Raw genomic sequence first — 284,482 nt, forward strand, 5'->3', positions numbered from 1 at the left:
AAAGAAATATTTCTAAAAATTTGGTCCATTAACGGGAAACTTGGCACAATGATAGACTATGTTCAATAAAGTAGAGACGACAGAAACCCTATGGGTCAATATATGGGAAGAATTGAAAGCGTCTGTGGATATCCGAATATCAGGGTGTGAGAAGTGTGACCTGGACACATCCTCAGGGTCTGGGGTACGCCCTTCACAGAGGCCTCGTGAGACCCACAGGTGAGGGTACGTTGCACCTTCCTGCCCTCGACAATGCGTGTCCTCAGTAGGGAGGACAGCACCATCCGCCTCTCGTAGCTCCTGTACTGGGATGCCTTGACCCTGAGGCCCAGCCGACCTTGGAGGAACCGCCCTCCAGAGGTGGGTTCACCCAGAGGTGGACACTCCCGGCCATGACACGCTCTCAACCCAGAGTCAGGTGCCGGACAACCACAGACAGCCCCATGCCCCAGAGCTCACTGCATTTACTTGAACCAGCCAGTGTTCAGCCTGCGTACCCGCCTCCTCTGTTCCTCCTGTGAAAACCACAGCAAAGGGCCTTGTGCACAGCTCACTCTGCTCCTGACGGGCCCCGGTGTTTCCCTGCGCCCCCCGCCTTGGCATGTCACGCCCCCTCCTCTTGGGAACCATGAATAGCAACCCTGTTTGCCGGAGGGATTGGCCTCTGACCCGCTGGCCTCACTCAGACACTGGCTTCATGCACTACGTGCACAGGCTGTCGCGATGCCAAGGCTTTGACTTAAAGGCAAGCTATCGGCACGACGGGGCCAGGTGGCAGTATTTGGCCACTAGACGAGGTGCACACGCTCTCCGGAATAAGCCGCAGGGAGGAGGAAGCAGTGAAGGTGGCTCGAATCTGCCACGTTCACTGCCCACGGGGCTCCCGATAATGACGTGTGTGGGCACCCGGCAGTTCCGCTGAGCAAACACAACTGAGAAAACAAGACAAAACTCCGACATCTGATGAGCAATGCGCATCCTAAGGGCGCATACGTCACCGCAATGGGCACTGAACTCGGGTCTTTCCCAACTCACAGACCTGAATTCAGTTTACAAACCCAGAGTCCTTGATTCAAGTGGAGACCCGCTGCCCCGAGGAATGTCCCCGCAGCGCTGTCATAAATACGACATGTGAGTATCCCCCTGCGCTTTCCTCAAGGGGACACGCAACCACAGACCAGGGTGACCGCGCTCTAGAGGGAAACAGCCATATCAGGACTTTGGGAGGGTTTTGAGACAGTGGCTTTGGCTCATGCTTGTATCTGGGGCCCAAAAACATCCCCTCCATCCTTGGTGTGATGAGGGCACAGGAGGGGAGGGTCAGAAGATGAATGGATTTCGGACCCAAGACTCTCCTGCCTTAAAGGCCCAAAGCCGATGAACGTGCTCGCACACATGCGTCTACACACATACAAACACGCACATGCACGTCCATACACACCTACACACGCATGCGCACAGATGCACACGCACATGCGTACAGACACACGCATGCTCACAGGCTTGTTACAAGGAACTGACTTTTGCAATTGAGAAATTATGAGACTGGCCAAGAGTGCAAAGTCCGTCAGCTGAGCAATCAGAAAGGGAAGGTGACAAGCAGACAGCATTCCAAGGCCATAGGCCAAACTTGTCCACAGGCAGGAGTCCTCCTTTCTCCCCAGAAAGGTCTAACCCCATTTTTAAGGCCTTCTGTGTAGTTTATCCAAGTCCAACCAGTAGAGCCTCCTTCATTGAAAATAAGTGGATGGGGGGGGGGGCGGGGCTGGGGGGCTCAGCCGGTGAAGCGTCTGCCTTCAGCTCAGGTCATGATCCCGGGGTCCTGGGATCAAGTCCCACATGAGGTTCTCTGCTCAGTGGGGAGTCTGCTCTCCCTCTCTCCCTGCCTGCCACTCCCTCTGCTCGTTCTTTCTCTCTCTCTCTCTTTCATGCATTCTCTCTCTCTCTCTCTCTAATAAATAAATAAGATCATTTTTAAAAATAAATAAATAAATCATCACCTGCTTAGGGACTTCCATCACATCTGCCTTCCCGCCAGCACTTGGTGACGGCGGGTTTGTACCTCAAGAGTGTTGCTGCCTCTCTCCATCCTCCAGCTCTGACAGGAGCACGTCTCCTGTCCCCTCGGTGAGACACTCCAGAAAGGTCGTTCTAGGGGATGTGGCTGAGCCTGGAGAGCTGACCCACCCCACCGCCATCACCGTCCAGCCCTTGTGAACACAACCCTACATACAGGTCCTGAAACCACATGTCCTCTGAACAGTGATTGACACCATTGGCTCTCCTGTGCACGACTGTGTGCCAGCTCCTCCCTGGAAAGAAAGCAGAGTCGTCAGGTGATGTTCACACTTCTCCTGGGATGGCCTGTGGCTCATACCCAGGTGTACGTCGACTATGAGTACTACCTTGTGTTGGATGACAGCGGGTGGGAGAAGGGGGGAGACACAAACACCAGGTACAGAAGACAGAACGTCTGCATCTTCCCCAAATCCGCCCATTAAGATCCTGACCCTCAAGGTAACGGTATGGGGAGCTGGGGCCTTTGGGCAGTAGTTAGGCCACAATGGTGGGGCCCACGCCCCAGGGTTAGCGCCTTTGGAAGGAGAGAGGAGAGAGCTTGCCCCCCCCCCAGGTGGGCTCTCCACCTGTGAGGACGTGGTGCAGGACGGCTGTCTGCGAGCTTTGAAGCGGGTCTCAGCAGACACCAGGTCTGCGGGAGCTCGGATCCGGGACTTCCCAGGGTCTACAACCATGAGAAACAAATTCATCATACAGTCGACGATATTCTGTTCCAGTGATCCAAACTAAGACAGTAGAAAGGCACACCACATGAATGCACATGATAATATTCATAATGTGGTAAATGGAATATAAATATCATATATAAAATTGAACACCAATAAAAAATAAATTTATTATTAAAAATATATTTATCGTATATAAACCAATGTGTTCACACTGAGATGAGGAAGAAACACTGGAGGTCTCTTCTGGCAGGGGTAGAGGAGAACGTTCTCCAGATCGGCCACAAGGCCAGGTACCTGAGGCCGGCCAGCGTGCTGGGCACAGCCTAACCCCACCTGGACCAGCAGCTGCTGTTGGCGCGACCCCCTGACCCCGTCAGTCCCTGAGACCCGTCCGTCCATCTTCCCCACGTGCAAAGTCAGTTGAATGTGGTTGGGGCAGGAATCCCCACCCCTGGGTTCTTTCAAACTTTGTTGTTGGCACTAATGTTGCATCCTTCTAGGAACGTGTCGTTGGGGACGGTCTACTGCTTCTGTAGGTAGAAGCAGGTGGATACCACCAGACGTACGAACATAAAACCAAGGAAATCGATGACACCATGGCAGACGGCGATAGGCGGAAACTCTGGCACTTCAGCAGAAATGAGGACTCTTAGGGGGTGAGGAAGGCCCTAATTATTTCTTAATTAAGTTTAATGTTTTAAGATACTGTTTCCAGGGGTGCCCAGGTGGTTCAGCATCTGACTTTTGACTCCGGCTCATAACATAATCCCAAGGTCCTGGGACTGAGCCCTGTGTCAGGTTCCGCAGTCAACGCAGAGTCTGCTTGAGATTCTTTCCCCCTCCCCCTACCCCCTTTTCTGCTCCTCCACCCACCACTCACGCTCTCTCTAAGAAATAAATTTAAAAATAAATTAAAAATTTATTAAATTTATTAATTTAGGGAGATCCCTGGGTGGCGCAGCGGTTTGGCGCCTGCCTTTGGCCCAGGGCGCGATCCTGGAGACCCAGGATCGAATCCCACATCGGGCTCCCAGCGCATGGAGCCTGCTTCTCCCTCTGCCTGTGTCTCTGCCTCTCTCTCTCTCTCTGTGACTATCATAAATAAATAAAAATTAAAAAAAAAAAAGAACACTTGAAAAAAAAAATTTATTAATTTATCATAAAAAATAAATAAAAATAAATAAATAGATTTATAAATTTATTTATAAAATAAATAAAAATAAATAAATAAAAGTAAATAGATTTATAAATTTATTTATAAAATAAATTTAAATAAATAAATAAATAGATTTATAAATTTATTTATAAAATAAATTTAAATAAATAGATTTATAAATTTATTTATAAAATAAATATAAATAAATAAATAAAAATAAATAAACTTATAAATTTATTTATAAAAGAAATAAAAGAAATAAATAAAAATAAATAAATTTATAAATTTATTTATAAAAGAATAAAAGAAATAAATAAAAATAAATAAATTTTTATAAAATAAATAAATAAATAAATATTTATAAAATAAATATAAGTAAATAAATAAAAATAAATTTATAAAATTTATTAATTTATTAAAAAATAAAAAAATCTTTTTTAAAAATAAAGTGCTGTTTTCAATGATTATTTCAAATTGACATCACTGATAGATTTAAAAGCCACTATTAATCTCAATGTCTTTGGCCTCTGAGGCAGATTGACTCCTTGTGTAGAATCATAATATTATCAGAGCTAATTAGAGAATAATCCTCTAAAATTCAGGCCATATTCAAATTTCTCCAGGGCTGCGCAGCCTTAGAGGTAGAATCAAGACACCAGCATTTCCAGCAGGTGTAAGGTGATCTCTGAGCCTGGCCAGGATCGAGGAATATTGCTCCAGCCTCCAGCCCCACCTTTCCTGAATAGAGTTGGGGTCTAAAGACTCATTCATTTGGGGGATATAAATAATAGTGAAAGGGAATAGAAGGGAAAGGAGAAAAAATGGGTAGGAAATATCAGAAAGGGAGACAGAACATGAAGACTCCTAACTCTGGGAAACGAACTAGGGGAGGTGGAAGGGGAGGAGGGCGGGGGGTGGGGGTGACTGGGTGACGGGCACTGAGGGGGGCACTTGACAGGATGAGCACTGGGTGTTGTTCTGTATGTTGGCAAATTGAACACCAATAAAAAATAAACTTATTATTACAAAAAAAATAAAATAAAGATTCGATTTGATTAGACTAAATGTTGGTGGCAAGAGTGACTTTTCGGTGCTGTTTCAGGCCTTTCCCGCCGCGCCACCAGTGGGCGGGCTCTTCGGGCTGCCTCGCTGCCGGGGACATCCATGTCCTCGGGGAAAGGTCCGTTAGCTCCTGCTGAGTGAGTTACTTGGGCCGATGGTTTGGTTTTCACACTATAAGGATTCTAGTCACCAGGAACCTCCATGATTTAGCCACCCCTAAAAATCTCTGACTTCACTGAATACTTCAGGAGTGTTCAGAAACAGCATTTTTTTTTCTTCATTCTATCATTCTTTCTACATTGCTGGGTTAGAATTATTTTTTGAAGCAAAACGTGAGCTCACCTCCATCAAAAGAGTTTTTAAATTATCACTGTTACTACTTACAATAACATCATTAACAAAATTGTAAAATTCTTTGCAGTTTTTTTTTAAATAGAATACAGTCAAGTAAGGGATGCGTCGTCAGATTACCGTATTTGAAATGATTACTTATAATAATTTCATCTTTTCTGGTTATATTAATATATGGGCTCATTTGTTCCACACCCTGGGACTGAAAATCAGTCCCTTTTCCATTAAAATTTATTTTTTGAACATGTAACTTTACTTTACAGGTAAAGTACCTGTAAATTCCAAAAGTCCAATTTATATTAGAAAATATACTCCGTAAATCTTGCTTTCATGCCTATACCCTCCATCTAAATTCGCTCTGCCTACACAGTAAATTTCTGTATCCTTTTTAAATTTACCTTTGCGTGTCTCTCTCTTTTCTGCAGTTGTAAGCAAGTAGTTGATCCTAGTGATCACCCCTTAATATAGAGATTTCCACATTCTTTTCCTTTACAGCTTGCTGAAATCCAATCAATTGGCAATTGTTATCTGGAAGACGTGTGCAAAGTAAACATTTTTTTTTCTCCCGCAGAACATGAGCTGGCGGCTATCGACCAGCCAAGGCTGGCAGAGGGGAAGCAGGATGGATCCTGTCTAAGATACTTGCATCTGGCCTGGCTGCGTGCTGGTGTCTCGGGAACTCTTGGAACAGTGCTGGCCAAAGTTGCTCCCAGAAAAAATGTGTGGGAAATATCAGAAAGGGAGACAGCACATGAGAGACTCCTGACTCTGGGAAACGAACTAGGGGTGGTGGAATGGGAGGGGGGCGGAGGGTGGGGGTGACTGGGTGACGGGCACTGAGGGGGGCACCTGACGGGATGAGCACTGGGTGTTATTCTGTATGTTGGCAAATTGAGCACCAATAAAAAGTAAATTTATAATCTCTGTCTTAAAAAAAAAAAAAAGTTGCTCCTAGTTTCACTGATCAAAACCCAAGGAGAAATAGTAGCGGTAGCTAGTGTGCATGCAACACCCTGGAGCCAGGCTGCAGAGTGCTCCCCGGTGCCCACGGATGAAAGATCCTTGTGAGCTGATCTCCAGGAAGAGCATGTTCAGGACAGTGGTCCAAGCGGGTGACGAGGGGCCACCGTCTATCATGTTGTCAGCCACTCCGTGCCTGGGACGCCGGGAGTGCCGGCCGCGGGACAGGCAGCAGCTGGCACAGGGAGCACACGGCGTCCTCCTTGGCGCATGCTCCGGGGAAAGGAGAAAGCTATGGAAAGGAGGAGTCGTGGCCGACAAAGGGAGAACATCGCGGCAGAGGAGGCCTGGGTGAAAGAGGGACATTTCGCCCAATTAGGGACTCGACACGAGGCGCTTCACGGAGACGTGCTGGACGAGCAGGTGCTCCCGGGAGACTCGGTCAGCCGGGCGCATGGATGGCTCGTGCAAGGGGCTTGGTCGCACGTGGGAACGTACGGAAATCCGGTTGTGTGAGAGCCCCTGGCCGAGCTCATCCTTCTCTCCAAAACTGTTCTTTCTTCTCCTGCTTTTGGTTTTTTTGATGTCGCTCCTAGGATCCCCGTCCCCACCCGGAAAGCAGCACCGTCTTCAACTCTTCCTTGGTCCGACCCCCACCCACCACTTCGACTGTCTTTTCGGGGCTCCCTCCTCCCCTCCACCCCGACGCTACATAATTCAGAGGTCGGGAGCCCCTCGTCAAAATGCCAATTTCTGCATCTTCAGATACACGCCGCGTACTTCTGTGCGCTCAGCTCGATTCGTTGGAGCATGCACTGAGCTCCAACAAGAAGATCCCAGTCACGCTCCTACAACGTGGTCCCTTCGGCTCAGCTAGATAGCCCTTCGCTACGTTTTCTCCCCTTAGGATTTTTCCTGGTCTCTAAACGCAGGCCCCAGGGCACCTCCCGTGGTGGATTGTGTTGTTCTCTCCGTGCCGTCTCCGCTGGGCGTTGACCCTCGTGTCGTGGAACTTGGCGGTTTCTCCCACCGAAGGATGGGAGATGTCCCACCGCGGGCACATTGTCCCAGGGCAGGCAAGGTCCGGCCCTTGCTCGGCTCCCGGAGGGGACCTCTGAGCCCTCGGCCTCCTGCCGGGGATGCTCAGCATCTTGCTGTGATCTACAGTGAAGCAGATGTGGCCTCCACACCTTCATCCGGCTGACCTGGCGGCGAGACCACCCTCTCGATGGAAAGTGCGGTCCTCGGAGGAGTGGGATTGCCCAAGCTGGTGGCATCGCCAGGCTCTGCTCCGGGGGCGAGCCAGGAGCCCTTGTAGCGGGTACCCCCCTCGCTGGGAAGCAACGATGTCCTGACTTCGGCGGACGCAGATCAGCAGAGGCAACCGGAAGCACTAAAATCAAATGCTGGTAATAAAAAAATGATTGTCTTTCCGCTTTAATAACAACCCCTGCTCTGATCATTGCCCCCGGCTCTGCTGCTCACCCACCGTGTGACCTTGAACAGCCCCCGACACCCCTCTGGTCGTGAGCACCTCATTTATAAGATGTGAAAAGTAACGACGCGTCACTTAAACCGTTGTTGTAAGTTCTAGAAGTGGACGTGTGGCATGCGCTGGGAAGAACGCTTGGAACATTTTTGCAAGTATCCGGTAAAACTAATCGTAATGATAATTATTGTGCCCCTATAACTACCCTAGACTTTCTAGGAGGAGAGCCAAGTTCCTCAGGCCTCCGTATATGACATGTCTCATTTCCACAGTGCCCCGGTGCTCCAATCCCAGGGCTTGGAAGATTTTTAAGAGCATATTTCCTGGTGTTAAAGCTTCATCTGAGGCCCTGAGAATAAACTCTTGTTTTGTTTTGTTTTTTGAGAATAAAGTTTTGTAGAACAGACTGGATGGTTGCAACAAAAATCACAAGATGAGCTGACACTCCAGATGACGGTATTTCCAGGGGAAGAAGGTAAATTAAGGGACCCGCCTAGAAGCCGGCTCCCGCCCATTCCTAGTGGTACAGTATTGATGCCCACAGGCTCTGGAGAGTCCCACGTGGAACACGGACTACGTAGAGCCGCTGTAAGGAGGCTGTGAAGCAGATACACGCCAGAGCACCAGGAATAAGTCAGGATGGAATAAAAAAAATAATATTCAAGGAAATGCACAGGAAGGCGGCAAAAGGGAAACAAAGAACTCAGAAACAGAGACACCAACAAAAATCAAGTAATAAAATGGCAGATTTAGGCTTCACTGTAGCAATCGTTACCTTAGAGGTAAATGATCGGGACGCACTGGTTAAGACAGAGCTTTTCAGGGAGCGAACACAAACGGATTTTCACTACTGGCTGTTTATAAGAGATTTGCTTCCGATTCAAGACGTCGGTAGATAGAAAGTGCAAGAATAGGAAAAGACACACCATCCCAACATAATCCAAAAAAATACCAGTTGCCTCAATTGTATTTGAACTTTTTAACATTGACATCCCTCCGTGCTACGTCTACTTTATTTTTATTTTATTTTATTTTTCTATGTCTGCTTTAAATGTGTGCTAAGAGGTCGTGCAACACAGACCCGTACCTGAAATCACGGGCTTAAAAATGCCGCACGTCTGCCGCGTAGAGGCGGAGAAAACCGTCCGCCTGTAACTCAGGCAGCTTTGTTGAGGTATCAGGTGTCAAAAGTACGTGGAGGGCAGGCCCAGGCGACACCGAGCTGGGCTCCGGGTGCTAGTCTGCAATTTCCAGGGCTGTGGGCTCCGGGAAGACCCGGACGGAGGTGATGAGACTCCAAAGAGGAATATTGAAGCTTGATGGCCTGAGACAGGAAAATGGGCAATCTGGAGTGGACCTACCCGCCTCACTACTGGCATCACTTTCGAGCTGCTAGAGCTTCCACTCGGCTCGTGAAATGACTGCAAGGCCGGGGAAAACGCCCACAGAAACCAAGGAGAGTAGAGGTCTCTGACCATAACCGCAGATGGGGAAAGCGTCCTCGGGGCGCCCGGGGGGCCGTGGGGCGGCCAAGGTCGTGATCTCAGCGCGTGAGACTGAGCCCCACGTCGGGCTCTGCGCTGGGCCTGGGATGCTCTCTCCCTCTGTCCCTCCTCCCTCTATAAATAAGTGAATGAATGAATGAATGAATGAATGAATGAATGGCATTCTTAGTAAGTGAAAGGACAAGCAAATAATATCAGAAATAATATAAAAGTCTGGAACGAGATTAATAAGTCGATGCAATTAAAACACTTGACGCTTGTACACAAACCAAAGAGCACAGGCTCCCCACGTGCACACCTACCAAAACGGACCGAACGCTGAGCCGCAGAGAAAGTCTCAGAAAATTCAGAGGTTTCAGTCTGAGCACAGCGAAACTAAAATACGGTCTAAACCAATTAACATTTTAAAGATATTAATGATAATCGAGGTAAATATGATTAATAAACTATCTAGGGAGAGCCCAGATGCTTGGATCTTAAGCAACAGGCCTCTAGATAATCCAAGGGTCAAAGAAGACAGTGTAGTAAGAGAGTTTGTCTTAAACTTAATGAAAATTGAGAGGACGGCAAAAAAAAAAAAAAAAAAAAATGTGGAATGGATCTAGATGCCAGTGGATGTGTTTTTTTAAAAAAAAGGAAAATGGTTGGGATCCCCGGGTGGCTCAGCGGTTTAGCGCCACCTTCAGCCCGAAGTGTGATCCTGGAGACCCGGGATCGAGTCCCAAGTCGGGCTCCCTGCAGGGAGCCTGCTTCTCCCTCTGCCTGTGTCTCTGCCTCTGTGTGTGTCTCTCATGAATAAATAAATACAATCTTTCAAAAAATTTATTATTTATTTTAGAGACAGAGAGAGAACAAGCAGGGGCAGGAGCAGAGGGAAGGGGAGAAGCCAACTGCCCCCTGAGCAGGGAGCCCGACATAGGCCTCGATCCCAGGACCCTGAGACCATGACCAGAGCTGAAGGCAGATGCTTAACCCGCTGAGCCACCCAGGTGCCCCCATTTGATGTATATTTTTTAAAGATTGTATTTATTTATTCACGAGAGATGTAGAGACCCAGGCAGAGGGAGAAGCAGGCTCCCTGTGGGGATCCCCATGCAGGACTTGATCCCAGGACCCCGGGGTCACTCCCTGAGCCAAAGGCCGATGCTCAACCACGGAGCCCCCCAAGAGCCCCCCATTAGATGTTTTTAAGGTTTCATTTATTTATTGGGGGGGTGCAGAGAGAGAATCTGCACGGACTCCCCGCTGGGTGTGGAGCCTGCTGGGGCCTCGAGCTCGCAGCCCCGAGATCATGAGCACAGAGAATATCTGACTTTAAAAGTCTAGGATCAGTGGAGGGACAGAGGGGGGCAGGAGCCATCCAAGAGGGTCTACAGTGAGGGACGTCGCTGGGTGTGGGGGGCGGGCAAAGAAACCCAGGATAAATGCAGCAGCAGAGGCAGCAGACACGGTGCCCGAGCCCCGGCCTCAGTGGGCTTTGCCCGCTGGGCCTTCAGCAGCCCGGCCCTACTGGGTTCGCTGGCAGCGGCGACGCCCGCGAGGTGGCCGGGGACCTGCTTGCGCTGCTCAGCAAGCTCCTCCCAGGACCAGCTCCCTCGTCCCCGCTTTTTTTTTTTTTTTAAAAAAAAAAGGTCATTAGGGGATCCCTGGGTGGCTCAGTGGTTTAGCGCCTGCCTTCGGCCCAGGGCATGATCCTGGAGGCCCGGGATCGAGTCCCGCGTCGGGCTCCCTGCATGGAGCCTGCTTCTCCCTCTGCCTGTGTCTCTGCTCTTGCTCTCTCTGTGTCTTTCATGAATAAATAAATAAAATTTTAAAAAATTTTTTTAAATGGTCATTAGGAATGTTTGCGCCACAGCTGTGTGTCTCCACCCCGATGACACCTGCTATCGCCCGTTCACAGTACATAGTTTATGGCCCATGGCCCATCCCTAGAGAACATGTGGGTTCATTTTACTCTTTAGGAGCCTCGCAGGGGTCACCGCGTTCTGCGGCACGGCACGGCGCACACGCGCGTGCACACGGGGTAACGGCGGGCGAGTCTGCGACCCTCTGGTGGCACCGCAGTCCGTGTCCCCGCGTGGCGCTTACTGGACTCCGGCGAGACACCACGAGTGACTCCAGAGCGACATTTACTCTCAACGGCTGCATTTTCAGTTAATGGTGTAGACAAAACTGGGGCCCGGAACCGGTTTATGAATTGAAGGAAACTTCCATTATTCCATGGAAAGAAGCTCCGTAGCTTAAACTAAGTCTTAAAATGTATTTAATAACTTCTCTCTGCAGAGCTCGTGCCTTTATGCTCCCAATACTGTATATTTGTGATATATTTTCTTGTGCTTTATGAATCCTCCCAGATATTTATGTATTCCATTAGTTTTACTTTTCCTGACAATAAACATTTAGCATTATTGGCCTTTCTAGAATGTTTTCTATTTCATTACTTTCTGCTATCGTCTTGATTATTACTCCCTCCCCCTTTATTTCCTTTGAGGTTATTTTGCTGCACCTTTACTACCGTGTAACACAGCTGCTTAGCTGCTTGGTTTTCAGCCTTTTTTTTTTTTTTTTTTTTGGTGAATGTTCCTCTACATCTTTCTTTAGATCTTTCATCTGCATCTCCTAAATTTCTATACATAATATTTCCATTATCTCTTAGCTCTATTTCTCTAAATCTTTTTTTTAGTTTTTTTTATTTCTCTAAATCTTTATGTGACTTCATTGGATGCAATTGTTTAGAACTATATATGTATTTTTAAATTTTTCTTTATTTTTTCTTTATTTTTTAAAAGTTCTAATGGATGATGATTTTTTTTAAAAAAATATCTCTGTTGTTACAATATAATTGCATTGCCTCGGACACTGTGAATACCACGGCATAAATGCCTTAAATGTGCTGAGGTTTGCTTTATTGGTTAGCATGTGGTTGGGGCCCACGCTGCTGCTCGCCCAGCCTTACCCCCTCCCCCTGACCACTGCAGGGACAGTGCCCTCTTCCCAACCGTTAGCACGTTGCCCATAGACTTCCTTCTACGGTCACAGCCTGTGCTATCAGCCACCTGAGCTGAGACCCTCTAGTGCAATACGTGTGCTGGAACGAAAGCCTCTCGGGGAGCACCAATCCACCAGCGTCCGTGGTCTAAGGCACCCGGGCTGTCCACAGCCTGCTGTGCATTTTCCTACTGGCTCCCCCAGTTCCTCAGCAGCAATAAGCTCCATTTGCCCACAAACCCCAAACCATGCCCTTTGCCTTTTCCCTTCCTCACTCCCCATTTCTCTAACGTGGTTTCCTCCTGTACACATAGGCCACCCTCATGCAAACATCTGTCTCAAGTTCTGTTTCTGAAGAATTGCAAGGTAAAGGCGGTGATGAACTGGAAGCTACATTTATCCTTGAGAAGAACCTGAGTCCTCTATTTTTTTAAGGATTGTATTTATTTATTCATTCATTCATTCATTCATTATTTATTTCTCTTTATTCATTTATTATTTATTTATTTGTTTGTTTATTTATTTAGTGAACAAACAGGAGGAGAGGCAGAGGGAGAGAGAATCTCGAGCTGACTCCCCTCTGAGTGCAGAGCCCACTGTGGGGCTCAATCTTGGGACCCTGAGATCACAACCTGAGCCAAGATCAAGAGTCAAAGGCCTGGGCCGCCTGGTTCGTTCAGTCAGTTGAGTGTCTGACTTTTGGGTTTGGTTCAGGTCATGATCTCACAGTTGTGGGATTGAGCCCCATGTTGGGCTCTGTGCTCAGTGGGGAGCCTGCTTGGGATTTTCTCTCTCCCTCTGCCCCTCCCCCTGCTTGTTCTCTCTCTCTCTCTCTCTCTCTCTCTCTCTCTCTCTCTCAAAAACAAATAAAAGGAAGTTTTGGAAGTGAACCCAATCTGGCCTAAACTTTAATGATTTTGAGCTTTCTGAGTTTGTCTGGGGGCATCTGGGTAGAGCAAGGACAAGATGCCAGCCAGGAGATTGAAGCAAGAGGAGCAGCTCTCAGCAGCATGGACACATCGGTGGCATCTGAAGCCAAGAAGGAGTAGTGCGGTCCAGGGAGGGAAGGAAAGCGACATGAAGGCAGAGCCTGGAAAGCTCTAAGCTTCATGTGAGTCGTGCACGCCATACGGTGGGGAGGAACGATCCAGATTTCGAGCTTGATGCTCCCATCCCAGTTCTTAGGTTTTCAATCCACCCTCATCCATCTCTTATTTCATGAGTAACGTAAAATGTCCTGCCAGAAACCATCCATCCATCCCTCCCTGTTTGTTTTAGAGTTGGCTGCAGAGCTGAAAAACCACCTGACCAGCACAGAGCCACTTGACGTGAAAGGTGGTGAATACGTTGAGGTGGAAGATGAATCCCATACACATCTGAGAAGGGTAGACCAGAACCGTGTGCACAGGGGTATAAAGGACCAGCAGGCAAACCTTCCAGAAGCAACAACAGACGGGGAATCTGAGGCAAATAAAGGTGATGGAACATGGACCCAAGGTGGAGGATGCAGGTGCAGCACAGGACATGCCGAACGGTAAGTGGCGGAAACAGTTCAGCAGGGAAGCAGCTGGACTCAGAAATAGTTTAGGGAGAGACCAAGGACTCTCTCTTCAATAAATGGTGCTGGGGAAATTGGACATCCACATGCAGAAGAAGGAAACTGGACCCTTCTCTTGCACCAGACACAAAGATAAACTCAAAATGGATGAAAGATCTAAATGTGAGTCAAGATTCCATCAAAATCCTAGAGGAGAACACAGGCAACACCCTTTTTGAACTCGGCCACAGCAACGTCTTGCAAGATACATCCACGAAGGCAAAAGAAACAAAAGCAAAAATGAACTATTGGGACTTCATCAAGATGAGAAGATTTTGCACAGCAAAGGATACAGTCAACAAAACTAAAAGACAACCTACAGATGGGAGAAGATATTTGCAAATGACGTATCAGATAAAGGGCTAGTTTCCAAGATCTATAAAGAACTTAGTAAACTCAACAGCAAAGAAACAGACAATCCAATCATGAAATGGGCAAAAGACATGAAGAGAAATCTCACAGAGGAAGACATGGACATGGCCAACATGCACATGAGAAAATGCTCCGCATCACTTGCCATCAGGGAAATACAAGTCAAAACCACAATGAGATACCACCTCACACCAGGGAGAATGGGGAAAATTAACAAGGCAGGAAACCACAAATGTTGGAGAGGATGTGGGGAAAGGGGAACCCTCCTGCACTGTTGGTGGGAATGTGAACTGGTGCAGCCACTCTGGAAAACTGTGTGGAGGTTCCTCAAAGAGTTAAAAATAGACCTGCCCTACGACCCAGCAATTGCACTGTTGGGGATTTACCCCAAAGATACAGATGCAGTGAAACGTCGGGACACCTGCACCCCGATGTTTCTAGCAGCAATGTCCACAATAGCCAGACTGTGGAAGGAGCCTCGGTGTCCATCGGAAGATGATGGATAAAGAAGATGTGGTCTATGTATACAATGGGATATTCCTCAGCCATTAGAGACGACAAATACCCACCATTTGCTTCAATGTGGATGGACCTGGAGGGTATTATGCTGAGTGAAGTAAGTCAGTCGGAGAAGGACAAACATTATATGGTCTCATTCATTCAGGGAATATAAAAAATAGTGAAAGGGAATAAAGGGGCAAGGAGAAAAATGAGTGGGAAATATCAGAAAGGGAGACAGAACATAAAGACTCCTAACTCTGGGAAACGAACTAGGGGTGGTGGAAGGGGAGGAGGGCGGGGGGTGGGGGTGAGTGGGTGATGGGCACTGAGGGGGGCACTTGACGGGATGAGCACTGGGTGTTATTCTGTATGTTGGTAAATTGAGCACCAATAAAAAATAAATTAAAAAAAAAAAAGAAGAAAAGAAATAGTTTAGGGAGAGCCCAAGGACAGATGAAAAGGACGGTGGGAGACTGGCTCCATATGAAGATTACATGACATGGAATAGAGTCTGGAGAGATTTGCTGCAAAATATGTTTCTTGAGAAGAATCCAGGGATTTTCAAGGCTTTTCTTTTCCCAAGTGAAATGAGGAGTCAATGAAACAGAGATAAAAGATATCTGGCCTGAGAAAGTGCACGAATGTCGGAATGGGAGAGGAGAGCTGGCTCTGGGTGGGGGGTGGACGGTGCACCCCCCCACCCCCCGTTCTCGAGATTTCTGTGAGGCCTGGGGACGTACAGACGCTTAGAGCGACTCCCGCCCTCAGAGGCAGGGGCTCCGGCTGCCGGGACGAGGCCACCAGCCGCGGCCCAGCTCGGAGGAGCAGCAGCCCTGGCTGCACCCGGCCTCCCCCACGTCTGCAGGGCCACCGCCTGGCACGTTCTCAGCCTCGTTTGAAATGGGCCTCAGCATCCCAGAGCTTCACTGGTGACACAACCCAAGTTCAAGTCGATGACTCTAAGGTAAATATTCACAGAAGCCCTCTCTGGCTGTCCATAGGAGAAAAGGAATCGTTGTTTGCCCGAAACCAAATATTTTCCGAACTGGATGTGACCTCTTATTTATGCAGAAACACAACAAAGGGATAATTAAAGAATAAATATTCGAAGGAAGAAAAGCCCTTGTTCCCGGTACCCTACCCTGATAAATAAACAGGGTCGAAGGCAACACTGAGTTGATGATGTGGTTCACAGTCTCGTTTCCTTCGTCAGCCTGCGAGTTCCACTAAAATATAATCAATGGATCTATTTACACCCTGCACAAATCTATGGCGAATTTTAGACAAGTACACACACCACTAATTAATTATTAATAATAAATAAGTTAATCTTGAAAAGATGAAGGAACAAAGGTAAGAAATGAAGCCTCATTCCGGAGAAAGGTTAGTCCTAAGAAGTGTCCCATGGGATCTTCTAAACTGGAGCGTGGACGCAGGCCGGGGCCTCGTGGGAGCCAGAGAGAGGACAGGGGTCGCCTCAAGTAAAACCCCTAGTCTCACCGCCAAGGTAAAGCAGGTGCGAAGGTCCTGTGGTTACCAAAGGCCGTTCCACCTCGCTCGACAAGCACGGCCCCAGCCCTCATTGTGGTGTCTCCAGGCCTCCCCTGCAGCCTCTGGGGCTGCCGCTCTGGTCCCCAAGACGGACCAGCTGCTTCCCCCGCAGACAGCAGGATCCCTCAGCTTCCAGGGCCGCCGTCAGGTGCCATTGGCTTCTGGGCTCAGCACTTCCTTCCTCTCGCCCCCACTCTCTGCCTCTAGCACCCTGCTTAGCATCTCCGTTTCCAGGGGTTTCAAGGACAAGCAATAGGGAGCCCGGGCCGGGGGAGGTCGGGCCCTAAGGTGTATTTTTATGCCACGTGCCGGGAAGGTGAACTGGCCGTTGAGGCAGGGCCTTGCCCTCCTCGGGGCCTCAGGAAGGCTCAGCAGCCACGCGGGCCCCCTGCAAACACCTCCCGTGGGCCCTACAGGCCGCGCAACCCGTGAGGAGGGTGAAACATCACGGGAGGAGGGGGCCGCGCGGGTGGGTCACCGCGTCACCGCGAGGCATGAGGGACGCGAGGAAAGCAACGCTCCTTCTCCCTCTTCCGTCGCCTCTCAGAGAACCACACGGGAAGGTCGCGCGGCTCGCCTGGTCAAAGAGCCCAGAATTTCTTCCAAAAATCATCAAAGAAACGAGCGCCTGGGTGGCTCAGTCCACAGAGCATTCGGCCCCTGGTCTCAGGTTTTGAGCTCAGGATTGTGAGTTCAAGCCCCATGTCGGGCACAGAGGGTAATTAAAAAAAAAAAAAATAGCAAAGAAAAATGATGAAGATACTTTCGAGCCATATGATGAATCGACACATTCTCTTTAAAAAAATTCCTTTTTGTATAAACTCCCAATTCTTCTAATTAATGGGCCCTCATTTGTTTTCTTTGCAAGAGGTTTCAGGAACGCGACTATTAGTAGCTGACGAGGAAGACAGCGTCGCTGGATGGGACAATGGAGCACCTCACCCCTTCTGCTCCAGGCTCCGGGTGAAGCATTTTTTGTGCGGTTGGACTTTGGGGAAGGGCTCCAGGGTCCCCTATTTCATCCCCGCGCAGTAGACCCGGCGCGGCGCGGAGACGGAGCGGCGGTGCCTGCACAGCTGACTTGGAAGCTCTGCTCTCGGGTCGCGGTACCCACGGCCCCGCACGACTCAGGGAGCCTCTCCAGCCGCTTCTCAGTTACGGTAGCGGAGCAGGGAGGCCGCCCCCGCCAGGTGATCGCAGGATTGACCCAGACGAGGCAGAGGCGGCTCATGCTTGGTCCAGGCGGCTTCCTCGAAGCCCAGAGCCACGCAAGGTGCTCCCGTCCTGCTGGCTTTCTCCCCTCCTGGCCTCCCTCCTCCTCTGCCTCAAGCAGCCTCCCAGGATCTCCGGCCAGAGAGGCTATTTTCACCCAAATACTTGTCAGAAGGTTGCTCATCTCGCTTCTTTTGGGGGAGAGCCCAAATCAAGACGACCCGAGAGCACCCTGGCCCGGCCAATGTGCTCCCAAGAGCACCTCCCTCTCCTGCATGGCCCGGCTCCAAGCAGCCTTTCCCAGGGGCCCGCGGTTGACAGGATTCCCACATTTCCGTAAGTAGCTTATGGACCGAGCTATGCGAATGTTAATGACTTTTGTCCTTAGGATTTGCTGAAAACTAAGCAATGGTACAGGAATTCTATAAGCAGTGTCTCCGTCGCTACGTGCCCACCGATGACAAGGTTCCGGTCACCCAGCACCCCCACAACCAATTTCTTTCTTTTTTTTTTTCTTTTCTTTTTTTTTCTTTTTTTTTTTTAAGATTTTATTTATTCATCTGACGTAAACAGAGAGAGAGAACAAGCAGGGAGAGGGGCAGAGGGAGAAGCAGACTCCCCACCAAGGAGAGAGCCTGATGTGGGGCTCGATCCCAGGACCCCGGGATTGTGACCCAAACCAAAGGCTGACGCTTAACCGACTGAGCCACCCATGTGACCCTTTTTTTTCTTTTTTTTTTTTCTTTTTTCTTTTTTTTCCACAACCGATTTCGTAAGTGTCGTCTCTCTGGGGCAGGGATTTCTAACCCGTGGCCCTGACGCCCTGCATCAAGCCATCGCTTCCTCCCCGTAACTGAAGAAAAGGCTGCTCTTGGGATTAAAGACCAGTGTAGGGAGAAGGCAAGACTGCTTCGGTCCCGTGTCCCACTAGCTCGCGGGCGCTGGCCGCACAACCTGCAGTGTCTTCCGTTCAGGAAATTATGGGGACTGCGCACTGCAGGTCGGAGGCTCCGCGGGAAACCAGAGGAAGGAAGCTCTACGTTTCTGGTCCCTCACAACAAAGGTATAAACAGACCATTAAAATGCAAGGTTGGGCAGGGGGTGGGGGTGACTGGGTGACGGGCATTGAGGGGGCACTTGACGGGATGAGCACTGGGTGTTATTCTATATGTTGGCAAATTGAACACCAATAAAAAATAAATTCAATAAATAAATAAATAAATAAATAAATAAATAAATAAATAAAATGCAAGGTTGGGGGATCCCCAGGTGGCTCAGCCCAGGGCGTGATCCTGGAGTCCCCGGATCAAGTCCCGCATCAGGCTCCATGCATCGAGCCTGCTTCTCTGCCTCTCTCTCTGTCTCTTGTGGATAAATAAATAAAATAGATTAAAAAATAAAATAAAAAAATAAAATGCAAGTGGGTGCAGAGCTGTGACCCTGAGTCATGCCTTCCTGCCGTCCGGACGCAGGCCTCCACCTGCCTGGACCTCGGCAGCGGCCGGGACCAGGGAGGGACCCAGTGGCGCAGGAGGAAGGGCCGCCGTCCCTGCACCGCACTGTAAACCCAGGAAACACTTGGAGTCTGACTACAGATCGCAATCGATCCAGACTGGTTAAAAACCGCCCAGAAGAATGTCAAACGCAACCATTTTTTTACTGCACTGTCATCCCGGAGTATAAATTTTCTTTCAAAAGCTCAAAAGTTCATGCTTTGGAGAGCTTTTTGGTCCTGTGCAATCTATAGAGGCGTTGCACAGATCCACATTCTTTTTTTTATGAGCTGAGGATGTTGGGTGGCATCTGGGCGAGTGCGGAGGGATGTTTCGTGCCCCAAAGCACAGTGCGCTCGCTCCCAGCACAGCACCTTCCCCACGGGGCGTGACTGGGGACCTTTTGAAACTGGAAATCAGGCGAGTGTCTTTGCGGGGCTGAGACGCCTGGGATGCGTGAGGACACCGAGGGGGAACCGACGGCCACGTTCGCTTCTCCACGTGCACCAGGACGGCACGGACAGCAAAGGAGTCATTCGGTGCCAGGGTCACTGCTCCTGGTGGCAAATGTTGACGTTCCTCAAATAGAACTCTATTTCCAGAATACGAAGTAATGCATGATGCTTTTTTTTTTTTCAATAAAATGTTGTGATCTGTTCTTTTTACATGTTTTCAGGGTTGTCTTGGGCTTTTCCCCTTGATCTACAAGCATATGAATATGTGACGCTTGAAGTTCTTCTTTTAAATCAGTAAAAAAGGGCAGGCCAGGGGGCTCAGCGGTTAGCGCCGCCTTCAGCCCAGGGCGTGATCCTGGAGACGGGGGATCGAGTCCCACATCGGGCTCCCTGCATGGGGCCTGCTTCTCCCTCTGCCTGTGTCTCTGCCTCTCTCTCTCTCTCTCTGTTTCTCTCATGAATAAATAAATAAAATCCTTAAAAAATTTTTTAAAATAAAATAAAATAATAAAATAAATCAGTAGAAAAAGAAATACAAGCCAGCAACCAGCAAAACCACCAAACAGGCTGGCAACTCTGCGTTACACAGGAACATCCTGGATTCCCTTAATCATAAAAAAGTCTTTTCATCTAAGATTTTTTTTGTTTTGTTTTGCCATTTTATTTTATTTTATTATTTTATTTTTTGGATTTCCGAATGATCAACAATAATCATTTCATTTGGTTTTTGTCATCTGTCATTTGAGCTTCCCCAAGCAAAACATATCATCAGGGGACATGAGGCCTTCGAAGTCCGCCAGCGTCGGGCAGCTCAAGTGTTGCTCTTGTTCTAAATGCAGTTGGGACCGGAGACCTTGGGATCAGAGAGCTGCGCTAATCTGCTGGAGATCCCGAGTGAGGGAATTCACCGTCCCAAGTGTCCACACCTCACCGAGTCTGACTCCTTCTGTCCTCCCCACCTGAAATATGCCACCAAATGTTCCTCTTGCTGAAGGATCTTTATTTTTTAAAAAAAGATTTTTATTTATTTATTCGTGAGAGGCAGAGACACGGGCAGAGGGAAAAGCAGGCTCCATGCAGGGAGCTGGACGCAGGACTCGATCCCAGGACCCTGGGGTCGCGCCCTGGGCCGAAGGCGGCGCTAACCGCTGAACCCCCAGGCTGCCCTTATTGAAGGATCTTAAGGAAAAACACAAAACACAACCAGGCGCTGCTATTCATCATCTTCACATAAGGCCCCGTGAACCGTGAACAGCGTGATTCCGTCCTGTCCGGCTGCTGGGACGCCAGGACATGTGGGACAAGGCTTGTGGTCCGAGAGGACTGAAGCCCAGTCCCCCTCCAGTGACCGGCGGGAGCCCCGGGAACTCACTCGCTGCCCTGAAGTTCCGTGTTGCGGTCGTGATGCACAGCCTCTGCCTATTTTTACATCGGGTCATTAAAGGGGGGAAAAAATAAACCCTAAAATTTAAAAATAAATATTAAACATAAAATGGATGCCAAAATGTTTGCCTAAAAGTCAAGTAAAATAGCATGGAAGTCAAGGGGATAAAAGTCAAGGGCTGTCGAGACGCCCCTTCCGGCGTTCTAGCGACTTGGATTTTTTTTTTTTTTTTTCCTCTGACCAGATTTATTGAACATAAGAAAACTCTACGTACAAAGTGACCTGGACATGCTGCTTCAAAACATGATCCTTTCTTACTAATGTTAAGTCAGTCCATTGGGTGTCCAAAAGCAGTTTACTCTAAAATTACTCTAAAATGGCCAATGGATTTTGTCTTGATACTAATGCACACTAAATAAATGGCCTAACTATTGGAACTTTAGTCGTTCTACAAGATAATCAACATAGGTAGGATGGAGCCTCTACGACAGGCTGCTGGAGAACTGATGAGACGTCAAGAGGCCATTTTGTGCACTGCCACCGTGATGCCGTCATGTTTCTGGATCATAATATTCCCATTATCTGACTCTAGACCCGCTGCCACGCTGGCATTTGTGCTGCAAGCTCCCAGCCGCGTGACCCTTGAAACGCTTCCTTCTGATCCTTGGTTTTCCCATCAGTACAACGGGCGCGTTCCTCCCTGTCCAGCAGGCGTGTCATAACCTGGAAAGAAATAACATATGAACACACCCGGCGCATAGAGGTGCTCGCAAAATGCTTGTGATTATGATAAAACATTGGTTTGCAATGTCCTGCCATCATTCTTGCTCCCACAGAAAGGCATCTCTTTCTTTTTTTTTTTTTTTAAGATTTTATTTATTTATTCATGAGAGACACAAAGAGAGAGGCAGAGACACAGGCAGAGGGAGAAGCAGGCTCCATGCAGGGAGCCCGACGTGGGACTCGATTCCAGGACCCCGGGGTCACGACCTGGACTAAACCGCTGAGCCACCCAGGGATCCCCAAGGCATCTCTGTCTAATGCAAACATCTCAAGGTCTGCACCAGGTTTCATAGATGTATCTAGGCCTTATTTTTGTCCTGCGCTAGAGGAAGGAGCTGCACGTCCCGAGGCTTGGGGCGCTCCCGCCTGCCTGCAGCTCTCACCGCTGGGGAGCCCCCTGTGCACCTGTTACCGACTGTATCTACCAGACCCGGCCACAGCCTACTCGCAGGGCCTCCCTCCTCATCGCATAAGCCCGGCCTCCGTCCAGACCGCTCAGGCCCAGGAACAGCAAGACGGTGTGCAGAGGCCCCCACGCCAGTGAGCGTCAGTTTAGAACTCAGGAAGTGGGTCCGCTGCCGGCGTCTTCTGAGGTTTGGCCCCCAACCCCGTCCCCAGCCAAACGCCAAGAAAAAAAAAAAAAAAAAGAAAACATTTTGTCTTTAGGATTCTCTAGTTGGGGAAGAACAACATCGCAGCCTGACAACGGCCCCGGTGAGGCCACACTCAGAACTTCGCACGTCCCGTCGGACCCACGCGGATCAAAGCGCGGCGCAGCCACGCAGCCCCACCGCGTTCTTTCCTGCCGCCTTCACACACGAGGGTGGCAAGACCCACAGGAACAGTAACTCCCGGTGATCTTATTATACAGGAATCACCAGTTTTCTGACGAACCTATGCAAAACGGCAACCAAAACCCCCAAAGCCTTCCTAAAACAAACGTCTACGTACACGCACCTTGACAACCTGCTACTCACGATCCAGGTGATTGTATTAAATATTTGCTCCAAATATTTCCTATTCGTTAAGCGCTGATGGTCAAGGCCCCGTATTTATTCCAAAGCAGCCTGAGCGGGAGGGCTGCAGGGAAGCTGAGCCGGGCTGAGACCCGTCCAGGAGCAAGGAGCATCCTCCCAGGACGATGGCTCAGGCCCCTCCAGGAAGCCTCCCCCACTGCATGAGGCAACGTTCCTCCCCGGGAAAGACTTCATGGGAACGAATGTGCGTCTTCTTGGACACGTTTTTGTATCCCAGCAAGTGGGGGAGCCGACTTGTGGTTACGGATCAAGGATTAAGCAGTATTCAGGTGTCTCTGAGGCCTTTTGGCGTCTCTAAAAGGAAACCCCAGGAGAAGGACTAAGCCTCTGGAATGCTTTTCACCAAGAACGGCAGCCCCTTGTCGACTTTGTGCGTTTTTCCGACACTGTGGATCAGGTTAGACTTCTTGCAAGCGTGGTTTTTGATCTTTTGGGAAAATCTCCCTCCCCGAGAGCAACACTGGAAGTTCTACATGGTGAAGCTTTAATCCCCTCCTGCATTCCTACGCGATGCCATTTTATAGAAAGGAATTATCCCTGAGGTTATTAGAAGAGCCATGGCAGGGCCGTGCCCCGGAGCCGAGGGGATGTGCACATACGCAGAATTCCCGGCTATCTGACAGCAGCGACGTGAATTCCCTTTGGCAAGGAAGTGAATAAATCTCAAAATCATTCAAAGCAAAGGAATCGCTAATGGTAACTCTATTAAAGTCTTCCACCTTAGAAATTGGCTGCAGTGCATTTGAGCCCCAGGATAATTCAAGCTTAGGTGGGTCGTACACCTTAAATGGGATGTCTCCGCCTGGGGCTTCAGCAAAATTAAGAGGAGGCTAATTACCGAGTCAGTGGGATGTAGATACAGACGTAGCTGTGCCTGGAGACGTGGGCATGTTTCTAAAAAATGTAGGATGACCCTCCAGGGCACCTGGGGGCTCCGCAGGCTGAGCGTCTGCTTCAGCTCAGGGCATGATCCCGGGGTCCTGGGACCCAGCCCCACATCAGCTCCCTGCTCAGCGGGGCGTCTGCTCCTCCCTCTCTCTCTGCTGCTCCCCCTGCTTGTGCTCACTCTCCCTCTGGCTCAAGTAAGTAAAGTCTTTTTTTTAAAAAAGAAAATTGTGATGACCCTTCAGGTGACACTCGGATGCTCCTCTTCCAGAAGACTTCCAAAGGGGGGCTCACGTGAAGACAAACAAGCCTTGAAGCACAAGCGCTTCCAAGTCTGTGCGCCCCGTTTGCAAGTGTGTCATGGGCTAGACCACCCTCATGGCGAAGCCCAGACTGACTCTGAAGTGGGGTCGTGTTTAAATTGTTTAGATTGTGACTTGAGGCAGGTAAGAGTGGTTCCATGCAGATGTCTGAGAACGGAACTTCCAGGCAGAGAAGGCAAATGAAGTAGAGTCTAAGGTAAGACTGTGCCTGAAGTAGGGAAGGAAGCTTATGTGACCAGGTGAGCAGGTGAGCAGAGAGCAGGCGAGCAGAGAGCAGGCGAGCAGAGAGCAGGTGGGCAGAGAGCAGGTGGGCAGCGAGCAGGTGAGCAGGTGGGCAGAGAGAGGTGAGCAGGTGAGCAGGTGGGCAGTGAGCAGGTGGGCAGAGAGAGGTGAGCAGGTGGGCAGAGAGAGGTGAGCAGGTGAGCAGGTGGGCAGTGAGCAGGTGGGCAGAGAGAGGTGAGCAGGTGGGCAGAGAGAGGTGAGCAGTGAGCAGGTGGGCAGAGAGCAGTTGAGCAGAGAGAGGTGAGCAGGTGGGCAGCGAGCAGGTGGGCCTGGGACGCCCTATGCAAGGGACACCAAGGACAGCAGATGTGGCCGACCTTACCCTTCTCATCTGTGCACCTTGCTTTCCTCCTCGTGCAGGTGAAGGCACTGATTTAGGGGAGGGGCCGGCCGCCTGGCTCCGGGCCGCAGCTCCGGGGACCGATTTCCTCTCCACCACGCCCTGGGTGTAAGGGCCGCGGCGGCCCCTCCCGGCCAGTGTTGTGGGGAACACCAGGCCGGAGCACGCGTGTGGCCAAGCCCACGCCCCCGTGACGGTGCGTCCTGATCAGCGGTGGCTCCCCAGGTAACCTCCCGCCGGTGACATTCGTGCTTCCCTCCCTTCTGTCCCCAGCTCTTCGGCACAGGTCATCGAAGGAAGGAGCGAGCGAGCCGGCGAGTGAGTGAAGGAGGGAGCAAACCTGGGCTGTGCCTCGGGTCCCCGGTGTGCCCAGGTCGCCGTCTCCGAGCTCCCAGGAACCTCTACCGCCGCCTCCGACCGGTCCGTCCCTCTCACCAGACCCCGCACCTCAACGTCTCCTCCCCACGCGGCTGTTCCCAGGGCCACGCGGCAGCGGGCAAGCGCCCTGGAGCGCTGCTGCTCTTGGCCCGACGCCCTTCCTCCGTCCGTGGGAGGCGGGGACATCGCCCGCCCATTCAAAATCATCTGAAAATCGGTTAAGGTTTATTTATTTTATTATTATCATTATTATTATTTGGTTAAGGTTTGAAAAGAAGAGGAAGGGGTTGGTGTTGGCGCGACAAACCGACTTGCTGGAAGCGCTCGGGGACACAATCGAAAGCTAATCGAGTGTTCTCATCCGTACGCATGAAATGCGATCGGCATCGCTTGTTGGTTAGAAGCGACGCGGAGACGCGGCGGTGGTGGCGGCACCACGCGAGGAAAGTTCTTCCTGCAGAAGGAAGCTGGACCCTTCGGATCTGGGGGTGTCTTTCGGGACCCGCACGCTGCAGGGAACCTGCGCTTTGGTACCGGGGCCAGACCCGGGACACTGGGCCGAGCTGGTTCTAACCACCCTGCACTCCCCAGCGAGTCCGCTCGTCACAGGCTCTTCTAGACAAAGGAAGAGACAACTGGGGCAGAAACTCCGTCGCCCTGGGGCCTCTGTGGCTACGGGATTCGCGACCCCATGGAGCGCTGGAAGGTGGGCAGAGCCGTCCAGCCCCGCCGCGCCCTCCCCGGCTCCGGGCCCTCGTCCTCGTCGGGGCAGCCCCCGCCCGACGCCGCGCCCCAAGTGAGGCTGCCCAGCCTAGACGCGATTCCAATCCGTTACTGTCTTCCGCTCGTCGTGTTTACCGCGACGCATCCCGCTGGAACCACAGAGTGGGATTCCGGCACCTCTTTGTCGGGGCGGCCCCGGCGCCCTTACTCTCTGGTTTTCCTTGTCCTCAACCAGCAGGATATCAGCAGAAGGACTTTTGTTTCTGGGGAGACGGAGTAACAAACACAGGGGCCGCCCTGCAGCCCGCAGCCGTCGAGCTCCCGTCCTGGCCGTCCGGACCCTGCAGAGATCACCGAGGTCGAGGTCGAGGTCACGTGCAGCCCGGGGTCCACCCACCGCGCAGCCCCCCTCCCCAGCTCAGGTTCACAGCACTCACCTTCCCTCCGAGCTTCCGGAAGCCAAAAATCATCACAGTTGTCCTTGCGTGGCCGGTGCCGCGATCGTACTGGCTTTATTCCACAACACGACCACTGCATTTCCGACCCGCTGCCTCGTAGACAGGTCAGCGACGGGCATGTCTTTCTCTTTGAACCTATGAAAATTTGAGAATCTTCAGGGAACTTAGAGGCCTACACTGTTTAATTTTTAAAATGCTTTATATTTAAAACGCCAAGAACTGGTTACATAATAGTTTCTTGAGCCACTTCAGACTATCCCTAAAACATGTTCTTTTTTTAAAAAAAATTTTAAATAAATTTATTTTTTATTGGTGTTCAATTTGCCAACATATAGCATAACACCCAGCGCTCATCCCGTCAAGTGCCCCCCTCAGTGCCTGCCACCCAGTCACCCCCTGCCCACCTCCCCTTCCACCACCCCTAGTTCGTTAATATCAGAATAATTTCTACTGGTTTCATATAGTAAAACTATAAAAAAAAAGTCCTGTGCTCATAATTACTTTGAAAATTATCACTGGTCTTTTTTTTTTCTGGATGTTAGACCCCCGAGGATAGGGGCTTTCTCTGGGCTTCTCCCTATTCTGTTTCAAGTCTCTCGCCCGTGTATCTATCTCACGCCAGCTGTCGCGGGTGAAACCAGAGTTTACATCAGATATCACATTGCCTGGCGTCAGTGGGGTTCAAGGAATACTGAATTCCCCCAAATGATCCTCAAAGCAAACCATGGAGAAGGTGATACAAAAGTCACCCCCAAAGTTGTAGATTTAATTTCCTTTTTTTTTTTTGAAAAGAAAACCAGAGGCTCCATTACCTTGGCTTCGATGGAGTCTTGCGGCCAATCGGGAGGCCCCCCCAGAGGTGGACGTGGGTGAAGGCCGGTGCTCCCTGCGGGTCCCGGGCACACGGCTGCAGGAGGGGCCTGCCCAGGACGTGCAGAGGAAGGCCCCGTACAGTCGCAGGTATGCGACGATAAGCTCGTGGCTGTAGGGTCAGCATCCACTGGGATGCTGGGATTAGCACCAAGGGGTCACTTTTTATAACCTGGGCGCGGCCTCGAAGGACATTATGAAATCTAGTTGCCTTGCAGAGGCTCCCGGGGCCCGGACTGAGCCAAATACCTCCCCTGAGGAGGCTCACAACTGAGTTAATACCTGACAAATGGTCGAAGCCAAGACCTGGCTGACGCCAAAGCCCCTGTTATTAACCTCAGCGCTTTGTGGCTTCCCCTGCTTTGAGGAAATCCAGAGCGTTGCCAGAGGAGCTCTTCCTGGGTAATTGTAAGGACCTCCTGGCTCTTCTGGTTCTTACACATTTTTGCTTTTGACACAGAATCTTGAAAAGAAACAGAGCAGCCATCAAGATGCGAATTATAGTTGGCAAGTGCCATGGCCCCATAAAGCCCATAAACCTCCAGCACGGGCGGAAGGCAAACGGATCACCCAGGCCTGGGCCTACGGTCCAAGGTCCCCCCACTCCTCCCCGCGGACCGGCTGCCACGCTCCGCACATCACCCCGCGCTCTGCCGGCCCCGACTCTCCTCGCCTTCCGACCCGCCTCACCCCGAAGGGAAGGCCTTCCTCTACTGTCGCGGATCTACGTAGCTAACAACCGGGGATCCTCTTTTGCAAACATCCGTTGACAGGATGCGTGTTCGAATATTCCCTCGAAATTTCTGCAAAATGAGCCCCTCTCTAAACTCAGGCACTGCTAACGGGCCGTGGGCAGAGGGAGTGCAGCCGACGGAGCGGTAGGCATGTTCCAGTTGCGCTTCTGCCTGGAGGTAGGAAGGTCTCCTGATCAGCTCTTCTCCCGCAGCCGGGAGGTAGTTGGCAGGAGAAATTACGTGGGTGAGGGGCGCCTGGGTGGGTCCGTAGGTTAAACGTGTGACTCTTGGTTTCACCTCACGTCATGATCTCAGGGTTGTGAGATGGAGCCCGTGTCGGACTCTGCGCGGGGCGTGGGGGCTGCCTGAGACTCTCTCTCTCTCCTTTTCCCTCTGCCCCTTGCCTGCAAGCTCTCTCTCCCGCTCTCTCTCTGTCCCTCAAATAAATAAGTAAATCTTTTTTTTTTTTAAGAAATTATACGGGTGACCACCACCCCCTACCATTGTGCATGCACCTAGTCACTACTGGTTCAACCACTTTCTCCTACTGATCCAGGCTGTTAGTATCTGGTAAACCAGGGTCCATATGCACTGCCCCCCCATCCACTCTGTGGTCCCCACTCTGCACCCTGTCTTGGTCTTTGCCCAAGAGGCTCATCCTTGCAAATTGCATCATCCAAATGCACCTGCCAGCCGGCTTCTGGGTGGGTCCAGCTAATGGGACACCCCGACAGAAAGCAGACGATGGAATGAGAGAGGTCAGGGCACTTCTTCGTGCTTGTCTGCTGTGGCACCACACCTCTGTAAGTGTCTGCGCCCCCACTCCCTCCCTGATCACCGCTGCCCCCCTACACACACACACACACACACACACACACACACACACACACCCCTACACCTGAATTAGAAGACCAGGAGCCCACCTGGCTCCATGGATCCTGACTCACCACAGCCTCACCTCTAACCACAGCCTCACCTCTATTAAGTGTTCTTGTTGAAATCATTCTACTTGAGCTGAGCATGGAGCCAGATACAGGGCTCAAATCTCACAACCCTGAGATCATGACCAAAAAACTGAAATCAAGAGTCAGACATTCAACCAGCTGAGCCACCCAGGCGCCCCATGGGATGAGTTCTCTTTTCTATAGGGAACCAAATGATACATCTAGAAACAGAACATAATTCTCCTCTGATTGGACAAATCAGAACAAAATTTTCTCCAATCCATTGTATGCTTCATGGCAAATAGCCTCACCATCCAAACCAGAATCATGTCAATGTAACCGTGCATTCTGTATTTTTCCAGAAAAAAAAGAGAAGAAGAGAAATCTCTAGTACATCGTTTGGTGACAGTCTCATCTCAACCAACACAGCATTGATCGACGACTCATCTTTCAGGATTCAACTTCTCCTCTGGTGCCTTCACCGCTTCCAGACAGAGGTAGACCAACCCTTCATTCTCCCCTCGGGATTCCTCACATAGTAACCACCTCCGTCTGTGATTGCTCTTCTAACTGCTCCCAGCGCATGTAAATGGAAGCAGCAGAGAAGATGCCGTGAGCACCTGAATCTCCCCCCTTGCATAGTCACCTCGTTTGGCACAACTTTGATATCAGCTCAAACTCTTCCCAATTTGCTTGGCCACAAACCTCACACCCCCTTCCACTGGCCTTGACCGCCTCCGGCTGCCTACCTGGGTGCTGCTTCAGTAATTGACCCTTCTGCAGTACACGCACCAATCCTGGGCGAGATACGCGCACGCATCTTGATTTGGCCCATTTTCGAGATCACTTGCCTAAATCCTGCTCTTCCACAATCATCTGCAAACCCTCAAAGCCAGGGATTTTTGTTTTACTTGTGTTTGTGTCTGGAGTATTCAGCACTGTAGACACTCAGTTAACATGGTTAAACATTCATCAAAAAATCATGCAACGAAAAAATTAGTTGCAGGACCAAATGATTCAACAAAAAAGCTCTTCCAAACAGCATAAAAGCTGTCAACTTTTTGGCACAATCCCTTTAAATCCCATCCATTATAATGTTCAAATACATATATCGAATTCTGCAGTCCCGTGTTCTCTGATCGATCTCTTCCACTCTCCTTTTTAAGACACAGACAATCCTTTCAGAAACCATTGAGAATTTCTTGACAAAATGGAATAACTGCTATATACTTATGGTTTAAATAAAGATCACCTAAAGCGTTCTCTGGGGCTGCTTCTGGAAAGTTCAAGACTAATGAGGAAAGCGGACAAAAAAAAAACTCTCCCAGACGAGTGCATGTACTGAAGCGGTGGATTTTGAATGGTACAGGTGTTCTGACATGATGATGAACGGGGAACTCTCTGAGACTCATCGAGGACACTTGGACAAATAAACAGCAGGACATACTCCTTGAGGAGTGACTCCAGAGAATGCTCTGATTTCTTTGATTTATTTACTGGCGTTCTTCCTACAAAACAAGGTATAATGAAGACAAATATGGAAGGAACGAGTTTCTAGGCCCAGAGATCACAAGATCATTACTTGTCCTCTGCTTCCAAATAACCGGGGGAAAGGACTCCTAAATTTTGAAGAAGTCGCAGGGCAAATATTTCGAAGTGATCCAGGAGAAACAGAATACAATGGCTGCTGTCCAGACCAATCAACTGGAGAAACTACAAGATGGGTCTGTTAGGGGAGAATCAAGGGGTGGAATGGTGACAGGCACGTGTTTCTGTGCACAGCACTGAGCTTTGAGGGCACTAACTTGCAGTGCAGTATAAGGAATAGAGAAGCAGGGACGCTGGGTGGCTCGGCGGCTGAGCACTGGCCTTCGGCTCACAAAAAAAGGAACGGAGAAGCAGTTCCAAAGAGAAAAGGGCAGCGCAGGAATCTGAGAAACACTTTTTAGAAAAGTACAATTTGCTAATCCAGACCTCAGCAGCCCATATGTGTGTTTTGTTCCTAGACTGAACATCGCGCCCTTTCTCACGATGCCCTTGAGTGAACTACTCCTGGTCTCCTGCAAATACGTAGCCACGGCCCGTTCCAAATTCAAGCCATTGCCAAGGGCCCGGGCAGGAATCAATGCATCCTACTTCCTGGCTCTCAGAAGATACCAATTCTATTTCCCTGGTTTAAAAAAACCCTACACACACACACACACACACCCCTGAATTAGAAGACCAGGTAGCCCACCAGGCACAAGAGCAAAGATGACAGTCCTGCGCCAACAATCACAAGAGGGGCCCAGAGGGTGGCGAATCCTAAAGGCATAATGACAGAAACACTGAAGCCTGGGAAGGGACTGCAGAGCCTGGGGCGAGCCAGTGAACAGCACTGGGAATGGGAGAGGCAGAGCTGTCACCTTGACATTGGCTTTGGTCCCGTTGTGGTTTGCTTCACAACACTCTAGGCCAAGTGCTGCATGACCTGCCAGATGGAAGAGCTGCAATACGAAAAGATGCCAGAACCCAAAAGAGTCCCTCATGGGGACTCCCTAGGTTCACCCGCTAGAAGGCCTGCAGGCATGGTGGGTGGGCACAGATTCCCATGATTCTGTTTTCATCAGTCCAGGTTGTCATGTGAATGTTTGTGCTCCCTCACAAGTTCATATGTTGAATCCTAGTGCCCAATGTGGCGGTAGGAAGATGTGGGATCTTTGGGAGAATCCTCATGAATGAGGTGAATGACCTTATAAAAGACCCCTGGAGCCCCTTTTCCTCTTCCACCATGAGGAGATGCAATGAGAGGAAGGCCCTCCCCAACCATGCTGGTACTTGGTCTCAGACTTCCAGCCTCCAGAACTGTGAGAAATAAATGTTTGTTGTTTATAAGTCACCGAGACTGGGGTATTTTGTTAAAACAGCCCAACGAGACTGAGACAGCCCATCGTTACTATGAAAGCATCAACTACTGGAGCTGTTCTGGCCTGTACTGGTGCCAAGCACTACTCATCAGAAGCTTGATCAGTGGGGAGGCCTGGGGGGCTCAGAGGTTTAGTGCCACCTTCGGCCCAGGCATGATCCTGGAGTCCTGGGATCGAGTCCCACATCGGGCTCCCTGCACAGAGCCTGCTTCTCCCTCTGCCTCTGTCTCTGTCTCTCTCTCTCTCTCTCTGTGTGTCTCTCGTAAATAAATAAATAAAATCTTAAAAAAAAAAAAAGCTTGTTCAGTATATTCATGTGGCCAAAAATATATTACAGAGCCTCTTGGGAAACCCACTCCCCTCAAAGTACATCTAGTTATGATCACTTTTGTACATCTGCACACCTAGAAGGGATCTATACTACTGATTATGGTTGAGAGCCAGGGAAGACGTGTACCGTCTTTGTGAACATATATTCATCATCCAGGTGATGCTGCGTCCAAGGAAAAACAGCGGCCCAGTGACGAGGGTGTCCATGGCCAGATTCCAAGGGCACCTGAAGGGTGAAAGCAGGGCACTAGTCTACCCGTGGACTAAGGACAGAAGTCACAAATATGGTGCATCAGAGAATGACTTGCTGGATCTGGAAACCTCCCAGATGCCACACTGGAGACTCGGCCTAAGCGCTAGAACTCTTGGAAAGAAAATAGTTCCTATAGAATCAACAGAAGTTCGAGTCACAAACACAAATATGTTATAAATCTAAAGTAGGAAATAGATATTTCACGATTTAGTCCCTTAATCAAAGCCTGTGATAACCTTACAGTCTCCATTTATTATTTATTTTTAAACTTAATTTAATTTAATTATTTTATTTTATTTTATTTTATTTTAATTTATTTTATTTTATTTTATTTTTTCAGACTCCATTTAAGTGAGCAAAGAGCATGGCCTCTTCCAAAATCGTTCTGCCATTATCCTTTCCTTAGAGCCATTTCAGGGGAGGCAGTCCCCCGTGGGCCCCGAGGACCCGTCTGTCCCTGCTGGATGCTCCAAGAATCTGGGCCCCTTCCTGGGGCTTGTGTTTGTAGTGAGTAGCAACCAGGAATGAAGCCACAGCTGCCCCCTACCTCCCAGAAAAGGGAAGATCTCCTATAAAGGAAACACACCGCATATATCCTATAAAAGCCATTTGTTCCCCGGGCTCAGCGTCTCACCCTGGCAGGCGACCCACTTCGTGGACAGACGTCATGTGGTCCTGCCCATGTCGGGCCTGTGGATTGTAACAAGGATGAGAAACTGTAGCAAACCAGCATGAAGCTCTTGCTTCAGTTCATCCTTGAAAATAAAGTCCCAATGTCTGACCCCGAGCCTCACGTCTCCTAGCAACACCCACAAAGCAGCGGAGGGCTACCCAGCGGGGCCGTCACTATGATGAAATCTCACCGCCCTTCCCAGATCCTGCCAGCCACCAAGTTTGCAAACCTAAGACCCCAAATTCTACCTTCCTCTTCCCACGAATGGTTGTGAGATCTTATTAACCACAAACCCTTATGTCTAAGACGTTTGGGGCTAGCGGGGAAGACGCTCACCCTGTCTCACCACACTACAGAACTAGGGCTGCCACCTGCATGAGACCCGCTCCGTGGGCAGCAAGGAGCACTGGCTCCCTGCTCCATCCGGCCTTCCAAGAGAGCACTGCTGGATCAGGCAACGCAGGACAGACCTACGGGACAGGTGTCCCAGGAGGGTGAGCGGTTGGACCCACAGGCTCCTGACTGTCCTCTGAGCCAGGCTTGCAAACCTAGTTCGTTCCTTTCCAGCAGCGGGATGGTCCCGATGGACCCTGCTCCCTCGAAAGGTGCGGAAACCATTACCATGTGCCATACCTGGCAGGGAGGGACCCACTGAAAGCCCTGGAAGCCTCTTGCAGTAAGGACGTGCGTGCCGAAACCTGCTTGGGACACCAGGTAGGTTAACCTCATGTTTACGTAGAAAATACACTATTTTACTTTATTTATTTTATTTTTTTTAAATACCCTATTTTAAATCATGTTCATGAGTTCATTATTCCTTAATAATGTGTACGTTGAAGTCCAAACTGCTAAGTACCCTAGAATGTGACCTTATTTGAATGTGTAAACGAGTGAAGAAGACTTCATCAGGGTGGAGTCTCATCTATGACGACTGGTGGCCTTGCAGAAAAGGGGACTTCGGGACCTAGACACACGCACGTGCAGAGCACCGTGTGCAGATGGAGGCCAAGACCGGGTGCTGAGGAGCACCGCGGATTTCCGGGAAACCTCCGGAAGCCAGGAAAGAGGCAGAGACCCGATCCTCCATGGGTAATCTCGGTCTTGAACTTTGCGCCCCCTGATCCCTGAGACAATACATTTCTATTATTGAAGCCACAGTCTCCGTGGTCGCAGGGAACCAGGACAGGCTCACAGGGCGTGTGTCGTGTGGCCCTGGCCTTTGCTGGAACTCACGGAGGATGTGAGTCCGAGCCGTTCGCTGGGCTGCCGGGCAGGACCAACCAGGCAGGATTTATTCCCTGAGGCCTCTCACGTCACGCGCACGAGAGGGCAGGCCAGACGCGCGGGCCGGGCCACCGTCCCCGTTGCTAGTAGATGAACACGGAAGGCCGCCGTCTGACTCTCCTGACTGCCTTTGCCGGGACTGGGCCCTGGGCCCCCGGCCCGGGGGTCCGCTGAGCAGTTAGCACTGTCGCCCCCTCGCCGGAAAGTGGCCGCATTTCCTTCTCGGCGATGCTTGTTTCAGACACAGACAGTAGGTGGCTGAGGCCAGACCCACTGAGCGAATAGCAAGTGCTCTGGAAACCCGGGTTTTCATATACCCAAGCGATCGGCCACAGGGTGGGGGTGGGAGCCGGTCCCGGCTACCCCCAGCGGCCAAAATCAAGGTGCTCACCCAACGCGAGAGCATGGCCAGGCCCCTTGGGGACGACTGAGGTGACAACGGCCAACGCAGACGGTCCAGCGGAGGAAATCCACGGCAGGAACCAAGACCCCCGCCAGGGACTTGGAGAGGTGGGGGGACCCTGGGGGGCTTGGTCACCCCCTCCGGCCGCTAGCAGAGCACCTGCACCAACACATTCCGTCTGTCCTTTCAGATCCTTACTGTTGTGTGGGGTCCCCTTGGCCCTCACTTGTGACAGGGGCTCCTTCTCCTTTGTTCTCTTTGTAAACGTGGCTCCTCTGGGTTTGCACCAGTCCTCGTCCCAGTTGCTCATCTTCACTGTCAAGCGCTCAGCGGCACCGGCCACCCTCTCCTGGGGACCCTCGGGCAGACGCCGCTCAAGCCATCCACCGCGGGAGCCCAGGTCAGACTCTGGAGTCCGGTCCCGCGTGACCCTGCCCACCAGCCCGCCAGCCCCAAACGTCCCCGCGCCCTGACCCCACCTGAGCTCCCGCAACACCCGCACCACATTTCGACCATTCTCAGAATTTCCCTGGCAGGTGCACGTCCTCACCTGTCCACACTCTTCCTGCGCCCTGGGTCACCACCCAGGCCTCCCCGGCAAGCGCCGACCTCCCCAACAGTAGGAAAAGGATTCTCTTCCGTGATGTGCCCCTGACTTCCTGCGCAAGAGCCACGTGCTCCTCCTCGAGGGGCCTCCACCTGCCACAGCCGTGGCCACCGTGGCCATGCAGCCCTTAGTGGCCTGCCCACTGCATGGCGAGCTCTTGGGGCGTGTTTGGATTTATAAATACCAGTACCTAGCACATTATTATTTTATTTATTTTATTTTATTTTATTTTATTTTATTATTTTTATTTTATATTTTATTTCACTTCATTATTTCATTTCATTTCATTTTTTAAATTTTTATTTTATTTTATATTTTATTTCATTTCATTTCATTTTTTAAATTTTTATTTTATTTTATTTTATATTTTATTTTATTTCATTTCATTTATTTTATTGTATTTCATTTCATTATTTTATTTCATTTCATTTCATTTATTTCATTTCATTTTTTAAATTTAATTTAATTTAATTTAATTTAATATTTCGTTTCATTTCATTTCATTTTTTAAAATTTTTATTTTATTTTATTTTTTATTTTATTTCATTTAATTAATTTATTTATTTATTTTTAATAATAAATTTATTTTTTATTGGTGTTCAATTTGCCAATATACAGAATAACACCCAGCACTCATCCCATCAAGTGCCCCCCTCAGTGCCCGTCACCCAGTCACCCCCACCCCCCGCCCTCCTCTCCTTCCACCACCCCTAGTTCGTTTCCCAGAGTTAGGAGTATTTCATTTATTTTATTGCATTTCATTTCATTTCTTTTATTTTTTTCATTTCATTTCTTTTATTTCATTTCATTTCATTTCATTTTTTAATTTAATTTAATTTTATTTTATTTTATTTTATTTTATTTTATTTTATTTTATTTTATTTTATTATTTTCTTACTGCAGGCATGCATGAGCACAGGTGTGAAGGAGAGGAGAGGGAATCCTAAGCAGGCTCCACCCTCAGCTCAGCAGGGAGCCTGACACGGGGCTGGATCTCATAACCCTGAGATCATGACCTCAGCCAAATTCAAGAGTCAGCACCTGAGTGGCCGAGGCACCCCGGGCCCCCCACCCCCCCAGCACAGGATTGATAGCAAATTTGCAGATGAGTGAGCAGCAGATACAAGTTTCTCCTAAATGATATGGAACCTAAGATAGAAACAATGAGGTGATGGCTCACATTTCGGTGACAGCTTGTGGCTCACACTCCACTAAACGTGTGACTCGGTATCCCCCCGCGTCACGTCTAGAGCCAAGTCAACAGCACTTTTCTTCACCGTTTGTAATCGCCTGGGGAGTTGCAGCCCCCCGTGCCCGGGCCGAAGCTCAAGCGCCCCGAGACTCTCAGCCTCGCCTCCTCCCCCTTTCCAGCCCCCGTCCCGGCCCCGCGGCCCCAGACTGGGGGGACTGGGGAGGAGCCGCCCAGCCCCCCCCCACCTGGCGAGGCCCCCAGGGCTCGGAGCCACTGTCCCTGCCTCAGAGCTGAGGAGCCTGGGGGCCGTGCCTGTGCGCTGCGGGGCCGGGAACCCTCACTGGGCAGTGGGCAGCGCGACCCTGCGGCCTCCCTGCCCGGGGAGGGGCCTGCGAGGTCACCAGCAGGCCTCGGCCTCGGCCACAGGTGCACTGAGGCCCCTCCGGCCCGCGGGGTGCAGTGCGCAGGGAAGCACAGACCTTCCTGACAGGCGTGCGGGAGGCAGGAAGGCACGAGAATACTCGCGCTTCTCCCTCAAGTCCACACAGAACTTGGTCAGGGGCACCTGGGGCTCAGCCGGTGAAGCACCTGCCTTGGGCTCAGGTCATGACCCCGGGACCTTGGGATCGGGCCCGCGTCGGGCTCCCTGCTCAGCGTCTCCCTCTGCCTCTGCCCCTCCCTGTACTCATGCTCGCTCTCACTCTCAAATAAAAAAATAAAATATTTTTCTAAAAACAGATCTTAAAGAAAATACCTTGACACACACAAACACACAAAGATGTAAACCTAAGGACATTAGTCACAGCCACACTTTTAGTGATAGGGACACAGCATATGTGTGTGGGCACCAGCAGGTGCACACGTTTGGGTTGAAAGTCTGGTATTGCGTGTGTTTACCTAAGTGGCCGTGATCATAGCCCCCCCTCCACAGGGCGGCCGCGAGGACCATCTACGACGTGTAAGTGTGCACACGCACACACGCACACACGCACGCGCACACACGCACACACACACGCGCACACACACGCACACACACACGCACGCACACGCACACACGCGCACACACGCACGCACACGCACACACACGCACACACATGCACACGCGCACACACACACGCATGCACACGCACGCACACGCGCACCCCAAGCCTTTGGAACCCTGCCCGAGACAGCTACTCAGCAGGTGCCAAGCAATGTTTGTTATCCTTATTATCACCTTATTTCCTACTTTTACCAAAATAAGATTGTGTGGAGAATGTCAGTAACTTATTTTATCCAATTTCTGGACATGACCTCACGTCATCGGCGTTTAGCTTCTGTGCCATACCTCATGCCCTGTTGTCTGGATACGCCTCCCCCCCCACCCCAGGCCGCTGGGAGATTCAGCAACCAACCCCCTATCGTCGGATCCCGAGGCCGTTTTGAGCTTTCCGCTGCACAAATACTGAGCGGGTGATACAGGCCCCTGCAAGTAAATTTTACCACGTGTTATTAATTTTTGATTAATTAATTTAATTTACTCGTTGACATAAATTGGACGCACTAAAGAATAAGTGATGTTTTCCACTTTTTAGGCCAACCTCTTGGGACAGCCTTGACAGTTCGTGATTTCTCAACCAGAAACCGGAGGGTGCAGCCTCCCGCGTTCCCCGCAGAGAGGCAGGCCCTCGAGCGTGGCCTCTGCCAGCGTGATGTGAGGCTCAGTGACCACGGGCTGTCACCCGTTTACCCAGGACACTTCGCATCTTAGTAATGAACCCCGAGCCCCGGACCTGCTCGTCACACAGACCCAGGGCCGAAGGGGCCGAGGGACCGCACGGGGCCGTGCACATGGGCCCAGGCTGCTGGGGGCTGCCCCCGCCAGGCCCTCTCTGCTGGCCCCCAGGGACCCCCCTCTGCTGGCCTCCGAGGACCCCCCTCTGCTAGCTCCCAAGGACCCCCCTCCCCCAGCCTCCGGGGACCCACCATCCCATCCTGGGGGGAGCCAAGGCCATGCTGGTGCCACGGAGCTGCTTCACCCGGGTCACCCCAGGTGTCACGGGGCCAAAGCGCAAGCTCCTCTGCCGCCGGTGCCACATCCACACAGGCGCAGGCGACTAAGATCCTAGGAAGTTTGCAGGGAGCTCACCGGTGGCTGCTGCCCCTGCCCGGCCCGCTCCACCCTCTGCTCGATGGCCCAGTGCGTCCCACTAACCGTTTTCCGCTGCTCTCTCGGGCTTCTGGGGCGGGGAGGCCCCAGGGGGGCCCTCAGGCTGCTTGTCCTCTGCATAAAGTGCAGGACGGGACGGAGCCAAGCGTCCTGTGCCGCGCACCTCCTCCCTCACCCCTCACGGGCTGCGGCCCTTTCCTCCTCGGCCGCCCAGACGGCCCTGCCTCCAGGAAGCCCTCCATCTGCCTCGCGGTGACCGCTCCTGGCGCCCCTCAGCTGCAGGCTTGGCTCCAGCCACACGGGTGCCCTCCCCGCCAGCACCCCCGGCACAGCTGGGGGCCAGGGGACTCTCCTCCGCTGGAGCGGAGCCTCGGCCTGCCGGCTGCCCGCCTTCCCAGGTCAGGGGTGGGGGGGGCTGCAGCCAGTGCAGAGCCTCACCAGGCTCAGTCTCAGGTGGGAGAGCCCGGCCCACACAGCCCCGTCCCACTTGCCTGCGAGGCTTGCAGAGGTGGAGACCCCCACGGCATCACCGGCCTCAGGCACCGCCAGCAGGCTCCCACCACGAGGAGAAAACCCACCATAAACCTTCTCCTTAATCCGCCGGGGTTGTGGGTATTCCCCTGGTGCCCTAACTCGGCAGGTGGGGAGCATTAGAGGCTCCTGTGCTGTTACTCCCGCCTGGTTAGCAGCCCACCCTCCTCTCTCCGATGCTTCCCGCCTCCTGTGCCAGAGCCTGTCTGCCTGTCCCGGGGCTGGGGGCGGGGGGGGCACCAGCGGGGAACCGTGGGGGGCAGGGCCTCAGACCCCGGGGGGTAGGGCACCGGGGAGCATGGGAGCAGCAGCTCGGGAACCAGGGAAGGACAGGCGGCTTCTATCCCGCCCGTGGCCGGGGCCCCGGCTCTGCCGACACCTGGACGGTGGTCCCTGGTTTGAGGACGGTGGGGGTGAGCCCCTGGTGGCCCTGCTCCCACTGGCTCGCGCGCTGCACCCCGGAAGCACCCCCCCCCCAGCTCCGGGCCGTCCGGGCAGCCGCCCACCCGAACACTTGCCGCCCATGGTCTCCTTCCCAAGGCCGCGTCTTCCATCCCTGGGACTCCGGGAGCCCGTGCCCCCCACACCCCGTCACCCGCTTTGTTTTAAGGATGCAGTGCGTGATTTTGCAAGGGAGACAGAGGTGAGGGTGCAGACAGGGAAGAGGAGAGAACGTCTCACGCAGGCTCCACGCTGAGCACGAAGCCCACGCGGGCCTGGATCCCCGACCCGAGGTCACCACCAAGCAGAGGCCAAGCCGGAGCCACCCGGGGGCCCGCCCTCGCACCCCGTCCGTGCACCCCACCCACCCGGGGCCCACCACTGTGTTCTCCGTGTTCACAGGTCTGTTTCTGCTCTTGGTCTCTTAGACCGCACACGACCGAGCCCCACGGTGCTTGTCCTTGTCTGACCCCATGTAGCATAAGGCCCTCCTGGTCCACAGGAAACTTTTTCTCTTAAATCATTCAATTTGTGGTGCTTTTGTTACAGAAGCCCTAAGACTGACATGCATGGCCCCGACCAACTCTAAAAATCCTATTTTTCCTCCCTCCCCCCCTCCCCCCCTGCTTCAGGGCAAGGCTTACATGTCAGTCCTTGGGGAAGCTTTCACGGACCACGATTAATTTTTAAAATTATGTCATTTATTTTATTTCGGCGTCATAAACACACTCAATTAATTAATCCTCATCATGGATTTCCCCGTCCCCTCTAGTGACCATCCGTGCTCTCTGTGCTGAGGCAGTTTCTTGGTTTGTCTCTCTCTCTCCCTCTTCTCATTCCCCTTTATTCATTTGCTTTTTCTCTTAAATTCCATATATGAGTGAAATCGTAAGGTGCTCGGCCTTATCTCTCTGACCTCTTACTCAGCCTACCACACTCTAGATCCATCCGCGTGAAATCAAGTGGCGAGGTGGCGAGGTCTCATTCGTGATGGCTGAGTAAAGCTCCGTGCACACAGGCCGCATTTCCATCCCTCCGTCAGTCAGTGGCCACTTGGGCTCCTCCATAATTTGGTGGCCGTTCACTGCCCCTGTGATCCTGGGGTGCACGTATGCCTCTGAATTCGTATTTCTGTATCTCTGGGTAAAGCCCCGGTAGTGGGATTACGGGGCCGTTAGGGTAACACCATTTCTAACTTCTTGAGGACCCTCCACGCTGTTTCTGCAGTGGCTGCACCTGTTTGCCCCGCCCCCCACCTGCACCTGTGCCTTCCCGTCTTACTAATCCAAGCCGACCTGACAGGTGCGAGGTGGCCTCTCATCACGGTTTTGATCCGTATTTCCCTGCCAATGAGTGATGATGAGCATCCTTTCATGCGTCTGGTGGCCATCGGGACCCCTGAGCCCCCCAGGTGCCCCCCACCTTTTTTTAAGAGAGAGCAAGCAAGCAGGAGAGCCAGAGGGCGAGGGAGGGAGACTTTAAGGGGGCTCATGACATCACGACCTGAGCCCAAACCAAGAGTCGGACGGTTCTTCTTTGCAGAAATGTCTGTTCGTTTTTTTAAACTGGATTATTTGGTTTTGGGGTGTTGGCCTGTATAATTCTTTGTAGATTTGGGGTACTAACCTTTTATCAGATGTGTCACTTGCCTGCCCCCATTCCATAGGCTGCCTATTAGTTCTGTTGTTGCCTTTGCTGTGCAGAAACCTTTTTTTTTTTTTAATATTTTATTTATTCCTTCATGAGAGACAGAGAGAGAGAAAGAGAGAGAGAGAGAGGCAGAGGCACAGGCAGAGGGAGAAGCAGGCTCCATGCAGGGAGCCCAATTCAGGACTCGATCCCAGGACTCCAGGATCACACCTTGGGCTGCAGACGGTGCCAAACCGCTGTGCCACCAGGGCTGCCCTGCAGAAACCTTTTTTTAAGATTTATTTATTTGAAAGAGAGAGTGAGCGGGGGAGAGGCGGAGGGACAAAGAATCCCGAGCAGACTCTGCAGCGAGTGCAGCGCCCGACATGGGGCTCGACCTCACAACCCCGAGATCAGGACCTGAGCTGAAACCAAGAATCAGCATGTAACCTACTGAGCCCCCCAGGTGCCCTGTACAGAAGCCTTTTTTTTTTTTTTTAAGATTTACTTATTTAGTTAGTTATGATAGACGTAGAGAGTGAGAGAGGCAGAGACACAGGCAGAGGGAGAAGCAGGCTCCATGAAGGGAGCCTGATCCCAGGACCCCGGGGTCACACCCTGGGCCAAAGGCAGACGCTCAACCACTGAGCCACCCGGGGATCCCCAGAAGCCTTTTTTTTTTTTTTCCAGAAGCCTTTTGTTTAATCAAGTCCCCATAGTTTATTTTGCTGCTCAGGAGACACAGCTAGGGGCTGCTGGAGCCGAGGCAGAGAAATCACTGCTCTGGTCTCTTCTGGGGCTTTTGCAGTTTCGGGTCTCATATTTAGGTCCTTTATCCATTTTGAGTTTACTTTTGTGTACGGTGAAAGGAAGGGCCCCGGCTTCATTCCCTTGCGTGTCTGTCCACAGCTCCCACGTCCCTACCGTGCGTTTCACTCCTGGGCAATTCCGAGTGCTCTTTTTTTTTTTTTTTTATGAGAGAAAGAGATTTAATTTTGTTTTGTAATTGAATGGCAACTGAGGAATGGCAGGCAGGCTTGGGCCAGGGCGGGCGGGGGGGGGGGGGGGGGACAGGGGACACAGAGCTGTCTCGGTTTCTCCTCCACCTTTCCTTGTTTTGATCACCCGAGGTCTGCTCCTGATCCCTCTGCATTCCCGTTCAGACCATTCTGATCGCTCAAATCCGTGCCAAATTGGGATGAACGTCTTTCAGTCGTCTTGTAGGTGGAGTTCTGCAAACCTGAGTCTGGTGGGGAACACCAATGTGCCACCTGGAACTTATTTCAATACTTGCACAGCTCACATATGTAAAATCCCACCTGTCTGAAGGGCACACCACAGCAGAATGGCAGAGGTAACGCAATCCCACCCGTACGTAACGTCTCCTGCACAATAACCATGGGAGCTACTACTTAACAAGCTGGCCTCTCTCCGGAGGCACTTTTCGGCACACTGGTTTGGACCCCCCCACCCCCAGGTCCCGGGACAACCGCGAGCCACCCGCACACCCCCAGGGACAGTCCCTCGTGGGTCTGGGTCACGTGCCTCTACGGTCGCCCGTGGCATCTGCTAAGAACCGGACCGGGACTCGTGGGCTCAGTAGCGGAGAGAAGAGAAAGGCCGAGCCGGAGACCGACCGGTAGGAATCGGAGGGGCCATCACAGCTGGAGAAAAAATACAAGTTGAGACGTAGGAAGAAAGATCCAGAACTAAAACTCGTCTTAACGGGCCGCCAGGTGCTGCACCCGTGCGCCCGTCCTCCCACCGTCGGAAACCCGTGGACCCTCCTGACCCCCAGGCCCTCGGTCCCTCGCCCCGGCCCCACCGCGATTCCAGGAGGGAGGGGTCCCAGGGCCCCGCGCCCGCGCTCTCCGGCCCCTGTGCGCTGCCGGCCGTGAGGACGGGGACTCCTGCCCCGGGAGCCACACTCAGCCTAGACGACCCCTGTCGCGGGAGGCGCTGAGCCCGCTCGCAGGTCCGTCCTCACCTTGGACGCCTGCGTGATGCGCATCCTTAGGACGCCGGCGCTGAGCGTCTGTTCTCCACGAACACGGGACATGGTGTTGTCGCCGGTAAATAACAGCATTTTCCCTGCTTATATCTGGTGGGCGACACGCTCCCTCCCCCCAAGATGCCAGATTTCTATTCAGGTCTTTGTTACCAGGCGCCTGAGCGGGTCAGTTAAGTGTCCGACTCTTGGTTTGGGCTCAGGTCATGATGTCGGGGCCTGGGCGTGGAGCCCCCTTAAAGCCTCCCTCCCTCGCCCTCTGGCTCTCCTGCTTGCTCGCTCTCTCTTTAAAAAGAGGGGGCACCTGGGTGGCTCAGCGTTTGAGCATCTGCCTTGGGCCCAGGGCGTGACCCCGGGATCCCAGGATCAAGTCCCCCATCGGGCTCCCTGCATGGAGCCTGCTTCTCCCTCTGCCTGTGTCTCTGCTCCTCTCTGTGTCTCTCGTGAATAAATAAATACAATTTTTTTTTTAACAAAGAGTGGCATCTGAGGCTTTACCTGTGCAATCCCAGCCGCCATCAAAGTAGAAAGCAGGTGGTTGCAGGCAAAACTCGACGGGGCCGAGGTTCGGCAGAGACGCCGCAGCAGGGCTGTGGCCCCGTGGGAGGTGAGCGAGCAACGGAGGAAACCAGCCACAGCCGTCACGTCACGTCACGTCACGGGGCTACGCCGGCAGAGGGGGGAGCCTGGAGCCTGAAAATGAACTGGGGAAGCACTGAATCATGGAATCCACGGAATAAAAGCCACCGTCAGAGAGCTCAGTCTGCTGGGCTGTTGCCAACGGAGTGCAGCCCCTTCCTTGCTGGGCCCGGCCAGGGCTTTCTGGCATGAGGAGGGGGGTCCTGAAGTCAGGGGGTAGGGTGGGGGGGGCAGTCCAGGCTGCAGAGACTCGTCCGTGGGTTGGGAGGCAGGAGCTGGTGCCTGGTCAGCACGGACAGGCTGCTCCTGCGAGGACACAGGAGAGGACCCGGTGCCAAGAGAGACAACAGGGGAAGGACCCGAAGGGCACGGTCCCCGGGGGAGGGTCGAGTCTTTCCGCAGAGCCACACAAGTGGCCGTCAGCCCTGCATACGTAGGTGAGGATAGGTCTTGGCAGATCTTGGAGAGTCACTGGCAATGTCAATCTGAACCTCTACGGGTTTTCTAATATATTTTATCATAGATTTCATGAGACATCTTGTCTGCACTTCGGACAATTCACATTCTTACCTTTTTTTTTTAAGTTTTTTAAAATTTTATTTATTCATGAGAGAGAGAGAGAGAGAGAGGCAGAGACACAGGCAGAGGGAGAAGCAGGCTCCGTGCCGGGAGCCGGATGAGGGACTCGATCCCGGGTCTCCAGGATCACGCCCTGGGCTGAAGGCGGCGCTAACCGCTGAGCCACCTGGGCTGCCCACGTTCCTACCTTTGAATGCAGTGGGTTGAGTTAAGTTTTCGCGTGGAACCACCATTGCCATCCCGATAAATCGTACCGATTATGAGCCATGTTACTTACTATGAGCGCACAGCGGGGTCCATTGACCGATATTCCTGTATCTGTGCTGGGACCTGAAGTTGTTCCCAACCTGCTTGACCTCTGCTCGTGGACAACGTCTTGTGCCAAGGCCAAGCTGGCATCAACCAAGGTGGATGGTGTTGAACCCCCGTGGCATGAGCCTGAAGCCCCTGGGCCCCCTGCCTCCCCGTGAGCTAAAGGCGGGGGACGACCCGTGGGACCCATTCGTTTTCCAGTGTGGCTGCTGCTTCCTTAACACAACCTTGGTGGCTAATGGTCTCCGAAAAACATTGTCCACTTCATCGATCTTGAAATAATCGGCAGAAAGCGTTTCGTGTTACCGTCTCACGTCACATTTCTATGGAAAGATCTGCTCCACCTTCTTGGCTAATATCGTAGATTCAGGCACAACAAGGTTTGCTGATCTCACTAGGCTGCTTGGAGATCTCACCCTGATCGCAAAAGTGAAGAAAAGGAAAGCTGGAGAGACAGGAGGCAAGATCCCGGTGGAGCTGAGGTCAAGCCGGGTCTCCTGACCTCCGCCTGCCCTGCTGTCTTGCCCTCATCTGTAACCCTGACTCGGAGAAATTCATGTCGGGGCAAAAGAAGTTTTCCCGTGACTACACGGGGGCAGGGTAGGGACGAGTACGGTCACCGAGGACTCGTCACCACCATGACACCCCGCGAGGGTTGAGCGGAAGCTGCTTCCCAGTTTCTCAGGGACAAAAGCAAGAACCAGATAAAAGACCACCTCAGCTTGGTAACAGGTGAGATTCAGCACCGCAAAGCCGCGTGCACCAGAAGTAAGTGCTGCGGCAAATGCTGCGTTCACGCCCTCCCTTCCATTTCTGTATTTTTGTGTGTGTGTGTGTGTGAAGATTTTATTTATTTATTTGACAGAGAGCGAGCAAGAGCAGGGGCACAGGGAGCGAGAAGCAGATGCCCCACCGAGCAGGGAGCCCGATGTGGGACTCGATTCCAGGACCCTGAGATCATGACCTGAGCCGAAGGCAGGCACATCACCGATGGGGCCCCCCAGGCACCCCATCCCCTTCTGTTTAAAAGAAAGATACGCTCCTGATATTTCCAGATGCGTCTTTTAAGCGAGGACACCTGCCAGGTTTGAGATGTACGTGTCCCTCCGTGGGCCCCATTTTTCCACAAAACGCTCACATGTAAAGAAAAATGTGATGGATTCGCTGATAAGGGAGCAAAGTGCTTCTTTTCCGATGACAAGCAAAAGCAAGTAAGTAAGAAGAAACGGGTCTGACTTCTTTCAGCAAATTGAAGCCCTTTCCGGCAAGGGAAAAAAAAAAAAGATCTATTAAGACTCTGAAAGGAATCCCCCCTTACGAGTAAGTGACAGGGCTATTTACTGACTCCAAACAGAAAATATCCATGAACCTCTCCCTCCCCCTCGGCTACTGCATTCCGCGTGACGTCTCGAGACACACGGATGGCACCGGGCCTGTGGGTCCACACGTCGCTTCAACTCTGGGAGTAGAAACGATCTTCAGAGCTCAGACTTCCCAAAGACAGTCCCATTGTTTGCCTCGACGTGCCCCAAACTGATTTTACTCTATCCTCATGCAAATGGCACACAACCTGTTCTGTGACCCTGGAGCAGAGGCCGCTGGCCACCCGGCCAGTATCCATTTCGTTCTTGCATAGAATCAGAACTCTCGTGTCACTTCAGGGACTCCGTTAAAACTGCACGGTGACGTCCTCGAAGCCTGACCATGTGGGTCAGGCATCTTTACATGGCGTCCCCCCGCCCCGCCCCCGCCCCCGCCCCCGGCTTAATCCAGTTGTGGAGGCCGAGAAAAATCAAGGCCATCCCACCTCAAGTTTAGCGTTAGCACAAGTCCAGCCATCTTAGGCCCCTGGGAATGAGCTGAGCTTTACAGGAAAGAGTGCAGAGTGTCCTAGGCCAGGGAATCCCATGTCGGAAAGACAATAAAGCTCAGAATTGCCCTCGGCAGAGAATCCCATATCAGATCTTAAGAAAGTCCCCACCCTTTCCGCCATACAGGAATGGAAAAAATTCCTCCAGCCCTTCTGAAGATCCCCTAGACCAGCCCATAAAACACCCAGCTGTAACCCACTCCGGGGTCCAAGTCCCGGCTCCGCTCTATCGGGTTCACTTGGACCCAAGCTCAAGCTTGTAAATAAACCCTCGTGTACTTGCATCGGTGCTGGCTCCTTGGTGGTTTCTTGGATTCGCAACCTTGGGCACGACACAGTCATGTTTTTGTTTTGTTTTGTTGTGTTGTGTTTTTCTGCTTTGAAAATATTGTGATAGCTGGCGCTCGAGCAGCCCCTTGGAACATAAGGGAGACTGTAAGGATGGTTGACTGGGGTTTTGGGGTCTATGGAACTGCTGTATCAGCCTCCACCAGACGAACAGGCAAATGTCCACTGTGTCTTGAATATTGTGGATTCCCTCCGACATTCCCTCCCCTCCAAGGGCTTCCTCACGCCCCAGGGGGTAACCCTTTCACGAGGCTGGATCCTGCACCCTTGCTTAGAAGGAACCCCGCCGAGGCCCCACAGCAAGCGGTGCCTGTTACCTGAAGGTCTCGTCCCGTCCTCCCCACGTAACCCCCTGCTTCCCAAGGACACACAGACTCTGGGTCCTTTACCTGCCAGGTACCACCCTCATGTTTGCCATAACCACCATCTATTTATGCACATACGATGGGCTCAATAGTATGAATTGAAAGAATGCGTGTGCGCGCGTGTGCGTGTGCGTGTGCATGTGTGTGTGTGTGTGGCTTTGAATCACTGGAGTATGAGAAACTGGGTTGTCAGGCACCACCAGCCTACATCATCGAGCTGAAACACCCCAACGTCCCACAGCAAAGCCGGAGGAAAACATGCCCAAACCAGTCTGAACAGGTTAAATGTCTGCATCCCGGATTCGGTGGGGGAGGAGGGGGCGTGGAACTCTGTGATGCAGCTAAAGTAGTCCCGTCACTGTCGTCGCTGTCGTATGAACACCAAGTAGCAGGGGAGGGAGGGGGACCGAGTCCACTTCCCGAAGGGTTTGAGAGCCATCGTGTTTCGTGTTTCCCCGTTCAACATCCGCTGAGCCGAGCCCCCTGTAACCTTAGGCCCCCCAGTGTTTACTCTTCTAAAAATACGCTTCTTGTTTGCTTTTTCCAATCCTGATTGTGCACGAGGCTTTAATGCACCCTCTGTTTAAATATCCGGGTAAAGATAAGCCGGGTGATGAAGGCTGAGCTGCTGGAACCGGGATAATCACGCGGTCTCCGCCTTAGGCAGGACTCTCCTCCGAAGGCTCTCAAAAGAAGGCAGTTTGTTTAACCGTCTCAGTTGTGTGACCATAAGCCCAAAGGTCTTAAGGCAAATGTTTAACTCCAAAGGCGTAAAACATCTGCATGACTTGCGAATGCAATGACATTTTCAGCACCAACATAAGATTTGACCTTTCCTGTCCAGTCGTCTGGGGCGTTTTCACACAGTGAGTTTCTTTTTTCTTCCTGTTTATTGTTCAAAGGTCTACCTGGAAGCAGAACCTTCAAGAATAAAGCGGCTCCAAGAGTAGAAAAGAATCCCTAAGAGCAGAACATCGCGGCCTGAAGCTCAATCAAACGGTGACCTTTTCAAGCTTTAAAAGCTCTTGAGTAGGTACATTTCCTCCCCGATCGTTAACGGGGACCCCTGACAATGCAAGGAAATACGCAAGTTCGCTCCAAAAATCAGGTTCAATCAAAGCGCGTCTCGTTTATTTATGCTCTTATTTATAAAGCGGCATAAACACACGCCTGCGTCGCAGGGGTTTTATGGATGGATTCAGCAACAATCATAACAAAGGATTACATCTTCCATTTGACAGTGAGACCATGTCAGAATCAAGGGGGGAATCCTAAACCCTCAGCTGTAAGAGATCCTAAACCCTAAACTTTAAGAAAGCATAATTCATGGGATTCCTGTGATTCGAAATCATTCAGCAATACTCCCCGTGACCGGCTGAAGCCTGACAAGTTAAAAATATGTTTAGTCTTGGATGGTATCAGAAAAGAGAGATTTCAGTGAAATCTCGTGGCTGGAAACTTTTTGGCCATGAGCTACTAGGACTCAAAAATTTAACTGGATAAGATCAAATTTTATTATTATTTTTTTTAAGATCAAATTTTAAAATTGACGCACCCCTCCGCTGAAATTTGAGGAAAATGATATTCAAAGGAGGTTGAGGAATATCTCAAAGCTCAGGAACGCCTGGCTAGAAACGATTTTCAGTGGTGGACAAAAGGACTTTTTATCATTTAAAATGATTTTATCATTTATCGTATCGCATTTTGCCGTCAGGTGCAGAATGTCAAGGGCCCACGGCCCTTTGCAGCCACATCACAGCGCTTTATATCTGAAAATACTGGCACAATAATTCTAAGGCTGGAGTCATGGTCAGAAAATTTTTAAGTGTTTGAAGATTTATGTTTACTTACTACACACTGTACTGATTTTGCTGGTAAAATTAGAGGTAACTAGTTTACGTCATTGGTCTTGAAACTAGAATGTGCCTCAGAATGCCAGGAGGCAGTAAGAACACTGAGAAACCCAGAAAAAAGTAAAACACATCCATGTTATATTTCTTTCCATAACCCCCGTATTTAAAAATCTGTGAATTTTGGGTAAAACTTGTATAAGTGACATAGGGTACCTGGTTCAATTTACTTAATTTTGCTACAGCAGTCATTAAAATCTCCATAATTCTGATTTTTTTAAAAATCTTTTGTATGAAAAAAATGGCTATTTTTACATGTCATGCCATATAATACCCAATATTACAAAGAATGTGTGTTTGAATCCTTGACCTTTTATTTGAACACACGTAAGCATATCTAGTGAAAGGGGACAGAAACAGAAGGCAGTCGGAGGTAGTATCCCCTAAACAGATCGGTTAGGAAAGTTACCAGCCTTGGCTGCCTCAGTTTCCTTAAAAGCACAGTGAAATGTGTCTGACAGCTCCAACATGTCTCGGTTTGGACTCTGGGGTGACTCACGCCCCCCGTCACAAAGAAGCCGGCTCCTCCCTGGCTTGACAAAGGGATTAGCCATGTGGGAGGAACACCCCAAAAATCTACAGAAAACCATCTTCCAGCTTGCGGGTTACTCGTTAACCGAGAGTTTCAAGAGGAAAGGAAGGAGAGGGTGGATTCGACTGCCTGGAGCGGACTCCCAGCATCTCCGCGGTGCCCAGGCTCTTCTGATCTTTGAGGATGAATTGTAACCAAAGAGGGTATCTCTCCTCTCAGACACGTGCCCTCGGAGCTTAGACAGGCAGGCGATGTGGCTGGTAGGAGTCAGGGGGTGCAGCCGGAGTAGACTGCGAAGGTTCCCGTTGCTCAGCAGCAAACTTAATAAATACCTGAATGAAATGACGGAAATCACTGTGAACCTCGGCAGACACCAGACCTTCTCTTCTCCACGATGGTAAGAAGAGTCATCTCAAAGCACCACCCAACTTTTCCCGAAAACCATAAAGCTGTCGCTCATACCACCGCCTCAGGAGCCACCATAAGCAGGTGGATCCTTTGAGGACACGATCCATTTGAGGACAGTCATGAAAGCACCTGGAAATTCTGGGGCTTTAGGACGCAGGTGGGATTTCATTCTCCCTTCTGGAACTCGGTAAACCAAGCACTTTGCTTCCCAAGGTCAGCGATGGCTCAGCCAAGGGGCAGAGTCCCCTTAGACATTTAGGGCGGGGGGAGCAAACAGATAGGGGCAGGTTGGTGGGGCATGAATGCCCAGCGTAACCGTGGACAGACGGGAGCCCTCCTGAATATGCACCTTGAACAGAGAGCTGACCACAGACACACCTGCTAACTCCCACCACCCTGTTTTGTAAAATGAGCATTTAATTTAAAGAACAAAAGGCCTCACGAAGCAATCTGGCTAGTTTTGAGATCAGCTGGGGGAGGCCTCGAGAACATGCCAAAATGCAACCTGCCGAAGTTTTCGGGGGGGACCATACCTGTTCCAAAGTGGTCTGGCTAATGGAGTAATGTTTGATATTCAGGAAGGTCTTGTGGTTCTCTAGGACTCGGAACAGATCCGCTAAGCACTCCCATTGTTTTGGCAAATGATATTCCAGTAAGTTAAGGTGCTGCCCCTGAAAGCCAAAAACAACTTGTAAATCGTCTCACTTGATTAGCGACTGTTGAGCAGAACGGATCCTGTGGCTTTCAGGTGATAAATGCATTGTCATCCTTTTCAAACCACACACCTAAAAGGCAGCAGGTGGCAGGACGGCTCTGAGAGTCTCCAGGCCGTGCGTACGGGCGACGGCACAGTTGGCAAGGGGCCCTCCTCAAGGCTGGGCCACCGCTTTGCCCCCTCGCATGCCCCCCACCCCTGCCCTGCCCCAGGTGTGGGGAAGCCGTCCGGGGGTAGGAAGGTGCCTCGCCTACTGAGAAGGAGGAAGTTGTCGTGGAGCAAGGGGATGCAGGGGCACCGGAACGCCCTGGGTCTGGAGCAGACCTCCCGCTGTCCTCACCCCGGGAAGAGAAGAAACGTTCCAACCCTCGTTTTCATATGTGCAAAGGGGGAGAACAGCAAGTCCGCTACCGGACCGTTCAGAGGAGAGCCTGAGCACGCACGCCTGGCCTCGTACAGCTGCTGCTCATCTCTTGCGGGAATGGACAGGTGAGAGCTGCTTCATAGGTGAGCAGCTATTTATGGAAAACCGCAATCACGTAGTTATCCAGGGTGCCGTAGCTGGTGCTTCTAAAATGTTGGCACCCTGGGAATCACCGGCCACCTCCTTAAACGCAGAGCTGAGTTCAGTAGGTTGGGGCTCGGGGTCCCGTAGGTGTAACCAGCTCCCCGCCGATGGAGATGCTGCCACGTCAGGGATCGCGCTCTGCCTCGGGTCAGCAGAGGACTACGATGCCGAGCGCAGCGCCTCCCTGTGAGATAACGCGGGAGCCTCCGGGTCTGGGAGCCCTACGGCGAATGCCTGGAAGACACTGCCTTTTGCGATCTTCTTTCCTGAACAGAACAGGCCGTGCAATGGGGCTGTGCCCCCGGAGAGCGGGGGGCCTGTACCCACGGTCCACTCTGGGGCACCCAGAGCGCTCAGACAGGCGGCGTCCGCCGAGTGGCCAAGCGTATCTGCTGTCCGCGCTCTTCCGGGGCGACGGGGACGTGCGGCCTGTGCTTCGCGGGCAGGCCCAGGGCAGGCAGCACCTCGCAACAGCCCGGGGCAGAACACAGGAAAGGACGAAGGCGCTCACCCAGTTTCCCCATAAGGAAGTGAACACGGGACGCCGGGCTACCTTAAACTGGATGCCAGGGAAGTGCAGCTTCAGGCAGTCGGAAATCGCGCTGTGTGCGTGTGTTTCCTGACACAGCCAGATCCTGACCGTATAACCGTCACCGAACCTGGAAGTTAAATGAAACCAAAACACGGTTAGGACTATTCGGACCCAAGAGGGGTAAATTCTAAGTCCGTTTTCACGGATACAGCAAAAGAAAATAACGATCCCAAATCGACGGGAGAGTCTGGATTTTCAAAAATCTAAGACTCAGAAGAGGATCCTAACTCGGTGAGGGGGTTTCCGTCATCCGCGGACACAGGCGCCGATGGACCTACGTGGTCAGCAAATCCTGGAATCGCTCTCCATCCGGTACAAGGGAGAAGCTGAAAGCAAAGCAGGTGCTGAGTTCGAGAGAAGTCCGAGTCGGAGCCGGGCCGGAGCCCCCGCCCCGCCCAAGCCTGCTGCTCCCCTGTCCGTGATGACCCGGTGGGGCAGGGTCGGGTGGCGGGTCTGGACCGGGCGCTCACTGCTTCTCCACGTAAGGCAACTCTGCCAACGGCACCCTGACCCAGGCTTGGCCTGCGACACGCGGAGCCGTGCACGGTAGCTCCCGGGACCCGGCGGCCATGCGGGGTCGGACCCACACCGCACAGCGACCTCATAGAGTCACCGCGAGGAGGGATGGGGCTTCCAGAAGCGGTGGCACGGTATCGCCGCCCATCCTGGGTGCCTGCGCACCTAACAGCATCTCTGTGAAGACCCATGAGAATAGAAACAGGAATCCGGGGCCTGGTGGCTCAGTGGTGAAGCGTCTGTGCACCTCGAAGCTCAGGTCACGACCCCGGAGTCCTGGGGTCGAGCCCCACGTGGGCTCCCGGCTCAGTGGGGCGTCTGCTTCTCCCTCTGCCCCTCCCCCACTTAAAATAAATAAATGAAATCTTTAAAAAAAAAACCATGAACACATGAGGACAGTTTCTGTGGATCTGTTCGCCCACCTGTCGGCTCCAAGTAGCTGACCTGGGGACTACGAGCTGGACGACCGGGGGGCCAGGCCTCGCCAAGCAGCTGCGTTACTTGAGCGTCTCACACGCTTACGGTCAAATCACTGTTCTGGTGCATTTGACGTGGCTGCGTGACAAGTGCCCCAGGTCGTCATCCTGCTGTTGCCTGACTCCAGGCACCCGACACGGAGCGGGGCCCCAACCCTCCCGTCCCGCCGACTGAGGGGCCCGCGGGCACTCAAGCTGAGAGGTGAGCCACGTGAGAAGGCGGCGGAGACGGCCCGTGGTGCGTCCCCCGAGCTGCGGATTAGAGTCCCGGAGGGCCGCCCAGCGACACGCCGCAGACAGACGGTGGTCAGCGCACCACGTGTCCACGCTCTCGAAAAAATACGTAAAAACCTTTAAAAAAGTCAAAAACCCCATAAAGTGGTACATTTTCCTAAAGGAAGAGATCCGACGCCTGATTATGGAAGAGGGCGGCACGGGGGGGGGCGGTGGGCGTGCGGCCACCCGGGCGATAGTACCAGGAGGGGCCGAGGCTTCCAGCCACCGGTGGCTCCTGCCGCACATCCCGGGGGCTTCGGGCACAGCTGAGCAGCCCTCCCCGCGAGGACCGGGTGGCTGAAGGGGTCACCACCCCAGCAACGCGGTGGCCTCAGAGCTGGACCCCACCCAGCCACCCGCAGAGCACGGCCAGGAGCCCCACGGGGCCCGGGGAGCAGGACTCGAGCTGCCCCGCACGGAGCCCCTGGAGCCCCGTCCGCCAGGCGGACCCACAGCTCAGCCTTTTTTCTTTTTTTTTTTTTTAATTCACAGCTCAGCCTTCAACCGACAGTGCGGAGACCAGGAACACGGCTCGGAGGGCGCTGCCGGGAAGACTTCCGGGGAAGGCAACTCCCGGGCAAGGTGTCTGCCCAGGTGCGGCCGGGACTCGCCCCTGGACAGCAGGTGGTGGCAGGCGCCGGGGTCGCCTCCCCATAGCTCCACGGTCAGCGGCCACCAGGCAAGTGAATTCCTGAGAAAGCTACTCAGAGGCGCTGTGGGTAACCCGGGGGGCAGCACCGGACTGACCCGGTGCCCAAGCCGGGCAGCGGGCACTCAGGTGGGGTATTCCTGAGGCTCCCACGGCTCAAGCATCGGGCGATGACTATGTCCTAGTATCACCCTGGGTCCCTCCGACCACAGATCAAAGCCCAGATGATCCGTCAAAGAGCTCACACCAACGGGGCTGGCCAGCGCCACGGGTTGTGTGCACCTGTACTTAGGTACACAGGTGCACAGGTACACAGGTACATAGGTACACAGATGCACAGGTGCACAGGTACACAGCTGCACAGGTGCACAGGTACACAAGTGCACAGATGCACAGGTACCCGGGTGCACAGGTACACAGGTGCACAGATGCACAGATGCACAGGTACACAGGTGCACAGGTACACAGGTGCACAGGTACACAGATGCACAGGTACACAGGTACCCAGGTGCACAGGTACACAGGTGCACAGATGCACAGGTACACAGGTGCACAGGTACACAGGCACACAGGTGCACAGATGCATAGGTACACGGGTGCACAGATGCACAGGTACACAGGTACCCAGGTGCACAGGCACACAGGTGCACAGATGCACAGGTACACAGGTACATAGATGCACAGGTGCACAGGTACACAGGTACCCAAGAGCACAGGTACACAGATGCACAGATGCACAGGTACCCAGGTGCACAGGTACACAGATGCACAGATGCACAGGTGCACAGATGCACAGGTACACGGGTGCACAGGTGCACAGGTACATAGATGCACAGGTACACAGGTACCCAGGTGCACAGGTACACAGATGCACAGATGCACAGGTACACAGGTGCACAGGTACGCAGGCACAGAGATGCACAGGTGCACAGATGCACAGATGCACAGGTACACAGATGCACAGGTGCACAGGTACACAGGTACCCAGGTGCACAGGTACACAGATGCACAGGTGCACAGGTACACAGATGCACAGTTACACAGGTACCCAGGTGCACAGGTACACAGATGCACAGATGCACAGGTACACAGGCGCACAGGTACACAGGCACACAGATGCACAGGTGCACAGATGCACAGATGCACAGGTACACAGGTGCACAGGTACCCAGGTGCACAGGTACACAGATGCACAGATGCACAGGTACACAGGTGCACAGGTACACAGGCACACAGATGCACAGGTGCACAGATGCACAGATGCACAGGTACACAGGTGCACAGGTACCCAGGTGCACAGGTACACAGATGCACAGATGCACAGGTACACAGGTGCACAGGTACACAGGCACACAGATGCACAGGTGCACAGATGCACAGATGCACAGGTACACGGGTGCACAGGTACCCAGGTGCACAGGTACACAGGTGCACAGGTACACAGATGCACAGGTACCCAGGTGCACAGGTGCACAGGTGCACAGGTACACAGGTGCACAGGTACACAGATGCACAGGTACCCAGGTGCACAGGTGCACAGGTACACGGGTGCACAGGTACCCAGGTGCACAGGTACACAGGTGCACAGGTACACAGATGCACAGGTACCCAGGTGCACAGGTGCACAGGTGCACAGGTACACAGATGCACAGGTACACAGGCACACAGATGCACAGATGACCCGGTGCCCAAGCCGAGCAGCGGGCACTCAGGCGGGGTCTTCCTGAGGCTCCCACGGCTCAAGCATCGGGCGGTGACTATGTCCTAGTATCACCCTGGGTCCCTCCGACCACAGATCAAAGCCCAGATGATCCGTCAAAGAGCTCACACCAACGGGGCTGGCCAGCGCCACGGGTTGTGTGCACCTGTACTTAGGTACAGATGCACAGATGCACAGGTGCACAGGTACACAGGTACACAGATGCACAGGTGCACAGGTACACAGGTACCCAGGTGCACAGGTACACAGATGCACAGGTACACAGATGCACAGATGCACAGGCACACAGATGCACAGATGCACAGATGCACAGGTACACAGGTGCACAGGTACCCAGGTGCACAGGTGCACAGGTGCGCAGGCACCTATGGCGCCTCCCTGGTTTCTCTGCGAATGATGGACAGGAGTGACTTCCTACTTGGAGTCTCATCAAAGGACGGCACTTGCGCCCATGTAACGCCTCCGAATCACCCAAACTTGCTTTTACGGGAGATCACCTGAATCCATAAACGTGCGCGGCGGTGGCAGGGGCGGGGCCGCAAAGCCTCAGGAGCAGGGAGCGTGAACACCCGCCCTGGGCTCACGGTCCTGCCGGAGTGGCCACTGGCCAGCACGGAGGGGACGTGAATCGACTTGGGGGGAAGCAGGCCGGGCTCCGGCGTGACAGCCTGGGGGGCCTCGCACATCTGCTTCCGCGCAGAGCGGGCACCGGTCACGGAGGGCTCGGCTCAGAGCCTCGGAAGTGGCCTTCAGGGCACGCAGCCGGGAGAGCAGATCCTCAGGAGGCCTCGTGGGGTCGACCGAGCGGAGAGGCCCTGCGGGGTCTGGGCCGGGACCGCTCCCCGCCTGCCGGGCCGCCCGGCGAGAGGGGAACCCCACTCCAGAGCACGGGGACCCCCAGCTCCGGGCCGAGGCGGTCTTCCTGGCAGGTGTGCAGCGTCACCGCTCCCCGCCTGCCCCCTCCGCCAGCTCCCGATGGCCCAGCTGAGTTCCAGAAAGCTCGAGGCTCGCGTCCTCTGGGGCTGCCCCTCTGCAGAGCGGCGGCTCGGAGACCGGCGTGGAGGGGAAGCGGGCCGCTGGGGGGGCGACCTCCAGAGTCCTCCCCGAGGCCCCCTGACGTGAGCCAGGGCAGGGGACGCTGAGGCCCTCGGGCATGGCTGTCTGGAGCGAGAGATTGGGGACACGCGCAGACGCCGGTGAACCGCCGGGCGGGCGAGCCCCGGGACGAGCCCTCCTGGGGGCACAGCAATGTCCGACGCGGGCCGGGGAGCATCGGTGCGAAGCAGCCCAAGTCGGGGGGGCCCCTGACTTTTGGTTTCGACTCAGGTCGCGAGATCCAGCCCCAGGTCGCGCTCCGCGCTCTGGCCAAGGTCTGTTTGAGTCTCTCCCGCTCCACCTCTGCGCCTCCCCTCCCTCCCTCTCCCGAGGGTAAACAAACAAAATTCTAAAAAAACCAAGAAGCCCAAATTTGATTGGATCAGGCTGTGGAACAGTTCATGTCCCAGGCCATTGGTGACAGCGGCAGAGCAGTCAGTCAGCGATCGGTGGCAGCAGCTGGCTGTGCCCAGACGGGAGGCGGGAAGCCGCGCCCGAGCTGCATCACCCCGACGACACGGGGCGCACGCGGGCTGCCCATCCCCCGCGGGGGCAGCAACAGGCCTCGCTGAAACTCCGCCAACAAGCAGAGCCACAAGCCCCAGCGGTGCCCCGAATGGCTGCGTGCATCATCAGATGCTCAGTTTCCAATAAAAAAAGAAAATTGTGAGACATATATGGAAACAGGAAAGAGCGACAGACACCAGAACAAACTGTAAGCCAGAGAGCCGCCAGATGTCGGGTTAACAAGGGCACCAAAGCAGTGATCGTAAATATGGCCCAAGAACTAGGCGAAATCATGATGGAAGAACCAGAAGGTCGGAGGATCGTGCGCCATCAAGAGACAGAAATTACGAAAAGACCCACATGGAGGGACACCTGGTGGCTCAGCGGCGGAGCACCTGCCTCCGGCCCAGGGCGTGACCCCAGGGTCCCGGGATCGAGTCCCGCATCCGGCTCCTGCATGGAGCCTGCTTCCCCCTCTGCCTGCGTCTCTGTGTCTCATGAATTAAAATAAAAATCTTCAAAAGCATCTGCAGAGCTTGGCCGGGCAGCCGAAGAGAGTCCCTTATCGCCAGCGCATGGACGCTCCCCGGGACAGAGCACGGGAGGCCCCGCGTGTGAGCGCACAGGGGTCGGGATGCGGGCCCCAACCGGGACACGAGGTCTCCCGCGCTGGCGTCTCCCACCGTCCCGCGTGTGTCCTTGGGAGGACCTGCCAGGGCGCGGCCGCCCTCTGGGCCCGTGACCAGACTCCCACCTGGAATGTCCAGCGTGAGGACGGGCGCTCAGCATCAACACCCCTTCCGCCCTCCCCGCCGAGACACGCGCCACGTGCACTTCACACTCTTGGCTGCGGAAGCGACATGTATCCCCCCAACAGGACGACCCTTACACTGAGACCCGGGCTTTCTGGGCCAGAGGGTGCAGGGCAGGGGAGCTAACAGGTGCCCCACGCAGGTGCGGCCGCTTCCCTCCAGGTGGCTCGTGGACGCGCCCCAGCCGCACCAGGGACGGAATGCGGGAAAGCCTCCCCCGTTCCCTGGGACGGAGGGTCCGTGCCCCCGGAGACGGACCAGGCGGTCCTAGCCGCCCGGCGGCCTCCCCTGTGCACACGCACACGCATCCGTCCGTGTGCACACATCCATCCACGTGCGCACACGCATCCTTCCATACACACACACACACATCTGTCCATGCACACACACACGCATCCTTCCATGCACGCAGACACACATCTGTCCTTGTGCACATACATCCGTCCATGCACACTCTCATCCGTCCACGCACACACATGCATCCTTCCACGCATGCATCTGAACTCGCACACACATATCCAACCATGCACGTGCACCTGCATCCTTCCATGCACGCACACATGCATTCGTCCTCGCACACACACACATCCAACCCTGCACATGCACATGCATCTGAACTTGCACACACACACGCATCCATCCACGCACACGCATCCATCCGTGCGCATGCACAGTGATGGCTCACACAGAAGCTGTATCTTCTACCCCGTATCATAGGACAGTCACACAACAGGGTCCAACCGACCCTCCCCTGAGCACAGGACTCAGGAGAACGAGAGACCGGAGACACCCACCCAACATCCACTGCCTTGTCTTGCTCATCCACAGAGACCTGACTTGACTTACGTGGCAAAATGCCCAGATGAATCCTACGTTTCTCGGGCTTCCAGCAGCCAGGGTGTCTAACAGGGCACAGGGCACGTGTCTGGGTGGGACTTACAGACGGCTACTGGGCCCAGGGGCAGGGCAGGTGGTCCTCCCTCTCCCTGCTCCCTCTCGCTTGTTGCCTGGAACAGGATGTGATGGGCGGAGCTACAGCCGCCACTCCGGGACCAAGAAGACTAAAGCCTTGAGCCACAGACCAGTGCCAACCACCGGTACTTCGGACGTTTATTACACAAAGCGAACACGCTTCAGTCAACGGACACGCTAACGTGTGGGTGTTCGACATTCTGTGACTAAGATGGATGAGCTTGTAACGGGCGCAGAAGATCAAAGGTAGGACGAAAAAATCCCCGGGACGAGGGTCTCGGAGGGACTGGGATTGTCAAATGGGAAGAAGACAGACGTCGGCAAAGAGGCAAAGTCCCTTCTCAGAAAGAGAGACAAAGGCAGAGGAGGAGGAGTGGCAGGTGTGAGCCCCCCAAGAGCAGATACAATGTTGGTGGAGTTTAAATTTTTAAAATGATACATAATTAATTAATTAATTAATTAAAAATAATAAAAATAAAATAAATATAAAAAATTAAAATAATCTAAAAAATGAAAAAAGAAAAATAAATTTTCTTAAAAAATTAAAAAATGAAAAATAAAATAAAAAATAAATAAAATAAAATATGAAAAATAAAAAATAAAAAATGATACGATTGTACAGTCGGGCACAGGGCGCACTCAGGTGCAGCTATGGCATCGGACGCCCCGGGAACTTCTAACAGGGTCTGGAGCTGGAGAAGGAAGCAGGAGCCACGTTAACAACGGAGTGAATTTAGGATCTGGGGGTCAGTCCTCCCGGGGGCCCCTGGGTCTCCGGGCGGCAGGACAGGCGGCAAGGCCCTCGGACAGTGCCTCAGGAGCAGCGTGGCCCCGGCGGACGGACACACAGGGCCCAAGGGGGCCGCGGGGTCCAGGTGGGTTTGGGAAACTGAGGCACGCATGCGCAGATCCCCCTGCAGGCACAGCCCAGACCTGCAGGGTCACCTCTCCGGGTCCCAGCAGGTAGAGATGCCACCAGACACTGGGACAAACCCACGGCCTGCACTGGGGACAACAGGGCTGGAAGCGGGGCCATGCATGTCACATCTGCTTAAAGCCCCAGGACGAGCATGCCCAGGGCCATGCACACTCAGGGGCCGTCCTGTCCATGCAGCCCCTCAGCCCCAGGGGCCTGCAGCGGGCACAGAGGCCAGGGACTCCTGGGGACTCCTGGGTCCCCGTCACAAGGAGCCCCTCACCGTTCATCCCATGTCACCGAAACCATCATCAGCTGAGCTGTTGCAGGAAAACACCAAGTTCACAAAGGACGCTCTGCAACGCGTTGGGTTCCGTGTCTCGGCGAATCGCCCACCAGCCACTTCTCACTTCGTGTCATCCCACAGTCCCTGCGTCCCTAACAAGCCGCCCTGCGCCGCGTCCCGGGAACGGAGGCCAGAAGCGGGTGAGACCAGGGGCCCACAGCCCGCACCCTGGCGGACGGCTGCCTCGGCGCCCCCGCGGCTCCCCAGCGGCTCGCCAAGCCCTGGGGCAGGCAGCGAGGCGCACACATAAATCACCGAGCAATCAGGCACGGGCTATAAACCTTTATGTGGGCGTCCATAAAGGTTAGGGAGTGTGAAGTATTATTTTTCTTTTGATGATACTTATCAAAGATGAGCGGAGTACAAACTGAGAAGTTTCCAGCAGGTTGACCTGACAAGTGGCCGACCCTGCGCGGCAAGCGGCCACGGCCTTGGCTGTCCCGGCAGCCCCGACTCCGCGCCACTGCACGACGGACGTTCACCGCCCCGTGCAGCCAGGCAAGCACCCGATAACATTTCTCCCGTGAAATAAACACCTTTCAACCCAACATATAGGTCTGTTAAAGCTCTGCCTGCAGATTCCAATTTCAAAAACACTAAATAAATGAAATAAAACAATTTATCAAACGTGTTAATGAATTATTCTGTATCCGAAGCAACAGATTAACCAACAAGTTAAAAGGAAATCAGAATGTGTGAAAATGGTTTAGATGACACCGAATTTTACAAAAAAACGCAATACTGGGACACAAACATGCTTGTAGAAATTGACAGAAAAATCATGAATATCCCAAAAACTCGAAAAAGACATAAAAAGACAATTAACAGGGAAGAAATGTAAAGGATGAGGACACACAGGGGAAATCTTTAGTCCTTATTAGTCCAAATAAAACCGACGACCACAGCACCTGTGTGACCCCACGCCAGTCGCCGGTGCCAGGGCCCCATCCACCCCGGACGAGGGGTACAGGGTTGACAAGCGCTGGGGAGGGCATCCTGGATCAGCGGGGACATTTCTTGTCCTCTCTCCCTCTGGACTGTCACAAGGAGAGCGCATGTCCTACTGGAAGAAGCATGACTGTGGTGGGGACTGGGGGGCTCCACGTGCGTCCCCAACACACTCACCTTCTCAGCCCCCTTCTCCCTTCCTCTGCAGTGAGGGGACCGGGCCACGCTGGCTCTAGAGCACCAGCAGGTAGAGCTACGGCACGCACGGACGCACAGTTCGACAGAAAGAAACAGACACACAACATATATGTACACGTAAAACACACGCAACATACACATACACACGGCATATGTACACATGGAGCACGATACATCCGTACGACACACACGCACAACACAGGGGCACATGCAGTCTATACACAACATGCATGTACACACACAACACGCGTGTATGCACAGTATGCATCTACCAGTGCAACATGCACACAACACGTATATACACACAGCATATGCGCGCTGCATACACGTACGACATACATGTGGCATGCATATGCCCACGGGCACCATGCATGGGACATACATATGCACACACCACATACATGCAACACACATGCGACATACCTGTTTTTCAGGTGCTGGGGAGAGCCAAGGCACCGGAAGCTGCCGTTGACCATGATGGCAAGTCTCGTGCAAAGAGCCTCGCACTCCTCCATGCTGCAGGAGGACGAGAGGCGTGTGAGTGAGCTGTGCCCTGCGGACATCAGGCTTGGACCACACAGGTCAACAAAAACACCGTGGCAAATTCGTGAATTTTCTATATTCTTGAATAGCTGCTATACAAACCTCAAGAAACCCTCCAAAAAGCATTTTTTACACGGATGTTTTATTTAGATAGCCCCTGACACAATGAACTGAAAACTGAGCAGCCTTTCAGTATCTGAGGAGCAGTTATGAGGACAGAACCTTCCAGCGACAGTACAAAAATATAAACTAGATACGAGTGACCTTCATAGGAAATGTGGAAGTTTTATGAAAAAATAAAAGCAATAAGATCTACTAATGAACCTAAATGAAATCTTGAATCAATAAAAAGATCTGCCAAGAAAAAAGTGAATATATTTTAGAAAAAGAAAATTGTTATAATATTTTATAATTATTATAAAATTATAATGATTATAAGATATCTTATAATTATATAAAATCATATAATAATTATAAAATTATATATATTATAATCATAAAATTATAAAATTATATAAAATTGTTATATTTTATAATTATTATAAAATTATATAAAATAATTATTATAAAATTATATAATTATTTTAAAATTATATAAAATTATATAATTATTATAAAACTATATTATGAAATTATTATAAACATATTATGAAATTATAATGATTATAAAAATATAATTTTTATGAAATTATAACATTATAACTGTTATAATATGAAAATGAAATGTTATAATGTGAAAATATGTTATGACATTGTTATATTTATTATAATATGAAAATTACTGTAATATGAAAATTATTGCAATATAAAATTAGTGTTAGTATAAATGTACATGTAAAATAGGATATATAAATACAAAATGTAATCAGTGAATTTCATATAAAATATAGATATGAATTTGATTGTACTATGATATATAAAATAAAATATAAAAACGACATTATAATTTGCAACTGTGATTTAGAGTTGGCCATAATATGCAATATTATTTTGATATAAAATATGTAATAAAGAGTCCTAGCTTAGAATAGTATTATTATAATTATATGGAAAATAACATGAATTATAATAAGGATATAGTCTGATGCCAATCAAAATTATGAAGCATATCTTCAAAGTTATTTAGTTAAGAGGGTGAAAACACTGTAAACAAGAAAAGTAATAGAATTTGCCCCAGAAACTATTAGCATTTGTTTAAGGCTAAAATAATTTGAAGAAGGCTACCCGCTAAGGAATTCGAGGGCAGATCGCTGGAACCAGACAAGACCGCATGGAAGGGGACAGTCACGCTTCCAACAGGTAAGCGCTGGGAGGAGGCGAACGTCCCGCCCAGTAGGACAGCAACAGACAAACTACGACAATGTCTGGCAGCTGACAAGGCAAAACTACAAACTTCTAATAAACGTGTCAACACACAGCAAATAAACCTTAAAAAAAAAAAAAAAAAACTACAACAAACGCAACCCGAGAGTGTTAATACGTTCAGTATAAAGAGCAGATACATGTTAGTGTAAAACCAGAACGATGCAGACGCGATCCAGGAAAAAGGGCAAACACAGAGACTCCAAAGACCGGCTCCCGGGTAATCCGCATACCAACAGCTCAGAAGCTCAGAAAACTATTTTCCAGCCAGAGAGGCATTTGTCATGTGTACTTTTGTACATTGTACAGGAAAGCACTTTCCCCCCTCATCTGCAGGGCAGATTAAAACAACGAATTCTCAGATCATAAAAATCACCCCAAAAGTTAAAGCATCTTCTCCATGATCCTCGGAGGGGCCCCTCATATACTGCTGGTAGGAGTGAAAAATCGGCATGACTTTCTGAAAACCCAATTTGACGATTCCCTCTTTTCTAGGAACTTACCTTAGGAAATTCAGAACTTATGAATGCATGTGACAAGTTACTTATAACGGTAAAAATCCAGAAATCGGTCCCGCAATAGGATAATACAAAACTCCTATAAACAGGAGTGGATCCATGTGTTCGCCATGAAAAGGAGGTTTTTGTAAACTCAATGTAAAAAGTAGTGATACAGCAATGATAAAGTGACAGTCACGTTAGAAAAAATGTACACGTACGTGGAAAAAACTAGGAAAGAAAAACACACAAAAAGGTATGATTTTCATGATACTTGAAAAAGTGAGGTGAAGGGTGGGAAGTGTTTCCTTCTTCGACCTCGTTATACTATCATCTGTGGGAACATGCGGGGTCTGTACACCAGGGAACGGACGTAAAGCAGCCGCATGCTCGGTCGCGGCCTGTCCAGATCGAGGGTACCCTGCTCGCCGCCCGCACAGCTCCCGCAGACGCCCGTGTAGGGCGTAGGTTCCTTCCACCGTCCATGAGCTGGACCAGAAAGTGAATTTCAACCATGAAGATGGGGCCAAACCCACAGGTAAGTAAGAGGCATGGAGAGAAGACCCCGAGGCCTTGGATGACCTGGGCTCCGGCACAGCCCGCCAGCGGGAAGAGTCCGTGTGGAAGAGGAAGCTTGTCTGGTCTGAGTCACTGTAGTCGGGGATCTTTGTTACAGCAGCTTAACGCGGACTGAGGAATACACGCTATCCACGGCCCAAACATGCCTTAAGGATCTTCCCGTGCAAACACGTCTTCCTCTGTTTCTTTAATCGATTTCAGTTTAAAACAATCTTATTCCATTTTTACGAGCGTGATTAAAGTGGGGGACGCCGAAGCCATCTCTGGGTCACATCCTTAAACAGCTGAGGTGAGTGCGGATCCGTAGAAGCACCGACCTCCATAATGACTCCGTAGTTTCCACTGATTTCTTATTAGCCGTCAAACGAACAAGATCCAAACAACAGGTGGGATACCAGAGCCGCTCAGCACAGGGGGCCGGAATGTGAGATCCCGACCAAATGCCAGGGGTTCGATTATCAGCGAAAGTAGCCTCTGCCCGTGTCCGCGGAAAACGGACGCCACACGTCCTCGGGGCGCTGATCACGCTGGCTGGAACAGCACTCTGGCTGAACGGCGGGACGGCTTCGGGGCTTATAATGGGACGTACAGGTCAGGGCTCGGCGGGCGGGCGAGCAAAAAAACTCCCCATCATTCTTGGATGGACTCACTTTTTTGTTTGTTTTTTTTAAGATTTTACGTCTTTTGGATGGGGATGGACTCGCTTCTGTTTTTTTTTTTTTAAGATTTTATTTACTTATTTATTTGAGACAGAGAGAGAGAGAACGAGCAGGGGGAGAGGCAGACGAGAGACACAAGCAGATTCCACACTGAGTGCAGAGCCTGACACGGGGCTCGATCTCACGACCCTGAGATCATGACCTGAGCTGGAATCAGGAGTCAGACCCCCAGGTGCCCCGGATGGACTCATTTTATTTCAATTCCTCTTGGAGGGCACAGTGGGAAACAGGTGGGAACCTCACGCTTCTACGTGGTCCTCCAGGAAAGGAACAGTAAGAGGAACAGAGACGGAAACTCAAAACTAAGAGGAAACTGTGCCACCTGGATAGTGTTCAGGTGAAGGCAGCTGTCTCAGACTCACAGACTCAATCCCCGGCTGCCCTGCTCTTCATTAATCGTGAGTCATTTACACCTTTGCATTGCATGAATATGGACAGATTTATAGAAATGAAGGCACAAAAAAAAAAAAAAAAGAAATGAAGACACCTCATCAACGTGCGGCCGAATGAATAAGAGGACATAAAACAGAAATTACGGTGACATGTGGTCTTTCTGAGAACTGTCTGCAATAATTACGTGCTCGGTGGAATTTAAAAGGCATTTTTAATGTGACACCAGTTGATCCGATCGTAGAACCGACCTACGAACATGAGACCCTAACAAAGGCCAGCATAATGAACACAGGAACGCAGGGCGTTTCTGCAATCAGCTCGGCCAAGAGATCATTTTAAGCCAAAAAAAAAAAAAAAAAGTATATATATTATAAGGCAGAGGATTTGCCAAATATATTTCATGTCAATGTAAAATTCAATTTTCTGAAGAGAAATGGAACAAAGACAAAAAGACAAGGGCAGGACTTCTGGCTGTGGCTGAATGAAAAAAAAAATTGGCAAATCTTTTCCCCAAAAAAAGACACGTATAAAACTGAGCAAAATGAATAAAAGCAACCGTTTCAGAATTCTGGAAACTGGCCAACGGCATGCGACGCCCTGAGAAGCACAGCGGGTGAGGAGACCGGTGATCCACGACTGGCCTCACAACACACAGCCTCAGCGGGTGGGCCTGACCCGGGGGGCTCTGTGCTCTGCGTCGCGTCTGGACCTCTCGTCAGGCCCCGACGGCGACAGCGTCAGCAGCAGGAGCGTGGTGGAGCCTGGCGGCCAGGAGGGGCCAGAGCGCCAGCGTCCGGCCCGAGGTGGGCTCCGGGGCCCGGGCGCCGGCTGGCTGGGGCACGCACGGCACTCCCTGGGGCTGCAGGTACGCGCAGCAGAGTCGGGGGGCCACGCCAGCCACACGCGCCACGTGCACGTGCCAGCGGCCAGCAGAACCAGGACAACACAAAACCGGGCCGCCTGGAGGAGGCCTGGGCGTGACTCTCCTCCCCGGCGCACACACAGCCCCACGGCCCTGAGGTCGCTGAGGGCAGCCTCTGCCCGTGTAAAACCCGGGGCGGGGGGGCTCCAGGGAATCCGGGCTTTAGAAAATGAGCACAGAACTTAATCCACAAACTGAACGGAGGGATCAGGAGCCACTCGCTGCAGGGGAAAGAGATTTCAGATTCATGGAGACAAAGAAACCCTGACACACGGACACACAGAGGAACAGACAAATCAAAAACACCAAAACAAACAGCCATAACGGCAACTTTGAGGGAAGGGGAGGAATCAAAAGCCAGAGATGCTACAATTCATTAAATATCGCGAAATAAGGCAGCCCGGGTGGCCCAGCGGTTTAGTGCCGCCTTCGGCCCAGGGCGAGATCCTGGAGATCCGGGTTTGAGTCCTGCATCGGGCTCCCTGCAGGGAGCCTGCTTCTCCCTCTGCCTGTGTCTCTGCCTCTCTCTCTGTGTCTCTCATGAATAAATAAAAATTTTAAATATAAATATTGTTAAATATCCAGTTTTAACCAGAAATTATAACCTACATAATAAACTAGAAATTATTACCAACACGCAGGGGGAAAACCAGCCAGCAGAACCTGTTCCTAAGTGTCCCTAAATGCTACCTTTAGCAGAAAAGAACCTTCAAGTGAAGCCACTCTACGTGTACAAGGCACTAAAGGGAATGATGTTCAAAGAATTTTTAGAAAAATGACAATGATCAACAAATAGAGATCCTAAAGTAGACTGAGACTATTTCTTTTTTAAAAAGGAACAAACGGGGCACCTTTGGGGGCTCAGCCAGTTGAGCGTCTGAGTCTTGATTTCAGCTCAGGTCATGATCTCAGGGTCGTGGGTTCGAGCCCTGCATCAGGTTCTGTGCTCAGCAGGGAGTCTGATTAAGATTGTCTCTCTCTCTCTCTGTCCCTCTACCTCCCACTAAAAATAAATAATTAAACTTATTTTTTAAGATTTTTATTTATCTATTCCCCAGAGACACAGAGAGAGGCAAAGACACAGGCAGAGGGAGAAGCAGGCTCCATGCAGGGAGCCCAGCGTGGGACTCGATCCTGGGACCCTGGAATCTCTCCCTCAGCCAAAGGCAGATGCTCAATTGCTGAGCCACCCAGCTGTTTTAATAAATAAGCTTAAAAAAAAAAAAAGGACCAAATGGAATGTTTTTAGTAGAAGCGAATGATAAATGGAATGAAAATTTCACTACAGCGCCAACAGCAAAATCTGAGCAGCAGAAGAAAGCATAAGTGAACGTGAAGATCGATCAATCAAGATTATGCAATCTGAAAACAGAAAAGTATTTAAAAGAAATGGACGGGGGATCCCTGGGTGGCTCAGCGGTTGAGCACCTGCCTGTGGCCCAGGGCATGACCCGGGATCGAGTTCCATGTCAGGCTCCCTGCATGGAGCCTGTTTCTCCCTCTGCCTGTGTCTCTCCCTCTCTCTCTCTCTGTGTCTCTCGTGAATAAATAAATATTTTTTAAAATAAATAAAAACATAAATGGACAGACACCCATAGAGCTGTGGGACACCGTCATACTTACAGAAAGTACCAGCGATAGGAAAGGAAAGATAGAAAGATCCAGAAAAGATACTGGAATGACCACCTGCCAAAACATCCCTGCGTCTATCGAAAAACATTAACCTACGTATTCAAGAAGCACAATGGATGCGAGCAGGGGTGGGGGGATGAACAACGAGATCCACGCGTGGACACGGCAACGTTCAACCGTGAAAGCCAAAGGGGAATCCTGCGAGCCACGGGCAGGAGCGACATCAGGATTGCCTCCGGCCGCCCTCTAACGGGAAACAGCGCAGCTGTCGAGTTCCCCATCGGGCTCCCCGTTCAGCACAGTCCGCTTCTCCCCCTGCCCCTCCCCACCCATGTGATCGTGCTCCTTTTCCAAGATAAAAATAGGTGAATCTTAAAAATAAAAAGATGATGTTGGGCAGAGAGGCACAGACGTGTGGGGCGCTGGGCAGCTCGCGGCCACCTCCCTCGGCCGCAGCGGTGTCCCGACGACGACGGATGGCGCGGGCCGTGGGCTCTGGCCCGGCTGCCCTGCAGCCCTCGCCGCCCCCCCAGCCGTGCCCGCGGCTCAGCGCCAGCCTGCGGCTCACCTGTGGGAGGTCAGCACCACCGCACAGCCTCTCCGAGCCTCCTGCGTGATCGTACGCCACAGGTGCCGCTTGGAGCAGGGGTCCATCCCGGAGCTGGGCTCGTCCTGCGGGAGAGGGCACAGGTGAGGTGGGCTCCGGGGCCCGGGCGCCGGCTGGCTGGGGCACGCACGGCACTCCCTGGGGCTGCAGGTACGCGCAGCAGAGTCGGGGGGCCACGCCAGCCACACGCGCCACGTGCACGTGCCAGCGGCCAGCAACCTGGGGCTCTCTCCTCCAGTAAACACCCGACCCCTGCACTTGCTGAACCACCTTTGAGAGAAACGGGTTCTGGGCGGCGAGATGCACGTCTGTGCTTTTTGCCGTCCCCAGAACTCACCAGGAGGAGCAGGTCAGGTGCGCCCAGCAGGGCCAAGGCCGTCGACAGCTTCCGCCTGGTGCCCCCACTGTACGTGGCCACCAGCTGGTGCACGTGGGCTTCCAGGCCTAGACGCTCCACGAGGTCCCCGGCCACCTGCAAGACAGGTGCCGCCCGTGAAGGCAGCCCTCACTGGGCCCGGGCCGGCTCTCGGCCCTGCAGCCCCCTTCACCCCTGCCCGCCCCTTCACCCCTGCCCGGCACAGGATGGCACCTGTGGGCATCTCCGCATGGGCCGAGCACACCGCCCGGGGCACAGGGGGGCACAGGGGGTGCAGGGGTGGAGACCCGGCCAGCCAGGGTCTGGATGCACAGCCACACGGGCAGGCCCCCTGGGACTTCGGGGCGCAGAGACTTGGGACGAGGGTCCTCGACAGTCACACAGGCAGGAAATGCCCCGTTTCCAGGAAGGAGCCGCTGGGCTCGGGAAGGGGGCGACTGAGACGGAGCTTCCCTTGGGCAGCGGCTGGGAAGCGGCTCACGCAGCCTTGAGGATGGGGGGGGCCCGCAGGCTGGGGTCCTGGCCCCGCACCTGCACGCTCTCGCGCCTCCTCTCCCCTCCCCGGGTCCCCCTTCGCCTGCCCTGTGCCAAGTGCCCGGGGCCCAGCCGGTGGGCATCTGCCCGCGTCCCCTCCTCTCAGTGGCCGTCCGGGGTCCACGCAGCCCCTCTGCTCCACACCCGGCACGACTCCTGCCCCTCGTGCCCCGTACGTTTGGCTCGTTCCCGGCCCGTCCCCCAGACCCCATGCAGACCTCGGGGGCTGACGCCGAGCACCAGTGGGTTTCCCGCTCCCTCCCCGCAGTATAACCTCTGACTAAAGGGTCAAACTGGACCCTCACGACCGCAGAGACACGGACCCGGCTCTGTCTTGTCCCTGTGGATCTCATCATACAATCAAACTGGCCAAGATCGTGTCTTAACTCAAATTTAGGAGAAGCAGGGAAAAGTCAGTGCCCTGAGTAACTAACAAAATGTAAGACAAAGGGAAAAACATCAAAAAAATAAGATAACAAAATATAAATATATTTACACTGTATGAACTAATATTCATACTTGATTGAATAAACCCGTACAAGTCGGGATAATCCTAATAAGGACAACGACGATGAAACGTCCACAACGCCTGGGAGTACCGGCGTGACGTTTCCGCCCCAACAGGAACCGCTCTGCAGCTTTACCGCGCGGCCTCGAGGTGACACCAAGGGCCCGAGGACCCACTTCATGCGCAGAGAGCGCAAGGCCCCGACCCAGCCGACTTCAGGGTTGCTTGTGTTCCCGGAGCCCGGAAACCAGCCACGTTGCCCCAATTCCACAAAAGGTCACCGCCGGGCACCTGGGGGCTCGGCTGGTGACGCGTCTGCCCTTGGCTCAGGTCGTGACCTCAGGGTCCTGGGATCGAGTCCTGCACTGGGGCCCTGCTCGTGGGGAGCCTGCTTCTCCCTCTGCCTGGGTCTCTGCCTCACTCTGTGTCTCGTGAGTAAATACATAATTTTTTTTAAAAAGATCAAAATGACAAGGAAAAAGGAAGCTCAGGATTGCAGACACGAGCCCGCCCCCAGCTTCCAACCCGTTCCCCATTCCTCCAGCCGTCACTTCTGGCTCCTTCCACCAAAACCTCAGGGCAGAAGAAACCTTGAAGACGAAGGCAAGTGGGAGGAGGAAGCAGCAGGTGGGAGGCGCTGGGGTCACCACCGGGCAAGGCCCTGCGTCCCCTCTCCCCGGGCACCACACCCCAGACACCCCCACTGGCACCGCGCCCGTGGTTCTGGGGCCCGAGCCCCGACGCTGTCGCACTGTGACCCCGGCCACAGGCCACGCCTCCGCCTGAATTGTTTTCTTATAACTTGATGCAAGATTTATTTTTAGATCAGATTCACTGAATTCAGGCTAAAATGGGGAACTACCACACTACGCAGTGTGGACAGCGGGGGAAAAACGGAAAATCATCACATCGACGGACTAAGCCTAATTCAGGCCAAATGAATACAGCGTGTCTTCAGCACTAAGTGAAGTTCTGGGGGTTCCGGGGAGGGGAAGAGGAGGAGGAGGACACACAGACAACCCCAGGGGCTGGGCCACCGTGAGCTGGGACCCCCAGGGGCTGACGGGCCTGGGCGCAGGGGGGGCGGGAGGGTGCAAGGGGCGGTCAGGAGGGGCAGGTGGGGGGACGGGGCTTTGCGAGGGGCGGTCAGGAGGGGCAGGTGGGGGGACGCAGGAGGGGTGCGAGGGGCGGTCAGGAGGGGCAGGTGCAGGGAGCGGGAGGGGTGCGAGGGGCAGTCAGGTGGGACAGGTGCAGGGGGGCGGGAGGGCTGTGAGGGGCGGTCAGGAGGGGCAGGTGCAGGGGGTGCCGGAGGGGTGCGAGGGGCGGTCAGGATGGCAGGTGCAGGGGGTGCGGGAGGGGTGCGAGGGGCGGTCAGGATGGCAGGTGCAGGGGGTGCGGGGGGGGTGCCGGTGCGGTCAGGAGGGGCAGGTGCAGGGGGCGGGAGGGGTGCGAGGGGCGGTCAGGAGGGGCCTCCCGCAGGTGCAGGTGCAGGTGCATCCTCCTCTAGAACCACAGTGGACACCCCCGCGGCTGCCCAGGCCGCTGAAGGCAGGTGCCAGCCCGCAGGAGGGAACCCAGGTGGGGGCAGCTATGCCAGGAAGGCATCCCGGGGCGAGGAGGAACCCCAGTTCCCTGTGATCAGAGGGGCCGCGGTTCAGGTTCAGCCCTGAGGGGCTCCTGGTCCCGGGACGGGCTTGGGGACCCCGGGCGGAGGGGCCACAAGGTGACTGCACGTCGTCTCCACTCTCTAGGCCACCGAAGGGCCGTAGAAACAAGGCCGGGCCACCCGGGGCACCAGAAGCCCCGCGGAACCCAGCGAGCAGCCTGCACGTGCTCGGCACCTGGGTGCCATCTTCCCCCGGACGTGCGTGGGCACCGGTTTATAGGATTGGAAGGGAAACCCGGCCGCTACCTGCAGCTCAGCTCCCCGTGTGCAAGCCAGGGAACAAGCGTGGCCCGTGGGTCATGGGACGGCCGCTCAGAACAGCCGCTGTGCCCCGAGACCCGGGCGGCCTGTGTTGGTCATTTTCTAAGAGCCCCTCCTGGTCACCGAGCCGAGAAGCCGTGGGACCCACGTGGCCACTCTGGTTCCCAGATTTCTGAGGCTGAGGACGGGGCGGGACCCGGTCAGGGGAGCTAACTCGCCCGGGGTGGGGGGGGTGCCCCGACGGCTCAGGAGGCCAGGCCCCCGTCCGGCAGCGTTACCACAACCTCCGGGAGGGTTCCCCGACCCAGCCTGCGCCCAGAGGCCGGGGGGTGCCGGGCTGGCCCTGCAGCGGGACTCTGCGGGGCGCGGGGCACGGGGCGCTGAGGCCCTGCCGACCTCAAGCCTCCTTCATCCGGACGAGGCAGGGCTGATGGGGACAGACGGCCCTCGAACGCGGGCTCCGATCGGCGTCGGGCTCCCACAGCCGCCCGGCCGGGATGAGCGGACCCAGGGTAGTGGGGTGACGGCCGGCCCCGCAGCCCGAGGGCCCGACTTACAGAGGGAGCACCGGGAGGGAGCACCAGGACGCGCGGAGGCCGAGCGCGTCTGCATCCTCTGGGGCTCGGGCCGGGCGGCAGGGCAGGGACCACCCAGTCCCCGGGAGGGCCTCCTTCCAGCCCCCCACCCCGCGCCTCGGCCGCGGCCCTTACGGAGGGGGGGCATGATGTTTGCTCCCGAATAGAAGGGCCCTGAGGGGGGGAGGCGCACAGAGACCAGACGAGCCCGCGAACGTCAGCCTCCCCCAAGAGGCCGAGGCGCTCGGCTCGTGACCGAACCCAAGACACCCCAGTTCCCTGTGATCAGAGGGGCCGGGGTTCAGGTTCAGCCACGAGGGGCTCCTGGTCCGGGGGCCGCAAAGCGCGCTGCACCTGCAGGGGCCCAGGGCGCCTTACCTGGGGGATGCTCGGGCTGGGAACCCCGCGGAGGCGGCAGTAGTAGTCCAGGTGCTCCCAGCCGGTCAGCAGCTCGTCCAGGGCGTCCTGCTGCGGGCAGTAGCCGATGCGGAGCCCCGCCGCGCCCGCCGCGCCCAGGTCCAGCAGCTCTCTGCCAACACACACGACCGCGCCATCCAAACCCGGCTCCGCGGGCCCGGCCCCTCCCGCACCCGGCCCGGCCCGGCCCGGCCCGGCAGGAGCTCCGTGGCCCTGCGGGGAGCCGCTACCCGGCGTCTGGGCCGGCCGGACACCCACATGGGGCGCCTGGGTGGCGGCCCAGGCTCGGCCTCCAGTGGCACTCGGGGTCGCGGACACGGGCCCGAGCGCCCCCCCGGTCAGGCCTTTAAGAAGCCCACGCTCCTGGCGCCGTACGTAGCTCCCGCTGAGCATCCGAAAACGTCTCCTGAAACGAAGACTCACGGTCACAGCTCAGTGACCTCCACCCCTGAACCTGGGGCCGAGCCCATGTTGGCCCTGCTCCGCGGGGAACTGCCCTCCCCCCGTCCGCCCTGTGCACACACACGCTCACTCTCTTGCTCTCTGAGTAAATAAAATCTTAAAAAAAAAAAAAAAAAAAAAAAAAAAAAAAAAAAAAAAAACTCATGACTGTAAAGCCTGAAAGCATTCCACACAGGAAAAGGTCTATTTCCTAAATGAAAAAAAAAAGTCATTTTTGAGAAATCATTATTGCTACAGGTGCTACGATTGGGATCTCCCAAAAAGTGAAGCCGTTCCCTTCATTCAATGACTATTAATATTTTTAATTAAAGTGGCATAAGCGCTTGGGAACAAGGAAATGACACAAGAAAACCCGGCTTTGGGTAATTTTTCGTTGCAAACCTTGATTCGTTTTCTCTGCTTCTTGCGAACCTCACGCCCTCCAACTCCTTCCTCTCTATTTCCTGTAGCAAACAGCTGCTTCCAGCCTGACTTTTGCTGATCTGTGGAATTTTTTTTTCGTTCTGCTTTTTTTTTGCTTTTTTTTTTCTTTTTCTTTTCTTTTTTTTTTTTTAGTTCGGCCACATTCCGGAATTTTCTCCATTGGTGGATTTTAAGAGACTTTAAAAGACACGTATCAGTGGGAGGCTTTCTCGGCAACTTTACCCTGAATATCAGAATTTTGTGAATTAATAACATACAGTTGACGCTGGGCAACACGGGGTGTTAGGGACGCTGACCCCGAGCCGCAGAAACTCCACGTGTCATCGTGGGGCCCCAAAGCTGAAGCGCCGACGGCCGCGTATCGACAGGAAGCCTCGGATCCACGCGTGCTCTGCGTGCTGCGCGGAGTTTATCCCGCGTCCTTAAACTAGAGAAAATAAGAGGCTCCGAAGAAAATCCTAAGGAAGACAAGACACCCGCAGTCCTGGAAACTGAGGAGCAAGAATCCGTGTGCGCGGCCGCGGCAGGCCTGGAGCGTCGGGCTCCGTTTTGAACCTCGGCCTCTGGAGCAACGTCACTCGGCGAGTTTTGCTTTCTCTCGTTTTTCCTACTCTGCTATTTTCCACAGCGGTAAAATGCACACGACACAGAAGGAATCGTTTGGGTGAGACCCGGCGGCTCTGAGGACACGCCGGGCGCTGCGCCGTCACTGCCACCCAAGCCGCCCCAAGGCCCCGCACCCAGAAACCGGTCACGGGCCCAGGCCCGCCCCCGTGGACTTGCCCTCCCCGGGCGCCCGCAGATCCAGGGGACGACGGCAGCGGCTCGGTGTCTGGGCTCGCCGTCGAGGTCCACGCCCGTTTCCACTTCCGTCCCCCGCCGGCCATGTGCACAGTCACGTTTGGGGACCCCCACTGGCGTTTCGGAGCCGGCAAAACAAGGCCGCGTGTCCCCACGGCCCCCGAGAGAGCGGAACGGCCGGTGCCGACCACTGTGCCGCGCGCTCGGCGTCTCCCGCGGTTTCCTCTTTTTTGCATTCTGCGGCCTGAGGCAGAGAGAGGGAGCCGCGGAGGAGAGGCAGAGGGGCGGTGGGCTCGCGTTAATAGGGACCCAGCTGCAGCGCAGCGCCCGGATTGCAGGAACCCCAGCTGGGCTCCCCTGCAGCGGCTCCCCGGGACCATCCGGCTCGGCCGAGCATCCGCGTGGGGACCGTCACTCAAGCCCTCACCGCCCATCAGGGCTCACCGGTGACACGTACGTCAAGGTCTTCGCATCGCGTGTCAACAGCATCAGGGAGAACCTGGCCTCGCCCCGGGACCCTTCTATCCCCGTCTGGGGGCACCTGGGTTGAGCGTTGCCTTCAGCTCAGGTCATGATCCTGGGGTCGTGGGATCGAGGCCCACGTCAGGCTCCCTGCTCCGCGGGCCTCTGCTTCTCCCTCTGCTCCCCCCACCCCGTGTGGGGTCTGTCCGTCTCTCTCTCTCAAATAATACATAAAATCTCTTAAAAAATCCTATAAATGTCCATCCGATCCAGTTGGCCAATGGCTGCTTGGTTCAGTGACACCTGCCCGCCCGCCCCCCGGGGGATGTGTCCGCTCCTGGAAGGGGAGCGCCGGCGTCTCCCACTGCAGCCCTGGAGGCGCCTTCTCCCCTTCGGCTCCACCGGCTCTCCCCAGGGATCCCGCACCCCGCGCTGGGCTTCACACTTTAGGGGCTGCTACATCCTTGGGCAGAACTGGCTCCTCTCTCCCTATGCAATGTCCCACTTCATTCCTAACGATTTTATTCTTTTTGCCCCAAAGTCTGCTCTGTCTCAATTATCGTGGCTACTCGAGCTTTCTTTTGATGAATGTCAGCACCATGTATCTTTCTTTTCGCCGTTACACTTGATCTATCCGGGTCTTTACATTTAAAGTGGGATCTGGGGCACCTGGTGGCGAAGCGCGCTGGGCATCCACCTCGTGCTCTCAGCTGCAGGCTTGATCTCAGGGTGCTGGGTTCAAACCCCACATTGGGCTCCAAGCTGGGTGTGGAGCCTACTTAAAAATAAATAAATAAAATTTATTTTTAATAAGTGGGATTCTTTCAAAAAACACAGAGCTGGGGCAGCTCTGGTGGCTCAGCCGTTTAGTGCCACCTTCGGCCCAGGGCGTGACCCCAGGTCCCGGGATTGAGTCCCGCGTTGGTCTCCGTGCATGGAGCCTGCTTCTCCCTCTGCCTGTGTCTCTGCCTCTCTCTCTCTCTCTCTCTCTCTCTCTCTCTCTTTCTGTCTCTGTCTCTCATGAATAAATACATACATAAAATCTTAAAAACACACACACACACACACAGAGCTGGATCCTGTTTCTTTATCCACTCTGGGAGTTTCTGCCTTTCAATTGGTGATGTTTCACCAGTTATATTTACACCATTTCATTTAAACTGATTCTTGATACACCTGGATTATATCTGCTGTATTTGTAATGATTTTCTATTTGTTGCCCTTGTTTCTCTCTCTTTTTCTGCCTTGTCTGGTTTTAGTTGAGCATTTTATACGATTTCATTTTCCCTCCATTCTTAGAATATCTTTGTACTTCTTTTTAAATTTTTTTGTTGTTAGGGTGCCTGGGTGGCTCAGTCGGTTGAACTTCCGACTCTTGATTCTGGCTCAGGTCGTGATGTCAGGGTCATGGGATCGAGCTTCCTGTCAGGCTCTACACGCAGCAGGGTCTTCCTGAGCTTCTCTCTCCCTCTCCCACTGCTCCTCCCCCCGATCCCCGTCTTTCACTCAAATAAATAAAATCTTTACATTTCTTTGTTTGTTGTTCTAGAGGTCACAACATACATTTACGACTGTTCCAAGTCCACTTTTGAATAACAATAAACTGGAAGTATCTTAATAACAGAATATTCTCAATTTCTCCACCACCATTTATGTCCCTTAGCCATCAGTCACAGCAGCTGGATACGGTGCTGCCATTATCATTGAGCACTGGGTGTTATATGTTGGCAAATCGAGCTCCAATAAAAAAAATTTTTAAAAAAACTCTTATAAGATTGATGAAAAATAATAAGTAAAAATTAAAAATATAATAATGTTTTATCTTCAATGATTCCTTCTCTAACGTATTGGTTGGATGCAGAAAAATTGAAACTGTCACACACTTATGTTCAAGGTATCAAATAGTATAGATACCATGAAACACGGTATGGCATTTATATAAGAAAAGTAAATAAAAATAGAGCTGCCATAGGATTCGGTGATTCTACTTCTGGGTATACACTCAAAAGAACGGGAAGTAATAATGCAAACACACTCATACAGCAAATCACAGCAGCATTGTTCACAGGAGCTGAAAGGTGAATAGCCCAAGTGTCCACTGATGGATTGATAAACAAAACATGGCACACACGTATATACACACAGAATAGTATTCATCCTTAGGAAAAAAAAACTCTCATACAGATGGCAAGGGAAACGAAGGCAAAACCATACTATTGAGACTACACTAAAATAAAAAGGTTTTGCACAGCAAAGGAAATGATAAAGCAAAAAGCAGCCTAGTGAATAGAAGAAGGTACTTGCAAATAACATAACTGATAGAGGATTAGTATTCAAATACATAAAGAATTTCTATAACTCAATACCAAAAAAACCCCAAATAATCTAATTAAAAATTGGCAGAGGATGTGAATAGACATTTTTTCAAATGAGACATACAGATGGCAACAGACACATGAATAGACGCTCAATGTCACTCATCATCAGGGAAATGCAAAAGAAGCCACCAGGTGGTATCACCCCACACCTGTCAGACGGCTAAAATCAACCACAGGTGTTGGCAGGGAGGTGGAGGAAAGGGAACCCTCATCCACTAGTGGTTAATGGGAGTGCAAACTGGTACAGCCGCTGTGGGGAACAGGATGGAGGGTCCTCAAAAGGTTCAAAATAGGGCTACCCTACAACCCAGCAGCTGGACTACCAGGTATTTATCCAAAAGACACAAAGATACTGACCTGAAGAGGCACCTGCACCCCAGGGTTTATAGCAACACTATCAACAACAGCCAAACTATGGAGAGAGCCCAAGTGTCCCCCGAGAGATGAACGGACAAAGAGAAGGTAGTAGAAGCATATGCAGTGGACTGTTACTCGGGCTTCAAAAAAGAATGAGATCTTGACATTTGCAAGGATGTGGATGGAGCTAGAGGGTGTTATGCTGAGTGAAATGAGTCAGAGAAGGACAAATACCAGAGGGTTTCACTCAGATGTGGAATTTAAGACACAAAACAGGTGAGCAGAGGGAGAAAAAAGAGAGAGAAAAACCAGAAAACAGACTCTTAATGACAGATAACACACAGAGGGGTGAAGGAGGGAGGTGGGTGGGGGCCGGGCTAGATGGGTGGTGGGTAACAAGGAGGGCACTTGTGAGGAGCGCTGGGTGTTGTCTGTAAGTGATGAATCACTAAATTCTACTCCTGAAACTAATATCACACTGTATGTTAAAAAACTAGAATTTATTTATTTTTTAATTTATTTTTATTCTTTTAGTAACTAGAATTTAAATACAAACTTGAAACTACAAAAAATAATAAATTTTTAAAAATTTAAAAAAAAATTTAAAAACCACCAAAAGTACTAAAAGGCATCCTATGCAAAATGGTGAAAATTTTTGTAAATCATGTATCTAATAATATGCTTGTTCTGGAATCTAATAAATAATGCTTACGACTCAGTAATAAAGATGCACGTAACCCAACTTTTTTTAAATGGACAAAATATGTGAATATACATTTCTCCGAAGATGCACAAACAGCCAAAAGGCATAGAAAAAATATGGTTAGTACCGTTAAGTCATTAGAGAAATTCAGGGAAGCACCACCCCCTACCCTCTAGGACGGCTGCGATCCAACAGGGACGCGACACATATTTGTGAGGATGTGGAAATATGGTGACCTTACTGGCCTCCTGTTGGCGACATAAAATAGGGCGCGGTTTTAGCAAAACAGCTTGCAGGAGCGCCTGGGGGGCTCATCAGGGCTTCACCGACTCCGTCACTCTGGTGCCCACATATGATCCCATTGAAGGAAAGTTTACAAACGAGGCTAATCCATGATGACAAGTCACCACAGTCTCCTCTCGACGGGGAGAGATCACGAGGGGGGCTTCTGGGTCCCGGCAACGGTCTGCCTTAGGGATGCTAACGGGGATGGATGAGCAGAAGAAAAATATTCATCAAGCCTTATAGTCACGATTTTAGCTGTTCTACATCCCAATTTAAAGTTCACATTTTAAAAAGGGTTTATCCACACTTGCTGATTTATAAAACTCCCTGCGCCAGTTTTAGCATTTCAGAATGTTTATCTGGGTTCTGCTGAGACGAGCTTTCCTGGTCTCCTAGCAGCTCTGCCCAAGTCGACTAGCTCTGTGGCAATTTAAATGTACAAAACTTATATTTATTCATTTTTAAAGATTTGAGAGAGAGAGAATATGAGTGGGGAGGGGGCAGAGGCAGAGGGAGGAGCAGACTCCTCACTGCGGAGGGAACCCGGCGATGTAGGGCTGGATCCCAGGACCCCGGGATCACGACCTGAGCCACAGGCAGGTGCTTAACCCACGGAGCCCCCCAGGTGCCCCAAACTTATATTTAAACAGCACAAGCCATTTAAAGACATGGGGGATCTATTTAAATGATCGTTCTCATGGCTCAGTGGCCCAGGCCCCTCCTGCCTCTGCAATGCTTGCACCATGCGTGTCCCCTCCCAGGTGGGATCCCTGGGCTTCAGAGGAGGTCACTAACGGCAGCCGGGGAGGGCTCTAGCCACGGAAAGAGGATGCTTGTCCATCTGTCTTCGGGACTACTCACCACCCAGGTTACGAATGGCCTCCTCCTTCTAGCGACGCGGGAGCCACATTTTTAAATCACGGACAAGATTTCACACTGGAGTGGGACGAAGAGCCTCTTCTGCGGGTCGTGCACGTAAAACGCTTGCACGCGCTCGGAGTTAGACGGAAACCACCTCGCCTGATCCTGCACGTCAGGGATCCCTCGGTTCTGCGCCGTTGACCACGCACGGACGTCCGGCGCGGCGGGTGGCGGGGTCCACGGTCTGCGGAAAGGAGCCGGGGCCGCCGAGCCGGAGTGGGGCCAGGCCTTCAAAGAGCTTTAAGGACCTGTTGAGTCGAAGCATCCCGTGGCCTCTGTAGCTCCGCTTTGTTAGCTCAAAGACCTGCTGCTCTGGGAGTAGCTAAATGCTTATCGAAACGTAGGAGAAGAGAATTCTCTGGAGAGATCAACGGATACCTCGGAGTTGAGGTCACAGGACCCATTTCAATGGCGCTGTCACGAGGGAGCCGGAGACTGGACGTAGGCTGAGCCCCGGAGGTCAGCCTGGCAAAGGTCATGTGATAATGAGGCTCTGGGGTGAGGTGAGTTCGCCCTCCCCGACCTGGTGGGAGGCCAGCCCGGGACGATGGATCTCAAGCAGGGGTGATGCCAACGGGGCGCCGCCTGCCCCAGGCCCCAGGCCCCGGGCCCCGGGCCGCCCACCTCCCAGTCCACACACGGCTGCACCGCCCGCACGCTGATGCCTCGGCGCCTCTTGCAAAGGCAAGACGTTTTCCCGCTGAGGATTTGACACAAAAACAAACTTCGAATGGCTTTTATGGTGACGCGTGCTGACCAGCTTTCCCCCCCATCTCTTCGTTTGATGATGCAACACAGCAAGGAATTCTGAAGACTAAACAAAACGCGTGGCGCCTTCTGAGAGGCCGCGGCCAAGCCAACGCTTCAATACTGAGAGTTGGCCTGGTTCCGCTGCTCGCCCACCCTGACTCCCCTCCTGCCACCAGCAGGCCGCAAGCGGCCGAGGCAGAAGGAGCCAACGCAGACCCCTTCCGTGGCCCTGGCGGATTCGCTTCCAAGGCAGGTTTTTAAACCCGTTTGCCTTCAAACTGCTCCATGTTTTCCTGCCACCGTCCACACGTCACCGCAGGGTTGACCTGCTAACGCACCCCACGGCCTCTGCCCAGGTCACAACGGGTCAGTCCCTGAGTAACTGGATGTCCGTGAACTGCTCCCATCGGGTCAGGAGGGCCCCCGCGCCCGAGAGCAAAGCCAGAACTGGATGTGCACCCTCCACAGTGGCCGCACGTGGGTGTGGAAACGACGTCGTGCCGCCACGTTGCGTGTTTCTTAAACGTGGGTCAATAGGCTCTTTCCTCCTCTTCTGAGGGCTAGACTGAGTTCATTCTCCGGGTTTAACCCTATGCACACTGAATTTTACCATCTACGCTCTTATAAATGACACGTGAAATACAAGTGCAGGTATCAGCATGTTTAGAAACATTCTTGGGAGAAACCAAGTCTTCAAATCAACGTAAGAGGTCAATACTGACCGGTACATGGGTTAGGGTGGTCATCCACGTACGTGACCACCTCTCAGCAGTCCTTACATCCGCCCGTCACAGCCGTAACTGAGCGAGGCTGGTCATCAGCCCCACCGAATCCGGCCTTTTCCTTTTCTTTCCATCCCCAAATGTTAAAGAGAAGGTGGAAGGGAACACATGCTGGGAATCTGGGGACTCGGTCACCGCTAACTTCACACTATGTGACTCAGGCGAGTCCTTCGCCTGCCCGGCCTCGGGCTCTTCACCCGTGAGAGGAAGAGGGTGAGTCACTCATTGAGGAGCTACTGTGTACGTCTTCACAGAGCTCGTGATCCAACAGACCTACCGATGGGAAGTGAAACACAATGTGACAGGATATTTTAACGGCGATGTGGTCAAGCGTCACGTGGGATGGAGTGAGAATAACTCTATCTTCCCAATGGGTGGCCGTAGACCTGTCCGCACTGGACACGGCTGGACAGCTGGAGCTCCCCAGGTGAAAGGAGCACACGGGAGCATAGAAATGGGGCCGGAGGAGGAAGAAAGAGTATCACGGGCATCGGAGGTCCTACGCGATGCTGGGGAGGGCTTGGGTGCCGTGCAGGGAAGGCACCTGCAGTCAACGGGTGCCCAAGGGGGCCTCGTACGGAGAGCTGAGCAGCTTAGACAACATAGGAACCCTGATGTTCACCAGAAGCTCCTGAACCTTCACACAGCTCAACAGATAACCTCTATGTTTGAGGTTGCTTCTGACAACCTTTGGACAAAGGAAATCGCGTGCGTCAAGCTGGTGTTCCTATCACCCCGGCCCCCAGCGGCCCATTTTATTAATTAAAGAAAATAGGGCTCCGTGTTGGAACAACCTCCGGAGAAAAGGATTCTAAATTTACGAAGACCTCGACCTAGCTTTTGTGTTTAAATGTCCAGGAAAGGAGAGCAATTGCCTCCAATATTCGTCTTCAGCAAACATTATCCTTTAATTAACAAAACGCTTAGGGACGTACATCTGCCGGGGGATTTTCAGTTTTTCTAATATCACTTTGTAATGAAACAAATGGATAATGCAGGATGGCTTAATCCCCCTGGTCCGTCAGTACAGGAGCCGATGTGTACTGGTGGGGGATAAAGCCCCAGAAGAAATGATGAATTAAGCGCCACACACTGTGGGAGAGGTCAGCAGTTCTTGACATAATGAGTGAATTTTCCATTAAAAAAGGAAATGACAGGGGCAGCTGGGCTCAGTTGGTTACGCATCCCACTCCAGATTTCAACTCGGGTCATGATCTCAGGGTCGTAAGACCAAGCCCTGCGTGGGGCTCTCTGCTGAGCTGAGCATGGAGCCTGCTTGGGCTTCTCTCTCCCCTCTCCCTCTGCCCCTGACCCTGCTCATGGTCTCTCTCTCAAAAATGAATGAATGAATGAATGAATGAATGAGATTCTCAGCCCTAACGGCGACCTGCAGAGGCCTTCCACGGGCCCTGCTCTCTGCCACGGCTGAGCCCGGCCACGCGGCCCACACCAGTCTGTTCTACAGGACAAGACTGTTGGATCCAGGAGACACTGAGCTCCAAGAAAAGACAGCTCAAGTAAGAACATAATTGGGGGGCTCAATCGGTATCGGGTAAGCATCTGACTGTCTGTCAGCTCAGGTCATGATCTCAAGGTCCTGATCTCATGATCAAGTCCTAGGTCTGGCTCCATGCTCAGCACCGAGTCTGCTTGCAATTCTCTCTCCCTCTGCCCCTCCTCCCCCATGCTCGCATGCTCTCTCTCTCAAATTAATTTTTTTTTAAAGAGGTAAGTTTTTTTTTTTGTTTTTTATTTTTTTGGTTTTTTTTTTGTTTTTTTAGGAAGCAATATGATTGCATGAGAGAAAAATGGCTCAGTAGTTGTGGACTTAGAAATCCAGTGGAATACAGGTGGGCATGAGCATGGGATCTGTGCAGCAGGCCTGGAAAACACTCCTGCTGTGATGTAAAAATTGGAGACTAATAGGATGGCAATGATGTGTGTGGGGTGTGTGTGCACCTACAGGACGGACAGGTAAGTCTTGGATGATGGGGACGTGATAAGCACACACATGCAGGATAAACGGGCAGATATAGACTATTTATAGATGACAAAAACATAACACACACACAATAGACACATACGTACATACAACAGAATTTTTTTTCAAAGCTGGGACAAGAATAAAAACCACTTTCATGCAAGACTGTAGAGGATTTCCCTTCACTGTTTTCCTAATCGGTATTAGTATTTTACATCGCCGTTTAATTTAAAATGGGAGAGAAACAAATTTCCAAGTGATTCCTAGTTGGTGAGGTTATGACTTAATCTGTGATCCACGTTAGTGTAAAGGATTTATAAGCAATAAATTAGCCTCGGTCTTCTTCGTAATATTGGTATCACGGTGCTTAAACGAAGCCGGGTGATCTGTATGTAGGTTCCTACGTGTAATACTCAGAATCTCAGCAACGTGGGGATATTAGAGGGTCTAAGAGTTACTGTTCACCCGCATCTCTGATGTGTGATCGCTTAAGACGGGAGGAAGCTGGGGGACCGGGAGGCAGAAGAAAGATCTGTCCTACCATCATGCATTGACGTGGAACAGACTCCAAAAATACTGGTCTAACATGTGAAAAGAAAGCCTGCGTCTTTTTTTTTAAGATTTTATTTACTTGAGAGAGAGTGAGAGAGAGAGAGAGAGAAGAGAGAGAAGAGGGAGCGTGTGCACACACGCACAGGCAGAGGGAGGAGGAAAGTCAGAAGCTCTTGACGTCTAGCTCCTCAGTCCACCTGTCAACACCTTCCTGGCCCCAATAGGCAGCTTTTAACTTCCTGTTCAGAAACTTCACAACTTCACGTTTTTCTAACTGGGTGATAACGTCACCAAATTTCCCCCAGGCCATGACTTACTATTTCTCCTAGAAAACCACGATGCTTCTCGAGCATCACAGTTGAGAAGATACTCGTACCTGGACGTCTTGTAGTGAGACTGTGGAGTTAAATCTCAGACAAGCTCTTAAGGAAAGATGAGAGAAAAAGACCATAAAGGAGCAAAATTAGGTTTGTGTCTGTTCAAATTAGTAGCTACTAACCACTTGTGGTTTTTAAGCTTCATAAAGTATTTTTTTTTATTGATCTGAGAGAGAGAGAGAGAGAGAGGGTGGGGAGGGGCAGAGGGATCTCCAGCACATTCCCCGCTGAGCCTGGGAGTTGGGGCCCCACCTCACTACCCCGAGATCACGACCTGAGCATGACCTGAGCTGAAATCAAGAGGCAGACACTCAACCGACTGTGACCCCCAGGTGCCCCTAAGCTTCAGTTTCAATGTATTCAGTTACGGGGGTGCCTGGGCGGCTCATCCAGTTGAGTGAGTGCCTTGGGCTCAAGTCATGACCCTTGCGCCCTGTCGGTCTCGGTTGGGGCTCCCTGCTCATCGGGGAGCCTGCTTCTCCCTCTCTCGGCCCCTCCTCTCTGCTTGTGATCTTTCTCTAAGATAAATAAAACCTTTAAAAAAAAATAAAAAACCCTCCACAGGTCAAGAACTGGCAAGAGAGGTGAACTGAGAGGATGCACACAGATAGGGCCTGAGGCCTTGCGGTCTCCTGACCAGGTGAACCCTCCTCTGTGGATGATCACCGCTCGACAGGACCAGCACACAGCGGACACGGCCCTTACAAGGCTGCTGGCCACACACTGAGTGCAAAAGGCTCACAGGCCCAGGCTAATGCACACACACTGGAGCCCTACAGGGACCGTCTCTCCCTCGCACCCAGGACCCAGGAGGGGTGATGGGCCTTGTAGGTGGCGTAACATCCCTCCAGACACTTCCAAAGTCTACTCTGCTTCCAGGCAGACCCAGGCCGGCCCCGCTTGGCTCCGAGGCAGCTCCTTAGCCCTCCTACTCCTCCAGTGAGTCACTGGCCTGAATTCCAACACTACGTGATCTGGTAACTCAGATTCAAATCCTCTGCTACTTTCCAGAAGCCTGACTCCCAGCACACCACAGAATGCCCTGCACCCCAAATTCCTGATCGGTGCAATCAGGATGAGGTCCTCTTCCCCAGGTGGTTCCAACCCCCGGATGAGACCAGAAACGCCAAGCCCCTAACATGGCCTGATGCTTGGTAAATACCAGAGTCACAACAGTGTAACTATTGGGATTACAACTTATTCTAATTCTAACTGCAGGAGTTTGCAACCTCTAGCGTCTAAAAGCTGCAGAGGGTCAACCTACACATCTGCTGGTGCCGGTAGTGAGGCCATAGGGACGGGTGGGGACTGTGACGAACTAGGAAGTCTGCGTTCTGACCAACGGAGGTCCAATTCCAAAATGCACGCGCTGTACCGGCCAAATAAAAACGAAGTGACTGTTGGCCTGCGGTCTTCCAGTCAGTGACCACTGCCATTGTGCCAGGAGCTCAAGATAATTTAAATCTAATTACAAAGCTCCGTTACGAAGTATTTTCTGTACTTACGGACACACCTTCATAGACATTAATAAACAAAAGAAAAGAGCCCTGTTCCTGATCATAAAACCTCAAAAAAAGAGACAAAGGGGACCTGAAAATAATGAATGACTATCAACGTACCCTAACTGGGTAGCAGTAGGTTATGAGCTTCATGGGCAGGAAGATGTACACCAGCTAAATAGTTAAAATTCCATTGTGTTCTAATTACCCATTTAATTCCTTGACTAGCAATGTGCAATTAACATTACAAATAATCAAGGTTAAAAATATAATTAATGCAAGTGCGATTTAGTCATAATTAAACTAATTACACAGATACGTAGCATAATAAGGGATTGCAGGCCATTAAGGAGATGTAAATGTATTCTTTCCTTCAAGAACAGCTTTGAATTTCATTTTCCAATTAGTTTACGAATGATGGGACGGGATCATGGACAAGAGAGTCAGGCTTCCAGGGATGAGAAAAATAGACCATATATTTTTTGCTTTTGACATTCTGATCCTTCTATCCACAGGTACCGGTAAATAGGGAGGTTAGGGATGCGCACGCACGCACACGCCACCCAAGCAACAGACACGCACCTTCTTCCTTCCACAACTGCAGGGAAAAACCAGCAGCGTGAGCTCTCGAGGGCGCTTCGACCCCATACACGCGACCCCCTCTCAGAGTCTGCACCAGGACGCACGCGTACCTCACACTCTCCCTACTGGTCGGATCTCCTTCCTCCTATTTCCCGCTCACCTGGGTCGGCAGCCAGACACACCGGGCCCGCTGGGCGCCCGGAGAGAGCTCAGGCCTGGCCGCTGTCTGCCCACACGCCCTCCACCCGTTGCGGATGAGATAAGGGAGCTTATCCCATTGGCACCAGAGACCCCTCCCCGTCTGGCACCTGGCAGCTAACGGGAAGGTAAACGTGGAAGGAGGATGCAGCTCAGACTCCAGGCCACAGAGCTGAGGGGATGCGGGCGGCTCTAGGGCTCGCTCGGGATGCCCTGGCAGGCTCTGGATTTACCCTGCGGGGGTCCTGATGACGGCGTGTCCTGAGGTCGGAGGGCAGTCCCCGTTGAGCACCTTGAATGTGCTGCTCTTCCCGGCCCCATTGGGCCCCAGGAGCCCAAAGCACTGACAGGAGAGAAGAAGCGGGGGAAGGACATGTCAATCCCAGCAGACAGCACTGACTCTCCGAGCCGCCGGTTTCTGACACTCGCAGACTTTTAAAGTCACACGACAGTGCAAAGTGCTCTGGAAGCGATCGTGGTGCCTGCGCGGTGTGACCGTAGGGACACTCACCTCTGAGGGGTGAATCCGAGGAAGGAACCCTCCAGAGGGTGAGCAGGCAATGCCAACTACGGGGGATCCTGTGAGATCCCCCATCACATGGCGGGCGGTCCCCACAAGGCCCTAACTGTGTCCCTTTGTGGGAGATGACAGTCTTTGGAACTCACTCGTTGTTACCGTTATCTGCTTGACACCACTGCACAGTCTACAGTATGGTCTGGGGTGCCTGGAAGGCTCAGTTGGTGAAGCTTCCGAGTCTTGGTTTTGGCTCAGGACATGACCTCGGGGTGGTGGGATGGAGCCTTGTGCCAGGCCCCACGCCCAGCGAGGAGTCTGCTTGAGATTCTCTCTCTCCCTCCCCCTCTGCCCCTCCTGCGCGGAGCTCTCTGTCGCTCTCTCTCACAAATAACTAAATAAATACTTTATTTTTTTAATATCTATTTATTTATTTATGATAGACAGAGAGAGAGGCAGAGACACAGGCAGATGGAGAAGCAGGCTCCATGCCGGGAGCCCGACGTGGGATTCAATCCCAGGACTCCAGGATCACGCCCTGGGCCAAAGGCAGGCGCTAAACTGCTGCGCCACCCAGGGATCCCCCAAAACCAATACTTTAAAAAATGAACACATTAAGTAGACTCTAAAAATATTCTCTCCGCCCCCAACTTGGACTCTAGGCTGCTCCAGACAGCAGTTAAGACGACAACCGTTAGTTCTAAACACGGACACTCGGCATCAAGCCAACATTTGGAGTCTTTTGGCTCAACGTCGTCTTATGTTCCATGTGAAAAATGCCTTCTTGCTGTCTTTTCTAGATCTAGTCCTTATCTGTCAGTATGTCCTTAGCTCGAGATTCCACGGTAGAGATAGAACCACCGTGTGGTTCTGAAAATCTCCTTCCAAGACCTCTGTGTTCTGGTGGCGGAGCCTGGCTTCCTGTCCACTGACCTAAGCTGACCTCCTGGCTCCTCGAACCTTAGAAAAGTGCCTGTTCTGGCTTTCCTGGGGCTGGAAACTTACTCGGGACCTCTGCAGGACAGGTGCTCCCTGAACTGCCACCTGTTTAAAGGTAGTCATCTTCAGAACTGATTTCTTTTTATGCAATTAAGCACAAATCAGGAACAACTTGCATGGCTTCTATCAGTTCGATTAAACATTTCTACTAGAATTAATACCATATCCATGAAAAAAACTCTGAGCTATTGCTCTGGTGTGAGCGTTCTTTTCCCTTTCCCAAGGAGCATTTTACTAGATGGGCTTAACTGGCCATTTAAAGAGCACGGGAAGTCCAAGCAAGAGCTAGAAGAGGTTCCCTTAATTAACTGGATTGATAAAATATTTGCATTCAGTAAGATGCCATCCTGTAGCCCAAATGACGATTAAAATTCTTCAATGACATGAATTTTTTTTTTTTTAATTACGGAAGAGAAGAAATTCCATCAATCAATTAGCAAAGTTTTCCCTGGGGAAAGAGCCGATAGATGCTCTCTACTCAGATTCCGTGTCTAGGGATTTTTGCAGAAATTCCAGAAATTTGAAGGAGATCTCAGATACTTTGAGCATAAGATACCAAAATAGGTCAGATATTTTGAGCATGACACAAGCAGATGTGCAGCGAGAGATGCACGGGCTTGTAACAGGAAGGGTCCTTGGAACAGAGGGTCCTTACCTCTCCTCTTTGTACACCCAAACTAATATCGCGCACAGCGGTGGTTCTCCTGAAGAAGCTCCCATAGCTTTTGCTGAGGTTGCATAACACAAGGAGGTCTTCGCTGGTTTTTCCTTTCAACACTCTTATTTGCTCTTTTTCCACATCTATGTCCTTGGAAGGTGTGACTGTGCCCTCGATGGCAGAGCGACCCCTGGGGAGACGAGGTCAGAGTTACTTCACGTGGAAATGGAAGAGTCAAGAGGAAGGTCAGAAACCTGTGGAAACGGGAGATGTGGTCCTGCGCGTGGACTCTCAGCTCTGGTCCAGGCACCCCACTTCTGCATCGCGATTGAGAATCAACAGGGATCTGGGGCCCCTGGGTGGCTCAGGGGATGAAGTAGCCGACTCTTGGCCTCAGCTTAGGTCGTGATCTCAAGGTCGTGAGATCGAGCCCCACGTTGGGCTCAGCATAGAGCCTCCTTCAGATTCTCTCTTTCTCCCTCTCCCTCCAGCTCAGGTGCTCTCTCTCTCTCAAGGAAGTAAATAGAATCTTAAAAATAAATAAATAATGAGTAAGAGTCCGTAACGTGAAGGAAATGTCCATGTTCCTAAAAGGCAGTGAGGTGGGTAGATGTCCCACTAGGGCTACTCCCTTATTTTTTATTATTTTTTTTGGATTTTATTTATTTATTCATGAGAGACATGAGAGAGGCAGAGACACAGGCAGAGGGAGAAGCAGGCTCCATGCAGGGAGCCCGATGCAGGACTCGATCCCGGGACCCTGGGGTCATGCCCTGGGCTGAAGGCAGGCTCTCAACCGCTGAGCTCCCGGGTGTCACAAGCTACTCCTTTATTTTACGGACAATAAAGCCATGCCAGACTTTTGCACAAGGTGGGAAAAGGATGCATCACAAACATCTGCAAGGAGTCGTTCTGTTTAAGCACTTTTAGCAAACAGGCCACTTGAACAAAGTAGACTGCACATAAAAGAGCCTAAGCATCATAGTTGCATGGTACACACTGGATTGTGTAGGAGGATCGGACAGTAAGTACGCGCACAACACCGTGCAGGATGGATTTAGTGAGTTTTTGTCAGGTGGATACAAATTTAACCTTCAATTCAAATTAATCTGTTCTAAATCTGAGCTGCTCCCTTCTCGATCTTCCGTATGAAATTCAACCTGGCGCACTTTAAGTTCAAATTTCAATTTCCCCTGTAAACTGCGACACGCCAATATTTTAATCATTAAATGGGCACAGACACCCAGTTAAGGTTGTGCCGAAATCAATTTCCTGGTTTTCGCCAATGTGATGCTGTCATGTGACATCAACCAAACTGCCATGGGACCAGTGGGAGGAGCGGAGTCAAGGGCGCACAGGGACCCTAAGGATTCTGCAACGTCTCGCGAGCCTTGAACTATTGTAAAATAAAAAACATTTAAAATAAAATACCCGCGGCCAGCTCCCAGGGCCCTAGGTCCTTTCTCTGTATTATTTTTTTCTGCACCTGAAAATTACCATCGAACGAATGTAAAATCTACTCAACACACAACCTACAAGATGAGGGAATATGTGACACCAGTCACATAATGCTCAAAAGCATGAGACACAAATCACCAGAGACAATGAGATCAGTGGAGAATCACGGCATCGGGGCCGCGCGACCATCCCATCAGCTCGGGGTGCCCTGGAGAACCTGGATTCTGTGCTGGGAGGGAGGACCCCACAGCAGATTTGAAGCGTAGAACTCAGGCTGTGTGTGAGCTTGATGCGTTCCTTTAAGATTTACTTCTTTATTTTTAGACGGGGGAAGGGGCAGAGAGAGACTCTCAAGCCGACTCCGTGCCGAGCGCAGAGCCCACCGTGGGGCTCGATCCCAGGGCCCTGAGATCACGACCTGAGCTGAAACCAAGAGCCAGATGCTCAAACAACTGTGCCCTCCAGGCGCCCTTGACCTTAATGTATTTTAATTAATAAAACATAATGGTTGTTAATGTGCTAAGCCACCCAAGGAGGGGTCATGCGGAGTGGCTAATGGAACAGGGCCGAGGAGACGCGGACGGTGCTCCGTGCAGGAGAAGGGGATGCAGGTGTGTTCACGTTGTGAAGACGCATCCGATTCCACGCTCCTGTGTTTGCTGGTTTGCTGGTTCCTTCCCCCTTTGCCGGCTGCAGCGTGTCTCCGGACCCTCAGCTGGCCTGGCCTTTGTCGTCCTTTTCTGAGTGCAGGAGGAGAGAACAGGCCCTTCCCCAGGAGCCCCCAGCAGCGGCTCTGACCTCCTCCCCATGGGAAGCACCTGGGAGCCCCTCAGGCTCATCCCCAGAGCTTCTGGTCGCAGGGTTCTGAGGGGGCAGGGGCAGGAAAGTGCAGCTGTTCACACCTCCCGTCATTGCAGCGGTCACTTCGCGGGCACTCCCGACAACACAGTCCACCCAGCCACGCTCAGGAACGCGCCTCTGCTTCCACGTCCCGGAGGAAGGACGCGCGCGGGCACAGAGTCGGCACGGCCAGCAGGAGCAGAGAAAAGCCGTCCTGGGCCACCGGCCTGCGTGCAGCCCCCCACCAAGCCAGACCCAGGTCCAGCTCCAGACTGAGAGGGGACAAGGACGCCCCCAGCCCTCCTGCCGCTCGGCCAGGGCTCAGCTTCTCGTGGAGACTTGGATTCTGAGCAGAGCCCCACAGAGAGCAGCAGGGCTCAGCTCAGGGCCGGGGCTGGCTGGGGCGACAGCAAGGAGGGGCCCCTCACCCAGCACCCAGGCCCAGCGGCGGGGGCCAGTCACCAAAGCCTGTGGGGCGCGGGGGAGATGGGCACGTCCCTCCCGGGCACGAGGGGCAGGTCTCCTATTCACTCCGAGGATTCAGCTCCACCAGCCCATGAAGGACCGATGGTCGCGGGGAGTGCGGCACAGGTACACAGCACAGGACGACGCTGGGGCCCGCCTGGGGCATGGGTGACGCCAGCCTGCCAGAGACCCCGACTGAGCAGGTGACCAGAGGCAAATGCCCCCCAAGGGGGGAGGGGACGGTCTTGGAAGGCTTCATGGGCGTGACATGCCCACCTGAGGGCACCGGGCTAAGAACCCGGGACTTCCCCGTTTGGGCAGTGATTAGCGGGCCCGGGCGGATGTGGAGCTGAAAAACACTGCAGTGCAGTGAGACGCCCACCGCAGAAGCCCTCCGTGCGGCGGTGCCCGGGAATAGCATCTCGGTGGGAGCGTCGCCGCGCTGCCGCCTCCACGTGACGATTCAGCCCGGAGGGCAGCGGCCGTATTCCAAAATACGGTTTATCCTACGCTGTGCAAAGGAATCCAGGACGGGTTCCCTGTGGAAAACAAGTCTGATGCTCCCGGAGGAGGGGCCTCCTGGAATCCACCCGACGGGACGCTGCGGTCTAGGTTTTAAAACAGATTAGCCGCGTGAGGGCCAATCACGGAACGACGCTGGGTATCCGCAGCCGCCGGCTGATTGTGGCCGATCCAGGAGAGCTTTGGGATTCCGAGTCTTCAGCAGATTGGAAGGATTGACAAAGGAAGCATGTCAGGAAGCAACTGGCGGCAACAATTCCACAAAGGCATCACCACAAATGCTCATAGCGCGGCCCCCGTCCTCAACAGGCTCTCCAGGGACGCGGCCCTGGTTAGTCACTTCTCCACGAAGGATCCTCTTGTAGTTGAAGTTAGAGAGAAGCGTGCAGCGCTCGGGAAGAGGGTGCACGGACGCAGGCCACGCGGGCCACGGAGGGGCACGCACAGCTCTGAGGCCTACGTGCAAACGCACATTTCTTCCCCATGCGTCCACGGCGTGTTAGCCCACAATACCGTAGACGCTCCTGCAAGGCCGCCTGAAGTCCCGCTCAGAGTAGCAGGGACGTGTGTGTGCAGACGGGCCACAAACACAGGAACGGACACTCGAAGGAAATATAAACATATCATATACTACGCCCGGGTACGTCGTTAAACACGAGACGCACGTGTAAGTGTCATAGTATTAACACACAACACGTATTCCTCGTGCTCCTCGACGATCGTCACCTAACAGAGAAGATCACAGCATCCACAGCAAAGGGATTTGGCAAAGGGCAGGCGGTTGTCAGAGCTGACCTTCCATTCATCCCTGATTTTTAGGAGTTAATGCCATTGAGCCGTAAAAATAAAATATGTTAGGGGCGCCTGGGGAGCTCAGTCGGTTAAGGATTGGCCTTCGGGTCAGGGCACGATCCTGGGGGCCTGGGACTGAGCCCCCCATCAGGGCCCCCGGCTCGGCGGGGAGTCTGCGTCTCCCTCTCCCTCTGTGTGGGAGCGCGCTCTCTGTCTCAAACAAATAAATAGAATCTTTTTTAAGTAAGTAAATAAATAAATAGAAAGAAAGAAAGAGAAAAAAAGGAAAGAAAGGAAGAAAGGGAAGGGAAGGGAAGGGAGGGAGGGAGGGAGGGAGGAAGGAAGGAAGGAAGGAAGGAAGGAATGAAGGAGAAAGAAAGAAAGAAAGAAAGAAAGACAAAGAAAGGAAGAAAAAATAAAATAAAAAAGAAAGAAAGAGAAAAGAAGAAAGAAAAAGAAAGGAAGAGAAAGAGAGGAAGGAAGGAAGAAAGAAAAAGAAAGAAAGAAAAAGGAAGAAAAAATAAAATAGAAAGAAAGGAAGAAAGGAAAGGGAAGGTAAGGGAAAGGAAGGGAAGGAAGGAAGGAAGGAAGGAAGGCAAAGAAAGGAAGAAAAAATAAAATAAAAAAGAAAGAGGAAGAAAGGAAGAAAGAAAGAAAAAGGAAGAAAAAATAAAAAAAGAAAGAAAGAAGAAAGAAAGAAAAAGAGAAAGGAAGGAAGAAAGAAAAAGAAAGAAAGAAAAAGGAAGAAAAATAAAATGAAAGAAAGAAAGAAAGAAAAAAAGAAAGATAAAAAGAAGGAAAGAAAAAGGAAGGAAGAAAGGAAGAAAGAATAATAATTCATGGTCTCAACTGAAGTCACCAAGATGCTACAATCAAAGTAAGAGGGAAAGTCCCCAATTTCAAAGGGGAAAATTAAATAATTAGAACGATCCTGTCGCCGCTTGGCACTGCCACATCCGCCTTCCTAGCAGTGGTGACTCACATCGGTCCAAAAAGCAAAAAGGAAGGAAAGAAAGACGGAAAGAAAGAGCAGCATCAACCCGAAGCCTCCCCGGTCGGCAGCGCGGCCCAGCTGGGTGGACGCACTGGGCGTCGGGCGACCTGAGGATGGAGCCCCCCACCCCCACCCCCACCCCCAGGAGCCCACGCGCACCGTGGCCGCGGCAGCCGGCCCCACTGCAGCGAAGCCCTGAGCAGGAGCAGCGCGGTGCCTTGCGCCGCCAGCTGCACGAAGATCCAGCCCAGGAAGTCCATCCGGAAGGGGCTCACGTAGGCATCGACGCCGAAGCCGCGGGTCAGGTCGTGCCGGATCTGGTTGTAACACAGCTCGATCAGGCCCTGCCCCAGGCAGAACTGCGGCAGCACAGTGAACGCCCACTTGAGCACGTCGTAGATCTTCTGTAAATTCTGTGCAGGGACACGAACGGGGAAGAGGTCGAGCTCTCCGCGCCCCCCGCGCCCCCCGCGCCCCCCGCGTCCCTGCGGGGCCCGTGTCCCAGGCTCCCTGCCGGCGCCTTGGAGGGCGCACACGGCCACCGACCCAGACGGCGTTGCTCCGGGGCCTCAGGTCTGCCGGGTCCACCTGGCTGGGCCGGCGGACGTGCCCCGGGAGCCCTCACCCGCTCCCCCCTTCCGTGTCCCACTTTGGGAACGTGCAAGTCCACCCTGAGCCCGTCCACGGTCGTGCTGCGGAAGGAAGCACGGGACCTGCGGTTCGCGGGCTCCCGGACGGAGCGCGCTTCCCTCTCACGATGCTTCACGCCTAAAGCCTCGTCCACACCTGAGCAGGTGAGACGTCGGGGAAGACTTGCAAGTGATGCTGGAGTAAGTCAGGGCTTTGGGGGGCTCGTGGGATACATGGACGTATTTTTCCTGTGAGCAGAACGTGATCTGGGGGGGATTGACGGAGGGGACGTGCCCTGCAAATTCACAGGTGCCCCCTAAGCACCACGCCCTCGACCCCTCAGGGTGATGGTACTAGGAGGTGGGGCCTGAGGGAGAGGACCGGGTTGGCTCGGGTCAGTTTTCTTATTTTTTTTATTTTCGATGCCACTTTTAAATTAAATGTCTACTGAGCTTCAACATCTCCCCTAAAATTCACTCTTTTTTTTTTCCACCATCCCGTGTGCCGTGGGTGTCGGCTTCATCTCACCATGAGATTAGACCTGGGGCCGTGTCAGCCGTCGCCCGCTAGGCCCTTCTGTACAGGACCCTGTGCTCCCACCTCCAGGGACGTCACTGCACTTCACCCTCAATAAATGCACAGAGCAGCGCAGGTGCGCCCAGCAGGTGTGGTCCGAGGGGCACACGGGGGCTCAGACCTCACACCCCTGCCTGCAGCTCAGGTCACGGTCTCGGGGGCCTGGGATCGAGTCCTGCATCGGCCCCTCGCTCGGCGGGAGTCTGCTCCTCCCTCTGCCTCTGCTCCTCTCACCCTCCTTCTCTCTCTCTCGCGTGCGCACGTGCTCTCAAATAAACGTTTAAATAATTAAATAACAGAAAATCAAATAAACGCAGTCGTGAATAAGGTGACTTGGGAGCAGCAGAGCGCGCGATCGCGGGTGTGAAGTCTTACGCGAGGCCTCGTCTCCGCACGCACAGGGAAGCAGCACGGGGGCCTCATCGGACTCTTCCCTTAGCTCTTGTCCTATCTGCCGCTCGTCGGGGACGCCAGCCCATCCTAAACGGGCTTATAACGGCGGCTTTTGGGAAACGGTGTCCCCGAATCAAATAACGGACCACACCTCCCCGGTTAGGACGTAGGAGCGGCGCGTCCCTGGACGCTGACCGCGGCTGCAAGAGCGCGACGCCGAGGCCCCCGCGCCTCCTCCTGGGATCCCGTCCCCAGGGCTTCGCCTGTCCCCCCTGGGGCAGTGTCCGCCCCGAGCCTGCTCCCCGTCCCTCCTTGGGCCACGGGGCCCCGGCGAGGCAGGGACGTGCCAACCCCAGGTCGGCTGACGTCAGCCGAATAGATTGTTCCCTTCGCCGAGTGCCCGTGGCTTCGGCAGCAGCCTGGCAGTGACCCCAAGCCACCGGTCCCCGCGCCCAGGCCGGAGCAAGCGAGCCTGCCCAGGGACACAGGCGCCGTCCCCAAGCACCCGACACGGCCCCGCCGCACGGCCTGCACCGGGAGGGCTGGGCGGTCGCCAGGCCGAGCTCGCAGCCCCTGGCCCGTCCCACGCCCCGGACAGAGGAATCGGGGGCAGGCCGGCAACACAGAGGGGCAGCGGGCGGAGCCAGGGGTGCAAACTTTCTGGGGCTTAAAGACCGCGGCTGGCGGCCCGTTCTCCCGTAGCTCCAGCTGGAAAAGCCCCCCGAGGGGCCGGGGCCGGCGCCCCCCACCCCCCACCACCCCGCGAGGCGCGGCTGGAGCCCACCAACCTGCGCTCTGGAGACCATGGCCAGCAGCCGGGGCATGATGGTCATGAGCATGGTGCACAGCCCGAAGATGAAGTTCAGGGACACGAAGGAGATGAAGGCCACGTCCGAGCTGGAGAAGATCCTGGACATCAGATACATCCACGGGAGGGTCGCGTACCTGCAGGGCAGGGGGCAGGTCAGGCTGTCCTCAGGTGCAGGTGCAGGTGCAGGTGCGGGCCCGGTCGCCGCTCCCTGGGGTCCCTGAACCGAGCCCACGCGGGGCCCTGGCCTGACAGCAGCAGCAGGGGACGGCCACCAGAGGGGCAGCCCCACGACCTGGGGGTCACCCGGGGCGTCCCCACCTCCCCGGGGGCCAGCCCGGCTCCTGCTTCTCACCCCGGTTCCCGTCAGGGAAGTGAGAACCTACGGCGGCTGCCAACGGGAGCAGCAGAGCCAAGAGGGCCCTGAGGGGGCTCGGTCGTGGTCGTGACCTCGGGGTCGTGGGCCCGCCCGCCCCAGGCTGCGCTCACAGGCTCCCCTGCTCTCCCCACCCCCCCCAGCACGTGGCTCTGATAAATCAGCCTAAAGGCATGAAGGTAAAACCAGGAAGCTCCTTCTCGGCTCCTCCCCGTGTCCAACAGCCTGGGCGGAGGGGGCCGTGGTCCCCCTGCAGACGGGAAGGCGTTCACGGGGCCTGACCTGTGCCGAGGTGACCACGGCGGCCCCGAGGCTGCATCTTCACCCACGGCCACGCGGCCCAGCGCCCCGCTCAAGGACACGGCGCCAGCCTCACCCGCCACCCGCCCTGTGCACGAAGCGGCAGGATGACGGCCTCCGTGGTCCCCCGGGAGCCCGATGCGAATCCGCACCCCGCAGCCCCGGCCCCTGTGACTCTTCCAGACTCCGGGGGTCAAGTGTCCACACGGCTCAGGTCACGGCGTCACTTATTTAGGCCCAGTCGCACCTGGGAACAGGCCTCGGGTCGGGCTTCTGGCCGCTGCGCATCCTTTTTCCTACGTGTTCATTAGTCACCTCGAATACTTGATTCAAATCCCCATTGTGGCAGCTCCAGGATGCTTCTTTTTTTTTAAAGAAAAAAGTTAAAAACGGGGGCGCCTGGGGGCTCCGTCGAGGAAGCGTCTGCCTTCAGCTCAGGTCATGATCTCGGGTCCTGGGTTCGAGCCCCGTGGCGGCTGCTTCTTCTGCTCCTCCTCCTATTCCTGCGCTCACCCTCCCCCTCTCTCTTCCTCAAATAAATAAATAGAATCTTCAAAGGAAAAAAGTTAACGGGCTCCTAGAGCATGACCTATTTCAGAGCAACCCGGGGGGCCTGCAACAGCTTCTACCTTTGCTCAAAGGTTTACAGGAGCTGATGCTCTTTTGTTTCCAACATTCCTTTCCTCTTTTTGATGCTAATTCTCCCCACTTTCCAGCTAAAATATCAAGTTTTTCAGGGCCAAGACAATAGGAATATTAAAAAAAAAAAATTTGTCACTGGGCATTTTTCCGTGTGTCTTGGAGACTCTCCAGGCTTGTCCGACCCCGGGTTTCCTCGGATCCCAAGCCCAGTCCCACGGCAAGGCCCCGGAGAGGCCTGTAACGTCCTCAGGTTGGGGGTCACTCTGGGGCCAGCCTTCCCGGCACTGTCCTCGCTGTCCTCGGGGTCCCCATCCCGCCCTTGGGGATGGCACTGAGCCGACTCCGACCCCTCTGCCTCCCCGGGGTGGGGGGTGGGGACACAGCGCTGCCCAGGGGCATCGCGGGCGAGGCGGGGACCCAGCGAGGAACAAAGCCTCAGCCATGGGGACGTGGCCCTGGATTCCCGCCGGCCGCCCGGGGTGACCAGGGCCACCTGTCCTCAGGGTTCCTCCCTGGAGCCCCGCGCCCTGGGCCAGGCCGAACATCAAGGGATCTCGGAGTCTCCCCGAATCCCCCAGAAAATGCTTCCGCTGCAAACGCGGCTGGAGGTCGGGGCTTCGCCGTCTGTCCCGGGCTCGGGCCGCACCGTAGGGCTCTGTAAGCTGTCGCCTCTGTCCAGGCACCGCCTCGCTCCAAGCCCAGCGACCTCCGCGTTCCCGAAGCTCAAAATCAAGGCAGGACGCAGCGTGTCTCCTCCGTCCGTGGGGAGCTTGACGGCACCGTCCGCGCCCCCGGATCCTCACCTGAGCCGCCGAGTCCCCAGACGTGGGAACCCACGCGGGCGGCCGTGTCCGGGCCCCAGTGTGCACGACTCCCGGAAGGAGCCGTCCGCCCGTCTGTCTCCCACGCCGTCTGTCCAGCCACGGGAACAGTCGTTTACGTTGGACCCTGTCCCCTAACCAAGTGTTTTGGGTCCCCAGCGTCGCCGTGAGCTGCATACAGTCATCTCACTCGTGTTTGGCTTTACGGGGTTTTAAATAACGACTCGTGTCGCGTTATAATAAACGAGCACGTTAGAGACACTCCGTCCCCCTGACGAGTGTCTCTCGCGGCTCGGCCTGGAGCGGACGCACAGCCGCCGCGGGGACGTGTAACGGGGACGTGTAACAGGGACGGCGAGCGACGACCCTGGCCGCTGGGGCCACGGAAGCGAGCAGTGCAGACGGCGCCTTTGGTGCCCCCCGAGGAGACCCGGGAAGCCGGGCGGCCCGTTCCCAGGCCCCACGTGCGCCCGCGGCCTCTGCGACACTCTCCCTCGGAGGCAGTTTGCAGCCACCACCTCCGCCGTGGGGCACCGTCAACCCGCCCCGGCCGTCTATGCGGCCCTCCGAGAAGCCACAGAATTGCTCGAAAAGAGAAATCATGCAGCCGGCAGCAGGTCCAAAGCCACCCAGGAGGTTCTCCGGCGGAAAACAAACCGTAACCCTGCGGCCACGGCCCCCGCACGTACCCGAAGAGCGCCAGCAGGAGGGCGGTGGCTGCCAAGTTCTGGCGGAACGTAAACGCCGGGAGCTGGAAGGCGACGATGACGGCCACACACAGGCTCACGGAGACCAAGTAAAAGACCTGGGGAAACAAGGAGGGGGGTCACGTCCCACCCGGGTTGGGCGGTGACAGGCGGGCAGCCGGGGAGAGTCCAGCGCTGGGCCGGGCTGCAACCCCCCCGGCCCCCACGGACGCCCTGGGACCTCAGCCCGTCACTGGGTGTGAAGCTGCAGCCCTGAACGGGTCCCCAGAGCGGCCTCGACAGAGGAGGACATCGGGACGCGGACACAGCCAAGGACACAGGACGAACAAAGGCGCCACCACGTGCCCGGGACAGAGGCCGGGGTCTGGGGCATCCCGCCTCCCGCACTGGGGGTACAGGTGCACCGTCAGGGGACGGCCCTGGGAAACCACAGCAGTGCCCCGGCCACTCTGGGGCCTCCTGGGACCTCCCGGGACCTCCCAGGACCTTCCGGGACCTACTGAGACCTCCTAGGACCTTCTGGGACCTCCTGGGACCTCCTAGGACCTTCTGGGACCTTCTGGGACCTCCTAGGACCTTCTGGGACCTCCTGGGACCTACCAGGACCTTCCAAGATCTACTGGGACCTCCTGGACCTTCCAAGACCTTTGGGGACCTCCCAGGACCTTCTGGGACCTCCTGGGACTTCCCAGACCTTCCAGGACCTCCTGGGACCCACCGGGACCTTCCGGGGCCTCCTGGGACCTCCTGGGACCTCCCAGACCTTCCAGGACCTCCCGGGACCCTGGCCTCCGCCCCACGTGCACTCAGGGATGTGCCCCTGCCCCCCTCCCCCCGGGTCCCATGGCCCTGCCGCTGTCCTCCTGTGGCCTCTTGTGGTCATGCAGGCCCTGGGGGCTGCGAATGTGTCCCTGCACCGTGGATGCACCTCGCCCACACGGAGCCACAAAACTGCTAAATGAGTGGTTTGATCTGCTACATAGACGGGAACCGATGGGACGGAGATGGAAACAGGGTCACCGGGGAAGACAAGCACCCTCCCTGCCCTTCAGCCCCAGGGCGGGCGTTGTAGGATAAAGAGGAGCCTCCTCACGGGCAGGGCTGGGTGTCAAGGGCGTGGGCAGGGGTCAAGGGTGCAGGCTGGGGTCAAGGGCATGGGCCGGGTGTAGGGCGTGGGCAGGGGGTCAAGGGTGTAGGCCAGGGTCAAGGGCACAGGCCGGAGTCAAGGGCGTGGGCCGGGGTCAAGGGCGCGAGCTGTGTTCAAGGGCACAGGCAAGGGGCCAAGGGCGCAGGCCGGCTCCGTACTCTGAGAACCCCCCCGCCTAGCACCCTCCCCTGTCAGTCGGTGACCCGCTCGCCCTGGAGGGTGGGTCCCTACACACGTGACCGAGATGGGGGGGCGCGGGGCGGGTGGATGGGGAGGACACAGTCCTGCGGCCGGGGAGCAGATGGTGAGTCCCGGCAACGCCTGCACTGGGCAGGGGGATGGGAGGGGAGGGAAGGGGGGAGGACGGGGAAGGTGGAGGACGGGAGCAGGACCTGCCCCTGCAGCACCGCAGCCAGGCTGTGTGTGGGGGGAGAGGAGTGCGGGGGGGGGGGGGCAGAGTGGGGGGTCCGTGTCCCAGGGTGGGGGTGGGGCGGGCCCAGGTCGGGGCGGGGGTGGGGGCCGAAGCCTGTGGCCCGCGGCAGCCCCAGGGCCTCCCCACCTCCCCTCCCGTCCCCTCCCCCTCCCCTCCCCTCCGTCTCCCCTCCCCCTCCCCCCTGCCCCCGCCCCTGCAGCCTACCCCATCGAAGAGGAAGTTGGTGAGCCAGTAGGTGGCGTGTCCCAGGCCGCTGATGCGCTGCAGCCTGAGGGCACCGGTGGCCCGGTCGCGCACCACGGAGCTGCCCAGGGCGGCGGTGAGGACGGCGCAGCCCAGCACGATGCACAGCGCCACGCCGCACTGCCGGATGCTCTCCAGGCTGCGGGGAAGGCGGGCGTCAGGGCCGGGGGGGTGGGGGGGGCAGCACCCGCAGCGACCTCCCACGACCCCCCCGGGGCAGGATGGCGCCCCCTGCCCCGGCCCCAGCCCCCAGCCCCAGCCCCAGCCCAGCGAGGCACCTGCGCCAGGAGGGCGCCTTCCCGGGGCCTCCCGAGGGCCTGCGGAGGCCGAGGGGCGCTCCGGGGGCTTCCACCTTTAAGGACTTTATTATCCACGAGAGACGCAGAGAGAGGTGGGCTCCCTGCGGGGACCCCGACGCGGGACTCGATCCCAGGACCCTGGGGTCACGGCCTGAGCCCCCAGGGCGCCCCAGCAACTCCGTGGGGCTGCGTAGACACGGCTGCCCCCCCCCGCCCCCCGCGCTGCACCTTCCTCCCCGGGAGCCCACAGGGCCCGCGAGCATCCCCGTGGGGCGGGAGGTCGACCTGCCGGCGCTGCTGCTGCTCCAACACCGGGACGCGGGGCCCCACCAGCCCGCGGCTCCAGCGCAGGTCGGCAGGTCCTGGGAGGACGCGACCGACGCCGCCGCTAAGTTTCCGGGGAGCCGAGTTACACACAGATTTCCAGGCGCGTGGAAAAGCGGGGGACGGGCAGGCGCCCCCTCCCTCCCCCAAGGCACACCCACACCGTGGCCGACCCTACGCCCCAGGCGCCCGCCGCTCAGACGGTGGCACGTGCAACCCCCGACCTCAGGGTGTGAATTCGAATCCCACGTGAAGTGAAGACAGGGCTTAAATCTCTAGGGCCCCGGGGGCTGGGGGGGAGCACCCGCCTCCAGCCCAGGTCAGGGTCTCGGGTCCCGGGATCGAGCCCGCGTCAGGCTCGGAGCTCCGAGAAGGGTCTGCTCGAGGTTCTCTCTCCCCTCCCCTGCCCTGCCCCTGCTCTCTCTGTCTCTAATAAATAAAATAAAGTCCTTAGAATAAGACGGCGCCGCAGGAGCATCGGGGGACGGGGCCGAGCTTCCTGGAGCTCACGCCCTTGGGACACGGATCACACGGGGAGTCCGTCTGCTCCTCCGTTTCCAGCTCGGGCCAACACCCGTCCCCCAGTGGCCGCTGTCGTCACCCTCGGCAAAGAAACGGCAAAGAAACGCCCAAGCCGGTATCGTGGGGCGGCGCAGCGGGCCACCGAGTCACCCCTAGAACCCAAGCTCCGCCCCCACCAGGCCGCCTCGCCCCGCGGTCCCCCAACTCACATCTTGTCCTCGTTCAGCAAGGCGCCTCCGTACGGGTGGCTGAACAGCGTTATTCCTGCGGAAGACACGTCACAGGGTGAGCCTGCGAGCCCCGGACCCCACGGTGGCCAGACCCCTGGGCCCCCACGGCTCCCCCCTCCCCTCCGCCCAGGCCCCCCAGCACGCTTCAGGGCCCTCCCCTCCATCCAGGCCCCCCCAGCACCCACCAGGGCTCCTCCCCCTCACCCAGGTCCCCCAGCACCCATCAGGGCCCCTCCCCTCCATCCAGACCCCAGCACCCACCCGGGCCCCTCCCCTCCACCCAGGTCCCCAGCACCCGTCAGGGCCCTCCCCTCCACCCAGGTCCCTCAGCACTCACCAGGGCCCCTCCCTTCTGCCCAGGCCCCCCAGCACCCACCTGGGCTCCTCCCCTCCACCCAGGTCCCCCAGCACCCACCCAGGGCCCCGCCCCTCCATCCAGACCCCAGCACCCACCAGGGCTCCTCCCCCTCACCTAGGCCCCCCAGCACCCACCAGGGCTCCTCCCCTCCACCCAGGTCCCCCAGCACCCACCAGGGCCCCTCCCCTCCATCCAGGCCCCCAGCACCCACCTGGGCCCCTCCCCTCCATCCAGGCCCCCCCAGCACCCACCAGGGCCCCTCCCCTCCATCCAGACCCCAGCACCCACCTGGGCCCCTCCCCTCCACCCAGGTCCCCAGCACCCTCCAGGGCCCCTCCCCTCCATCCAGGCCCCCAGCACCCACCCGGGCCCCTCCCCTCCGCCCAGGTCCCAAGCACCCACCCAGGCCCCTCCCCTCCGCCCAGGCTCCCCAGCACCCACCTGGGCCCCTCCCCTCCGCCCAGGCCCCCCAGCACCCACCCGGGCCCCTCCCCTCCATCCAGGTCCCAAGCACCCACCCGGGCCCCTCCCCTCCCCCCAGGGGCTCCGTGCGTTAAGTGCATCTTTGAGGATATTTTCAATGTAAGACGGGTTTAGGGGAACAAACCCCGCTGGTAAGTGCGGGAGCTCCGTGCCCCTCACGGCTGCTCAGAGACGGTGCCGACTCCCCAACCCCCGCGGGCCCGCAGGAGGGGGGACTTCTGAGGATCCGCATCCTCCCCACAAGCCTCGACCTGGACCTGGGGCGGCTGCGCCCGTGCAGGGGAGGGGCGCACAAGGGGGGAAACTGAGGCAGCAGGAGATGGTAGGGACCCCCCGAGGCCACACGCAGACGACTGAGAGCCACAAGCCTGATTCTCTGGATCCCAGCGGCCCCCGTTTGCGGGAAACCAGTGCGGTCCGCGTAGCCTCGGGTGGCTGCTCTGAGGAGCCCCCGCGTCAGCCACGGGGATGGCAAGGGGCTGGCAAGGGGCTCTCGTCGCCTCGGCGGTTTGCAGAGAAGACGTCTGCCCGCGTAGCTCCGAGGGCACTTGGTCGTCTGATTGCTGTCGGCACACGCGGCCAGGAACGGGCCCACGCGACGCGCGACCCTGAGGCACGGGCTCCCTCTGCAGACCCACACCCTGGCTGCCCCTGCCTGGCTCCTCCCCTGCAGCTCCGTCTACGCAGCACACCCAGTCCTGCCGGGGGCGGGTCAAGCCCAGGGCCCCACTGCGCATCCTGTGTGCTCCGCTGCCTCCCATCCCAGGAGGGGACCGGGGACCGGGGACGGCCGGGCAGGGGAGGGACGAGCGTGTGAACCCCGGGCCGTCTCCGATCATTCCAGCGTGGCTCTTCCGTGGCACATCCACGCGGTGCCGTCGGTCCTTGGGTGGCCGCAGAGCCCGTCGGAAGTCACCTAACCAGGTGCTCACGACCGAGGTGATGCGTCCATGACGGCCACCTCGTCTACTCAGCCTCCCCGCTGATGTCCGGGCCCTGCTCTCCCCACCGGTAAACCGGTACGCGTCGCCGTGGACGGCCGGGTCCCTTTCCATGGACTACTGGGGTTGCTCTCCGTGGATAGACGGGGTCATTCTCCGTGGATACCCAGGGTCCCCCTCCATGGAAGCTCTCCGTTGACACCCGAGGTCACTCTCCGTGGACAACCGGGTCCCTCTCTATGGACGGATGGGGTCCCTCTCCGTGGACACCCAGGGCTGCTCTATGTGGACACCTGGGGTCGCTCTCCGTGAATGGCTGGGGTCCCTCTCCGTGGACGCCTGAGGTCCCTCTCCATGGACACCTGGGAGTTGCTTTCCATGGACGGCTGGGATCCTTCTCCATGGACACCTGGGGCCACTCTCCATGGATGGGCAGAGTCGCTCTCCATGGACGGCTGGGGCTGGGGTCCCTCCCCCGGACGCCCGGGGTCCACTCTCTAACGAGAGGAAAGCTCTGACCCTCTGAACCATTCGCACCGACCGACCTTGAATGACCCTGGCCTCTGCAGCTGCCCCACACTCCCGCGGTGCTTTGCGACAGGACGGGACACGCAGGCCCCGAGGACACCGCCCACTGCCCCCTGCAGCCGCGGCTCTTTAAATTCTCTCCTTTCCCCAAAACTAGCACTGACCTTGGCTCCCATCCGTCTGAACTTATGATTTCATGTATTTTCCCTCCCGCGTCGTGCCAGAGGCCCGTGGAACGCCCGACTCAGGGAGCGCTCGGCCGACAGGTGCTGGCCGCTACCGCCCTCCGCCCTCCAGCCGGCCCCGGTCCTGGTCCTCGCGCTCATCCTCGGACACAGGGGAAGGCCGCCGGGGAGGCGCAGTCCTCCCTCTGTCGGACGAGGCCAGGCGGGCGACCAGGCCGAGCCGGACCCCAGCCCTGAGCCGAGAGGACAGCACGACTCCCGCCGGCTACGACCTGCTCTCACTCGACCTCGGCCCCGGGTCCAGCCCCAGGTCCCGGCCCCAGGGCGCAGCTCTGGACTTGCGGGAGTCCTGGGGTCAGGGCTCTGACGTCAGCCTGACCTCGAGCCCAGGGCCCCAGAGCCCGCCGGTGGTCGGTCCCACTGGGCCTCGTCCTCTGAGCAGCGCAGGGGGCTGACGCGGCCGCCCCACAAGGCCCTCGTCCGCGCGGGCACCGTGTCTCCCAGGGACCCCGCGCTCGAGGCCGGGATGCGCCGCCTGCTGCCCTCCCCCGAGACCCACTGCCCTTGGGCACCAGCGTGTTTCCTCCTGCGTCTTCCCCACCAGCTTCCCACGCGATGACGGTGCCGCCGAAGATCCAGCCTCGCTTCCTTACACACTTGGCGGGAAACAAACCGGGAGGAAAAAGATAAAGTGGAGTAAAGTGAGGACACCCGGGAAATCGCTTCAGATTTGCTCCCCTGGAATTGATGCGGAAATGGGAAACGCTGTAGGGAAGCCGGCGGCTGCGGCCCGTGCATGCCCCTCCACTGGCTACTTTGATTTTTGTTTTTTTTTTGAGAAGATGAAAGAATTTGATGAATTGCAGCCTGCCCCCCCCTTAAGTCAATCAAGTCACTCTGGATTCCGAACATGACCTTGGGTCAATTTTTCCAAATAAGCTTCTTTTTCCTTTCTTTCTCTTTCTTTCCTTCCTTCCTTTCCTTTCTTTTCTCTCCTTTCCCTCCTTTCCTTTCTTTCCTTTTCTTCCTTTTTCTTTCCTTCCTTTCTCTTTTCCTTCCTTTCTTCCTTTCTTTTGCTTTCTTTCCTTTTTCTTCATTTTTCTTTCCTTTCTTTCCTCTCATTTCTTTTCCTTCATTTCTTTCCTTCCTTCCTTCCTTCCCTTCCTTTCTTCTTTTCTTTCCTTCCTTTTTCTTCCCTTTTCTTTCCTTTCCTTTCTTTCCTTTTGTTTCTTTCTCTTTCTTTTCTTTCCTCCCTTTCTTTCCTTCCTTTCTCTTTTCTTTCCTCCCTTTCCTTCCTTTCCTTCCTTTCTTTTCCTTCATTTCTATCATGAATAAATAAAAAATAAAAAATAAAATCTTTATAAAAAAAAAAAAAGAGGAACAATTCCCGCTCCCGAGAGACGGCGAGGCCCTCAAGAGGGAACCCTGTCACCGTCCCTCCGCCCCACTGCGCAGACGGGGTCCGAACGGCAAGAGCGTGGGGACAATGTGTGACCCCAGAGGCCGACCCCCGGTATCGTGTGACTCGTGCGTTCGCGCACAAAGAGGCTGCCGCCGTCTTCGCACTTTCCCCTTCAGAAACGTTGGCTTTTGAGCAGCGGACGCGCCTGCACGGGACGGGCCATTACCGTATCGTCTCCAGTCCTCGGCAGCGGGCACGTGTCTCCACAGAATGAGATTGTTGAGGTGATTCAAGTAGGAAGGCAGGGAGTGAAAGCCCTTCTGGTTGTACCACACCTAAAACACACAAGAAAACCCGAAACGGTCTCGTGAGGTCAGTCCCACGCCGTCAGCTACCCCGAGACGCAAAGGACGCGAGTCCACGGGCTTCAGCGCCCGAACGTCGGGCCCGGGTGCGACCCCACAGGCTGGCAGCGGGCAGGCCCCTCTCTCTGCTAATTTCACATTTATCTTGAGCATATAATTTGCAGCTAAAAATAGATTAATTTTCCCCAGAACAAATGTGAATGCTGCTCTATAATTATATTTTCACAGCGAAAAAGGAACCTAAACCCATCATTTTTTTTCTTTCTTTCTTTCTTTCTCGGTCGGTAAGCTAATAAAATTTGACCTGCAAATTAAAAGCAAAGAAAATGATCAGAAAAAAAAAAAAGATTACTTTCAAATTAATGACTGGATGCGGAACATTATTTCTCCAAATGGATTGACCTGAACGTTCGCCGAGCGCGGAGAATAGAGCAGCGCGGCCGCCCGTCGGGAGGAGGAGGACGGAGGAAGAACAGGAGACGAGGCCGGGAAAGCCGAGATAACGAAGAGCAGAGAAAACACACTGATGGGACCTGTACTGCAGGATATCGCTATTCTAATGGACTCTTTTCTATTTTTTTATTTATTTTTTTAAGATTTTATTTATTTATTCACACAGGGAGAGGCAGAGACCGAGGCAGAGGGAGAAGCAGGCTCTATGCAGGGAGCCGACGCAGGACTCGATCCCAGGACCCAGGGTCACACCCGGGCTGAAGGTGGTGCTACCTGCTGGGCCCCCCGGGCTGTACACTCCGTTGGGGGAGCTGCCACGCTGCGAGGACCCCACGACCCCGCTGGCGGCCCCGGTCATCATCCCGCCGGCTGGACGGCTCGTTTCTCTGGATGGGGCCGTGTTTGGCAACGGGATCAGGGCTGCCGCCCGGCAGGTCCCACCAGAGGAGCGTCCAGGTCTCTCAGTGGCAAAGCCACCAGGCCTCATGCCCCTTGCGGGCAACCGCCCCCGCCACGTCCTCCCAGCACGACCCAGTTCCCGCCAGCGCCCCAGTGGCCGCGGCCAAGCGGCTGAGAGCCACAAGGTCAGGAACCACCACTCGCGTCACATAGAGAAGGCAGGACGAGCACGAGACGGGTCGCGGGGCGCCCGGCGCCCACCCCAGTGAGCCGCCCACAAAGGAGACCCCCGACGGCCCTCGCCAGCCTGCCACTGGCCTCCGCCTCAAGTCGTTCCTAAGGTCACAGAGGATCGGTCGCTAATTCTGGGGTTTTTTTTTTTTGTTTTTTGTTTTTGTTTTTGTTTTTGTTTTTGGTGTTTTAACTGCAAAAAAAGAAGAAATCGCTCCTGGCACTAAGCACAGACCGCAGGACAGTCTAGGCTCTTCTGGGGGAGCGTGGGCAGACCCAAGGTCCTGTGACTCCGGGGTTCCCTGAGCAGCGTCACTGGGGGCAAGGAGGACAGACTACGGGGTCTCTTCCCTTGGTCGGGGGCTTTCTATCCCATTTTGTTCCAGTTGTTTAATTTTTATCTTCAAAGCAGGGTGAGAGGGTCCCTGGGGGGCTCAGCAGGGAGCGTCTGCCCTTGGCCCAGGTCGTGACCCCCAGGTCCCGGGATCGAGTCCCACGTTGGGCTCCCCGCAGGGAGCCTGCCTCTCCCTCTGCCTCGGTCTCTGCCTCTCTCTGTCTTTCATGAATAAATACATACAAATGAAATATTCTATTTATTTTAAATTTTATTTATTTATTCATGAGAATACACAGAGAGGAGAGAGAAGCAGAGACACAGGCAGAGGGAGAAGCAGGCTCCATGCACCGGGAGCCCGACGTGGGATTCGATCCCGGGTCTCCAGGATCGCGCCCTGGGCCAAAGGCAGGCGCCAAACCGCTGCGCCACCCGGGGATCCCTAAATGAAATATTCTAAAGAAAAAGAAAGAAAAGGAGGAAAGAGCGCAGCGTGCAGGAAGCCTGATGCAGGAGGAGATAGAGGAAGACCTTTACCTTCGCCACAGCGTCGGGCTGGGATGCGTCTTGGGCAGGGATCCGCGCTCCGAACGTCCAGCCTCCAAGCCTGGTAACAGGGGCGGCTGTTAGTACTTTATCTATTTTATTTTTTTAAAAAAAAAGATTTCATTTATTTATTTGAGAGGGAGAGAGAGGGAGAGGGAGAAGTGGGCTCCTCGGTGAGCAGGGAGCTGCCACGGGGCTCGACCCCAGGGCCCTGGGACCACCCCTGAGCCGACGGCGGACGCCCACCCTGGGATCCGTGCTTTGATCACTGAGCCAGCACGTGCGGCCGGGGGCATTTCGTCGTCACCCTGACGGCCCAAGAGCGGCTCCGGGGTCAGTGTGACCTGGGTCCCAACCACACAGGTGCTGGGGACACAGGGGGCACGGCGGGCGCGGGAGCCGGGCGTCCACCGAGGACCCCGAGTATTCAGCAGGGAGGGCCAAGGCTTCCACACGGGGACACGCCGTCCGGGGCCCGCACGGTGAGGAGACGCGGCCGACCAGGCCCCGACCAGGCCCCGACCAGGCCCCGAGCAGGGTGAGGGTGCACAACCCCCGGGCACGGCGCACTCATGCGTTCACTCGTTCATTCACTCCGGGGAGAAGTCGTCGGAGACGGCGACCGGGGGCCTTTTATGGGCCACGGATCACTGAGCCCCGGCAAGCAAGCCCTCGAGCCCTCGCCTTGGAAAACAGATTCCGGGACGTGTTTGGGGATACAAGGGGAGCTGGGGACCTGCGGTCTCGGTCACCCGAGCGTCTGAGCTTGGTCTTTGGCTCAGGTTGTGATCTGGGGGTCGTGGGATCGAGCGCCCGGTCGGGCTCTGCGCCCAGCCCCCAGCACGGTCAGCTTGGGATCCCCGCCCCCCGCCCCTCCCACCGTGCACACTCGCTCTAATGAATCAATCTCAAAAATCAAAAACAAACCGAAGGAAGAGGTGGGCAGCAGGAGGGGGAGCGTCCAGGAGGGGACTCCTCCTAGGCCGTCCCCGCTAAGGGGGAGACGGGTCGAGACGCTCCCGACGCGGCCTTGGTCTCCGAGCAGGAAACCCGCCTCTGGCGCCCGGAGCGAACCTCTGTGGGCGGCATTTGCGCCCGGAAGGAGCCTCACCACGGCCCGCAGCTTCCCTTGGCGTCTTCAGGAGCGTCAGGGCCCAGCCGGTGACTGGAGGGGAGACGCGGGGACCCCGGACCCACCTGGGCTTGGCGGCCGGCAGCAGCAGGTACTCCTCCAGCGGGAAGGCGGACAGGTTCAGCAGCGTGTGGCCCCGGCGGTCGGCCAGGTAGGGGGCCCCGGCGCTCGCGTTCGCGCACTGCGGCGTCGAGGAGGCAAGGCAGACGGGTGGTTAGAGCCGGCGCGGGCTTCCCGGCCTCACGGCGCGTCACCGCCCACGTCCCCCTCCCCGCCACTACCTGGGCCTGTGACACGGTCTGGTCTGTCGGCCCCGTACGCGGCGCCCACCACCCCGACCTTCGCCCTCCCTTCGCTCGGGAGCTCACGGCCTTTCCCGGGCGTGCGAGGGCGAGACGCCCACGGGGGATGGGGCTTCCTGGTGACTCGGGGAGCCCCGGGCCCCGCGGGGAGGGATGCGAAGCACAGATGCAAACGCCCGTGTCTCTCGCAGAAGCGCCGGGCGTGGAGGCCGAACCGGTTCTCGTCCAGCCCCGCGTGGAAGGCCGGTGGCCGCGCCGAGTCACAGGATGGCGGCTGCGGAGGGGCCCTGCCCGGCCGCCATGGGGACCCAGACCCCGTGCCCGGGACGGTCAGGAAAGAGAATCCACGGCGGCAGCGACGGCCGCAACTGGCTTCAGCTGCGCAGGAAGGTCCCAGTGGCGAAGCTCCGTGCGCCCGGACGCGTCCTCGGGTTCTCTTTCCAGCCTCGCCCGTGTGGCTCCGTCGGGACGCGCCGTCTGGCCCGTGAAGGCGAGAGGCCCGAGGCCTGAGGCCCGGAACCTGCCTGTCGGCTCCGTCCTGGGGCACAGGCTGCAGACGTCATTGGAATCAGCACCTCGACGGGGGGTCTCCAGGGTTGACGGGCACGTGTGCCCCCAGAAGAGGGGGCGGACAGAAGCGGGGAAGCCCGCAGGATGGCTCCGACGGCCGCCGCCTCCAGGCAGGCCGCCCTGACTGCGTGCCCGTGAGCGGATGCCAGACTTCTGACCCCAGACGGTGACAGCACGGACTTGCCGCCTTCATGCACCGTTGTGACGAGTCCCCGCGCAGCCACAGGAAGCGAGTGCGCCCTCCCCCGTGTGTGGGAAGCCACCTGCTTGCCGACGGCCGCCCCTGGGTCCTCCCAGGCTGCCCTCCAGGCAGTTAGGCCCCGGAGCACCTCCTCGTCCTCGGGACCCAGCCTGATCCCCGGCCCCCTCACGGCATGTCTGCGAGGTCACGCGTCCCGTCCAGCAGAGCTGACCCTGCAACATTGTCGTGGGGTCACAGGGACTCTCGGGTTTGCCTGGAGCCCAAGGGGCTGGACACGGGGCTCCGGAGGGACATAAGCAGAAAGAGACGGTCTGTGTCCTGAGGACACTTGGGTTCCCGGGCCGGCTCGACCCCGGGGGGGCAGGGTCTGAGGTCCACCCCGGCATGACCCAAGGGACGCAGGTGCCACAGGCAAGGACTCAGCCGTCACATAAGGCACAAAACATGCTGGGTGTGTGCTGGCCCAGGCCTGTGGACGGAGGGCGGCGTCACCCCGGCACCGCGGGCAGGAGGGCAGCTTCACCAGGAAGGTCACAGTGCATGGAGGGCAGGGGTCACCGGGAAGGTCACCGCGGGCAGGAGGGCAGGGGTCACCGGGAGGGGCGTCGCGGGTGGGCTGCAGGGGGAGCCCAGTCAGAGGCAGCTCGTCCGCAGGGCCAGGCTCGCGCGTCCAGGGAGCCGTTGCGCCCGCACCCGTTTCCCTACGTGCGTGTCCCCAGAATCTTGCCGCTCACACAAGGTGGCGTGACTCTGGGGACAGCTGCATCCTTTGCCGCTGCCCCCCAGCCTGGTGACGCCAGATCCGAGGTAGCTCGTAAGGGAAGGCGCGGATTTAACAGAAAGGGAACCGGGGTCACGGTCGCAGAGCAGGGGATGGAGATGGACGGCGGCGGCTTCACAACTGGAGCGCGGGGGAAGGGCCGCCGTCGTGCCTGCGGGCCTGGAGCCGAGGCCGCGGGCTGTGCCCCGGGGGAGCTCCCTGCAGGCTGACCTGGCCGCAGGATCCCAGGGGCTCGGGGCGCAGGCTGGCGTCGGGCACCGCATGCGCCTCCCCCAAGGGGCTGCCACTCGCCGCCCGCCTGCGTCGGGGGGAAAGCGGGTCCGTCCAGGGCACGACCCCCGGGGTCGCTCCTCGGCTGGGAGGGCCGTGTCCCGGCCCGTGTCCCGTGGGCTGTGCTTTCCTGATGGCGGCCGCCGCGCACTCGTGCCCGCTCTCCCTTCCCTCTGGGCACCAGGGCTGCACGCGAGCCCCGCGCCGGTGCCCGACAGGCCAACGCTCGTGACTCGTCCGTCAGGGATGCCGCTGAGGGGAGTCCCCGCAGTCTCCGGGGGAGCTTCAGCTCATTCACCTGCGCGGACGGGCAGCGGGCCCCCCCCTCGTCTCTGTGAGCGACCCTGATCCCAAGAGCCAGGCGGTGTCTCAGCTTCTAAGGGGTCGCTCTCCCTGCTCACGTAGGCGCGGGACGAGCCTTGAGGTCATCCTCCTTAAAATTTCTCGCCAAAAGGCAATTCTAGCTTCTTCATCACGAATTGAGGAAGATTAATTTGCTTGAAAAAAGCCATCGGGGATGTTATGCCGGTGGACAGCAGGGCCACATCCATGTCGCATACACGTCCACTCCGGGCCCAGTCGGCGAAGCATCCGCCCTCGGCGCACGTCGTGATCTCGGGTCCTGGGATCGAGTCCTGCGTCGGGCTCCCTGCTCAGGGGAGTCTGCTCCTCCCTCTCCTCCCACCCACTCCCACCCTCCGCTCTGCTGTCTCTCAAATAAATAATACCTTGAAAATAATGATGAATAATAAAAAGTAAACGTCCTCCCGCCGTAACGAGACAAAAGCCAGCTGGAGCCGTCAACCGGGAGGCCGTGGAGACGCTCCGAGCCACGTTACAGACGGAGGGAGCCAGACTCACCAAAGATGCCACACGCCATAGAGACCTACCGGGCAGCCGCAGGAGTCCCGGGCTCGCGGGGCAGACGGGGGGTCCACGCGCCAGCATGAAGTGTTCGTCCTACAGACAAAGGAGAGGCCCGGGGTGACCTCTCAGACCACAGAGCGGTTTCATTCCCACAGAAGAGGGCTGCGTCTGCCTCGAGCCGTCCGCACGACAGGCACCTCCCGCTGCACAAGGCACGGCTCGTACATTGGTTTTCACAGCTGGAGCTGCGGATCTGATGACGATGTTTTATCACAATGACAGTATTTCCAGTCTATTAAATGACGCTCACTTGGTTGGCTGTGCGGGATGTGCGACCAAGGCTCCCGGGGACGTGCTCCGGGGTGGGGGGCCAGGGGACAAGGGGCTGGGGGGCCGGGGGGCCAGGGATGCTCTCCAGGGCGGGAAGGCTAGGGGGTTGGGGGGTCGGGGGGCTGGGGATGTGCTCTGGGGCTGGGGGGCTTGGGGGCCGGGGGGCCGGGGGGCCAGGGATGTGCTCCGGGGCCGGGGGGCTGAGGGGCCAGGGATGTGCTCCAGGGCCAGGGGTCTGGGGACACACTCCGGGACTGGGGACTGAGGGGCCGGGTGGCTGGGGACGCGCTCCAGGGCTAGGGTCCGGGGACATGCTCTGGGCCGGGGGCTGGGGGGCCGGGGACGCACTCTGGAGCTGGGGATCCGGGGACATGCTCCAGGGCTGGGGGCTGGGGGACTGGAGGGTTGGGGACTCGCTCCAGGGCCAGGGGGCAAGAGGGCTGGGGACACACTCCGGGGTCGGGGGCTGGGGGCCCGGGGTCCAGGGATGCGCTCCAGGGCCAGGGGGCTGCGGACATGCTCTGGGGCAGGGGGACTGGGGAGCCAGTGGTCCAGGGACGCGCTCCAGGGCTGGGGGTCCGGGAGTCCGGGGACATGCTCCAGGGTGGGGGGACTGGGGGTCCGGGGCCACGCTCCGGGGCCGGGGCCACTCTGACGCCTCAGGCCCTGCTCTCGAACCAGCTGCTCCGGGCAGCACTGCAGCAATTAATGAGCACGAGGAGCTGCCGATTCCGCTTCGAGGCAGGACGCAGCAATTTAACGGGCACTTAAAGAGCAACAGCGCAGACCGGCTGCCCGCCCGGTGCTCCTGGGACCTGGCGGCGCTCCCGGCAGCTCCGGGCAGCTCTCAGCCGTGGCACGCCCGTTCTCGTGTTGCCGCCACCCGTGAATCCGAGGTCGCTCGGGAACGTTACCGAAGCACACTCGCCACCGCGGGCTCCACTACCGAGCTACACTGTCCCCTCGGAACTCGGTTCAGAAGGGGGGACGCACATCTCCCGAGCAACGGCCACCCCGCCGGGGGTTTTGCCGACACCTCCCCGTGGGCCCCACTTCTCGGAAGAGAAAGGGGAGGCCCTGCGAGGCCTGAGGTCACCGGAGTGGGGTGGGTCCCCGGCTCCCTGGGCCTGCGCTCGAGGCTCTGGGCCGGGCGGGACCTGCCCCGGACCCGCCGCATCCCCGGAGCCGGGCCCCTGCGCGTCCACGGAGCCTGACCTGCACACTCCCCGGGCTCGGCCCCAGCACCCGCCTTGCGGGGCCCCGGAGACACGGGTCGCCAGCCGCTGCAGCCTAGGGGACCGAACCTGGGGAGCGCGGGTGCTGAGGCCGCCGGTGACGCCGCACGGGCTGCAGTCTAACCTGGGGAACCACCGTGCCCCTCGCCCCACTGGGCCCAAGTTCCGGGGACGGAAGGCCCATCTCCCACGAGGAGGGGAGGCGGCTCCAGACCAGCGACCCCGCAGGACGCGACTAAGCATCCAAATCCACCAGGCTGCTTCGGAAAAGGGGCAGCGTCGAGCTCGTCCTGAAGATCTAATCACAAAGGCAGGTCAAGAACCATCACCGCATCCTCCAGGTGACGCTCAGAGGGCTCACGGGGAAGTGGCCGGTTCCGGGAGAGGCCGCAGGGCGGGGAGATGGAGCCAACCCCGAATCCAAGACCGGCTCTCACTTAGGGAAGGGAACCTCCGGGTTTCACGGAGAACCTTTGGCCTCCACCTGGGACCTTAGCAGATCAGACCTGGTTTTTGTCACCTGGGCAGACGCTGACACAAGCGTTGAGCGGGATGGGGTCAGGGCAGGCTGAGCGGTCATCGCGCACCGATGACTAAGTGCTGGTGGGCAGCAGGCCCGGCCCTCTGCCCCCGCGGCAGGTGCGCTCCCTTCTCACCGGGGAAGCTGCCCTGGGAAGCCAACCCTGTCACTTCCTTCCTCCCGACCCCTCCCAAGCCCACACCCCTGGGTCCTCTCAATTCTCGGACGTACAGCTTCTTCGTCTAAATGTGTCGAGCGGCTGCGGCTGCGTCTCTGCCGTGAGCCCCCTCCCGTACTAACCACCCTTGCTCTCCTCCTGTTAATCTGCCGCAGCTCGATTTAATTATGAGACCAGGCAGAGAACCTAGAAAAGAAGCAGGGACCAGCCTCCAGCCCCTCCATCAGCAGCCTTGTGGGAGGCAGCTCCCCGCCAGCCCCGCCTTTTGTCCTGGTGACCAAGGCACAGGGCAGGACAGGTCACTGAATAGGACCGCTCGAGAGGGGGCCCCGTGGATTTCACCGAGAGAAAGGAGAAAACCAAACCACAGATCCGGAAAGAAAAGAAGGGCTGAGCAGAAAACCAAGGAGGGCCGGGCTGAGTCCGCGGGGCCTTGGGGAGGGGCCTGCGGGGGGATCCCTGCTGTCCTTAGGGCTGAACCTACTTTTTTTCCCCCTCTTGAGAGATGTGATAAGGAAATCTCCTCCTGGGCCGCCTGGGGGCTCCGTCCATGCAGCATCTACCTCTGGCTCAGGTCATGATCCTGGGTCCTGGGATCGAGTCCCACCTCGGGGTCCCTGCTCAGAGGGGCCCCCTCTGCCCCCACCCTCGCTTGTGCTCCCTCTGTCTCTCTCAAATGAATAAATAAAATCTTAAAAAAAAAAAAAAGTCCTTTTATCTGCCAGCCAGCCGAGGACAGGAGGTCCCCGAGCTCCCGTCAGTTTCTGCCACCGCACGACACGTCCCGTGAGGCTCAGGGCGCGGGAAACCAAGGCATCGCCATCGATGCGCCCTCTGTAAGCGGGATGGCTTTGGTTTCCAACCAGACTAGAGTGGGGCAGCATAATGAATTTTCTATTAATTCTTCCTTACTGAGCCCACTAATAGTTATTTGCTCCCGAGCTAATTGCCCACATGACTAATGTGAAAGATGTGTCATCACTAATTAGGAAAACCTACTGCCAATATCGCATTATTGTCTGGATTGTTCTATTTATTACCCCAAAACGTACACTCTGGTACTTAATCCATCATTGGGGTTTTATCACTTTCCCCACGTGCTCTTCCCAGAACTGTAAATTCCTGAGGCAGGGCCAGATCCAGCATCAATCCTGGCTCCGACGGCAGCCCTGTATTTACAGCAGATCCTCGATAAGTAACAGCCAAGCAAACGTAGTGAAAATTGTTTATGAAGAAAGGCAGACTCCACAAGTTTCATCAAAGAGTCCTCTCAATGCAATCATTTTCAAATCTTAGAAGAAAAATTCGCCAGAGAAATTCACCCCCAAATGGACTAAACGTTTTCTTGTAAAAAAAACAAAAAGCAAAAAAAGCCATCTTTTTATACGTGCAAGTTTTCCCAAAAAGTGAATAAGTTAATGCATATCTCATATTTACTTGCTACTTTATACTTTTTACTTTGGGGTTTTATGAAACAAATTGAATGCTATTAATTATTGATTATTGATTATTTTTCTAATATATAATATAAAGCCTGTGTTTGCCAAGGAAGGAAAGGGGCAAGTATGCAGCCTAACCTACTCCTTAGGCTAATGTTTATTTCCAGTTATTTCGAGTCATTTAAATTTGTAAGTGGGGGCGGCACCTGGGTGGCTTAGCAGGTTGATCGGTGGGACTTGATTTCAGCCCCTGGTATGATCTGGGGGTCCTGGGATCACGCCGCCCCATCCCGACACACTCTGTGCTCACCCTCTGTTCCTCCCCACTTCCTTTATCTCTAAAATAAATGAACAAAATCTTTCAAAAATAAAATTAATGAAGTAATAAAATAAAATATAAAATATAAAATAATGTAATATAAATAAAAATAAAATAAATAAAATAAAATAAATAAAATAAAATAAAATAAAATAAAATAAAATAAAATAAAATAAAATAAACTTGCAACAGGCAAGACCAGTCAGGCAGGGAGATGGCGCTCTGGGTCTGCAGGGTTGGGGCTGCAGCGTGCACTCTGGTAAAGGCGTCTGATACTTACGGGTCTGGGTTTAAGCCATCACAGAGCAGATCCTGATCTTGAAACTTCCGCAAAAGCACCTGAGCGAGCTCCTGGCCGTCGCTTCCGCTGCTGTTCATCCAAAGACAAAAAGAAAGAAGGCAGTAAGGCGCCGTGTGCTAGTGTTCATCGGGAGGTCACAGGGCAGCATGCCCTGGCTGAGCTGACGCAGGCGAGCGATTGCTCCGTCCGTGATGGCAGATAAAGCTAATTGTGGAGTCTGTGTAGTAAAGCCAAACCAGCAATAACATTAAGGACTTGCATTTTTATATACTGATGTTCACAGTGCATTACTGCTCTCGTTTTTTCATTTATTACTATAATCCTGCCATCTTTGGCACTTTTGCATGGTTTTTAAAAGTAAATTTTAAAGGCCGCACAATGTTTCATCACATTAATATATTAAAATCTATTTAAAATTCCTCTTACTGTGGGAACTCTGGTTTGGTTTGAAAATTTGTTCAATCACCTAGCTCTGCAATGGAGCTTTGAATTTTTATGTTTTCTTATTTCTATATGTGAGCTATATGGAACGACATTTTCTTGGTAACAAGTTCTGTGTGTGCTTTACGTACACATCCAATTATCATATTTATTTTATTGGAACAAGTGTCAGAAATCAGGTGATAGTTCAAGCAGCGTTGCTGAAAAAGAACCAAGCCCACCAGTACTGAATTTCCTCACTGAAGACATCGTCAGCGGTAAGACGTTCTATTCCTCTACCTTGGGGGAGGTGTGGAAACAAACTATATTACATTTTGTACATGGACCGTAAGAGTCACCGTGACTTGAGAAAATGGAGAGGAAAAGACCACTTAAACCTGTCTAAAATGGGGCACCGGGGTGGCTCAGTGGCTGAGCGCCTGCCTTCGGCCCAGGCCATGACCCTGGGTCCTGGGATCAAGTCCCACGTCGGGCTTCCTGCATGGAGCCTGCTTCTCCCTCTGCCTGTGTCTCTGCCTCTCTCTCTGTGTCTCTCATGAATAAATAAGTAAAATCTTTAAAAGTAAATAAATAAACCTGTCAAAGTTGGACTGATTGGGAATGACTTCATTTAAAGCAATTAAAACTCTGAATGACTATTTCCGAAAGAGAGTTGGTTTATTGTTTCTGGAACTTACGCCGTGTCATTCACACAATGCCTCTGAGTAGACACGGTCAGGAACACGTATCCCCAAGATAAGGAAAGACGATGTCTTCCTGGCATGATAGAGGACTCAGGTGTAAGGGCGCCCTCAGATCTCTTTCTTGGGAAAGAAGCAGCGCATCAATCAACAAATGCACCAAAGGTTTGTTTTGAAGAACTTGGAACAGTAGCTCCGCTTAAGCAATGGAAGACCCTCAACTAAGGTTCAACCACGGATTCTTCTGATTGTCCACGGACTGGGAGATGCCAATTCCCAAATACGGTTGGGCTGCTACCAGCATCAAAGGTGGGGGGCGAGGGGTCAGGCCTACTGCACCCCACGTCCCTTAGGCGCCAATAAAAGCCCAAAACGAGAACCAATTTCAGGATTTCCGCGTGTAGCCCTCTCCCCAGACAGGATCTCCAAAGTTCCTAACCCCTAGCGGGCCTCTAACAGCGATCTGCGGGTCCTCTGTTCCTCATTTGTCAGCGGCGCCTCATTATCTATGTGCTTTGAAACCCCCACACTCCTCGGGGCGGCCTTGGGACAGATGCGGCCCAACGGGGCTCCCAGAAGGCCCCACCCCCACCCGAGCCTAGCGGGCCCCGCCCGGCCCCCCACCTCCTGGCCCCTCCCATGCCCGCCCTCCCAGACCCGCCTGGCCCCTCCCGGCCCCGCCCACGCCAGGCTCCAGCTGCAGGAAATACAGTGGAGCTTGAGGGGTGGGGCTGACCCCGCCCACAGGACTCCCCACAGCTGCCCCTGGAAGGCAACGAGAGGCGAGAGGCGAGTGGAGAGTCCCGACGGCGATGTTCCTCGGAGCAAACAGCCTCCCCCATGCTGACAAATGAGAAGATCCTGTCACAAGCAAAGGGACATATTTCCCACTGAAATGTTGCCCATAAAAAGAAAACATTATTTGTGGCATCTTCGGAAAATACTCTGGATTGCTCTCTTTTGACCCATTAATCCAAGAACAAATATGAAAGTCCACAACATTTTTTTTTCTTTCCAAGAAACACATATTGATCGATAAAGTGGCTTACCTGGAATAATTACCAAGTGCAAGTTTAAAAGTCATAGTTTAGTTTCTACTAGATTTTTGCTCAGGGCTAGAGGTCGCTGTTGAAAAAAATAAAATAAAATAAAACCACCGTGGTTTTCAATTGTCGCTGTTGTCTGAAAATTCAAATGCTTGTTCCTAAAACAATTGCTTTTTGCTTGTCTTCAAATTCTCGCCTATATTTCAATATGTTGTTAGAACCACGTGAAATCTATCATTCCCAGACTAGGAAGTTTAGAATCTGAGGTGATTCTTAAACGGGATACTGTTCCTCTCCCCAGGTTACTCAACAAAATGTACTGTGCTTCAGAGTGACCCCGGGGACCTGCTGGAACAGATGCATGTTTCCAAACATGACCCCTTCCTGCACCAAAATCTGAAGGTCTGATGAGAAGATGGAGAATAAAGATCCGACACTCTACAATGAAGAAATCCTATAAGATCAAGATCACCTATTACATTATCTACAAAGGAAAGGGAACTGCGAGCCAGACGCCCTGCCTGGAAGCTTCTGGGGTGCGGGGCACCTGCCGTCTGCTGACCACACTGAAAAAGCAGCATCCAGAGATGACATGCAAACCAAGGCACCATCCACAGAGCAGGGCAGAAAGAACGGGAACTGCAGATGCATGACTTGCAAGTGGACCAGAGTGGACAAGGTGAGGTGGTTTGAAGTCACTTAAGAGGGGGAACGTGTGTCAAGAGTTGGGACACGCTGGCACAACTAGGAAGCATGCATTATGCACCCCCGGCTGAGCTGCCGTGCATAGATGTGCTCAGATGCAACATAAGGATCCAAAGACTAGACGGGAATACGCACGTGAGGGGGAGCAGGGTACGCCACCCCAAAATATGCCTCTTTGGCATAAACATTTTCTTAAGCTGGCTATTTTTAAGAAATACACATAAAAGCAGTGAAGGGGACGTGTACGTGCAGGATGGTAACCACTTTGGAAAACTTTGGCATTATCTCCTAAAGCAAAAGATTCACATACTCTGGGCCACTGATTAGCAATTACATTTCTGGGACTCCATGCACGAGAAGCTCTTATATACACGTAAATGAAGACCTTCACTAGAATATTCTAGAATATTCACGCAGCACTGTTCACGATCATAAGAAAAAAAAAAACTGGAAGGAGCTCCCAAAGGCCACCATTAAGAGAAAAGACCAATAAGCTGCTGTGTTCACACAGTGGTACGGCGTCCAACGCTCAACACCGACAACATGCGGAGACAGGCAAAGGTGCAGAGTCTCCGTGACGTTCTCGGCAGTGCAGAAGGCCCCCCTCAGATGCGTGGGACCCTGCTGAGCACTGAACAACACACAGACCCCGAACGTGTCTCAGCCAGAGGCAGAGGTGTGGGGTGCCGGGGTATGGATTCCATGGTGGTCCTCACGGGGATGCTCATGACGTCCCCGACTCCAGAGGAAGCTGGCGGAGGGACGCAGGCCCTCAGGTACAAGCTCTGAGACGCTTACAGAAAAGGAACCCGTTTAACTTTGTTTTGCAACTTAATCAATCCCAACAGGAAGATGTGACCTCTTTAGCGGCCCTCGGAACGGACCCCCAAGGGAACGGCGCCCCGTGGAACAACCGTCTGGGGAATGCGCCGGACACAGCCCGTTACATCGCACCATGGGGTGTAGCCTCGTGCTTCTGCCCTTCGCTCTGCCTGCGGGCTAAGGTAGTCTCTCCTTGGAAGGCCTCCCGCACCTGCGGGAACACGTAGGCGTTGCGGGATTGTCCCGTTCCTCTTCACACTGACCTGCACCTCTTCCTCTGTCTGGGGAAACGCTGCCTCCTACCTGCCCGGGGAGCACCCGGTTGTCACTGAGGACACTCGACTCAGGTGCGTAGGCTTCCGAAGGCCTTCCTGGAGCCCCAGGTGGGGCCCCGCCCCGTCCCCGCCAGCACAACCTGCACTGTACGTGGCTGCCTGGTGTGGCATTTCCGAGACTTCCTTGTCCAGCTGTTTGTGGGGTGATCTCTCAGCTCGGCCGGGAGCTTCCTGCAGGTAGGACTTGTGTCTGTGTCTGTTTGTGGGATGAGAAGTAGAGACAGGGCACCCGGCTGGCTCGGGGTGGAGCATCTGCCAACGGCTCAGGGCATGACCTGGGTCCTGGGATCGAGTCCCGTGTCAGTCTCCCTGCATGGAGCCTGCTTCTCCCTCTGCCTGTATCTCTGCCTCTCTCTGTGTCTCATGAATAAATAACTAAAATCTTTTAAAAGAGAGAATTAGATCCAGAAAGCTTGAGCATCCTTTCTGTCTTGCCCCCACGAGGTGGTGTCACCCGAGGAAGTCCCCTACATGTGTGAGCGCAGCGTCTTCAGGATGAGGACCCGGTCAGCACTGCTGCTTCGTTGTCCTATTTCAACGTCACCGCACCAAGCGCCAGGACAGAGTCCTCTAACCGTTGCTGATTCACGATGCCTGAAGGCAACTGGATGGGGCTGACGGACGGTCCCCTGCGGGCTGTGGGAGGAGGTAAAATGCCTCCTAAGTTCAAGATCAGGGAGAGAGGAAAGGACTGGAAATCGTGTGTGTGCAAGTACTCCAGGGGCAGCTGCCCGGTGCTGGGCACCATCCAGGGGCGGCGTGTGGCGTCCGTCAGCGTGAGCTCCACCGCTTGCCCTCCACGGTCTCCCACTGGAGTGCGCGCTCCACGGGCACCGAAGCGCGGCATGGAACAGCTGCACTGAAGCACCTGGGGGGACGCTGGGTAAGGACGCTGAGGGGCCACTTGGACAGGACTTCAAAAGAGGCCACACGTGTGTAAGTTGAGCCGGGAAGAAAGAGCCAGACCGCGGCCTGGGGCAGAGACCGCTCCTGCGGTCAAGGTTGGTCAAGGTTGGATACGCAAGGTCAGGGCAGAGTTCGGAGGCCCCAGGCGGCACAGGGCGGAGGGGCGCCCGGGGGGACTGGACAGGACACAGGCAGCCGGCACCCTGGTGGGCGGCGCAGGGAGCACCTGGTTCGTTCTGCTGGGGGCATGTTTCCGAGCCCACCGGGGAGCACCACGTGCCTTCCGCTCAGCACCCAGAAGCACAGGTGATGCACCGGGGCCGCCCAGGGTATACCAGCAGCCCGCGCGGAGAACGTCATTTCTGCCGGGAAATAGGCTAATTGCTTGGCATTCACCATCCCTCCGAATCGTCCGAACAGAGTAAGGTGCTCTGTGCTCTCACAGGATAAAGATACAGGGTCCGTAGGAGGAGTTACGCCTCCGTACGGACAAGAACGTGACCCGTGAAATGTGACGTCGGGAGGTCACCAGGTGTCACTGCTCAGACGTGAACGTAGGTCCACCTACACCGCATCCCAGGTCCCGTCCTGCCAACCACGGTGCTGACGGATACACACCAACCATCACGCTCGTCGTCAACCAGTTTTTATTTCTGATTTTCCTTCCGCATGCGGGGTCTGGTTTTTGTAGAAAGCCAAGTCACTCTTTTTTTTTTTTTTTTTTCAAAAGGTGACTAAAACGTTGGTTCAGCTGAATGGCACTGGCTAAGGCAGGCGCTATGAAAACGGGGACTGCGATGAACAGTGGCCGCCCACAATTCCGTGCCCATCCAGAAGGTCATGATGGGACCTTGCTTGGAAACGGGGTCTTTGGAGACGTAGTTAAGGTGAGATCATAGGGGACCAGGGCGGGCTCACTCCAATACGGCGGAGGCCCTATGGGATGGGGATATTTGGCCACAGGGACACGCAGGCAGAAGGCCGTGTGTAGGGCTTCCTCTGGCTGGGACTAGGTGGAGAAAGCAGAGACAGTTGGATGGCGGGAACACAGCCAACCACGGACCAGGGTGACGTCCACGTTCAGGGGGGACCCCGTGGGTTTTCCCAAGGTGCCTCAGGAGCACCCCTTCCCGTGAGGATCAAGCACCCAGCCCAGAAGAGGGAGCCCTGGGGTCTCCCCAGATGCGCTCAACCACACATCCGCAGCACCTTTCCACGGTCCGCGCTTTGTTTGCACCTCAAAGTAGAGACCTGGGCTCATTTCTGGAAGACTTTTTCCTGCTACATTTTATCTTGATCGTTGAGTTCAACTTCACAAATACTTAATGAAAGGAACCTTTTCTAGACGCTGCGGCAAGAGCTACCCTTAGAGGGATGAGTAAGCCTCGATCCTGACCCTCCAGGGAGCCATCCTGCGGGAAGGAAGACAGGGATGTGCAGCCACGGGTCAAACCACCGTGGGATCCACGTGGCGTGGTGGCCACGCAGAGAGGGCGGAGGCTGAGGATCCCTGCAGGAGGGACTTCTGAGCCAGATTTTGCAAGTGGTCTTATCCCGAGGGCACCTGGAGGGCTCCATTGGTGAAGCCTCTGCCTTCAGCTCAGGTCACGATCTCAGGTCCCAGGGTCGAGCCCCACGTCGTGCTCCCTGCTCAGCATGGAGTCTGCTTCTCCCCTGCTTGTGCTTTCTCTCTCTCAAGTGAATAAATAAAATCTTAAAAAATAAAAAAGTGCAGAGCGCCAGGTACCTGGAGCAGCAGCCACCGCACAGAAGCCTGAAGGACGAGGAGGCCGGGCTCGGACGTACCGTCGTCATCCCAGGACAGTGGGGACGGACTCCGGGACCTCTCGCAGGGTCTCCGGGTTTTACCCCCGAGGTGTGCAGAGCAAACAAGGTGCACACAGCTGTGCCCAGGCTGCCCTGCTCAGAGCTGGACTGCCGCCTTCCTGCTTCCCTGGCCTGCCTGCCCGGCCTCAGGCCTGAACAAGCCGAGTCCCTGCCTCCTCTCTCTTTGCAGCTCCCAGTGGGAACGGGGAGTCCCGGAAGCCCCCCCTGAAACTAGCAGTTATCTAGCAGCTGATTCAGGAGCAGGGGCCGTGGACTGGCTGCTTAGGCCCACAGCAGCCAAGACGCGCTCCCTCCACTCCGCTTTCCGGTCGCAAGCCCATAAGACGCGGCGCTCAGAATGGTTCTTCCTCGGCTTCCCAGCCTTGTAGGAGCAGACTCAGCTCCCCCTGCCTGGCCCCCCACTGGTCCCCCCATTGGACAACCCTCCCAGCACCCCCCTGCCCAGCCCCCCCGCTGGCCCCTCCTCCTAGCCCTGACCCGGCCTCCCTGCCTGGACCCCCCACTGCCCCCCCTTGGGCACCCCTCCCAGGCCTCCCCCCGCTGGCCCCTCCTCTCTGCTCCCCCACTGGTTCCCCCCATTGGACACCCCTCCTGGTGCCCCCCCTCCCGGCCTCCCCTCGGCCCCCACCTGAGCCTCCCCTGACCCCCCGACTGCCTCCCCCCGCCCCCCGCCCCCAGGACGTGGAGTTAGAGGCGTCCGGGCTACACACGGAGCCACGAAGGCCCGGGCTTTCTGGGCGCCGAGCACCAAGTCCCCTGTGAGGGGCCCGCCGGCCTGCGCACGGGCTCCTGGTGCGTGTCCTCCAGGGCGTGCCTTCCTGAGTGGCCGACCTCAGAACTCTTCAGGGAATTCAAGGGAGGCACATCGCTGCCCCTTCCCGAGCCGGAAGGCCTTAGGGCCGGGAGGCCGCGCTGAGGTCGGCCAGTGCACCAGGGACCGAGACTCCCGTGCACCCTCGGGCCGGCCGGGCAAGGCAGTGGCTGCTGACGCCACACGCAGGCCTGGATTCCTCGCCCGGCGGCCAGGAGTTCCGCTGCAGAGCACGGGAGGATCGCGATGCAAGTACCGCGTGTCGCCCCTGCAGACTGCTCACAAGTGTCACGAAATGGGGCTGCGCCCACCTGCAGAGCAAGAAGGCTGAGAGCCGCTGACCCTGGGCCGTGCGCACACGTGCGTGTGTGTGTGCAGGAAACCGAGGGGAATCACGAGCGGCGTGAAGCCGCTTGACGGAGAATCATTCTGGGGCTAAGATGCAGACCCCGATGATCAGGCCAGCACGGCCTGGGCGGTCAGGAGATTCCCCGCCGCCGCCGCCGGAGGGAGAGGAGCCGGGAGCGTGGGTCCCGGGACGTGGGACGGCTCAACCCGGCAACTCAGGGACCCGGCACCCAGGACAAGGGCAGCGATTTCGGGGGCGCGCTCCTGCCGAAAGCAGCGGGACGCGCGTCAGATAAATAAATCAGACAAATAAAATCTTAAAAAAAAAAAAAAGATTCTGGCTTTCCCTCTCCCCCTCTCCTTGCACATGCACTCTGTCTCTCAAAAAAAAAAAAAGGAAGAAAATATTGAAATATTCACCACATAAACTTAATTACTGCCGTAGAGGCCCCGTGTCCCACCACAGCCACATGGGTTAAAGCTTCAACGCTGCCTGCAGGGGGACACCCAGGCCCCCGGGGGCTGGCAGTGGCCCTGATGCGTGGCCTCCCTGGCTTGCCAGCCCCGTGGCGGCCTGACCGTGTCCCCGTGTGTCTCTGTGCGCGTGGTGTGGGGGGAGGCACAATATGATCACCGTGAGCCGAAGGCACCTGCCAAGCAGGTGTCGGAGACGCTCTCTGGCTGCACCGGGGGCCCCGAGGGTGAAGCACCTGCCTTCGGCTCAGGTCGTGACCTGAGCTCAGGCCCTGGGTGGAGCCCCGAGGGGAACTCCGGGCTCAGCGGGGACCCTGCGTCTCCCTCGGCCTCGGCCCCACCCCCTGCTCATGCTCGCTCTCTCACGCTCTCTCTCACTGATAAATAAATAAAAAATAATAAATAAATAAATAAACAAATAAATAAATAAATAAATAAATAAATAAATAAATAAAATCCTGAAAAGAAGAAAAACAGAACAGAAAAGCTCTGGCCTCGCCCCTATTTGCCGAGACGCAGCCACTAACTCCCAGGGCCTAATACGTCGGGACCGCATGACTTCTGTGCAAAAATGAACGCTGGGAGAGCAAGGAAAATGCTTTCAGACGGACAAAAAAAAAAAGAGAGAGAGAGGGAACAGGCGTGGCATACAGTAGGTGCATAATAAACAGCAGCGAGTAAGCGAACCAAGGACTTTCCGGGGCTGCACACGGATAGGAATGGTTGGGCCGTATCTACCTTGAAGACCCTAATGCCCGTGGCCCCACAGCTTGCGAAGGAAGCGTGTGATGCGGGAAACGGACGGGGACGGGGACGTGAGCCCGAGGGGACGTGATTCCCACAGAGTCGCCTGCAATAGGAGAATTGCTTAAACTGATGAAAATCCCCAAAAGAGAGCGTTTGACTGAATCACGGGGTCTCCCTGCCACGCGCTGTCGCACAGCCTGAGGGTGGGTGATGCTGGGGCGCCTGGGGCTCCGGTTTCCGCCCAGGGTGTGATCTCGGGTGGAGCGATCGAGCCCCTGGCGGGCTCCGGGCTCGACCACTTTCTCCGTCTCTGCCTCTGCCTCTCCCCCCAGCCCACGTGCTCCTTCCCTCTCTGCTTTGCCCCAAAGGATGGAACAAATCTCAAAAATGAGAAAATTGAAAATGAGCGGCGTGGGCGTGCTCGACTTACAGGAACAGACGGATAGTCATCGAGTAAAACAGCAAAAAAAAAAAAAAAGAAGAGTCTCAAAGTGCGATACCGCTGCCCTAAAGAAGTAAAAGTGCCCGTGCTTAGGAGCTTTACGTGCCCGGGGCCCCGGGGGGGCCCAGACAGTGGAGGGTCGGACTCGGGGCTCCCGCGCGGTCCCAATCGCGGTCGTGGGAAGGGTCCCCGGCCCGTCCCCGGGGGGCTCGGTGCGGAGTCCGCTGCGCGTGTGCTTCCTCCCTCCTGCGTCGCGTCCCGACACAGGGCACAGGGCGCAGCTCCCAGTCTCAGGGTCGGCAGCACCCGGGGGGACCGCCTGGGACCGTCCTTACACTGTTCTGGCCGGCCTGCATTTTCTATTATTTTTTTTCCCAAGAAACACATTTAATCATTAAAAAACTCGCGATAGTGACGACTCCTTCCCATTCAAGGCCTGAGTCAGGGCTGTGAGCATTCGGCCAGAACACGCTACGGGACGTTCTGTCCTTTCAGTTCATTCCTTTAGAAGATTCAGGGGGAAAAAATAAAAAAATAAAATAAAAGATTCGGGGGGAAGACGGGCGCCTGGGGCTCGGCGGTGGAGCGTCTGCTTCGGCTCCGGGTCGCGGCCTCAGGTCCCGGGATCGAGTCCCGCCTCGGGCTCCCTGCTGCTCCCCTTCCCCTTCACTCTCGCTATCTCTGTCTCTGTCTCTCGGTCTCAAATAAATAAATAAAATCTCAAAAAAATAAAAAGAAAAAAAACAAGAGCATCAAAGCCACTGCTGTCCGTTACCTGTCCTGCCATAACTCAGACGTAAAGGAGGAGAAATAGGTTCTCACCTGAAAAAGTAGGCTTCGGCCCCGTCGGAACGGCCGGGCGCGAGCTCGAGGGGCGGGTAGTCCGTGGCCAGCGGCCGCACCATGAACAAGCCCATGGCCAAGGCCACGAAGAGGACGGGCAGCAGCAGGTCGGAGACGGCGCCCTTCCAGGCCCGGCGCGTGTGCCGGAGCCGCTTCACCAGGAGGGCCGCAGCCTGGGCCACGGGGGTCCCTGCGGGGGCGCCACCTGCGGAGACAGGGACGGATGGGCAGCCGGCTGAGGCCAGGGGACCGCCCGGGGCCTGCCGACACCCACGGCCCCCCCTCGGCCTCCCTCGGCCCAGCAGCCGGCGGCACGGGAGCCCCAGGGGGGACGCAGCTCGCTGTCCCCACAGCCGTCCTCCTGAGGATGCTCCAGGGCATGCCCAGGTGCCCCCCCTGCCCTGGGGGTGTCCCTGTGCAGGGGAGCCAGCGAGGCCTCAGGGCCGCATCTGCAGCTCCAGGGGAGGCCCCTCGGCCGCAGGCTCAGCCTCCCGGCCTCCCCTCCGAGGGAGCGATGCACAGCATGAGTCTGGGACGTCCTGCTCCCCCTGCCAGGCCCCTCGGGGAGGGGGGGTCCCCTCTGCCCCAGGGCCACCCGGCCGGTGCCCGCAGCTCTCGGTCCAGGGCGCGGACGGCCCAGCAGGAGGGAAACGGGAGGCGGACCCAAGGCCACAACCCCAACCCCTGTCCACGGAGGGACGTGGCCGCGCCTCGCGTCCCAGCGCCTTCCGGGTCGGTCTCCCCGAGGCCGCGGGCGACGCCAGGTACGTGCTTGCCAATACGAAACCGAAATGCAGGTGATAACAGCGCAGCGAATCCACTTAAAGTCCCCCAAAGAAATCATGTTGAGATCATGTTTTGAATCATGTTTTGAAAGATCGATCATTTATCAGGGCAGCGAGCACAGGGCTGGCGAGAGCAGCTGGGACGCAACTCCCCGGGCACGCGGTAGGGAGCCCACGGGCACGAGCAGGTACAGGGACGGGCAGTGCCCACGGGAAGGACATGGGGGGGGGGCGCCAGGGGGCTCAGGGGTTGAACATCTGCTGTTGGCCCAGGGCGTGATCCCCGGTCCCGGAGCCTGATTCTCCCTCTGCCTGTGTCTCTGCCTCTCTCTGTGTCTCTCATGAATAAATAAATAAAATCTTCAAAAAAACAAAAAGGGGGCTGAGAGGAAATGTGTGAAGAAACGAGGGAACACGAAGCGAGTGTCAGGATCAGCAGGGGCCATGCGGAGGGCGGGAGACGGGAGACGTTCAGGGCCACGGGGTCAGCCGGGGCCACGGGGCCTCGAAGGCACAGTGGGGGGGGGGGGGGGGTTCTGAGCACAGACTCACCCCCTTGGCTCCCCTTTAGCTTCGCCGAGAAGCCGTCGCCATCGCCGTCGCCGTCACCTGCGAGGCCCCGGGTCACCAGGGGCAGGCTTTGCCCCCAGCCGGGCGTCCTCCGGGCAGCCGCTCCTGAGACCCCCACCCTGGATGGAGTCGGCCCGCAGGCCACGGCTGGGTCCCTCAGGGCTGTCCCTCCCCAGCCCAGACGCCAACCTCGAGTGCAGGGCTGTCACCTTGCCTCCGAGCAGCTCCCGTGGGCCCTGCCTGGGGTGGAGCTAAAGGGCCAGAGTGGCTCGGAAGTGGGGACTCGGGTCGGCCACACCTGACCAAGGGCCCAGGGCCAGGACAGGAGGCACGGACAGGAGCAAGGCCGCGGAAGGGCACCGGCTGCCGTGCACTCCCCAGCACCTTCCGAGCACCCCTGGAAGGAAGCTCCCCGCACTCCCCAGTACTGGGACCTAACGGAGCTTCATCAGGCACCCACGACCCACCCCAATGTCCGGGTCCGGCCCGTCTCCCCTCCCTGGGGCTTGGGGCTGGGGCTCCGTACACCCACCTCTAATGGAGAAGCCCCATCCAGCGACCCCCGGAGCCCACCCAGCATGGCCCCCCTGGAATGCACGATGCTCCTGGCACTCTCCCTTCTCTGGCGGAAGCAAACCTCACCCCGTTTGCGGTCAAGAGGCATTGAAAGGTCACCAGCAGGTGAGACGGGTTATGACCCACCCCAGCCACTGGCCATCGTCTTCCAAGAGCCACCCCCCTCAAAGCAGCCTCTAAGAAGCGCCTTCCGACACCCCATCCAGGGCCCCCCCCGGCTGCCTGCCAAACGACGCACCTGCTCAAACATGTCTGCACCAGGCGGTGCCCACAACACCTGTTTACAGGAAGCTTTCGTCTATGCAGCCAATGCAGCCAGGTGCACAGAAAACGGAAGCGGAGCGAGGCCTTGTAGGCGTCAGAAATGCACCTGCCGGGTCGGGGGGACACCAGCAGGGAACGGCCATGTATTTGCCCACCGGCTCTGCTCAGGGACGGCGGGTCGTGGCATCACGGGGGGGACGGTGAGCGTTCGGTCCCTTAGTCTACGCAGACCTGGCCTGGAATCCAGACTGGCACCAACAAGCTGTGTGACTGGTGTAGAGCTGCCTGCGTCTCCGGACACCGGCCCCGCTCTGACACAGACACTCCCACTTTCCCCTTTTTTTTTCCCCATTTTTTTTTCTTTTATTAAGTAATGAGAATTCCTATTACCACGCTTAGGGCACCGCCAGGACAGGTACTGCTGACCTCCAGACATCGTGAAAGCTCACCAGACAGGCTCAGTAAGTCTGTGGGGACAGACGTTTCTCATTATTAAGAAAAGTAAATTCTCCCGCCTTCCCATATGTTAACCGAACATAAATGAGAGAAATAAAGGGCTGAGATGGTTTATGGTCACGGAGGAACCGCCGATCAAATATTTATGGCGAAACTCATAAAAGTACTCACATGAATAATTTAACAGACGGAATTAAAATGCCGGACCAAATTGTCATGAATTGTCTTCTTTGACTTACGACTAATTCTATTCGAAGCATCTAGTGACATCCAGGATTAGGCATTCCCGGTGACCCTGACCATCAAATTATTTGGGAAAAATGTTGGAAGATTTCTTTTTTTTCTTCTCCTCCTTCTCTTTTTGGGCTGATGGCTTCAATCGCTCGCACATTAGCACCTGGTGGGGAGCACCTTAACCTACCGGGGACTCAGCACGGGCCCCAGACGATGATCTCCACGGCACTGAATTCACCCAAAGGTTCTCAAAGCCTTTAAACCAAAGTATCGCAAATGCGGTGCGTTCAGGTCCTTTTTTAAAAAATGAACACCCAGAACAAAAAATTGGGCAGAGATTGTGCATAAATATGTAGTTCGTTAAAGAATTTACAAAAGAAGGGCGTCTGGGTGGCTCAGTCGGGTCCCGACCCCGGGGTCCTGGGATGGAGCCCATGGCGGGCCCCTCGCTCAGCGGGGACTCGGCTTCTCCCTCTCCCTCTCCCCCCTGCTCATGCTCACTTTTTCCCTCTTTCACTGTCTCTCAAACAAATAAAACCTTTTTTTAGAAATCTACACGAGAGCCGATATATATCACAAAATACGGCGACAATGAAATTTTCAGATTACCGATATGGTTAAGATGAAAAATAACATAAACACCTAACGTTGCTGCATGTTTAAAGACACAGGCATAAGGATTCAGGGCTCGCAGGACAGCAGACGAGTATGGTCTTCCCGTGGGGAACAAATATGAACCGTCTTTGACCAGTGACTCCCAATCCGACAGTTGTATTATTAAAAAAAAAAAAAAAAGGGGGACGTCTGGGTGGCTCACTCGTTAAGCATCTGCATCTTGGGTTCGGCTCAGGTCGTGACCTCGGGGACCTGGGATCGAGCCCCACGTGGTTGGGCTCCACACTAAGCATAGGTTCTCCGTCTCTGGCTTTCTCTCTGCCTCCCCTGCCCCTCACACTTGTGTGCACACATGCACAGTCTCTCAAATAATTTAAAAAAAAAATCTTAAAAAAAAGTAAAAAATATATAAACAAGGGAAATTCGTCACACATATCAAATAAGGTGGTTTATTACACTTCGCAGAATATAGTATCAGGACGTTAGAAACAGGTGTCTGGGGGACCCTGGGGGGCTCAGCGGTTTGGCGCCTGCCTTTGGCCCAGGGCATGATCCTGGGGTCCCAGGATCGAGTCCTGCATCGGGCTCCCTACATGGAGCCTGCGTCTCCCTCCGCCTGTGTCTCTGCCTCTCTCTCTGTGTCTATCGTGAGTAAATAAATAAATCTTTAAAAAAAAAAAAAAAAAGAAAGAAAGAAACAAGTGTCTGGGACTGATGGAGCAGTTCAGTGTACGGCGGACGTGCAGGGTCTTAACCTGCTGCCGGGAAGGGTACGGACGGCGGCTCAGTGATGGGCACCCCTGGTCGGTGAATAAAGCAGTTTACGAGGGGCTGCTACCATCTTTTGAAAATAATGTCTATACAGAAACATGGCCCCGAAGACAGGGGAGGAGGGAGGTCGGAGGAGTAGGGCCCGAAATAGTAAGAGCGTGTGTTCGTCCGAAGGAGAGGCAGGATGAAAGCCTCAAATACGTAATTATGGGAAAACAGTGACGCCAAATGAAAAAGTGTCACGAAGCAACACATGGAATTACTACGATTTACTAAATATACTGATAGTGAGCTGTAAAAGTCGGTATTTCGTTGTATGTACTTTCAGTGAAAAGCTCTTTTTTTCCGTTTAAAGACCTATTTATTTGAGAGAGTGTGCGAGCGACAAAGTGTGGGGTCCTTGGATTCAAAAGGCTCACGTCACAAACGCATTTCGACCTGCGTAAAAATGCATGTTCCTCTGTGTGCTGAGAACACGGCACCTTTCACGTTCTTCCCCGTTTTCTGGGTTTTCTCGACAGTAGGTGTTCCCACGTGCCGTAGTCCATGATTATTTGGCGACGACGGTACATGTATTGGGGAAAGGAAGCGCAGCGTCACGCAACAGGCACCGTCGTCTGTTTACTGAGTCCCTGAATCTCAGCGCTGAGACGGCTCCTAAAGATCGTGTAATTGGAAAAAGTAATAAGGGCAGGCCGGGTGGCTCAGGGGTTAGCGCTGCCTTGAACCCAGGACCTGATCCTGGAGACCCGGGATCGAGTCCCGCGTCGGGCTCCCTGCATGGAGCCTGCTTCTCCCTCTGCCTGTGTCTCTGCCTCTCTCTGTGTCTCATGAATAAATAAAATCTTTAAAAAAAAAAAAAAGGGAAAAAAAAGAAAACCAGAAAGAAACATAAAAGGAGAGGAAAACGTTTTCTGACACCGGTATGCTTGTTAACATGACACGAAACCCAAAACACAATTACGTCTTAAATATTAAACACGGTGACACAGAAAATGTACACATTTTAAAACCAAGCTGGGTTACTGAGATCCTGGTTAATTTAAGTAAGCTCCGCGCCCAGCAGGGAGCCCCACGCGGGGCTCGAACTCCCAGCCCCGAGGGCAGCCCTGAGCTGGAGAGGATGCCCCCCCCCAACTCCCGGCCAGGGACCCCCCTGGCCACAGATTCCTGGGAGCGAGTTAAAGGCCGCGGGAACTCCCGGATGGGCCGGCAGAGAGACCAGGTGCAGCCCCGCTCCGCCAGCTGCTTCCTCGGGGGCAGGTCCCGGAAACACGGAGTTTGGGGATTTTGTTCTCAGTGCACCCGAGCAGGTCCCGGCCCCACAGCCGGACCCTCCGGAGCTCCACAGTCGGACGGAGGTGGAGCGCAGGCGCGGCTGCCTAGGCCGCTCTGTTGGACGGGCCCAGCCTTCGTCTCCGCACGGCCCCGGGGCCACACGGCTGGCACCAGCCGGCCTCCAGCTGGAGGGGGCACGGGGCGCAGGGACGTGGGGGCGGCAGGTGTAGCCACACAGAAGAGGAGTCCTCGCGCCCGAATCTTCTCTAGGCCCCTGGCCCCGCGTTCACCACGCTCCCTGCTCTGTCTTCGTGTGCAGCCACAAGGCGCCCACCCGAGTTCATCCTGCCGAGCTCAGATGGAGCACACTGTCCAGGCCTCAGGGGTGCTCGGAGCACGTGGGGGATCCCCAGGCCTGAGGATGCTCAGAGCCACGTGGGGGATCCCAAGCCCTGGAGATGCTCAGAGCCACGTGGGGGATCTCCAGCCCTGGGGATGCTCGGAGCCACGTGGGGGATCCCCAGCCCTGGGGATGCTCGGAGCCACGTGGGGGATCCCCAGGCCTGAGGATGCTCAGAGCCACATGGGGGATCTCCAGCCCTGGGGATGCTCGGAGCCACGTGGGGGATCCCCAGGCCTGAGGATGCTCAGAGCCACATGGGGGATCTCCAGCCCTGGGGATGCTCGGAGCCACGTGGGGGATCCCCAGGCCTGAGGATGCTCAGAGCCACATGGGGGATCTCCAGCCCTGGGGATGCTCGGAGCCACATGGGGGATCCCCAGGCCTAAGGATGCTCAGAGCCACGTGGGGGATCCCCAGCCCTGGGGATGCTCAGAGCCACGTGGGGGATCTCCAGCCCTGGGGATGCTCGGAGCCCTGTGGGGGACGAGTCTGCAGGTGGATGTGACCCAACACCCCGTCAGCATCCCTGCGTACCTCTCACCTCCCTCCCCATCCAAGCTTCCCTACTCAGAAGCGACAGCTCGTACCCCCCAGGAGACACCTTGGGGAAGAGGAGATTCGCCCCAGGGTTCAGGGTCCTCCAGCTGGGTCAGTACCTAAATTTACACAAGGTGAACAAAAGAAAAAATAAGGAGCTTCTAGTACGTGCGCATGGAGGCCCAATAACCAACCTGAAGCCTGAAGCGGGAGCAGGGCCAGGAGACCGTCTGGGGCGAGGCCAGGGCAGGGGGGGCAGCCCCGCAGCTTCAGGGGCTCCGAGCGGCACCTGCAGGTCTGCGGTCCCTGTCGGTGGGATGCGGGTGCGGAGGGACCCCCTCTCAGGGCGCAGCGCCCCCAGGCCACTGGCATGTAAGGTGGGGACGCTCCTGCTCCGTGGCCCAGGCTCCCCCCGCCACACGCTGGAAGCGAGGCCTGAGAGGAGGGAAGACCCTCCTCTGTCCAAGGTTCCACGAGAAACCGCGATTTCAAGGCCCAAAGTGGTCCTGGCCTGGCCCTGGCCCGGCCCGCAGCCCCGAGGCTCCCGCGTCCTCCTGACCCCTCTCAGCCCCAAGGGAGCGGCCACTCGGGCACCTGCCCCGTGTGCACTCGTAGCCCGCCTGTGGGGGGGCTGCACCTGCCGCGAGCTCCACGGTGGGTGACCTGGCCCCACGCGGCCTCCCACGCTGCTTGCAGGGGCCGCGGCTCCTGAGCTGTGAGGAAAGGCGGACGGAGCAGAGACGGCACTGGGGGCGGAAGCCCGGCCCAGCCTCGGGGCAGCAGGGCCTGGAGCGGCTCCGAAGGCTGCAGGTGCTCAGATCACCCGCCGCCCGGCCTCCATCCACACTGGGGTAGCAAGCAGGGGCGAAAGGTGAGGATCCAGGTGAGGATCCGAGGGCGGGAGGCAGAGCGGAGTGCAGGTAACCTGGTTCTGGCAAACCAGAGCGGAGACATTTCCCTCACTTGGGGGGTGAGGCTTCAGGAGGAGGGGGGAGGGGATGGAGGGAGAGAGGGAGGTAGAGGAGGGAGAAGAGGGAGGAGGGAGGGAGGAGGGAGGGAGAGGAGGGAGAAGAGGGAGGAGGGAGGGAGGAGGGAGGGAGAGGAGGGAGGAGGGAGGAGGGGAAGGAATGGAGGGAGGGAGAGGAAGGAGGAGCGAGGAGGGGGAGGGGAGGCAGGGAGGAGGGAGGGAGAGAGGAGGGAGGAGGGAGGAGGGAGAGGAGAGAGGAAGGAGAAGGGAGGAGGGAGAAGGGAGGAGGGAGAGGAAGGAGGAGGGAGAGAAGGAGAGAGGAGGGAAAGAAGGAGAGAGGAGGGAGGAGCGAGGAGGGAGGGGGAGGCAGGGAGGAGGGAGGGAGAGAGGAGGGAGGGGAGGGAAGAGCCGAGCAAGCCAGGGCAAAGCCCCACACAGGCCAACAGCGGCGCCCAGACCCTCCACCCAGACCCTCCGAGAAGCAGGCAGATCTGCGAGCGTCGCCCGCCCTGAGCTCGACCCGCTGCCGGGCTTGTCCCCGGGGCTGTCGCAGCGGTGGCCACGGCCCACCCGCTCCAGGGAGGCCACGGTGCTTGTTCCAACCCGCAGATGTGTAGGCCTCAGAACCAAAGGTCACGAAGTTGGACCTAACACTCTGCGCTTTTAATGAGCGTCCAAGTTTTCTTTTTCTTTTTTCTCCCTCTGATGACGGCCACCCTGGCAGGGGCGAGGTGAGGCCCCGCTGTGGCTGGGATCTGAGGACCTGATGTTGAGCATCTTGCCCGCACCTGTTGTCCATCTGGGTGTTTCTTCTGGAAATGTCTGTTCACGCACTTTGCCCGTTTTTTATTTGGGTTGTTTATCTTTCTGCTATTGAGTTCGAGGAGTTCCTCAGATTTTTTCGGATATGAACCCCTTATTGGATATATGGTTTGCAAATACTTTTTCCCCAATCCGTGGGTTTCCTTTTCATCCTACGAAATCCTTTGCTGTGCAGAAGCTTTCGTTGGGAATGAGGAGAAGCCCGATGCCTCCTGCACTACTGGCGGGAACGCAAACGGGGCGGCCGCCGCGCGGTGGCTGGGGAGGGCCTTCCACGAGAACCACCAGGGGCTCCGTCGGCGGAGCGTCAGCTCTTGGTTTTGGCTCAGGCCACGATCTCAGGGTCATGGGATCGAGCCCCACATGGGGCTCCACCCTCATCAGGGAATCTGCCTGAGATTCTCTCTCTCCCTCACCCCCTCTCCCTGCTTGTGAACTCACTCTCTTTCTCCACAATAAATTTTAAAAATCATTAAAAAAAAAAATAACAACTACCGCATGATCCATAAATCCTTCTTCCAGGTATATATCAAAAAAAAAACAAAAACAAAAAAAACGAAATCAGGACCTCGAGGAGATGCCATCCAGGGCCGTCATTCCACGGGGCCGCGTACCACACACAAGGGCCCCGACTCCAGCAGCAGGTGGATGGATGAAGAGAACATGCACGTGCGCACGTCTATAGACCAGAACGTTGTTCAGCCTTAAATAGGATGGAAAGTGACACCTGCTGCCACTAGGACGACACGATGGCTCATGCGAGATGCTCCTTGATCCCACCCGTCTGAGGAATCTGAGACGGTGCAGCTCCTGCACGCAGAGGAGCGTGGTGGTGGCCGGGCACTGGGTGCGGGGACTCGGGGACGCGTGCAGCAGGTGCAGTTCCAGCTCCAGCGACCCGCTCCCTGCGCCTCGGGTTCTCTTAGGCTGTTTGTTTTCCTGGAGGACGAGCTGTGAGCACGACTCCCGGGAGCCGCAGCCCTCCCACGACACCTCAGCCTGGCTCCCCGGATCCTCTACGGGGCCAGGGCCGCTGGGAGGGCGCAGGAGGCCCCCCGAGAGCAGGGAGCAGCACACCAGGCTGGCGCAGGCGGTGCTGCCAACGGTCACCGAGGACCTGCTACGCAGCCTGCACCCGTGGGTCGCTGAAGCACAGGATTCCCGGCAGAAAGCAGACAGCATCGTGTGGGTGACAGGAAACCAGCCCCAGGAATAGGGACGAAGGGTCACTAACCGCTCGGGGCAGCTGAGACCGGGGCCTCGTGACCCAAGCCCACGTGGGGCCGGCGTAGGCGCGGAGGGTCTAGTAACCGGGCCCTTGGGTGCGCGTGGTCCCACGCGGACTGTCCTGCCCGTCGAGCCTGGCCGCTTGCACGCAGACGTCGACATCTCGCTCGGGGGGCTGGGAGTCCAATCGGGCTCACCGCCCCACTGCCCACGCTCCCCTTCTTATGGGGACGCCAGGCAGACGGGGTTAGGACCCACTCGTATCACCTCATTTTTACCCTAATTACCTTTTCAAAGATCCTGTATCTCCACATGCTGAGGCACCAGGGGCTCAACATGCAAATCTGGGGGGCAGAGCTCAGCGCACAACACACCTGCGCTGCTGAGAATCGGGAGAAAGACCCAGAATTCGTGAATCTAAATAGAATTCTCCTTCGGCTATCCCACCACAGCGGAGGGTGTCAACGGGTGCTGCCTGGACCCACAGTGTGGCCCGGGAGCCTAGGAGAAATGCAGGTTCTTGGGCCCCCCCCAGGAACCACCAAATCAGAAAGTCGGGGGCCGAGGCTCCGTCATCTGTGCTCTAACAAATTCTGCAGGTCGTCGTGGTGACGTGAGATCATGCAAGGAGCTGGCCCAGTTACTCATGCCTCTTCCAGACGCCGTGAGAAGCACGCGTTGGGCTTTGCAGAAAAGGGAGAGACTCAGGGAGAGGGCAGGAGCAGGGGCTGTGCCTGCGGGGGGGCGGGGGGGGGGTTCCTGTTGGAGCCGCCAGGGTTTGGGCAAATCAGCCAAGTTCCTACAGCTCAGTGTCCACAAAGGAATCCTAACAAAAAAGCAATATCTGAGGGCACCAAGGGGAGAGGAAAGATCTTCGTAAGTGATTCTAGAAACTTCCTCTCTCTAGTGTGGATCACGCCGCCGTCGCCAAAAAGCCAGGAAAGCACTTTACCCAGAAGACATTGGCACTCGCTGTCTCCCAAATCCTGATTGAGCATTTTGATAAAGTTCTAGCTGCTATTTTATATAAATTTCACTTAGGTGGATGCCTCCTGTGGAGCTTCATGGGAGGATTTCAGAATACAATAAAATTGACAAATGCAAGGAAATCTCATACCAAATTTGTCTTAATGCCTCCTAGTCTCACATCTTTTTTTAGTAATGAAACACTTAAATAGATTTTTTAATGATGTATTTTCCAGTTCCATAATTTGTAATTTGAATGATAAATAAAATTGCATTTTTTATATCATATTTTACAACGGTAATAGAAGACACTATAATGTTCCTTCCCTTGGGGTTCTTTTTTAGATTTAAAGTACCTTTTTTTTTTCACATAACATTAGCTTCTTTGGCACATGTTTTATTTCTAACATATTTGCATGGATTTTCATAATGTTCCCCAAACTCAGAACATGAAATTATCATTTTTTGGGGAAACAGGTGCATAACCATAATGAAGAGGATGTATGTAGGCATTGCACTTCCCGTGTAAATCACCCTGAGTTCTCAATGATGACAAAATGTTTATGAGAACATAATCATATTTTCTTTAAATTCGCTCTTACATGAGAAAGTCATTAACTAATGTGCCTTAAAAATAAATGAATGCTCAGAGGCAAAACCAAACCCTTTAGGTAAAATGCTAATAATAAAAAGAGAAAGTAACGTGTATGCACAGTCGAAGTACAGTCTATACACACTCGGTGCAAGAGGGAGCAAGTGTATGTTCAGCAGAACATGACTAAGGAGAAATGACACAGCAATAACATAGATGGATCTGAGGGACAGGATATAAGAAAAAAACACAGACTCCTGCGCAAACACGATGACGCCGTTTATACGACATTCAATAAAACGCACGATCACTGGAAGGTGAGAGCATCACCACGGGGCCGGGGTCTGACTTGGAGAGGGCAGCGGGGCTGGGCCAGGCGCTGGGACGTCCTACCTTGACCCAGGAGGTGGTGACACAGGTGTGTGCCATGGAAGAAGGCGTCTGATTGTGCGACCAAGAAATACGCCATTTGGGATCCGATGGAAGTCAGCGAAACAAATGTAAAGCACCGTTCTTCAAAAATAGAACATTCGTGAGCACAGGTAAGCGACAACCGTGTCGTAAAACAAGAAACTCACCTGGCTGATAAGCATGAAGGGGAACTGAACGTATTGTAGTAATTTTTGGTAGGGAGAAGTCTAAACCAGCCCCAGTCACTCCTACTTCGTGGAAGGTCCCAATCCCCTCCCCTCAAGCGTGGGTAAGTCCTCGAACACCCGACTGTCACTCTTACGACTGGATCACAGCGTTCAGAAGGAAAGGTGAAGAGCTTTGGTGGATCTAGTCTCTAATTTGTTAAGTTGATCAAAATGGGGATTTTTCCACGGGACATTGTAGAAGAAACACGTCCTGTTGTGAGGGGACCACGTGGCTAAGATTCCAGGATGCCCCGTAGGACCTTGAGAGCAAACCCAACAGCCCACCAGCCGGCCCGTGTGGACCTCAGTCCTGAAACCACAAGGAACTGAGTTCTGCCAACAAGCTGGATGACAGCACGGGTTGGTGGTGCCTCGCGGCGATTCATCACAAGGAATGTTCATCTGCTCTTTGCTTCTTGCAAAGCTCCTAGGACCTGTGGGTTTTCCGAGATGATTAGAGCAAGGGCGTGTCGTCGTGTTAATGAGCTTACAGAGGTGACTGAGAAGCCAGCTAAGGGCCAGGGGAACCACCACCTACATGCAGGGCTGGAACGTTCATTCTCTTCCCCTCGACTGCCAGGGACCAGAGGGGGGCTGGGGGTCGAATCAATCACCAATAGGCAATGATTTAATCGTGCCCGCGTCATAAAGGCCCCATGAAAACCCGGAAGGATGGGGTTCAGAGAGCTTCCAGGCTGGTGACCACTTGGAAATTCAGGGACGGCGGCTCCAGGAGAGGCTGCAAACTCTGGGACCCTTCCCACATTCTCTGCCTCATGCATCTGAGGAATTCTGACACCGGCCACACGGAGGATGAATCTTGAAGTCATTAAGCTGGTTGAACTAAGCCAACCACAAGAGGACGGATACCGTCCGAGGGGTCCGGAAGAGTGGAGTTCATACAGACCGGAAGGAGGATGGGGCCCCAGGGGCTGGGCGGGGGAAGGGGAGCTGGTGACCACTGTGCAGTCTTGGTTGGAGAAGGCAAAGGAGCCCTGGAGACGGATGGCGGTCATGGCCGCGAAATAACGTGAATGTACTTGACGCCGCAACTGTGCACCTCAAGACAGTGAAATTCCCATCATGCATGTTGTATCCCGGTAAATAGGTGAATGGGTAAATAAATATTAACAATTCACTCATTTATTTATCAACCATTTGGCATTCTCTTGCACTAATAAACCTTCTACATAAAAAAAAAAAAAAAAAAAAAACTAGAATGAAAATTGTGAACGTATCTCACAGAGCTATTCGACCAAACCAGAGGGCTTCTAGGAAGCGTCGTGGGGTGGTCTCCTCTGCCCCCCACCCTCTCTGCAGAACCACAAACAGAAGCAATTATCTCAAAAGGACCTGGATTTGAGCTAATGGAGGAGCACTACCAGCGTCCGAGGAAGTTCCCTGAAGTTCCCAGGAAGCGGTTCCTCAGATGCAGCCTGAGCACAGACTAAAGGGTCAGGGAGACACAGCAGGGAGCCAGACCACGGAGCTTCTTGGCCACAGGCCTCCCGCCAGGGAGAGACCAGACCGAGGGTGATTCAGGCAACTGAAGGGCCCTGGGACATCTAGATGGGCCATATGCTGGCCTGCAAAACTAGCCTCAATAAATAAAAAAAGGCTTAAAAGCATACAGCATTTCCCCCTCTGGTCCCCGTAGAACGATATTGGACTTTACTGAAAAAAGAAATCTGGGAAACCCGTAAACACGTGGAGATTGAAAAACATAAACTCAGAGGCACCAGGCTGGCTCAGCTGGAAAAGCAGGCAACTCTGGATCTCGTGGGGGGTAAGAGGTTCGAGGCCCACCATGGGTGTGGAGGGGAGTTAAACAACACACACTTTTTAAATTAAAAAAATAGATAAAAAAATAAAATAAAAAAATAAATTAAACAAACACAGTTTTTAAATTAAAAAAATAAATAAAAAATAAATTAAAGAAACACTTTTAAAAAAACACAGTTTTTAAATTAAAAACATAAATTAAATAAATAAATAATAAATAAATAAATAATAAAAAAATAAAACATAATCTTAAATAAACAATCAAACAAGAAACCAAAGGGGAAGTTAGTAAATATCCATAAATTAATAAAACTGAAGATAACAAGATCCCAAAACTAAGGGACCCGTGGAAGGGGTGTGTAGAGGGGAATCTACAGCTGTAAACACTGGTATAAAAGAAAGATCTTGGGGCACCTGCGTGGCTCAGCTGGTTAAACATCTGCCTTCAAGTCAGGTCATGCTTCCGGGTCCTGAGGTCAAGCCCTGAGTGGGGGTCTCTGCTGCTCCCTTTGCTCATCCCCACCCCACCTCACCCCCATGCTCGCTCGCTTGCTCACAAATAAATGCATAAAATTATTGATGAGCACTGGGTGTTATTCTATATGTTGGCAAACTGAACACCAATAAAAGATAAATAAATAAATAAGTAAATAAATAAATAAATAAATAAATAAATAAATTATAAATAAATAAATATAAATATAAAATAAAGTAAAATAATAAAATAAATAAAATAAAATAATAAAAGAAAAGAAAAGAAAAAAAAAGAAAGAAACACCCACAAACAAAATTCAGACTCAGATGGCTTCACTGGTGAATTCCACCAAACATTTGAAGAATGAATTCTTCACAAACACTTGCAAAAACTAGGAGGAGGAGGAGGAAACACTTTCCAACTCATCCTATGGGGCAACACCGGGATAGGAATCCCAGGCAAAGACATCAACATGTAAAACACGACAGGCCACAGGCCAATGCTTGTTACAAATACAGACTCAACCTCCCCCAAAAAATACCCCCCACTCCTATCTATCAGTCTATTAAAAGAATCGTATAGGGACGCCCGGGTGGCTCAGCGGTTGGGCATCTGCCTTGGGCCCAAGGCGTGACCCTGGGGTCCTGGGATCGAGTCCCACGTCGGGCTCCCTGCATGGAGCCTGCTTCTCCCTCTGCCTGTGTCTCTGCCTCTCTCTCTGGGTCTCTCATGAATAAATAAATTGAATATTTAAAAAAAAAAGAATCATATACCATGAAACCAAGTGGGATTTGCCTGAGTTGCCAGTGAAATGCTGCTTTAGCAACTAAAAATCAATTCCTACATCACATCAATAAATAAGGCCAAGAAAACCACACGACCGTCTCAACAGGTGCAGGAAAGCATCCGGCTACTGCTCTCCGCGTGTCACAATAAACCCTCCCATCAACCAGAAACAGAAACTTCCACAACGTCACAGAAGGCATCTCTGAAAGGCCCACGGGTAGGACCACAGTTCTCACGTAAGAGAAGACTCTGGCAACCTCAGAGGCCAAGTCAGCCGAGTCCTAGAACCGGGTAAGGGAGCGGAAGAGACGTTTCTCCCAAGAGGATGCGGACGCCGGTGAGCTCAGGAAAAGGTGCTCGGCGGCCTGGGCCACTGGGGGCCGCAAGTCCAACGGCAGGAGCTGGCGCCCGCACCCCGACACGCCTCGGCCCCCGCTAGCGACCTCAGGCGCTGGTGCCAGCACAGAACAGGAGCCCACATCCCACCCGCAGGTGCAGAGCGCAGGTCCGTCACGCGGGGTAAACGCACGAGCCAGCCGTTCCCCTCCTTGGCACCTACCCCAGGAGACACGCGCCTGCAAAAGCCTGCACACAGGGGCGCCGGGGTCCGTCGGTTAAGCCTCCGACTCTTGATTTCAGCTCAGGTCATGACCTCACGGTCGTGGGATCGAGCCCTGCGCCGGCCGCCGTGCTGGGCCTGGAGCCTGCTTGTCCCTCTCCCTCTGCTCCTCCCTCAACTCCCTCTCTCCTTCTCTGTCAAATCAATAAAACCCTTAAAAAAAAAAAAAAAAAAAAAAAAGCAAGCTTGCATGCAAACGTTCACAGCGGCGCCTTCGTAACCGGAAACCGGCCAAATGAACCGATAAGCAAATCGTGATCTATCCATACAGACGAAGACCGTTTGCAAATCCAAAGAACGAACACACGCTACATGCGTGACCCTTGAAAACACGATGCTACGTGGAAAAAAAAAAAAACAGTCAAAAAGGCCCACGTGTTACATGATCCCGTTTACGTGTGGTGCCCGGAAGAGGCAAATCTGTGGAGACGGGCGGCAGGTCACAGTCACCCGGGAGGATGGGAGCGGATGGCTAAGCTGATGCCCTGTTTTTTTTTTGGGACCACAAAGATTGTCCTAAAATCAACGGGGGGGGGGGGACGGCCGCACAACTCCGAACAAGCCACAAGCCGCCACGCTGGACGCTTTAAATGGGCGAGCTGTGAGGTGGATGGATCCTATCTCAATAAAACTGCTCAAACGAGAGAGAAGCCCGACGCCGCGGGTCATCGGGGAACAGCGATTAAAACCGCAGCGAGGGGGGCACCGGGGGCTCAGAGGGCCTTTGGCTCAGGCCGTGGTCTCGGGGTCCTGGTTCGAGTCCCGCCCGGCTCCCGCTCACTGCCTCCCCTGTCCTGCCCACTCTCTGGCTAGCTCTGCGCTCTCTCCGACAAATACATAAATAAATCTTTAAAAAAAAAAAAAGATTGATTGATGATTGATTGATTTATGATAGACGCAGAGAGAGAGAGGCAGAGACACAGGAGGAGGGAGAAGCAGGCTCCATGCAGGGAGCCCGACGTGGGACTCGATCCCGGGTGTCCAGGATCGTGGGGCAAAGGCAGGCGCTAAACCGCTGAGCCACCCGGGGATCCCCTATATAAATAATCTTAAAAAGGATTTTAAGCCACGATGAGAAACCCCCACATAGCAGGTGCAATGCCTCAGGTTTGCTGGGGTTTGGGGTTTCTTTGGCCCTGGGACGTGGGCAAACAACTGTCACGTGCTGCTGGTGAGCGTGGGGCACCGAGAACCCCCGATATGGGCTCTGACGCATTCAGCTGCCGCTACTTATCCCTGCCTCCGTGCTGCTGGCGGACTGGGGTCTCCAGGGGGGAGGCGGGTCCCCTGGCCCACCCGGGGCGCGCCACTGCCCATTACCAACACCCGATCCGCTGGCGCTGCGGCCACTCAGCCAGAGGCCGAGCCTGGGGTTGGCCCGACGTCGGTGTCTATGCAACGCAGGTGCCTCAGGTCCACACTGAGCTCCGGGGGGGGGATGGAAGCTCCAAGAAGGCGAAGCTCCTGCCTGGGCTTCTCTCCACGGGAACCCACTCCCCCTCGGCACCCCGAGAATGAGGCTGGATCAACCGTTGGGAGCGAGCGGGGACAAGAGGAGCGGCTGTCATGACTCCGATTTTACGTGCGGACAAACCGCTACTACAGTGAACTCGGTTCTGAGGCTGAGAGTGAGCTGCCCCTCGACACAGCCACGTCTTGTATGAGGCTGGACGAGAGCTGCGGGCTTCTGCGTCTGCACGGGCCCTGCCTCCCGGTCGCGCCGTCCGGGCCCCTTCCACCGAGGGGTTCCGGGGAAGGATGCGGGCGCGTGTGCCCCGTGCTTACAGCGCAAGCAACGCCGCGTACTTACAGGAGCCCCGGGCCCGCTCTGGGGGCCTCTGGTCCCGCCGCGCCCGCTCGGCCGCCGACGGCTTCTTGGGACCTTGCAGCAGCGTCAGGAACACCTTTTGGAAAATGAAAAAGGAGGTTTCCTGTTATCCAGACTCGTGTGCACAATGTGCTGGTGCTCCTGGCGTCAGCTACGCGGAGAGGCCCCCAGGACAGCCTACAGCACACGCACACCCGGGCCTCAGTGGCTTTCCCGGCACCGGCCTGGCCCTCGGCTGCGGGTCGTAGGCCGCCCCCGGCTCCACAGACGGGGGAGCACTGACACGGGCCCGCGGGCACTGAGGCCGGACGCTGGGCCAACCGAGGGCAGGAGCGGGCAGGCGGACAGAGGTGCCGCGAGCAGCGTGCGTCCAGCGCAACCCGCGTCTGTGGCCTCCGCAGCCTCTCGGGAAGTCGGACCTGAGCCCAGAAACTGGTCTCAGCTGGTCCAGCACGGGTGGGAAGCCTCGCGTAAGGATCTCCCCGACACGGCTCCCACGGGCAGCCCAGGCGCCCGCAGCGGTTGGTTCCAGCCACGGCTTGAGGTCCCCCTTAGTTGGTGCTGGAAGCAGGAGTGCAGCTTTCGTGTGTTCACATCCCAGGACAGCGAGAGGTGAGAAGCCACCTGAGCCAGGGCGGCGATCCAAGCCGAGAGCCACACCTGAGGTCTCCCGGGCCCAGGGGACCTGAGGGCGTGTGCACGGGGCTGTGCTTGGTGTGCTTGAGCCTGCAGCAGCCTCCGCCGTGGGAAAGGCCGGGCACCGGGCACAAGGGCGGGCTCCCTGCCCAGACCCGGCCAGCTCTGCACCTGCAGGCTCGGGACCCAGCGCCCAGAGCACCGGCTGCAGTCTCGGGAGCAGGCGAGCCACGATGAGCCGCGCAAGTTCAGCGGGAGAGGCTTGCACACAGTAAAACCTCCCCCTTGGTTGTGCAGACCGCACCCTCCGACTCTGCCAACCTAAGAAGATAAATGCACAAGTACAGACTGTCTGCGGGTGCCTTGAGGAGCCTCCAGCCTGCAGGGAGCTGGCAAGCAAGCCTGTGGGGCAAGGGGCGCACGATCTCATCCCACATGACGAGCGTGGGACGGAGTCCGGAGAGAAACCCCACGTCCTACGGAGTAAAGGGCCTCGAGGTCTCATCAGCTCTGGTCAGGCTACTTGTACTCGAAGGTAGCCCCTGGCTGACTCCCAGCAACCCCGGGAAGAGATGCAAACCTCAAGACCACCAGCACCAGCCATGATGGCAACTGAGGACTGTTGCCCCGGGGCGCCAGCGCACCACCTGGGGAAAAGGATTCTGCTTCCGACTTAGCTTCCTCTATGATAAATGTAAGAGTAAGACACGGAACGGAGCTGCCGCGAGCGGTGGGCGTGTTTGTACACAGGGGAAGGTCGGCACTTGCCCAGGGGAAGCTTCCATGGCCGGTCCTGAGAGAAGCCGGGCCAGCGGAGGAGGAGGAGGGGGATGTATGGAGTGGAGGAGGAGGAGGAGGACAAGGGGGAGGACGAGGAGGGGGAGGAGGGGGAGGAGGGGGAGGGGGAGGAGGGGGAGGGGGAGGAGGAGGAGGGGGAGGACGAGGAGGGGGAGGAGGGGGAGGAGGAGGAGGAGGGGGAGGACAAGGGGGAGGACGAGGAGGGGGAGGGGGAGGAGGGGGAGGAGGGGGAGGAGGAGGAGGAGGACAAGGGGGAGGACGAGGAGGGGGAGGAGGGGGAGGAGGGGGAGGGGGAGGAGGGGGAGGGGGGAGGAGGAGGAGGGTGAGGACGAGGAGGGGGAGGAGGGGGAGGAGGAGGAGGAGGGGGAGGACAAGGGGGAGGACGAGGAGGGGGAGGAGGGGGAGGAGGGGGAGGAGGAGGAGGAAGAGGAGTGGGATGAGGAGGAGGAGGGCAATGAGGAGGAGGGGGTGATATACAGAGTGGAGAAGGAAGAGGGGGAGGAAGGGGATGAGGAGGAGGAGAGGGGAAGAGGAGCGGGAGGGAGAGGAGGGGGGAGGAGGGGGATAAGGAGGAGGAGGACCCACGAGTGGAGGAGGGGGGGAGGAGGAGGGAGAGGAGGGGGAAGAAGGGGAGGAGGAGGGGGAGGAGGAGGACTCCGGAGCACCACGTCCCGATGGTCACTTGAGTCTGCTGTCAGCCCGGCCCAGCGACAGCAGCCAGCTCCTGGCCCAGGAGGAGGCACCGCAGCCCAGGCACAGCGTTCACCAAGCGCAGTGATGAAGACTTATTTGGGGGCCCCCGGGGGGGCTCAGTCGGTTGAGCGCCTGCCTCTTGATTTCGGCTCAGGTGGTGAGCTCGGGGCCCCAGGATCGAGACCCCCGGAGCGTGGAGCCCGCCTGAGTCTCTCCTTCTCCCTCTACCGCTCCCCTGCTCGCTGCCACTGGCTCCCGTAAATCAACAGGTAAACCCCGGGAAGAGGAGCACGGCCCGCGGGGACCCCAGGAAGGCGTCGGAGCACGGACCACGCCCCTCAGACCCGGCTGCCCGCCTGCGGTTCGGGGGAAGTGGGGAGGCCGGAGTGGGTGGCGGCGAAGGGCCCCAGGCCACGCACAGGACCCCACGCACCCACCCGGCCTCCTGCAGGACCCTCATCTCAGCTCATCTTCTGGATTCCCTGCAATCAGCTCCGGTTTCCAAAGTCAAAGGAAAACCACATGAGGGCAGGTCACGTCGCTTTTCCTGACGTTTAAGTGAATCCATCACACAAATCGAGTAAGAGGGAGACAGATGATGACATTGCGCCCGACGGTAACAGTATGAACGATCCAAGTCAAGAAGGGGCAGGGGCGGCCAGTGGCTCAGTCAGGTAAGCATCTGGATGTTGGCTCAGGTGTGATCTCAGGGTCGCGGCATCGCCCTCGTCAGCAGCGGGTCTGCTGGAGACTCTCTTCCCCCCCCCCCCCCACTCTCTCTCTCTCCCAAACAGATAAATAAATCGTCTTTAAAAAAGTGGTTAGAGGACCTGAATGGACATTTCTCAGGGGAAGACACGCAGGCGGCCAACAGACCCCTGGAGAGACGCGCCGTCCCCCGTCAGCAGGGGGATACGAGTCCAACCCACAGGAGACGCCCTCACCCCCGTCCGAACGCCTGTCGCCCAAATGACAAGAAATCACAGGCGTCGGCAAGGACGTGGGCAGGAAGGCCCCCTCGTGCGCTGCGGGTGGTGACGGGAACCCGGGCAGGCACGCCGGAACACGCGTGGACGTCCTCGAAAAATTAAAAATAGAATTACCGCGTGACCCAGCGATCCCACCTCTGGGTGGAAATGAAAGGAAATGAAAAGTCTCTACTGAAGAGGCATCTGCTCCCTGTGCTCCCTGTGCTCCCTGCAGCACTCGGTGCAGCAGCCCAAGGGCCAGGGTCCACGGGGGATGAACGGATAAGGAGGGGCTAGTAGACAGACAGGTGGGCAGGTAGATAGACAGACAGACAGGTAGGTAGGTAGGTAGACAGACACACAGAAGGGCACGTAGGCAGGTAGACAGATAGACAAGTAGATAAAAAACAGACAGACAGACAGGTAGACAAATAGATACAGACAGGCAGGCACGTAGGTAGATATAGAAACAGAGCAGGGGCCCCCGGGGCCGGGTGTCTCCCCAGGGCAGGGGGGTCCCAGGGCAGGGGTCCAGCACAGGCTGTCACTGAGTCGGGGTGTGGGAAGGAGGGACCCCAGAGCTGTCGGGGGCGTGGAGGCCCCAGGGGAGTCCCCCATCCCCCCATCCGGGAGGCTGGCAGGAGCCCGGGACCCCTCCAGGGGCAGCTCCGCGGGCATTTCCTGGGCGACCCTGTCCAGCTGGAGCTCCCCAGGCTGCGCGGAGCCCCTGCCGTCAGCCCCACCGGGCGCAGCCTCGTGGGTCCCGGGGCCTGGAGTCAGATTCCCACCCCGGGGCCCTGTGTCCGGCGCCGGGACCCCGGGATGCAGGCGGGGCTCTGAGGGCCGCCCCACAGGGGAGTCATCGCCACCCGGGCGTAGCAGCTACAAAGACCTCAGCTTCTACCTCCATGAAAAACCCCGTCAGAAGCGAAGGCCCCTGCTGCCCGAGGCCTGGGTGGCCCCTGCGTCCTGCGGCAGCCGTGGGGGCCCCGGCGGACGGTGACAGAGCAGCTGCAGGCGGGCTCAGCGCTCGAAGCCTGCTGTGGCCCAGCTGAGGCCCTTGATCTGTCGGGCTTCTACTCAGTAAGGCCTACGACGGAGACGGAGACGGAGACGGAGACGGAGACGGAGACGAGTGGCTTAAGGGTTCTGACGGAGAGAAGGAGCGAGAGGAGTAGGAGGCAGAGCTGACACCTTTCCTGTTCCAGAGTCCCCCTGACGTAGTCCAAGGCTGTGGCTGAAATGCAGCCAGGCCTGATGGTTTGACAGAAGGGACGCAGGGGGCGGGGGGGAGGGGTAAGGGAGAGGGGAGGGGAGGGAGGGAGGGAAGGACGGACGGAAGAAGGGCTTAGGGGAGGAGGGAGGAAGGGGTGAGGGTAAGAGGGAGGAGGAGGGGGGAGGAGTAATGGGGGGACGGAGGGAGGGAGGCAGGGTGAGGGGAGGAGGGCGGAGCGAGGGAGGGGTGAAGGGAAGGAGAGAGTTTCCGGTCAGTTCCTGGGGGAACCGGGCAAACCTCACTAATGAGGCCATTTGCTCACCCGAGTTGGGGGCACGACCTGGGGGCACGAGTTGGGGGCACGACCTGGGGGCACGACCAGCAGGACCCGGGGAGCAGGGAGGCGGGGCCTTTGCACCGGGGCTGAGTCCGGGGCCCTGCTCACGCCCGTCCAGCGTATCCACAAGCCCCGCGGGTGTGGCCGGGCTCGGGCCGTCGTGCAAGGGCGCCAAGCCCACACGCTCACCCACTCGCTCGCGGATGGCCCAGGCGGGTGGGCCTCGAGGTGGGAGGGGGGCTGAGGCCCGGGCACGCGGCCGAGGTTAGGGACCCGCTGACAGGGGTGGGACGGGCCTCTCTGAGCCCCGAGACTCGGCGCAGTCATGGGGGACACGGTCTGGGGCGTCGAACGCCGTCCACACGCACGGGCTGAGTCCCCCTACGTTCACGACCTCTCACGACCAAAGGCCGCCCCGGCCGCGGTGTCCCCGAGGATGTGGCGCCTCCTGGCCCACACCCGCCCCGGCGACGCGCCGTCAGCCCCGTCCCTCCCTACACAGGCCCAGGGTACAGGCCCGGGGTTCAGGCCCTGACGGCCTCTCGGCCCCGTCGCCTCCCCGACCCGTAAAGGAACAGGGGCCCAGATCCTCCCCAGATTTCTACATCTTAACTTGCGCCGTTGGATTCTTATGTTTTGCTTTGAGAGCAGGTGCGGGGGGGGGGGGGGGGCGGTACAGAGGCGGAGGGAGGCAGGGCCCACGCCCAGCACGGAGCCGCCGCGGGGCTGGGTCCCCCCCCCACCCCGAGACTGTGACTTGAGCCACAGTCGGGAGTCGGACGCCTAAATGCCGGCGCCCCCGATGCCCCAGCGCCCCCGGATCTTCGCCCAAAATCTGCAAACCTGTAGTGATGACCAGGTAAGCTCACAGGTGGGGGGGCCTGGCTGACCTCACGGCCCCCCAGCGGAGCTTGCCCTTGGTTTGGGGCCACCTCCTCCGGCAGGACGTGCCTGGCTCTGCGCAGAGACCACCCCCAGGGTGCCGCCACCCGCCCAGCGCCCCGGGGCCGTGTGGGGCCCCCCGAGAGCCAGCAGAGCTCATGAGCTTGACCTTCTGTGCCCTGAGCGTGTCCCTCCAGGCGAGGGGACGGGGCCCCCCAGCTACCGACGGTGTCTGCACCCCTAGCAGCTCCTGACGGCACCCAAGGCCTCGAGCCCCAAAACGCATCCTTCCCTTAAAGAGCGGCCCCGCCTCACGGGGCGTCCACACTCCACACGGGCTCGCACGCGGTGCACGGCCTCCCTCCCCCCCAGCCAGGGCGCCCGGCCATCCGTCCGTCCGTCCGTCCGTACCTCCTCCAGCGTGGTGTCTGAGATCCCGAAGCCCGTGAGCCGCAGGCGGGGCAGGTTGTGCTCCAGGGCCCGGAAGAGCGCCCCGAAGCGGGCCCGGTCCGCGTCCCGGGGAAGCCCGTAGACCAGCTCGCCCCGGCGGCTGTCGCGGAGGAAGGCGTGCGGGACGTGGCTCTGTATCAGGGCCGTGGCCCGGGCGAGGTCCTGCGGGTCGTCGGCCCCCAGCACGGAAGGCTACACCGAGAAGGAAGGAAGGGGGCTTAGTCCCGGAGCGCCCAGTCTCCACCGCCCGCGTCACGCTTGAAATGACAGGCGCCAACAGGCCCCAGGCGTTCGGGGATACATCTTAGGTTTTCCCTTAAAATATGCGGAGGGGCGAGGCTGCTGGTCCCCGGGGACACGGGATCCCCCAGCAAGGCAGCGAGACACCTCGGGACAGCGGGATGCTCAGCCCAGGCCAGAGGAAGCCCGACGCAGGGCCACACCCCGGCACCCCGACCCGCACGACCTCTCAGGGGCCCTGCGGCATCCGCCTGCGCGATGGGCCCTCCCCGGCCCTCCCCGTCGGAAAATGCTCCCGAGCACCTGGGCCAGGACCCCGCGCTCTCTCGGGTGGGGGCTTCTGACCCCACCTGCACCCCCGGTGCTCAGGATGCACTGAGGCCCCAGAGGGTAACCGCCCGGCTCACCCCAGATCTGGGCCGCTGGGCACCTGGGACTCTGCAAGCCCCTTGGTCCGGGGCCACCAGGGAGCTGCTGTAGCCGAGCCCCTTCCCCGGACCACCAGGAGCCCCCCACAGGGACGCTGTGGTCCCCGTATCCTGCTTCTCTCTGGCCCCGGGGCAGCCTTTCCTGCACCTGCCCTGGGGCCCGGGCCCGGTGCTGCCCTGCGCCCCGACCATCCCCGCGCCCCCTACCTGCTTGGTGAGCGTCAGGAGGAGCCCCTGGCCGTAGGCTTCGGTCAGGCAGGAGGGGGGTCCGCAGAAGCGCAGCCGGCCCTGCTGCAGGACAGCCACGCGGTCGCTGAGCGCCTCCGCCTCGTCCAGGTGGTGGGTCGTGAAGATGACCGTGCGACCTGCGGCCCAACACAGCGGCGTCAGGACCCGCAGCTCAGCGGCCCCAGCGGGTGAGGGGGGCCCCGGAGACGATCCAAGGACCCTCCCTGACTCCGAACCAGAAAACACTGAGCCCGACGGTCGGGAGGGCCCGAGCCGCAGCCTGGAGGCCGTGCTTGGGGGCAGGCGCCCCGAGGACCTGATGCTGTTCCCCCACGTCTGCCCCCCCTGGCAACCCCGAGGGGCCAATGATGCACACGGGGTGATGCAGAGGGACAGGAACACGTGCCCAAAAATGGGGGGACGCCTGGTGGCTCCGCGGTGGAGCGTCTGCCCTCGGCTCAGGGCAGGACGCCAGGTCCTGGGATCCAGGGGTCCCTGCTCCGCGGGGAGGCTGCTCCTCCCTCTGCTCCCCCTCCTGCTCTCTCTCTCTCTCTCTCTCTCTAATAGATAAAGTCTTAAAAAAAAAAAAACACTTAGGAATAGTCTAACGAAGACAGTGAAAGGGGCTGTGGCCCCCCACACAGGTGTATTCGGTCCAGAGCTGACCCGGGATGGCCTCTGGGGGATGCTGGGATGCCTCAAGACGCGCCCTAACCTCAAGGACAAGGATCACCTTCCGAGACGCCCCCTCCCCGCTCCTCCCTCCCAAGGTGTGCGCCCCCCACCTCCCCCCCACACCTGCACCTGCTCGTTTCAGCCTCAGTAAGGAACCACCGCGGTCGACCGAGCGCCCGCCCACCACCTGCGGGGCCCTACACCTCTGCGCACAGGTCACCTGCGTGTCCTGAGGCCCTAAGGGCAGGACCGCAGATGCCCCGGGGACGCTCATCCCTCCCAGGTCTGCAGCCACGGACGCCAGGGGCGCGCGCACCTTGGGGCTTCCCCACGCGCTCCCTCGGGGGTCTGTCCCTCCCTCACATCCAACAGGTGCGCCCCAAGGAGCAGCGCAGGTGCAGCCAGGTGCTCGGCTTTCCCAGCAGGAGGTGGGACACAGGTGGATGCATCCCGGGAGGCAGGGTGCAGGCGGATGCATCCCGGGAGGCTGCGCAGGTGGGTGCATCCCAGGAGGCAGGGCGCAGGCGGATGCATCCCGGGAGGCAGGACGCCCATGGGGACCGGCGGTGGGGGAGGGGTAGGAGGGGACCAGGGACAGGGCGGGGGGACCAGGGGTACCTGCGGCCGGGAGGCCGGGGGACGGGTCCGGGGCTCTTCCCGGGGACCCCACTGCGCTGATGTGACTCCACACCCCCAGGCCCTGCCGGCCTCGTCTGCCCTCGGGCCGACCAGTCAGCGCAGCGCCTGCTCCCCGGGGCCCTCCTTGAGCCTCCCTCGAACCCCAGAGTCCCCGCTCACCCTCCAAGGGCCCCGGGAAACGAGGGGTAACCACGGAGGTCGCGCTCCTGAGATTTCCACCGACAGCACGTGCCGCGACCCCGGCTGGAGACCCTGGAGCAACCCCATCACCCTCCCCATCCATCGCCGCCACCTGTTTCCTCCACCCCAGGGGCTCAGGGGCTCCCCCTCTGCTCCCACGTGACTCCCCAGGGCGCACGAGCAGGTGCAGGACGGAGGGGGCTGCGGCCTCAGGACCCCGTGACCTGGGGCGACGCGTTCACAGCTCAGGTGGGGCCCAGGGTCCGGTCCGAGCGGGGAGCCTCGACCCCAGGACCTGGGATCACGACCTGAGCCATGGAGCCCCCCAGGCGGCCCCTCTCTGTGTCTTAAGCAGCAGGTCTCCATGTCCTGCAGGAGATGGAGGCATCAGAAGGCATCTCCCTACACAGGTCGGAGAGAGCAGCGGGGCAGGAACCCCGCCAGCCATCCTGCACCCGACAGCACCCAGCTAGCTCTCCCGGTCCTCGCCATGGGTTTCCAAATTAGGGTGTCTCTGCGTGAAAGGCCACGTCCACGCAGCTTAGGTGTCAGGGTCACAGACAGAGGCAGACGGCAGAGCCCGTCCCTGCCGTCACCTGGACACACAGGACAGAGCAGCGGAGACGCGCGGGGCCCGGGGTCAGCACCCAGCAGGTGCCGGGGAGCACCCAGGCTCCCTCAGCCAGCGCAGGACGCGGGTTCCCGGCCACAGCCGCATGCCCGCCCCGCAGCCTGAGATTCCAGGAGGAGTCGCAGCCCGGACGGGGACAGTGCAGTGGAGATCACGTGGGCCAGGCGGTCACAGAGGGACAGCGGCCCCGGGGGGCGAGCCCAGCACGGCGGACACGCTGCAGGACGCTGCCTCTGGGGTGCTCCATCCCACGAGCACCCCACTCTTGGTTTCGGCTCAGGCTGTGACCTCAGGGTCATGGGGTGCCCCGGACTCCTGCTCGGCGCGGGGCCTACCTCAGGTCGCCTCCCCCCACAAGAGCCCCGCTCGCTCTGCAGTAAAGATCTTGAAAAAACTTCACGACACACCAGCTCCGCCTGCACCCTTGTGACTGTTCCTTCCGAAAGCAGTGACGCGTCCTCGCGGGGCTGGCACCCGGCCCCACGCGGCTCTGCCGCCTCCGGGGACGCTCCGGAGGGGCCCTGTCCTACCTCTGCGGTGCTTGAGGAGGATGTCCCAGATGCCGCGGCGCGAGCAGGGGTCCACCCCGCTGGTGGGCTCGTCCAGAACCACGGTCCGCGACGCGCCGAGGAAGGCGAGGCCGATGGACAGCTTCCTCTTCATGCCCCCCGACAGGACGCGGGTCTGTGTGTGCTGATGCCGCGTCAGCTCCACATCCTCCAGGGTCCTGCAAGGAGAGCTCCTCGCTCTTGTCCCCGAACGCCTAAAGCCTTCCTTGGCTCCGTCCACCCGCCGGGACCGCCAGTGACTGGGGACTCGGCAAACCGGAGGCGCCGACGAGGCCCAGAAGCCACGGGCACTCGGGGGCCCTGCCCCGGCCACCCTCGCCTTCGGAGGGATCACGCCAACGGCCGCAATGCAGGGGCCACGGGACCCACCCAGGGCTGTTTGGGGAGAACAGTCGTCCCCCTCCCAGGAGTATTTTCTCAAGGGACCTAGATTTCCACGGGGTCCTGCGGGGGCATGTGGGATGGGGCGGCCGTGGGGAGGGCCTGTGGGATGCTTGGGGGGGCCGTGGGACGGTGGGGGCCCATAGGATGCTGCAAGAGGCCTGTAGGACGGAGGGGGGCCCATGGGACGGCGCGGTGGGATGCTGCAGGGGGGCAAGCGGAGGCCCACCCACCGCACTCCACGGGGCCACCTGCACAAACCCTGTGGCCCGGCCCACACGCAGCCACCTGCCGTCCCAGAGGAGCTGCTCCCGCAAATGCCACCAACAAGGGACAAATAAGAGCGGCCCTTCTGTGCACGCAGGTCCCCTGCTCCTTCCCAGGGGCGCGCCATGTGGGCGTCCAGGTCTCAGACACAGGAGAGTTTTGGAAGGGGGGCAGGGGGACCCAGAGGCCCTGCACAGGGCGGGGGCGGGGGACCCAGAGGTTGTGCACAGGGCGGGGTCGGGGGACCCAGAGGTCGTGCACAGGGTGGGGTCGGGGGACCCAGAGGCCCTGCACAGGGTGGGGGCGGGGGACCCAGAGGTCATGCACTGCACGGGGGTGGAGGACCCAGAGGTTGTGCACTGGGTGGGGTCGGGGGACCCAGAGGTCGTGCACAGGGTGGGGTCGGGGGACCCAGAGGTTGTGCACTGGGTGGGGTCGGGGAACTCAGAGGTTGTGCACTGGGTGGGGTCGGGGAACTCAGAGGTCGTGCACGGGGTGAGGGCGGGGGACCCAGAAGCCCTGCATGGGGCAGGGGCAGGGGACCCAGAGGCTGTGCACAGGGTGTGGTCGGGAGACCCAGAGGTTGTGCACAGGGCGGGGTCGGGGGACCCAGAGGTCATGCACGGGGCAGGGTCAGGGGACCCAGAGGTCGTGCACAGGGCGGGGGCGGGGGACCCAGAGGTCGTGCACGGGGCAGGGTCGGGGGACCCAGAGGTTGTGCACAGGGCGGGGGCGGGGGACCCAGAGGTCGTGCACGGGGCAGGGTCAGGGGACCCAGAGGTCGTGCACAGGGCGGGGGCGGGGGACCCAGAGGTCGTGCACGGGGCAGGGTCGGGGGACCCAGAGGTTGTGCACAGGGCGGGGGCGGGGGACCCAGAGGTCATGCACAGGCCGGGGGCGGGGGACCCAGAGGTCGTGCACAGGGCAGGGTCAGGGGACCCAGAGGTCGTGCACAGGGCGGGGGCGGGGGACCCAGAGGTCGTGCACGGGGCAGGGGCAGGGGACCCAGAGGTCGTGCACAGGGCAGGGGTGGGGGACCCAGAGGTCGTGCACTGGGTGGGGTCGGGGGACCCAGAGGCCGTGCACGGGGCTATAGGGCTGGACAAAACCCCCAAGGCCGCCCGACTCCACCTTCGCCGCGTGCAGACCACGAGTCCGTATTTTAAGGCGTGAAGCCTGCAGCCATCCTGCACGTTGGCCCCTGCAGCGACCTGGAGCCCCCGGGAGGGTCAGCCTGGGACACGGGTGTCGTCAGGCTGCCGCAGGCCCGGCTCCGCCTCTGGATGGTCACGGGCAGGAGGGCGAAGGCAGGGCTGGCGCTGACCTGTTCACCTCCCGGTGCAGCGTCCGCCGGGTCCAGTGCGGAGCCTTGATGGCGGCAAAGAGCCGCAGGTGCTCGAGGACGGTGAGGTTGTCCAACAGGACGTCCCGCTGCGGACACACGCCCAGCTCCCTCCTGATGGCGGCCAAGTCCGTGTGCAGGCTCCTGCCGTGGACGAGGACGGCCCCAGACGTGGGCGGGTGGAGGCCGGTCAGCACGGATCTGCCGGAGAAGCGCGTGAGCTCGGGGCCCGGAGGCGGCCGCTCCGGATGCCAGACCCGGGGCCGACGGCTGCACCCCACGGCGCTTGCGGGGTGTCGCTGGCTTCCCCCGGGAAGTGGGGGCCCGTGACGATGCTTACGGCCCCAAACCTGAGCCCCTAGAACATGCCGGTGCGCGGGCGTTCAGGGTCATGAACCCAGCTCCCGTTACAGGAAGGAAACCGGCGCCTGGGGCTGAGTCAGCGAGGCACCCGCCTCGGGCTCCCCTACGACCCGGGTCCTGGGGTCCAGCCCCGGTGGGGCTCCCCGCTCAGGGGGGCGTCTGCGTCTCCCTCTGCTGCGCCCCGTTTGTGCTCCTTCTCTCTCCAATAAGTAAATCTTTAAAACCTGGGGAGACCTGAGGCAAGCCCCGCCCGCCCGCCACCCCGCGGCCTGCATGCACGCGGAACGTGTGACCTCCAGCGACCCCGCGGAAGCTCGTCGCCCCGGCCCGGTCAGAGGGAGCCGGGGGACGGCCTGGCTCTGCTGCCCGCTCAGAACCTTCGCTACTCAGGTTTGGGGCCGTCCTCTCGGTTCCGAGACTTTATAGGCACGCCCGCGCCCCTGGCTCGGAGCAAATCCCAAATCCGCCCCTGGCTGCTTATGCACAAGACTAACGGGTGCGTCCACGCAGGAGTATCCACGGGGAGGACCACAGCGGCCCCGTCGACAACCCCGCAAACCTGGACGTAAGCTCGGCCACCACCCACGGCAGGTGTAAGGATGAGCACACGGCCCCAGAGCCCCGCGCCAGGCGCCCGGGGCGATGCGTCACGGCCACCATGAGCCCCAGCGTCAGCGCCCCGAGGGCCCCAGGGAGGCCACGGCTCCCGAAAGTGCTCTGCGCCGGCCCAGCTCGCGGCCCGCACAGCTGCAGCTCCGCCAACCTCCCCGGGACCGAGCCGTGCGGGGTCTCCCCTGCAGAAAGATGACGCACTCGCAGGCCCCAGGCGCCCGCGCTCCGCTGTCGGCGGGATGCAGGGCGCTGGTTCGAGGCTCCGGGCGCCCAAGGGCTCACCGTCCTGAGCTGAGACACTGCGAACGCCCGGCGGGACGGGCAGCTGGACTTCAGCTCCGAGCACAGAGCAAAACTTCCCTTTCTCTGACTTCTGTTGGAGATTTCTGTGTGTTATTTTGCTACTTTGCTTTAGAAGCTCAAAGCGGGGGCCTCCGGGCGGCTCAGCGGGTGGAGCGCCCGACTCCTGCTTTTGGCTCAGGTCCTGGTCTCACGGATTTGGGATCGAGCCCCACGGTCTGGTTCTTTAATCAAACCTGGAGCCGCTGGGCCCCAAAGCAGAAGTCAAGCAGGGACCCAGGCGGTGGAGAACCTTGCAGACATCCCTCCCGACTCAAGTTCCCAGAGACAGGAGGGCGAAAGGACGCGTGGCGGGGGGACGGTGCAGCACCCAGGGCCCACGTGAAGACACGGCGCATCCTCCGCGGGGAGCGAGGGGTCGAGGGACCCCACCTGCCCGCTGTCCCGGGGCCCCGAGGGCCACCACCGCCAGCGCCGAGCGGCTCGGGCCACGGGGCCGTCCGTCTGTCCCGTGTGTCGACGAGCGTGGGGCGGGACTCACATGACAGTGGTCTTCCCCGCGCCGTTGGTCCCCAGCAGGGCGGTGATCTGGTCGCTGTGGAACGTGACGCTCAGGTCTCGGACGGCCGCCTTGTGGGGCTCGTACTCCTTGGTCACGGACACCAGGGCGACGCCCGGGGGGCCTCCTCCAGCCGCCCCCGCCCCGTCGTGTCGCGGGGACCCTGCGGACAAGATGCCGACTCACCCCGACGGGCCCCAGGGCCCCCGGAACGTGGCTCGGCCCTGGCAGCGCAGCCTTGGATGCGGATCGCAGCTCCCAGAAATGCACCCAGCGGCGTGAGTCCCTTCCCCACGGAAACCAAGAGGCCAATTACATCACGGCAGAAATGAAACGGGGTGGCGGGTTACAGGGCGGCCGGGCGGCTCGGGGTCCCGGGATCGAGTCCCGCATCAGGGTCCCTGCAGGGAGCCTGCTTCTCCCTCTGCCTGGGTCTCTGCCTCTCTCTCTGCATCTTTCATAAATAAATAAAATCTTAAAAAATATAAATGGAAGCACCGTGATGGGAGCCTGTGCGTCCAGGGGCTGCCTCTGAAGTCCTGCCTCCACGGGACGGCCTAGGCGAGGCCTGGGGGAACCCTCGTGGCCTCTCCGGCGAGCACACGGGGCAGCTGCCCCCTTCGCCTTAGTTTCTCACGCAAACTCATGCTAGCACCCAAGCTTCGTTTTGCGGCCGTGGAGCAGGTGCACGCGTGCACAGAGGCTCTGCAAACAGCAGGTGACGGAAGCACCCCAGCACCCCGGCCCCGGCCCAACGCCACCACCGGGGGATCGTTCCTCGGGACGTGGCCCCGAGCTGCGCTTCTGAGCCCAGCACGGACCCCGGGGCAGCCGGCAGCCGAGGCAGGTGCACAGCTGGAGACTCCGGCCCCGCGAGAAAGAAGTGAAGCCACCGGAAGGGAAGACGGACGTGACTCCGACGCGGCTGCTTTACAGACCTTCCCTGTCGGAGTCCTCGTGGGGGAAGGACAGGTCAGGGCCAGGCGCGCGGCGTCCTCCTGCCGCTAAGCCACACAGACTCTTCCAATATGATGCGGTAAAGGGGAAATACCACGGTTTCCTTAAACCGAAAGCTCCTGAAAAAAAAAAAATAATAAAACACGATGGAAATCAGTTTATTTTGGGGCAGCCCGGGTGGCTCAGCGGTTTAGCTCCGCCTTCAGCCCAGGGCACCTCGAGTCCCGGGATCAAAACCCACGTCGGTCTCCCCGCATGGAGCCTGCTTCTCCCCCTGCCTGTGTCTCTGCCTCTCTCTGGGTCTCTCATGAATAAATCAATAAAAAAATAATAAAATAAAATGTTAAAAAATAAATAAATAAAATAAAAACAGCGCTGAACAATCGCCGCACGTCCCCCGAGTAGAGCTCGGCCCTCCCCGCTGCCCGGTGACGTGGTCAGTTCCACGCGTGCACGGAATCCTCCAAGTGACTGGGATCTGAGGCCCGAGTGGCCCTGCAGCCACGGAGACGTGGGCGACGCTCACCCAGTGTAACCGGAGGCTCAAGGACACGACCACACGCAGACGGGGCGAGTGAAGGAGGGTGCGGGGCTGGGATCCTATGGGCTGAGCCGTGTCCCCCAAGGTTCCCGCGGACGCCCGAGGCCCCAGCTGCCCAGAATGGGGCGGCTTTGGAGGAAGGTCTTCAAGAGGTGCCTAAGGCCAGGCGAGGCCCCGGGTCAGCCCTCATCCCACCCGACGGACGTCCTCACGGGGAGACTAGGGCAGACGGATGGGACGGGGCCATCAACCAGCCTCCTGCGGCCTCTCCCGTGCCAGCCACGCGGCCGGTGTCGCCGCGCCCGCCCCGAAAACACGCACCCGCAGGCAGGATGTTCTCCAAGGCCTGAGCCAGCGACCAAGCACCCCGGGCGGGGAGGGATGAGCAGCCTTGGATAACCACGGCCTACGCCACACGCCCTGCTCCTGCACCTGCTGGAGGCGACCACGCGAGTCGGGGTGTTGTCAGGACCCCTTCCTCTGGGGGCAGGGGCCCAGCCTGCGGCAGGACATCGCGGAGCTGCTCCGCCGGGCACAGGCCTGCAGCAGCTAACGCACTGTCGCCCGAGTCGAGCGGGGAGGCCCGGCACCTCCGTGCTCCACCGAGGGACCTGCTCGGTGACCAGCATCAGCGCCGTCAACAGCACGAGGGCGTAGGGCGGGCGGGCGACGGACCCAAACGCCTTGGGCGATGAGCGTCTGGATGAGCAGAGGCGAAGGGGCACTGCCCTGCACTTGGCTTTCCCTTCAAAGTGCGAAGGCGCCTCCGAGCATCTACCAGCCCCACCCCCGGGGGTAACCGGGCACGTTATATGTGCAAAGGCCCTGTGCTCCGAGGGCCTGTCCTCCAGGGGAGCCGCCTGCTGGCGCACAGGCCCGGGGGCTCCTCAGCACTGGCCCCCAAGGCCCCGCAGGGGTCAACGCAGAAGCTGGTGAAACCAGGCAGATGGCGCGAAACCAACTTTAACTGGAAGCGCGTGGAGAAGAGTCGATGAAACAAGAAGGCTCAGGGCAGGCGAGGTGTGTGCGGGGAGCTCCACACAGTGCGGCTTGTGGCCCCGAACCCCGCGGGCCTGACCCGGCCTCCCCGCTAAGGCTGCAGGGCGAGAAATGTGGGCGGCTGCACCCACCCGGCACTGCAGGGACAAGACAGACAGGGGACGGGGAGGGGACGCCACCCACCTGGCTCTGCATGGACGGGACAGACGGGGGACGGGGAAGCAGGGGACGCTGCCCACCCCGGCCCGGCCGTGAGGCCTTCCCACCCACCCAGACCCGCCCACGGCAACGCTTCCCGGGCTGAGCCCCCCGCAGGGGTGCCCATGGCTGTGCAAGCGGACGTCGGGGTGGCTCCGCCAACAGGCCCTTTAAGTTGCAGGTGTTACTATCACTGGGGCCTGGGGAGGCCGGGAGATGGGAACCCGCCTGGAGCAGGTGGTTGGCTGCTCAGGCCCCGGGGCAGGCGCACAGGGCAGGGGCAGGACGGGAGCAGTCGGGAGGCACAGGGAGGGGACTTGTGGTTGTGGCCTCTGCTGTGCCTGCTGTGCAGGAGCAGGTGAGGCAGGTGAGGCAGGTGAGGCAGGTGAGCAGGCTCCGGGGCACAGGGGCCCCTCCTGGCTGCGCGTCCCAGCCCTGGGCCATGAGGGCAGCAGCCGGAGAGCCCACGGGGTGGCGGTGGGGCATAGCTGGGTTGCCGGGTGTGCACAGAACAGGTCTAGGACGTAGGGGCCAGCCCTGGGGACAGTCCCTCCGGGGGAGGGAGGGACACTGAGGCCCAAGACACAAGGGTATCAGGAGCACCGGCGATAAGAAGGCAGGTGCTTAATGATGGGAGCACGACCGGCCATTCCTGGGAGGGGTCCACGGGGCTGGGTGTGCTGCGGGCGCCCGACAGCCCAGCCAAGAGAGCTGCCTCTGACCTGCCCCCTGGGAGGCCCGTCCCGCACAGCCAGGCGGCGAGGAGCTCAGGGTCCTGGGTTCGGGTCCCGCATCGGGCTCCCTGCTCCGCGGGGAGTCTCCATCTCCCCCTGCCTCTGCCCCCTCTGCTGTTCGGTGTGTGTGTGTCTCTCTCTGTCAAATAAATAAATAAAATCTTAAAAAAAAAAAGAGAGAGAGAAAAGAAAAGAAAGAAAGAAAAGAAAAGAAAAGAAAAGAAAAGAAAAGAAAAGAAAAGAAAAGAAAAGAAAAGAAAAGAAAAGAAAAAAGAAAAGAAAAGCCGCCCCCAGCAGGCGGGGCCTAGGACCTGTGAACCCGGCGCTCCGGGGCAGCTGTAACACGCACCGAACCTCCCAGGAATGCACGGAAAATGCATTTCATTTTCTGGTGCAGAAACGCCCAACGTTTCAGGAAACCAGGTCATCGGTGCGATGCCAACGGGACGTCCTTGGAGACCCCAGGCAGCTCCCCAGTAGCCGCTCACGTGGCTCACGGTGCACAGATTCAGGACAAAGGATTTGCGATTGCTTCGAACCAACTCAGAACCAAGTATTCTCAGAAATAGCGGTTTTAGGAAACGGGCTACGCTCTGTTAATAAAGGTGTTTGGGAAGCTACGTCCGGTTATCATCATTCTGCGTATTTTTTAAGTCACTCAGCAAAATAATGTCGCAGAGATTCTGCGTTGAGGTGAGGGGCAGGGAGGCCCCGGTTACGTCTGACGCCGCCTGCAGGTTCCTGTGCCTCGGCTCTCAGGGACGTCACCCGGGACCCCATCCCGGACCCTGAGGTCATGACCAGGGCCTCGCACTGAGCGGGCTGAGCCACGCAGGTGCCCCCACCCCATGTTGGAGCCTGAGAAGTTATCTGACCCCACACTTTCGAGTGAGACCCAGATCATTTACAAAAATGTCACTTTTACGAGCACCTGGGGGGCTCAGAGTTTTGGCGCCTGCCTTCGGCCCAGGGCGTGACCCCGGGGTCCTGAGATCGAGTCCCGCGTTGGGCTCCCTGCATGGAGCCTGCTTCTCCCTCTATCTGCGTCTCTCGTGAATAAATAAATAAAATCTTAAAAAAAAAAAAAAGTCACATTTATCCACTTCCCTTGGCTGTAATGTTTCCTCCCACATTATTCCTAGTTTAATTAAATTATCCCCACATTTCTCATCACATACAAATAACTCTGATTGCTATTAAAGACCTTAACGAAAGAAAAAAAAAAAAAGACCTTAACGTTAGTTTTCATGACAGTTTTCATTCCGTTTATCTCTGCCATGTGTATTCCTTGCTTCTAGTACCAAACGGCGTTGGGTCCTTTTCCTTCCCTTAGATCCGAACCGTGTCCGCGGAAGTAAGGAGAGCGTCCGAGTACCTACCTCCCTCCTTGTCCTAACAAAGTCGTGCCCCGGCGCTGAGAGTTTATATGTTATTTTGTTATTTTGTTACAGATCACTTTCTTCTGCTTTCTTTCATGTTACACTTAATGTACATTAAACTTTCAAATCAGGTTGGAAGGCGGCCGCCCCAGCTGCGGATCCCATTCCAGGACAGTAAAGGAGCGATGGAAATCATCTGTCCTGAAAGGAACGCGTCGGGCCAGAGAGCTCCTCAAAATCACAATCCCACTTAGGAATCGGAAAGCCCATCAGTGCTTTCTGGCAGTTTCCTTTTTTTTTTAATTAATTAATGAATTAATTATGACAGTCACACAGAGAGAGAGAGAAGGGGCAGAGACACAGGCAGAGGGAGAAGCAGGCTCCATGCAGGGAGCCCGATGCGGGACTCGATCCCAGGACCCCGGGGTCACGCCCTGGGCCAAAGGCAGATGCTAAACCGCTGTGCCCCCCAGAGATTCCCCTCCTTCACTATTTTCAACAATTTTTGACCATTGTCATCAATTTACATTTCTCACTGCCCTTGAGAAGCATTTCACTGGTTGAAACCAAATTCCCTTTTTAGCATTTTTTTTAATGATTTATGTGGGTTCCACTCGACTTTACCAATAGAACGCTTCAGCTGAAGCGGTATGAGGCTTATGAACTTATACACTGATTTGGAGACAATCGACACTTAAAATGGTAAACGCCCACGTTGGGGAACGTGGCACCCTGTCCGCTTACTCAGCTCTACTTCACGTTCCCCGATCTTTAAAGAGGGAACGTATGGAGATGGGGGGTGGAGAGCATCCCAAGCCGATGCCGCGCTCAGCGAGGAGCCTGACGCAGGACTCGATCCCGTGACCCCGAGGCCACAACCTGAGCCACCCGGGCGTCCCTCGCCAGATGTGTAGTTTCGTCCTTGGTGCATACCGTCCTCTACGCTAGACTCGCACGGACACATCCTACTGCTCTTGGCACGGTTGCTGCCAACACGCAGCGGCACCACCGGGCAGCAGGTCCGCGTGCCTGAGACGGACCATCGGACGCCCCCCCCAGCTCAGCAGTCTCACGCAGGACCTGCCCGCGGCGGTGGCCCGTCTCCGTCTCCGGGTTTGGACACGGCTGCCTGCTGCGTGTGCTTCCTTCCCCCGGGGCAGAGCCTCGGCCCCGACGTCTATGCCCACCCAGGCAGCCCAGCCGACCCCGGCTCCCGTCCTCCCTCCTGGGCCCGGTCTCCCCACTCACCTTCCGCAGGACCCCAGGGAGGGGCCACAGCCCGAGGGCCTCCCCGGATCCCTCACCAGGGCCCCGCGTGGGCGCCCGTTACAGACCATGTCCCTGTCCGCGTGGCCCGGCCCCTTTCCTCACCCACAGCCGGCCCCCCCAGCCGCCCGCCCTGGGCCCCCGCGGTGTCGCTGCCTCCTCGTGGCCACAGCGTCCTCGACGGCACAGAGCCCCGCAGCCCCGCACCCCTCTGTCTCCCGCCCTGGGGCTCCGGGAGCGGCCGCCGCTGCAGGAGGGGGTGCAACTGGCCCATCATGGGATACAGGACAGCATCCCGCCAGGAGCCCCGGACTCAGGTCCCTGGATTCCCGCCCACACCCCTGGCGATCGCCCTGTGGACCCTGAGCCGCCAGCGACGTATAGGGACACGGACACCCCTCGCCACTTGCTTTGTCCCGGGCGAGCCCTCACTCCCCGAAGCTCGGCTTCTCTCCTCCGGGGCCATGACCCTTCCACTTCCACTGTGCTTCGGTCTGCGAGGCCCGTCTGTCCGCCTACTTCCGGCCGCCTGTCCCTGGGCAGCGACTCCCCACCACCCTCCAGTCCCGTGTCCCCCCCGCACCCCGACCCTCTGCTCCTGACGCCTCCCACCCGCCGACCAACCGCTACCATCGACATCACACGCCCCAAACGCCGTCCCAGCCCCCGAGCGGGCGAGCCGCCTCGTCACACCCCGCGCTTCTCGCTCTGTTTCACCTTTACCTTGCAGTTCCTCGGCTCATTTTTTTAAAAACTTATTTTCCAGAACCCACCCTTTCATTCGTGCAACTTAATATTCCAAACTCAGACACGTTTCAGGTGTGCGCTCCCTCTCTCACCCTTGGAGGACACGTTCCCCTGCTTTTTCTGCAAAATAACCTTGTCGGCGGCACATTCCACCTGGGTTCCCGTCATCCTTCAATTAACACATGAGCTCTCCGCGTCTGAAATACATTTTTGTAAATAGAACGGACGGGATTTTTTTCTGTCCCTTCATATTGATTCTATAGGATCGGAGTCAGTCTCTTTCTCTTTCTTTCCCTCGGTTTTAGTTCTTGACTTTATTTATTTATTTATTTATTTATTTATCTATTTATTTATTTGTTTGTTTGTTTATATATTTATTTTAATTTATTTTATTTTATTTTATTTTTATTTTTTTTTTAGTTCTTGACTCTAAAGGCGAGATGCCATTTGAAAGATTCAGGTGCTTTGGAAAACAGAGACAGAATCACAAGTAATTTCAGCAAGGGCATCGCATGTCGTCAAAGCATTTCTGCTAAAAATATAAAATAGAGACCTTGCAAAAGCTGTGTCTGTCTGTCCGGCTGGCACGTGGCACACCCACCCCTCCCCACTAGCCCAGCGGGGGAACCGTGACCGTCGGTGGGTGACCCCGGGCTCCCCCGTCCCGACCTCAGGTGGCTTCACCCGCCACTCAGGACTCGAACTTTCACCGTCCCCTTGACGATACACCGTACGGGGCCCCTTTCTGAGCCTGAGGTCAAGAATAAGCAATCATTCTGATATTCACACATATTGATTGAAACTGGGTTTAGGGCTTTTTTTTTTTTTTTTAAGCTTACTTTAGCTTTTTTTTTTTCACTTGCAGAATTCTTACCAGGAACCAAGTTGTTCAGGTACCATCCACATACGAAATAGAGGCCTGAATCGAAGAGGATCATCCAGCAAACCCAGCTGAAGGTCATGCCCGTTTGCTCCGGGGGCTGGGACAGGTTATCCCACTGGACCCCTAGAAGGAAGGACAAGGTCAGGGTCGGGATCGCACACGCCGTCATGGGGCTGACTGCGGCAGGCGCGTTCCCGCGTCCTGGAGGCTCAGAGCAAAGCTGAGCACAGCCAAGAGCTGCAGGTCACCCCGGGGACCGCGGGTCTTCCAGCAAATCATGAGGCTGCTGAGCTGCACGGCGATTTCTGGGCTCCCGGGGGGCCTGGCGTTAGCCACGGGCCAGTCTCGGACATGTGTGACCGTGTGCAGCGCCGCGTCCCTTCTGCCCCCACTGCTGCCTCCCCCCAACCCGGCCTCCGCCCTGCACGCCGCCCGCCCGCCCGCAGGCGCCCGACCCCACCAGTCCGACTCACTGATCTCTGTGCCGCGGAGCATCCCTTACCTGCCTCTTGCCCTTCGAGGAAGGTGACGAAGAACACTCCTTGTCCAAAGGCGGTGGTGGAGAGCAGACACTGCCCGCGGCACGGGGAGGGGGAAACAGCGTGTTAGCGCGTGTGCGGACCCCAGCAAGCACGGCGCTCGTCCCCACCGAGGCGGGCGGGCTGCGGCTCTGGGCGCCCACGGGCATGCGGGCCCTGGGCGGCCGGGCCCAAGGCCAGCCCGTTCTGGAAGCAGCAGAGCAAGCTAGTTGTGAACGCGAAAGGGGCTTGTGTCTCTGCTGCGATGCTCCGAGCGCCGCAAGCCCGAGACGCTGCACACAGGAAGGCGTGCGAAACAGCAGCAGACGGAGCGCGGCGACTGCCCCTTTCTTAGGTTAAGGGGACGCACCGGAGCAGGGGCAGCACCCGATGGAGCACGTGCACCATTCGGCGCTGGAAAGGCCTTATTTCCATTGCAAGGTCCTTTGTCCACAGAAAAGCGCCCTGGGAAAGCGTTTTACGCTTAAGAGGGTCACCGTGCACCAGAGTTTGATTATTTCCAGGGCAGGGATGGGGGGTGGGGAGGCTAGGAGACATCTGAGCGTGTAACAGGGGCACCAGACGCTGCACGCTGCAGCACGGAAACACGCACAACCGTACTTGGAACTCACACAGGTGATCCACGGCTTCTCCTACATGTAAGGAGGTGGGGCTGGGGGTGAATGGTCCCCGCGCCACCTTAATGGTCCTGCAAACAGCTCGTTAACACTCAGCCGAAATTATTGGTTACCAATCACGGCAGGTGTGACATAAGCTAATTGGAACTGTGAGCACCGATTGATGGAAAAAATGCTGATTAGAGGCAGCATTTCGGGGCGCCCAGGGGGCTCAGTCGGTGAGACGTCTGCCTTCAGCTCAGGCCATGATCTGGGGGTCCTGGGGTCGAGCCCCACATCGGGCTCCCGGCTCCGCGGGGACCCTGCTTCTCCCTCTGCCTCTGCCCTCCCCCTGCCTGTGCACACGTGCGTCCTCAAATAAATAAAATCTTAAATAATAATGATAACAAAGGCGGCGATTGCTTGTCAGGCACACACATCGGTGCTGCGGGGAAACGGCCAGCAGGAGCCCTGGAGGTGTACGATGCTCGAGAAGATTAACGAGGCCTCCACAGAGGTATTTCACGCGGAGACTCTGGACAAGCAGACAAGGGACCCCAACCCCACGGGAGAGGGTACATCAGCCGCCACCTCGACCTCTGCCAGCCTTCAGGGGACCCCACAGGAGCCCCGAGGGTCCACACTCCTGGGCACCTCCCAAATGCTCCCTCAGGACTCTGCTCACACCTCCCAGCAGGCTGCAGTTTGGGGACCTGGCCTGACCTGAGGAGGGAATTGAAATACGGGGCTGGCGCCCTGCAGCTGAGCGTCCTCAGAGCCACGCGTGGCCCTGTCCATGAGGACACAGTTCCCAGCTCCCTCCCGGCTCCGCGCTCCCCAGGCAGCTCTCATCAAACAGGGAACGGGCACCTCTCTGGGCACCTCTCTGGTCCGTAGGTCACATCGAGCACCGAAAAGAATTCTCGTACTTTTTCAGGAGGTGCCTTAAACGGGGGAACGATTGTGACGTTGCTAGTGGAGGGATCCTTCCACCGGACGTGACGTCATCCCTGATGCTCCGGGAGAAATGTTTATCTTTTGCTTCTAAAACAGCTCCGGGATCCCGGGGGGGCTTAGTGGTTTGGCGCCTGCTTTCGGCCCAGGGCGTGACCCCGGGGTCCTGGGATCGAGTCCCGCATCGGGCTCCCTGAATGGAGCCTGCTTCTCCCTCCTCCTGTGTCTCTGCCTCTCTCTCTCTCTCTCTCTCTCTCTCTCTGTCTATCATGAATAAATAAGTCTTTTTTAAAAATAAATAAATAATAAATAAAACAGCTCTGGAAATCTACTGCTTTCCATCCGGCAAATGAGAAACGGAGGTCCTGTGCTGCCTCTGAGGTGCTACCAATTTCCAAAAAGTGCTGCGGGGACCGACTGCTGGGCGGGTGCAGGGGTTGTGTTGTGCGTTTCTAAAAACAGCAACAGAACGAAACGAAAAACCCCACTTACCAGAAACATCTGAATGATGACACTCAATTGGTTACGGAGAACCAGCAGCACGATGTAGGGCAGGAAGCTGATCATGTACACCAGGCTGGCCCACAGGGCCGCTGTGTTCGCTCGGCTGAAGAACGCACCCAGGAGGTAACTCAGCATGACGACCGACACCCCGAAATCCAGGAGAAAGAGGAAAACGATGCAGGCGTTGCTGTGGGCGAAGATGCCGCTCACCTTCAGGATGACGGCCAGCGCGGCACTGCTCAGGGCCAACGTGGCCACGTTCTCCAGGAACCAGGCCAGGAAGAGGACCGTGGGGTGCACCCCCATCATCCTCATGTACTGACGAGGAGGAAGGGAGAGCACGGTGATCACCCCGAGGCCGAGAAGGAGATGAGACCCAGGCGAGGCCGTACGCGACGCTTCCCCGGAGCCCCCCACGGGGACGTCAGGGCTGGGAGCCCGCCCCGTGCTGCCTCGTCCATTTGGTCGCCGCTGGTTTTCTTTCTTCCACACCCCCCCCCTTTTATTGATTTATTTTTTTGGTTGTTTTCCTTCGTTTTTATTTTTCATCATTTTGGCTCTATTGGTTTGGTTTAATGAGGACAAAGAGCACAAAGCAGGGAGGGGGGACCGGGCTGGAAGACGTTCCGCACAACGACGCGGCCTGAAGTGATGGCGACGGGATCACATGGGTAAACCCACGGGTTTTCAGCCCAGAACTCCCTGGGGGGCCACGGGTGTGGGGCTGGCCACTGGCTAAGGAGACCGGGTGGGTGGGCCGGGCCTCGACCCCAGCCCCCACCCGGGGGCCCTGCTGGAGGGGGAAACACAGAAATGCAGGGGTAAGTCGGTTCTAAGTGAGCGAAGGACGCGGGAAGCAGCTGCACCGAAGGACGGGAGGCCAGCGGGCAACGTGCACACCGTCCTCCCCGGACGCCGCCTCCACCCGGGACGGTCATCCTTAAAAGCAGTTGCGACTGTTCCAAGTTTTAATGATGTTAAAGCCAAAACGGCGAGGCTGCCGCGAAGGAAGGAATCGCCCCGCAAGTCAAGGTGGGAAGTGCGCCCTTGGGCCTTTCCGGGTGGCGTAAAAATTGCCAAGTGAGGAACCCGGCCGCCCGCCCTGGGCTCCCTCGCAGCCCCACAGGAAACACCCGCTAACCCTGGCGGGCGGGAAACGCTTTCCCCAGACCCCCCGCCCCGCCCCGGGCACGGGGACCCCGGCTGAGGGGGCGGCTACGGGCCAGGACGCCCGCCCCCCCCGCCGATTACCTCCTCTATCTGGATCTGTCGCTCGTAAACCAGCCTTCGGACCATGCTGGCCACAGACACCATCCACGTCAGCATCATTATCAGAGGGAAGAAGAAACCGACGTTGTTCAAGAATCTGCAAGGGAAGGATCCCGTGAGCGTCCGAGGGCAAGGGGCGCGTTCCGCTCGGCTCGGTCCCACGTGCGTGGTTCCCCGTCGTCCTTACAAGCCGCAAACCCTTCTACGGAGCAATAGCTCGTGCGGCCACTTCCACGGGCCTGTGACTTAGGTCGGCTGGTGGTGTCCCGGGAGGTGTGCAAAGTCACGAAGGACACTCGCCGGCTGGAGGTCCCTCGAGCGGCCACTGCTCTCTGACACGCTCCTCGGCAGAGCAGGTGGGAAGAAGGAAATCGGCCGTTACCCCACGATCACAACTTCCCCGTCAGCAGAGACCGGTCTATCTCCCATCGACCGTCTCGGGTGACTGTGGATGATCGCCTACAAGACACCTGACAAGTGGCCGCTCGAAGTCTCCCCACCATGGGGCGCCCAGGGGCCCGGTCGGTTACGTGTCAGACTCGGCTTCAGCTCAGGTCACAAGACAAGACCCTCACGGGGCTCCACAGTGAGTACGGAGCCTGCTTGTCCCTCCCCACTGCCTGCCCTCCCGCGCTCATGCTCGCTCGCTCATAAATAAATCTTTAAAAGAAAGAAAGTCTCCCTGGCTCCTCCTCCCCACTCACTCCCCGACCTCAGACCTCACCCACGGGCTTCCCTGTCCAACACAACTTGACACGGCCGACGAGACGACCACGCCTCACACCCAAGGAGCATTTCTCCATCATTTTCCTTCTTGACTTCTTGGGGGTTTGGTTCCAGTGACTGGTCCCTCCTTCCCTCCTTCCTTTTGCTTCTAGAAACTGACTTTCCTTCTGTCTCTGTCCCTTCCCTGTGACTTCTGCTGTAAATACGGGATTCCCACCCCAACCAGGCTCTGAGCTCTGGGCCACACACTCATGATTTGATCCATCATGGGGGCCGCCGAGAGGGGCAAGCCATTTGATGGGCCATGTGGTCCGTGAGCAAACCAGAGAAAGGTCCTGTCATGGAGGAGCCTGTGTTCCGGTGGGGCTGGGGCACACCTGACGTAAGCCAGGATGAGGAGACACACGTGGTCGAGCATGTGGAAGACCAGCTCCGGCCCTAGTGGGGAGGGATGTTATCTGCAACAGGGTAGTTAGCCAAGGTGTCCGTGGAAGAGACATCAGGGGGCAGAACAGGTGGAAATGAATCCTGCAGAAATCGCAGGAATCTGAAGCCGGGTTAGGAGGTGGAGGTGGCACATGAGCGGGGCCAGAACCCTATGAGGACTTTGTGGGTCTAGGTGACAGCAGGTTTACTCAAAAAACAAGGGAATTCCACGAAAGAGTTTTGGAAGGAGGGGAGGGAACCTATCAGGTGTGTGGTTTTTAAGCAGAGCACTGAATGCCGTGACGACAGAGAAGTGGAGGTGGCAAAGCCTAGGAGGAGAATGTGGGAAGGCCACAGCGGACATGCAGCAGTGTAGACGGACTAGGGTGCAGGCAAAGACGCTGACCTGGGGATGGGACCGTCTAGCGGGGTCCCTGCTGCAACAGCCTTGAAGGGACCCCCCCCCCTCCAGACCTCCCTGCGGAGTGTTAACCATCTGCCCTTCACACTGGGTGGTTGGGCCTGTTGGGGAAGGCCTCCCGCTCCTCGGCTTGGCAAAGACAGGCCACGCAGCAGGAGCCAAGTATTTGTCAATGAAACCATGAGTGCGTGAAAAAAAAAGGAAGGGGGATTAACTTATTTTTATTCGTTTTTCTGCCTAAGATGACTATGCTGAGCCATCAACTTTGTGCATCACATTTTAAAGCTAAATATCAGTTAACTTGTGTGTTATACGGTGAAGCTAAATAGGTAACTCACACTCTACTCAGTTTCATGAATTTTCTGGGACTTTTTAGTCCTTGTTTTTCATAGTGTCCAGTGCAAGTAAAAGTCTGAACGGGAACACCATATACTATATACCCCTGAATACCCCACAGGTGACGTCACTTCTCCTGGGCTAGCCCAATTTACCACAAAAATGAAGCTTGGATCACTCGTAAAGTTAGAAACAACTAATACAGAGTTTGGGGTCGGGGGGTTGAAAACTGTCTATGTGTTCGTCAACTTTATCTTTTTTACTTAAAAACACTGGAATTGATGGCTATTGGATTCTGTACTTCCAGCAACGTCTTACAAACAGCCAATTAGTATCACACACAAATATTAAGGTTCCACCCGAGTTACTGCCCAGAAGTCACACTGGGTGGGGACTCTCTGTGGGTCTGGGGCTGTGATGTGCGTGTCCTATGGACCCCCCACCTTTGTAAAGGAGAAAGTCATGACAGGTCTGCAGTGGAATAAACCCAGTTCTGGAGTTCTTACAGCCACTACCCCGGAGCCAGAGAACGTCCAGACACTCTGCACGTACAGCCTGAATGAGGCCACTTGGGAGAAAGTGTGTGGAGTGAGAAACTGTAGTAGGTGGCTGTGTGCCTCTCCCTTGCCTAATCCGCTGCTGAGAACCAGCCCCTAGTCAACGAGAAGGGAAAAATGTTTGTTCTGATTTGAACAGCTGCTAAAATAATCAAGGTCAAGAAGGAGTCACACAAAGAAGTAGGTAAGGGAGATACCAGTAGCAAAGCCCACACTCTGAAGATCTAGAAGGTGTCGTCAAACTGCTCTTCTTAAAGTCCTGGGCACGATCCAGGTACAGCATATGGAACAGGATGCGTTAAGTGGATGCCAAGCTGCATGTTAAGGGGAGGGTGGTACTAGAAGCCACTCCTGCACCCGGACCTGACTGTTATGCGAAGAACACATGTATCTGCAGGAAGCTCTCAGCCCTTGTGGCCACGGGAATGTCACCTGGTCCTCACCACTAATGGGACCCCTTGCAAATGACTGGCCAGGAATACCCAATTCATTTAGAACGAGTAACAACAATAAGAACACAAATCCAGCACATTTATGTAAGGGATAAAGGTGGTTGAGACCCACAGTTAGTAACAAATGAAAAAAATAAGCCCAAGAGATGGTACCGTGAAGCAGATGAAAACAGTGAACATATTTTTTGCTATAAATGTAAAAGTATTTAAAAAGGGAATTCCATGCATTAAAAAAAAAAAAAAACACTCTGTAGCAGAATTGCTACAATTCAGTGATGAGGTGGCAAGACAGCAAGACGAAATGAAGTGTGAACTGGAAAAACCTAGAAAGAAATAGAAGGAAAACAGTACCCATCAGACAAACAAAGATATAATTGGAAGAAGCACATGTCGATACTGCATAAAACGTGGTATGGGACCGTGAAAAATTGACATAAGAAACACAACGAAGAAAATCAGAAATGATACAAGGCATTTTTTTTTTGTAAAGTAGGAAAATTTTATGGATAAGAAATGCAGGGAAAAGAAATCCATGCAATTGGAGACCCTGAAGGTCTGACAAAATTTCCATACAAGGAAACTTAAACCTGAATCTACACATTGAAAGGTCTTATCCTGCGCCATGCAAAATTATCCTAGAATGGTCAACAGTGAAATGTATCCCACTAAAAAAAAAAGAAAAGAAAAGAAATGTATCCCACTGATTTCACTGAATTTTGAAGAAGTCACCAGCAACTCCCCCAAATTAACAGGTCAAATAAAAGCAGGAAAACATCAAAGCGGCCTCAGATTGCTCCATAATCACATTCAAGGCCACAGATAATGGAGTTATTTCTACAAGATACTTGAGGAAATACTGAGTCAAGGATTTCATATCCAGCCAAGCTGCCTTTCAGATATAAATGCTGCAAAGAGTTTTACGGATGTAAGAACTCAGGTTATATGACCTCATATGATCATCTTAAAGAAATTACTAGAAGACAAATTTTGGCCCACCCAAGGATGACCGGTAAATTACAGTATTAGGATAATGCTCAGCAATGAACATGTGGTTCCAGTAAAAGAAAGACTAAAACAAAAATGGAAATTCATATGACAAGACAGACAGGAAATGTTATGTTCCCTGAAATGTAGAAATGATAAAACAAACAATAATTAGAAGGTTAAGAGAAATGAATCAGAGAGAATAAGTTGACAAGTGTGAAAATTAGAGGCTATTTGTTCAAAGTTCACAAACACAGATTATAAGCGTAGGTGTCTTTCATGGTATAATCTAAGACATTGGATAATATCAACCAAAATTGCATGATGGAGAGGAAAATTTACTGGTGGAGAAAGAGAAATTACTTTGCTTTTATTTCACATCATAAAAAAATAAAGGGTTGATATTACTCATAGGATGTTGCAACTATAAGATATCCACTAGAACTACAATAAAGCATCACTAAATATGAGGTTTCTTTTTTTTAAAAGATTTTATTTATTTATTCATGAGAGACACAGAAAGAGAGAGAGAGGCAGAGACACAGGCAGAGGGAGAAGCAGGCTCCCTGCAGGGACCCCAATGAGGGACTCGGTCCCAGGACCCCGGGATCACACCCTGAGCCCAAGGCAGATGCTCAACCCCTGAGCCACCCAGGTGCCCCTAAATATGAGTTTAAAAGCAAAATTACAAGTATAGAAAAATACCTAAGAATATCTATACAAGGAAGTTCACTTCATCCTATTACACACCTACCGTCACCTAAATAAGAAGGTATATGAAACATACAAGAGACTCACCCAAAACAAAACATTTCAGAAAAGTCTAAGGGCAGAGGCACATGGCACATCAAGCAAATGGGAACACAGAGATGTAGGGAAGAGAGCGAGAGGGGGAGGGAGAAAGGAGGGAAGGGAAGCAAGCAGGGATCATCACGTTAACTTATGTGCACGAAGCATTAACTAGGACTCTGAAGACAGGAGCTCACATCTGTGCTCAGCACGGGAAAAGAGAGAGGGACAACCAAGTAGGAGGGGGACCATGACCTATGTGCCTTAGTCCAGGACACATGAAAGGATGCACATCAAGGAAAGAGAATCCCTAAATAACAAAGTGAGTATGGATCGATTCTGTACTCCCAAAAGAGGAAATTAGAAATTCTTCCCAAGTGCCCAAGAATCATTCACAAGAGGAGATTATCTATTAGCTGACAGGGAGAAATGCTGTTAATTCAAAATGTGGACGTGATAAAGATGCTTTCTGAAGTCAATGCAAAAATTAGGGTACACCCGCAGGAGGTGGCAGTTAGCATAGGGTGCCTTTTTGAGTGTTTGTCAATCTGATTGGAAAAAAAATGCTATCAGAGTAGTTTCTATTTATTTTTTTAATATTTTATTTGAGAGAGAGAGAGAGAGAGAGCACAAGCAGGGGGAGTGGCAGAGGGAGAGGAGCAGGGAGCCCGATGATGTTCAGTGCTTGACCTGATGCTAGGATCATGACCTGTGCCAGAGGCAGCTACTTCACCAACGGAGCCACCCAGGTGCCCCTTATTTTTTTCTTATTATAAGTACACTTAGTAACTTTGGAAATTCCTGAGGACTTCCACTTGGAAATTAATAGAAACTTTACTCAAACAGCTCTTGGGAGACAAAGACCATCGGCACCCATATTCCAAGTATTCAGAGAGAATCGATAAATAAAGTCCAAATATAGTTCCATGAAAATGGAAAAAGAGAAGCAGAACATACCGAAGGCCCTTGTACACGTAAGGTATTTTAAAATTGCAAAAATAAATAAATAAATAAAATAAAATAAAATAAAATAAAGCAAAATAAAATTGCAGCGCCGGCCTGACTCAGGTGGTGGAGCACGTGACCCTTGCTCCTGAGGATGTGAGTTCGAGCCTCACGTTGAGTGAACACCTTTTCTTCCTGCCAGGAACCCAGGAGCCCACGGAACCTGACACCTGGCAAGTGCCGGACACACTGTTTTCCAAAGAACCAGCGCAGGCACCTGTGTCTTAGCAAGATTCATGACGTCCTGTATGTGACATGCGCATCACCACGACAACGCGCGGAGGAGCAGTCCGAAAACAAAACAAAATGGAACCGACGTGTAAGAAGAGGGTATGAAGTAGGATTTTTTTCCCTCTGTTGTCTCAACCCTTGATATTCATTTTTTTATAAAACTCACAATAAAAAAAGAAACATATCAAAGTCAGGGAGGTCAGAATAGGATTCCATCCGCCCCCTACTGTCCACACCACATAAATCAACCAGGTGTGTTCCAGATGCTTCCGACTATTCATTCCTAGTCTGGAACTCAGACAAAAGTACCTTCAGCCAAAGTCTGCAAACAGGAAATCAAGCCGCTGATTTACTAAGCATCTAGGAAGGGACGCTCTGATCTTCAGAAACATTCATTGGCACCAGCTCTTTTCCTGAAGGTGGCGAATGCTGGATTTACATTCTAATGACCCCTTGCCTAGCGTCTCCTCTGCCTGCTGCCGGCCTCTACTAGCCGCAGCTGCAGCCACCGAGTTCAAAGAGGACAGGAGAGGGAAAGAACCAGAGGGACTGGCTTTTGTTTTTCTCACTCAAGATGCAGGGCTTGTGTCCAAAGTGCAGAGCGGCCTCCACATCCCCAGCAGCCCGGCCTCTGCCCGCTGCTCCCCTGCCTCCCCCGACGGCCCCCAGATCGCCCTAGGCGCTCACAGGCAGGTCTCATCCCCTCCAGGTCTGGTTTTCAGCAACACGCGACCGCTGTGCCCTGCAAGCCAGTGAGGTGGGCCGGCGGGCGACAAGCATCCCGATCCCGGCAGGGATCCCCACCAGCAAGCGTCACATCACTGGCCCGAGGTCTGTGACCAGCAAGAGGAGGACCTGGCTCCAAAGGCAAGTTTTCTTTCTTTTTTTAAAATATTTTATTTACTCATTTGAGAAAGAGACTGAGTGACGGAGAGAATATGAGTAGGAAGGGCAGAGGGAGAAGCAGGCTCCTGCCCAGCCAGATCAGGATCTCAAAGTTGTAAGACTGGGCTCCAGGCTCAGCAGGGACCCTGCTTAGGATTTTCTCTCTCCTCCCTTGCCCCCCCCCCACTCCCTCACTCTCTCTTTTTCTCCTTTTCTCTCTCAAATAAATAAATAAATCTTTGAGAAAGAGAGAGAGAGAGAGAGAGAGAACAGGCCCGAAACATGGGTCACTTGTGCTGAGCCACATCAGCGAGCGAAGCCTAAGTGCAGCTCCAGCCACCAGGAGCGCGCATCTTCCACCAGTCGACCTGGAATCACCTGGTCAGCGCTGCAGAGACGCCCCCTGTGTTCCCCTGTGCCCCCTCGGAGGGCAGCCTGGCCTGAAACAATGTGCTCTTTGCTAGTAATGTCCTCTGTCTCCTTTTGCCCTGACAAGCCTTTCCCTTTCTCCTGCTCTGGGCGCTTCTTTGTATTTGCCACATGAGATGATGCCTGATGCCTGATTCGGGAGCCCCGAATAAAGCCCATTTGATCTTTAAATTTACTCAGTTGAATTTTTCTTAATAGACTGAATATCTCCTCCCTGGCAAGGCTGCCCTTGGCCACATTAATAATTCCTCTGGATGAGGCCGTGCAGTCCTCATCCCACAGCAGCAGGGCTCAATTCAAGTGTTTGCTTTATTGTATGTGTAGACCCTGCTTCCCTCAACTCAGGCACGGGAGCGGGTGATTTCACCTGTCCCTTCACTGACCCACCCATGTATGGAGACGGACACATAGTACATAGTAAATAGTCAAACAAATGAGTCCATTAACGACTGTATGACTCGTTCCGCAAGTAGCAGGAGCTACTAAAAACCTCCCACAAGCGTGCTTGGGGGTCGGCACCATGCTTCAGAGCCATCACCCCGGTGGCCGAGGACCAGGGCCTTATAGGATCTCTCCACTGGGCCTCCACCTCCCACAGGCCCACCGAGCCTTCAGGTAAGGACATCGGTGGAAACCAGACAGAACAGAAGGATATATGGCGATGAGGGCCTCCAAGGCTTGACTCTCAGAAAATGAGGCTACTGCTTCTCGTGCTTCAAAGGAGTAAAACAGAGACTTCTGAGAAATCATGAAATCCTATCGTATCCAAGGAGGGAATGAGTAAAAGTGACCCCACAACCCCATGGCCCAGGGCCGTAGCTAGACACGTGGCTCAGGCAGCACAGGGCAGGAATGTGCCGACACGGGGCTGCAGGTCCTGCGATGACCCTGGGTCTATAGGCCATATATTCCAAATATATACCAATATATACCATATATTCCAAAGTATACAAAAGAATATTACCCAGCTGTAAAAAGAATGAGATCTTGCCGTTTCCAACGACATGGATGGACCTAGAGGGTCTTATGATGAGTGAGACAAGTCAGAGAACAACAAACACCACGTGATTCTCCTTCTATGTGGAAAGTAAAAAAGACCAAAATAAACAAACAGCACTAATAACAAGGGGGAAAAAAAAAACAGAAACAGATTCATAACTACGGAGAACAAAGTGGCGGTTTCCAGAAGGGAGAAGGGACAGGATGGGTGGCATCGGTGACAGGGATGAAAACAGACAAGCTTCTCATTATAAACCAAGTAGGTCAGGGAGACAGAAAGTACAGCATGGTCCATACTGTGTGACCATATATGATGACGGCGGGGACATATGGCAGCTACTCTCAACATGAGTAATGACTGACGGACAGAGTCGCTGAGTCACCGTGTCTCCCTCCAGCCTGAGGCCTGAATGGGTCCCATTCACAAGGGGTGAGAAAGCACATGGGGCCCTTCTCCCTCACAAAGCCCATTAGCCGAGCACCACGGTCAGCTCGGAGGGAAAGCTGGCCACCACGCAGGCCACCTCTGACTTGCCATGAGGATGTTTGCAGGGATGGGGGCCGTTCTGCGCAGTGCACCCTCCTGGGGGCAAACCCCAGGCTCCCCTGCACCGGAGAGAGGAACCCGCCCCTCCTACTCGCCCCAGCCCCTCTTCCAGGGGGAACATCAACAGCATGCTTTGGAGCTAGAGAGAGGCTTTCGGAATCCCATCTTCCCGAGATTCGGCTAAGGGACAACATCATAAAAAGTCCATTTCTCCCAGTATCTGGAAACGGGCCATTCATCCCCACAACGCCCTGGCACTGGGGCTGTTGTGAGGTTTTGTGCACGACACTTGGCCAGAAAAAAGCCATTTTTTCAAATTTTGCTCTAGGGGATATGGTCTCCAAGAAAAAATAGTTCAGGAGCAGAGAAGGAACAGCTGAAAACATCCAAAGCCAAAACGATCATTACTTTGAAAGTAAAGTCTTCACTTTACAAAGACGGAGGGTAAGGGGCTTTCAGATGATCCGCATAGTGAGGCAGTCCTGGTTCCAATGGCACCCTGGTCATCTGATGACCTCTGTCGCCAAATGCTGTCTTGCTCCTGACCCTCTGCCTGGGCACTGCGCTCTGACACCCCTGGAGAAGCAACCACGTGGGTGCAGCCTGTGCTCAGGCTGCCCTGGGAAGGTACCGCCTGAGCAACCAGGTTTTGCTTCCTAAAAAGGCCCCGGGGAGCCGTGGTGCAGAAAGCGTGCAGCCAGGCGAGAAGGAGGGGGCGAGGCAGGCGTCAGGTCAGGGGGCATGGCCCCGGTCAGGTGGCTGCTGTGCGGCAGCCCCTGCTCTGTGGCACCCCTGGAGGGTGAGCGTCTGCCGCCTGCCCCATCACCGACAGGTTCCAGGTGGCCCCTCTGCCGGCCTCCTTTCACCCCCTTCTTCTGTGCTCCCCACACCTGCCTCCCGGGGCATCTCGTTGGGACACGGGACGAGACGCTCCAGGAAGAGCATCCCTCAGGGCTGAGCCCACCCGTGCAGCACTGTGGCTGTTGGGCTCCTGACCACCTGACCACACCTGGGGGTCCGCGTCCAGTGGGGCACCCCCTCCGCTACACTCTGCAAGCCCCATCTGGCCCAGGCGCCACTGTCCTTCCAGTGATGTGGTCCAGCTGCTCCAGCCCATAACCGACCATCCCTTCTCTCCCACAAGGACATCACCAGCCAGGTCAGGAGCTAACCCCAGGTGTCCTCAGATGGCCTCACGAGCCCCTAAGCCACCCCCACGGCCTCTGAACCACCCCCCCGCCCTGCAAGCAGGCTGACTGTTCAGGGTCTGCACGTGAAACCTGTGAATTCTGTTCAGATTCCTCCTGAAGGGTCTTTAAAGCTACGGACGCCTGGTGTCAAATGTGACGTTCCGCACTATCCCATAATCCCCGCAGTTCCCCCTGTGAATGGGTCGCCCGGGTGCAGGAAGGCAATCATAAGCAATTAAACCAGGGTGTGGACTTCCCTTAAATGCCCTTCAGAACACCTACAGGGGAGCTCCGAGACGTCCTCTGCTCAGAGATCCAAACACAAAGCACATCCACTGTAAAGCAGGCGCCCGCGGGCGGGGTGGCTGTGTGGGGCCTACTCACAGGTCCCTGGTGTGGCACGGGTACGGGATGGCCTGCGTCTGCACGGCCGGCTCCACGGCCTCCCGCCCCGTCTGCACCAGGATGATGGCTCTCTCGATCATGTCTTGCAAGGGGACAAAGATGTAGTTGTACTTGAACCCATCGGCCGGTAGGTTCTGAGGATGAAACTTCCAGAGAGGATTTTTCACCAGATCTGTCCTCATGCTGTACAAGACGCTGGTTCGGATGGTGTAGGTGATGTGGGGGGGCAGCCGCACAGGCCGCGTCCCCCGGTCACGGTCGGCCAGCGAACTGTTGAATATGATACCTGCCGGCAGAAAAGGGAACGGGGTCACCACGCGCTCAGGGCGCCTCCCCCATGGCCCGAGCAGGTGGAGGGAGGCCAAGCCCCACGGGCCCCAGACTCAGCCCCACGCCCTCCGGGGAAGGATCCGCGCCCTGGGGGGGCAGTGCAGGCAGGCACCCGTCCACAAATCCATACTGTGTGTCATCGATTATTTGCAACAAGATAATCTGTACCCAGAAAAATTTGTACCAAAATGATTTCTTTCGCATTTTTATAGAACTTGGAAAATGGCACCAGGCTGTTCAGATAATCAGGCTTCCGTTTTCTGAGAATGAGGCAGGGGAGGAACAGGTTTGCAGGGTTAGGAGGAGGATGTCGGGGGATGGAAGGGAATGGGGTCAACGGTGTGGTGACAGCGGCGAGCGACGCCGGACACAGAGAGCTGTCGCATCGCATGATGTAACGAGGCCCAGCTGGGCTCCAATTTCAACCAAGGAACTGGTGCCTTCGGGTTATTGATCGATCACTTGAATGCAAACATGGGGACCGTGTCGGGCACATGAATCCTCTGAGGGTCGCACACCACGCCTGCTGGGGGTGGAACAGGACGCTCCAGGGTTCACGCGTGCAAGTCCTGGCGCCCCGCAGAGCAGAATGCGAGCGCAGGAGGAGACCGTGTCCTCAGCGAGGCCGAGGGAGGAGGAGCTCCTCAGGGTGGGCTGTCATCCAGGAGGACCGGTGTCCTCGGAGGGGAACGTGGTCCCACACGGAGAGACCCCGGCATGAGGCCCAGACGGTGGCAGTGGACATGCCGAGGGGAGGCTGGAGCATGGTCCCCTCGACCTGAGAAGGAGCCGGCCCCGTCGACGCCTCGACCACGGACTTCTGGCCCGAACCATGAGAGAACAGATTTCTGCTGCTGAGGCCACAGCCTGGATCCCGTGTCACGGCAGCCCTCAGCAAGCGCACGCAAACCCAAATGAAAGAATAAGTCCGTGTTCATTCAAGACCGGAGCACGCCTGGTGTGTATCCTGGACACGGGCACACGAGTGACAGCGGGGGAACGGCCGTGGCCTGCCGCCACGCGCCCCCGGGGAGTCAAGCTGCTGCGATCAAAGTAAAAGTGAGGAGGCACCAGAGCATGACTCACTCGGGAGACGCAGTTTATCAAGTGAGATTTTACCTAAAACGACACCATGAACTAGTAAAACAGGTGCCGCGAATGGTGCACGGCCCGGGATGGGAGCCGCCAAGAGCCCAGCTCACCACTCAAAGGGAGTCTTTCTGCTTGGTTTTGTTTTAACCGGAAAGGACAAGGACATCTTTTCTTTTCAAGCCCCGTCACACGCGGCGGGGGAGACCGACGCAGAGCGGCAAGCGCCCTGGAGCCCGTGCCTGCCCCAGTGTGTTTCTCGCTGGATACTTACTGGCCAAGAAGTTGTTGTGTCGCATGAGTTCCTGGGCTTTTGCCTCCAGGCTGGCGACGGACTCCAGGGCCTGGAAGCGGTTCAGCGCCACACAGGAGGAGAGGTTGACCAAGACCCGGCCCAGGAAGCGGATGCGTCCGGCACCCCCATGGGCAAACACCTTGTCCAGCTCGCCTCCTGGGGACAGAGCACAACAGGACATGACCTTCTCTCAGCCCAGCGAGGAGATAAATCCCTTCAATGGAGCACGTGACTGGAGAGTCACACTTCGTTCCTACAGAAGATGTGCTACCTATTTGCTGAGTGTCAACTCTGCCTTTTGGGTTTTGGTTTTGGGTTTGGGTTTGGTTTGCTTTTGTTTTTTTGTTTTTGTTTTTGTTTTTTTTTTTAAGTAGGCTCCAAACCCAACGTGGGGCTTGAATTCATGACCCTGAGATCAAGAGCCTCAGGCGTCACCGACTAAGCCAGCCAGGCGCCCGGTTCTGCAGTCCTGTGATGCTGATCCGTCCATGGGTATGAAAAGAAGCCATAGAGAGGCAGAGGGCGGGACCCGGGGACACCAGGCGGCCAGCAACATGCAGAAGAAACCGGGGAAAGCCCGTGAGCAGCACAGAAGGCCTTGTACACAGAGAACCCGGCCAAACAATGCTACTGTCCCAACCCGGTGCCAAGGAATTCCAGAAAACATGCCCTGGGCAACACAGCAGGCGTTCTGTGAACACCGCCCACCCTGTCACGTTAACTCTGCAGGAACAGCCATCTGGGATCAAGGAGCGCTGACGCCGAGGAAAGCCAAACCTGGTCCAGCCTGCCCAGGTGTGCGCGTTTGAAATGGACACGGAGCCGGGATTGAAGCTGGCAAGGTCTGGGCCTCTGACGCCGGACGTGGACCATTCACCTGGACTGGAGACTGAGGGGGACTCGGTACGTGACGTCGGGCTCCAAGGAGGAGCTGGAGCACCGGACGGAGAGACGTGGAAAACCCAAATGACGCAGCGTGGGGCAGTGTGGGTGGCACACCCAGGACCCAGCCATGGAGGGGGTGGGTTACAGACGTGCTCAGCATGCTGGGGGGGGACAGGAAGATGCCATCAGGCCCGCCAGGGACACCGAGGTCATGGCGTCACCATGGGCTGCGACAACGTGCTTGAAGCCTGCTGGGGTGGACCACGCCCTCCTCTCCGGCCTCGCCCCTTAGGGGACCCCCAGGAAGCAGACTGCTGGGGACGTCATAAGGGACAGGAAAGGCCCAGCCAAGGGGGGTGACCGCACACGGAATCACACCCACCACACACACACAGCAAATCATAGAGCCGCATAGACACAGGGCAGTATAGAGGCCAGGCCCGTCCCTCAGCCGCGGGACCCACTTCCGCAGGACCATCCCTGAGCCGTGGACACCGGCAACTGGAACCAGAGCCAGCAACAGGGATACATCAAGAAACGGAAGCATGACAAGAACCTTCTAGAAAGGACCCCAGGTGGAGATGATTTCTAGTCCTCACAGTGGAAGTATAGACTATGCTTTACAGCACGCGTTGGTCGACATTCTAGCTATGTCTTACTTTACTCTTTTTTAAAGATTTTATTTATCCGTGAGAGACACAGAGAGAGGCAGAGACGCAGGCAGAGGGAGAAGCAGGCTCCATGCAGAGCCCGATGTGGGACTCGATCCCGAGACCCCGGGGTCACGCCCTGGGCCCCCAGGTGTCCTTGCTCCTAAAGGAGTGAAGTGGATTCGCTGTGAGCAAACCCTACTGGTCACTGCGAGGAACCGGGCAATGCCTCGGTGGGCGCGGCCATGGCCACATCGAAGGAAGGAGCGAGCACACACCAGGCAGGACCAGGGCGATCCTGAGCCCACCCTGCAGCTCAGCATGAGCCTGGGGCGGCCCATTCACAAGTGCCCTGTGCGTGAGCCCCCGGGGGTCCTCGTGCTCCCCCCACGGTCCGGGTCGGCCCCTTGCTGCAGGCCCTGTCACCTGTCCACCGTGTGGTGGCAGGTAGTCGCCCCCCCCGCAGGCCCTGCCGCACCTCCCGATGCCCCAGGCTCCCACTGATGACCCCCCCCCCCCCGCCGTGCCCACTCCCCGGGCGCCCCTGGAGCGGCCTCAGCATCGTCACGTCCCTCCGTGCCGGTCCACCTGCCCGTCTCTCCTCCCGGCTTCCGGGCTTCACCCACTCAGCGTGGACCCGCTCTGACGGGCAGCGTGAGCCCCAAAGGCCAGAGATGAATGAACAATTCCTTCAAGGTCTATCCCTGTCACCTCGACGCGGGTGGAAAAGAGCCGTTAACGCGTCCAGGCTTCGGCTCTGTCCGTGGCCAGGGAACACGGTTAAGGCGGTTTCATGCACCCCGTCCCGGCGGCTGAAACGGGACGGTCCCAAGGAACTTAGAGAAGCGGCCTGAGCCCCGGCCACTCGCTGCTGCTCTCACTCTGCCCCTTCCGGGTCCTAGGCCGAGACACCGCGCAAGGACCCGCCTCCACGGGCCTCTCCGCACAACGAGAGGCCACAGGGGTTCGGTTTAAGGAAAGTCCCTCGGTTTGGACCACATCTGCTGTGGGGGTGCAGCATACGGGGTCAAGGTCAGGGTCAGCCCGGGGTGCCCACCCCACTCCCTGGGGCAGCTGTGTCTGCTTGGCCCTGAGACCCTACGTTTCATCCTCATGGAACGCGGGCGATCATAATCTGCTCTGTGGTGTTTTTCTAAAGATCCCCTGAAATAAGGCCCGTCAGCCGTCTGGCGCTCACTGTGCCTGGAGCACGCTGAGCGCCCGCCGGGGGGTCCGCTACCGCGGTCACTGATAGACTAGAGAAAACCCGCCTGCAGCAGAGGCACAGACGGACGGTGCTGCCTTGATCCCAGCAGATAGCGGCTCCTCGGATGCGGCTCCAACGCAGCCGCGATCAGAGCTCTGCTCCGCATCCACATGGTGGGCAGACTTCCAGATCGCCAGCCGCCACCTCCACCCCAACCGAGACAGAGAGCTGGGCACCCGGGTTACGTGCTGTGGAGACACGGATGGCAGGGTCTGCACGGCTGGCTCGGCTGGCGCAGGGGCGGAGCTGACGCCAGCACCCCCCATCCCGTGGCCCTGGGGACTCCAGCGGGCACGGCTCCGTGCAGCAAAGCCATGCGGTGCTTCTCGGGTGCTCCCCACTGTGGGCCCTGAGCGCAGGAGAGTGGGGGGTGGCCGAGGGGTGTCCGCAAGGAAGAGACAGGATCCCCAAGAGAGCCCTTCCGGGAAGAGAACTTTGTGAAATGAGTGATTTTCTTCCCCAGGAAAATGTTACCATCTTCTAGCCTCTTTTGTTTTTATATAAAATTATGTCTCTTTTTCCCCCAGATTCTGAAGCAAAAGTGATTCATGCTTTTGGGGGTTGCACCGAGTTTGCTCTGTGCCTCCGTGGGCCCCGGCACACTGCCAGGAGGCATCCACACCCCGGGGTCTGCAGACACGGTTCACACACGCCCGAAGGCTGGATGCCTGTGGGCGGCAGCAGCCACGGCGGATGCCCCGTGGGCGTTCGCTCCCCTGTTTCCCAAGCACAGTGGGTAGAGCCTGAGCGCAGAGGTTCCCGTGCTCAGTGACAGGCCCCGGGAGCCGTCAAGAGCCAGACGCATGAGACACGCGGGAGGTGGTAGCCAGCTGGGGGCACGGCGACGAGTGACATCACCCCCGCACGGTAGCTGCCGCAGGAGAGCTCGGGAGCAGTGGCAGAGAAGTCAGCAGGGCACGGCTTGGCCGTGGGAGCAGCTCCCCGTGATTCTGTGCTTTACACTGGAAAGTGGGGTTTTTTAAAGATTTTATTTACCTGAGAGTGTGAGAGCCCACGTGGGCAGTGGGCGGGTGAGCGCGGAGCAGAGGGACAAGGACATGCCAACCCGGGAGCCCGACGCAAGGCTGGACCCCAGGATCCTGGACCGTGACCCGAGCCAAAACCAGGAGCCAGACCCGCCTAAGCCGCTGGGCCGCCCCGGCACCCCTTGCAGTGGAAAGTGGCTTTGATTGGCGAAGTTTCTCTGTCGTCCCCCGCCGTGGGAGGGAGGCCGCCTCGCCTATGGAGCTGTTCGGGAGACGGGGAGCAGCCCGGAGCAGAGACCTGGCCTCGTGGGACCACAGGGCAGGGGACATGTCCTGGGTGCCAGGTGGCCCGGCGGCACTCAAGCTGCCAAGCAGACACAGCCGGCGGCTTGCAGGTGAACCCCGTGGCCTCGTAGAGTCAGGGAACTCGGGGTGCCAGTGGGTTGCCTCGGGTTTAGACAGACAAGGGGCCCCGGGGGGCTCAGGTGGTGACACGTCTGCCTGCGGCTCAGGTCATGGTCTCAGGGTCCTGGGATCGAGTCCTGCATCGGGCTCCCTGCTCCGCGGGGCGTCTGCTTCTCCCTCTGCCTCTAACCACCCTCCCCCTCCACCCCCGTGTGCTCTCTCTTTCCCAAATAAGTAAATACATCAAATCTTTAGAAAGCAAATCAGGAGACACAGGATGGTGCCCCAGCCATGGGGGGGGGGGGGGGGGGAGGGGGGGTGTCAGGTGTCGACAAGTCCAGCCAACTGCAGTCGCACTGACAGCGGGTGCTCTGACCACCTTGGCAGCTGGAAACCGGCAACACGGAGATAAATGGAAAATAATGGAAAATAACAGGTATTTAGAAAGTGAGCTAATCAACCTCCAAACGGCCCAAGGATCAGAAACAGCAACACGGCACTGAAGCTAAGAAAATGGAACGTAGCAAAACGCGCGAGGGGCCACGAGGCCGTGTCCGGGGGCGGAGGGGGGAGCGTGTGGTCATGAGCATGTGTGTGTCCAGGGGGAAAGGTGCAAATCATAGATCTAAGCATCTCACTCAAGAAGCTATCAAAAAAAAAAAAAAGACAAATCAGTCAAAGGACAGAACCAAAAACAGAAAAGCGAGCAAAACATCAGAAGTCAATGAAATAGAAAACAGAATTTTAAAAAAAAATTAAAAAAAAAAAAACACAGAATTATCACTAAAGCCAAACATTCGTCTAAAAAAAAAAGAAAACACTAAGAAAACCGATGACCCTCCGACAAGAGCAATCAAAAAATGAAAATTAGAAGAGGGAGAGAGAGGGGAGGGCACGTCGAAATCTGTCGCTGAAGCGGAACATCCCACACGTCGCTCGGCTCTGACAGCGACTCTACTGAGCCACGGGGGCTCCCGTGAGCCGCTGGGCCCCCCTCGTAGAAGCTCCCGGGAAGGCCGCGTGTTCACAGCAGCGGGGCCGCGTGCGCCTCTGCCTCGGGCGGGACACCCGGACCCACTGCAGGGACCGCGGCTCCAGGAAGTCCAGAAACGGCACCAGCTCTTTAAGGGTACGTTTTCATTACTTGAAAAATGACTCGAGGCGGTGACATTTATCTTTAAATGTCGTTAACTTGGGGCGCCTGGTGGCTCGGTCCACTAAGTGACCTGCTCAGGTCGCATCTCAGGGTCCTGAGTTCAAGCACCATGTTGGGCTCCACACTGGGCCTGGAACCCACTTAAGAAATAAAATGAAAAAAAAAAATGAAAAAAAAATAAAAATAAAAAAAAGAAATAAAATGAAAGGGAAATCATTTAAATACCAGTAATTTTTCTAAAGGAGTGAATTTAGCACATTTGGTTCTCTCCTAACAGGAAGTATGGTGCCTCCTGCCACCCCCAAGTCCCCGCGAGCTCCCCACAAGCCCCTCCAAGTGCCCCACAAGCCCCCCAGGCTCCATGAGACCCCCGAGCTCCCCACGAGCCCCCGCAAGCCCCGAGCCCTCCACAAGCCCCTCCAAGCCCCCCACAAGCCCCCACAAGCCTCCACGAGCCCCCCTGAGCCCCCATGAGCACTCCTGAGCTCCCCACGAACCCCTGCGAGCCCTCCACAAGCCCCTCTGAGCCCCCCACAAGCCCCCCCAAGCCTCCCCGAGCCCCCACAAGCCCCCCACAAGCTCCCCCAAGCCCCCCAGCCCCTGCAAGGCCCCCGCGAGCCCCCATGAGACCCTGCAAGCCCCCGTGAGCCCCCCACAAGCCTCCCCCGAGCCCCTGCAAGCCTCCTGCTGGGGGGAGGGGGGTTGGTGGAGCCACGGGCACCACCAGCCCCTCCGCTGCTCAGCCACAGAGCTGTAGAGACGCCCTCCCATGCTTCCCCCGCCCCCCGGGGACCCTCCTGACTCCCATTTAGCCCCCAACTGGGCCGGGCCCCTGAGCATAAGCCCAGGGGGCACCTCACAAGCCTGGATCCTGCCAGGGCACCTTCGCACCCACACAGCCCCCACACGGCCCCACGCGGCCCCCATGCGGCCATGTGCACCCTGCTGGACGGCCGGTGGGTCTCCAGGTCCCGGCCCAGACCCCGACTGTCCTGCGGGCTCAGTACGCGGTCGCCCGACGTCTAGATGAGTCCGTGCCCTCACTACGGACGCGCGGCGTGAGCGTGGTGGGCTCCCAGAGCTTTCTAACCCGAGCTACGACTCTGCAAGCCGACGCAGCAGCTTTCAATCGACTGTAAACTCAGGCCGCTCACTTGCCCCGGAGCTTCCGTGCAGGCTCCGTGACCCCTGCCCTCACGTCAGAAGCTGCCGTTTTGGCCAGTCCCTTGCTGCGCAAGCCCTGACTCGATGATAAATCAGAAAACCCCGGGTACGAGCCGCCTCGGGGCGTACCCAGCCTTGCGGACGAGCCTCCAGAAGGCCGAGAGGAGGAGCGCAGCCAACATCACCCGGAAACGGGGAGGCAGGACGAGGGCTGCCCGGGGGCGGGCGCCGGCCCCCACCCACCTGCACCCGCACCGCAAACTCACCGTACGTCTGCAGCTTCCCGCGCAGCGCGTCTAGGTCGACGTGCAGCTGGCTCTCCACAAAGCTGCGGACGAACTTGTTCCTCAGGGCTTCCTAAGAGAGAAGCCCGGGTAGGGACCGCCGCCTTTCCTCGAACGGGAAACACCTGCTCTCCCCAAGGTCTCGCTCGCACCGTGGGGGCCGCTCCGAGAACCAGCAACGCCGGGCCTCCATCCCGGCCGGGCCTGGGGCCCTCGAACGCCCTGGGTCGGCCTGGGTGCCGGCAGCCCCGGCCGTGCCAGGGGGCGAAGGGACAGCGCGTCACCCACGGCCCTGCTCCCCCGCCCGGCCTCCCCGCTGCACCCAGGGCTCGCTGGCCCGCATAGCCCTGCTCCCTCGCCCACTGCCCGCACGGCGCGGCACGTCACCGAGCCCGGTCGCAGCATCCACCCGCGGGAGGACCCGGACACCGCAGCCTCCCCCGCGAGCCCAGCAGCGTCTCCGGGGCCCAGCCCGACTGCTTTACAGCTCGCAACTGGCTGTTGGCTCGTGGCGCGGCCAGAGTCTCGACCTGAGGGGGGTGGGGGAGGACCAGTCCCAGATCATACAGCGCTGCACGGCCAGACCGGGAATGAGAGCCCGTCGGGCCGGCCTTCACCTGCCTGTCGGGAGCACGTCGGGAGCACAGGAATCAGGCCAGACGAGTGCGCACGGGCATGGTGCCCACTGGCAGGCCCCAGGGGGCAGACGGGCACACGCTCGGCCCGGCTATTCCGTGGCCTGCTTGCATGAGTCCTGAGTCCACAGCCGTCGGGCGCCGGGGAGGCCAGCGTAGGCCCCGCACCCCAAGTCAGGGGCACATTAGGGTGTTGGCCCACGAGGTCAGGGAGCCAAAGCCCAGCCCTTAACAGACCCCGGGGGTCAAGCCCACGCACCCCTCAGAAGACACGAGGACACAATTGTGCCCCCGCTTATGCCACTTGAAGAACGAGCAGCCACTGGTAGACCATCCGTCGTGCTCGCGACAGCAGCCTGTGGCACGGAGCAAGCCCTGGCTCCCCTCACAGGCCCCACGCGCTCCATGCCGAGCCGCTGCCCCTGTCCACCGACAGCCGAGGGGCCCCCGGCGGGCAGCGCTTGCTTCCCAGCTCGTCCTCTCCCGCAGGTGCCCCCCCACCCCCGCTCACCTGCAGCTGGCTGAGCATCTGGCCGCTTCCGCCGCTCTGAAAGATGCTGGAAATCTTCAACAGTGTTTCTGCCAAGGTCGTGAGCTTGTCCACGAAGTGGAAGGTGTGATTTGCCTGCAAAACCAAGCGTTGGCGGGTGTGACTCCAGGCCTGCGGCCCCGGGGGGCGGGGGGGGGGCTTGGGGGCTGTACGGGGACATGGGGAGACAGCTGCGGCTGCACCAGCCAGTGGGGCCACGATCCGCCACTGCCGCCCGCAGCCATGAACCTCCCCAGGGCCAGGCGACCCGCCCGTGTCCCGGCCTCGGAGGCGAGTCCCCAGACCATCGGCTGCCTCCCACCGTCCCCTAGGGCTGAGCTCCTGGGAGCAGCAAGGTCCCCAGCACACGGCAGCTACGAGCAGTGCTGCGCGCCCACACGTCCTCCTAAAAATACGCGCTCGGCTAACATCCACGCCTGGGCTCCGTGAAACCCAACGGCAGCATCCCTACGGCACGCACGTCTGCGGGGGCTAGGAGCTGGGACTGAGGCAACCAAAGGGGAACCGTTAAAGGATCTTAAATCCACAAACAGAGGGGCGCCCGGGGGGCTCAGGGGAGGCTCAGGGGTGGAGCACCTGCCTTTGCCCAGGGCGTGACCCTGGGTCTCGGGATCAAGTCCCGCATTGGGCTCCCCACGTGGAGTCTGCTCTGCCTGTGTCTCTCATGAATAAATAACATTTTATTTATTTTTTTTAAATTTTTTTTACTTTTTTTTAAATGACTTCAAAGACATCTGGGTGGCTCAGGCCCGCGGTTGTGAGTTTGAGCCCAACATTGGGTGTAGACATTACTGAAATAGATTTTTTTTTTAAGACTTAAAATAACAACAACAAAAAAACAACTGACTTGGATAAAAAGAAAACCGATAAGTACATGGGCTGCTTTCCTAAATACACAGCAAGATCTACAAATCTCCACTCATTCCAATTTTAAATGATCTAATACAAACTAAAATAGCAGGGGGCATTGAAATATTAATATTGTATGAATTCAGATACTCAGAATAATCAGAGATGACTCTTTTAAAATAATAATCATCAATACTTGATAGAAAAAAATGGTCTAAAAATTAAAACTAACAGTTGAATTTAATAGTATTAGGAAACAAAGCTACCAAATATGGAAAATACCTAGGACATGCCCAGCGGACCGTGTTTAAGCCGCAGAATGCCATCCGGGCGACCCCAGCCCCAGACCCCAGGGAGGAGGGCTGTGTCCCCGAGCCAGGGCGCCCAGGGTGCACCTCGCACCACCCTCCCCACAAAGAGCCAGGAAATCACAAGCTGAAAACGAGGGAAGCAAGGACCTGATGCCGTATTGAGATCCTTTGGACGTCGAATGACTGGCAAGTGTTTTAAAGCAGCCGCCAAACACGACACGAGGGTTAGCACATAGCAAAACAAGAAACCCGGGGCTTAATATTTCCCCCTTTTTTTTTTAAGATTTTATGTATTTATTGGCAGAGAGAGAGCGTACAAGTCGGGGGGCAGCAGATAGAGAGGGAGACGCAGAAGCCCCACTGAGCAGGGAGCCCGACGTGGGACTCGATCCCAGGACCCCGGGATCATGACCTGAGCCAAAGACAGATGCTCACCCACTGAGCCACCCGGCGCCCCATCATTTAATTCACTCTTATTTGCAAGACAGTGGCTTCTTTGAACCACAGAACACTGAAAACATTTCCCCTTCGATTTAAGAAATCTCGACGCCAGACGTGGGGCTCGAACTCAGGACCCCGAGATCAAGGGTCGGATGCCCTTTTCAACCAAGCCAGCCGGGCACCCCCTTAGTTTTAAAAGTTGGAATTTACAAGGGAGCTGCGATACGGTCACGTTCTATGAAATCCCCGGAACACCCAGAACCCCTGAAAGCTCAACGAGGAAGGGCGTCCGGGGGCTCCGGTGTGTGCCCAGGCCCGTTACGAGCATAGCTCTGGGAGGACGAGCTCCCGGTGGCTCTCTAGACCCAGATTCAGTAACTATCCCTCCAAAGTAACATTTTCAAGACAAAGACCGAAGTCACTGACGACATGCAGGAGGCAGGGAGCTGCGCCGAGTCACAACCTGGGGTCATGCGAGAGCCGCTTGGAGCAAAACAAACTAACGCAACGGCTCACGCGACCACACGCCAGCGCTACCTTTTTCCTTTTCCAGTCAGGACCACTTGAAGCTTACACGCGTGCCCTCAGGAGAACCCGGGGTCCCCCCGACTGCATGTCCATCCCCCCTGACGGCCTTGAAAGGTGCCTGCGAGCTTCCTTACAAGCCGCCGCCCGACTCGGAAACAAAACACAGATGATAGCACAATCTGCTCAAAAGGACAAGGACACGCAAGTATGAATAATCACCAGTGCTGCAGTGCCTGGCTGTGGGCGCCACGTAAGGCCCGGAAGGAAGGACCAGCAGAACCGTGTGACCCCAGGGCCATTCCCGGGAAGCTGATCTCGCCTCCTCCCCGGAGTGAAGCTGGCAAAGCCTCACTACCAACCTGGAAACGTCAACTATAAACACGTCGGCTCTGACGCATCCTTAACCTCCAGATGCGTCAAGTCAGAGACCAGCCCTCATCCTCCACGTTCTCCTGGACCCACGGGGACCGGGCTTCTGTGTAATCGTCCTCACGGCAGAGGCTGCTCCACACAACACCCCCTGCCACCAAGTGTCCTATAGGACCGGGACCCACCCCACGGAACAGCAGGAGCAGGCAAAGGCCACCAAGAGCCGCGATCTGCACACAAACACACGTGCATCGTTACGAGCCTTTGAAGACCGCTTCCCGGCATTGTGGGTACGGTCAGTAAGATCCTTGGTCATTCGGACTTACCTTTTTTTTTTTCTTTTTAAGACTTATTTATTTACTAAAAGAGAGAGAGAGAGAGAATCCTTCAGCAGACTCCCGGCTGAGCGCAGAGCCCGACGCAGGGCTCCATCCCATGACCCTGAGACCGCGACCTGAGCCAAAATCAAGAGTCGTGCGCTTAACTGCCTGAGCCACCCCAGAACCCCCAGACTTACCTTCTGGATGACCTTGTTAATCTCTGGAATATTTGGTGTGTACAGTATTTTCCCGTGTAATATAGGCTTGAGGAAGGACCACACCAAAGCACCATTTGGAGACTGTAGAATTTCCTGATAGAGGTTCAAGCAAAACGGTGCTGTGGTAATTAGAAAAAAAAATAAAAATAAGAAAGAGTCAGGATACGGGATGCCCAGACTAAGAGCGATGCTCCCTTGCATATCCATACGGCGTCGCACTTTACAACGGGTGAAACACACTGAGATATATTTTTCATGCCACGATTCTGAATTTGGGCAGTAAATATGAGAATAATCTTTCCTGTTGCTGGCTTTAGTGGCTCCCATCTCATAAGAAATTTCAAGATACCGTGGTCACTTCGGTCATTGGAAAGAGAGGAGAGCGTGACCTTCACACACTCAGCAATATGAGCACTAATGACAAAGACACCTGCAAATAGTAGCAGAAATGTACCTGAACTTTAATCTAGAAAACTGTCAACACTTACAGCATTGAGAACAGAATCGGGTTTTTCCTATGAAATTAGCTTTATACATCGCTCCTGAATTTTCTTCCCTGCACCTATGAAGCACTGTTGACCTTACTGCTTGTGATATAAATTGCCTTATTTCCACTCTGACACTTTCTCCCTCAGGATGGCTTCCACGTTGCTGTGTGCTGATTGGTTTTAACTGAAGGTTTACTCGACTGACCTGTCTAACCCAATAGGTACCTGGTGGAGGTAGATCCTCCACCAGCATAAGGGTTGGTAACCAAATATTATGAGGTTTGTGTGTGTTTTGATTTTTACGTAGCCTCCATGCTCAGTGTGGAGCCCAACGCGGGCCTCGAACTCACGACCCTGAGATCAGGACCTGAGCTGAGATGAAAAGTTGGACACTCAACTGACTGAGCCTCCCAGATACCCCGAAATATTATAAGGTGTTAAGCTAGTGGTGAATAATACTTCAGCAGAACTGGGGCTTTTACCCCTGAAGCGGAGTATTTATATTTACGATGAATATATCTTAGCTTTGATACCAGGATTCCTGACGTCCAAGATATGAATAGTGCCTTCGTGATTATTCCCACTGTTAATTTCATCTTCCCAAATTCTCCATTTGAAAAGGAAAAAGACCAGCTCTTTTTATTCAACAATTGTTGAATTTTTAATCAACTGCAATAAAATTGATAGAATCTCCTGAGATATAAATTAAGAGCATAACTACACAATGAATTTTAAACCATCATGTCCAAAAGCTGATCTTACTAATATTTTTTTAAAAGTCACAGTTTAAATTATCAGCATAATTGAAACAGTAATGATTTCCATTTCAGAAAAGACATAAACATATAGATGTACAGAACAAGAAATCTGAAACCAAGACTCCTGACATCGGTCACTTGAGAGCTGAGTGACCTTAGGTAAGTCACTTAGCCTTCTCTGAGCTTCTAGTATGTCATGTAGAAAAGGAGGGTACTAATATTGTCCATGGTTAATGTGACAGTCATTTGAATTACAATGTATGAAAAAAACAAGAAAGACTGGTCCTCCATGGTAGCTGAATGACTGAATGGATGAATGGTTGAGTGGATGGATAAATGGATGGATGGGTAGATGGGTGGGTGGATGGATGGATGGTGAATGGAGGGATGGATGGATGGGTAGGGAGGTGGATGGATGGATGGATGGATGGGAAGGTGAATGGATGGAGGGATGGAGGGATGGGTGGATGATGGATGGGTTGATGGATTAGTGGATGGATGGATGGATGGATGGATGGATGGATGGACAGATAGGAAGATGGATGGGGAGGTGGGTGGATGGATGGATGGATGGATGGATGGGGAGGTGGATGGTTGGATGGATGGATGGATCAGTGGATGGATAGATAGATGGATGGATTGAGAGGTGGGGGATGGATGGATCAGTGGATGGATGGATGGATGGTGGTGGATGGATGGGGAGGTAGATGGATGGATAGAAGAATAGATGGACGATGGGTAAATGAACAGAAGAATGGATGGATGGTAGGGTGGGTGGACAGATGGATGGATACATAGTGGATGGATGGATGATGGAAGGGTAGATGGATGGATCAATGGATGGGTAGAGGAATGGCTGGATGATTAGATTTGATAAGCAAGTAAAAATCCTCAGGAAACCCAAATGCAAGAAAAAAAAAAGAAGAAATGAGAATTGAGAGGTAGACAACAAATTATCAAATATTAATAACATTAACGTGTCTCTGCTGCCAAATCATGTTATATTTGGCAGGTGTCCCAATGGTCCATTAGCTGGTGAGCGCACTGGTGCACACGGTCTGTGAAGTAGCTGTGAGGGCGCTGCCATGGGGCTCCCCACCCTACACCTCCAGCTCCACAAACCACCACTCTCCTCCTCTTCCCAGTCCCACCGACACTCTCTCCATCCCAGGCTCGCTGTATGTGAGCATCAATTCAAACATCTATTTCGTACGTTAAGTAAAGCGATATAAACCTATAATGCATAATTGCTAGCTGATGGGGATCATCTCATATACGGGGGCAGTGGTGGCCAGAATGCTAACACGGCCCCCGCTGGACGGCGCAGCTTGACCTGCGGACAGAGCTCACAGGTATATGGCGGACGCCGGGCCCGGGCGGGCTCCACAGGTGACGTAAAGGAATCCTGGAGGTATAAGGAAGGTCCTAACCAGCTGACTTGGAGTTTATCGAAAAGAAGATTTCCTTGGCTGAGCAATGCAATAAAAAGCACTATTAAAAAGACCGGAAGCCGGGATCCCTGGGTGGCGCAGCGGTTTGGCGCCTGCCTTTGGCCCAGGGCGTGATCCTGGAGACCCGGGATCGAATCCCACATCGGGCTCCCGGTGCATGGAGCCTGCTTCTCCCTCTGCCTGTGGCTCTGCCTCTCTCCCTCTCTCTGTGTGACTATCATAAATAAATAAAAATTTAAAAAAATTAAAAAATAAAAATAAAAAAATAAAAAGACCGAAAGCCCTGGAGTTAGACACTCCTAAGGCCCCAGTGCATCTGGGACCCCGGCTCCCCTGCACCGGGGAGGGGCCTGGGCTCCCCTGCAAACCCGCTATGTCCTGCAACCGGGGAAATGCATGTGGCTTCCCCCAAATCTGTGGAGCTCAGGGGCAAGGGCGGTGGATGGGTAGGTGGCCTCCTGCCCCACGTCGGGGGAACACGTTCTAGGTAGGAAGGCCTGGAACGTGCTGGGGGGCCTGGGTGTGGACGGCTCAGCGTCCCCCACCCCCGCACACACACGCGATCTCGTCTGCGAGGCCACTCTTGGCCGGTGAGCCCCCCCTTCCCCCAGAACGTTCAGCACAGAGCAGCGCTGAGGGCCGAGACCCTAAGTAACCGGATGGGACGCAAACGGCCGCCGTCTTACTTGCGTCTTCGGGAATGTTGAACTTCTCCTTGTCCCCGCCCAGGAGCTCGGTAACTCGAGGCAGGTTCATGAAGGAGTTGGAGCCGCTGAAGAGCGACGCTGGCTCCCGGCAAACCTGCTTCACCACGAACTGGAAAGAACCGAAGGCTGCGCTCCCGCCCCGACCCTGCTGCGGAGCCTGAGAGCGGGAGGGAGACAGAGGGCGTGTGAACAGGGGCTCCGACCTCCGAGGGAAGCAGGTGCAACCTCTGCTGCGGGCTCCTCCGACCTCGGCACCCGCGGCCTGTCACGCGGTGGGGCCTCTGCCCTGTGAACCGCTGCGAGGTCACGGCTGCTCGCACGCGGGCGCCCAGCGCATCCCCGAGCGTCCCGCGAGGGGTGAGCTCTCCCCCCGACTACCCAGCGGTCTCCAGGGCTGTCTCCTGCCCCGTCACCGCCAGACGTGACGGCGGTGAGCACAGGCCTGTCCCACCCGGCCCGGCACCGTCCTGCGCATCCGCTCCCCGCACGCACCCGCCCCGGCGGACGGCGGCCAGCACGGGCTCGTCACGCCACTGACCGCGTTCAAGTCTCTGTTTGCATTGGCCGCAAACGACCAGCAGTTTGTGAGCCAATTATTTAGATGTAAATACACGCCCGATCCCGGAATTGGGATAAACGGGCCCTCGGACTCTTGTTCGTGCGGAGTCGGTGCGGTGACTCCCGACTTCACGGATGAGGCGTGAGCACCCGTGGGTGGACGCGGCTCAGCGAAGCCTCCGGGGGACGCCCGGCCCCACAGGGCCACAGAAGGGACTCCCGCCCCTGTACGTGGCCGCGCGCGGACTTTAGATGTCGGATGAAAGAGATAAACAAATGCAAAGACGCAGCAAATCGGAGTAATGCCCCGGGCACCCCGCACACACACCCACCTGGTCAAAGTCGGGCACGTCGGGCACGTCCAGCAAGGTGGTGACTTTATAGGTGCGGAGGAACTTGGGGAGCTGCTCCAGGACGTGGCCTGCTTTGGGGAGCAGCTGGCTGAGCCTGGAGACCACGTCCAACAGAGCGCCGAGCGCGCGGCGGACTTCCAACGGCATCAGAACCTCAAGGCAGAAAACACGACGCCAGGTAACCGACGTGGCACTTTGGAGGGTCCGGAGCTTGGAGCACGGGCGGCCCGGCTACGTGACCTCATTCTCTCCGAACGAGGGAGAGGACTTCGCTTTGCCATAGAAAGGTCCTCCTCATGCCACAGCTGGCTCGGCTCCCTGCGCGTGCTCGGCTGCACCCGCACACCCCAGCGCTCGCCGGGCCTGGATGCGGTCCCTCGTGAGAAATTCAAACCGTTTTCAACATATTTCTCTTGACCTTGGAGGCGCCTAAACCGCGGACATTTAGGAGGGTGCAGAGGTGACCGTCCTTACGGGGGAACCGCCTCCACGTACCGCTGGAACCGTGCGGTTCGGTCCTCATCTGGCCACGTGGCCACCCGCTTCGTGGACGAGGAGACGCGAGCACGCCCAGGAGCCTCATGTCGGGGTCCCCGGGCCCTAGGGACAGCAGCGCCCCTGGAAGCCTCCGCGCCACCACCGACCCGGCCCTCTGCGCTGTCCAGGTCCCGGGGGGCGGGGACACGTGCCCTAGGAGCTGCCGGCCTCGGGGAGCAGCCCACGGCGTGGGGTTTGTTTGGTAAATGGATGAATGAGGAGCCGCGGCCTCTTTCCACGGGAAGGAGGGAACCGCGGGGGCCTCCTCCGCCCACGTTCATTTGCACACTGAATTTTTCGGGCTTTGGGACCCAGGCCGAGGCCCTGTCACTGCCGCCCGCTCCTGCTCATCAGCGTCTGCGCCTGCGACTCTGCGCGCTGACCTGTGGGCCGGAGGCCACTGCTCCTCCACCCCCCAACCCCCCGGCCGGGCTCAGCCCAGGCTCGCCGGCAGGCGGGTGCCCGTGTCTTCCGGCCGTCGTCACCGCGGCTTGCAGGGGAGGCGTCCGGGCGCCCGTGTGCCGGAGACGACAGATGGGGCCACAGCACTGAGGGCCTCACGGGTCCTGCCCCGGCGTCGGGGAGTGGGGGGTTCGGGCGGGCGAGCGGGTGTGCGGGGCCCCGCGTTCCACGGGTTCTCCCCACCTCCCCTCCCGCAGAACCGGGTCCCCTCGGCTTCCGACAGCCAGGCACCCGATGCTCCGGCCCAGGACACCCGGTCAGCGGCACCCTCCTCCTTCTGCCTGGGAGCCTGGCCCCAACCCACACCTCGTCTCGGCCGCTCGCTCCTCAGGGTTCCCGTCTGGAAGCACCGATCTCAAGTCGGGGGCCCCTGCGAGCACCTGCGCACCCCGAGACACTGGCGCCGGGGCCGCGGCAGACTTGGGGCACCACGAACGTGGGAGCAAACCACCCATCCAGCCTCCTGGGCAGGGCGGCCTTGCACAGGGGGACGCTCAGGGGAGCTTCCCTCCTGCTTACGGACTTCTACGTGCCTGCGACCTGACATTAATTAGCATTCGATCTCAGAACGTGTGCGTGTGTGACCCTCACGGACCCACGGGAGGGAGACCACAGAGGAGATGGGGTTGGGATCGAAGCCCCCAGCTTCGACTCCACAGCTGTCCTCCGGGCCGGGCGCCCAGAGCCCCCTCGCCGCCCTGACACACCTGCGGCATCTCTGAGCAGCCCAGGCGTCAGCAAACCACCCCTGGGGGACTCGAGGACCCAGGCCCGTCCCTGAGGGTGGGGGCGACTCCCGGACTCCGTGGGGACAGAGGACAAGAAGAGGTAGAGCCCAGAGAGCGGTCGGTGGGGGTGAGGGCGCCCCGGGTCAGCCGTGCTCCCTGCCCACGGGGGTGGGGGGCTCAGTGCAGGGTGAGGGCGCCCCGGGTCGGCCGTGCTCCCCACCCAGTCATCCCCGTCCCACACACTGTCCTGGGATGTCTCAGAGCCCCCTCCCCTCGCCCCACTGTGAGCAGGAGTGTGGGGGCAGGTGTGAGCTGGTTCCTGGGCACCAGGGCCACGGACGGTGGGAGCGGCTCCCTCCTCGGCTGGGGGCTGGCCCGGCCACAGGAATCCGCTGCCCCAGTGGTGCCCTCGGAAGGGCCCTGAAAGGGGCGGGAACCCGGCCCCGGGGTTTAGGTGGGGCTGTTCCTCGCACTGACCACACCGACTGTCACCGTGTGGTGCCAAGTGTCCCAAGGGGCCCGACTCCAGGGCCGGGGGTTGAGGGGGCCCGGACGGCGACCTGAGCGCCCTGCATCCCGGGCCCCACCCCAGAGCCAGCAAGCACGAGACCCAGAGGTCAGCTGGGGACCCGCACCTGCCGCCCCCACCGGGGACAGGCCAGCGCCGAGGGGCGCCGCGCGCCAAGCCAGGCCCCCCCAGCAGTCACCCCCTTACTTTGTAAATGAGCCTCCGCAGGTCCAGGTTCTGAGTCAGGGACACGACCAGCGCGTAGGCCCGGGGCCCGGGCAGGCCACACAGCTCCCTGGCCGCCCGCGCGGACGTCGGGTCCTCGGGAAACGCCAGCAGCGGGCGCAGGACGTCGGCGTCGCACCTCCCGGACAGAACCAGCGCCAGGGCACCGGGGAGCACCTGTCGGAGAGGAGGTCAGGGGGCGCGGCCGGCCCGGAGCCCCCAGCGAGGAGCCCCGACCCCTCCCCGGCACACAACCCCCCCAGGAGGACCCCCACCCCCACCCCCCAGCACCTGGCCGCCCCGGCACGGAGCCTCTGTGCTCGCCCCCTCCCCCAAGGCCTGAGGATTTACCCACAGATACATGGAGCCCCAACCTCTGTTGGGTCCTCACGGCTTGAGTGGGGACGTTCCCGCCACGTGCACAGACGCCCCGTGTGACCCTCCGGCCTCCCCCCTGCACCGCGGCCCCGCCCAGCCGCTGACCCTGCCCCACGAGGCCTCCGCCTCCGACCTCCGCCTCCCTTCCTCCCCCATCTTTCAGGGGAGACCAGCTCACAGGCGGTCATGGTTTTCGCTTCTTTTTTTTTTTTAATTTTCTTAGATTTTACTTATTTATTCATAGAGACACAGACAGAGAGAGAGAGGCAGAGACACAGGCAGAGGGAGACGCAGGCTCCATGCAGGGAGCCCGACGCGGGACTCGATCCCGGGACCCCGAGGTCACGCCCTGGGCTGAAGGCAGATGCTCAACCGCTGAGCCCCCGGGGCTGCCTGGTAACGGTTTTTAAAACAAACGGCCCACCGCTCAGGAGGGACCCGGGCTGCCCAGCACCGCTGCTGGCCCACCCTGGACCCCGTGGGCCCCTGGACCCCCGGACCCCCCGACCCCATGCACCCCTGGACCCCATGGACCCTTGGACCTGCAGACCCATGGACCCTTTGACCCCCCCAGACCCCTGGACCTGCAGACCCATGAACCCCTGGAACACCCAGATCCCATGGACCTGTGGATCCCCAGACCCATGAACCTCTGAACCTGTGGACCCTGTGGACCCGCAGACCCCTGGACCCACCACAGGGAGCACATCTGCCGTGTCCCTGCGCGGGGGCGGCCGTCCACTAGTGGCCTGCGCAGCGGGACAGGCACGGGGCAGAGTCTCACGGACGGACTTCCCGGTGGTGTGGACGCCGGGACACGCAGGATCGGGCGACCTGCTGGGGCCAAGAAGACCCCTGGGAAGAGACGCCGCCATTGACTTATCAGGGCCTTCCCGTGACACCTAAGGAGCCCAGGGAAGTCAGGAAGGAACGGGAGACCCTGGGTGTCTGTGCATGTGGGTGTTTTAAGGACTCGGCCCAGGTGCCCAGCGGTGCGAGCCCCAGACCCGTGGGGCGGGCGGGGTGGGGGCTGCAGACGGAAGAACTGCCGGGAGCCGGGGGCAGACTCCTCTCCTCCTGGGGTCAAAGGCTTTCCCCTTACAGCCGTCAACTGATTGGACGAGGCCCACCCGCATGGTGGTCTTGGTGCGCCGACCTCGGACGTAGACGTTCATCTGCCCTCGGGAACACGTTCGCGACAGCAGTGACGCTGGTGTTTGACTGAACACGTGGTGCCAGTCGGCGGCCTCCCACCCGGACGCAGACGGCCAGCTCGGCCTCACTGCGCTGGTGACGACGCGCCACCGGCACGAGGACCCACAGGAGGGACCGAGGCTCCAGGGGAGGCCGAGGGCGCTGGGCCCGCACCCGCTCTCCCTGCTGAGCCGCCCCCGCCTGCCCTCTGCCCCCCACCCCAATCCCTTAGCGCTTCAGGAAGGGCACCTGGCGGAAAGGGAGGTTTCCAGTGAATGAATGAATGAATGAATGAATGAGGGCTGCTGCCGTCTGTCCAGGTCTGTCCAGGGCCCTCGTGCCCCTGACACATTCCCTGCGGCCACCTATGAACCTGATGTGACAAATCCACACCCTGGCTCGGGGCAGGACCGACGAGCCCAGGGCAGAGGACGTGGAGGTCGCGGCCACGGCGCTGCCGGGAGCCGGGCGGCCCAGAAAGTACCAGGCCCCCCAGCGCCACCCGGTCCCCGACGCAGAGCCATCCCGAGGACCTGGGGACACCGGCGGGTCCGGGGATTCACGTAGCGAGCGAAGCCTAGTGAAGTCCAGGAAGGCTCCCCCTTACCCCCCCGACCACCCCGCCCTGGGGTCTGGACACGGGGGTCTGGCAGCAAGGGGGCCAGGTGGGACGGGCGGGACGGCCGCGGCGTGGAGCGCCGGTGACACCTGCTGGCTGCCGGGCGCCGCCGGCCTCGGCTCCCATGCGGGAGCCACAGGGACCCTCCTGCTTCCCCACCAGGCGCCCGGCTGCTCCTCGGGTCCGACCCCACGCGGACCAGGTGTTCGGGAACCGCCTCCGGCAGCTTCCCAGGGGGAACGACGGCGCGACTCGCCACAGACGACTGAGGCCATCGCTTGGGTTCCGGTTTCCTGGCTCTGCCCGCTCTGCCCTAACGCAGGTTATTCTGAAGGACGCGGCGTCGGGGGGCAGCAGGCTCCATCCCAGGGCGTTGCGCCAAAGCCAGCGTCGCGGTAACACCAGTCAGCTGAAGCTTCTGCTTTCCCGGGGACGGAAGGCTCATGTCCGTGCTGCGGCCTACTAAGTGTGCGACAGCAGGACGTCGCTTAAGATATATTTCTGGATTAAAAACTACTTTATTGGGACTCCCAGGCGGCTCAGCGGTTGAGCATCTGCCTTCGGCCCAGGGCGTGACCCCGGGATCCCAGGATCGAGTCCTGCGTCGGGCTCCCCGCATGGAACCTGCTTCTCCCTCTGCCTGGGTCTCTGCCTCTCTCTCTGAGTCTCTCATGAATAAATAATCTTTTTTAAAAAATTAAAATAAAAAATTAAAACTACTTTATCGCTCCGAACCTCTAACCACCACCTGCGCTCACAGCGAACCATAACCACGGCTCACAGGTGTGCGTAACAATCGTGAAAGAGTCAGAGACGCTGCAAACACTACGGAAACACGACAGACGGGGCGCGGGGGCTCCGCCAACCCTCAACCGCGCGCCTGTAGCCGATGCACAATAAATAATAAATAAATAATTTTAAATAAATAAATAAATAAAACCAATGCACCCGGAGGGCTTGCCCGGGACCCCACTTAACCAAAATCGACAAGAGATTAAATGTCACCGGGGCCCCGCTGGCTGCCAATAAACACCTTCACTTGAGAGCCGTCGTCACGGCTTCTGGAAGGTTCTCAGAGCAGAAAGTCAAATGCCAACCGCAAGACTTGAGAGGCCCCTCGGAAAAGCTTGAGCCTGAGCTCGGGCGACTGCAGCCCGGAGGCGTTGGCTCGCTCTTCCAGCCTCTGCACACAAACGACGGGCGGCATCGGGCGGCTCGTGCTCCCCCCGCCCGGGTGCACTGGCCTCGTCGCCGCTGCGGGGACGGGACGCTGCTCACCGCCCGACCGCTGGCACGATGAGCCTCCCTCCGCACGCCCCCGGATGGCACACGGGTTTGTGTGTTGTTGAGAATTCTGCAAACCCCACGTAAGCCGGCAGGCCCCCGGGGTGCCGTGCATGCAGCTGGGACCGGCGGGAGTAAACATCATCGCCGAGTTACCCTTTCCAGCCCCAAAAAGACGATGCTGTGAAATAGAGACGCCAAGGTCCTGGCGTGACAGGGACGCCCTCCCCTTCCTTCCCGCCCGCAGCCACCGACCACCCTGCAGACGAGGACAGGGGCCGGGGACGCAGCCCACAGCACCAGGCTGGCCGGGAGGGGGCAGAGGCACGGCGGCCCACACCTGCGGACCCGAGACGCCGGCTTCTAGGATTCTGTGGATAGTGTCGTCGGAGACGTGGACGGAGGAGCGGAGCTCGCCGGTCAGCCTGGAGGTGTCCTGCATCAGATCTTTGACTTTTACGTCTGAAAAAGCATCAAAGGGAGGAGATCCTGTCACAATTAACGTCCGGGCCGCTGTGACTACAAGGGTCCCCGGCGCAGCCTGGCTAGGATCGCCAGCCCGGGGTGACCGGGACGGAGCCGTGCCCTCCCTCCAAGGAGCGAGGCCGTTCACCCCAAAACACACGCCCGGGCCGTGCGGCTCCCCGACCGCCGACCACTCTCCCGGAGCCCCGCGCCCCGCGGGGTCTGCCCCGGAGAGGCCTGCTTCCCGGGCGCGGAGGCCGGCGCCTGCGGGAATCCATCCTCTCCTCTCCACACGTTTCCTTGTCCTGCTCTTCCTACCACGCGGAGGATCAGGGAGGGAGTTTCCCGAACGCCCCGCACAAGCGTGTGGGTGCATCACGGGCGCTGAGAACCGTCGGCTCGGCGGACGGGAAGCTCCCTCCCACTCGGGGGTGCCAGGACGTCCCGGGCTCCCCTGAGCCCGAACACGCCGTCCCGTAGCGCAACTTCCCCTCCACATGGTCTCTGCCGATGGCCCATGTCCTGGGGGGGGGGGGGCCACCCTCGGTGACGACGCGGACCCGGAGGAGCCTCCTTACCCTCGGCTGCCGTGACGTTGCTCAGGAAGGTCAGCCCGGGGTGCCGAGCCCGCCAGGCCCTCTGGAAGCCGTGGGCCAACCTACAACGGCAGGAAGCCAGAGCTGACGCGAGCGACACGGAGCAGCAGAAGCGGGTCTGAGCGGGAGCCCCCGGGAATCACCCGGCCCGCGTCTCCCAGTGCCCTCCGGTGCCGGCGCCCGCGGCCACCCCGACTCCAGCAGGGTCCCCGGAGCCCCGGCGGCGACGATGCCTCATAAGCGTCTTCCCACGAATGTGGAAAGGTCACCGGCCCGTGAACAGACGGCCCCGGCCCGTACGTACGTGGGCACGAGCCGCTGGGCCGCGAGCAGCGGCGACGGGCACTCGCAGCCCCGGCTGGCCGCGGGCTCCAGGCCACCCCTGAGACGCCGCAGGGAGGCGGACAGGTTCCGGCCCAGGCTCTCACAGCTCAGCCGAAGGGGCGAGGACCACACGGTCCGTATTTCCTAGAGAAACAGAAGGTCCAGTCAGAGCGCGCGCTCGTGGGGCTCCCGTCCGTCTCCTCGCGCTCGGCCGGCGCTCAGCACACCCGGGGCGGCCGGTGGGGAGGAAGGCGTCCGAGGTACGTCGACCCGCAACAGAGTATTCCTGCCAAACGCGGCTTCCGACGCCTTCCCTCGAGACCACCAGGAGCTTCCCTCGCAAAGGAGGCCGTGGCTCGCGGGGCCACGCGGAGACACACACCCCGCGAGGGGACTCCGCTCCCCGGAGGTCGTCCTCGCAGCCATGGGCGCGGCCGCAGGCGGGTCGGGCTGGGGCTGCAGGTCTGAGCCCGCGGGAGCCGCACAGGGACGCGCACCCCGTGCTCCGCAGGGACACTGCAGCCCTCGGGGGTCAACGCGGCTGGGACCCGGGGACGCGGTCAGAGGCCCCGGCCGACCAAGTCCACGAGCTCCGCATCTGGACTCCCTGCTTCACAGTCCAGCGCACTTTGTGTCCCGTCTCCGCTGAGCTCCGTGCTGAGGGCGGCAGGGAGCCGGCGAGAGCTGGTCCCCGTCCCGACCACCGGCTCCGCGGGGCGCTCCCTCCCGGGGACCCCCACGCCGGCGCCGACAGCGCCCCCCGGGCTGTTGGCCAGACGCCGTCTGCCGGCCGCGGGCCCGGGGCACCTTCCAGCGAGCCGGACGGTATTTCGGTTCCTAAGAGCCTCGCTCCTGCAGGCCTGGCCCCGCCCTCGAGGCCCCGCGTCCCAGAGGCAGGGCCTCGAGCTTCCCCTCGGACGGCTCGGTCGCTGCCAGCCAGGGACGAGCCGGGGCTTCGGGGCGGCGGAGAGCGAGGACCCTGCTCCGTGGCCGCGAGCCCCACGCGGTACTCCCGAAGCATCTCTCAGGGCTTCTTCGTGTGGATCCACGTTATTACGGGACGGAGGTCCCCTCGGCCCGGGAGGGAGGGAGAGTCGGACGGTCCCAATGCGTCGGCCGCCTGGCGGCCCGGGCGCGTCACCTGCTGCTCCCTGGGCCCCACCCGGGTCACCAAGACGAGGCTGCGGCCGTCCCTCCTGGCAGCCGGCTCCCCGCGCTCCCCGCCGCCCTCGCTCGGAGCCCACGACGGGCTGGGGAACGTTCAAGAAGTGGCTCTCTGGGGAAAAAGCTCTTATCGGTAGAATTTCTCCACCTCCGTGGTATACACGGCGTCAGCACGGCCGCGTTCGGGCCCCACAGCGCTGGTGACGGCTGCGTACGGGGGCAGGACAGCGACCAGGTCAGGAGCCCACACGGCCACGCTGGTCGGCGGAGAGTCTGCCTCCGGCTCGGGCACAACCTCAGGCCCTGGGATCGAATCCCGCTTCTAGGCCCTGCTCAGCAGGGAGCCTGCCTCTCCCTCTGCCCCTGCTCTTGCTCGTCCCCTCTCTCACTCTGATAAGTAAGTAAAATTCAAAAAAAACACTACAGCAATTAGGAATTGTGCTGTTGAGGCTCAGGGGCCAGCGTGTGGGGTTCCGGAGACCCGACACCCCGCGCAGGAGCGCCTGGGCCCGCCCCCGGGGACCCTGGCCGACGCCTCGGGGACGAGGGCCGCGGGCTAACAGTTCAGCTCAGACCCACCGGGCGGCTCCGCGCAGCTCCAGGGACCCGCGGGGACGACAAACCTCGTAGTGGTCCAGCCCCCAGGCGGCCGCCCGGAGAACAGGGACAAGGAGACGCCGCGTCCCGTCTTGCTTGCAGCTCAGAGCAGCGCACAGAACGTCCCTGGTCAGGGAAGGGTTATCTGCAGGGGAAACACAGGGACAGACAGGTCAGCCGGGAACATTCGGAAACCCCTGGAAACGCCTGCAAACAATCCAGTCCCCGGGGTTACAGACTCATCGACATCCTGGGATCATCAAAACGCACATTCAGGGCAGGAAAGGGGAAGCCGTGGCTTCGGAGTCGCAGACGTCTGGGTATTTTTAGGGGGTAAATGTTCAGAAACGGTGCACCTGCTCCCCCCACGGCCGGGCCCCCTTCCGCAGCCCTTTGGGCAGGTCCCGATGCAGCAGATGTGCCCGGGGCCGTCTCGGTGCCCCGACCGCCCTGGAGGGGCCGTGGGCAGCACCTCTGCGACTATCAAGGTGCCCCGGCTTGAGGGCGCTTTATCCCCACGGTCGGTCGGTGCAAGGCCCCCGGGACCCCCCAACCTCGCGGCCCAGCCCCAGGTCATGGGGCCCCTGCTCAGGGGACACGGCAGGTGATGGCGGCGACGTCTCACGGTGCGGAGCCCTGCCCCTGGGAAGCCGCCCTTGGCCGTTACCGAGGTCAGAACTGCTTCACCGAACTTCACGGCCAGGGCTCCGTTCGCCCGGCACACACCGCACACCCGCTTCCTCCCAAATAGCCTAGAAGAGACATTTGAATGGGGACGCCCGGGGTTGAGCGTCTGCCTTCGGCCCAGGGCGTGACCCCGGGGTCCTGGGATCAAGTCCCACGTCGGGCTCCCTGCATGGAGCCTGCTTCTCCCTCTGCCTGTGCCTCTGCCTCTCTCTCTCTCTCTCTCTCTCTCTCTCTCCTTGTCTCATGAATAAATAAATAAAATCTTTAAAAAAAAAAAAAAAGAAACATTGCAAACTAAAGGTAAGAGTAAAAGCTCCCCCCGGGCACCCATGCCGCCCAGCCCCACAGCCTTGCACATACTACGGGCTTAAGATAGTTTGTGACTTTCTGGCATGTTCTTCCTCCCGATGCTTTTTAACCGCTGATGTGACCAAAACCCTCCAAGCCTGTCTAGGAGTTAGTGGGATGGTTCGGAGCTCAGGGCCGGGCCCCGACAAGCAGGTGCAGAGGCAGCGCGGCCGAGCTGGAGCCCCACTGCCCCCCGGCGCCGCAGCCCGCACAGGCCTGCGCTCACCTGAGATGACCCGAAAGGACCTCTGCTCGACGTCCCAGGAGAGGACGCTGACCCCCGCGCATTTACCGGCGCCGAGGGCCCAGGGGTGAGCACACCGGCCCGGCGGCACCAGGGCCTCAACCCAGCAGTGGCCCCAGGTCGGCTCGGCCCCGTGCCCAGACTGCGCACGACGGTTCCACGGAGCAGCTCGCGAAGCCCCTCGACTCGGAGACTCTGGCACTGCCCCCGGGCCCGTCCCCAGGGCCCGAGGCTCCTGCTCAGCAAAGGCCGCCCTGCTGCCCCCCACCCGGGGCTGCTGTCCCCCTGGGTCCCCGAAGCGGCCAGCCCGGGAGCCACCACCCGAGGGGACGCTCCTCGGGAGCCCGTGTTCCGTCCCAGGAGACTCTCTGCTCCGTGAAGACGGCGGAGCCCGGGCCTTGGACACCACCTCTGCCCTCCCGTACGGTGTCCACGGGACTCGCCCATCTCGTGTGCACCGCAGGGAGCGGCCCAAGGACCCTGCTGGCTCCCTGTGCTCCCCCTGCAGCCCCTGCACAACCCACAGCCTCCCCCAGCACCGAGCCCGCCCCTCGGCGCCCCTAGCGGGCAACTGCACGCCCTGGGCAAGCGCGCAGGCCCTTTGCTCGGGGCTCGTACCCCGTCGCTGCTCGCCCCGGCCGCACCTTCGCACCCAACAGGCGCCTGCTCAACGGTGGCGCCTTGCTCATCACCCAAAGTGAGAGGTGTTGTCAGGAGCAGCGAAAACTTTAAAATACCTTTTTTCTGGTTTTGCAGAAAGTCCAGTTGTGCTTCTCACATGATCACATTGTTTCTCCAAAATAATTTTAAAAAAAAAGTTTTAAACTCCCAGTGACCCTCGAGCAACACGGACTTGAGCTGCGTGGGTCAGAGTTACACGTGGGTCTTGGCTGCACGAGGGGCCCGTACCCCGCTCTGTTCAAGGGCCCACAGGACACGCAGCGCAGGATGGACCCAAAGTCGTGCTGTGCGGAAGCGACCACCCGAGAGCCGCGTTTGCTTAGTTTCTCATTAATGTCGCTATTTCCCGGATTTTGAGCACAGATATCCTGACCCTAAAACCTGCAAAATGTGTCTCCTGAGTAATGTCCCCCGGAACACGGCAGCGTCTCCCTTTGGGATGAACGAATCCCCGGCTTTGAATGAGACGCGACGGCGTGTTCAGGAGTCGCGTTACCCGGACCTGCAAGGGCGTCAGGCGCTCCGGTGAAGCACCACTGGCCGCGGCTCTAGGCCGGGTCCAGGTCCACCCGCGTTTTCCTGCTCTGAACTGACCAGCGGGACGGGTGGGCGCGGGGCCCGGCGGCCGGGCAGGGTCAGGCCGGGGGCGACTGCGGGCTGCCGTCAGGGCTGTCCTGCACGTTCCCAGGCACGCCTGCCGCCCCGTGCCCCCGGCCCCCCACCTGCTGCGGTGCTCCTCCTGGCCCTGGACGCGTCGGATGCCCCGCTCTGGCTCTGCAGCCCCACTGGCCTCGGGGACCCTCCCGCCGGCCACCCCCAGCCTCCTCTGCTGGGGACGGCCCCCGACCGCTGCGCTCCCAGGTCCTGGCAACCCGCTCCCACTCCCCAGGCTTCGATCTGTCAATTTGGCAAACCAGAAGGTCAAAGAGGCCCAGTCCCTCCGGTTCCGGGAGCCCGTCAGGCCACACGGCCCGTCCTCCAGCGACAGTTCTCAGAGGTTTCAAGTATTCGATCTGGAGCCCAGAAATGATGACTTTTCTGGTGGTGACACCAGATGGACACGCGAACTACGTATATTTTGCAAAACACTACGGTATTTTGCACAGCAAGTCACGGCCCGAGCGCTCTTCCTTGTGTGTGATGCGCGGCGGGGACCCGGGCGCCCACCCCAGATCCTCACCCGCCGAGCCGGTCCCGCCCTCCTGCTGCAGGTGACAGGGACGCCAGGCCAGGACGAGCCCGAGTTCCCTTGAAATGAAATCACACGTTCAGAACTGACTGTGCGGCCAATGCAGCGGCAGGTCCACCCCCTTAACAGCTGCGCCGCAGAACACGGCCCGGCTTCCGTGCAGGCCACTGAAGGCCACTACGTCGGACCCTGGCCGGTACTCTCTGAGAAGCACAGGATGCCCACGTGTCTGCAGGTGGCCGGGTTCAAGGTCAACCGAGCATTTGGGACGCAGGAAAAAGATGCAATTTGCCGTTTACCCTTGCAGGCTCCCTTGCACCGAAAACACCCGCAGCCTAAGTGTCCCGGGGTAGTGAACGCTTGATATGCAACAGAATCGCCAGCGTTTGCAACATCTCTAATCGGAAATAGAGATTTACTTTTAAAAAAAGGAAAAGAAAAATCGACACGGGTGTGCAGCTGGAGACAGCGGGGCCTCCGCCTGGATGCACTCGCGTGATCACAACGGGCCACCGGCTTGCCAGGGTGGCCACGCTGCGGACGAGGGGACGCCGCTCCGGTCCCTGCACCCTGAGGCCTAGCAGCACTGAGAGCCGTGCGGCCCCGCTCGGGACGCGCCGTGGGGGAGCGGCGAGGGGCGTGCACAGGGGCATCACCCAAACAGCGGCAGTCCGGGCCTGGGCTCAGACCCACTGCGCGCGCTGCACAAAGTCTAACAACCCGGTCACCCTGTCGGGCAGCTCACGTGTGCCCCAGCCGCGTCAGGATGATTGCACGACAAAACACAGCCGTGGGCTTGGCCTCCGGATCCCCGCAGGTGAATTAGCTCACTTACGAGATAAATTCGGGGTTCTGCGGGAGTGCAGACGCGTGCCCGATGCCACGGAGACAGAGCTGAGGGAGCCGCAGATCCCGCTCCCCGGGGAAGGAGGACATGGCCATGGCGGGCTACGGAGGACGGGGACAGCGTGGGGGTCTCTCTGCATACACGGGTGGAATGTGACTTCCGCACCGGGCGCACGGGAGAGAAGACACGGTTGCTGCTCTCAAGGACCACTGACCCCCAAGGATGGAGGCGCAGGAGTAAGGGCAAGACAACCGCACGCGACAGCTTGCTCGGCGTGGCTGCGGCAGAGAGAGGGAGGCCTTCCTCCCGGAAGAGCGGGCCTCGGCCCCAGGCCACAGACCCCGGCCGGCCCTCGGGTGGAGATGAGGATGCACGGACCACGAGCAAAGACAGACCGAGAGGCCAGCTCAGGGGCAGAGACGGGGCTGCTCGCCCCGGCTGGGGACGGGCACAGAGATGAGCGACCCTCGCCACACGCGCACCCACCTGCAATGATGATGAGCACACGTAGAGCCAGCGCCGTCGCCTTCTGCAGGGTCTCGACGGCTCCCGGGGGCTTCCGCAGCTGCTGGAAGACCTGACACACTGCCACACTGAGGGATAAAACAGACCGCGACATCACACAGTGCTCGCGCATCACTGCCGGGTGCGAGACCGAAGTCCTACCCGTCCCACGTGGGCTCCAGGCACCTACGCAGCAGGGCCCACCCCGAGGACACACGGGGCCCCCGTTCTGTGAGCACGGACTCTGCCCGGGAGGCCAGACGCTCCTTTGACGAAAAGGGTCAGGAATTCAGATTTCCTTTTTTTTTTCTTGAACCCCAAGTGGCTCATGTCCCACCTGGAGATGAGCCAATACCCTTTCCAAAACCCGAAAGCGTCCTCAGCATCCGACACAGCTGAGCAGATAAACCACACCGTCTGCAAAGCCACTTGCAAAGGAATTTAACGAAATCTGTTTATTCTTTTTTTTTTTTTTTTTTTTTGACACTGTGGGTCACATCCCCTGATGGAGAGCACAACTGCCCAAGGAAGTTTCCTGAAATTCCTTGAAAAGGAACATCCTTGGGCAGCCCGGGTGGCTCAGCAGTTCAGCACTGCCTGCAGCCCAGGGCATGATCCTGGGGACCCAGGATCGAGTCCCGTGTCGGGCTCCCTGCAGGAGCCTGCTGCTTCCTCTGCCTGTGCCTCTGCTTCTCTCTCTGTCTCAAGAATAAATAAATAAAATCAAAAAAAAAAAAAGAAAGAAAGAAAGAGAGAGAGAGAGAAAGAAAGAAAGAAAGAAAGAAAGAAAGAAAGAAAGAAAGAAAGAAAGAAAGAAAAGGAACATCCTTGGGCTGGGCAACCCGGGTGCCTCAGCGGTTTAGCGCCGTCTGCAGCCCAGGGCGTGATCCTGGAGACCCGGGATCGAGTCCCACATCGGGCTCCCTGCAGGGAGCCTGCTTCTCCCTCTGCCTGTGTCTCTGCCTCTATGTCTATCGTAAATAAATAAATAAATCTTTAAAAAAAAATCTTAAAAAGCACAAAACGTCTGCATGGTTCTACGAGCCGATTGCAGGTTCGAGAGAGCGCGACGCTGTTCAATACTTTCGGAGGTAAAGCAGAATAACACAGAGTCCTCTGGGGACGCCAGGCACAGGGGCAGTGGTTGCTCTAAACTTGGGAATGAACAAAATAAAGAGGTTTTATTTTTGGATATGATAAAAAATATAGTTGAACTGGAGAATATTTGGTGGGGGCAGGAAATGGTTATTCCTGAATTGAGTTTTAGTGCCATAGAAAGACAGACATAACTATCATTTCTGGCCAAATCACCCATGATGGTGTGTAGAGCCCTATGCTAATCAGCAGCTGGTATTACATATTTTGGTAAATTGTGGGATTTTCGTTACTACATTTCAGTTGTGCCTACAAGATCACTGACCCGGAAGTGAGAGTGATGATTTCTTTTTCTGTACAAAGGCCATGTACCGTCTCACTCAGTAGGTGTATTGTACTGCAAGACACCGAATTGCCCCAAATCTGGGCTTCTCAGCCTCCAAAATGAAGACCCCCTGTGGTGGGGACCAGCATTTCACAAACTAGAGCACGCTCACGGATCGCCTGGGCGTCTGGGTAGACCGCAGGCCCTCGGTGGGCAGGTTGGGGCATGCAGGGGACCTGCTCACAGGTGAGCTGCCGGCCCCATGAGCTCACGCTACAGAGCAAAGGGCTCCACCAGGCCTCAAACCCATGACCCCTGGGATTACCTATTCTGAACATTTTTTTGTCTTCCCCATTGAAGAAGCCAATGATAAAAAGAGTGAAAACAGAGAAGGAAAGCACTTAATGGCTAAGACATGGGGAACCCAGCCTTGTGACCTTAGTGGCCACACAGCCAGGTCACAGCCAATTCGTTTCCAGTCGTGGGGCACAGTGTAAGCTCCGTGCCCGGAGAAATGGCAACATCAGGCGGAAACTGGAGTTGGTGGAGCAGAGGGATTGCCGGGACCACCTCTGCTCACATGGAAATTCACAGCAGAGCCTAAAATCTGACGCCGTGTGGTCTGGGATCAGAGGCAACGCAGACGTGAAGCGAGAAGCTCTGAAAGCCAGCGTGCAAATTTTGAAGCAGCGATAGTTCTTCCTGCCAGGAGACCCTTGTCCCACTGACCGAGGAAATCCTGAGTTACCAAAGATGCTGCATTCAAGCCGCAGCCCTTAGCAGCAGAACCAGCAGGGAATAGGTCAGGCTCTCTGGCCGAGGAGCGAGGGTCTGGTGGCACCTCCCGTCTCCCTGTGGGACAATGAGAAAGGCAGGGACAGGCAGGGACCCTGGACCACCCAACTGTACTGACACACAGGAAGGAGGAAGGATGGCGTGGACAGAGCCGCGTCTCAGAGACTGCACACCCAGGACACAAATCCTCCAGCCTGAGGCAGCAGAAGCTTCCAGAACGTGACCAGAGCAGGGCTCCCCTGACCTGCCTCAGGGTTGAGGGCAGTGCTTGGAGGTGGATCAACCTAGGGAGAGAAAAAGCCAGGGCGCCTGGCTGGCTCAGTCGGTAGAGCCGGCGACTCTTGATCTCAGGACTGTAAATCTGAGCCCCATGTTGGGTGCAGAGATTACTTAAAAGTAAAATTTTTAAAGAGAAAAGAAGGTAAATAAATAAATAAATAAATAATAAAACATTTAAAAAAATTTTTTAATTAAAAAAAAAAAGAGAGAGAGAGAAAAGAAGGCAAGAGCTGCCTGTCCTTTTCCAGGGATGGTGACAACTAAAAGCACAGTTTTCAGCCTTATATTCCTATTGGCCTGTCAGAGAGTAGGACCTGTGGGAGCCCGAGTATATGAATGGAGACGCTGTGTATGTACCTCACTCAGGACAAGTGAATACAGTAAGAAGAAGGTTTTACTTTTGAAAATGGAATAGTGAAAAAAATAAATTAATTTAAAAAAGAAAAAAGAAAAGAAAAGAAAATGGAATAGCGTCCTTTCAAACACTCTTGGGTAAATCCAAAACACGTTTGAATGCCGAATCACCAGGCAAGTCGTGAAGACGCTAGACTCAAGGCACCGGGTGTTGAAGGAAGCCCCAGTGGGCAACCAAGGTAAAGTCAAGAAGCCTTCCTAACCTGGTTCCAGGCCATTCCTACATAGTCTTGTTTTATAGTTACTGCAAGGAGGGGGGCAAAAAGGAGGTGAATCAGGTGTTTTATTACCTTTGATCCATCAGCGGGACGTCTTGCCAGTAGTCCACCAATTCAATTAATCCCTTCAGGTACTTCTCGAAACCTGAAAACGGTTCGAGGATGTAAGGAAAATCAGGCATCGGGACCGTCTCCTCTTTTCCCACTGTGATCTTCTTTCCAGTGGCTGCATTCATAAAACTCTCAAAAATGGGCTGGAACACAGTTCTCATGGAATTTATCCACTGAGAATCGTTGAGCGGAAGGTCTTCCCCCACGAATGCCATCCTCCTCAACAGGGCCTGGACCGCTTCTTCGAGCTGTTGATGCGTTACATCCTGAATCAGAGAGAAGTTGGAAAACAAAGCTCCACTGACATCATCTCTTCCACCGGAGGCCTCTCCAGCTGTCTCTATGGATTTCAAAAGGTGGTCTGGATGCGGAGCGAATGTCAGCGACAGATTAAAAATGCTCCAGTCGTCCTTCTCTAAGTCACTCCGAAGAGCTTCCAAGGTGCGACCAATCACTGTTCTCAAGTAAGTCCCGATTTCCGTGCTGTCTTGTGAGAACATTTCATTAAAAAACAGGATCACTTCCCGGGTTCTTTCCCATTTTGTATCTTGAGGGTAACTACGCGTGCGAAGTGGCTTCGGATGTAAGAAGTCTATCTGGTTGAGGATATTATTTATGGGATCTAAGCAATCCAAAATTTCCTCCCATAGGTTAACAGAACCCGTAGCAGATATTCGAGTCCCATTACTGAAAGCTGCCATAAGAGGCTCCATGGTTCCCAAGTGGCTTTTCACAGAAGTTAAAAATTCAACAATTTCTTTCAAAATATCAGAAAAGTCCTTGGACTGGTTCACATAGGAGAATGTGCTTGAGGAAGTGTTGACAGTATCAGCGTCTTGTGAAATATAAGGCTTGACGCCGATCATCCCAAAAGCCAAGTCAATGAATGGCGTCAACAAGTCATTTATATTTTCGGACGTGAAACGGTCTACATTCTGCAAGGCAGTTAATTCGTTCACAGTATTTCGGACTCTTTGCTGCAAAATGGAATAGAGGCTGTCGAAGAACTTCATAGTGTCACTGGTATTGGAGATGGAATGGGTTTCAGACATGGTGGCCATCTTCCTGGCAACTTTCTGGGCTCGCCCCACAAGTTCCACGGCGGAGGTCACTGAGGCGGCAAGATGGCTCATGTCAGCGATGTCCCTCACCAGCATGGTCAGGGTATCCGACATTTCCAAGAGGGGGCCTGGGGCACCACTCTCTCCACCAGCTCCTGAGATGACACCCAGCAATCCCTCAGTAATTTCTAACGTTGCTCTGTTTCTTAGAGGAAATGGATTATTTGCAAAGGGAAGCAAACCAGTTAGATTAGCGAGTATAACTCCTCGGAGTGTTGGACACGAGTCACGGAAGCCCTGGAGAGGAGAGGTCACAAGCTCGTCCATGAGACGCGCTAACTCTGTGGAAGCTTCTCTCACGAGCCGAAGAGCTGATCTGAGGTCATGACTTAGTTGGAGGAGATCCTCAGAGCTGTTCAAGTGGAAGAGCAACCGACTGACGACCGCAAGAAACTCCGAATTATTTTCAGTCTTATTTTCCCCTGGGGTTTCCCTTAGAAGAGCATTAAATAAATCTCTCATGAACTTTGCTCCTCGACCTTTATCAAAATAAAATTCTCCATTGTCTAAAATATATGAACTTTTGATTAGACGATTTAGAGTCTCCTTTAAACTCAAGAAAATGCTCATCAGACGGTCTTCTTTGGAGGTGGTAAGAAATTGATCCAGTGTCAGAATTTCTAGATTTTTATCCTTTGGGACAAAACTGTAAATAAATATTTATTAAATTTCATGTTTAGTAGTGGGGAGATTAAAGCCTAGAGTCATATCTTTGTTTCATAGTAGGAACACAGACAGATCACACTGGCTACAAGGTGACACGCTCACACACATTCCAGATGAAAATTAGTTATTTTGGAGCCAAATAATGAAAAGGATGGAGGAATTTCACAGGCAATCCCATTATGATGCCTCACACCTAGCCACTTCAAAAGCCACATACTTCAGTTTTAGAAAAGACAGGAAGGTGAGATCAAGATAAGCTGCTTCTCGCTGCAAGAGGAACATCTTTCCGAACGTTCCAAGTCCCAGCAAATCGCTCAGACGGGGGTGGCGCTGCGATGTGTCAGTGGGGCGGGGGGACAGCCCATTCCATGTCACTCCTGGAGGGTGAGAAGGTGGATTCCCTCACAAGAGTAGAGGAGGACAGGAAGCCAGTGGCCCTACCGCAGCATCAACACTAACCCAGGTGCTGCTGGGAAGCTATTCTGCAGGTGCGGTTAAAACCCCTGATGAGTAAACTCTGACTTAGTGAGACAGTGTCCTGGGCGGACCCTACTCTATCAGTTAGAGGGCCTCCGGAGCGTGCCTAGAACCCCCCTGGCCCAGCAACTGCTCTTCCCAATCACCACCCCCGAAAACCTTTTCCTGTGGGCAGTACGACGCCCCCCTTGGGATCCCACCTGCCTGTGAGCGTCCCTTCCGACTCTGCACCTGCTTAGCCCGCGGCCAGAAAGGACAGGAGCCAGCTCCTTCCTTGAATTAAATCCTTGCTCTGACTGGGTGTTATTCTGTGTGTTGGCAAATTGAACACCAATAAAAAATAAATTTATTATTAAATAAATAAATAAATAAATAAATAAATAAATAAATAAATAAATCCTTGCTCTGCCTCTGTTTCTGTGGTTGTGCCCTGCCTGACACAGACATCACAGAATGAGCTAGGGTATCCCTCCGGCCTTTTCACTGGCAAGCTTCAAATAGAATGAAAAAACAATGTGACTATCAGTTTTATAAGTTTTTTTAAAGATTTTTTTTTTATTGAGAAAGAGAGAGAGCATGAGCAGAGGGAGAGGGAGAAGCAGGCTCCCCGTGGAGCAGGAAGCCCAACACGGGGCCCAATTCCAGGACATTGGGATCATGACCTGAGCCAAAGGCAGATGCTTTACCAACTGAGCCACCCAGGTGCCCTCAGTTTGAGAATTTTAGGTTAATTGGCATGAAAATATTTAAACCCCTCACTGGTGATGAGACAGTTATTACATCTATTCTAATTATGAGCATGTATATGCATACACATATATAAAAACTAATGCTTAAGTTCCACATAAAATAGAACTTCTATAACTATCTTCAGAACCCAAAAATGTAAGAAAGCATTAGTGATTAATGGCCAGGGGCTAGGTTTCCATAAGTGCTTACTACTCAGATGACAATCATCAAAATTATTTCGCTTTGGTATTTTAATAAAATGTCCATTAAAACATCCAAGGTGATAGGTATAAAAGTGCTGTTATTGGTATGTATATGCTTCAGGAAATAAAAGTCAACTGTAACATAGAATAACCTCATTTACTACACAAAAGTAGATGGGCGCCTGGCTGGCACAGTTGGTTCAGCATCCAACTATCGATTTCAGCTCGGATCGTGATCTCAGGGCTGTGAGATCGAGCCCCTTATTGACTCCGTACTCCTTGCAAAGGAGTCTGCTTGAGATTCTCTCTCCCTCTCCGCTCCCTCCCCCACTCAGCATTCTCTCTCCCTTTCTCTCTCTCAGTAAGTAAACCTTAAAAAAAAAAAAATGGGGCAACCGGGGTGGCTCAGCAGTTTAGCACCGCCTTTGGCCCAAGGCCTGATCCTGGAGACCCGGGATGGAGTCCCACGTCGGGCTCCCTGCAGGGAGCTTCCTTCTCCCTCTGCCTGTGTCTCTGCCTCTTTCTCTGTTTCTCATGAAGAAAGAAAAAGAAAAGAAAAAAAGAAAGAAAAGAAAAGAAAAGAAAAGAGAAAAAAAAAGAAAAGAAGAAAAGAAAAAAGAAAAGAAAAGAAAAGAAAAGAAAGAAAAGAAAAGAAAAGAAAAGAAAAGAAAAGAAAAGAAAAAAGAAAGAAACCCTTTAAAAAAAAGTAGACTCACCTCATCTCTGCAACGATGTCTTTGTGGAAGGCCTTTAGCAGAAGAGATATTTTGTCCTCAGAATTTTCCTCTGGTAAAACTGAGAAGAATGTTTTCAAAACCTGTTCCACGGAATCCACCATGCTTCTTGGAGGCAGGATTATTCTCTCGCCGTTTTCTGACGGCGTCTGGTTCAAGGCGAGCTCGATGAAATTCATTATGTGAAGGTCAGTATCACTTGAATTTGAGGCTTCCTCTGGAGAACTCCCGGCTAATGTATTGATTGAGTTAATTAAGAAACTTTCAAAAAGGAGCGGAACAAGGGAGAAATTAGTTAGCTGGTCTTGGCTTAACAGCTGAGTAAGATGGGCAACATCAAAATGACCTTCCCTAGAGATGATTTTGAGTAAACCCAAAAAGGTAGCAATGTCTTTGGTCCACAAAGCTAGATCATCAGGTGAACTCCCATTGGCCATAAGCAGAAATAATGTTTGAATCATTTCAGAGTCATCTTGGTTTGCCCCTTTATGAAGCCAGTTTTTTACAACCGACAGAAAATCTTCAGTGATTTCTGATGTCTTCAAAGACGATGACCCCAGGCTTTCAAAAAAATGGGCGAGTTGCAAAGTTACGTTTTGAAGAGTCTCTGAATTAATCATCTGAATTTCTTTGATAATTTCAGAGAGCAGAGGTGTGTTAGGAAAGTCGTGGCTTAGATCTGCCATGATTCGTTCAAGCTCAAGCCTTAGTCCCTCAAAGTAAGAAGAGTTGTAAGCCGCTTCTCTTTTTTTAGTAAAACTTGATGATGCTTCCAAACTACTGCCCGTCAGGTTGGCATCTAGAAATGTCACGAATGGAGGATCTAGGGAACGGGTACTATTTTCTGGTTGCTGATCCCCAGAAGGCAATTTCATGATCTTTTCCAAAATTAAGGAAATCTTATTTCGAACAGATGCCTCTGTGCCCTCGCTAATGTTAAGGATCTTGTTTAAACCAGCTAGTTTATCAAGAAAGTTTTCATCTAACGGAATTTTTGTAAAGTTAACGTTTTTTAATTGTGCTATGATCTGCGAAGCAATTTGCTTTATGGGGCCACTGGGACAAAGTTCGGAGATACTGTCATTGCTTTGATTTTCAGAAGACGGGACGTACGGCAACGCTCTATGCCAAAATTCTTGCATGGTTTTCACAAGCGATGTTTTAACATGGAAGACCTCAGAGAGCTCTAGAAGAATGGAATTCCAGTCCACTAGTTCACGAATTACACAGACCATCTTCCTAGAAATCTCCTCCTGCGAGCCTTCATCCGGACACTGCAAACCGACCGGGGGAGAGAGGTGGAGGTGGTTGAGCACACTGGCCACTTTACTGTAAAAGGAAGACGATGTGAGCTCACGGGATTTACAGGCGTCTAACTTGGGGCTCTGCCGAAACCCAGAAGCTGTGTGATTCCAGCACCAAATCACAGGAAGGCAGGTTAAAGCCTCAGAAAGAATTTCCGGTTTCTCTGATATTAATTCGACTGTGTCCAAAAGAGTCTTTATCGCGATAGCAAAGTCTTCCTTGGTGACACTGGAAATGCTTATGCCATGAAGGAGAGTGAAGTTGTAGACATCCTTGAGGACTTCGGTGAGGTTTTTGTCGACTCCCCTCTGCAGGAGCCTCACGGCATGAGGAAGCACATAGTACGTGTCTACCACAGCGTTGACGTCATCCTTAGGGAACAAGCGTGAGAACTTCAGCAGATGATTGACATTCCAAGCACGTGAGCTGTCCACAAATTTTTCCACCAAGCCAACAAGCAAGTTGGCCCCCAGGCTGCGAGCACCTAACCTACTGACATTCTTCAAGAAATCCGTTAGGCTTTCACTCACTTGCTCAAGTTGGTCGACCAGCAGGTCTATGTCCGTCTTCTTGAGAGTGCGCAGGAGAGAAGCTACCTTCTTGAAAACTTGAATGTCACCCGGATCTTGTGGGATCTTGTGAAGAACTGAGGGTGTCAGGGAGTTGAACACATCTCTAATCAGTTGGATACCAAGACCTACAGCGTTCATGATTTCATGAGGAATTATTTGTGGTGGATTTTGGAGGTCATGAGAGAAGTTGAAGGCAAGGTAGCTGGCTAATTGATAAATCGAATTGCCCAAGCTGTTGACGTCCTTTTCTTTTGGACTGGTAGCAAATATATTTAAAAACTTTACAGACGTAGAAGAGGAGTCATTTTCTAGGATGTTACTGGCAATTTCTTTCATAAGTTTCTGAATTTCCTTCCCCAGAGCTACTAAATGCCGCCAAAGATGTGTAAACTGGCTAGGTATGTCATCTGACAGTTCTGCGGGTCTTAGAATTAATTCAGTAAAACGTTTCCAGTTGGACTGAGATATAAAGTCAAAATCTCTTGTCAGGTTGTTGATAATCATCCTTACTTGGTTTGTGGAATCATTTAAAAGAGTTAGTAAGATCTCAAATTTGGGTACCTTCTCCTTTTCAAAGATTGCAGTGAGCATTGCACTCAGAAAGTCAGTTACATTTTTCAATACGATATTCACACAATTTATGTCTGACTTATTCCATGAGCAGGGAGATTCCTTTATATTTAGAATCCAAGTAACAAGGTTCAATGTAGAGTTAATTTTGTCTCCCACATCTCCGAAACTCCTCCAGTTACCCTGAGGAGAGCCTTGTGCAACACCGGAATTATACATCATGTACAGATGGTTCATGAGGTCTACCCAGGCAATGCATCCCTTCAGGCTGCTGATCGTGTCCTCGGAGGAAAATGTGGAATTTAGCACAGCCAGAATACGTAATGTCCTCTGTGATGTATTTACATGTAAAAAGCCATCTTCCAAAATAAACTCAGTAATGTTTTGGAAAATATTGGCACAGGACAATAAATCTTGGTCATGTGACACATTTTGAAGCAATAACATTGTTTCTCTGAGCTGGGTGAGGACACTTTCAAATTTCACTCCATAATCTGTGACATTATTTGAAAGAAAGTGATTTATCAGTCGTACGTTTCTGTTGATGTATTCGGAGGTATTAGTGCTTAACTCCATGAAAACGTCAAGCAGAGAATAGAAAAATTCTCTGCTTGCACTTGTGTTTAATGGAAGTGTCTTTAGCTGATGCAGGGCAGTTTCCATGGTGAAAAGGGATTTCCCTACTTGGCCAGGGCTAAGTGACTTTACCCAAAATAATGCATCACCTAATACTACCCAGAGATCTCTGAGGGTCAAAAAATCATCCCAGTCATGAAAGCCGTCAGCCTGAGTTACATTCTTAAACAAATCCAGTACGAGCCTGGCAGGGCGATGGGTGGGAAATATTCCCTGGCAGCTTTCAGAAATTTTCACATCACTTTCCAATTCATCCAGAAGCTGAGTGAGACCAACATGAAGAGGAATGAAAACATTCATGTCAAACTGTAATATCTGAGATAGGTTTCCCAAGATTTCAGTCCACATTTGAAGCCATGAGGCGGTACAGTGAACGGCCGTTAACTCATTGAACGTACTGCCATTTGCCGAGAGGTTTGAAAGAATTTGTGTCCATGGAAGGATAAATGAAGACCCTCTCTCTGTTGAGTAATCCATGGAAGAGATGTTCTTATTATCCAAAGCAAAGCATTCATCACCCGACAGGGCTTCTACTGATCCGTTGAAGAGCTGGCTCATGTATTGAAAGAAAGAAATACGGAAATCTTCATCTACCATGAGCAGCTGCTTGAGGCCTGTCAACGTGGCATGGATCACTTCCAGTTCTGGGCCCTCTGTAGACACCAGGGATTGAGCTTGAAGCTCCAAGTAGTTAAAAATTGAAAGCAACTGCTGACAGTAAGATCCGTCAGAAAGTCCCTCCAGAACCCCTGTTGTCTCGTATAAAAATGCAAATGCTTTACTGATGTTTTGGAAATTAAATTGCTTTATGATATCCAAAATGTGTTTTGAGGTTTGTGCAAGAAAAGATAGCAAAGGCTCTGTGCTCTGAATGCTCAAGAGTTTATAAATATGTTGGAAACACGAAGAATAAAATTGCAGAAGCAAAGCTGAATCTTTGTCGTGGAAGATATTTAGATATATCTGAGTCAAGATTGTATCAACTTCTCGTTTTTCAGGCTCAGAAAGGGCTGAGAAAAGTTCAGATGCATTCCTTATAGCGTAGACTGTGTCCAGAGCTTTGGAGACTTGTCCCTGCTTCAGAAACCCGAATTCATAGAGACCGCTTATCACAGTCTCACTTACATGTACAAAGTCCATTTCCACAGCTGGCGATTGAGGCCAGTCTGAATGGAACAACTGGGAAAAGTTAAGGCTCTTGCTAAGGACCCTCGCATCTTCCGGGACAGAAAAATTAAGAAGTGTAGGCAAGGTTTCCAATTTCATTCTTTCTCCTTTTGAAATGCCATACATCCACAATTCCAGGAGCTTGGGATTAATTTCAAAAAGTACTAATTCCATAAATCTTAACATATTGTTTGATTCCTTCTTTATCCAGAGATGTTCAAGAGTTTCTATTTTGTCAATCACTGCTTTGCCAAATTCCAAGAGTTTCTGACTATCAATAGCAGATGGGTCTCTCTTTAAACTTCGTAAACGATTTATCCACAGATGGCTCGTGTTCAAAAGAGTCTCAGTGAGGGATGGGGCGTCGTGCAATTTGGGCATACTGGGTGAGTCGAAAGGATCAGGCAATAATTTCTCCAAAAATCCCACAAAAGATAAAAAATAGTCTATTTGCTCGTCCTCGAGGGAATGCAACTTCTTTTCCATCATAAGAAGTTCCTTTGTGGAATTCAAGACCCTACAATAGTAATGGAATTGTCTTAGTACCCAAAAATAAATAAATAAGTAAATTCAAGACAAATTCAACTTACTGAATTTTCAAAGTAATACACTTATCTACAGCAAAACATAATTGGACTATTTACTACACAATATATTTTGCAACTGGAATTAAGTTAATTTGAACATCTGGAAGTGTTGTAGAAAACCACAATTCAGACGCATAGATATAACTCAAAATCTGGGCAGCCCGGGGGGCTCAGCGGTTTAGTGCCACTGCCTTCAGCCCAGGGTGTGATCCTGGAGACCCGGGATCGAGTCCTGGAGACCCAGGATCAAGTCCTGGAGACCCGGGATGGAGTCCCATGTCTGGCTCCCTGCATGGAGCCTGCTTCTCCCTATGCCTGTGTCTCTCATGAATAAATAAAATCTTAAAAAAAAAAAAAAAAAAGATATAACTCAAAATCTGCTTCCTGCACCAAAAACAATAAATTTTACATTTTGTACTCCATGATTTCTTTTGTAGGATCGTTAAAGCTAAGATTGCTGTGTATGCCAGAAGAATCTCAGGATTCAATTCCTGTTGCGTCTCCCAATGTCTTGGCTACAGAGGGAGTCCAATGGCAAAGTGTGTCAGAAACTACCCCCTATGATTTAAGGACAACTCCTGGAATGGCCTGTTCTGGGAGATATTCCAGTGCTCCTGAAACAATGCGGTACTTCCCACCACTAGAAACTCATGATTGTAGGTCATGTACCCTCTCTCCGGGTGTCTACTTGTGAAATACAAAGAGTTCTCAGAGGAGCAACTCAGCAGTTATGATAGGTCCATACCTGTAATACAAGTCCACACCTGGAGAAGTCACTAACTCAGGAGCCACCAGCCCACTTTTTAAATCACTGGGGCTCTACGTGTTTCAGAGTTTAGAAAGACGACATAAAGGGCACATGGGTGACTTGGTTGTCTGAGCATCTGACTCTTGATTTTGGCTCCGGTCATGATCTCAGAGTCATGAGATCGAGCCCCAAATGGGTCTCCGTGTAGAGCATGGAGTCTGCTTGAGAGTCTCTCTCCCTCTCCCCCTGTCCCTCCTCTGCTTGTGATCTCTCGACCTCTCTAAATAAAAATAAATAAAACCTTAAAAAAAAAAAAAGACATGGTGCATGCACCAGGCAGAGGGAGAGGGAGAAGCAGACTCCCCGCTGAGCAGGGAGCCCGATGTGGGGCTCGATCTCATGACCTTGAGATCATGACCTGAGCCCAAGGGCAGACACTTAACCAACTGAGCCACCCAGGTACCCCTCGAGGGCTCAGTCAGTTAAGAGTCCAGCTGTTGTTTTGTGCAGGTCCTGATCGCGGGGTCATGAGATAGAGGTCCACGTGGGGCTCCACACTCAGCGCAGAGTCTGCAGCAGACTCTCTCCCTCACCCTCTTCCACTCCCCCCAGCATTCTCTCTCTCTCTCTCTCTCTCTCTCTCTCTCTCAAATAGATAAATAAATCTTAAACTATACATGATAGCTAGGGCACCTGGCCGGCTTAGTCAGTAGAGCAGACAACTCTTGATCTCAGGGTTGTGAGTTCATGCCCCACATCGGATGTAGAGCTTACTTTAAAAGAATAAGTAAAACGAAAAGCTCATCCTTTTAAATAAATAAATAAACAAACAAACAAACTATATACAATGTCCATAATTATACATAAAAATCGCCACCTCAGTGCACATGCCAAAGTAGCAGAGCCTCATACAACCTGGCAGTGCTTGTTCCAAAGGTCATTTCTCTCCCCAAAATCTCTAGAACTACCAGAATCTTAAATCACTGATTCCCTGTCTAACGTAAGCAACTGGATGACAGTATTATTCCAACATTCCATCTTCGGAGCAGCTATTATAAGTTACGCTTTGGAAAGAAAATCTTATTATTATCATCTGTATTTCTCTTCAAAATCCATGGAAACATGAGTCATTACATTGTATGGAGCAAATATTATCAAACACCTAACAGGAAACGCCTCATCAACAGCCACATCAAAAAAAAAAAAAAAAAAAAAAAAAAAAACAGCCACATCAGGAGCTCACATTTTAAAGCAAGTGCTTATTGGGCCCCCGGGTGGCGCAGCGTGTTAAGCGTCCCACTCCCGACTTTGGCTCCAGTCGTGATCTCAAGGTTATGAGATCGAGCCCCTCATCAGGCTCTGAGAGGGACCTGGAGTCTGCTCAAGATTCTCTCTTCCTCTCCCTCTGCTCCTCCCCCCAACTGACACTCTCTCGCATTATCTCTAAATAATAATAACTACACAAATAAATAAGTAAATAAAGCAAGTGTTTCTATAAGTAGGTTTCGTCTTTAGATAATAGTTAAATCAAAACCTGGAAATTAAATTCTGAAAACTCACCTAGAGATGGAAGCAGCTGGAGACTTGAGGAAGTTACTCAAAAATGTGAAATAATTATCAGTGATGACTTCCCAATCCATGTTTTCTCCATAACAAGGCGACTCCTCAGAGAAAGCTAAATGGAAAGGCATTTCATATATTGATTTTTAGTTGGACACAACAGTCAAATCTGCCAAAGTGAAAAACACTATAGTGGTTCGGTTAATCCTGGTTGAAAATAAAGCAAAAGGTTTGAAATCCTTGAGAGTTGGCTTCCACTTCTGGCAAAGGTCAAATACCACTGGCCATCAAGCAGCATAGACGGTGATCCATAGAAAACAGAAAGTACGTAAGGTGAGACCCAGGATTTCTAGAAGTTTGGTCTTTTCTCATTTTAAACAAGCTGTTTCTGGGGCTCCAGGATGGCTCAGTCGGTTAAGCCTTTGGCTTAGGTCATGATTCCAGGGTCCTGGGATTGAGCCCGGACTCAGGCTCCCTGCTCAGCTTCTCCCTCTCCCTCTTCTCCCTCTCCCTCAGCGCTCCCTCTGCGTGTTCTCTCTCTCTCTCTAATAAAATCTTTTTAAAATAGGAAAACAAAGCAGCAAGCACAAAATAAGGATAAATCATGTTTGAAAAAAAATAATAAAATAATAATGTTTGGCATCAAAAATCACTGGGCAGGGGATCCCTGGGTGGCTCAGCAGTTTAGCGCCACCTTCAGCCCAGGGCGTGATCCTGGAGTCCCGGGATCGAGTCCTCCGTCGGGCTCCCTGCGTGGAGCCTGCTTCTCCCTCTGCCTGGGTCTCTGCCTCTCTCTCTCTCTCTGTCTCTCATGAATAAATAAATAAAATCTTTAAAAAAAAATCACTGGGCATATAAAGAAGCAGAAAGATGTGACCCATGGTTAGGACAAAAACATAATCAAAATAACCCAGAACAGTATGCCATTGGCACAAAAATAGACACATGGATCAATGAAACAGAATAGAGACCTCAGAAAATAAGCCTGCACTTATAGGGTCAATTAACCTGCAACAAAGGAGGCAAGAGCAGACAACGGGTAAAAGGCTCCTTAACAAGTGGAGTCGGGAGTACCGGCCGCCACATGCAGACGAGTGAACCGTCCACTTTCTTACACTGAGCACAAGAAAAACCTCAGAATACACCAAAGATCTAAATGTGAGACCTGAACCCGTAAAACTCCCGACAGAAAACCTAGACAATAAATTCTTGGACAGTGGTCTTAGCAATATTTTTTTTGGATCTGTCTCCTCACAGACGGGCCACAAAATAAAACTATCAAGACTCCATCAAACTGAAACGCTTCTGCACAGCAAAGGAAACCCCATTAATAAAACAAAAAGGCAACCTACTGGACTGGAGAAGGGATTTACGGAGGATACTTCCAGTGAGGAGCCAATGCCCAAAATACATGAAGAACTCCTTCTACTCAACAACAAAAAAACAATGATTAAAAATGGGCAGCTGACCCCGGTAGACATTTTTCCAGAGAAGACAGACAGATGGTCAACAAGCAGGAAAAAACATGCTCCACGTCACTCATTATCAGGGAAATGCTAAAGAGGGGCCCTTGGGGGCTCAGCTGGTTAAGGGTCTGCCTTGGGCTCAGGTCCCGATGCGGGGGGGCCTGGGATCCAGCCCCGCGTCGGGCTCCCTGCTCAGGGGGGAGCCTGCCTCTCCCTCTCCCTCTCCCTCTCCCTCTCCCTCTCCCTCTCCCTCTCCCTCTCCCTGTCCCTCTGCCGCTCCCCAGCCTGTGCTCTCTCTGTCTCCCTGTCAAATAAATACATAAAATCCTTAAAAATAAATGGAAGCCAAGTCAAGGGTTGAGGTGAAGACCGAATGAAAGAACTGAAACAAAACACAGTAAATGTTGTGATTGTCAATATTATTGAGGCTTCCGAACCCACACTTCTCACTGAAGGTCACTCTTCACAGCCAGTGTTTCTGGAAAAACCGGCAAAATAACGAAGCGAAGTTACAGCGCAGGACGAGCACCCAACAGGAGCGTCAGCCGTCGGCCCAGCCGGCTGCCAAGTGCAGAACTCGTGTGGCCTGCGCAGGTGGAGAGACCCGACGTGGGGGGGGTCTGACGCCGACCTCCACAGCCGGGGGTCCCTGGTGGCCCCTAAAAGCACTAGTTGGGGTGTGGAGGGTCCTCAAAAAGTCCCCAAGAGAGCTGCCCTGCTGGGTATTCATCCAAAGGCCACGAGAGTAGATTCGAAGGGGCACCCGCCCCCAGCGCTGCAGCAGCAGCAACAGCCAAATAGAGCAACAGCCCCGTGTCCTTGCTGGATGCTAAGGGGGTGGTGCGGGCACCCACTACGGAAGATACCAGCCATCGAAAGGAAGATCTTGCCACCGCGACAACGTGGGCAGAACTGGAGCGTGTTCTGCTCAGCCAAGGAAGCCACCCAGAGGGGGACAAATACAGCGATTCACCACATACTAGGAGCAAAGGGAAGGGGAGGGAGACAGACCCTTCACTGTAGGGAAGGCCTGCTGGTGGGGGTGAGGGGAGGGGAGGGGAGGGGGAGCGGGGGACGGGGACGAAGGAGCGCACCCGTCCTGATGACACCCGGCGACACAGGCAACTGCTGGATCGCCGTCCTGCACACCTGAGACTAGTATTATCCTGTAGGTTAGCACACTGGAATCTAACAAAAAACTAAAAACAACAACAACAAAAACCAAACGGCTGTTTGAGGAGGATGGACACGATTAGGGGGATGTGAGCACGGAGCAGGGACACAGCCTCCCTGCCCCACTGCACGTGGAGGCAGCAGGTGTTCCGAGGGGAAGCCGTGGTGTGCACGGCGCACAGACAACCAGGGCCAGGGTGGACTCCGGGGCGGGCCAGACCCAGGCCACCAGCCCTCCACCAGGTGCCACCCCACCAGCATCTTCCCAGAAAAGGAGGCCTTTGGAACGAGAGAGAACACCCGCCTGTGGGTCGTGCAGTGGCAAACGCATCAAATTTGCATTTGAGGGGATTTTGGGGTTTGAGGACGCCACAGGAACAGGGGAGCTGCCCGGCCCGGGGTGCTGCCCCAGGAAGCAGGGTGAGCCGAACATCCGGGCCCCGGAGGGACTGTTAGGAACGCGGCGTGGTCATCACGGTGGCGAGTGACACCTGGCGAGCCTGTGCTCTCAGCTCCCCTTTAGTCGTCTCTGAGGAGCAAGGGGGCCACGAATGGGGGACAAGTGCCCACGTTCCCGTAGTGGAGGCCCCGACTCACCAGGTGGGTGGTTTGGGAGCCTTCCATGCATGTGCACGTAGCAGACCAGTTCACGGGTCTTGCGGATGAGTCCCAGGAAGGCTCCCCGGTAGGCTGTTTCCTCCAGGGACAGCTGTACTTCCTCCAGGGTGTGAAATACCCTGCAACAGAGGAGTCCAGGGACAGCTGACGTCTCCTCGCGGTCCCCCAGAAGACACACCAGTACAGATTCATCCAGACGCAAACATACACGCGCGCCGGGCGGTCCACTCGGTCAGAAGTTGGAACCTTTGCGACAGTTTCCTCAATAGCTATCTGACTGCTTACGGATTCCCTCAGCCTGATTTGAAAAGTGAGGGGAAACCACTCGCAGAAACACACGGCACGTAAGACCCCGCAAATCAAGAGAATAGAAAAGCGGAAAATAGAAGGACACAATACGGAATCAACTGTGGAGTCCAGAACCTTGTGAAAGATGAAGTCAATGGTCAACCTTTAAAAGACTTGTTTAATTTTTTTTGTATTTTTATCTTATTTTTTTTAAAGATGTGCTTACTTATTAGACAGAGACGGGGAGGGGGGCGCATGCACACAAGCAGGGGAGGGGCGGACGGAGAGTCTCACGCTGACGCCCCACTCAGCACGGAGCCCAACGTGGGGCTCGATCTCACGACCCTGAGGCCACGGCCTGCGCCAAAACCAGGAGTCAGGTGCTCAACCTGCTGAGCCACCCAGGCGCCCCTAATTTTTTGTATTTTTAAATATTTTCCAATAGTACCAAGTAGGTCCTTTTTTTTAGGTTAAAAAAAAAGGATCAAAAAAAAAAAAAAAGGATCATACCTCCCCCTCAAAACAGAATATACTAGAAATAGAGGATGCTTAAATTAAAAAAAAAAAAAAAAAAAAAAAAAGGGATCCCTGGGTGGCGCAGCGGTTTGGCGCCTGCCTTTGGCCCAGGGCGCAATCCTGGAGACCCGGGATCGAATCCCATGTCAGGCTCCCAGTGCATGGAGCCTGCTTCTCCTCTGCCTGTGTCTCTGCCTCTCTCTCTCTCTCTGTGACTATCATAAATTAAAAAAAAAGAAAAAAGAAAAAAAAAGAAATAGAGGATGCTACGTTGACCCCTCTGGAGGGCGGCTAGCCCCCCCGGTTCTCAGCTATTCTGCTGCACGCGGGCTTACACTGCAGCGAGAAGCCGATCCCGACAGTCCGCAGCAAGGTCACCGTCCCCGGGTGAGGCAGCAGGTCCCAGCAGGTGCAGGAGCCTCCGGCAGGAAAGGGCCGCGGCCGCCAGCTGCGCCTCCACCTCCGGCCAGCCCAGAAGTCCTCCGGGTACCGACACCGGCGTATCTGTGCGCCCGGTGATGACCTCTTGCAAAAGGTGACCCTTGACAGGAGAAGAGACACGCTGTGACCCAGGGAGCCAGGCCGGGCGGCGCGGAGAGGCCCTCCCCGCCGCTCACTCCCCACAGGCTGCCTTGAACTGTGACGGAGACGCAGCTGGTGGGCCTCCGAGGAGCCCCGGGGCCTCAGGGACCATCCTGGATCCGAAGCCCTAGCCCCGCACCGCGGCTCACCCAGGACAGGCAGGAGGGACCGTGTGCCCAGCGCCGCTGTGGTCGGACCTGTGTCCCGGGAGCCGCGCTGCAGGTACCCCGGGCTGGGCTGCGACACTACATCCAGCCACACCCAGAAGGTACAGGTGCCCCGGGCAGCGCGGCCGACGGGGTGACAAACGGAACCGGTCGCAGGGAGAAAGAAATGGTGGCTGCTACTGGAATGTTCCGTGCTCGGTGGGAACGATCACCTTTCCTAACAAGCGCTCCCCACTGTTGAGCGCTCAGCAGGCGGCACGAGCGGTGAAGGCCGGCCGGCTGTGCCTCCGCCCCGGCTGCCTGACGCCTGGAGACACGGGCCGTCTTGACATTTGCAGCTGGGGCTGGAGAGGACGGGGAGCCGGGAAGCCAGGGGAGCACAGGGCCGCATCAGAAAGTTGGGGGGCTCCTGGTGAAAGCCCGCAACTGTTGGGAGGTCTGGCAGGATGGGGGCCCACGCCCTCCCAGTGTGGCCAATGCATGGGCCGCAGGGGCATTTGGCACCACACGGGGAGCCAGCCCCTAAAACGAGCCCGGGGGCTTCCGCAGATGAGATCAGAGGCGGCTACTCACCGCGTCCTCTGCTGACCTCAGGAGCTTGTTCAGGACGCTGGTCTCGTTGGAGAAGCCGCGGGGACACGGGAGGGCCGCCCTCCCCGACACGCTCGCGTGCAGGCGCCCCTGCCAGGATAGAGGGCACAGCGGTGATGCCCGGAGGGGCTGGCACACGCCCTCCCAGGGCGGGGGCACAGCCCACGTCAGCACCGATGCAAACTTCAGTGTAAGACCAAGCTCTTGGAAAACGCACCCGTTCCGCCAGCGCAGCCCACGGCGTGGGCCAGGCGAAGGGCCAGGAGCCTCCCGAGTGTTTCACCGAACCCGCCTGTTCACAGGCCGGGCCGCGCTTTACCTGCTCCCACTCCCGACGGGGGGACTCCTCTCCTGGCTGCTCCCGTCCGCCCGGGCCGCCGCCGCTGGCCGCCGCCTCCAGGCATGCAAGGGCTCCTGGGGGGCCACAGAGCGAGGCATCAGGGCCCCCCACGCAGGCTGCTCCCCGCCTGACCCCCACACGCGGCCGTGCACAGACACAAAACCCCGCACCTGCGCCCCCCGCACCTGCCACCACACGCTTCGTGAGCTTGCCCAGAGAGGGAATCGGAGAACGCGTGGTGCTCTCACGCTGCTGAAGACCGGAGGACGGCTTTCCAAGGGACCCCACGTGTGGCTCCTAGCGAGCGGTGCCAAGAACAGCGGCGAGCTCACCTTGCACGAAACGCAGCCTGTGCGCTATCGCGTTCCTGAGGGCCGCGGGGAGGGCGAGCAGCCTCCTCGGAGCCGGCCTCGGTGGCGGCAGGTCTCGAAGAACGTCCTCCAGCTTCTGTAGGTGCAGCAACCTGAGGGCACAGGAAACAAGAGTTTCAGATGCCGACTTATGAGTGGTGGGCGGACGCCCCGGCACGGGCGAATCAGCAGCAACCGAAGAGTCTGGAAGGTTCCAGAAGGATGCCCAGTCCAGCAGCCCAGCGGCACCCCTGCAGCCGGGGCCGGGAGGGAGGGAAGCGGGCGGGCACTGCTGCAGCCCCGGAGCTCCCCGGCGGAGAGGTACAGAGCCCATGCCCCGGGGGCCAGGCAGTCGGGAGCCACCCCAGGAGCTGCAGCGACCTCCCCTCCCCAGAGGCTCTGTGTGGCCCCAGGAGGATGAGGAGGGAGGAGGGAGGAGGGAGGGAGGGGGCAATCCACGAGAGCAGTTCGAAAGACAGACGCTCTGAGGTGAGAGGGGCTGAAACTGGGACCAAGTGTGCGAGTGAAGAACCAGGTGGGGGTTGCACCCTGGGAGCAAGCGCCCAGCAGGTGAACGCAGACCCTCAGATTCTCCACAAACACGCGGAACCCTCCTCCAGGAAGAGAGTGAGCAGGAAGGAGAGACACAGAAGATGACGCTAGTGGCACCTGTGCAAGGTCGACGAGGCTGGACCCCGCCTGGATCCCACCGCCACCCCACCCGACCACTGCCTGGCCCCGATGGCCCCACCTGGCCCTCACCTGACCTGCTTGGCCCTCACCTGACCCCACCTGGCCCGGGCTGACCCCACTTGGCCCTCACCTGACCCCGCCTGGCCCCACCTGACCCCGCCTGGACCCTGCCTGGATACTACTCCCACCCCACCCGACCACTGCCTGACCCAGCCTGGCCCTGCTGGACCCTGCCTGGCCCCACCTGAACCCCTGGCCCTCACCTGACTCCGCCTAGCCCCACCTGACCCCACTTGGCCCTCACTTGACCCCATCTGGCCCCCGCACCCCACCAGGCCCCACCCGACTCCCCCTCCCCCCATCCACCCGCCCACTGCTTGGCCCCGCCTGACCCCGCCTGCCCCCACCGGGCCCCGCCTGGCCCAGCCTGGCCCTGCTTGATTCCCCCCACCCACCTGACCACTGCCTGGCCCCGCCTGACCCCGCCTGACCCCGCTTGGCCCTCATCTGATCCTGCCTGACCCCACTTGGCCCCTACCTGACCCCACCTGTCTCCCACCTGATCTGCCTGACCCCACCTGGCCGCCACCTCACCCCACCTGACCCTACCTGAACCCACCTGGCCCTGCCTGACCCCACCTGGACCCACCTAACCCCTCCTGGCCCCACCTGGCCCCGCCTGACCCCCCTGCCCCGTGCCCACCGACCCCCCTCTCCCGCATCTCATCATCCTGGTACAGGAGGTCCAGGCAGGAACAGGTGCCACCATCTGCACACCCGCCTCTAATGACCTGCGTCCTTGGTACCAAAGGGGGACTTGTTCGGTCTTCCGGTTGGAAGCTGTGATGTGAGAGACAAGCTGTGAGCAGTGGGCGCCAACGGGTGGGAGCAGGAGCCTGAGCCAGCGGCTTCCCACCAGGGACAGGGGGTCCTACTCGGACCGGAGGAGCCCAGGCAAGCGAGGCGCTGAGGGGCGGGCGGCCGCCGTCTACAATGACACCGAGCGCTAGGAAGGACGCGCCGGGCGATGCCAGGAGGGGACGCGAGTCCAGTGGCCGGGGCAGGTGTCGGCCCAGAGGACGGAGCTGGGACCGCACCACGGCCGCCCCGATGACCCCTGCTGCAGCGAGGCTCGCGTCCACCCCAGGAAACAGCCTCTGCACAAACACGGGACGAGACACGACGCGGGAGGGCGGTGCGGCGGGTGTCCCAGGAGGGAACTCCCTGAGCCTGCTAAGGGGAGGAGGCGGCGGGGCGGGCTCAGGCGAGATCAGGACAGAGCCGTGGGTGCCACGGGAGGCGTGAGGGAACGGGGAGCCGCCACTAAGCGCGGGGGGTCCGCAGCCCGGGGTCTCCTGCCTGCCCTACGCCGGGCAGATCCTTCCTTCCTTAGAGCTGAGGGCACAGGGCCTCTGGGGTCCGGCACGGAGCCAGCAGCGGGCAGGCTCGTGGGGACGGGTGGGCCCCCCACCTTCCCAGCTGCACGTGGGCAGAGGCGGCTGGGGCGTCCCCACCTGCTCCTCCGAGCGGGACGGTCTCTAACATCCCGATCCTGGAGGAGGAGCCAAGAGCCAGAGTGCCCCGGGCTCCCCGTCCCTGGGCCGTGGGACGTTGGTTCTGCTCGTCTGACACGTCCCCAGCCGCCAGGGACGTCCCTCCTCCGCACACACGCGGGGCCGCCGACGGTGCAGGACGCCCCCCTGCAGCTTCCCGGCTGGTGGCTGCAAACCCTCCGGCCGGCGCGGCCTCCGTGACGCCGTCCCTCACCGGCCCGGCCCGCCCGAGCAGGGAGACGCCTTACGTGTTGGGAGCCGAGTGGTTGCTGCCGGGGCCAGCTGCTGCCACGCTGTCGCCGAGGACGAGGGGCACGGGGTGCAGAGCGCCCGCCCCCTGCAGACGGCCGAGGGCCTCCAGGCCGTGGGGGACCCCCGCCGGCACCTGCCGCCAGTGCCCCAGCACCTGCGAGCATAAGGGACAAGGTTAGCGCTGCAGCCGCGCTGCCGCCCAGAGCCTGTGCCGGGGAGGCCGCGACGGGCCCGCGATGACGGCCGACGGCGGCCCGGTCTCGAGATGCGGCCAGTGAAGCGCCCGCTCCTCGCCGTACGATCCGATTCCTACCCGGAAGTTAAGGGTTAAAAACGGCATCGAAGGACGCGCGCAGCTTCACGGGGCTGCTGGCTCCCGTCCTCCGCCCGCGGCCACCGTCAGGAGCGGGGCGTGGAGGGCCCGGACACTCGGCTTTGGCCCAGGTCATGACCCCAGGGGCGTGAGATGGAGCCCCGGCCCCCTCCCCCCCAGGCGCTCTCTCTCTCTCTCTCTCTCTCTAAAATAAATAAATAAAATATTTTTTAAAAACGGAGAGGGAAGGCCGTCATCACAAACGTCACTAAACCAGCGACACGGACCCTGAAATCGGACACGTTGGGGACGGCATGAACACGTCAGCGAGCTCTGGTTTCGTGGTGATGACACGCGCCCCCCACGTGCCCCGGGCCCACCCCTGCACCCAAGCACTGGGGGCGTCCAGGCAGCCCCCGGGGACCCCACACGCCACAGCCCAACTCTGGCTCTTGGCACGGCCCGTGTGCACCTCGGAGGAAGACACGGTTCCTGGTGACCTTTGTGTCGAGGCCGGTGGATGCACTCGGGACGCGGGCCCTTGATGGGGGGTACGTGGGGCCCCCGGGGCTCGTTCCTGCAAGGGACTCGCCACAAAACAGGAAACAACGTCGGGAAAGGAATCGAGCTGTGGGCTTAGGGCTTCAGTGAGCGAGGTAAGCTCCGGCGGCCGCGGGCGGGGAACCACAGCGCACGCCGCAGCTCGCGGGGCCGCCTCGCCAGAATGAAGTCGGACACTGCACATCAGCCGAATCGCAGTCGGAGACGGGGAGGCACGAGGCAGGTGTGGACCCGCGGGTGGCTCGCGGCGGGACGGCACCTGCTGCAGACCTGGGCCAGCTGACCGCGTGCAGCAGGTGCCTGCGCCCGGACCCGCGGGGCGCACAGCCCCCGGGGTGACCCTCTGGGGGGTCGGGACAGGATGGAACGCACGATCTGCTCCCAGGCCCCCTTGTGGGGATCTGCCGACAGCAGGAAGCACATTCACCGGCCGTTTCTTCCGGAATGTTCCCTCCCGGGAACAACACCACAGCCTTGGCAAAGGAGCCGCCCCGGTCCCCACTCCACGAAGGAAGTAACGGGCCGACGAAGGGTCGCCCGACCGGTCGGTGGGCAGGAAGCCTTCCGGAATTAGGTTTTTCGGGATCGTCTGTGAGCGCACAGCACAGCTTCCCCGGGCCGGGGACCCAGGACGAGTCAAACGCTGCTCGTTGTCACCCTCCAGGCAAAAGCGAGCACCAGAGCAGCCCCATTCAGCTGGCACCTTGGAGCAACAAAGCTGCTTTGCCAGAAACAAACATTCTCTCTCCCAATTACCCAAGAGGGACGAGGCCAGCACGAGTCACACTGGATTTCTAGGTCAGAAGCAGGTTGACATTTTGGGTTTTATTAAGGATTTTATTTATTTATTCATGAGACACAGAGAGAGGCAGAGACACAGGCAGAGGGAGAAGCAGGCTCCCTGTGGGGACTCGATCCAGGGACCTGGGGTCATGCCCTGGGCCCCCCGGGCGTCCTCAGCCTGACATTTTGAGCCCAAATCTCCTTTATTTCTGTAAATGAAATTGTACACGCAGTTTCTCTGCCTCCAGGAGGAACACAGACACCCCGGTCACAGCCCTGGGACCCCCCTGGGCCTTCGGACTGCCGGAGCCGCGCAGTAAACGTGTGTTGTGCGGGGCCACCACGCAGGAGGGATGTGTTCTAGCAGCCAGGGGAGCCGCGCACCCGGGACATGCGCCCGGGGACCCCGACCACTTCTCTTGTGATTCTAATCTCAAAACCTTGCCGTTAGATTTTTTTTTTTAAGATTTTATTTATTTGGGCAGCTCGTGTAGTACAGCGGTTTAGCACCACCTTCAGCCCAGGGCGTGACACTGGAGACACAGGATCGAGTCCCATGTCGGGCTCCCTGCGTGGAGCCTGCTTCTCCCTCTGCCTGTGTCTCTGCCTCTCTCTGTGTCACTCATGAATAAATAAAAAATATCTTTTTAAAAAAGATGTTATTGATTTATTTGGGAGAGAGTGCAAGAGAGAGAGCAGGAGCTGAGCAGAGGGCGGAGGGAGGGAGAAGCAGGGTCCTCGCTGAGCAGGGAGCGCGGCACGAGACTCGATCCCAGGACCCGGGACCATGACGACCGACTGAGCCAGTCAGGCGCCCAATCCTTACCCTTTTTGGTAAAGTTCTATACAGTTTGACTCAAGCTCTGTTCTAAACTAATAAGAAAGGAGGGTCCTGAGTCTGGAGAAAATACGGTCTCATCTGCCCCCTGAGCTTCTAATCGGTAGACACCACGGCGCCCGTGACAGATGCCAGGACGCGACGGCCAGTCCCACGGGACGTCAGGGGTGGATGGCATTGGGCCGGGTGTGGGATGAGAACAGGAGACCACGGACTGGCCACGCCGAGCCCACCCGGTGAAAGAATGTTCCAGACACTCAGCCGCACAGCCGTGAGCGGCGGCCCCCGGCCCACTGCACACAGGTAACCCGGAGGTGACCCAGCCGCTGGGGAAGTGCGACGAGTGGCCCCAGGAGGCGAGCCAAGTCCACACCTGGAGCAGAGACCCAGACACCAGCAGGAGGCGGTGGTCTCGCCCGAGCCCCCGGGCCCTCACCCGCAACCACAGGGCCCTGCCCCAGGCCGTCCACGCAGCCCACGGCGACAGGCGTGCACCTCCCGCGTCCTGCTCCGCGCCAAGGGGAAGTGCCAGGCAACACACAGATGTGACAAAGGGACATGAGGCGCCAGGAGTAGCAGCAGCGAGCAGGGCTCCAGGGTCGCACATCCAACCCCTTTATTTGATGTGGTTTGGAAAGGAGGCTCCTGCCTGCGGCCCCCGTCGCCGCCGCCGCCCCACTGCTGGCCTGAGAGCGAGAACCGCTCGGCTCGCGCCCCTGCTCCTGGCGCCCTGCCTCCGGGGCCGGGGCTACGAGGGAAGGGGGGGCTCCTCGAGGCCAAAGCAGCAGGGCCCGCCGTGGCCAGGCAGCCCTGCGCTCACGGGCTCCGCGTCCTGCTGCCTCTCCCGCCCCGGCGCCCTCCGGGGGAGCAGCCCACGGCGCGGGAAGCATCACGCGTGCCTACCTCCTGCAGCCCGGCTGAGTAATTCAGGATTTGTTCTGCGTGCACGTCCTCAAAACCAAATCGGGGCTTCAGGTCAGCCTGGGCCGTCAGCGGACCCCACAGCAGCTTCTGCAGGGACGGGCTGTCTCCGGCCTCTGCAAGGCAACCAATGATTTGTACCCGTCAGAGGACGCGGCCAGGCACGGCGCGTCGGAGCCATTCAGAAAGTGACGCCTCGCTCACGTCTACGAGGGAAGCGAGTGACGCCCTCCAGGCCATCAGGTTGGAGAAGCAAACAGAGGCTACGCCGGGCCGTGGCGCGGCAAGACGGCCACCTCCCGGTCGTGGCGACCCCAGTCTCCGGGAGGAACACGAGAGCACAGCTCGAGGCCTCTGAAGCTCACATCACTGTGACTCCGAGGTCGCCCCTCCAGAGGTTCGACATCACTTCTGGGAGCACGTGGCCGATGTGAAAGCCTCCACCCTCCGCGGTGAGCCCTCCGCGACATCCCAGCCGCGAGACTGTTTAGGATCGTGACCCACAAGCACCTAAAGGACCCCGAAACCTTTCTCACGGGCGTCACTTCTCGGGACCCTTTTACACTAATGCTGCGGGTCGACCGGGAAGCCCTGAAATCCACGACTCCTCGCTCTCCGTCTGTTGTCTTTGCATAAAGGGGGCAAGGTCGGGTTCTGAGATTTTTAAACGTGGCATTGGCTGTGTGCCCAAGAGGTGGCACCCCCGAGGCCAGCATGTCCCTCGCCAGGTCCTGCCCACAACACACAGGTAGGTGCAGTGATCGTCCTCTTTGGGGGAAAAGGAATCACCACGTGTCACACTTGAGCTGCAGTCTTGACCCAAACCCAGATCTGATCCCGACCCTGCACTGTAACCACTGATCTCTCCTGCTCTCAGGATGGGCTGGAATTACAGAATTCTAGAAAGGAGAGGAAAAAGAGACAGCGGTGACCGAGCGGTATGAACTATAAAATCATTCCAGAGGGGGGGACAGCAGGGCTCGGACACCCAGTGCTGAATGACAGCTCAGATGGTGGGAATTAACAGTTTCAGTGAAGAACAGCCTGGCCCTCGGCCCCCTGACGGGGCGCATCCCTTCCCCTTCACACATCTCAATCTGCACGTGAGGCAAAGGGATTTTTCTTGGGACAAGAGGAATGAGGACAATTTTTCTTCACCCCGAGGTGCTCTGTAATCGTGTGCCTCAGCTCGGACTCCCTGGCAATTGACAGAAAATCAGTTTGATGAGTTTGTTACAACCGAGGTCACCGGGGAGGTGGCAATGAGGTATTTAGTGTGTCGTCACCTCCATCTCCTGGGTTTTGTTCTGAGGGTTAAGGACTCGTGCTTCCCGCTGGACCCACTGCAGGAGAAGTAAATTAGACGTTAAAGACCAGTCTTCCCTCTTGCAGAGGCGCAGATCAACTCTCCTGCCCAAGGAGGCCCCTCCCTACGCTGAGTCCGCAGCCACGGGAAGAACCTGGACGGGATTGGGGTGATGGCGGGTGTCCCACCAGGTTGTTCCAAGGAGCCAGAAAAATCTAAAAGGGTTAGAAATCTCTGTGTAACCACTGCATTGCATGGGTCAGGAGACAGACTTGGAGAGTTAGGGGCGGGCAGAGAGAATCTGATCCTGGGCTCCTGGCCCCAGGCGCCTGCCCCCAGGCCAGCCCTACATCTGCACTAGGAAGGTCTGTCCAAAATGCAGGTCTAACTGCTGCCCCTGAGTCCTTCTGTGATCTGGCCCAGGATCTCACCCACTGCTCCAGCCACAATGGGGATAAAACACATGGGGCCCTCGCCAAGGCCGGGAGCTTCGCACACAGGTTTTCCTGGCACGGCTCCCTTGAGTCTTTGATGAACTAGAGCTCCTCCTTTAAAACTCCTCACGCTTCTCCTGAGAAAGATGCTAGGTCCCTCCTCTCCAGGCTTTGTTTTCTCTTTATTGACATATTTCTCTCCTGTACTAAACAAGACTTCCCTGAGAGCAAGAACCATGTGTTATTTTGCTCTTTATTCCCACTCATGGGACAATGTTTGTTTCATAGAAAGTACTCGATAAGTGTTTACTGAGTGAGTTAAATGGACGGATGAGTGAGTGGGTGGATGGGTGGATAAATGAACGGATGGGAGGACCGATGGATGGATGTGTGGATGGATGAGTGGGTGAATGGATAGATGAATGGATGGATTATGGACATATGGTGGGTGTGTGGACAGATGAATGGACAGATGTGTGGATGCGTGAGTATTGGACAGATGAATGAATGGATATGTGGATGTATGAATGGGTGGGTAGATTTATGTATAGATAGATGGATGAGTGGGTGGATGGGTGGATAGGTGAGTGGATGGATGTATAGAAGGGTGGGCAGGTGAATGGACGGATGTTGAGATAGATGAATGGATGTGTGGATAGATGGGTAGGTGGATGGATGAATGAATGGGTGGACAGGTGGGTGGGTGGATAGATAGATGGGTGGATGGGTGGGTGGTGGGTGGATGGATGGATGGATGGATGAGTGGGTAGATGGATGGGTAGGTGGGTTGATGAGTATCTAGATGAATGGATGGATGTGTGGATGGTGGTTAGGTGAAGAGATGGATGAGTGAATGGATGTGTGGAGAGATGGGTGGGTAGGTGGATGGATGGATGAATATGTGGATGGATGATGGATAGATGAATGTATGAATTCTGACTCCACAGTTTGCTCCCTGAGTTCCCCTCACAGAAAGAGACAGAAATAGAGGAAAAGAAATAATTAAAAGTAGAACGCTCAGGTCCAGTTGGAAATTCAAGAAATAATGCCCTGAACAGAGAGTAGAATAGTAGCTACGGGAGGCTGGGAGGTAGGAAGTGGGGAGATACTGGTCAGAGGTACAAACTTGTAGTTATAAGATGATTAAGTTCTGGAGATCTGCTGTACAGCATGGTGACGACAGTCAATAACAGTGTATTGGACACGTGAAATTTGCTAAGGGATCTTAAATGTTCTCACCAAACTCTCATTAACTGCAGTGTGGTAACAACTGCACAACCATCACATTGTACACTTTAAACATACAATTTTAGAGGTGCCTGACTGGCTCAGTAGGTACAGCATGTGACTCTTGACCTCGAGGTCATGAGTTCAAGCCCAATGTTGGGTATAGAGATTACTTAAATAAATAAGACTTAAAAAAAAAAAAATATATATATATATATATATATATAGAATATAGAATAAAATCAATCTTCAACAAAAAGAAAAAAATCACAGGTCAAGCATAGAGCTGGGTAATTCCATCGTCTTCCTTGTGGAAGGGGCTCGTCCATTTAGTTAGCAGACCTTCCAAATCCACACTCGTTGGCCTCTTTTCACCAGCCTTACTATTTTTCAAATATTTTTTCCCAAATAGGATCAGAGGAGAGAGGAAAGATTCCAATCGCAGAACCAATGACAGGTTTAATCTTGGAGGGGGACCAAAGAAAAGAATTTTAAAATCAATCATTTTTTATTAAAAATAACCCATTAATTAGTCTCATTCATTGGGGGAATATAAAAAATAGTGAAAGGGAATAAAGGGGAAAGGAGAAAAAATGAGTGGGAAATATCAGAAAGGGAGACAGCACATGAGAGACTCCTAACCTGGGAAAGGAACCAGGGGTGGAGGAAGGGGAGGAGGGCGGGGGGTGGGGGTGACTGGGTGACGGGCACTGAGGGGGACACTTGATGGGATGAGCACTGGGTGTTATTCTGTATATTGGCAAATTGAACACCAATAAAAAATAAATTTATAAAAAAAAAATAATAATGACCCATTAATTGGCAACAGCCACGGAATTTCAATAATGGTAGAAAATCAAATTCAGGTTCAAATTCCAAATTTTCAGTCTGTTTCTCTCTTTTATTAAAAGAAACAGTGGATTCCGCTTTGCATTAGACATGTTCATCAAGCCATCTTTTTTGAAGAGCATTTTGGCTCTACGGTGGCTGTCGTAAAGGTAACCAGGGGAACACTTGAAATTTCACACGAGCTCTTGGGCACACATACCAGTGGTGGCCACTCCATGTTCCTGCAGAAATGTCAGCATCCAGATGGTCACATTCAGCACGTTTTCAGAAACCGTGGAAAGAGTGTGGTTGAGTGGCAGCCAGTCTAAATCTTCCAAAGTTGCCAAGGAACTAGAACCAAAGGAAGACCAAAGCAACGTGAGCTGGTTGTGCCCACGGAGCAGCGCCTCCCAGCCGGGTCCCAGCTCTTTGAGGGATGTGGCTGGGCCACTGACACACCAGCATTCGCCGTGGCTTCACACGTGACCCTAAGTCTCCAGCCTAGGGAATGATGCTCACTCAGGGAGCTGGCCAGGCCGGCTGGGGTCCACGGTGCCGCCACCTCCAAAAAGCAAGTGGGCAGACACCTGGCCGCTTCCAGCTCAGAACAGCAGGTTAAACTCTGGCGGTGTCCTCCTGGACACTGAGCACCCCAACCCCCCACCGTCTGAACCTCTGAGGATGTCAGGGGTACGATCAGTGGCAGCCAACCTGTTTCTCAGAACAGGGGCTTCGGGTAGTGCCCATATATATATATTGTGCTCATGTAATTCTTTAAATAAATATTTAAAATTTTATTCTATAAGTAATTGCATTAAGTATCATTCTAAATGATCAAGTTGTCAACTACAAAATCCATTCAGCTGAAGTAAGAACATGTCTACATTTTAGCAACCGCAGACCAACCAGACCTAAGTCGTGCTTCAAACAAGTTATTTCCCTGTAGCTTCTCCCTAAGGAGAATCTCTCAAGGTCCCTTTGTATGACGAAGGGCACCCCACGACAATATAGACCATTAACAAATGACCAGTTTGCATGGCACCACATGAAAATACTTATTTCTAAGATTTTATTTATTTACTCACGAGAGACACACAGAGAGAGGCAGAGACCCAGGCAGAGGGAGAAGCAGGCTCCCTGCGGGGAGCTCGATGCGGGACTCAATCCCCGGACCCTGGGGTCACCACCTGAGCCAAAGGCAGACGCTCAACCACTGAGCCACCCAGGCGTCTCCCAAATACTTATTCCTAAATCTAAGGCAGATTTTCTTCTTGTTTAAAGAATAGTAGTTGTTTAATTGTGTGTGTGTGTGTTTTTAATTGATGTGTAATGGGCTGCATGCAGATTTTCTTGACATCGCGTCGCCAAAGCAAAATATAGAAGTAAAACTAATGCCGGAGCTGATATGGCACCACAGCCGCCAGCAGGATCCCGTAATTTCACATCCCGTGTCCTCCAAGGAGCCCACTCACGGCCCCGGCCAGCGCAGCCAGTGGGAGCGAGAGTGCAGCCAAGGGCACACCCGCTAGACCCGATGTGTAAGTCACAAAGCAAACCAACCAACAAAATATGCTCCGTTGTCCTTCGTTGACAAATATGCCTTCATAGCAGCTTGGAAAGTCATGTTCACACTCAGAATTTTCCGATCCTCGGGGCACCTGGGGGCTCAGTCAGGGAAGCGTCCGCCTTTGGCTCAGGTCCTGATCTCAGGGTCCTGGGATTGAGGCCCAAGTCGGGCTCCCTGCTCAGCGGGGCGTCAGCTTCTCCCTCTCTCTCTCCCTGGTCCTCCTCCTCACCTGGCCATGTTCTCTCTCTCGCTCACTCTCTCTTTCTCAAATAAATAAATAAAATATTCCTTAAAAATAAAGTAAAATAGCAACCACTACAAATGATGATTTGAAGGGGCACCTGGGTGGCTCAGTTGAGGGAGCACGCGGCTCTTGACCTCGGCATTGTAAGTTCGCACTCTGCCTTGGGCAGAGAGGTTATTTAAAATTAAAATCTTAAAAAAAAATCACAATAGAAATAATCACTTGAAGACAACGGGAATGTACAAAATGATATGATGTCAACTTGCTTAAAACAGGGAGAGTGGGGTCTGCACAGCATGTCTGTCCTCGTGTGAAATATCTACACAGGTAGAAGACGAGACATGGAGGTGCAAGACTCCCAGCCACTTCAGGGTGCCGTGATCCCACACTTCTTTTCCTTGTATCAAACAAGAGAGCTACCCAGAGAGAGTTTTTCCCCATAAAAAGGTGAGGAGGAGGGCAGCCCGGGTGGCTCAGCGGTTTGGCACCTGCCTTTGGCTCAGGGCGTAATCCTGGGATCCCAGGATCGAGACCCACTTCGGGCTCCCTGCATGGAGCCTGCTTCTCCCTCTGCCTGTGCCTCTGCCTCTCTCTCTGGGTCTCTCATGAATAAATAAATAAAATCTTTTAAAAAAAGAAAGAAAACGTGCGGAGGAAACCGCCCACACACGTGCCCCTGGTAGGTCCTGCACTTACGTCAAGGCCGCCTGGAGCAGGTGCACCCCCCCACGGATGTGGTCTTCAGCACGAACGTCCTTTACTTGCAGTCTCGGCAGCAGGTGGAGAAAATCCCAGATGTGGGGCTGCTGGTGGAGTTTCTCCAACCTCGAGATCACCTCCTCGGTCTTATTGAGATCCATCTGTTAGGAAACAAAATACCAGGAGTTTGCCCTCTCGTGATGTTCATGATTGAAGTAGGGGGGCTGGGTGGGCCGCACGAGCCTCTGGGAGGTTAAATATTGTGTAGATAATGGGGCGCCTGGGGGCTCAGTGGTTGAGCGTCTGCCTTCAGCTCAGGTCATGATCTCAGGGTCCTGGGACTGAGCCCCACATGGGCCTCCCCCTCTCTCTCTCTCTCCCCGACTCCCGCTCTCTCTCCCTCTCTCACTCATTGACTCTCTCTGATGCATAAATAAAATTTTTAAAAAATTTTAAATAAAAGTCTAAAAATGAGAAGGAGGCCAAGAATTAACAATGTGCATTCCAGTCGGTGGGTGTCAGAGGGCTCCCTCCCCAGGCAGAGCTGTGCTGAAGGGGGGATAGAACCCATGTCGCAGAAGCCATAAAGCAGCTGCTTTAAAAACGAGCCTTGGGAGCAAGGGAGGCTGGGATGCCGGGGCAAGACGGGGAGGAAACGCATATTCCAACAGCCTGACGTGTGGAACGGACACTTCGGAACATTCTAGATGCCTGAGCTTTCCACACCACATGCTAGCAATGGCAAAGCAAGCCGTTACCAATGGCAAAACCGAGCGTGGGCCCCCAGAGCATCCCGGGGCCACTGAGCTCCCCCAGGGGTCACACCTCCGCCCAGAGCGGCACCTCTGCTTGTGAGAATTAGAACTCGCCTTTCAGCCCATCTCCTAGGGTGGGCCGGGCCGCCTCCAGTGCAGCTCCCACACCATGTGGCCAAAAACTCATTAGGAGGAAGTGTTTGCGGCCCAGTCGGTGGAGCGCGTGACTCTTGATCTCAGGGTTGTGAGTCTGAGTCCCACGTTGGGTGTAGATTACTTAAAAAAAAGTGACTGAAAAATAAAGTAAAAACCAGTACTTTGAACTTAACTATTAGGTCTCTGGAGACTAAGTTTCAAACTTTTGTTAAAATATTTACTGGTAGGGACTCCTGGGGGGCTCAGCGGTGGAGCGCCTGCCTTCGGCTCAGGGCGTGACCCCAGGGTCCCGGGATTGAGTCCTGCATCGGGCTCCCTGCATGGAGCCTGCGTCTCCCTCTGCCTGTGTCTCTGCCTCTCTGTGTGTGTCTCTCATGAATAAATAAATAGAATCTTCAATAAGAAATACTTACTGCTATCAAACTGGAGCCGTGAGAAGAATCTACAATAAAAGAGATTTCAGACGTTAGTTCAATAAGCAATCCGCAAGCATTTGCTGGGCCCCTATTTGTTCTAAAATCGAATTAGCTATCACACATCCCAAAACACGATGACACCCAAGCCGAGGAAGAAGTCTGAAGGAACTGGTCCCCGTGCCTCACCTGCTATCCCTCTGTATCCGGTATAATATCTTGTTAAAAAAAAAAACAGTAAAAAAAAAAAAAAAAAACAGTAAAGCAGCTGGAGGTCTATGGGCCACTCTGCAACCAGGAGGGGGTTGTGGGAATCTCAGATTTGTAGTCAAGTCAAACAAAAGTACCTGGGGACCCACTACTCGCAGTTGGAGCCTGCAGTGGGGCTCAGAGGACCGAGCCTCAACCCGTGGGGTGGTTGTGTCAGCTGAAGGAACCAGCAGGACACAGGGAAGCGCGCGTGCGGGCAAGCACACCCGTCTGTGTCACAAGTGAGCGTGGGGGTTTTCTTTGGCGCGGACGCCATGGGAACGGCTCACAGTAGCAACACACTGAAAACAAAGTGGAAACTAAAGTTCGTCTCAAAAAACATATTAGTTCTTGGGGCGTCCGGGTGGCTCAGTCGGTCGCGCATCTGATCTCGATCGCAGCTCAGGTCTTGATCTCTGGGTCATGAGTTCGAGGCCTGTGTTGGGCTCCACACTGGGCGTGGAGTCTAAAAAAATGGTTCTCTGCTTCATAGAATATTGAAAACCTCACTTGAGAATCACAGTTTAGGGGCCCCTGGGGGGCTTCAGTGGGTTAAGCATCTGCCTTCCGCTCAGGTCATGATCCCCAGTCCTGGGATCGAGTCCCGCATGGGGCTCCCTGCTCAGCGGGGAGGCTGCTCCTCCCTCTGCCCCCCCGACCCCCGCTCACTCTCTCTGAAATAAATAGAATCTTAAAAAAATATAAAGAAAACCGCATTTTATAAAAATAGAATGATCTCGTGATAGTGCTTAATACAAGGCCTCCATCACTTGAGTCTGGAGGGATTCTGGACCTTTGCTGACACATTTGGGGTCGTTTGTGAAACCTGCCCGTCTTCATTCCATTCCCTCATATATAATCCATGGGAAGATTAAAATATATATATATATATATATAAAGAACACCTGAGGCAGGAACTTAGAGTCACCAGATTTCACAAATGGAATCACAAGGTGGCCGGTTACATTTGAATTTCAGGTAAACGACACGTACTTTTTCACCGTAAGTACGTAATTTTGGAGACAGGCTTGTACTGAAACATTGTTTACTGTCTCCCCGAAATCCAAATCTAGCTCAGAGCTAAAATGCAGCAGCACCTGGCGGCCGAGGGCGGCCTGTGTCGCGGTCCGCGCCTCCCCACGGGTGAGCCAGGCTCCAGGAGCCCCGCATCCCATTCTGCTGCCGGAGCACGCGGGGACACCTGGAGTCAGAGCTCTTAGGACGCGGGCACGCGTCCCGTGGACCAGACGTAACAGGTCCCGAGGCCCTGAAGCTCTGTCTGCAGAGCTGATCCTCCAGGACCTTAAAGCATCACTAACACTGACAGACCGACCCAGCTCCCCCGGAAAGAGAGAGAGAGACGGGGCGGGGGGGACCTCCAGGGAGACACCAGTGTGCCCTACCCCCTCATGGTCCACCCCACTCGTGGCACCTTCCCAGACGGGACGTTGGTAGAAATCGGCCTCACGACCAGCCCCGGGTGCGGGCCTCAGGCACGGACCCAAACCACACAACCTGGTGCCATAAGGCCAACTAAGGCGTAAACAGGATTTTAGAGACCTTCTGGGCTCGGCCCGTGTCCAGAGGGGGCCCGACAGGCAGAGACCGACTTGCCTGCATCCTTGGATCCTCCTGCCCACAGTTCCCGCAGGATTTTCGCCCTGTCCAGGATTTCATAAATCCCCTCGGCAAGGTCCTGCATCTCCTCCAGGAAGGCCAGGTCGTTGACCTTCTCACGACGGCCAGCGGCAGCCCCGAATCTGGAGGAACTTCAAATAAGGAAAATGAATAACGCTCCACACAGGATCACGTTCCCGGGGGGCTGCCAGGCTGCTCGCTTTCCACTAACCCCCCCACCCCCCCGCGGAGCCAGCTCCGTGACCTCCATCCCCAAGGGAAACGACCATTTTACGCGAATTACAAAAATCTCCACCAACTGGAAGCCAGAAAGCCGTCCTCAATCCACTGCCCGTGACGCTCGAGCACTGCACCTGTGCAGGAGCGGGCCACGCACTTGGTTTCCTGGGCCCGTGTCGCCCAGCCCGGCGGGGAGGCGCTGGGGCGGGCCTCCGGGACGCAGGTGCACAGGAGCACGACCGACCGTGGGGCCGGGAGGGGGGCTGCCGGGACGCCCGGAGAGGACGCGGGACGGAGGCGGAGAGGCCGCGTCCAGAGGGGCTCGGGCCGGACCGCCTCCCGTTCTCTCCGGCTGGAATCTGAGAGCGAAACGGCGAGCCACAGACGATGGGGCCCAGAGGGAGCAAGTGCGAAGACCCGGGACGGGAAGGACCCTGTGTGGGCCCCGGAGCAGGAGCTGGGACCGGCTTCGCCAGGACAACAGGTGTCTGCACCCAGCGTGGGGCTCAAGCTCAAAACCCCAAAGTCAGCAGTCGCTTGCTCCACCGGCTGAGCCAGTTGGGCGCCCCATATGTTCTTTTTCTAATTATTATTTCAAAACCACCTCAGTTGTCCATAAGACCAGATTATGAATTATTACTAACATGACAAATGTTTGTAGGAGAAAAAATACATAGAAAATCCCGGGTTACAGGGTTGTTTATAGCAGCAACGTCCACAAGAGCCAAACTGTGGAAGGAGCCTCGGTGTCCATCAAGGATGATGGATAGAGAAGCTGTGGTCTCTGTGGACAGTGGGATATTCCTCAGCCGTTAGAAACGACAAATACCCACCATTTGCTTCGACGTGGATGGAACTGGAGGGTATTATGCTGAGTGAAGTAAGCCAATCAGTGAAGGACAAACATTATATGGTCTCATTCATTTGGGGAATATAAAAAATAGTGAAAGGGCATAAAGGGGAAAGGAGAAAAATGAGTGGGAAATATCAGAAAGGGAGACAGAACATGAGAGACTCCTGACTCTGGGAAATGAACTGGGGGTGGGTAGAAGGGGAGGTGGGCGGGGGGACGGGGGCACTGGGTGACAGGCACTGAGGGGATGAGCACTGGGTGTTATGCTGTATGTTGGCAAATTGAACACCAATAAATAAAAGAAAAAGAAAATCCTGAGTTAAATAGTGATGTGTGTTGTGTGTGTTGTGTGTGTGTGCTCACTGGTGTGTGCAGGTGGGAGAGAAAGCGAGCAAGCAGGAGAGAGCGAGGGTGCCCAGGGAAATCCCAGAGGGGCCGTCAGATTGGGGTGTAGAGCAATTTCCATCCTCCTGAGTCCAGATCCGCCTTTGGCCTGTTACCGAGGAATGTTTGACCTGCAAGGTGCAGAATGGTGGGGGGCGGGGGGCAGGACTCACAAGAGGCCACTGCCAGCTGACCAGCTTCTTTCTCAGCCCCCAGATGACTAATGAAACGGCCCTCCCAGAGGACCAGGAAGCAATGGTCGGTTCTGGCAACACTCAACAGGTTCCCAGCCAAGAGTCTGAGGATCCCAGAAGCCCGAAAAGTGCTGAGGCCCAGCCTTCAGTTTCCCCATGAATGTTCCCCTGGCCTCAGAGTCGCCCTCGGAAAATCCTCTTTATTTCATCTTATTTTTTTAAGTAGGCTCCATGCCCAGCATGGAAAGCAGGACTCGAACTCACGACCCTGAGGTCAAGACCTAGGCTGCAATAGAGTCAGACACTCAACCGACTGAGCCACCCCGGGCGCCCTGCAAAATCCTCCTTAAGACAGGATCCTGGGGAGCCTGGGTGGCTCAGTCGGTGAAGTGTCTGCCTTTGGCTCAGGGAGTGATCTCAGGGTCCTGGGATTGAGCCCAGAGTCGGGCTCCCTGCTCAGCGAGGAGTCTGCTTCTCCCTCTGCCCATCCTCCAGCTCGTTCTCTCTCTCTGTCTGTCAAATAAATGAATAAAATCTTTAAAAAAATAAAGCAGAACAGGATCCTAGTATTTTCCACCCCCCCAGGGTTGTGAGGGTCAGCACGGGGAGCGTATGTAAGATCTGAGCCCCGAGTCCAGCCCCCCGCGCTCTGTAATAAGAGCGAACGGCGGTGCTAACACGCGACGCGTTTCCAGCCCGAGCTGCAGGGACCAGGGAGCAAGAGAAAGCAGTGGGGTAATTGTCTCCATCACCATCTGCGCTCATGTTCCTTATCACTTTACAAATAAGGTGGGCTCGTAGAGAATCAGGATTAATTCTTAAGGCAACCAGATCCAAAGGCAAACATAATTCTAGGAACACCCTTGGGTGGCTCACACACTGCTCCCTTTCCAGGGGGCTCCAGAGGAAAGACGTGCAAGTCGCCACCGTGACTGTCCCCCGCTGGCGCACGGGGACCTTCCCGGGAGAAGTGGCTTTTGAAACCTGCCGTAGCCTGGGTGTAAAGGAGCGTCCGAGCTTGCAGCAAGTCCACCCGATGACAGAAAAGTGAGAATTGTCTCCCCGCCACCTCACTCCCAGTCTGGAGGCGTCCTTGAAGAGCACCCACAGGTCCGCCGACACAGGTTGGTACAGAGGATGGGGTCCACACACGACGGGATGTTACTCGGCCAGCCCGACAATGAAATCTTGCCGTTTGCGGCAACGTGCCTGGAGCTAGAGGGCACGACGCCAAGTGAGCTAAGTCAGAGGAAGACACATACATGGCCTCACTCCTGTGGAATTCGAGAAACAAGACAGAGGATCACGGGAAGAGAGGAAAAAATAAAGTGATGAAATCAGAGACGGAGACAAACCATGAGAGGCTCTTAATGACAGGAAACAAATGGGGTCGCGGGAGGAGAGGGGGGATGGGGTCGCTGGGGGGCCCGGGACGGGGTGAGCCTGGTGAATCAGACCTCGGCCTCTGACACCAACAACACAGCACATGTTAATTAATTGAATTTAATTTTTAAAAAATGTGTAAAGGATCTCTGTTCAGATCTCTTCCAGAAAGGACGCAGGCTGCACCGCACATTGGCTGTCATCAAGGGAAACAGAATCCGTGTCCCCAGCACCCTCTTGGACTCCCCCGCCTCCTTCGCACGGGGATCCCCTCCCCGCCCCCGCCCCTGAAACTCGGAGGTTTTGGACTGTTTCCTGGGTTCTCTGGGGAAAGAGCTGCTGGAGAGACCAGAAGTGAGTCCACAGTCAGACGGGGAGGGAAACGGTCCCAAGTGACAGCAAGACAGTGTCTGGGGACACGAGACACGGCGGAGTTCATGCAAATTCTAACCACTCCACCACACGGTGGGAAGAGACTGCTCCCCATGGCCCGACGGCTTTGGCGCTGGTGCAAGAAATCTCTGCTTACCGGCCTTCGTTCTTCAGGGACACAGGGCGATTTTCAGCTGTTTAAAAACTACTGATAAAATAACTGTTAAAAAAAAAAAAAAAAAAGAACTTGTATGGGGCCAGCCCGGGTGGCTCAGCGGTTTAGCGCCACCTGCAGCCCAGGGCGTGATCCTGGAGACCCGGGATCGAGTCCCACATCAGGCTCCCTGCACGGAGCCTGCTTCTCCCTCTGTCTGTGTCTCTGCCTCTCTCTCTCTGCATCTCTATGAATAAATAAATTTTTAAAAATCTAAAAAAAAAAATTTCAAAAAAAAAAAAACTTGTATGGAAACATAAATTGAAACGCTCTTCAGTAATAAGAGCCGACAGCTGGCGCACCCAGTACGGTAGGTGGAACTTAAGAGCACAGGCTCAGCAGAAAACAGCAAACCAATCTCCTGAAGTTATAGTCTATGTAATTCAACTTATGTGACCTTACGTAAATTTACCTAAACTCTGAAAATTATACACAATATAATGGATATATAATTATAGCTCCAAATGAGAAGAGAATGGAGGCAGAGAACATACTAGAACTTGAAGGAGGGGTGCTCACGGCTATACAGGGAGAGCCTGGAGACTATCTGTGATCAAACCAATACAAGATATTGATTGAACACAAGATGCGTATTGATTGTGGTGGTGGTTACGTGAACCTACACGCAAGAGATCAAACTGTCTAGCAATACACACACACGGAAGAGTGCAGCTAAACCAGGTGAAAACAGAACAAAACCTACAGTCCACTTAACAATATGGCACCAACGTCAATTTCCCAGGTTCGATATTGTCGAACAGGATGTCACTATTTGAGGAAGCTGAACTCAAAGTCCTATTTTACGACTCTTTAAAGTCTATAATCACTTCAAGATGGAAGTTAAAAAAAAGTCAAAAAATAAATGACAAACTCACGTAAGATATTTACAACTTCTATGACCAAGGGGTTAGCTCCTTTGTATGTAAAGAGCCTCTGGAAATCAAGAATAAAAATAACAATCCAAGAGGAAAAAATGGACAAAGGACACAAGTAAACATTTCTCCGGAAAACAAGGATAAACTGCACATGGAGATATAAAAATAGGCCCGACATCCCCATAATGAGAAAAATGCAAATAAAACTGCACTGATAGATCATTTCTCATCAGGAACGATGAGAAATCAGACTGACAGAAATGTAGGAGTCCATGCAGACCGCCCCTGGCCTCACCACGGGGGGAGAGATATCCTCACACCTTGGAAGACAGGATGCAAAATACTACAACCCCCATACGGAGCATCTGGGAAACACCATCAAAATCGCACACATACTCATCTCCTGACTTGTGATTCTGCTCCTAGAAATCACTCCTGCAGATACACGTGCACGGGCATGAAATGGCAGGAATCGTTAGAAAAATACAGCAAGGGGCGCCTGGGTGGCTCAGCTGGTTGAGCGCCTGCCTTCCTCTGGGGTCGTGACCCCGGGGTTCTGGGATCGAGCCCCACGGGGGGGGCTCCCTGCTTGGCGGGGAGCCTGTTTCTCCCTCTCCATCCACCTGCTGCTCCCCCTGCTTGTGTGTGCACGCTCTCTCTCTCTGTCAAATAAATAAATAAAATCCTAAAAAAAAAAAAATACAGCAAGATGCTAGAGTTAATAAGTCAGCCGTGTAGAAAAGGGAAGTAAAAAATACTCCACTTACATAAAAAAGGCAATAAAGAGGAAAACCAGAGTACACAAGAGACGACAGAAGCAGAAACACGTGCCGGTACATGAATCCAATATATTCAGGGTAAACCGTCCGTAGGTTAGACGGCAACTGTCAGGACGGGAAGACAGAAGCAGCCACGCGCCGTCTAGGTCGTCGGCGCAAAGCTACGGGCAGCCAGAAAGGAGAAGGACGGAGAAGGACGGCACGAGACATTGGGCCGAGGAAAGCTCCGTCTGCACAAACAGCCCACGACGCCGACTTCAGATGTGGACGATGCCCAGGGCAGGGCTCGCACAGCCTAAGGTGCGTGTGCGGCAGGGCCCGGGTCCTGGGGGCGCTGCCCGGCGCCACCGAACCCCTAACGGTCCCGCGTGCACACCGACCGCACGGCCCCAGAGTAAACGTGGCAAAGCACCATCCAACTGAAAGAAATAAAAAAATCTACGATCAAGATTTCGATTTCGATTCCTTTCTTGTTAATTTGCAGGACAAGCGGACAATCAGTGCGGGTCACGGAGGACTTGACCCGCGTCCCACCCCGCAGCGGGCGGACGGTCCCTCGGGTTCCGGATTCCCCGAGCACAGCCCGGGCTGGAGCCACCAGGGGAGCCTCGACGAAGTAGAAAAGACCTTCATCAGGAGCGTCCCCGGCCACCATGGAATTGCGTATGGATTAGTAATAAAAGGCCTCAAGGAAAATGTCCCAATGTTTAAAGGTCACGCATCTGGCCTGCAAGTAACCCACGAGTCAAAGCAGAGCCCACGGCATTCAGTTTGTGTTTTGAACTTCGTGCAAATGAAAATACGCCCCATCAGGATCTCTGACGGCGTGAAGCTACGCCCGGGAAGAAACGCAAAGCTTTTAATATTTTTTTTAAAAAGCTTTTATTTGCTTATTCATGAGAGACACGGGGGGGGGGGGGGGGGGGGCAGGGACACAGGCAGAGGGAGAAGCAGGCTCCATGCAGGGAGCCCGACGTGGGATTTGATCCTGGGTCTCCAGGATGAGGCCCTGGACTGCAGGTGGCACTAAACCGCTGAGCGACCAGGGCTGCCCATTAAATAAAATCTTAAAAAAAAAAAAAATGAAGCTCTTATATCACCTGATTTTGAGGCTTTCTCTACAGCTGAGACTATCTGCCTCGGTGTCACTGAGACACAAGAGCAGGAAGGACTACGGGGTACCCTGAGTAGTGGGCTCCCCACCCTCCGCAAAGGCACCAACGTGGCGTGACGGCAGAGGACAGGCTTTGCCGCGCGTGGAGCACCGGCAAGCTCCCCGAGGCACACGAAGCTCAACGCTCGCCCCACGTCAAACACAAAAATCAACTCAAATCGGACCGTGGACCATGCACCAAAACAGAAGCTAAACCCGTAAAACCTAGAAGCAGGAGGAAACCTGCCTTCCTCCAGGAGGAAACCACCATCTCCCAGGAGGTGAATATTTCTGTTTGAGAACTACAGAGAAACCCAAACCCAGACAAAATGAAACAGGAAAGAAAACTGCTGCTCCTCCAAAGGCAGGTCACGAACTGGAAGAAAATATTCACAATACAATTTTCCGATGAAAGACTTGTATCCAGAATATGTAAGGGACTGTAGGAATTCGGTAAAAACAAAGATCACAGCTTGATTAATTGAACCAAGAGTTCACGCGAGCGGGGAAGATGCCCCGACGGGTTCCCGCCTGGGCCGGGCGCCCCCATCGCCACATCAAGCAATTGTCAGACACCAGCAGGTGCCCAAGAAGCCAAGTCACTGCCGACACCACCTGCCCAGCGGCAGCCCTTGTCCCAGGCCCCGCCCCAGCCCGTCCCAGCCTGTCCCAGCCGGGTGCCACCAACAGGCTGCTGCCACCACTGCCTTAGGTTAAGTGGCTAGGAAGACCCAGGGAACTCGGGAAACACGTACTTACCTTTGCCAGTTTATGACGATATGACAGGATTTGAATCAAAGTGGGATGGACCAGCTGCCCTGGGGGGCCTGGGAGGTGCCAGGGCTCAGCTCCCAGCTCCCAGCTCCCCAGCCCCCAGCCCCCAGCCCCCCAGCTCCCCAGCCCCCCAGCCCCCCAGCCCCCCAGCCTCCCAGCCCCCCAGCCCCCCAGCCTCCCAGCCCCCCAGCCTCCCAGCCCCCCAGCTCCCCAGCTCCCCAGCCCCCCAGCCCCCAGCCCTCCAGCCTCCCAGCCCCCCAGCTCCCCAGCTCCCCAGCTCCCCAGCCCCCCAGCCCCCAGCCCCCCAGCTCCCCAGCCCCCCAGCCCCCCAGCTCCCCAGCCCCCCAGCTCCCCAGCTCCCCAGCCCCCCAGCCCCCCAGCCTCCCAGCCCCCCAGCCTCCCAGCCCCCCAGCTCCCCAGCTCCCCAGCCCCCCAGCCCCCAGCCCTCCAGCCTCCCAGCCCCCCAGCTCCCCAGCTCCCCAGCTCCCCAGCTCCCCAGCCCCCAGCCCTCCAGCCTCCCAGCCCCCCAGCTCCCCAGCCCTCCAGCCTCCCAGCCCCCCAGCTCCCCAGCCCCCCAGCCTCCCAGCCCCCCAGCTCCCCAGCCCCCAGCCCCTCAGTTCCCCAGGTCCCCAGTCCCCCCACCCCCCAGCTCCCCAGCCCCCCAGCCTCCCAGCCTCCCAGCCTCCCAGCCCCCAGCCCCTCAGCCCCCCAGTCCTCCAGCCTCCCAGCCCCCCAGCCTCCCAGCCCCCAGCCCCCCAGCCCCCCAGGCCCCCAGCCCTCCAGCCTCCCAGCCCCCCAGCCCCCCAAGCCTCCCAGCCCCCCAGCTCCCCAGCCCCCCAGCCCCTCAGTTCCCCAGGTCCCCAGTCCCCCCACCCCCCAGCTCCCCAGCCCCCCAGCCTCCCAGCCTCCCAGCCCCCAGCCCCTCAGTCCCCCAGCTCCCCAGCTCCCCAGACCCCCAGCTCCAGCCCAGAAGCTCCGAGCCACATCCTTGAGAGTTTGCAGGAAGGCCTCCGGGCGGGGCCTGCTCCTACAACACTGATCTTACCTGCGGGGGTGGGGAGCCGGGCCTGAGAGTCCCGCCCACCCCCAGCCCCGGGCAGATCCGAATGTCACCGTCATTAACACAACAAAGACCCCAGGACTATGTCCTGAGCTCCAGGAAACGCCAGGGATTTGGAAGCTGTGAGCCCCAAACGGGAGGAAGAGCAAACCCCGAAGGAATATTCGGGCGTCCGCGGCCCGTCGCCCCACATCCCGACAGCATCCACGGTGGGAAACACGAGGTAAGACTACACCGGACGGCGCGACTCGACGTGGAGCCCGGCCGAAAGGAGGAGGCACCCAAACACCGGGAGGTGGCGGCAGGTGGAGCACCGGCGCCCTGGTACCCGGACGTGAGGAGGTGACGAGGTGACCTGGCAGGACGCTTCGGGGAAACTGGAAGTGCCTCAAAGCTCCAGGGGCACAGGGCCTATCTGCCTTGGGCTCAGGGCGTGCCCCCAGGTCCCAGGATCGAGTCCCCCAGGAGCTGCCTCTCCCTCTGCCGGTGTCTCTGCCTCTCTGCGTCTCTCATGAATAAATAAATAAAATCTTAAAAAGATCCCATTCGCAACAGCAACCAAAAATACACGGTAACTAGGATAGTGTGAGCAGAGGTGTCCATGGTCTTCACGGGGGACATTCACGCGACACCGACCAAAATCCCAGCAGAGTCCTCTCGGGGCCCTCGCCGACACGTGTGTAAAGTGCATGAGGAAGCACAGACACTCCCCTACGGGACACAGGGAGGTAGTCGTGCCTGCCCGGCGGAGCTCCCGGAGGAAGGCCCTGAGCGCAGGCCAGGTGGCTCCATCTAGAAGGTTCCAGAGCCCACAGGGCACCAAGGCTGCGTCCGTGGGCAGCTCCACGCAGATCGGTGGGGAATGGGAGAGCTGCTCCTGAGTGGAGATAAGGAATCGCTCACCCGATGGGAGAAACAAGTGCAACTGGATCCTCACCCCACGCAGAGACCCAAAGCCCAGACCAATTCAACACTAGGGCGAAAGGAGCAACTGTACTTAGAGGGAACGTGCGTGGGCGCCGGGTGGGCACGTGGTGGGTGCCTGGGTGGGCACCTGGGTAGGGTCTAGGTGGGTGCATGGTGGGTGCCTGGGTGGGCACCTGGGTGGGCGTGTGGTGGGTGTCTAGGTGGGCACCTGGGTGGGCATGTGGTGGGTGCCTGGGTGGGCACCTGGGTGGGTGTCTAGGTGGGCACGTGGTAGGTGCCTGGGTGGGCGCGTGGTGGGTGCCTGGCGGGCGTCTAGTGGGCATCTAGGTGGGCGCCTGGTGGGTTCCTGGGTGGGTGCGTGGTGGGCACCTGGGTGGGTGCATGGTGGGTACCTGGTGGGCACCTGGGTGGGTGCCTGGTGGGCATCTAGTGGGCATCTAGGTGGGCGTGTGGTGAGCGTCTGGGTGCGTCTGGGTGCCCAGCTGGCTGAGTACCTGACTCTTGATTTCTGCTCAGGTCATGAGCTCGGAGTCGTGGGAATGAGCCCCTGTGGGCAGGCTCCCTGCTTCTCTGCTCCTTCTCCTCCCCCTGCGCTCTCTCTCTCTCAAATAAATAAATGAACAATATTTTTTTAAAACTAGGATATTAACATGTTATAAAAATAAAACCAGCTTTCCTGGGGAGGAATTTACAAATTAAAGTTAGCAGAACACCCCTGCATCCCCATGAGAATCAGAGAGCGCGGGGGAGGGACCCGGGGACGTGGGCAGCCCGGGTCATGGGGAGCACGTCTGCAGGCCGGGCCAGTGGCCTGAGTGCTGGGAAGGGCCTAGAAATGAACCCCAGGACCCTGCGGGCCTGTCTTTGCTCTGTGGCTCCTCAGAGAGAAAACCGTAAAGGGGGGCGACGAGGCCTGAGGCCACAGCGGAGCTGAAATCAGGGCCCCGGCTGCAGCCTGACACGGAAGACGAGGAAACGGGGTCCATCCAGCATGCAGCCCAGGCCCCTCCGGCTGGCGCGCATGGACAGGCGCCAGCGTCCCGAGAACTGGTCCCAAGGCCCCCATCCGAGCACCCCAACGCTGCCCCTTCATTTCCAAGGTCACAAGGGGAAGGGGGCACAGGCAGGGTCGGGAGCAGGATCCACCGCAGGAGCCCCTGGTCTCTAGACCCCGACCAGGAGGGGTGACTCCGACCCGCAGGCCATGAAGGGGCCACGGAGGAAGCCGCTGGGCACCAGTGTTCACTGGGGGGGACCTGTGACCTCGGGGGCGGGGGGGCAGCCCGGCGGAGTGAAGGGTGCAGAGGGCGCAGCACCAAGGGGAAGGGGATGACGTGTGTCCAGAAGGACTGAGGGGGAAACAGAGGCAGGACGGAAGTCACTACATTTCCTTACCGCCTGCAGCTGGTGACGCGCCCTGAGCCAGGCAGGGGGACCCTCCTCCAGGGACTCAGCTGCCCCATCCTGGCCCGACCCCCGGGACCCCGTGAGTCTGCTCCGACACAGAAACGTCCCCTTAGAAACTCCCTTTACCTCTAAGCCCGCAGGGTCACCCCAAGCACCTGGCCCACCCACGTCCACCCGAAGGGCCTCAGGGCTCAGATTGTGTTAGACGTAATAACTGACCTTCTCCCCCCACCAGCCCCCCACCCGGGGTCCTGGAACCCCACTTCCTCAGGGACTCACGCGCTCCCTGACCCCTCCCGGCCTGAGAGTCTACAATGTGCCCTCCCCCTGCCCCTGGCACAGGCCTCTCTCCCTGGGCTCCAATAAAACCCTGTTTGCACCAAAGACGTCCCAAGAACCCTTTCTGGGCCCGGGGCTTCGAGCCCCGGCATCTCATCCGCGTCAGGGACGGGGTCGGGGCCCCCACAGAATCTCCCGGGCCGCCCGCGTCCCTCCTTCTCAGGGCGAGGATGAACTCTAGCCCTGGGAGGGGGCAGGGGGTCCAGCTGCTTGTAAAGGACCCCAGAGCCGCGGAATGGGGGCGACTCGGGAAAGCGTGCAAACCGTGGGGCGGACGGGGGTGACCCTCGAGGGCTCGGGGACCGAGAAGGAAGAAAGGTGACGAAGCCGAGGGCCGCGCAGTGAGGAAGCCAGAGGGAAGGCAGGTGCGGCGCTGCCCACCCTCCTCCGCAGCCCCCCCCAGACGGGGCGAGGGCAGGTGGGCCGGGCCGCACCCCCGGGAGAGGCTTCCTCCAGAAACCCAGGCGGACCCTGTCCTCGGCGCGGGCAGCTCGGGATCTGCTCTCAGGGCGACTCCCCCTGAGCCCCGACCGCCCCCCTGGAGCCCAGGGCGGTCGCCCCCCAAAGCCATGCTCCGGAGCACCTCCCACGGTGATGCCGTGTGGGATTCCCCCCCAGAGCGAAGCTCCGGCCCGACCCAGGGCTCGGAACCCCACACTAAACCCGCCGCGATGGGGCTTGAAGAGACCCGAGGGGAAGCTTGCTCTGCGGGTGTAAATCCAGCCGCTTCCGAGCCGCTCACCGCAGGCCCATGGACGAGTCTGCGCGGCCCTGGGGGTCAAGGGTGCTCACAGGTGAACGGGGTGGGGTTGGACAGGCCAGCAGCCTGCAGCCGGAGGCCAGTGTCCTCCCCACCCACCTGCGGCCCCTCTGCCCCCCACCGCGCCCCCACACCACCCACGGCCTGCGGGTCACTCTGCGTCACTTTGTGCGTCTCAGACCCACCTCAGCACCTCTAGACGCCCAGAGCCACTCCTCCCTGGCTATGACGTTCAAGGCTTCGCGCTGCCCTGCCCGGCACGGATGGCCCCAGGACAGGGTGTGACACGCAGTCCGGGGTCGAGAGGGTCCCCGAGTATCGGCTAAGGGAGGTGGGCGCAGGGAGGTGGGGGGAGGAGGGCATCTGGGGCCGATGAGGAGCCACAGTCTGCTTGGTCACCGGCGAAGTAAGAGCCGGCGGGCGTTGTCCTCCAGACTCACAAGCCAGGAGGCCGGTCAGGGAACCCTGAGGGTCAGAGATGCTGGACGCCCCAGATGCCCAGCAGTAAACAGGGCTACCGTCTGGGGGCAATGCCCACCTTTCCCTACTGGGACAGACCCTAAGGGTCCGTTCTGAGTAAAGGGGAGGAGGGGGGCCCGGGGTGGAAGGGAGGAGGGGGAAGACGGGGAGGATGGAGAGGTGGGGGAGGAAGGGCAGGAGGAGGAGGAGGGGGAGGACAGGGAGCTGGGGTGGAGGGGAGCAGGGGTGGAGGGGAGCAGGGGAAGAGGGGGAGCCCTAGGTGAAGGGGAGGAGGGGGAGGAGGGGAGGGTGGAGAGGACAGGGAGGAGGAAGAAGATGGGGAGGAGGGAGAGGAGGGGAGGATGGGGAGGAGGGGGAGGAGGAGAGGGAAGAGGGGCAGGAGGAGGAGGAGGAGGGGGAGGAGGGGGAGCCCCGGGAGGAGATGCCAGCGAGCTGAGCCCCCCAAACTCCCAGAAAGAGGGTGTTACCCCTTCAGTTGCCGCAGGAACAGAACGACCGCTGAGTATCTCGGGTTGACGTCCGACGGTTTCGAAATGACTTTCTCTACGCCTCACGTTTCGGTCACGCATCTCCAGTGCGGGCAGGTAGGTGAACGTCGCACGGGGTGTGTCACGAGTCACCCAGAAGCCTGTGGCTCCCTCGGGGTCGCAGGGTGGAGGTGCCGGGGTGCTGTAGCGCCCCTCCCATGCGAGCGTCTAGAGGGGCCCGGCCCGGAGGCCAGGATGGAGCCGACCGGAGCGCGGCCAAGCCATCACCCTTCCCCATCTCTTCTGGAGAAGCTTCCAGAGCCTCTGTGTTCTGAGTCGTCTCATAGGGAACCCAGGGGCTCCCGCCCGTGAGGCCTTGGATGCCGAGCGACCCCAGTCCCCAGGCGGCCCCAGAGTGGCCCGGTCACGGAAGCCCACCGCCCCGCGTGAGCTGGTGAATGCCCCACGGGCCGTGTGATCTCAGCCACGGATGGGCGGAGAAGAGCCCAGTGGGCAGCTCGCACTCACACCTGCCGGCGGCACCTGGCACCACGACCGCAGTTGGCTGCGCCAGTCGGTCGGAGCCAGACTGTTAAGCTACGGAAAACAGTCGCGCGGGTGGTTGCGAGTCCGCAGTCCCTCGTGGGTCCAAGAACAAGCGGCAGGAGGCCGCCCCAGCCTGCCGCGGGCTGCCAGGGGGCACACGGGCCTTCGGGCGCTTGGGTTCCCGGACTTCAGGCTCTGCGGCCCCCCAGGGCACGGAGGCCTCACTACCCGCCTGGGCCCACCCTGCACCCCCCAGGGCACCCCAGGGCACTGAGGCCTCACTTCCAGCCCGGCCAACCCCGCGCTTTCGGAAAAGGAGCTGGCTTTCTCTTACCGCGGAGGGCCCTCCGCGGGCTCCGTGGAGCTCACGTTCCTGCAGGTGGAGCCGGTGTTGCAGAGCAGGGCCTGCATGAAGGGGAGGACGCCGCGGCTGGGCAGGTCCCGGGCTTGCAGAAAACCTGAGTGCGAGCAAGGAAGAAGCGTGTCCGTGTAACTGGGGGCGACGCGGATGCCTCCCCGGTCAGAAGGGAAGTGTCTGAGATGCTGTTATTAAAGCATCAACCCGTGATTCACTTGCCATCTGGGGGCGCCTGGGGGCTCAGTCGGTGAAGCCTCTGCCCTGGGCTCAGGTCATGATCCAGGGTCCCGGGGTCCAGTCCCCGCTCAGCAGGGAGCCTGCTTCGCCCTCTGCCCCTCCCCCATCTGGCTCCTGCTCTCTCTCTGATAAATAAGCACCATCTTTGATAAATAAATGAATAATAAATAAAAGTCTGAGTACTCAAAGACACCTTGCCCCCAGGCAACCTGGAAACTGCCGATCTAACAGGAGGCAGCTGGTAAAGCCTTGGCGGAGGGCCCTTCCCGGGAATCTGGTTTGTTCTGGGAAATGATCGCACTCCCCGAGGCGCGGAGACCCCCATGCCCCCGGTCCATTCCGCACAATGCTCTGCACGCAGAAGACAGTCACGTTGGATCGTGAATCAATGACTGCATGAACAAGCAAATGACAGGAAGAAAGAAAGAACAAAAGAACGGAAGAAAAGATGAGCCAGCGGGCTTGTAAGCTAGAGAGGCCAACAGGGTTCTGAGCTAACACAAGGCCCAGGGCGCCGGGGAGGAGACCAGACACAGCTCTGGGGTCGTAGCCAGCTGGTAAGAAGAGGCGTGTTTCCCTAACGTGCTCTGTGCCACCAACCCCCGGGACATGGCAGGGATGCCGGCCACGACAAGGGGCCGTCAGCGGGCAGAGATGGAGGACTCCAGTCCTGGCACGGGGAGAGCGGGAAGGGTGGGGAAGGGGAACAGACATGTGTGCGTCATCTGTCTCTTCTTTTAAGATTTTATTTATGTATCTGAGAGAGAGCGAGAGCAAGAGAGATCACAGAGGCAGAGGGAGAGGGAGACCCGGACTTGCCGTTGAGAGGAAAGCCCGACCCCAGGACCCTGAGATCATGCCTGAGCCAAAGGCAGACACTTAAGCGACTGCGCCCCTCGGGCGCCCCGCGTTGGTCATCTCTTGTGTGCCAAGCCCCGCGCTGGCCACACGCTCACTACTGGCTTTCTCCCCGAGTTCTTGGGCCATTCTTGAGGCAGGTAAAGTCACCTGTCGTTACAGAGACTCACAAAGGCAAGGTCGCTGGCCCAAGCCTACGCAGCCGGCGAGTGCACACAGCTTCACAGTGTGGTCTCCGGGCCCTTCTGAGGCTCTCCTCCCCACCAGTGCTCTTCTGCATCAACGTGTGAGAAGCGCTGCCAGGCCTCCCCTCGCCACTTCTTTGCTGGGACCAGGCTCCCGATACAGAGCGAGGGCGGATGAACCCTCGAGGACCAGGTGTAGGCTTTTACGTAAGGACCCTCAGGCCGCTCTTCCCAGCTGCGAGGACTGAACTAGCACCACTAGTACTTTCAATGTTTAGTTATTTACAACGAGACCACTCAAGGACATTTTGCCACTAGTGACTTGGGCCTTCATGCTGTACGGTCTATGGCTCCGCTGTGCCCTTAGGAGGTGACCATCCTCGGCATCATACAAACCTCCTATGGATCTGACCTGTGTACTCCACCTGCCACGTCCCTGCTTCTTAGTTGTAAGGAATCCCATTTAGTTTCACTTCTCCCCAAGCTGCTTGCCCTGCCCAGATCATTCCTCTCCTGCACACCTTAGTCCAACAAAGGATCACATGCCAATTCCCCAGGAGCCTTCTCCTCTGTGCTTACATGGCCCCTCTGCAGAATCCCATTGTGACATTTTTGCCACTGTGTTGTATTAGTCTGGCCTGACGGCAAGCTCTTTATAAGGACACGGAAAATACCTTGTCTCCTACTCTATCTTCAGACACTTGGACACAGCAGGCCCTCAATACATATTTGCCAAATGAGTAAATGAATGAATTTTGTTGGATAGTGATGTGCTATTTTAGATAAAGCCCATCCCTTAATAGTGCTTTTATTCATTAACATTTTCAGAATTAGCCACATTATCCATATTTCAAGTGGCATAAATCCAGTAGATAGAAAATAGGCCACCATTTCATAAGCAGCAACGCTGCTAAGATTTCAAACCAGATAAACACAAGGGTCTTTCTGATAAAGCCCTTGGAGCAGAAGTTAATCAATAATGGGTTATCAGTGCATCACCACCATCATCGCCATCATCACCATCACCATCACCATCACCACCACCATCACCATCACCATCATCATCACCATCATCACCATCATCACCACCATCATCATCACCATCATCACCACCATCATCACCACCATCATCACCACCATCATCATCACCATCATCACCACCATCATCATCACCATCATCAACACCATCATCACCACCATTATCATCACCATCATCTCCAACATCTTCATCATCACTATCACCAGTATCACCACCACCACCTTCCCCACCACCATAACCACGATTGCCACCAGTATCATGTTGGCAAACTGAAATGTACCTCCCACTTTTACTTCTTCTACTCTTTATATACGTATAATATCACATAAACCTATGCCCAAAGAGGCAGTTTAGAGGAATTAATCTATCTGCTAGATGGAGCAGACATGTGTGAACCTCATTCTTAAGAGAAAAAAAAACATAAACTAATGCTTACTAGCACATACTCCAGAAATATAGCTATTGCGATATTACAATAAATATTCATTCACTCCACACAGAGTTCTGGATCTATAAAGAACAGAGGAAAGAGAGCTGCACTTTTTTCTCCAGAGGGCTGTATTTCAACAAGTATAGCAAAAGTGACACTTACAATTGTCTCTGTGTCTGGGAGGTTCTTGAAAGCGAAGCACTGTCAGAATCATGAACAGGATGCATGGCCAAAAGAATTCAGCAAGAGAAAGGACCTGGAGAAGATGTCCAAAAAAAAAAAAAAAAAAAAAATTAGAAATTGAATAAACTGCAAAGTACGATGGTATCCCCCTCTCCTGAAGGATGGTACACTGGCCAGGTCAGGCCTCCTTTAAAGGAACTCCTTGTAAAAAAAAATAAAAAGGAACTCCTTGTCATTCCTACTGTGCATCTCTGAAAACACCCATTTGGGACAGGGACCCACAGAGAAGGCCCAGTTCATTCGTCGCTACATCCAGACCCACGACTGTCAACTCCTCATACTTCCCCCCAAAAGGCAGGTCTTCTACTTCTTTCCTTTTTCTCCACATTCTTATTTATGGTAGACTTCATGACATTAAAGAAATTAAATAAATAACTTCATTCATATTTCTCCTATTCCAACAAGTTAACTATTTTTCTTTTCATTTATTTATTTATTTGTTTGTTTGTTTGTTTGTTTGTTTTAAGTGGGCTCCACGCTGGGCCCAACATGAGGCTTGACTCACAACCCTGAGATCAAGACCCGAGCTAAGAGTCAGATGCCCAACTGACTGAGCCACTGAAGTGCCCAATATTTTTCTAATTTCTTTAATATTCCTGCCTTTTCCATCCAAATAGACATTTTCCCAGAGAGAGCAGTAGCACACACACACTCACCTCTTTTTATGAGTATTTTCTTTTTTTTTCTTTAAGATTCTTATTCATTTATTTATTTGGAAGAGAGAGAGAGAGCCCAAGCAGAGGGAGGAAAAGAGGGAGAGGGAGAAGCAGACTTTCTACTGAGCACAAAGCCCAACTCAGGGCTCCATCTTACGACCCTAAGATCATGACCTGAGCTAAAATCAAGAGTCGGAAGCTCAACCTACTTAGCCCCCCAGATGCCCCTTATGAGTATTTTCTGCTGTTGCTGCACGAGGTTCATAACTAGCATCTTACTGATAGCATTATGCTCTTACCTAATGGGTATACCATAATTCACATTCTTCCATCAACAAATATTTTTTGCATATAAACAATTTTTCTTTTGAAAAAATAAAAATCCTCCTTAAGATTGGAACAAATTTAAAAAAAAAAAGATTGGAACAAATTCCTAAAATTCAGATTATTGGAGTCAAATCTCTTCACGCAGAAAAAAAAGGGGTACAGATAAGGATTGCAATAATTTGCATGGTCTTGAATTTTCAAAGTAAAAAAAAAAGGAACTACCATTGATACATGGAATTTATCTAAGAAAGAGATACCCAAGGTAGAGTTCAGTGAAAAACTAATTAAAAGAAAATCTTCAATTATCACCAGTTTATTCTTATTGTCATCATTCTTCCCTTGATTTTTATGTCAGATAATGTTCTCCTGTAGACTTCCATTCATCACACAAGTACAAAACTTTATAAGCAGACACAAAACAGGCTAGGCATTCAATAATGCATGAAGAAAAACCTAAGTCGGCAGATGAGGAAGAGAAGGATACTCAGTCTAACACTTAAGAAGGTTATTTCAGATGCCAAGTTACTATGCTTTGCACCAAAACAAACGTCTAATCTCTTCAATTCCTTTGCTCTTTGAACTGCCTGTCCCTAATCTTCCCTGTAATGAAACAGCATCTAAATGCATTAGGTGGGGTGCATGTGGCTGGGAGCCATAAAGGTGAAACACTAGTGGAAAGGTTCCCACCCCACTGTAATTAAAGAAGATAAGAAATCGCCACCTTTGAAATAGCTCATGAGATAATATTGTTTGTGCCAGAAAGTGCTTCATTATGAAAAGTTCCTGACCAATTACTGAGCCCAGAATCATACATCCTGATAACGGGAGGGTGTCTGCAGGAGGCCACCACCTGACTCAAAGGATGGTAATTAAACCAGAAGGGGAGGTCAAGAACGCTCAGAGGACCACAGACCCTTCCCGTCACCTTCTCTGCAACAAATAATCATTTCCTGAAGAATGGGAGTAGAGGCATGGTGGGGGAGGATTCCCTAATTAACTCTGGCTGAATACAAATGTGCAAGACAGAACACGCGCCTCAAATGCAACAATGACTTGACATCATTAAGAAGAATAAGTACATAATTTTTTGATTTAAAATTTTAAACAACATGTGATAGCCATTTTTTTAAGACAGAGAGGTATAAAGAAAACAAAATGGTTTATAGACCTAGATTCATAGAACAACTTTTGATATTATAAATAATTACATATTTGCATGGTTAGCAAATGTTAAAAGTACAGAAAGAATATAACCACTCTCCCAAAGGATAAATTTTCTGAACAGTTTCCTGAATTCATTTTTTAAAAACATATATAAGCAAGGCACCCAGGTGGTTCAGTCGGTTCAGCGTCCGACTCTTGGTTTGGGCTCCAGTGGTGACCTCAGGGTTGTGAGATCGAGCAGGGTCGGGCTCCACGCTCAGTGCAGACTCTCTCCCTCTTCTTGTATCCCTCCTCCCTGAATACACAGTCTCTCCAAAATAAATAAATCAATAAATCTTTTGAAAAAAAAACATAAATAAGCATAACTAATGGTTTTGGAAAGAATCTTTCATATCAGCACTTATAGATCTACCTCACCGTTTTTAAAGAGCACCTGATAATCTACTGTAGAATTTAATTTATTCAACCAGTCACCAATGGAAACTTGGAAGGTTTTCTGTTTGGGACCATCGCTCTCATGAGTTTTCTGCCCGTGTTTGGCTGCCTTTGGTAAGTATATTCATGGAGTACCACTGCCAAGTGAGATAACCAAGTCAAAGTGTGTTTAATTTTTTTTTTTTTTTAAGATTTGTTTATTTATGATAGACAGAGAGAGAGAGAGAGAGGCAGAGACACAGGAGGAGGGAGAAGCAGGCTCCATGCAGGGACCCTGATGTGGGACTCGATCCCGGGTCTCCAGGATCACATCCTGGGCCAAAGGCAGGTGTTAAACCACTGAGCCACCCAGGGATCCCCGTGTTTGATTTTTTAATTTGGATAAACACAACCAGCAGGCCCTCCGTAAAAGCTAAGCCAGTCATCCTTCCCTTCAACCACCCTCACTGGCACCCAAGATTAACAAACTTAAATTTCTGTCCATGTTTTCTCAAAGTGATATACAAAAAGAATTTTTCTTTAATTCTTAACGTCAAGTATTTTTCATAAGCTAGAATATAATAACTCCTGGTCCATTAACTCCTTATTCCCTGTGTCCATGTTTCTATTACATGTATAATATACACAAAAGTTACAGCCAGACGCTAAACGGGCTGTTTGTGCTCACTAATGCACGAACAGCATTCTACATCCGGCAGGTTAAAACTCAAGGATACTTGGTCTAACACTGAAGAAGCAGTCTTACTATCCCAGAACCCACTCGATGCATTTTTTTCCTGTCTGCTTTTTTTTTTTTTTCTAAACTGGTCTGTACATCATTGCTTCCAATTTTCTTTTTTCTTTCTTCTATTTTTTTTTTTAATTAAAGGACTCCTTAACTGGTTCTTTGTTGGCTTAAAGTATTACAAATATTGTCTCCAGTGTCTTATTTGCCTTTTTATTGTCAAAATCTGATGTACCCAATGTACCAAACTTTTTATTTCTAGCATCTGGATTATTTTCTTCCTGCACATAGAGACCACCATCATTTAAGGGTCTTGTCACCGCCAAGTTAAAATAGTCAGTGGCAGCTGTGAAGCTACAAGTACTTACCTGTCTAGTCCTTAAGTCAATGGAAAATCTCCAATAGAAAGGGAGACAGAACATAAAGCCTCCTAACTCTGGGAAACGAACTAGGGGTGGTGGAAGGGGAGGAGGGCGGGGGGTGGGGGTGAGTGGGTGACAGGCACTGAGGGGGGCACTTGACAGGATGAGCGCTGGGTGTTATTCTGTATGTTGGCAAATTGAACACCAATAAAAAATAAATTTATTATAAAAAAAAAGAAAAAGAAAATCTCCAATAACAAATGGAAATGACAGTGTCAAATAGAATAGAACTCTATATGGTCTAATTGGGAAGTTTCTTGGAGATCTTGAAATAAAAGAGAACCTCAGTTAAACTTTAAAAAACTGTATTTTGGGTCATTACAAGCCAATCACCAGCTGCTCCGAAAAGCACAGGTAGGAAAAAAAATCTTCTATTGTTCCGACTTTGAAATAACTCTGGTCAGAAGAGAAGTATCGAAACACCCAGTTCTGCTGTGTCACTGCCCATTGTGAGTGAGTGAATCACCTCCTTTCACAAGATTGTTTCCCTGGAGGCACGCAGAGGCGGCGCTCTTTGTCCTCACATTTTTGGATCATGCTTTCTTTCTCACGTGTCCTCCCTATCTTGTAATCTTGCTTGACATTTCTAATCCCATCGCTGCTAAGTGGGAACGCTTCCCTCTGTGGCCCACAGCTCAGGCCCACCAGGAGATGGCAAAAGTGCCCAGCTCCGCATCCCAGCTTCCACACCCCACAGTGGCCATGGCCGTGACTCCTACAGACCCCCTTAAAAACCAGCTGAGAGGCAGCGGCATTTGCCAAGACCTTAACACTACATACGCGGAAACATGCATGTGAAATATTGAAACTTCCTTACAGATTTTTTTCTTCTCCCAGACAAAATGAGAAGAGAAAAAGAAAAGAAGGTAGAAGGGAAAAATAGACAACTTGTCTTTCAAGAATACAGAAATGCCAAGAAACGGGTCTCTAGAGCAGATCAAGCAAGACTAGTTCAGTCCTGACCCCACCCAGGACCTCCAAAGCTGTAATGCTGCAGCCTGCAGTCCCAGGACCCTTCCCAACATCTGCACCTGCAGGGTGAGCACCCCAAAGGCCTTGCCTCTCTCCTTCCAGCAAGAGGCAGGGAAATGCAGCTGCAAACAATAAATGAAACACAGAGAAGTGAACAATGAGCCTGATTCTGTTGGAGATTTCAGGGTTGCACATATTCAGGTGGAAAGAATCCAGAGTTGAAGAACAATTTCCCCAACTGGATGCAGTGAATATGGTATAAAACACTGGACAAAATTCCAAAGCAGAGCCCAGAGCCCCACTGGTGTAATAACGTCTGCAACTCATCTCACTGGTGGGTAAGCCCCCAACTCATCTCCATTCTCATCAAACCATCCCTCCTGCGTAGAAAATCTGCATATACAGGGTGTGCTCAGAGATGGCACTAGAGTTTGGAGGAGAAATCAGCCTAGTCTCAGATTTATCAAAAAGAGAGTTGAGATCAAACAAAACACCCAGCTGAACTCTCAAGAATGAATCAGATTAAAAGAAAGAGCAGAACAGCTGTCTGAACATTCTGGATGGGAAGAAACAAATAAGCAAACCAAAGTCATAAAGCATGGCTGGAAAGTAAACAACACAAAGAAAATGAGGAATTTCTTTACAACTGTTTCAGAAAGAAAAACAATAAGAACATTCAGAAAACAAGAGCTCCAAAAAAAAAAAAAAAAAAGAATGTAAATGAAAAGAGGTTGCAGATCTAAGAAATACATAACGACAGAACCATCACTGCTGAATTCTAAACCATTTAGAAACCACACAAAGAGAAGAAATGACAGTTAAATTTTGATTTCTGCATTACAGAAACAGCTTGTGATAACAACAGTGATTTTCTTTAAAACTTTTTTTTTTTAATTTTATTTATTTATTCATGAGAGACACAGAGAGAAGCAGAGACCCAGGCAGAGGGAGAAGCAGGCTCCATGCAGGGAGCCCAATGTGGGACTTGATCCCAGGACTCCAGGATCACACCCTGGGCCGAAGGCAGGCGCTGAACCACTGAGCCACCCAGGGATCCCTCTTTAAAACTTTTTTTTTTTCTTTAAAACATTTTTAAAGGGGCACCTGAGTGGGTCAGTTGGGGAAGCATTTGCCTTGGGCTCGGGTCATGATCTGGGGCCCTGGGATGAGCCCTGCTTTAGGCTCCCTGCTCAGTGGGGAGCCTGCTAATCTCTCTCCCCCACCTCTGCTCATGACCTCTCTATCTCTCTCTTTCTCAAATAAATACATGAGATCTTTAAAAAAAAATTTTTTTAATATGATAACCAACCAAAACGGCCCTTAAAGAAAACTGACATACATATATTCTCAATCATAAGAAAACACAGATCATTTATTAACCATGAATCCCAAGGGGGAAATATCTTGATGATGATGAAATTCAGCCAATATAAAAATGGAACAAATTTTAAAATCCAGCAATGTCCCTTCGGCTTCCAGTAGCACACCAAGTAGAAAAAACAGGACCCCTATCATGAGAACATGGTTTTTATTGCATGCTGGTCGTCCAGAAAGTAATCTCCAGAGCGCTGCGATTAAGAGAGGGACAAAAAAACTAATCAAAGAGAAGACAGAGGTCATAAGTTGAATCTTTAAGTATGAGATTTAGTTATAGAAGAGAGTCCCCCCTCAAAGGGAAATGAAGAGGCTACAGGCAAGGCAGTATTCAAATAACAAATGTCTGAGAATTTTCCAGAACATACAAAAGACACAAATTCATTGATAAAGGAAATGTAACATTTACCAGGAAACCAAATCTAATTTATTTCTTTTTCTTTTTCTTTTTTTTTTTTTTTTTTTACGATTTTTAAAATTTATTCATGAGAGACTCAGAGAGAGAGGCAGAGACACAGGCGGAGGGAGAAGCAGGCTCCCTGCAGGGAGCCCGACGTGGGACTTGATCCCAAGACCCCGGGATCACACCCTGGGCTGAAGGCAGATGCTCAATCCCTGAGCCACCCAGGCGTCCCCCAAATCCACTTTAAAAACCTCAGCATAACTAAGTCCAAGAAAAGATTTCAACAGCAATTCAAGAAATAAAGCCACACCATATCAAAAGAATAGACTTGCCAAGGACTCATCAATAGCAAGAAACCAGAAGATAATTAAATATCTATTGATTGCTTGGAGAAATTCGGTCCATCTAGAATTGAATATCCAGAAAAATGATCTCTCATGAATGACAGTAAAAGAAAACTTTCAGTGAATTAGAAACCAAAGTTACCCAACTGGAGACCAATGCTAAAGAAATTTGCAAACAATAGGCTTAAGTTTCAATACATGCTTGGATTAAACTCACTGTTTGAAAGACAAGAATATTCCGGCTTGATTTAAGAAAACTTTATGTTACTTTGAACAGATAAAATTAAAATATATAAGGACACAGACTGGTTGAAGTAAAGAGATGAAAAAGAGGGTGTCTGCTTGGTTCACTAGGAAGAGCATTGACTCTTGATTGCAGGGTTGTGAGTTTGAGCCCCACGTTGGGTGTGGAACCTACTTTTAAAAAATAAATTAAAATTAATTAATTAATTAATTAATTTAAAAAAACCAAAGATTTATTTTTTAAAAATAGATGAAAAAGACATACAAGGTAAATATTAAAATTAGCTGGTTTGAAATCAGACAAGAGGATTTAAGACAACATTTTTAGGTATAGAAAAGATCACTACGTAATAACAGAAGTTATAGGATAGGAAGATGCAATAATTGTATGCATTTATAAACCTATTAAATATCCTCAAGAAATATGAAACAAGTGATAGAAATGCAGAAGGAGACCTTTAGCAGCACCTTGGCTGGCTCAGTTGGTAGAGCAAGAAACTCTTAATCTCAGGGTCATGAGTTCAAGCCCCATGTTTGGTGTAGAGATTACTTTAAAATAAAATCTTGGGGGATCCCTGGGTGGCGCAGTGGTTTGGCGCTTGCCTTTGGCTCAGGGCGCGATCCTGGAGACCCGGGATCGAATCCCACGTCGGGCTCCCGGTGCATGGAGCCTGCTTCTCCCTCTGCCTGTGTCTCTGCCTCTCTCTCTCTCTCTCTGTGACTATCATAAATAAATAAAAAAAAAAAATTAAAAAAAAAAATAAATAAAATAAAATAAAATAAAATCTTGGGATCCCTGGGTGGCGCAGCGGTTTGGCGCCTGCCTTTGGCCCAGGGCGCGATCCTGGAGACCCAGGATCGAATCCCACATCGGGCTCCCGGTGCATGGAGCCTGCTTCTTCCTCTGCCTGTGTCTCTGCCTCTCTCTCTCTCTCTCTGTGACTATCATAAATAAAAATAATAAATAAATAAATAAAATAAAATAAAATAAAATCTTAAGAAAAAAAGAAAAGAAATTACAAATTTACTTTCATAGGAGAAAGTTCAATATTTGTCTCACAATAATTCCCTACACCAGCAAAAATCACCTAGAAAATGTATTTTTTTTTAAGTAAGATGCCACTAATATTATGAATAAAAGTATTAAGGACCTCGGGAACAAAATCTAACCAAAATACATGCAAATGTTTGATGAATAAAATCATGAACTTTATTGAAAGACACCAGAGAGAAACTAAATAAATGAACAGATGAACATTCTCAATGTGTAAGAAACTTCAGTATCAGAAAGCTGTTAATTCTGCCCAAACTAATCTATGCCTTCCGTGCAATTCCACTGGGACTCCAACAGGTTTTTGCTTGTTGTATTTTGATTTTGCTGATACCAATTTTAATGAGCTGGTTCTAGAACGAATCTGGGAGAATGAAGGTCAATATTCAAGACAATTTTCACCAACAGGTTGAAAGGATCTGTCCTCCCACATATCAAGACTTCCTATAAAATGGTGGGAGGACTGTGTGCTATTAGCTCAATATGCAGAGCCTAAGCCGAAGAAAGGCAGATGGCGCCAGGAACAGAAGTCGGCATGTCAGAAATGTCATATGGGAAAAAGGTGGCCAGTGGACCAACGGGAGAAAAACTTCCTAGAACACGAGCCAGGTCATTGGTGATCTGTTGAGTAGGGGAGTGGGGGAGGGAGGGAGGGATTCAGTCCTGAGCTCTCATCCTAGAAAAAATGAGAAAAAGAATCTAAAATGTTAACAAGAACACATAGAGCATGTCTTGTCTGTCTTAAGAAGAAAGAAAAAAGTATGAACAACAAAGGAAAATTAAAGCCATATTAAAATTAAAATCTCTGTTCCTCAGAAATCTATTTTTAAATAATAAATTTATTCTTTATTGGAGAAATCTATTTTTTTAAGATTTTATTTTTAAGTCATCTCCACACCCCACGTGGGAATTGAACTCATGACCACGAGGTCAAGAGTCCCATGCTCTACCAACTGAGCCAGCCAGGCACCCCCAGAAAAGCTATTTTTTTAAAGATTCTATTTATGTATTCATAAAAGACAGAAAGAGAGGGAGAGAGGGGCAGAAGCAGAAGAACCCTGATTCGGGACTCGATCCCAAGACCCTGAGATCACCGACCTCAGCCAAAGGCAGACGCTTCACCGCCTGAGTCCCCCAGGTGCCCCAGAAAAGCGACTTTATAAAGTGAGACAAGGCGCAGAAGTGAAGAATCTGCCTCAGCAGATATAACTGACATCGTGTCCAGGAGAATATTTACGTTCCTACAAATCAATGCGAAGAACAATTATCCAGTAGCAAACACTCAAAGGATCCGAGCCGCCGGGAGCGAATTACGAACACCTTGCGGAAGCTTGATGTGGGCAGACCTTAGGGAGGTACAAGTCCAACGCCAACAAGACACCCTTGTACAGCCTGTAGTTTGGGAAAAACTAAACAATCTGACACCACCAAGTGTCGGTGGGAACTTTAGAAAACAACCTGATGACATTAATATATCTGAAGACGAACAAATTCTATGACCACACACTTCGACAACCATATAATAAGTCGAACCATATTAGTTTATCCTTATGACATTGGTCTGAGCCTATAAAGAAGGTGCAGGGCGTCCGGGTGGCTCAGTCGGTTGAGCATCTGACTCTTGTTTCAGCTCAGGTCAGACCTCAGGGCCCCGGGACGGAGGCCCTGGCGAGCTTTATGCTCAGCACCAAGTCCGCTTGTCCCTCACCCTCCGCTCCTGCCCCCGCTCGTGCTCTCACCCTCTCTCTCAAATAAATAGATAGATAAATAAAATATTTTTTAAATTAAATTTAAATTTAAAAGGTTCAAGCTAACAGTTTTTTTAAAAAAGATTTTATTTATTCGTGAGAGACACAGAGAGGCAGAGACACAGGCAGAGGGAGAAGCAGGCTCCATGCAGGGAGCCCGATGCGGGACTCGATCCCCGGCCCCGGGGGTCACGCCCTGGGCTGAAGGCAGCTGCTGAACCCCTGAGCCCCCTGGCACCCCTCAGGCTAACAGTTTTTTTTTTTAAGCTAACAGTTTTTGAGAAGGTAACTACATGCAGGAATTGAGGGGAATGCTTCCATTATTCGTGAACAACAAAAAAATGGCAGTCGTGCAAAAAACCAGGAGAATCGATCATTAAATTGTCTTGCACTGGAATAAGGAGTCAGTGTGCTTGTTCACTCATTCCTTCCTTCCTTCATCCCTTCATCAGGAGGTGCGCAGCGAGGGTCAGGCACTGGGGCAACCCCCTCGGCCGAGTCCCACCTGCGAAGATGCACAACGCGCCGTGGGGGCGTCCGTGGGGGCGTCCGTGGGGGCGTCCGTGTGCAGGCTCTTGTGGAAACGCCCGGGTGAGCTGGATCCGTCCTCACAGCCTGGCCGCAGCCAGTGTCCACAGGCCCACGCGCAGCATCCCTCCCGCCTCTGACAACCGGCGAGGCCCCTGGCCTAGTTCCCGGGCCGCAGACAGGGCCTCGGGCCTGCGCTTCTGGCCAGTGGAACCATCCGTGGGAAGGCACAGCGTCCGGGACTCGGGAGAGCAGAGGCTGGGGAGGGGGGCTGAGCCCCAAGGCCGAGCCAGGGGCAGCTCCCTGGGGCCCAGGGCCTCAGGGAAGGAAGCAGAGCTGAGCTGGGGCCCCCCTGGCCCGACACAGACGGGGCAGGAGCGTGACATTCGCTGTGCTCTTGGGGCCTGGGCCCTCCTCGAGGCTCTGTGAGGTCCTGCTGCAAAACACCGCGTGGCAGTGGGGCCTCACGACCCGGGCCGGAGCCAAGGAGCCTGGCACCCCGCCGGCCCAGGTCCTCCCAGCTGGGGCACCCGTGGCCACCAGGCCCGAGCCACCCGCGGCCTCGCTCTCTCGCCAACCCGTGTCGTCTGCTCTTACGAATTTTTGAGCTTCGTGTTAAAAAACACTCGTGTCTTAAATGTTCACTCGGCACCTACGCTGGGTCTCCCAGCACAGGCTCGGGCACGCTTGAAAACACATGACACAGTGACCTTCCAGCTAGCGCAGGCAGGGAGGGCCACTGCACGAGGCGGGGGCAGCCGGGGGCAGCCGGGGGCAGCGAGCTCCAGCCCCGGTCCTGAGATAATCTTGACAAACTGAAGCTCCGCAGAGTCCCCCCAGGTGTGGTTTAAGTAGATGGAGTCCAAACAGAGCAAACTCAAATCGAGCGAAACCAGAAGCAAGTAGACTGTTGGTCAAACCTGTCGGTAAGAAAAACATACTTCCTGCAGGTTTGAAACCATAAAAGACCTATTTCAAAGGAAAAGGAAAGGTGATAGTGTAAGATACACAGGTTACACCGGGCGGCACAGGTACAGAAAGAGGCGAGGGCGGCTGGGCCCCTGGCTCCATCGGGGAAGCGCCTGCTCAGCGGGAGGCCTGTTTCTCCCCTGCCCCTCACCCTGCTGTGTGCATGCTCTCTCTCCATCAGATAAATAAATAAAATCTTCAAAAAAATAAAAAAAAGGCAGGAAGGAAGAAGGAGGACAGCTACCCGGGGCCAGGAGGAGGTATTGCCATCAAGGTCTCAACAGCCAAACCACAGGAGAAAATCACCAGCCTCCTAAATACACAACTGGGAAAGAATTGGACGGGCCATTTGTTATTTTCTTAAAGATTTTATTTATTTATTTATTTATTATTTATTTATTTTTAAAGATTTTATTTATTTATTCATGAGACACACACAGAGAGAGATGCAGAGACACAGGCAGGGGGAGAAGCAGGCTCCATGCAGGGAGCCCGACGACGTGGGACTCCCAGGACCCCTGGGTCACGCCCTGGGCCGAAGGCGGCACTAAACCGCTGAGCCCCCCGGGCTGCCCAAAGATTTTATTTTTAAGTAATCTCTACCCCCAACCTGGGGCTGAACTCCCCACTGCACCATCAAGAGTCACATGCTCCACCGACGGAGCCAGCCTGGCACCCCTATGGGCAATTTTCATAAGGGAAAATCCATATAAACATGTTCCTTTTTATACAAACCTCTCAAAAGAGAACGTTGGATGACCCTCAACACACCCCTGGCCGTGCGTGAAGCCCCGCAGCACAGACCACCCGCACCCTCACAGGCCACCACGGGCGCCACGTGCCTCGCACAGCCCTTCGGAACCGTGTGCGTGCCTCTGGCTCAGACGTCACCATTTGGAATTCATTGTGTTTGGGGTGGGCCGGCCCGCCTCGCACGAAGGTCATGTTTCATACAACGTGACGAAAGGGGGCACGTTCACGTTGGCAAGGCCCTGCTCGCTGGCAACAAGGGAGCCCCCGCGACAGCAGCCCCCGGCGGCACAGAGACCCGGGGGGTGTGCAGGTGACCAGCCCCAACCCGGCCGAGCAGCAGGAGCTCTGCAGTGTCCTGCCAGGTGGGCGTGAGCCTACCGCCACCACGGCCCCCACGCCCCGGGTGCTCTCAGCCTCCATCATCCATGAGGTGGGCCTGGGACATCCTGCCCTGCAGGGGCGTGGGGAAGCCCACACAGGCCTGGGGGCCCGGCTGGGGAAGCTACGATGTCCTGGTTGGCGGAGGGAAGGACGCAGGAAAGGCCTGGGGCGGAGGAAAGACCCCGGGCTCGCAGGTCCTCCCTGTTTGACCTTCCTCTGTGGGTCCCGCCTAGCAGCCTCGTGACCCACACTCAGCCTGGATCCCGATGTCTGGGACAGAGATCAGGATGGGTGGCGGGCACACACCTCCTTGCCCCGTCCCCCTCATCCCCAAGAGGGATTGTTTACAGACGGGGGCTCTCTGGTGCACGGGTCAGACGGCCAGGATCTCCAGCTCCGAACCCACAGGGTGACAGGTACCTGTGAGCACCACCTGGGGACAAGCCCTGGCTACCTCCTCCGGGACACCAGCGGGGAGGGAGGGCGGCTGAGTGGCAAAGGCAGAGCCGACCTCAGAGCCCCAGGGTGACAAAATCAATGCTCCTCAGTCTGCAGGGTCCCCGGGACCCACCCTGGGCCTCCAGTATAATCTCCTGAAACAAGCCTGAGGTGCCCCCTTGCCCTGGTCTCTGGCCTTATTATTTCCAGGAGGTTGGTTTTGTTTGGTTTTGTTTGGTTTTGTTTTGTTAATCTTTCTTGTAATTGGAAACCCAGGCTTATGTGAGGTCGAAGTAAATAAACCCGGGGAAACTCCAGGTTTCCTAGGACTCACATTCCTGAGCAGGGAGGAAACACCTCCCTGGGAAGAAGAGGGCTCCCTTTTTGGGTTTTGGTGGTTTGGTTGTTGTTGCTTTTGTTTTTTGTTTTTTCATGGGAACCACACAAATTCACCATTCTGATGGAAATCTTCCAGAACCAGGGGTACCTGGGTGGCTCAGTCCTAGGCCTCAGAGTCTTCATTTCAGCTCAGGTCAGGATCTCAGGGCCCTAAGATAAAGCGCCTGTTGGAATCTGCACTCAACAGGGAGTCAGTCTGCTTGTCCCTCTGTCCCCTGCCCCCCAACCTCTCTCTCTCAATAAATAACATTTTTTTAAGGTTTTATTTATTTATTCATGAGAGACAGAGAGAGAGAGAGAGGCAGAGACACAGGCAGAGGGAGAAGCAGGTTCCATGCAGGGAGCCCGATGTGGGACTCGATTCCGGGCCTCCAGGATCACGCTCCGGGCTGCAGGCGGCGCTAAACTGCTGCACCACCGGGGCTGCCCTCAATAATAACATTTTTTAAAAAGAAAAAAAAAGAAAGAAAGAAAGAAAGAAAGAAAGAAAGAAAGAAAGAAAGAAAGAACAAATGAACAAACGATGGACTGGATACTCTTGCATCCTTAAACCCAGGCCTACAGTGAGCAAAACTCTGAATATGACAAGACCCTGTTCAAGGAGCGCGCGCTGCCCTTCAGAGCTGGCCCGTGTGCTCGGCTCCGTGGAGCACCCGGAGACAGCCTGGGGGAAGGGGAAGCTGAGGGCAGGAATTGGGAGTCCGGGAAGAATCATCTAAATGAAAGAAAGGGCCCTGCTGGTATCACGAGTGTGACCAGGAGCAAAGCAAACAAACCCACACAGCGTGTGTCTCTGTAAAGATACGAGGCGTCTGCGTTTCAATAACTCACTTCTGAGTGCTTTTCCTGAGTAAGCTGAGACGCACCTGAACGACCTTCCGTGACCCCGCGTGACCTCGGGGTGGCCGGCCTCCTCCCCCAGGGCCAGGGCCCGCACTGTCCCAGCCCCCCCGCCCCCCGCCCCCAGGACAGGCCTCACTTGCTCAGGCCCCCAGGCGAGACAATATTGGTAAATGACTCTCGCCACCTTCTTCAGGACCAGGATTCCGTGGTCCTGACTTTTAACTTTTTTCGAACCATCAAAGCAGGAGAGGTTCTTAGATCCCTGATCCCTTCAGCAGCACGTGCAACGTCAGTCTGTGTATATAGTTCACGTTTGAACGCTCTCATCTCCTCTAATATAAAGCTACTGTGCTATTTTTTTTTTTTTTTTTTTTTTTTTACCTAATCTCTGCAGCCAGCAGACTCGAACTCCCGACCCGAGATCAGGAGTCCCGTGCTCCGCTGACTGAGCCGGCGGGGCGGCCCTGCGTACAACGCAGCCTGTTGCCGAGAGCCAGCCTTTGGTCTTTCTTTCAAGCTGCCAACAAAGGGGTCAGCTCCTGACCTCTGACCCTCTGGTTCCAATCAAGGCTCTTAGGGATCTTTGCAGTCAATCTGGCAACAAGTAATCGGTGGGTTGTAATGACACAAAAGCAGCCGGCGTCTGTCCGCCTCTAAGATAGAAACAATTTGCAGAAGAAGTAAGAGCTACTTACTCCTGGGATTGGAAAGCCAGGACTTCCTGCAATTTCAGAGGAACCCAGAATGGTGGCAGGAGACTGTTTCCAAAGGGCGACTATCCCTTGACCCCGGGTGAGCTTGGTAGCAGGACAAAAATGCAAAGATCTCGTGCAAGAAAAACACACGCTCGTGCACAAAAGCTCCGCGGCTTGAGGTCGCTGGCGCTCGGCTGGGGAACTGGTTCTTCAGAGGAAGCCCGGTGCTCCCGCCGACACAGCCCTCCGGTGTTGGGCCCGGGGTGGGGGGCTCCCCAAGCCCCCCCCCCCCCACCCGCCGTGAGAGGGAGTCCGGCTTTGTGCTGAGCGGGAGCCCGAGGGTGCGGTGCTAAGTCAGCCCCAGGGCTTCCTGGGAGCCGGCCCGAAGGAGCAGCCCTGGCCCAAGGCCCTCGCCCTCCCCGTCGCCTGCGACGGAAGCGGCCACGCCGGCGACAGGTGGCCTGGGACGGGGCGCGGCGCCTTATGCGGTGGCTGAGGCCCGTCGGCAGGCGGGAGCTCCCTGTTGGACCAGGCCTGGAGGTCCTGGTGGAGCGACCCTGGCGGCTCGGCCAACGCAGGCCTGGTGCAGGAGGCCCCGCAGGCCCCGCAGGCCCCGCAGAGCAGAGCACGGCCCTAGGTCCTGCTCGTGCGGGGGCCCCTGGGTGGGGGGCGGGGGGCGGAGCAGGTGACAGGTCAGCCCCGCTCTTCACAAAACCCGGGAACCCCCAAGAGTTGCAGCACGAGGAGACATCCAGCAGCAGACACTTGGCTTCCATTCTTTCTTCTTCTTGTTGTTATTACATGATTTTAAAAAAGATTTTATTTATCCATGAGAGACCCAGAGACAGAGGCAGAGACAGGCAGACGGAGAGGCAGGCTCCCTGCGGGGAGACCGATGTGGGACTCGATTGGGGACCCCGGGGTCACGCCCTGGGCCGAAGGCAGATGCTCAACCTCTGAGCCCCCCGGGCGTCCCTGTTATTACATTTTTAAAGTGAGGAGTGTTGCATCAGACTCATTTAGTTAAAATGAAATGTGAAAGCGGCGCAGACAGACTCGCGCAGCAGGGCTCCTGGCCGGAGGCCCTGGGCCCTTCGCCGCCGTTGGCCAACTTGCTTGCGAATGGCCCGTGCGGGTGCTCCTGGGGCGCCGGCTCTGGTTGTGCTCAGCCCAGTGCCTCTGACCCAGAAACCAGCTCCAGGGAATTCATTCAAGAGGAATGACCTAGCCCAAGATGTGTCCCTCATGCATAACAAAGATGTCAGGCCTGGTAAGAACCAGGAGGAACCTTACAGTCCAGCGTAAGCAGACGCTTGAATAAATTATGTGCATCCAACTGATGAACTATTTTGTGATAAAACCATTAAATATGAAGGCCAAACAGAAACGTTCAAAATGTTGGTCCTCCATGTTAAGTGAGAGCAAAAAGCAAAAGGCTATGGTTTCAATTATGTGAAAATAGCACATTGCATATGACCAATGACAAGAAAAGACCAAAGAAGTAGCAGGTGCATTAGGAGAACAACATTTTTAAAGGGCTCCTCATGGTTAAAGTGTCCTCTGTGCAACAGACAAAGATCAGGAGAAAGCATGGGGGGCTCCGTCAGTTAAGCACCAGACTCTTGATGTCGGCGGAGGTCACGATGTCAAGGTCACGAGACCCAGCCCTGCATCAGCCTCTACACTCAGCGCAGAGTCTGCTTGAGAGTCTCTCTCTCTCTCTCTTCCTCTGCCCCTCCCCTCCCCTGCTCACACTCTCCCTCTCTCTCTCTCTCAAATAAATAAATAAAATCCTTTTTATTTTTTTTAATTTTATTTTTTAAATCCTTTTTTAAAAATCAGGAGTAGGCGCCTGGGTGGCTCAGTGGGTTAAGCGTCTGCCTTTGGCTCAGGTCATGATCTCAGGGTCCTGGGATCGAGCCCTACATCGGGCTCCTTGCTCAGTGGGGAGGCTGCTTCTCCCTCTCTCTCTGCTCCTCTCATTTGTGTTCTGTCTCTCTCTCTCAAATAAATACATAAAATCTTTTTTAAAAAATAAAAACATAAAAAAAACAAAAAAAATAAAAAATAAAAAAATAAAATAAAAACAAAAAAATTTTAAAAAACAAAAAAATAAAAAAATAAAAAATAAATTTAAAAATCAAGAGAAAAATAAATAATATTAAAATGGTTGTAAAAACAGTCTCCTGTTTCAAGTAAATTTTTTTCCCCAAGGAGAGTAGAAAGTCACCAATTTCTGAAGCTAACTATGAGGATAAAAACAAGGGGTAACCATTCATCCATTCTACACTATTCTATTTTTGTCTGTCTCAAGGGTCCATAGTAAAGCATTTTCTTAAAGAACTACAATAATAAAATATAATGAAATGAAGATGAAACGTAAAAGTGCATATATAAATTCATGTGTATAAAAATTATGTTTTTTAAAGGAAATATACGTGTGAGTTGTATTTTTTTAAAACATTCACTTATTTATTTCAGAGCAAGAGAGAAGCCAACTTCTTGCTGAGCGACGACTCGGAAGCTCCATCCTAAAACCCCGAGATCATGACCTGAGCTGAAACCAAGCCCGCGGAGCCCCGGGCGCCCCTCACCAGGGGTGTGGTTCCATTTGCTCCCCTGTGAATGGCTCCTTCAGTGCGTTCACCCTACAGAGCCCCAAAGCCCGCTTCTCATTGACTAGGAAACACTGTTCCAGGCTGTGTGGTTCCTGCCCCCCACGGGGTCGCTGCCCGAGCAGGCCCTGCTGAATAACCTCATGCAGGTGCCACTCACTCCCCATCTGCAGGATCGAGCCTCAGAAGCAAGCTCATTTTATAGGTACTTGTTCCCCTGTTTTCCGTGTCCCGAGCTACAGCTCCTTGAGGGCAGGGCACCCATCGGTCTGGCTCGCCCAGCATCTAGCACCCAGCAGAGATGCCGGAAATACCAATTCCTTCCTTCCTTCACTTTCTCAACCAGTATGTACTGTCCACCTGTTTTGTGCCAGGTACCACCTGGGCCTAGCTGAATACGCTGGAGAACGAATCAGAACAAAACCCCCTGCTCCTGTGGATCTGAGATACCGAGGCAGGCTCCGGAGTGAGCTCACAAATCCGCCAATCCGCGAATCCGTGAATCTGTGGGATGCTGGGGGGTCACAAATACTACAGAGAAGAAGGAGGCAAAGCGCAGGATACAGGACAGCGTTTAAGGAGCCGCATCAGATAAATCAGCGAGTTAGATATTTCTAACCGGAGGCATACTCAGCTCAGCAGCATTAAGCACCTTGACTGTGTTTGAACCACCAGAGCACCCGATGCTGCAGGACACACAGTCCCGGTGCCCGCCCGAAGCAGAAATTGTGCCACGCGGCAAACGAACTCCCACCCGTCATGTTCTTCCACAGAAAAGTAGGCTCAGTTCCTTAGAACTTATGTCGGTAAAATCCGGCTTACAGGCCACGTGGCAATAAAACCCGGTGTTTGTGCATTGAAAAACACCTAGGCAGACGCCAACACATAAACAATAAAGCACAGAAGCCAGTCAGTTCTGGCTTTTTTCCTGTTCTGTCAGTTCCTGATCTTTTTTTTAAATTTTTTTTATAAATTTATTTTTTATTGGTGTTTAATTTGCCAACATATAGAATAACACCCAGTGCTCATCCCTGTCAGTTCCTGATCTTACCACTTCCCTGCAAATTTCCAACTGAAGTCCTGTGAATCCTGAAGGCCTCTGCCTGAGAAAGAAATCACCCTTTTGACATTCACCATATTTGGAGGAAGAAGGAAGGCTCTCGATAATGAGAAATCAGCAGAATGAGATTCAACGCCAGTTACTGAATTTCTTTAAAGGGAAGAAGAAGGCAGTGGGAAAACCCTATGTGCCACACGCAGACCTTAAGATCTGAAAAATCAGGCAGCCCTGATGGCGCAGTGGTCTAGTGCCGCTTGCAGCCCGGAGTGTGATCCTGGGGACCTGGGATCGAGTCCCACGCCAGGCTCCCTGCATGGAGCCTGCTTCTCCCTCTGCCTGTCTCTGCCTCTCTAAATAAATAAATAATTAAATAAATAATCTGAAAAGTCTGTAGCCAGCTGCAGCTCCACTGCTGCTGGACATGACATGGGGGTGCCGTTCAATGTGGTGGGGTTAGAAATACAGCAGAGGGCCTCCTGGGGATGCACGGGCGATTTCTGCATCATGAAAACGCTTCTGTAACAGCAGCACAAGGCTGGTTTGGGCAATTCTGAGCCGCTCAGGAGCACCTTGCAGTGTCGCTGGGATGCATTTCCAGGAGGCTGAGAACTGGCACCGAGGGCACAGCCCCTGCAGCCTCCTGCCCGGGGGCGGGGGTCGCTGCCTGTAACATGCTAGGTGTGCCCGTCCCTTCCACCGGAGGGATCTGTGGAGGCCCCAAAACACTAGGGTCCAAATCCCCCCTTTAGTTTAGTTGAGGTGGGTTTTTCTCTCCTAGCCTTGTGACAAGACGCACCGCCTGGATTTGCCCGTGGTGGGGCGGTGGGGCTCCTGCGGCCCTGAGGCAGGTTCTGACTCTGCCACCGGCCTCCCCAGGTCCTGCAGGGCCCCCCCAGAGGTTCCCACCTCCTCTGTGCCCTCGCCCTCCCTCGGGACTGGAGGCACGCTGCACTCACCGGCTGCCGGACTCTGCAGAGCCAATTCTTCCAGAGCAGGGCTCCGAACTGGCGCCCCGCGGGCCCCATGCCGCCTGCTGCTCCGGGCAGGCCCCCGCCGCCTTATATCCCTGGGCCTGGACCAGGGCCTGCCCGCATTAGTCAACCTCAACAAAAGTGAGTGATGCAAGACAGATTATGGTGGCGGGCATCGGATGTCCCTCTTGTTCCGCGTCCCTTGGGAAATCCTGCCCTTTCCCTGCACCCGGTGTTGGGGGCTGGGTTACAGGGTGGCCTGGGGCCCTTTCCTGCACGTCTCCAAGAGCGCACCCAGCTGGGGCGCCCTCGCTGCCCTTGCCAGTGGCGAGCGACTCTTCCTCCCTTCCCCGACTCGCCAGCTGTCACACGAGTCCCGGCCGGAAGCTTTCCCGGGTGGGAGGTCCCCTGGCAGGGGGAAGGAGGTGGGAGCCGCGTGGATCTCCCCCGTGGAGAGCAGGGTGGTTAGGCTCCAGGTCAGCCGGGCTGCTGCACCCCTCCCCGTGTGCCCCCAGGGGTCCGTGCATCAGGCGGAGGCAGGGCACGCGGAGCAGGGGTCCCATCAGGCCCCGGGGCTTGTGAGCAAACCCTGGAAGACTGCTGGGACAGGAACGCGGGGCGCTCGCCCAGGACAAAGGCCCCTGGCAGAGCACCCTGGGGCAGCCGTGCCCGAGCGCCAGGCTCAGCAGGCCTGTGGGCCTCCCCGGGGCTCTTGCACACACTACCAGCTGCAGGCGGCTGCGCGCCCGTTGCTCCACCGTCCCAGAAGCCGGGGCTCCGGGTTCCTGTGGCCCCCGCTGTGGTCAGAGGAATGTCAGGCAACCAGGGCCTGTGGTCTTCCAAGTCATAAAGCAATTTCCACAAGCTACAAAGGCTCCATCGGGGGCTTTTGCAACAGGAAACAGGGGCATAGGCTTCAGCAAAGGACTGACTCAACTATCCCATATGCCTTTTCTTTTTTTTTTAAAGAACGTTATTTAAAAATTTCTTACATGCCGGGCAGCACTAGAGGGAAGGCCGTCCCGGGTGGGGTGGGGCCCAGTGCACAGACCCCAGCGCCTCGGGGTCCCCTGGCTTCACCGCCTCCAACCCCATCCTGTTCCCGAGGCATTGCGGCCCGCAGGTAACGCCTCACGGGCACTGTCCTTATTATTACTTTTCTTAACTTTAGCACAAAGCAAAGCCCCCAGCTATGGGGTTGGGTTTTTTGTTTTGTTTTTTTTCTATTTAATGTTCATAGCAGCCAGTATTTTTGCATACATGCGCGTGATTCCACGCTCTGCTTTCGTGGGAGAGTGCCACCAGCGTAGCCTTGACAGCACAGGGGCTCGGGGGCGGGGGCTGCTACCCAGAGCAGTTTGCCAACATTCAAGGAGCTCTTATCTTATCTTATCTTATCTTATTTATTTTATTTTATACGACAGCTGTGCATACAGGTGCAGAGGGAGAGAGAGACTTGCAAGCTCCATCTCACGACTCTGAGCTCATGACCTAAGCTGAAACCGAGAGTCACTAAACCAACCGAACCATGCAGGCAGCCCTCAAAAAGTATATTTTAGCATTTCCAATCCAAGGCGGGAGTATACCCCAAATAATTCAAAACAGACATTCAGACAAGTAGGTGTGCATCCACGCTCATGACAGCACTATTCACCATGACCAACAGGTGGAACAGTGCACACCGGATGCTCCGGACAGATGGAAGTGTCCGGGATAGACACACCTGTGCATAGAAAGCAGCCCGGCAGGTGCCACAGCCTGGCCTGGGGAAGGAGGGTCCGGGGGTCCTTTAAGTAGGTGTGGGCTTCCCGACGAAGACTTTATCTCCATGCAATCTCTTCGCCCAGACGAAGACTTTATCTCCATGCAATCTCTTCGCCCAGCGTGGGCCTGGAACTCATGACCCTGAGATCAAGAGTCGCCAGCCAGCCGGGCGCCTGCAGAGGTGCCTTCGAGTGCAGGCAACGAGGGAGAAGCGGGGAATGCACTGATCCTTCACTTCCAGACGGTTGATTCTTTGTTACATGAATTTCACCTCAATAAAGGATGGTCTTTTAAAGATTTTATTTATTCATGAGAGACACAGAGAGAGAGAGAGAGAGAGAGAGAGAGAGAGGCAGAGACACAGGTGGAGGGAGAAGCAGGCTCCATGCAGGGAGCCCGATGTGGGACTCGATCCCTTGACCCCAGGTCACGCCCTGAGCCGAAGGCAGATGCTCCACCCCTGACCCCCCAGGCGTCCCAGTAAATGACTTTTTAAGTGAAT

At 55.4% G+C, this 284,482-nt stretch overlaps 2 protein-coding genes and 1 long non-coding RNA gene across 3 annotated transcripts; all 3 read right to left on the minus strand.

The window, feature by feature from the left end:
• Nucleotides 1-48,203: 48,203 nt before the first annotated feature.
• On the minus strand, nt 48,204-188,892 carry LOC112925829 (ATP-binding cassette sub-family A member 13-like). The gene is made up of 36 exons (XM_072760177.1): nt 188,877-188,892; nt 188,579-188,745; nt 188,198-188,288; nt 181,398-181,574; nt 179,684-179,990; nt 169,305-169,419; nt 168,042-168,371; nt 165,963-166,032; nt 165,452-165,583; nt 158,695-158,832; nt 157,739-157,919; nt 155,905-156,123; nt 153,894-154,090; nt 151,218-151,375; nt 150,304-150,534; nt 144,345-144,438; nt 127,151-127,376; nt 116,703-116,792; nt 112,425-112,494; nt 109,475-109,590; nt 108,269-108,338; nt 106,176-106,284; nt 102,032-102,086; nt 100,639-100,816; nt 98,837-98,952; nt 95,989-96,145; nt 93,761-94,014; nt 88,528-88,720; nt 86,593-86,702; nt 72,808-72,958; nt 68,847-68,981; nt 68,471-68,574; nt 61,679-61,771; nt 51,786-51,891; nt 50,483-50,620; nt 48,204-49,873 (listed from the first exon to the last, which is right to left on the minus strand). Exons 1-36 carry the CDS (start codon nt 188,890-188,892, stop codon nt 49,778-49,780), a joined length of 5,190 nt encoding a protein of 1,729 aa, XP_072616278.1. The 3' UTR covers nt 48,204-49,777.
• A 468-nt stretch (nt 188,893-189,360) lies between these two features.
• Nucleotides 189,361-195,953, minus strand: LOC140599120 (uncharacterized). Its single transcript, XR_012001860.1, has 3 exons — nt 195,820-195,953; nt 192,416-192,555; nt 189,361-189,475 (listed from the first exon to the last, which is right to left on the minus strand). It is a non-coding gene; the product is annotated as an uncharacterized lncRNA (long non-coding RNA).
• Nucleotides 195,954-205,804: 9,851 nt separating this feature from the next.
• LOC112925854 (ATP-binding cassette sub-family A member 13-like) lies at nt 205,805-222,235 on the minus strand. Its single transcript, XM_072760178.1, has 10 exons — nt 217,482-222,235; nt 213,531-215,336; nt 210,315-210,421; nt 209,994-210,037; nt 209,817-209,929; nt 209,072-209,184; nt 208,515-208,689; nt 208,021-208,131; nt 207,094-207,755; nt 205,805-205,977 (listed from the first exon to the last, which is right to left on the minus strand). The coding sequence occupies exons 1-10, from the start codon at nt 222,233-222,235 to the stop codon at nt 205,805-205,807; spliced, it is 8,058 nt and encodes a 2,685-aa protein (XP_072616279.1).
• Between the last annotated feature and the right edge of the window lie 62,247 nt (nt 222,236-284,482).

Source organism: Vulpes vulpes, chromosome 5 (genome assembly GCF_048418805.1).
Source record: "Vulpes vulpes isolate BD-2025 chromosome 5, VulVul3, whole genome shotgun sequence".
Classification (NCBI taxonomy): Eukaryota; Metazoa; Chordata; class Mammalia; order Carnivora; family Canidae; genus Vulpes; species Vulpes vulpes.

Bases quoted from the DNA above. Each gene is read 5' to 3' on its own strand.
- LOC112925854 (XM_072760178.1), bottom strand. From the start codon at position 222,235: ATGGAAAAGAAGTTGCATTCCCTCGAGGACGAGCAAATAGACTATTTT. The intron at 209,930-209,993 runs GTGCGGAAGTCA...CGTCCTCCGTAG, and splicing joins TCTTCTCTCCCGTGCGCCCG to CCCGCCATGGCCATGTCCTC. The intron at 208,132-208,514 runs GTGGGGGGCCGG...TCCGGGAAATAG, and splicing joins CAGGAGGAGCACCGCAGCAG to CGACATTAATGAGAAACTAA.
- LOC112925829 (XM_072760177.1), bottom strand. The intron at 94,015-95,988 runs GTTGGTGGGCTC...GTCCCTGCACAG, and splicing joins CCATGGTCTCCAGAGCGCAG to AATTTACAGAAGATCTACGA. The intron at 68,575-68,846 runs GTGAGTTCTGGG...CCTCTCCCGCAG, and splicing joins CACCTGACCTGCTCCTCCTG to GACGAGCCCAGCTCCGGGAT.